The sequence below is a fragment of the Hippopotamus amphibius genome, chromosome 2 (assembly GCF_030028045.1).
Source record: "Hippopotamus amphibius kiboko isolate mHipAmp2 chromosome 2, mHipAmp2.hap2, whole genome shotgun sequence".
In the NCBI taxonomy this organism is placed as follows: Eukaryota; Metazoa; Chordata; class Mammalia; order Artiodactyla; family Hippopotamidae; genus Hippopotamus; species Hippopotamus amphibius.
The window spans coordinates 150670475-150957454 of NC_080187.1; the positions used below are offsets into that span (position 1 = coordinate 150670475).

A 286980-nucleotide genomic window follows, 5' to 3' on the forward strand; every position below is an offset into this window, starting at 1 on the left:
TTGCCAACCTATTGTAGAATGATCAATAAAGAAACCTAGAGAGCTCAATTTTGAGATATAAGAATCCTTTGACCCACTTAGGTGACCCGGGATGGGTAGAAGGAAGAGGGAAAGATAAACGCTCTGGCTAAAGGCAAGATAGATGGTGGGAAGACCCTTACGTTCTGGACATAACAAGAACCCAGCACCATTCTGGACCTGAGTGCTAGGGATCCATAAAGCTTGGAAGAAAGTGTTGGTCCCTAGACCACTCTGGACCACTAGATGAGCAAGCAACAAATATCTACTGTGTTTGAGCCAAAATCTTTTGGTTTCACTTGTTACAGAGTTCAGTCTATACCAACCTGGGCTTTGAAGCTGACCTGGGGATTCACTTTCAGTGCCTCTGGACCAGGGGTAAAGTCTCCTCTGATACTGCCCAGGGTTCTTGGCCTCCTTAATCAATAGAAATTGGCTAGAGGGGACTTCCCTGGTGGCACAGTGGTTAAGAATCCACCTGCCAATGCAGGGGACATGGGTTCGAGCCCTGGTCTGGGAAAATCCCACATGCCTCACAGCAAACAAGCCCATGTGCCACAACTACTAAGCCTAAGTGCCACAACTACTCAAGTCTGAGTGTGCCTAGAACCTGTGCTCCGCAACAAGAGAAACCACGGAGCTGAGAAGACCGCACACCACAACGAAGAGTAGCCCCCACTCTCCGCAACGAAGACCTAACACAGCCAATGAAAATTAATTAATTAATTGTTTTTAAAAAGAAAGAAATTGACTAGAGATCAGACAGGAAATTCAGGCAAGGTTTTATTGGGGCCCCTGCTGCAGCAGGGGGAGAGTGAACAAAAAATAGGTTCCCTTGCCTGCTCGCTCCTCAAGCAGAGTCAGGAGGCAAGCCTGCTTCTTATATGGGGTGAGGGTAGGGGTGTGTCCAGAGGTCTGGCCAGAGGGGTGGCTTAGGTATTTTGCCCACCCCTTAGGTGATACTGTGTGCAGGGGGCATGTGCAGGACCCTGCTTTGGCATTAGCCTCTTCAAAAGTAGCAGTTGGGTTTTTTTGATTTCTTTGTATCTTTTGAGTCCAGAATTTGCCCCAGCTGCCCAGTATGCATGTAGTTATTTTTAGTCCCATATAGGTTCTTTGTATTTTGTCGCTCTTGGAGATGTTTGTCCAGATGCATCTCTGCAGCACCACAGTAAAGGGTCCCACATCCCAGCCTGTCTCACCTCCTCCTTCCCCATGTGCTCCATGAATTGTACAAAGTGTAAGATTCAGGAGGGTGGGGATATCCTGAAAAGTTATCAAATGATTATCCAATTTGGCCACCTCAATTATAACAAGAAATTCCCTTCTTGGTTTTTCTTTCTTTACTTAAAATAGTGAAAAGAGCCTAACGATACTAGATTGATTTTTAAATCCCTCTGAATTCCATTTCTTAAAATCCTCTATTTCAGACTCTGCACAAAGCTACCCTAAAGAATCAATATGGAATCTTGGAACAACAATTTCTCACCTAATAATTCAGTGAAATCTCTCCTCCAGAACATGCTAGAACACTCTAGAACTATACCACATGAATAGATAAACTCTAAATAGCAGAAGATTCGTCTACTCTTTCAAGCACCAGAAGTTTTTGACCGAAGGCATTTCTCAAAACTTTTTGCATGTCCCTGTTTTATTTTTTTACTATAGTAACTTTTTTATTACAAAAAATAGAAAATTCAGATTAAAAAAAAGAATATTGAAAGAAAATTGAATCAAAATGAGAACAAAGCACATATGCCTCCTCCCCCCCCGCTCCCCTAAAATGATTCAAAAGATTAGATTAGCTGGGCCTGATTCCGATGCAGGGAGTGGTAAATCTTTGACTTATTGTTTATATTCCTCAGTGGTTATAAGTCAATCCTAGCCCTTTCTTTGGATCACAAAATTTGATCCAAAGAAAGAATACTAGAGAGGTAAGAATGGCAAACTAAGATCCCAGAGCCCTTGGATTCTGGTTCTAGCCAGCAATGGACTTTCTGTGTGACCTTCAGCATGTCATTCTCCAAATCGAAAGATGAGCAGGTTGTACTGAATTATTCTTAGGTTTCCTATCAGCCCAGAGTCAGTGAGGGTCCAGCAGGAAACAGACAGAACATTCAACATAGATAATTTGAGAGAGGAGTGTGATAAAGAGACTATTTCCAAAGATTTGGGCTGGGAGGAGGAAAACCAGAGAGAACACTCCATCCTGGAGTAAGTACCACCCCAGGTCCTGAGGAGCAAGGGGAGGGAGCAGTCACTGGAACTCAGAGGCAGGGCTGTGTGGAGAGCACCGCTGACAGCAGGGATGCTACACCAACCTCACTCTCTCCCTCCAAGAAAACCTTTCTCTTGAGCCAAACCCAACCAGAATCCCTTGATGGGCTCGAGACCAGAGACTGATGCCAGCCTCCAGGGCACAGAGCAGGCCGGAGAAAAGGGGAGAGCAGGTGTGAAGCGGCAAATGGGAGATGCCTGGCACGAGCTCCTTACACCAGTGGTCAGACTGTTGCACTGTACTCTGCTCTGTGCTCGTGGAGGACTGAGATCTGCTTTACTTAATGATGGGCAACCATATGCTCAGCTCACACATCTGCCAATTTTTTGCTCCTGATTCTTGATGGGCTAAGAAGCCTTAGAGCCAAGTTCACCAGAAGGCAGAATACAGTGTGTAGGCAGAGGTGATGGATGAGGGCCCGGGGGCCTTGACTCTGGTTAAATCAAAGCCTTGGAGCTGTGGTTTTCCCTTTGGCTACTCAGAGGCCCTTTATGTTTGCTTCCTGGTCTGCTGCTACTGAGCTCTGGATGTTAGCACGTCCCTGAGCCAGGGGGACACTGGACTGTGTTAGAAGGAATGTTGGCTTTTTCAGCCCTGATACGCACAACCACACAAACATCTGCAGCTTCTGTCCACAGCTGCCCTGAACAGAGATTAGAATTAGAGACTTGTCCTGAAAAGTATACTTTATGAAATTAAGCTGCTAGATATTTGTCAAACTTCAGACCCTGTGAACAAGAGTATGTATCTTCTTTCCCAGAGGCCATAGAACAATCACTAAATTGACCATATACAAGGGCACAAAAAAAACAGTGAGAAACTTCAAAATGTAGAAATAATACTGACCACGTTCTCCAAGCATGGTATAATAGAACCAGAAATAAGTCAAAGCAAGCAAAAAAATCTACATGGAAATATTCAGAGAGTATTCACTTAAACTTTGATAACTATCTGCCTAAAAAATAAATTAACTTCAGTATATTTTAGTAGAGTAATAATCAGAAATTTACATAGAATCTTAGTGGATCCAGAAAAAAAGTCTTCAAAGGCGTAGTCATAAATACCTACTAAGCAAGAAATAATAAAAATAAATAAATTAAGCACTCGAGAAGTTAGGGGAAAACAATAAAACAAATGTAAAGAAAGTGGGAGAAGAAATTTAATAAAGATATAGGTGTATATTAATGGGGTAGAGAAAGAGTAGAATTAACAAACAGATTTAAAGTCAATAATAATATAGTTAAAACCCTTGCAAGAAAAAACAGATAATATAAAAACACAAAATCAGCACCTAAAATGGAGAAGTAACACAGATGGAGAAAAATAGAAAAGTTGTAAGAAAATGTTTGGTTCAGACCTATGTAATAAATTGGAAAATGTAAATAAATCGTCTTGGAAGCTTAAATTACCAAGATTAACTCAGGAGAGATAAACAAGCTAAATAAACCAGTGATAATTTAAAAAATCCACCAAGGCCAAGTGGAGTTTATCTAAGAAATATAAGAATGCCTAAATATTGGGAAATCTATTCCAATTGTCTGGTTGGCAAACCCAAAGAGATAAATGAAATCTTTAAAAACAAGAAGAATTCAGAATAGTAGCAGCCTACAAAATAAATATATAAATAGCAATAGCTTTCTTATACTCCAACTATGTCTTTTTTTAAAAATAGGAAAAAAGATATTTTCATTAGCAACCAAAAAACACAAAATACCCACAAATAAATTAAACAAGAAATGTGCAAGATATATACATAACAAAGAAACACATAAAATTCTATCAGAAGATTTTGAAGGACAAAGAATTGGAGTGGTGCACTTTTTTCCTTGAATAAGAAGACAAAACGTTGTAAAAGTATTTATTCTTCCTAAGTGAATAGATATTTTCAATGTCATTCCAGTCAAAATCTCAAAAAGACTTTTCTGGAACTTAACAAAATGAGTAGTAAGTTAATCTTGAAGAATAAATACAAAAGAATATTTAGGAACCCTGCAAAAAAAGAAAAATGATGAGGGTGCTTCTCTATAGCCAGATTTCAAAATGGTTGGTAAAACAGTAAGAAACAAAAATCACTGGTATAAGAACAGACAGAACAATGGGACAAAAAGCAACATCTTGAAATAATCCCAAGTAGTGACAAGAATTTGGTATATGATAAAGATGCTACTTCCTATCTGTGGTAGAGTTTAGATTATTCAATCAAGGGTATTGGGACAACTTGCCAGCCATTTGGGAAAAATTAATCATAAGCCAGATCCCAACCTCACTCTTAAACACCAAATGAATTAAATGTATAAATGGAAAAAGTAAAATTATAAAAATGAAGAAGAAAATACGGGCAAATATGTTTCAATCTTGAAGGAACTGGCACAAGAGGGCAGGGGATCTAAAATTAGAAACCATAAAGAAAAAGATATATTTGTCTACACCCAAATTTTAAAATTTCTTACAATCCATATAAAGATATATACAACATATAGATATAGATACATAACACTAAGGACAAGAAACAAAGTGTGAAAATTATTTGTAACATGTACAATAACTAATGGTTAATATCCCTCATACATAAAGCACTGTGATAAATGTACATGAAAAATATAAACACAACTGAAAAATATATATATTAACAAGAAATTCACACAAGGAATGTAAATATTTATAAACATTAAAAAAGTCTGGAGGGCAGAGTCAAGATGGCGGCATGGGAAGACACGGAGATCACGTCTCCCCACAAACAGAGCAGTTGTCAGAGGCCGGCGGGGGACCTGAGGCCCAAGCAGACCACAGGAACCCCGGAGCAACCGGGCAGGACCTGGGAGAAGTCAGGGGGGCGGGGAAGGGGAAGCTGGATGGGACTGGCACCCCTGGGGAGTGGATGGGTGAGGGGGGAGGTTCCCGCATGGAGGGACTGTTTGGGGCTGGGGAGATCGGGGAAACTGCAACTGGGGTTCTCTGGCCCAGGAGGCCAGAAGGCCTGCTGAGCTCCTTGGCTTGGGGGCCTGCCTGCTGGGCTCCCCAGCGGGGCCCTCCACCCTCCAGGGCCCCCTCCGGGCTTCCTGGGTCCTGGGGGTGTGGGATGGAGGCAGGAGGGGCAAGGAGATGGAGAGGCAGACAGGAGGGCATGGGGGCTTTGAGATCGGGGGACAGGGAGGTGAGAGGGCATTTCGCCCTCTTGGACAGGGAGGCTGACTGGGCTCCCGGGCCTGGTCCTTCACTCTCCGGGACCCCTTCAGCACAAGGGTCTTGGGGCCATGGGGGGCAGGGGGGGTGAGGGAGAGAGGCAGACAGTGTGGGTGGGAAGGGATCTCTCCAGGTCAGAAGAATAGGGGAGGTGCCACCGGGTATTTCTTCTGGGCAGGTCCTCCACCTTCCAAGGCCCCTCTGGGCTGCTGGTCCTAGAAGCACAGGAGGGAAGCAGTGGGGGGAAAAGAAGAGAAGCGGAAGTGGGGAGGGACCCCCTGGGATCAGAGGATGGGGGAGGAGCGGAAGGCATTTCCGCTGCCCACTGCCCCAGGAAACCTTCTGGGCTGCCAGGCCTGGTCTCCAACTTTCCAGGGTCCCCTCCCAGATGTGTTGGTCCCGGGGACATTGGAGCATGGCAGGGGAAGCGGAAAAGAGGCAGACGGGTGGTGGGACGTTCCAGGAGCAGAGGACCAGGGGAGGTGCAGAGGACCTTTCCCCTGCCCACTTGGGCCTGGTGGGCCTGCTGGACTCCCGAGTCTGGTCCCTCGGTCTCTCCAGCTGAGTGGGTCATACAGGTGTGGGAGGGAGGGAGGAGAGAAGGGGAAGAGAGGCAGACAGCGGTGGGGGGGGGGGGGGCTTGCAGGACTGGAGGATCAGGAGGGATGCTGCGGGAAATCTCCCTACCCACCTGGCACCGCGAGGCCTGTTGCGCCCCCAGGCCTGGTCTTCGGTCCTCCAGGGGCCCCTCTAGGTCTCACTGATCCTGGGGGTGTAGAAGGAAAGCAGGAGAGAAGAGGAGAGGCAGGCAGGGGAGGGGACCTTCTGGGATTGGAGGATCAAGGGAGGTGGAGAAGGTATTTCCCCTGCCCACTAGCTTTGGGAAGCCTGCTAGGCTCATGGACCTGGTCTTTCACACTCCAGGGCCCCCTCCAGCTGCTTGGGACCTAGGAGAGTGGGGGCCCAGGGAGAAGAAAAGAAAGGCAGACAGGGACCCTATGAGACTGGGAGATCTGGGGAAGTGCCGTAGGCGTTACCCTAGCCCAGCTGGCCCTGGGAAGCCTGTTGGTTGTCAGAGTCTGGTCTCCTGCCTTCCAGTGCCCCCTGCAGCTGTGAGGGTCCTAGGGGAATAGGAGGGAGGGGGTGAGGAAGAAGAGAAACCAAGGGGGAGCGACCCTCCAAGATTGGAGGACTAGGGGAGGTGCCTCGCATTTCTCCCACCAACTCAGGCCCAGGGAGCCTGCTGGGTACCTCAACCTGGTCCTTTGCCCCCAGGACCAGAGGCATTCCTGGGCCCCTCTGCCCCATTGGCCCATAAGCCCCATTCCCCACCACCCCCAGGGCCTTTTCTAAGCATAGGCTCTGCCCATTGCCTAACCTCCCTCCCCCAACCCCCCCACCCCGCCCTTGTCTAAGCCCTGCCCCCAGAGCCAAGGCCTTTTCTGACTTTTTTTTTCTTTTTCTTTTTCTTTTTTTTTCTTCCCATCTCCTCACTTAGGCTATTGCAGTTGTTTTACCTTCCAGTTGTTGTTCCATTTTTTTAAGAATGTTTTCTAACACATCTATTAGTTTCCTATTATCGCATTTTTTATCTTGCTATTGTTCTGCTCTTCTCCTATTTTTTTAAGTTTTTTCATTTTCCTGCTCCACACAGCTTGTGGGATCCTGATTCACAAGCCCAGCGTCAGGCCTGAGCTCCTGAGGTGGACTAACATTGGACTAACAGGGAAACCCAGTTCCCAGGGAATATTCATCAGAGTGAGGTCTCCCAGAGGTTCTCACCTCAACACAAAGACCCAGCTATACTCAACAGCCTACAAACTCCAGTGCTTGAAATCTCAGGCCAAACACCCAGTGGGACAGGAACACAATCCCGCCCATTCAAAGTCGGGGGCAAATGAGATGACAAAAAAATATGTCACAGATGAAGGAACAAGGTAAAAATACACAAGACCAAATAAATGAAGAGGAAATAGGGAAACTGCCTGAAAAAAAATTCAGAGTAATGATAGTAAAGATGATCCAAAATCTTGATAACAAAATACAGAAGATACAAGAAACAGTTAACAAGGACTCAGAAGAACTAAAGAGCAAACAAACAGTAATAGATAACAAAATAACCAAAATTAAAAATACTCTAGATACTATAAACAGCAGAATAACTGAGGCAGAAGAACGAATAAGTGAGTTGGAAGATAGAATGGTGGAAATAACTGTCACAGAGCAGGAAAAAGAACAAAAAGAATGGAAGACAGTCTCAGAGACTTTGGTGAAAACATTAAGGGCACCAACATTCGAATCACAGGCATCCCAGAAGAAGAAGAAAAAAAGAAAGGGTCTGAGAAAATATTTGAAGAGGTTATAGTGGAAAACTTCCCCAACATAGAAAAGGAAATAATCAAGTCTAAGAAGCACAGAGAGTCCCATACAGAATAAACCCAAGGAGAAATACACCGAGGCACATATTAATCAAACTAACGACAATTAAACACAAAGAAAAAATATTAAAAGCAGCAAGAGAAAAGCAACAAATAACATATAAGGGAAAATCCATCAGGATAACAGCTGACCTTTCTGCAGAAGCTCTGCAGGCCAGAAGGGAATGGCAGGATATACTGAAAGTCCTGAGAGAGAAAAACCTACGGCCAAGAATACTCTACCCAGCAAGAATCTCATTCAAATTCGACGGAGAAATAAAAAGCTTTACAGACAAGCAAAAGTTAAGAGAATTCAGCACCACCAAACCAGCCTTACAACAATTGCTAAAGGAACTTTTCTAAGTAGGAAACACAAGGGAAGGAAAAGACCTACAAAAACAAACCCAAAACAATTAAGAAAATGGTAATTGGAACACACATGTCAATAATCACCTTAAGTGTAAATGGATTAAATGCTCCAACCAAAAGACACAGACTGGTTGAATGGATACAAAAACAAGACCCTTACATATACTGTCTATAAGAAACCCACTTCAGATCAAGGGAAACATATAGACTGAAAGTAAGGGGATGGAAAAAGATATTTCATGCAAATGGAAGTCAAAAGAAAGCTGGAGTAGCAATACTCACATCAGACAAATTAGACTTTAAAGTAAAGACCATTACAAGAGACAAGGAAGGACACTACATAATGATCAAGGGATCAATCCAAGAACAAGACATAACAATTGTAAATATCTATGCACCCAACATAGGAGCACCTCAATACATAAGGCAAATGCTAACAGCCATAAAAGGGGACATTGACAGTAACACAATAATAGTAGGAGACTTTAACACCCCACTTACATCAATGGACAGATCATCCAAACAGAAAATAAATAAGGACACACAAGCACATTAGACCATCTCGACGTAATTGATATTTATAGGACATTCCATCCAAAAACAACAGAATACACTTTCTTCTCAAGTGCACATGGAACATTCTCCAGGATAGATCACATCTTGGGTCACAAATCAAACCTCAGTAAATTCAAAAAAATTGAAACTGTATCAAGCATATTCTCTGACCACAATGCCATGAGACTAGATATCAGTTACAGGAAAAACTGTAAAAAATACAACCACATGGAGACTAAATAATATGCTATTAAACAACCAAGAAATCACTACAGAAATCAAAGAGGAAATAAAAAAAAAAACTAGAAACAAATGACAATGAAAACATAACAACCCAAAACCTATGGGACGCAGCAAAAGCAGTTCTAAGAGGGAAGTTTATAGCAATACAGTCCTACCTCAAGAAACAAGAAAAATATCGAATAAACAACCTAAGCTTACACCTAAAACAATTAGAGAAAGAAGAACAAAGAAACCCCAAAGTGAGCAGAAGGAAAGAAATCATAAAGATCAGATCAGAAATAAAAGAAAAAGAAATGAAGGAAACAATAGCAAAGATCAATAAAACTAAAAGCTGGTTCTTTGAGAAGGAATATCATTTTTGTTCTTTCAAAACAGGCAAATATTTGAGATGAATAATATCAATATCCAGGATTGAGAAATAGATGGAGAAATGTACAGTCTCATTCCTATGGACAACCATGTAAAGAATAAAAGTTCTCTTTGGAAATCTATTAATAGGTACTAACGTTTCAAACGTATTTTCTTTTAACCTAGAATTTCCACTTTCAGGAATTTAGCCTAAGGGAGGAAAATGTATATACAAAGATATTAATTGCAGCATTATTCCAAAAAATGTGACTTGAAAACAACCTAAATACTCAATCAAGAATCCACTGATTAAAATTTGTAATAATATGAAAAGATGTCCTCACATACTGTTAAGTAAAGAGAGAGTAAGAGAGAGATTGACATAAAATAGCATGTGTTACAAAGTGAAGTAAGCCAGAAAGAGAAAAACAAATACTGTATGCTAACTCATATATATGGAATCCAAAAAAAAATGGTACTGATGAACCCAGTGACAGGGCAAGAATAAGGATGCAGATGCAGAGAATGGACTGGAGGACATGGGGTTGGGGGGGTGGGGAGCGAAGGGGAAGCTGGGACGAAGTGAGAGAGTAGCATAGACATATATACACAACCAACTGTAAAATAGATAGCTAGTGGGAAGTTGCTGTATAACAAAGGAGATCAACTCAATGATGGGTGATGCCTTAGAGGGCCAGGACAGGGAGGGTAGAAGGGAGTCGTGGGAGGGAGGGGATATGGGGATATATGTATAAATACAGCTGATTCACTTTGGTGTACCTCAAAAGCTGGTACAAGAGTGTAAAGTAATTATATTCCAATAAAGAGCTTAAAAAAAAAGTGTGTGTTATAGAAGCCCATTTTGGTAAATATATCAGCAAAGAGAAAAGTCAAGGACATTAAACAGCAAAAAAAAAAAAAAAAAAAAAAAAAATTAATGGAGGAGTTATCTCTTTATTTTTTATATTGCTTTAATACTTTACAAAAAGCCTGCTTTACACCCAGATGCACTTCTGAGGCTCCTATGGAACTCTTCTCCACCTTTGGGAAGAGTTGGTCTCTGGCCTGGTAGAAAACATGCACAATAGCTAGATGTGCCCACCTCTGCCCACTATGGCGAGACATGCCCACCTGCTCCCTGGCACCCCCACCCAAATCCAAGCTGGAGCCAGCCTGGTAGATGATGGCTCCTTAACCAACTCCCCTGAGTGCCTTCCAAGGGCCCTGCACTCTGGCTGGAGACCAGGGGGATGACCAGAGGGCCCATTCACAGGCTCGGTGCAGGTTTCTGCCAACAGAGATTGGAGAGAAAGCAATATGTATGCAGCTCAGATGAACATAATCAAAGTGCCAGGGCTGCTGTCACCTCCTCTCTCTGACATGGATACTTTGAGCCAAGTCCAACTACCCACTGTGGCCTGACCCACCATTAATTCCTGGAGTTCCCACCAGGTACTCCAAAATCAGCAAGAGGGGGCCATTCAGCCTCCCCAGTGCCAGCCGTGGAGAGGGAGGAGGTTGAGAGGGGATTTTCTTTGTGCAAGCTTCAGATCAGTGGTTCTCAGCCTTGGCTGTGCATTTGAATCACCCAGGGAGCTTTCAAAGTACTGATGCCCATGTCCTACCATAAGAGGTTCTGATTTAACCAGCCTAGGGTGCAGCCTGAGCACAGAGATTTAAAAAATCTTTCCAGGGGCTCTAAGTGCGCCAGGGTTGAGGCCCACGGAAGTGGATTCAGTCCTTTTCCTGATATACACCTCTTCCCCAGATCCAAGGGAAAATGGTTTTCTTCCTGCCACACTAAGGGCCCCTATAGATAAGGAACTCTTGGGCTGGTCCAAGCTCCAGGAAGGAGGGACTGTGTTTTGTTTATCACTATGACCCCAGTGGTCTAGCCTAAGCCCTGGCACAGACTAGGGGCTCAGTGAACACTGGTGGGATGAGGAGTACGTGATTGAATGAGTGAACTAATGAAAGAATCCCATCCCTTCCCACCTCCTGAGTGCCCTACATCCTCCAAAGTGTGGTCTGCAGAGCAGCAGTCTCACATCATCTGGGAGCTTGTTAAAAATGCAGATTCTCAGTCCTAGACCCAGCCCCAAAATGAGTATCTGCATTTGAGCCTGATCCCAAGTGATTTGTGGGCAATGACCGACTCACTGGTTCTGCCTAGATTAGTGGTTCTCCAACTTTGCTGCATGTTAAAATCACCCATGAAATTTTATAATCTGTCTGTGGCCTTTTGGGTCTCCAGGTTGTTAACTGTCCCCAAGTGATTCCAACGTGCAGTCCAAGTTCAGAACTCTGTGTACCATAGGTCTGTCACAGCAGCCCCAATCTTGGCTCTAGCCCACATGAGAGATCACGCCCCCTTTTAGGACAAAGGCCAACCCCTTCTGCAACACGGGGACCAACCACTCAACTCTACATAGCCAGTAAGGACAGACTACCAAGTTCAAATCCCTCCTCTGCCACTTTCCAGCCAAGTGACTCTGAACAAGTCACTCAACCCCTCCATGCCTCAGTTCCCCTTTCTATGCAATGGAGCTGATGGGGGTTGGGGAGGGGTGGACACTTCTCTATAGAGTTGTGTGAAGATTAAATAACTTCGTTGATCTGAAGCACTTAGAACAGTGCCCCTTCCGGGAGGTTTCCTTGGCCTCTGTATCAGACTTTCTAACAGAAGAGTTTAGACGAAGAGAGCCTGGATTAAGAAGCTCAATTCTGGAAACTCTGCTTCCATAAAGGGGACAAAAGAGAAATAAAGGTAGTCACAGTGTACGGACCCTCTTGGGAAAATCGAGACTAAATGAAGAGCCTTAGCCATCTCCCTTCTTTGCTTTCGTTATTCGTGAAGAAAAATCAGCCTCTCTGCGTCCTTAGAGAGTTCCCAAGCCCGGAGCGTGGGAACTCAGAGGGAAAAGTAAGGTTAAGACGCGCAGTCCCTCCCGGGGAAGGGTCCCCACCTAAAAAAGGCAGGCTTGCGCCACTGTGCCCAGGACCCGGGCAGGTCCAATTCAGCCACAGCCCGGTGTCTCTCCGTGGATTTCCCTGGGCCTTCCCAGGCCCTTCCCTCGCTCCAGACCAGGGTGTGTGTGTGTTGCGCGGCAGGATGGGGGTGGGGGTGCCCGCAGGTTCTGTGCTGAGAAATGGTGTCCTTCCTTCCTTCCTCTCGAGGGCTGCGCGGCCGCCTTTCCCCGCTGAGAAGAGGCCAGATCGGGCTGGGCGCCGCTCCCGGCCCGAGCGAGGCCGCTGCCCTCTGCGGCAGACGGCGGTGCGCGCTCCCCGCTCCAGCGCCCGGGCTGCCTGGCTGCCCGGCGGCCCGCGCGCCCTCCCGGTGCAGCAGGCGGGCGCTGTGACGTTCTCGGATAAATGCCGTGTAACTGTGTAGGCGAATGGGAGCTAAAAATAAGAACGGAAAATCTATCATTAAGGTATCATTGCGCCAGCGCAGCTATTTGAAGGCTCCCATGGTCCCCGGCGCCTGCGTTTGAAGCCCGCCTTCAGGCTTTGGGGGGTATTTGCAGAAAACTCCCAGCAGCGGCTCGCCAGCCAGACCTCCGGGTGCAGGGGGTGGCGCCCGTAATTATGGCAACACTCAAAATAAAATAAAATAAACGCTCACCTCCCCCTCCACATCTCCGCCTGTGTTATCCTCAGGTCGCTGGGGAAGCCACCAGAAGTGGGGCTGGAAGCTTAAATGAATGTGACCCGGCCGACTACGCAAATATTAGGACTGTAAGCTCTTTCAGATCTATCTCGCCATCCACCTTCCTGCATCCACCTCGGATTAGAAAAAAAAAAAAAGTACCAGGAGGAAGCCTTTGGAGGAGGAAATGACAAACGGGACTTAACCCCAGGTCTACAGTGCGCCGCAGCGGGGCGCAAAGAGGCAAACTCCGGAGATGGCGAGCCTCCGGTGTTTCACTGGGTTAGACGAAAATTGATCTGATTTGCTTTTTAATACCCGAAGGGGAGTAGAGGAGATCAGGGGAGGGAGGACAGGATTTGTGTTTGCGCGTGTGCGTGTCTGTGTGTCGGGGGAGGGGGAGGAGGCGCCAAGGTGCAGCCTGCGCGCGGCTCTGCGCCTCGGCGGGCTGCGTGCGTGTGTCCCTGTCCGCGCTGCTGAAACGGGCTCTTCGAGGGATCGGCGTCACATGACTCCGCCTGTCCCTCGCCAGCGCGCAGGTCGCCAGTCCCTCAGTTTGCCCCACTCCGGGGGAGGGTCGGGAGGCATCTCCAGAACCCGGGGGCTCTGCGGAACGGAGGAGAGGCTCTGGAGAGGAATGGTACATCTGGATTCCAGCAGCCGCGGCTAGGCGCCAGATCCCAGACTATAGAGAGTTGGGGGGAGGGGAGAGCGAGAAGGAGCCAGCGAGCGCCAGAGAGAGGCAGCGCGCAGCGCGCACGGACCGGGGCTGCCTGGTGCCGCGCGGAGAAAATGTAAGCGCGTGGAGTCTAGCTGGCTTCCAAGCACCATGCAGAAGGGGATCCGGCTGAACGATGGCCACGTCGCGTCCCTGGGACTGCTGGCGCGCAAGGACGGCACGCGCAAAGGCTACCTGAGCAAGCGGAGTTCGGACAACACAAAATGGCAAACCAAGTGGTTCGCGCTGCTGCAGAACCTGCTCTTCTACTTCGAGAGCGACTCGAGCTCGCGGCCTTCGGGGCTCTACCTGCTGGAGGGCTGCGTCTGCGACCGCGCGCCCTCCCCCAAGCCTACGCTCTCGGCCAAGGAGCCGCTGGAGAAACAGGTGAGGCCAGCGCCGCGTCTGACCTCCCAGCCCCTGGGCCGCGGCCCTCGGGGCTCCGGGCCTTCCTCCAACCGAAGGCGCCCGAACTTTAGTCCCTCTACTCTCGGCGCCCTCGTCGAGAAGGGAGGATTGGCCTAAGCTGGTGGTGACCCCGCGGTGGCCAGCGTGGGCAGGGGCTGCGGGCAGGGAGCGGGTGTGGGTTGCGACTGCCCTTCACCCGGCGAGCTCGGTGGGAAGCGGGCGCAGAGCGGGCGAGACGCGGAGACGAGGAGGGAGATGAGGTGCGGGGAGAGATAGGGTCCCGCGGACCAGACAGAAACAATGAATGTAGACCCACATCCAGCCAAAAATGGTGCTCCCACCTCCACTCCCACCCGGAGCGGTGAGGTGTGATTCCCCGCGCTTAGGCACGGAAAAGGAGAGACGGAGGCGTCCGAGCGCCGCGGCCCCTACCTCACCGCGGCTGGGTGCCAAGAGGAACCTGCGCTCGCTCTGCCAAGTTGGGGGGCTTCGGGGCCGCAGGGGTCGGTTCGGTGCCATCGACCGGTGGTGAACTCCCAGCCGGCCCCAGACCCAAGCAACAAACCGAAGGGTTCCCGGGACTCTTCTGATGCGCCGGGGCTAGGGCCAGGGCCGCTGCGGAGGCCGCGGGACAAGTGGGCGCATCTCTCCTCCCCCGCCCCCTGCGCCTCCGCCACCGCCGCAGTCGCGGCTCTAGCGCTGCCCTAGCGTTTCCGGAGTTGGGAGGCTAAAAGGCCAGGCCTGGATCTGCCGGGGGCCTGGGCGGGGTAGGGGTGCGCCTTTGGTGTGGAGGGATGGAGTAGCACCCGCGGGCGCCGAGTGAGAGCGCCAGACAGCGGGAGAGCAATTTTTAAGCTTGATGCGCTCTCCAAAGGCATCTAGTCCGTCCCCCTGCCTCTGGGAAGGTAAAGTCAAAGATAGTGGATGCTAAAATGTCACCGCTGGGAGGGACCTGCGATCCATGGGGACCCAACAACCTGGTTATTGCCTAGATGAGAACACTGAGGCCAAAAGAGAGAAATTTACTTGCCCAGTGTCATGCCAGGAGTTGAGGCCACCTTCAGGTCCTGAGAAGATAACTAAGGTCTCAAAAGCCATTATTGCAGGCAGACTGGTGGTGATTGAATTGGCTGAAATAAAAGCATCCTTGAAGTCGTCCTCCTAATGGTCAAGACAGAGCTCCGAGCTCAATCCCTGCAGCACATCTTTTCCTTCCCTGCCCTCAGCCCAGAGGTACTGGGAGACGATTTCGGAGTCTAAGAAAGGTGGACGGGAATATTTGAGGGTGGGTCTCTGGGGCTGAAAGTCCATATGGCAGGTAGGGGCTCCCAGGTGGCAAAGCAAAGAGCAGGCAGCTCCTTAAGCTAAAGGCACAAATGGGGCCTGGAAGACTCACCTGGGAGGCCAGACCCAGGCTGGGCGAGAGATGCTTTCTCATCCCTTGATAACCTACCCTTCACCAACCTTCCAAAATCTTATCAGCACTTGCTGGCCAAAGTCCACCTGTACTGCCAGTGGCCTACAGCCTCAATTGGTACCCATCCTCCGCCCCTTACACCAGAGCACAGAGCTGAGCTCCTGGGCAGGTGGGGAGAGAGGGCTGGAGAAAGCTGAGTTGCTGTTGGGCTCACAGTGTCTGCTCTCAGCCCTTTGGACACGAAGCCAGAAACAGGCCTGAGACCGAAACAGCTCACAACTTCCTCTCTGTGTGACCTCAGTTAACATACTAAACTTCTCTGAGCCTGTTTTGTAATCTACAAAATGGAGATAATAATACCTATTTTTCCGGGGTTTTGAGAACACAAATAACACGTATGGAAGTATGCTCACGATCCATTTTAGTTTGATACGAGAAATCTTAACTAAATCTGAATTATACTCACCTGGATAGGGAAAAGAGGCCTCCCGTAAAATGCTGAAGCTGAAAGGAACCTCAGAGAGATTGTACAGCTCACCCCTCCCATTTTACAGACAGGGAAACTGAAGAGCAGATTGGGAACAGGATTACCTACCTGCTTCTGATTCAGTGGCAGAATCAGACCTAGAATTCACCCAGTGTCTCAGAATTCCTGAAAATGAGATCTCACGTTGATTCCAGATCACTCACCTCTTGGCTCAAGTGTTGAATGGTGCTGCAGTGGATTATGGGAGGGACAGCAGGGCAAACCCAAGGGGCGCTGTGCACACGCGGTCAGAGCCATTTCCCCAGAACACCAACAGTCAGAGATCCTCAAATGTGATCACAAGAGCAGCCCTTCTGGCACAAGAGAACAGAAGAGGGTTGAGAACAGTCGGAGATGGTCTGGTGCTGCCCAACTCAGGTGCAGATTTCTGTTAAAGACGTGCTTTGTCTCGTACGCTTATATAGGTGTTCCGTTCAACTCCAGACAGGGCTGCATGTGTCTATAAAAACATATAGCTTTTTCGTGTCTAAACCTTGGAGTAAAATTGATGGCCCGTGCAGCTGCTCCATGTTTCTGCTTGAGGGAGAGCTCCCATGGCACCCACAGAGCACCCACATGAGAGGCCCAGCTCCCAGCCATCCTATGACTGGGTTTGCCTTTTAAACCGCAGGAAACCTTGATTCTAAATGTGTTGGGCATGTGGCAGAGAACCCATGTTAGGAGGCCTCAAGGAGGCTCTCAGTTTGATTGGACTGGCCAGTATCTAGTGAAGACTTGGTTTTAGCAGGGTATCATTTTTATCCAGGTCTAAGCAGGCAGCTTCCACCTGGAAGGGCCAGGGATGGTTTCTCAAGAAACAGAAACCATGTCTTGGCTGGGAACTACCCCAGTGACAGGGAAGCACATAGTAGGTGCTCAGGAGATACTTATCGAGCTGAACTTACTGGTGTATCCTTGTTGGTTCCACATTTCACGTCCTGTGGACTGACTGTACACCAGTCCAGGCCCTGTGCTGTGTCATAGGCCCAGGAAGCTGGATGTCACAGGCCTCAGGGAAGATTGACACAGATAAAGATGGTGCCTCATGCTGTGAAGATGCTCTAATAGGATATGCAGGGTGTTCTTGGAACCCAGGCCCATCCTAACATGATGTGCTGTCCTCTGGCTGCTTCTGCATTGGTCTGACTGCATCTGGTGCAGCCCTGGCCTGGAGTCTCGAGGCCTCGTGAAGTCAGAGGGCATAGCCATGCTCCCGTGCCAACTGGCAGTTGCAAGCACCCCCCTCACCTCTGACCCTGCAGCCCACACACTGAAGGCCCAGAGGCCCTGGACTTAGAATTGGGGTTCAGAGATCGACCCTTGGTGTTCTTGCCCTGCTTTGGCAGGGAGTCACCCCACACTGGCTTTTTCCCACCCTCACTCCTCGCCCCCTGAAACAGAGCTTCCAGCCCAGCTTCTCCGTGGTGCACTTGACCAAACCAACTCCAGCACTCCCCGCCCAGCCAGGAGGGGTCAACATGTAGACCCCAGGCTCTTCTTCCTGATTCCTGTAGAACAGAAGGGACACAGACAGATCCCTTCAGCCAGAACCTCAGCACTGATGAGGGCAGAGGCTCCAAACACTGGGAGTTCACATAGTACCTGTTGTCCACCCAGTGGGTTCCTTTCCCTAGAGGCAAGCTGAAGTCCCTCTCCTGGTCCTCATTCACAGGGCACATTTCTGGTTGGCCTGGTGGATACATGTTAACAACAGCCCGAAGGCCCAGAGTGTGCCCGGTTTACAGATGCGGAAAAAATCTCACCAGCACCACCCAGCAAGGCAGCAGCTGAAATGCTTCCTGGCTTTCCCAGACAGCTGCGCAGTCTTCAGCACAGAGCCTGCCCTCCGATTGCTGTAGCACATTTAGCCTCTGGGCCAATCAGAAAAACACAAACCTGAATGTAGGAATATAAGCTTACTCTAAAAGCAATACCCCCCAGACACAGGGACACAGGGATGTCATCCGCACACACATGGTACCAGCGACTCAGCCTGCCCATCCTTGCACCTATGGAAGGGCCAGCAAGGCTGCCTCACGGTTCCAGACCAGGCCCAGCCCGGCAGGGGTGGGGCGCCAGGGTTAACTGTGTGAGGTGCCCATCTCTCCACCCCAGCCCCCAAATATTCCTAGCACTGCAATGAGGTTGAAGAGGCTCAGTAATGACCCCTTAATTGGGACAAAGAAGTATTAGTTCACTTGGTGACTATGGGGTGAAGGTCAAAAGCAGACTGTATGTACACAAGCCTACACTGACATCTCAGTGCCATTTGTGCGTGCCGTAAACATTATGGCTCTCGGTGTCAGGCCTGTGCTGAGTCCTGTGGATACACAGAAAAATCCTGGTCTTCAAAGGGCTCACAGTGGAGTCAGGCGCTTTCCCTTAGACTCACTCCTACAGTGAACACCAAGTGCCAGGAATTCCCTGTCCTAAGGAGTCCAGACTCTCTCCTTGCCCCTGCCTTGGTCCGGGAGCTCACAATGTCAGGCTTGATGTGTTGGACTTGCTCACATGGTCCTCCCTCGCCCCGTGCCCGTCCCCTGCCACACAGCAAGCCTCTAGAATGAGCTTCTAAAGGGCAAACTTGACCATGTACGGAGCCACTGAAAGTGTCACTGGCTTCCATTGCCTTTAGGGAAAAATGCATTCTCTAGCGTGGCCTGGAGGACTCAAGGGGCTCCGGCCTCTGCCTGCCCTGCCAACCCTGCTCCACCCTCCCATCCCCCTCTTCCTCCCCTACACCCGCCTCCTCTTTCCCACCTCAAGTCCTCTGCAGCAGCTGCTCCTTGTGCCCGGAATGATCCCCCCACTCCTCCCAGCCTTTAGTGACCAACTTCTCCTCCAAAGGCCCCCTTTTAGGTCTTAGCCTAAAAGTCACTTCCTGAAGGCCCTCCCACCTCACTACAGGAGCTAGGGGAGCCCCAGGTTTCCCATCACAGGCAGGGACAACCCTCTCTCCTTCATCCACATCACCTATCAGGCTGGAATTACTTGATGTATTTGGCTGGTGGCTTGTGAAGGGTCTTCCTTCCCCTTTGCATGTAAGGGCCAGAGAGCATGTTTCACACACATTACCTCCCTTCATCATCCCAACAGCCCTGTGAGGTTATTAAAAAATGTGTATTTACTTATTTGGCTGTGCTGAGTCTCTTAATTGCTGCATGCGGGATCTTTAGTTTTGGCATGTGGGATCTTTTGGTTGTGGCATGTGAACTCTTAGTTGCGGTGTGTGAATTCTTAGTTGTGGCATGTGGAATCAAGTTCCCTGACCAGGGATTGAACTCGGGCCCCCTGCATTGGCAGCGTGGAGTCTTAGCCACTGGACCACCAGGGAAGTCCCCTGGTAACCCATTTTTGAGATGACAAGACTGAGGCTCAGAGATGGTAAGTAACTTGCTCAAGGTTACAGAGAGCATACGTGGCAAAGCTGTCATGAGTCTACCTGACTCTAAAACCTGAACTCTCCAAGCACAAGCACAGCATAGACACCTGGGCTGTGGGACTGTGTGAGTTTACCATCCTCTGCCAAGATAAATGAAAAATGAGAGCGAGACAGAGAGAGGGAATTAACAGCAAGCAAAATGATGCCACTGCCTCTCTGGTGACATCTGTGAAGCAGCTTTTGTTTCTGCTTGGGTGGGAAACTTGCACCTCGAATCCCAGGAGTCAAGGATAAATTCCCCAAGGCAGGCATGTACACCCTGCAGTCCGGTTTCCCTGGAATCCGTGGGAGCCTGGAGCCGGCGCCCGTGTGCACAGTGCCAAGAACAGGACTCAGCCCCCTGATGTTTATGCAGGAGCCTTAGTGACGCGTGCACTTGAGGGGGGCCCAGAACACTGCCAACGCCCAAATGCCTCCGTGAAGGCGACTGTCGTGCAGATAGCAGCTGGGAGCCTCAGACACCCCCACTGCCCGTCCCTGCTCGGAGAGGAGGGCGCAGCCCCCACACACGCAGCCTGGGCGCTCAGCTCATTCACTCACAGGCGGCTCCGCCTCCGGCAGTGATGCAGCCTAGGTAAAAGCCGTAGGTTTCGAGCCACATAGCCTGGCTTTGGATACTGGTTCCGCCACCTCCCAGCTTGGGAAGGTCTTTGAGCTCTCTGAACCTCAGTTTTCCCATCTGTGAGATGGAGACCGTAACACAGCCCACCCAGCAGCCCTGTTCCAAGTGTTACCTGTTCTGCGTGCTGTTTGTAAAGCTCTAACATAGCCCTAGCTGTTGTGGCTTCAGCTTTCACCTTTAGGACAAGGCTCTTCCTCCATGAAGCAATGACCCAGGTCACCTGGGTCTCTGGCAGGCTTGAAGCGAGTCAACATGAAGCCCTGTCCCCAGATATAAAGATGGGATGGTAAATCTTAACTCAAAGAACCTATGGGTTTCTGATAATGTCTGAGCGAGCATGCCCCTGAAAGAGGAAAGATGGTGCAGGAGCTTTCTGCATCCCGGGAGGCCATGCCATCACCCAGCCCTGTCGATTTCACCTCCTAAATCTCTCTCAGACCATCCATTCTTGTCCCTCTCTTCCTCCAAGTCTCTAGTTCAGGCTGCCGTCATCTCTCATCTGGTCTTAGGTGGGGGCCTCCTAACGGGTATACTGGTCAGCATGGGTGGTGTCATGCTGCAGTAACAACCAAGTCCCAATCTACATAAACACAACAGAGGTTTATTTCCTGCTTGTGCTTTAGGTCCCATGCAGATGGCAGGAGGGCACTGCTCCTTGTGATCACTCAGGGACCCAGCCTGATGGAGATTCGTCCTGACACCCACCTCTACGGTCACCTCAGCTGAGGGCAGGGAATGTGGCAGGTCTCTCCCTGGCTCTTAAAGCCCCCCCCCCACCAAGAAGTGACCCACACTGGCCACAGTTCACTGTGACAAGGCAGGTCACGTGGCTTCAGTTCAGAGGTGGTGGGGATGTGCAGACCCACCGTGTGCCTGAAAGCTGGGTTCTAGAAATGCTGGGAGAACCATCTCCCTACATTCTCTGCATCCCGCCATCCATGTGCCCTCTCTGCAGCCAGACCACTTTTCAGAATGCAGATCTGATCACCACACACACACACACACACACACACACACACACACACACATCTGAGTAGCTGAGGAGAAAGGCAAAGGCACCATCATAATGGGTTTAACAAGAGGAAGCAGAGCGCTATAAGCTCACACTTACAGGGGCTTCTCCTCCCAGCCTGGGGGCATCAGGGAAGCTCCACCAAGAAAGGGACAAGTAGGACAGGAAATGTAGGTTGCAGGGGAGGCAGAGCTGGCCCCTAAAGCCTGTGTGCAGGCTACCCAGCACCGCGGGGAGCCGGCCCAGGGCTCTCCACTAGAGACAACTGCTGTGATCTCTGTACTGGAGAGATCACGGCAGGGTGCGAAGAGACAGGAGGAAGACCCATCTGGCGGCAGGAGGTCAGGTCAGAGGAGGCTGTAGAACTGAGCAGTAGCAAAGGGCCGAATGTGGGGAGTGCCGAGAGCACTGCAGGTCCCCGCTCCACTCCCATCCCAGCCGTGTTACTGCATCACCGTGTCACTGAAGCCTGTGCTTTTGCTGTGCCACAAAAACCATCCCTGGCTCCTGCACCCCACAGCCTCTGGGGCTTCCCACCTCCCGGGCTTGGTGGGCAACGGCAGAGAGTGTCAAGTTCTCATCCTGTGAAATCTCCAGGTGCTATCCTACCATACCTTCTCCTCCAGCCACCACTCAGAGAGAGCACCTTTGCAGCTTACAGATGACAAAGTCCTTTTCAGGCTTAGCGTTTCATGTGACCACCAAAGTGACACTGCTGTTACTGCAGTTCTACATAGGGGAGAGAGAATTCTCGTTTGGTAGATAAAGCTCAGATAGATTTATCTCATCTCTTAACAAATACCTGAGTGTCTGTTATGTGCCAGACCCCAAGCTCTCACTGCTAATAAATGTCAGGCCTCCTAGTTCTAGATTGTTCAGGTCAGTGGACATCTAGGCTAGTTGTTAAATTCAGCCATTTATACTTAAAGGCCAGATCTTACTAATCCAGCAAGGCTAACGCAAGTTCTTTCCCCTGAAAAAAGAGAATTATTTTCAAGAAGATACTTCCTAGTTGAAGTTTGATTTTTTTTTTAAATTGGAACATCTGTCAGACCTTAACATAAACTTAACTTTAGAAGTGTGAATGAATGAATTTTTAGCAGCCATAGCCAGTGTTCCAGAAACCCATCTAGAAATTCAGACAAGCTTGATCTAGATTGACTTTTACTCTGTCAGACTATGCAAGTAAATATAACCAACTTTGTTTAAATGCCTCTTAGACACTTAGCCAAACTCAAGAAATGAGTGAAATAGTTTGGAAGCACCTCGTCAGTTGTGCAGCATTCTCTATATGCCCACTCACCTTGCTCGAGCTTGCTGCTGCCCTTCTACCCTCTTCCTCCTGCAGTGGGCCTTCCCTGTCCTCCAGCCACACTGATGGTCACCTGGGTTCCCCTCACCTCTAGTCAGATCCACAGGCTTTTGGGAACTGGGGGAAGGGCTGGTGGTGCGGAAGGAGAGCCCATACAGTGTGGGCACAGGTGAGGAGAGGCAGGCAGGTAATTACATCTAAGAGCTTCCTGGTGGCCTGAACAAAAAGGGAAACAAGCTAGTTATGGGATACCCATTGCCTCCTGGAAAGACACGGTGCAGTTCGTCAAGTAAGAGCACTTGTATACCCAGGGGCTTGCATAAGGGAGACCAGTGGGGAAATGATGACCACCTCAAGGGCAGAATTACTGCAAAAACAGGGGCCCACCCCATCAGTGGCTCCCATGGGCTCTCAGACCAGGCTAAGCAGCTTGGTCGAGATCACTCTCCAGGAGGCTGCAATGCTGGGGTCCAAAAGAGGAGTGTCCATGGGACTTCTCCTGGTGGTCCAGTGGTTAAGACTCCGTGCTCCCAATGCAGTGGGCGTGGGTTCAGTCCCTGGTCAGGGAACTAAGATCCCTCATGCTGCACAGCGTGGCCAAACAAACAAACAAAAAAAGAAAACAAAAGAGGAGTGTCCCAGTGATCAGACACTGCAGGGTGCAGCTTGGAGAACCTAGGGAGTGGATGGTCAGTTGGTCACTCTCAAACCGCCACTGCCTTTTATTTTAAAATTTTAGAATAGGGACTTCCCTGGAGGTCGAGCGGTTAAAACTCCACTCTCTCAGTGCCAGGGGCACAGGTTTGATCCCTGGTCAGGGAACTAAGTTCCCCTCATGCTGCACGGCATGGCCATAGATACATACATACATACATAAAATTTTAGAATTTGTAATATATTCCCATTGTTCAACATTCAGAAGTTACAAAGAAGTATACGGTGACAATGCTTCTTCCTGCTGCTGACCCCAGCAATCCCGTTCTCCTCCCCATAGGATCTATTTTATTTTTTTAAGTTAATTAATTTATTTATTGGCTGCATTGGGTCTTCATTGCTGTGCACAGGCTTGCTCTAGTTGAGGCGAGCGGGGGCTACTCTTGGTTGCGGTGCACAGGCTTCTCATTGCAGTGGCTTCTCTTGTTGTGGAGCACGGGCTCTAGGCACGCGAGCTTCAGTTGTTGCAGCAGGCGGGATCAGGAGTTGTGGCTGGCTGGCTCTAGAGCAAAGGCTCAGTAGTTGTGGCGCACGGGCTTAGTTGCTCCACAGCATGTGGGATCTTCCTGGACCGGGAGTTGAACCCGTGTCCCCTGCATTGGCAGGCGGATTCTTAACCACTGCACTACCAGGGAAGTCACCCATAGGATTTATTTGTTTGTTTGTTTAAATTTATTTATTTATTGGCTGCATTGGGTCTTAGTTGCTGTGCATGGGCTTTCTCTAGTTGCGGCGAGCAGGGCTACTCTTCGTTGTGGTGCACGGGCTTCTTATTGCGGTGGCCTCTCTTATTGTGAAGCATGGGCTCTGGGTGCGTGGGCTTCAGTAGTTGTGGCATGTAGGCTCAGTAGCTGTGGCCCACAGGCTTAGTTGCTCCATGGCATGTGAGATCTTTCCAGACCAGGGCTCGAACCCAAGTCCCCTGCATTGGCAGATGGATTCTTAACCACTGCACCACCAGGATTTAGATGTTACCAGTTGCTTATGCATCCTTCCAGAGAGATTACATATGCAAATATATGCAAAGAAATATAGATCTGTGGCCGTATATATGCATGTCTATATAATTTTACAAATGGTAACTTACTACAAACTCTACTCTACACCTGTTTTTCTCACTATATTGTGGAAACAGTTCTCTATAAGTATATTGATTGTCCTCAGGCTTTTTTACAGCCGCGTAGTACTCCGCTGTGCAGATGTGCTGTAGTCTATGTAGCTACTCTCCTCTTGAGGGACATCTGGGTAATTTATGGTTTTTTTGTTTGTTTGTTTCAAACAGAGCTGCAATAATAAACACCTCTGTGCATAGGTCATTTCTAACTGGGTTTTTGACAGAAGATGAAAGGCAGACATGTCCAGACTGGATTTCATTCCTTCTTTCATCAAGCGTCTAGAGAGGCTGTTGGTGGGAGGGGGAAGGGCAGGCTTGCTGAGTTGTGATGACAGAATTGAAAGAGGTTCATGTGGGCCAGCCAGGTGTGACATGTGTGGCCGTGGCTTATGGGGTCTGGAGTCACATGAAACACACACCATTCAGCAACAGAAGCTTGGAGGGCTTCACTGACACAGGCCCCCAGGCTGCAGTTAAGCACTGCCTAGTTCAAGACTGACTCTGAAAGTGAGGGCCTTTCACTGAGCTCTTCAGCTCTGACATTCCCATCTCTCCTCCCACCTCCATGCCCGTCCCCAGGGGGATGGCAGGGAGTAGAAGCAAGCAAGTGGTAAGGTGTCCAGCAGGTCCATCCCTGGCAACGGCTCTCAGCCCTTGGACTCTTAGGAACCCATAGGAGACCGGGGTCTTAGACAGGCACTCATTCCTGGATTAGAGCAGAGGTCACGGTGCAGTAACCAGACCCTGGAAAGACCGAGAATTGAGAACTCAGAGGCAAAGGTTGGTGAAATGAGGCCACTCCGAGCAGCGGGGAAGGTCATGAAATGGGGTGTCCAGACCCCGTGTGGAGTACACCAGGTGAGGTGGAGGGTATGAATAGGGCAGGGTAGGCAGGTCCTTTCTGGATTGGTGTGGGAGCACTGGTGGGACTGGTCAAGGCCAATACTTCGGTTGAGCAGGGCCATTTGGAACGTACTGTACCCAGTGAAGCCCCTCTGTGTGGTGGGCACAAGGCTGATGCAGCCAGGGCGGGAGGGGGCGGCACTGAGGAGCAGGCATGGTGCTGAGACACAGTGAGAGAGGGCGGAACACGCTCTCGGGTGGCCTGGCCTGGGTCAGGGCGGGACCTCTCCTGTGACAGCCAGAGAGCAGGCAGGCTTCCCCTGGGATCTCAGCTGTGAAAGGTGGACAGGGACCTCGGGTGATGGGGAGCCTGGATGGATGGCCCCTTATCGAGGGAGAGATGGACTCCAGCCAGAGCATCTACACACACACACACACACACACACACACACACACACACACCACTGAGGCCCCTTCAGGGTCCCTCTGGCACAGCGCCCTCTGCACTGGGACCTCGGCAGCATCGAGCAGAGAGGACTGACAGGCACAGGGCCAGGTGGGACCATGGTCCCAAAGATAGACCAGGAGGGAGGAGCCAGGACCCAGTGGGGGAGAAGCTGACCCTGCCTGACCAGGCCAGCAGAGGGGGTCTACTGAGTGGAAGGGGTGGGGCTGACCAAGAGTGGTGGCTTCCATCCTGCATCTGACCCCAGCCCACCTCCCTCTGGGAGGAGGCAGCGAGCAGAGGCCCAGACAGCACAGTGGGTCTGGATTCCGGTCAAGCAGGATGAATCAGAGGGGGCAAGACCAGGAGCAGGGAAACCAGAGGGGGCAGTTTAATGGCCTGGGTGGGAGATAGGGAAGCCTGGAAGCAGGCAGGGCAGTGAGGATGGGAGAGGCACAGGTGCAGAGGTATCCAGAGCAGAGAACTTGGTGACCAGTTGAACACCGGAAATGAGAAAGAAATAGGAGCTGAAGGTGATGGAAAGAATGCCCCAAATTGCTGGTTCATAATAATCCTTTGATCTCAGCACAGCTATGGCTCTTCAGTATCTAATCCTCTCCTGTGCCTCCTGTGTGTGTACATGTGCATGTGGGTTGTGTGTTTTTTTTTTTTTTTTTGAGGGGAGTTAGTTTAAAACAACAGAAATTTATTCTCTCACAGCTCCAGAGGCTAGAAGTCTGAAACCAAGATGCCACGGTCCCTCTGAAGTCTTGAGGGAAGACACGTTCCTTGCCCCTCTAGCTCCTGATGACTTCGGCAATCCTTGGTGTTCCTTGACTTGTAGATGCATCTCTCCAATCTCTGCCTCCCTCTTCACGTGGCTTTCTCCCCTGTGTCCATATTGCCCTCTTTTTTTATATTAAGGCCTCTTTTTATTAATCTGGTATGATTTCATCTTACCTTTTTTTATTTTAATTTACTTATTTATTTGGCTGCGTTAGGTCTTCGTTGCTGCACGTGGGCTTTCTCTAGTTGCAGCGAGCATGGGCTACTCTTCCTTGCCGTGCGTGGGCTTCTCAGTGCGGTGGCTTCTCTTGTTGTGGAGCACAGGCTTTAGGTGCGTGGACTTCAGTAGCTGTGGCACACGGGCTCAGTAGTTGTGATGCACGGGCTTAGCTGCTCCTCGGCATGTGGAATCTTCCTGGACCAGGGGTCGAAGCTGTGTCCCCTGCATTGGCAGGCAGATTTATAACCACTGCACCACCAGGGAAGTCCCAGGACCCTATTTTCAAAGAAGGTCTTTTTAAAAATTTTTAGTGGAGTATAGTTGATTTACAATGTTGTGTTAGTTTCAGGTATACAGCAAAGTGAATCAGTTATACATATACATATATCAATTCTTTTTAAGAGTCTTTTCCCAAATAGGTCATTACAGAGGATTGAGTAGAGTTCCCTGTGCTATACAGCAGGTCCTTATTAGTTACCTATTTTATATACAGTAGTATGTATACGTCAATCCCAATCTCCCAATTTATCCCTCCCCCCACCTTTCTCCCCTGGTAACCATGAGTTTGTTTTCTACATCTGTGACTCTTTCTGTTTTGTAAATAGGTTCATTTGTACCAATCTTTTTATATTCCACATATTTTCAAATAAGGTCTTGTTCACAGATTCTGATGGACATGAATGTTAGGGGGACACTATTTGTACACACGTGTGTGAATTTTCTAGCATTTGTGTGTGTGGTTTTCCTAGTAATTGGCCACTGATAGATTGATTAGACCATCATTTGGACCATGCACATGATTCAATTGGTTTAAAACCATTAGTGAGCCCTTTTATGAACCAGGAGCTTTCATAACATTATCTGTTTTACACAACACTCTGAGATGGGTAACAGCCTCCCCTTTCTATAAAAGAGAAAACAGGTCCACAGAAGTGAAGAGACACGCTGAAGACACCAAAGCTAAATAATAAAAAATAAATGTAAACCCAGGTGACTCCAAAGCCTGGCATGTGCCGCAACTCCAGGGTCCCAAAGTCCCCAGAATACTGGTTTTATTGAATGTTGATAGATCTTCCCCAAAATCAAAACAAAAGTGCTCCATGGTGGGATAAGTTCTGGAAGAAGTTCCTTCATTGCAGGACTTCTCAGTGCCTTTATGAGGTGGGTGGGGCTCCCCTCCCTGAAGAGACATAAGCCTCATTCATAAAAAGCCAGTGCCCACACCCTTCCAGCCAGCTCACCCACCCATGCCTGAGAAGTAGATTTCATGCCACCTGCTTTGTGGCGTTTGCTATTCACCAACTAATCACTAAGCCAGGCTCCCGTGCCACAGTGACAAATGCATTCAGTCACCCATTCAGCAAATGAAGGCTCTTCTGTGCCCAGGCTGAGGCACATTGCCAGGCTCTGGGGATATTCTTGGTCAGGAATCATTTATTTGAAAGGAATAGGAGCCCCTTCAAAGCAGCTTAAGCAAAAAGGAGAACTCTTGGAATAGTTACAGTGGTACTTAATGGAACCCAAGGAAGAAACATGTGTCCGGGTCTCCAAAGCCTAGACCAGGAACCATCTCTCTCTGTCCCACCTTCCACCACCCCCACTGTAGTTACCTAGTCTCCCATCTCCACTTCTTTCTGAGACACTTCTGCTTCCTTCTTTGTCATTTGTACTTAGAGTTCCACACACACAGCTCAGTCATTGCGCCTCTCCGTGTCACTGTACCAAATAACTGGGGACGCCTGGATGGGTGGCACGCATCTATGGCTGCTCCGGGCAGCGGCTCCGGGATCGTGAGTCTCTAGGAGAACGTGGAGGGATGGGCAGGGAGAGATGCTTCTACTGCATACCTTGCTCCCTCTTACGGGTTCCCAGCACTGGGGGAACATTGGAACCAACTGGGGGGCTTTGAAAAATACCAGTCCTTTCCCTGTTCCCCTGCTCCCACGTTCTGCTTTCATGCATCTAAGAAGGGGGCTCAAGCATCCATGTTTTCTTAGGTTCCCAGGTATCTCTAACGTGCAGCCCAGATTGAGACTCTCTGCTGTAGTAGGAAAGATAGTAAAAAAGTCATTACAGGACTTCCCTGGTGGTGTAGTGGTTAAGACTCCACACGTCCACTGCAGGGGCCATGGGTTCGGTCCCTGGTCGGGGAACAGAGATCCCACATGCCGCAGGGTGAGGCCCAGAAAAGGGAAAAAAAAAAGGCCGTACAAGTTAATAATGGCTTTGATGGGGAAGGATAGGGGGCGGCACGTCTGACAGTGTAGAAAAGCAGGAGGAAGATACACAAAGACCTGAGGGTGAGGAGTGCCCATACCTTGCAGAAAGCTCGCAGCATCGTGGAATTTCGTGTGGTCATGAATTACCATGAGGTGGACAGGGTCTGGGTTATAGTGGGGACTGAAAAATGTGGGTTGAACTCATGAATGAGACGTCCTTCGGGTAGAGAGTTAAAGGTGGAGAGAACTTGATTTTTCGTGATTGAGACCACATGTGTGTGACTGACCAAGGCACGTGTTAGTGCTCATTGGCCAGGGGAGAGGCAGAGCCTGCCCAGAGTCCCTGGCTCTGAGCATCACAGCCAGACCCAGACCCAGCCATTGGAACTTCCTCTTGCTCCACCTTTTGTAGGGTGACCGACCATCCCGGTTCGCTCGGGACTGTCTTGGTCTTAGTGCTGAGAGTCCTGTGCCCGAGGAAATGCCTCAGTCCCGGGCAAATTGGGATAGTTGGTCACCGTACCTGTCAGTGGTGTCCAAATGTTCTGTGTCCTGTGGAGATGCCGCAGCCCTGCCAGCCGGTTGGAACAGGCAGCAAGCAAAGGGAAGGCTAAGCAGACAGGGTCCCAAGCCCACCTCCCCGACTCCCAGAGGCTCAGGTCTTCTTTAGCTGTCCTGATAGTAGAATTTTGTTATGATACAGGCGCTGGGGATTTTGGAAACAAAGGCTCATCCCGAGACAGGAGGGGACATAGACCCAGCCCCAGACAGGCATGGGGCAGGAGGAGTTAGTTAGTGGTCAGGTCATACGAGAGGGAGAGAGGACGTCTTGGGGACCAGGCATGAGCTGGAGCCCAGGATCTCAGCCTGGTGAAGCCCCAGCTCTAAATAGTACCTCCAGCCCAGGTGAGGCTACAGGTGTGCTTCTAGAACATTTCCTCCAGCCAAGGTAAGGACCCAAATGTGACTCTGGTCTCGGCACAACCCCAGGTGTGATTTCTGACTCCCTTCCTAGGAGTTGGGTAGTCACGGGTATTGTTTCTGGATGAATCCCTCTCAACCTGCTGAGGCCCCAGGTGAAGGTCTAGACCAGCAAGTGGTCCTCCACCTTGACCGCACATTACGATCACCAAGGGATGCACAGGCCACACCCAGACTAGTGATACCAGAGCCCAATAAACAGCCAGGGTTGAGACCCACTGGTGGAGATACTCAGCAGCCCAGGTGAAGCCCCGGGCTCTGCCCTGAACCTGGTAAGGCCCCTGGAGTCGTCTGGGATCATGACAGGAGTCTGACTTTGATACTCAGAGTATTTCTGGATCCATCTTGGAACTCCTGGCGGAGCCTCAAGTCAAGGTATCCATCGCTTACTTCAGGTCTAGGAAAGCTCTATGGAGGCCCTCGGTGGAGTTCTGGGCCCATCCCTGCAGCCCTGGTGAGACTCCAGGAGTAATTCACCAAGTCTTGCTTCTCCAATCAAGTCAGATATGGTCCATTGGTGGCTTCTATTGCATTTTCGAATATGTTCCAGCAACTCTAGCTGGACCTGCCAGGATTCCACATTGAAATGCAGATCCTGGGGGAGGCCCCTGGGTTTGTTTCTGAATTTATCTCACATCCTTGATCATATATAGTGTGTGAGTCCTGATCCCATCAGTATTTCAGGGAGGCCTCAGATGTGGCTCTGTCTTGATTGGATAGTTCTAGAGGGTCCCCAGGGCTGATTCCAGAACAATGCATCTGTTCTGCAGGGGGGTCCAGCCAGAATCCACGCGAACCCCCGTGGCCACATTGTTGTGGCACATGCGGCTCAGGTCCTGTCCCAGGGTCATGCTGAGGCCCGTGGGTTGTTCTTGGTGAGTCCTCCAGACTCTGAGAAGCTTTGAAGTAGCTCTGGTTGGGCAGAGTGCCCCAGGTGCAGTCCTGGTCTCATCACAGTGGCTCTAGTGGCCCCAGTTTGAGCCCGGTGTCCACTCTGCCACTGTGCAGGGGCCCACCTCTGGTCTCTGCACATCCTTGTAACTCTGGGCAAGCCCAGGGCTGGTTCACCTTTCAAGAGTGACCTGAGGTCTGTCGGAGCTCTGATCTAACGCCAGCTGAGGTTATGGGGCTGTCTCAAGAGCTCTGGTGGTACCCAGGGTCACTGTTCCTCCCTAGGAAAGACGGATATTGATAGCATTTACCCAGAACCCCCAGAAAAACACCCCATCCACCTTCTAGACCACCAGCCTCTTGAGATCCTCAGGTGGTTGCTGGCAGTGGAGCTCTCTCTGGTTCTCTGTGGCAGTCACGGACCTCCAGTGAGCGGGGATGGCCCCACCAAGGCCTTGGAACCCAGGACCTGGAACCAAAGGAGGCCAGTGGCCCTTCCTTCCTGCCTAAGCCCATGCCCTAGTCGCAGATCATTCTTCTCCAGCATCAAGAAAGACTGTCCCCAAACACACCCAAACCAGCCAAAAAGGCACTTAGGGAGGGGAGAGAGTGTGTTGGGGCCAAAGGACGTGTGTCCAGGCTGCTGGGGCAGGGGGAGAGGGAAAGGGGAGCCCCTGACCCTGGGTGCAGCCAGTCACCAGCCTGAGCAAAGGGACTTAACCAAGAAAGGGGAAAGCCAGGGGTCCTATATGTGGGGCTGTTTCTGCCGCTGGTGAGGCAGCCCTGGCCAGTTGACCTCCCCTGCCGTGTGGAAGGAACCTGGGAGAAGGGAGGGGAGGGACCTGGAGTGATAGAGAGGAGAGAGACAGGAACAGAGACACAGGGAGAAAAGGACAGAGAGGTGCAGAGATCCAAAAGGAACCAGAGACAGAGAGCGACGAAAAGAACAAGATCGGAGAAGTAGAGAGAAGGGGAGACAGTATCTTTCCTGCTCCAAGAACCAAGGGGTGGGCTCCTCCTAGAGCATCCAAGCCAGAGGCAGCCCTGCTCCCCATTGAGGGTGCAGCGATGGGCAACAGCCTTGCCCTGGGTCCTGAGGGCCCTTATTGAGGCAGAGCTTCAGTCTCAGGCATCTCCAGGCCAACAGCCCTCTGCCTGGCATCTTTTCTCCTTGCGCACACAGGGTACACATGGACAGCCCAACCTGAGAGTTGGCATCCAGGGATGGGGGTATGGTGGGGAGGGGGCACCCAGCAGAGAATGGGAGGAGAGTCCTGAGCATCCTTTGGGGAGGGACCGCCATGTTCCTTGATGCACAATTGTGCAGCTACCCACGAGGTATGCAATTGTTCCTTCGATGTTGCCTTGAGCCTCTGAAATGGGTCAGGGCCTGGACAATAATCACATTTTTATGCCAAGCCCACAGCAGCGCATAAAAGCCAAGAAGTCACCTGTTTGGGTTTCTTTTTTTTAATTTTTATTTATTTATTTCATTTTATTTTTTGCCTGCATTGGGTCTTCATTGCTGCATGAGAGCTTTCTCTAGTTGTGGGGGCTGATCTTTGTTGCTGTGTGTGGGCTTCTCATTGTGGTGGCTTCTCTTGTTGCTGAGCAGGGGCTCTAGGCACACGAGCTTCAGTAGTTGTGGCTCATGGGCTTCAGTAGTTGTGGTGCATGGGCTTAGTTGTTGTGGTGCACGGGCTTAGTTGCTCCATGGCATGTGGGATCTTCCTGGACCAGGACTTGAACCCGTGTCCCCTGCATTGGCGGGCGGATTCTTAACCACTGCACCACCAGGGAAGTCCCAAGTCACCTGCTTTAAATTAGGTTCAGCTATACCATCCAACCAAGCTCACCAAGGGAAATGATGTTATAAAGATATTAATAAAATAAAAAATATAGCAAGCATGTGTTGGATACCTGCTTGCTGTCGGGCAGTGTTATCTCATTTGATCCTCACGACAATCATGAAAGGAAGGGACTCGTGCGCATTTCGTAGATGGAGAAACTGAAGCTAGAGCAGTCAAACAACTTGCCCAAGGTTACCCAGCTAGCAAGGAGTACTAACAAGAGCTATCCCCAGATAACACAGTACCACCTACACCTTTCATTTATTGTCATCTAAAACATGTAGGAATATGAACTACTGTCCTGTTCCTTCCCTACCCAATTATTAAGGCCATTTCTTAATATCAAAAGGAAATAAAATTCCTCCAAATGGATTCTCTCCTTTTTTTTTTTAACCCACACAGAAATCCAGGCTAAACTAAAGCACCTAAAACTTCTTTCTTTCTCAGCATCTTCCTGGAGCCTGGAGCTCACCATTTCTCTCTGTGTGGGGGGGCTTTGTTCTTTCCCAGGGGACTGTACTTCCTCTCTCCATCTCTGTATCTCTGTGTGCTTTTCCTTCTGTCTCTGTGTCTCTCCCTCCAGCTCTCCCATCTCCTCTGTCTCTCTATCTCTCTTTGTCTCTGTCTGCATCCCCCCTTCTCTCATCTCCCGATTCCCATGTAAAGCAAAGTCTCATTCATCCGGCTGCCCGACGTCGGGATGTGTGAAGACTCAGAATTGCTGGGTGGAAGTTTACTTTCCCTTAGTGAACACTTTCTACTAGTCAGTCGGGCAATGTGGTTGTATAAACCAGCTGGCAGGGGAAAGGTTTACAAGCACAAAGGGAGCACCCTGCTCTCAAGCCATTTGAGGCACTTATATTCCAACCTGGGCCGTCTGGGGCAGCAGAAGCACCCTTGGGCCAGGAGCAGCCCCAGGTCCTGGCTCAGCTGTGCCGTTTCCTGGCTGGTGACCTTGAGCAGACCACGGTGCTCACCTCTGCTTCTGCAGTTAAACGGCAGTAATCCATTTCACTCCTGGGGCGGTTGTGTTTCCAGTGAGGTGATCGTGTGTGCTGAGAATGCAGCCTGATGCCTGGGGCCTCCAGCTTCTCCTTCATCTATAGCCGTGGCTCCCCCAGCTGCCAGCACTGCAGGCCCTTTGGCTTCTGCCCTGAAGGTTCCCTGCACGTTCCCCAGAGCTCACCCTGGCTTCCAGAGCCTGCTGCTTATGCCATGCAGTGGATCTTCCGTGTCGTGCCTGCTGCTGTGGCCCTATGCCCATCCCCCCAGCCAGTGGGCCACTTCCCCTGAACCTCCAGCCTGTCGGTGATTCAGGGTCTAGGTGCTGTCTCCAAGGACAAAAGATGCAGGATGAGAGCACTGGATTTGGATTCAGAAGGCCAGGCATGTATGCTCTGTGTATCTAAAAAGAGAGAGAGAGAGAAAGATGCAGGATGCTTGTAGGAGGTTCTGGTAAGAGCCCGGGAGAAAGGTCACAGGACCTGAACCAGAACAGTGGCAGTGGGGACAGAGGCCAGGCCACACAGCAGTGGAATGGATAGGTGGGTGGAGTGGCCACTCGTGGTGGAGGGAATGGGAGAGGGTGGGGAAGGGGGCTCTGGCAGCCCTGTCTGCAGTCTGAGGGGGAGAGCTGAGCCTCAGCACCTGTCAAAAGCCAGAGGTCTCTGAAGGCCAGGTTCAGGCTGGAGCTGGGGAGGGGAAGGGGGAGGGGGCCGCCCTTCCTCTTAGTTAGCTTTCCAGCTGGGGTGAGGTTGCGGGGAGATTACAGGACACAAGGTTGGCAAGTCATTAGCTTATCCGTGAAGCAGGACTCTTTGGGGAGAAGCTTCTGATGGGAGTGAGGGGCCTCAGCCAAGCCCATCGCCCCCTGCAGCTCTGAGGAGCCAGACTCAGGGGGCCTCCTCCAACCCCGGCTCCTCTCCAGGGTGAGCAGCTCGGCCTGGTGGGGAAGGAAACCACTCCTGCCCTGGGAACTTGGCCTGGTGCCACCGATGAGGCCAGTCCACACTGAGACATCCCCCCTTGGGGACTCTCAGGGGACCTGGCCACCCCGCTGGGCCTGTGTGCAGCTAAGAGCGCCTTGTTTCTGAGTCAGAACCCCGAGTCTCACCTGACCAAAGGCTCCTTCAGGTAGGGACCTTGTCTTTTCCGTCGTTCCATCCCGGTGCCAAGCCCAAGATCTGAGTGTGTGGTAGGTGCCCAGGGAAGGTACGTTATTCTGGCTCCTCTGCTTTCTGGCTGTGCGGCCTCAGGCAAGTGGCTTGACTATTCTGCACCTCAGGTTCCTCTGCGGTGAACAGATAATAATACCTGCTCCACTTAGTGAATATGGGAGTAAATGAGATCACGGGAAACAAGCATCTGCATGCTCACAGAGATGGGGAAGGTGCTAGGTGGCCACCCGCAGCTCTGTTTCCCACCTGCTCCCTTCTCCAGGGGGGAGGAATGCCCACCAGAGCCTTCCCAATTCTGTTATTTGAAGCTGCAGTTGACATTTCATTCTACAGCCAGTTATCTGTTTCCTAGGAAACAAGTGAGAGACATTGACTCTGCAACACACACACACACACACACACACAAACCCCTGGCTGCCACCAAGAACGACAATTAACAGAAAGACAGCCATGTCAGTGGAAGCTAAAAATACGTTTACGCGCCTAGTGCTGCTGTTCCTTGCTGCCTGGGCCCCGAAGGACGGAGGGACCAGGGACAGCGCCCTCTGACCCAGGGCCACACTGGGGCCTGCGGTGCATCTTCTGAATGGGCAGACTTCAGGGCCCTCTCTGCATCTCACTGCCTGCCTCTCTTCCTAGTTTCACCAGGACCAGACCCAGGAGGCCTCTGCAGGTGGGGCCCCCAGCACTTTGCCTGTGCGTCCTCTCTCTGGCTAAGTCCACTCCCAGCTTCCCTCTCCTCCCCGAAGCTGCCACCCCGACCCATGTCTGCAGCCCAGAGAGACATGGCCTATAGGCACACAGGATCTGCATGTCCACCCTCATCCCTGACACCTGCCCTTTATCCTGCGCACGCCTCCCCCTATCTGTGGCATCCCCACCCACCTAGTTGCTCAAGCCAGAAACCTGGGCACTGTCCTTCCCGCTGTCCTCCACCGCATCCCTCCACCTAGCTCTACAACCCAGGCCACGCCCCCTGCCCGGCCTCGGCTCTGGCATCCCCATTTCCCCCACTGCACGTCCCCGCCCACCCCCTGAGCACGCCCTGCGCTCTAGATGTTCATGCTGCCTGCACGTTCTTCCATCAACTGAAATAAAAGCTGGACCAACCAACGTCTCATCCTCTGGGAAGGCCTCCTGCTTTCCCTGGGCTGAATCAGTGGGTGGCTTTTCCTGGGTCCCTTTTTCTTACCTCTATGACAGTAGTGATCATTGCACTGCATTAATTATAGCAAACACACATGCTTACTATATTTTGGGCATTATTCTAAGAGCTTTACCTGTATTAATTCGTAGAATGATGTTACAGATGTGTGTCTATCGATGGCTCCTTTGCTCCCCTGGGAGCTCGGGGAGCAGGCCTCACGTTTGATCCAGCTGTAAGTCGGTCACCTGCACCCAATACAGAGCTGGCTTCCGCTGGGCTCTGCTAGGGTCTATCTGTTCACTGCTCTAATGCGAGGACCTAGAAGAGTGTGTCGAATGTTTTTGTGGAGTGAATTAAATGCACGCTGTACTGAATTGGTACCCAGTCCCCAAAGGGGTTGTTCTCTTGGTGTGTTTTCTCTGCCTTTCTCCCAGCATACCTGATGGTTGAAAACTGCCTTTTTGGCAGTTTGTTGGCAAATAGCGCCTTGTGGGTTTTGCTTCCTTCTCACAATAGCCTAAGCACAGGTTCTGTTACATGGTACAAAGCCCGCCTTAATCAAGAGCTGGAAACCACTAAATAGAAAGGCATTTTCATGATCACAAATAATGAATCCACGCCTAGTAGATGTGGCAACAAGCCCTTTGCAAAAACAGCCAGATTGATAACAGGAGACGCTGCCGGTTCTGTGCCGATCGCCCTGGTAATGGGAGCTGTCTTCTTCTTGGTGCAGCATTATTTCACGGTTAACTTCAGCCACGAGAACCAGAAAGCCTTGGAGCTGAGGACAGAGGACGCCAGGGATTGCGACGAGTGGGTGGCAGCCATCGCTCACGCCAGGTACGTCTCGCCCACCCAAGGGCCCCATCCTGAGCAAACGCGAGCCCCAGGAGGGGAAGGAACGGAGAAGGAGGAGATGGGGGGACGTGGAAGCTGTAAGAAGGGCGTCTTGACAGGTCTGCCCTCAGATCCCCAGGGCTCCAGGGCGTGCCTCCCCCAGGGACACAGGGAACGAAGCACCCCAAGGAGCAGCGCTGCAACCTCCTGCCCTCTTCAACCAGATGAGCTCCTTTTTTCATAGTAGGAGAATCACGTCCAATTTGGTTGGATTGCAGGGTTTTATGGCCACCAAAGGCTAAGATCACCAGGGTTCTAATCGGATGCTGCAGGAATGAACTAGTTCTGCCTTTTCTCTGGGCCTTGGTTTTCTCACCAGTAGACCGAAATTCTCTAAACCGCTCTGAGCTTGGACATGCAGGGATTCTAAACCTGCTCTTCCCCTTGTTCCCAACAATGCGTGCCCTTCTCTGGAGGGACTCGCTGGGCCAGGCGGGGAGAAAAGCCTAAGGAGAGTGTGTGCTGCAGAGGAAATGGGGGCCTCAAGCCGGACTGAGCCTTTCTGGGTCTTGAGGAAATAATGAGCTTGTGGGCTGGGGTGTGGCCCTGAGCTAAGAGTCCTCTGGTAGAGCTGAGTACCGTCAGCGGGGATGGCCACCCAGACTCACCCCTTTGAGCAGCAGATCTTTCTGGCTGAGTGGCTCATGGTGTGTTTCTGTGTCTACCTTTCTATAACGTGTAAGCTCCTGGGGGCAGGGACTAAGTACTATTCTTTGCATCCCCAGGGCCTTATAGAGGTATAGACAAGTGCTCAGCAAGTGAGGAGGGGAAGCTCCAGGAGAGTAACATGACCAGAGCAAGGATGAATGAATGAATAGAGGTTGGATGTTGAGTTTATGTGTGGGAGGTGAATGATGGATGAATGGAGGGTGAGTGAATGATGAATGGATGAGTGTTGAAAGTATATGTGGAGGATGAATGGCTGGCTGGCTGGCTGGATGGATGGATAGTAAATGAACGATGAGTGGTGATGGGTAAATGATAGATCCATCATGGTGATGATGGACAGATGGATGGATACCAGAGCCCTTCCTTGAACCTTGAATCAAGCCAGCTGACCAGAAACTCGTTATTATGGCTATCACACTGACCTTGACCCTGTGGTCAAGCCATCTCCGTCCCTATCCGCAAGGAGTGTCCAGTCTAGCTGTGGAGACCAGATTCTCATGTATGAATCAATAGAGTCAGGCTCTGAGTGTGGTACTGGGCAGACAGGGATGGATGCAACACAGGTATTCCCCCAGGGCTACCCCAGCCTAGTCAGGAAGACACTCGACAGGTGTTCAAATAGCTCTGGTGCATGAAGGTTGTGTTCAGTACAAGGCACCGTAGGAGAGAGACATACTTCCATCTACAGGGAAATGGGGGAACCTGGGGGATCTGGAAATAGGGTGACATTTGACTTGAAAAGGGAGATTGGGGGCTTGTAGCGAACAAGTTTACATATGAGCACTTCAGCCCCTCCTCCAGCCCCCCAAAAGCCTTAAATAAAGGCAGTGAATCAGGAAAGAGAATTCCAAGACAAATGAAGAGACACAGTTTGGATGTCAGAAGGTAAATGAGGTTGGACATTGGACTGGAACTAGATCAGAACAATCTCGAATACCCAGCTGAGATGTTCGACCTTTCCTCTGTGAGTAGTGGGGAGCCATGGAAGGCTTTACCCCAGGAGAGTAACATGACCAGAGCTATGATTTGGGGTGGAAATTGCTGGCATTGTGGAGAATGGACTCAAGCAGGGAGAACCCAGATTCAGGGAGAGCAGTTGGACCTCATGCTCCCAGCACTAAACTAGAGCCAATAGCACGGTTGTTTTGAGAACCAAATGAAATTATTTATGTGACTGGGCTTTGAAAGTGTTGAAGCATTACAGAATTCTAATTTGTTACACATTCTTGATAACCAGGACTACATTGACTTTGAAAATCAATCCATACCCAGATTTTCTAAAGACAGCGAGATGCCACTACCTGTAGCATCTAGAAGGGCTGAATTGAAAAAGACTGACAGTAGCAAAATATGTAACCATAAATCCCTTAATGCTGGTAGAAGCATAAAGTGGTTCAACCACTTTGCAAAGTTGTTCGGCATTTCCTTTAAAAGTGAAACATACACCTACTCTGTGACCCAGCAGTTCCACATCTTTGTATTTATCTAAGAGAAATGAAAAACACCCACAAAAAGTCTTGTATGCAGATGTCCTTAGCAGCCTTATTTACAATCGTCCAAAAACTAGAAATAGCCAAGGTGTCTATCAACAGGCAGATGTAGAAAGGAACCTTGATACATCCATGCGAAGGAATACCGCTCAGCAATAAAAAGGAACCCACTACAAATATGTGTAACAAAACAGATGAATTTCAGAGTCGATAGGCTGAGTTAAAAGAGCCAGACACAAAATAGCACATGCTGTGATTCCTGTTACATGAAATTCTGAAACAGGCAGAACTCAACTGTGGTGATAGAAATCCAAACAGTAGTTGCTTCTGGAGTGGGGACTGAGAGGGAAGGGGCACAAGGAAACCCCCTGAGTTGGTGGGAATTTTCTTTCTCTCGATTAGGGTGCATGCGTTTATCTACCCTGTACTGTACGTTTAACGTCTGTGCTTTCCATTATATGGGCATTAAACCTCAAATTTTTAAAATAAATTCTATCTATTAGAGTGTTTTAGTTCTCTACTGCTGCAGAACAAATGATCACAAACTTAGCAGTTTAAGGGACTTCCCTGGCGGCCCAGTGGTTAAGACTCCCAGCTTCCACTGCAGGGGGTGCAGGTGTGATCCCTGGTTGGGGAACTAGATCCCACATGCCACGTGTGTGGCCCAAAAGAAAAAGAAACAAGAAAAAAGAACATCGCAGCTTAAAACCATACCCATCGTTATTTCTCAGTTTTGTAGGTCAGAAATCTGGGCTCGGCTGCGGTCTCTGCACAGGGGCCCACGGGCTAAAATCAAGGAGTCAGTCAAGCTGGGCTCTTACCTGGAGGTTCTAGAGAAGTCTCTGCTTCCAAGCTCACTTCTATTGTTGGCAAGAGTCAGTTCCTTGTAGGACTGGCATCCCTGTGTCCCTGCTGGCTGTCAGCCAGGATGGCTCTCAGCTCCACGAGGTTCTGCATTCCTTGCCCTGTGGTCCCCTCCATCCTCAAGCCAACAACGGCTCACCAAACCCTTCTCCAGCTCCAAATCTCTGACCTCCCCTTCTGTGACCAGCCAGAGAAAACTCTCCATTTTCAAAGGCTCATGTGATTTGGTCTGGCCCACCTAGAGAATCTCCCTGTCTTAAGGTCAGCTAATGCCATTTAGTATAGGCTAAAGGAGTAAAACCCATCATATTTATCGTCCCAGAGGTTATGCAGGGCTTCCAAATCAGGGCAGAAAGTCTTGCGAGTATCTTAGAATTCTGTCTGCCACAGAGAGAGGAGAATAATTCTTTTTTTTTTCATTCTTAGAAATAAATGCATAAAACCATCATTTATCAGAGCAATAGAATGGACAAAGAAGATGTGGCACATGTATACAATGGAATATTACTCAGCCATAAATAGGAACGAAATTGAAATATTTGTAGTGAGGTAGATGGACCTAGAGTCTGTCATACAGAGTGAATGAAGTAAGTCAGAAAGAGAAAAAAAAATACTGTATGCTAACTCATATATATGGAATCTAGAAAAATGGTACTGATGAACCTAGCGGCAGGGCAGGAATAGAAATGCAGACATAGAGAAGGACTTGAGGACACGAGGTGGGGGGATGGGAAGCTGGGACAGAGTGAGAGACTAGCATAGACATATATACGCTACCAAATATAAAATAGATAGCTAGTGGGAAGCTGCTGCAGAGCACAGGGAGATCAGCTTGATGCTTTGTGATGACCTAGGGGGTGGGATAGGGATGGTGGGAGGGAGGCTCAAGAGGGAGGGCATATATGTGTACATATAGCTGATTCACTTTGTTGTACAGCAGAAACTAACAAACACAACATTGTAAAGCAATTATACTCCAATAAAGATGGGGGAAAAAAAGATACATACTATACCCAAAATGGAGAGAGAGATGAAAAGAGAGGACAATAATTCTTTAAGCAACTCACTCAATTGGAGATTGGTTCCAAGTAGCCAATAAAATCCTAATAATCTGGTTGACATAAGTGTTGCGGAGCCTGCCTGACAGCGAATGTTCATGTCTGAGGGTACCGCTGTCCACTGCACAATGAGTCCTCTGGAGTCTGCGAGGCTCTTCCACACAGTGTATTTGCTCCTAATAACAACCCGGTGAGTGGATCCCTTCAGCCCCTCTTGACAGTTGTAGCCAGCGAGACCCAGTGGCACACAGTGTGGTAGGCTCCTGAGTGGAAGTTGGAGTGTCCCAGGTCCTGGTTCCCAGTCTAGGGCTCTATGACTCCCACGTAAGGTGGATGCAACTCAAACCAAAATCCTGCTCTTCACCAAAAGAGGAACCATTGGGCGAAGCAACACCACCTACCTTTGAACAAAAACCTCTCGGTACTCACCGTCCTTTAGGAAGCCAGGGGGGCGTGCTAATTGGACGTGGCTTGTCTTCCCTGGTCAAGCCCAGGGGTCTGAGTCAACCCACTGACCTCAGAGGAATGTCCTCCTTTGGGCCTAGGGCTGGGGTGGGGTTCACAGTGACGGTCACTGACAAGGGGAACAGAGTCCCCGTCCCTGGAATAGTTGTCAGCAGCCAGTCTGGCTTAGGTTGGGCTTGACAGGCAGCTTCTGGGCCAACAGGAGCCACGGCTCTTCCCCAGGCAGCTGGCATGGTGACCAAAGGTCGTACGACAGGCTCTGAGCATTATTTAACCTGAGATCGTGTACATCCTGAGAGTGTGTGCATGTGTGTGTCAAGGGAGAGACCGGCTCTCTTCCACAGCAGTACTGAGTAGTAGGTATTTTTGCATGTACCGAATTTAGTTTTTATTTATATATACACAGTAGATACATTGTATATACAAAAATAAGCACCATAGTGTATGAATACATATAGGGACCCAATGTACTCTCCCACTGTGTGCATGATAGGCTAGTATTCTGGGATGCCTCTGCGGCATGTATGTACAGCAATGTATAAAATGTAACACTGAGTGTAGCTTATGGTCTGCATCTCAGTGAGAACTAGATGTGAACTAGACAGCCATGTGGGAGAGCACAGACCTGCCTCTTCAGGGGCTGGAGCCTGATTCCAGCTCCAGCTTTGAGGCTCCTTGACTGTTATTTGGGGGCAAGTCACTTCCCGTCTCTGGGCCTCCGTTTCTTTACTTATAAAATGAGACCGTTGGCCTTTTGTAACTCCTGAGTTTCCTTCTAGCTCTGAAAATCTGTGATTCTAGAAAGACAGTGCTGCACAGAGACATGGATGGACCTAGAGACTGTCATACATAAGTCAGAAAGAGAAAAACAAATACTGTATAATATCGCTTATATGTGGAATCTAGAAAAATAGTACAGATGAACTTATTTGCAAAGCAGAAATAGAGACACAGATGTAGGGACAAAGTTATGGTTACCAAGAGGGGAAGGCGGGGGAGATAAATGGGAAGATTGGGGTTGACATATGTACACTACTATGTGTAAAATAATATAACTAATGAGAATCTACTGTATAGCACAGGGATCTGTGTGACCTGAATGGGAAGGAAACCTAAAAAAAGAGTGGATATATGTATACGTATAGTGATTCATTTTGCTGTACAGCAGAAACTGACACAACATTGTAAAGCAACCATACTCCAATAAAAATTTAAAAAAAAAAGACAGTGCTGCTTGAAGAGGTGCTCAATAAATCTGTATTGATGAGAGGGGGGAGGGGAAGGAGAAGAAGGGAGAACAGGGAGCGGGCAGGAGGAGGAAGAGAGGGAGGCAGGCAGAGAGGGCGGGTGAAGGGAAGAAAAGGAGGCACAAACAGACCAAATTGTTCTGCAGATAAAACTCTGGCTTCCCTGTTTTGAAGCACTAGGGCGAGTGCCATCACTAAGAACAAACTAATGAAGGCTCTGAATTTTCACACCGTGGAGCAAAGAGAGATGAGGTGGTGTGAAAACGGATTCCTTCGCGCTCTCAGCTGAATTTCCTTTGCAAGTAAAGACAACTAAGCCTCTTGGGAAGTTGGGAAAACATTAAAACCTGATATTCTAGTTTAAATTCATTATAATAAGAGATGCACAAAACCCTCATTTTAACCAAGTAGTATTGCAAACCAAAGAATTTTCTCTTATTGCTTGTTGTTTATCTTTAGAAGCGGGTCGGGGGAGCAAGCTTTGGTTTTCGGATCAGGTTTTTTCTCCAGGCACGTGCTTCAGGTCCCCTGCCCGCCCTTTTCTCCTGCCATCCCCCTGCTGGGCTGCCACCAGCTCTGCTTCGCGCCCTCGCACCTTCAGGGCACGGCTGGGTTGAGCCTCCTTCTGTGACACCATCAGGGGACCGGCCTCTCTCCAGTCTCCACTGCCCGCCGCCTTGCTGCACAGCCCCTTCTATAGAGCAAAGCTGTGTCCCACCCTCGGCCTCCTGGCATCCTCACCTCAAACCTGGGGGTTTGTAAGGAAGCTGTTATTGTCCCATCTTGCCATGAGAGTCACAGGGACTTAGAGAACTTGTGTAACACGGCTTCTGAGTCTGTGACAAAAGCCAGCGTCCCTAACCTGGCACCCCACTGACTAGCCACATCCAGGGTACCTGGAAGGTCTTGTCAGTCGATTCCAGACTAAAAAGTGTCCCCTTAACTTAAGTGGGAGATAGTTGGTGACCCCAGAGAGGGACCTGGTTCCTGTGGGTGCCGGGGCCCAATGCCAGCCTGCTGAGGGCTGAGGGGTGAAGGGGAAGAGGGACCAGAGGGAGGATGAGCGTGGCCACTCTGCCAAACCCCGCTTTGAAGGTGGAAAAGAGGGGCGGGCGTTCAGGGGAGGGGGAGGGCCCGTCCTAAGTGGGGAGCGACTTGCGGTGTCGCACATGCTGAGGAGAAAGAGCCTGCAGAGCCCGTCCAGAGAGACAGGCAGAATCTGACGCTCGGAAATCCTGGGGAGAGGTCAGGGGCTGGGTGAGGGGGAAGAGAGACGGTGGTCACTACAGCACTGGCACACGGCACCAAGCTTCACGTGTGTCCACAGATTTCATCCTCACGGCAACCCTGCAGGGTGTGTGCGGACGTCATCCCCACGGTGCAGATGAGCAGACCGAGGCAGGGAGAGGCCGAGTGACCTCTCCAGGGTCCCTCAGCCAGCAGGTGTGGGAGCCGGGGCTGAGCCAGGCAGATCGGGTCCGAGCAGGGACGCTGCACGTGAGGCGGGAGGAGGGTGGGCGTGCCGTGGGGCCGGCGGGAAGTGACGGAAGAGCACCGCCCAGCGTGCAGGCTGTGATGTCGGAGCAGGGCCGGACACCAGCAGTGGACAGAGACAGGGTGGTGAGGAAGGAGGTCAGAGGGGGGTGCGAAGCTCTGGGATGGGCAGGGAGATGGCAGGGACACAGGAAATGTTTCAAGGCCCCGCTGAGGTTGCAGAGTGGGAAATGGGGGGCCGTCCGCTGCTGAGAGGGGAACACAGGAAGGAAGACAAGGGTGAGGGTGGGGAGGAGCCAAGGATATGGGCCAAGAAAGCGTGGAGGGGACTTTTATGAGGTCCTGTGAGGTGGTCCTGGGCTTAGGAGGTGGTCCTGGGCTGAAGCAAAGAGGGAGAGGAAAGATGGGGGCCAGGGAGACGGAGGACTGGAGACCTCGGCCACCAAACCTCGTTGCAGACACTCCCAGAGACGGATAAAGCTTCCCTCTGAATCTGTGCCTTTCAAGTCTCCCACCCCTGGCCCCGCCCAGGTGCACACCCCTCCCTGAAATGTTGCGGTTCCCTTTCAGAGCCTCTCTGCCCTCTGAGACTGGAACCCCCTTTATAGAATTGGGTTTCTCTCCAGCTCTGACACCTTCAAATACTGGTGCTGTGGGCGTCAGGGAGAAGCCAGGCCTGTGACCTTGGGCACCCCCCTGGCCCAGCTCATCTTCCAAGTCCCATCTTCCCGCCCTCCCCCTCGTGATGTTCTGAAAATCTGAGACATGTTCCTTTACACAAAGGCTGGGGCCACTTCTTCTACCCTCTGATCCTTTGGGGTACTCTCTGATCTGGCCCCACCTGACCATCCAGCCCCATTGCCAACTACTCCCAACACAGGCCTTCCACCCAAGGCTGCCCTTAGATGGGCATGTGCCCAGAGCACTGGGTTTGGAGTCCGAAGGCCTGGGTTCCAATTCTGGTGGGAGAGTGGGCTCCTCCTACAGGAAGTCTTCCCTGATTACAGGTCCTTGTTGCTGGCCCCTCTTCTGATTCCTACAGCACTAACAGCCTCTGCTGCATGAGTTGGCACCCAAGTATACTGTGCAGGTTCTTCAGATGTCTCCCAGCTGGTGAAATGTATGTGCCTGACTCTCCTCTGTGTGTCGTCCATTCACTCAGTTGCATCCATGCAACAAATGTTCGCTGGGCTAGGCCCTGGGGAGACAGGAGCAAGCAGCACAGGCATAGAAGACAGGGTCTCCTGGGGAAACAGAAGTAACCGGACATCCCCAATCAGTCCGGCCAGCGCTATGGTAACAGCAGCAGGGAGTACTACAGGAACACCCTGCACAGTCTGGGAGGAGGGGGTCGGAAAGTCTTCGTGCAAATAAGCTTTCAACTGGGACCCGCTCTGGGAAAGAGGGTGAAGCTAGCCCAGGGAGAGAAGGAGAGAGGAAGCATGTCTCAGACAGAAGATCTATCTGCACAAAGGCTCAGAAGGTGAGGGGGGTTGGACAAGGTGAGAGCAAGACCAGGTGGAGGAACCAGATGTCAGAGTGTGAGCCAAGAGTTGGGGACGGGGCAGAGCAATCAGTAGCAGCACAGCAGCCCGGTTAAGGCCTCGGCCGCTGTGTCTGGGAGTCAGGACCTTCTCCTAAGTGCAGTCAGTGGGGGAGCCTCACTTCTGGTTGGATCTCCAGAGGACCAGGAGGCAGTATTTTACCTGCCGTGTCCATCTGTCCACAGCTACCGGACCCTGGCCACGGAGCACGAGGCATTGATGCAGAAGTACCTGCACCTGCTACAGATCGTGGAGACCGAGAAGACGGTGGCCAAGCAGCTACGGCAGCAGATTGAGGATGGAGAGATCGAGATTGAGCGGCTGAAGGCAGAGGTGACCGCCCACCTGGGGAGCAGAGGCGGCTGGCCAGGGATCAGGGCCAAACTGCAACCTGGGCTCCCGCAGCATCAGGGAGGCACATGATGGGCAAGAGGGACCCGCTTCCGGCCACAGCTGTGCCAGCCTCCAAATGTAAAATCAGTGATGCTGGCAGAGTGGGAAGGTCCTGGGGCCAGATCTGGGTTCAAAGCCCACCTCTGCCACTTAGCAGCTACAACCAGCCTCTCTGCACCTCCATCTGTAAAACAGGCTTTTTCTCCCTAGCTGACAAGGTTGTGAGGATCAAATGAGATTATTTATGAGCAAGTTCCTGGTTACTAGGCTGACAACCACATGGACGAAGGAGGTGGGGCCAGGGCCAGAGGGTGGCTGGTAGGTCCTTAGAGTGTGGGCTCAGGCTCAGCTCCAAGGCAGTCCCTTCCCTCTGCCTGTCATGGCCATCTGGAGGCTGAGCTATTGCTAGGTTAAGCCTTCTAGAACTTCACCACTCCAAGTGTGGTCCATGAAAGAGCAGCCCATTAGAAATACAGCACCTAGGGCCCCACCCATATCTCCCGAATCAGAATCTGCACTTTAACAACATCCCAGGCGATTCTCATTTATGGGTTGGCCAAAGGGTTCGTTTGGGGTTTTCCATAAGATGTTACAGAAAAACCAGAATGAGCTGTTTTGCCAATCCAATACATTAAAGCTTGGGAAGCGCTGGCCCTCAGCCCTTAGACACCCCTCACCAGCTGTCCATGTCACCACACAGTGATCTTATTGCCTCTCACCCCCTCACTGCACCAGCGTGCTCAGAACCATCTGGCCGCATCACACAAGGCCCATGGCTCTGAGCTGGGGAGGAGAATATGCGAACACAGATCCCTGCAGTCAGAGTCAGCTACATAATCTGCAAGGCCTGATGCAAGGTGAAAATGCAAGGCCCCGGTCAGGGTGGGACAAGTCCGTCTCCCCTTCCCACCCCCTATGGCCCCCACCCATAGTGGACATGCCATCCCCAACCTCAACCTCCAACTCCCCTAACCTCTGCGCCACGATGCACTCAGGACCCAGATTCAAGTGAGCAAGGGACCTTTGCTGAGTCAACCACCTAACGCACCAGGCGCTGCCAGCCCTGGCAGGACAGTTGTCTCCTTTCCCTTCCCTGGGATACCATGGGTATGAACAAGACCCACCCCCTCTGTACCTACACCAGCCCCTGCAGAGGGCGGAGGCAGACAGTGAGATGTGAGTCTGCCAGGCTGACTTGACCCCTTGCCACCCAGACCAAGGGTTGCAGAGGCCTGGGTCCCAGGGTGCCGGGGTATAAGGAATGAGCAGGGAGACAGGAACACACGTGACCCGAGGCTCCAAGTCCCTGGGGTGTACCTCATGGTCCCATCAGACATCACTTACAAAACACAAATTCAAAGAGAATCTTCTTAAGAATTTTAAGACAGCAACTGCTGAGCTTGAAGCCCCAAGCACCTGGCCTTCTGAACATAGGACACCCCCCCACCCCCAACCCTGTCTCACACCCATGAAGCCAGTTCTGCCTCAGATGCTCAAGTCACCAGTTCCACCTTGTCACGCAGCTGTGAAGCTCTGAACTAAGAGTAGTGTTGACTTGGAACTTCAGATTCAACAAAAACTTCAGATTCAGTGCAATTCCCCCAGCCCCACCCTGAGCACCTTCAGACGTGCTTCCTTAGTCCCCACAACCACGCTGATAGGATCAAATGAGGGACCGGGCTCAGAGAGCTCAAGTCACCTGCCCAAGCTCACTCACCTGGGAGGTGTGAGAGCCGAGACTGGAACCCAGGTCTGCCTGAATGCCTGCCAGTCTCCCCACTCTACTCATAGCCTCTTCCCACATGGCTCCCAGGATGCGGGCTTTCCCCATCTCTAAACCACCTGGTTCATTCTGGAATCTATCCCAGCCCAACACACATCCCTGAATCCAAGCTGAGCCCCTGTCAGGGACCAGGGAAGAGGTCTGACCTCAGGACCAGGTTATTAGCTTTGTGATCAAAGGTGTCCAGGGGTCGTTCATTCATTCACTCACTCACGCACTAAATGCCCTAATCACCTGACCACTGCCTTGCCCTCTTCCCCAGGCTCCTCCCCTCCGATCACTCTGGGCTCTGGCTCCTGCTCCACAGCAGTGAGCTGTGCACCCCTTGGCCTTTGCACGTGCTGGCTCCTGTTTTGAATGCTCTCGTCACCCCCACACTTCCCTGCCTGGTGAGATTCTCCCAAGCTCAAATGCCTTCTCCTGGGGACTCCTGGTCTAGCCAGGAGTGTGCTCCCTGTCCCCTGCCCCCACCGTTTGCTCACACTCCACGTGGAGCAGCAGAGCCAGTGCCACACGTGTCTGTCCCCCACTGGGCTGGCGGGAGCTCCCTAAGGACAGGGTGAGCCCTTGCACCCCCTTTGCCTGGCACATAGTAGGTACTCAATTAGGGCTTGATGAATAAATGGACACTGGCTCTGTGGTGAGACTAGAGATACGGAAGCTTTTACCCTTACAGTCTGATTGTGGTAGAGTGTAGTCGGTGCTATAATAGTGCTTGCAGTATGAACCCAAGCAGGAAGTAAGTCATTTTACAGCCACAGGTGTGGGTTCATGTTGCATATGACCTACAACTCTTTCAGGGGTTTGTAGGCCAGAGAAGGAGTGGGTTCAAAGGGCAGAAACCCCCTTTGGAGCTGGGGAGCAGAAAGCAGGTCAGTTGTGAGTGATTACACATGTGTATATGTGTGTGTGTCCGAGTGGCAGCAGAGGCCCATTTGGTGGGAATTTGGAGCAATGCTGCCAATTCAGTCCATTACCTTCCAGGGCAAAAGATTTTTTTAAAAGACTTTGAAAGAAGAGCCAGCTTGGTGAAGCTTTCTGTGGCTGTACCTCGCCCCCCCCCCCCCCACACACACACACACACATCCTGCAGGGTAGAGGGCACCTGTTTGCTCTGGGTGGGCTCCAGGATGGTGGAAACAGAGCCCATTTCCCAGGAAGTAGGCCCTCAGGCAGGCAGGAGAAGCCAAGTTAGTGATGAGTCACCACAGTGACAAAGACAGAAGGTCTTAGAATGTCTGAGCTGGGGGTGGGGGTGGGGCGGGATCTGAAGACACTGAGGTCCATAGAAGAAGAAGGGACTTATCCAAGGTCACTGCAGGGTCACCTCCAGCACTGGAGTCCAGGCTTCAGATCCTTGGCCTGTGCTACCCCACAACTTACTCCTTCCCTGCTGAGGAGTTGGGCCTTATAAAGGGTGAATGTTAGGGAGTGACTGTCACCTGGATGGCCCCAGGTTCTCAAGGTCCACCTTCCCTCTGATAGCCAAATAAAATCCTCAAGCCCCCATCCCACTTATTCCTGAGGGTTCCCAGGGACCTTACCTTTTCCTGGCCACCTCTTGCTTTCAAATTCTGTTTTCCTGATGTGTCACCTCTCTTCCTATAGCAGCTATTATTATCCAGTATTGACTGCTCTTTGTTCCTTGGATGGTTGCTACATGTATCTGTCAGGATGAGTTAGGTGATGCTGCAGTAACAAATAGCCCCAAAGTCTTAGTGGCTGGAAACAACAAAGGTTGCCTTCTCACTCACACTGTGTGTCCTGCCACACAACATTCTCACTCCAAGTCAGGGACATAGTCTGACGGGGCTCCCACCATCAGAAAATTCAGAAGTCACATGGCAGAGGAAAGGAACCAAGCAAATAATGTGACACCTCTGCTCATATTTCATTGGGCAGAACAAGTCACATGAGCATGCCCACTTGAGGGGACTGGGAGATACCATCCTGCTGTGTCCAAGGAAGAGAAGCAGCGTATCCACGAAAGCCCTCGTGGCTACCCACCTGTGGCTCCTCCTCCAGTTCCCAAATCCCTTGACGTAGGCTGTTGTGTGTAACAGATTTTCCAAAAGGTTTAGATATAATGGAGAGGGGGTTACCTTACTGAAACAGAAAACAGCTTAAAAATGAATAGAAGCCACCCCTGCCCTCATGTCGCTCAGCCTCTTCCTGCTACAAGGTTTCCCACTGACCTCTCCTCACACTCCCAGTTGCCATTTCATTGCTGGTGGTATCATTCATAATCTCTTTATCTTCCAAGATCCTCACCTTGCATCCAGTGATGTGTGGAGCAGGCTCATATATCCTTTGCAAGAGCCAAATGTTAAGTTTGCAAGAGTTTGCAAACTAGTTCTTCAACCTTTGGAAGCTTCAAATGGGCTGAGGTAGCAATGTCCACACCATGGAAATTGGCAAGTGCCACCAGTCAGAGGTTTTCTTTCAGAGAGCTGGTCATTAAGCATTTACCAATATACCATCTGCATATTTTTTCATAATTTGCAGGGCACGGTGCAAAATGAAAATGCAGGGCCCTTAAGAATCTCAAATCAGCAACAGCAGAGCCTTAAAGCAAGTGTCTGTCCCTTCTAAGCCTGGGGCTCTGCACAGGTCACACATCCAGGAATCCAGCCCGGTGTCTACTCCCAACCCTGTAGCCCCACCCCTAGCCCTGGAGGTAACAGGAGATCACACCCAAATAAAAGTCTACAGAAAGCTTTACCGGGTATAACTCTCTACCTCTGTCTTATTCTCTTCTCTCCCATCTAAACAGCCCAATTAGGCTTCATTTTTCATAACCCAAAGGCCCTAAGGACCATCTAATACAAAGGGAATGTCTACCTCTGAGAAGAATTCCACCCCCCACCTCTAGAATGCTCAGATTGGACCATTTCATTGTTTTGTTTTGTTTTGCTTTGTTTGCCTTCATCGTGGCTTGCGGGATCTTAGTTCCCCAACCAGGGATCAAACCCATGTCCCCTGCAGTGGAAGCGTCGAGTCCTAACCACTGGACCGCCAGGGAAGTCCCCATTTCATTGTTTTAATAGTGATTTTTTTCCCGTTTAGGATTGGAAGTAAATTTGGAGAGTGAAGACAGGCCCTAAAGGGCAAGATAGAAGTTTAGAGGTAGTCGTAATATTTTATTGGCTTGGAAGCACTCTGGATCCTGGGAGGCTGACTCTGGAAGAAACAGAAAAGATCTTTAGTTCAGGGTTTAAAATAAAAATTTAGCCATGGGATAGGTTTTGCAAACAAACTTCAACACGGTACCCTATTTTATAAACTAGGTCAATGAGGGGACTGCTCTGGGAGAAGTAAGAAAGGGTAGCTGTGACCCCTCCCCACACAGCCCCTTCCCATCCCCCTCCCCAGGGAGCACCCCCCATGCCTTGAGTCCCCTTCCTATTTGCCTTCCTGCCATCCTCACCCCTGTGACTCTGGCACACAACAACCTGTCACACCTGTGCCTTTGTTGACACCCCCCTCTCTACTCAAATTCCCTCCATCCCATAGCCCACCTGTTGGGCTCCTATTTGTCCTTCAGAACCCCTTCTGGGCAGCCCTTGCCGCTTTCAGGGTGTGACCTTCCCATGGCAGTAGGTGCATACCTTGCTTCTGGCCTCGCCTTGTCCGATTATAAGTTGCCTCTTTGGGGGTCTGAACCCCTTCTTCAGCTGGAAGCTCCTCCCGGGAAGGGATCTGACTTCCCCACCTTACCCACTGGTCAGCTGTGTCTCACCACTGCCCAACAGAAAGACCCCCTCAGGACCCGCTGGTGGTGTTGGCATAAAGGGAGACAGAGATGGGCACCCGTGGGGCTTGGAAGAGGCCAGAAAAAAATCAAGAAGGAAGGAGAAAGAACTCAGCTGTGTGGCAGCTATTTGAAAAGCAAGAATGAGAAATTTTTAGTAAAGCCTTAGAGGCTAACAAAAAGGGGAAAACCTGAATTAATTCCACTGTCAGTGACGGCACTGGCTAAGTGCATTCTGGATGAAAGACACTGTCTCCAGAGAGGGGAGTAGGGCGGGGCAGAAGCCGACGCACCGTGTCTCAAAGCAGGCTTTTCCTCTGGTGGGTCAAGGGGGCCAGACCATGGGTGGGCAGGGGCAGGGCCCAGCAGAGATGCCTGGCTTTGAGCCAGCTTGGGCAGCTGGAGCTGGACTCTAGCCCAGTGAGTTGGGTATGAGCCAAAGTCCCCACCGTGCATGACCTTCACTGACAAGGGTCACCTGAGCTGACCCTGGACGTCCAGCAAGCAAACCAGGGTCAAAAGCAAATCCATCTCCGAAAGAGACCTGCGAGGGTAAGAGAAAGGCTGCCTCCATGAGCGCACCTGACACTGGCTCCTGGCAGGGATGGGCCGCAGCCCAAGACTTCTGCGGGGGTCCCCAGGCTCACGACTCTCCAGAACTTTGCCCACTGGGCCTGATCCTTAAACAAAGACTCTAAGGCTGCCGGCGCTGCCTGTGCATGTAGCATAGCGCCTGACCTAATTGCATCTATTTTTTGCCCTGGTCCCTGCTGAGTAGATGTCCTGGAATGCCTTGCTCTGAGACAAGTGCCAGTTTTAAATACAGACCACACACACACACACACACACACACACACACACCGTCCTAAAGAAAAAGAGGGTTCTGTGTGCAAATCTCAAAACTGGCAAGAGAAAGCAGACTGGCAAGGAGGTGATAATATCAGGCCAAAGGTGGGCGTTGACTGGGCATCCCTGCATCTCTGAGCTCTCCAGGAGCCTGCCTGCCTCTGTGTGTGTGTGTGTGTGTGTGTGTGTGTGTGTGTGTGTGTGCGCGCGCGCGCGCCTTAGCCCTTTAGAATACAGATCAAAGAATCAGCCTTTATTTCAATGTGCAGATGTTCCCAGAGAATCAAAAGAAAAGATGGGGGGGGCGGGGGGAGAAAAAAGAAAAACCCGTGTCGGTGCTGAATATTTCTCAGTTAGATATTTTCAGCCGCTCTTCAAGCGCAGGCCGGGGTAATTTTAGCAACCCACAAGTGGAGAGCGGGTAACTGTTCCATTTTGCTTTCAAAGTGCTCAATTCGCTCAATTGTGAGAGCCCATTCATTTTGTGGTTCAGCAAGTGGCCTTGAGGGGACAAAGCCACGTGCTCTGAAGAGGAGCAGCGCCGGCTTTGTGGCAGTGTTTGTGGATTCCCCTGAGCTGCTATCTTTAGACGTGTGGCGCTGGTGACTGCAGTGTTTTCCTGTGGGTGAGGTTTTTGTTGCTGCTGTTGCTCTGATCGTTTTACAAATTTTTTTTAATGAAACCTCTTTTATTTTATTATTTTTTATTTATTTATTTTTGCCAAGCTGTGCGGCATGTGGGATCTTAGTTCCCAGACCAAGGATAGGACTCATGCCGCCTGCAGTAGAAGCATGGAATCCTAACCACTGGACCACCAGGGAAGTCCCTGCTCTGATCTTTTTTAAATTTACTTATTTATGTAGCCAACAAATATATGTTGAGTGCCAGCCCCATTCTAAGCACCAGGAGTGCAGGAATGAATGAAACGGGTGGTCCACAATGGAATAAATAAGCGTTGCCTGTATTTTCACGGGAAAGTCCACAGGCTGTGGGAGCCCTGGTGGAGGACCCGCAGCAGCAGACTCAAGGATGGTGGGAAGGAACCCCACCTAGGGGCTGCACCACTGGCCCGTTCACCTGAGCAGTGCCAGAGGTCCCCGGCCACAGTGCAGCTTCAGGCACCCCTTCTCCTGGGCACCCCCCCGCTGGTTTTGTTCTTGCAGCTGGGCCAACCTCTCTGATCCCCAAATCTGGCAGATGAAGATTCTTAGGTCATCTCAAACGTTCATCTCAAGGGCTATTCCATTCTCCTAGGCCAGCAGTTTCCAGGTTGTGCTCCAAAGAGGCCTCCAAGTCAGAGAAGTGCTTCAGGGCTGTCCCAGGAGGGGACAGCTAAGCCAGCTGTGCTTTCATCTGAAGTCCTGCTGGGGTTCCAGGACGGTTCTGTTCGAAAAGTTAAAGGGACTACCAAAGTGTCCATCGACGGGTGGATGGATCGCAAAATAGGGTCTGCACATACAGTGGATACTAGCCTTAAAAAGGAGGGAACGTCTGACAAGTGCTATGACATGGGTGAACCTTGAGGACATTATATTGATGAAATAAGCCAGCCACAGAAAGACAAATACTATCTGATTTCACTTAGGCGAGGTCCCTACAGGAGTCAGAGTCATAGAGACGGAAAGCAGAAGGTTGGGTGCCAGGGGCTGGGGGAGGGGAGAATGAGGAGTTAGTGTTTTTTGTTTCGTTCTGTTTGGGGTTTTTCTTGGCTGCGCCTTGCAGCATGCAGGATCTTCGTTTCCCGACCAGGGATCGAACTCACGCCCCCTGCAGTGGAAACGTGGAGCCTTAACCACTGGACCGCCAGGGAAGTCCCTGGAGTTATTGTTTAATGGGTACAGAGTTGGGGAAGATGAAAAAGTTCTGGAGACGGATGGTGGTGATAGTTGCACAACAATGTGAATCTACTTGATGCTACTGTACTGTACACTTAAAACTGATTAAGATGGTAAATTTTATGTTATGTATATTTTACCACAATAAAAATTCAAAAATAAAGGGACTGATGGTTTAGGGAGTAAGGAAGAGAATCACAGACTTGGACCAACGCTCCCAGATCACAAATGGGTTGCCTGCAGCCCAGAGAGTGCCTCCCCCAGGGTCACTCGGAGTCAGAGCCCCGCTGCCCTGGACCCGGGTGGACAGGCTCCCGGTCCAGTGCTCACTCGCAGACACCTGGCTCGCAGCCTCACACAAAGCAAAGGACAGAGCTGCAGTACCGCTGGCCCTGGGGGAGCATGTGGCAGGTGCTCGCTCACCACGCCGCGCCTGGCTTTGGCCGGAGGGGTGGGGCTTCCGGCAGCCAGAGCCCCGCCCCCCCCTCCCCCCGGCAGCTGACCTGTGTTTCCGTTGCAGATTGCATCCCTGCTCAAGGACAATGAGCGCATCCAGTCCACCCAGACCGTCACCCCCAACGACGAGGACAGTGACATCAAGAAAATCAAGAAGGTCTGTACCACTCCTCGGGGCTCGCACACCTGCCCCGGTCCTCTTTAGAGAGCCCCGCGGCATAGCCCGGGGTCTGCAGTGTCCACATACCGCCCCACTGCTCCCGGGCGTGCCACCCCCACCTCCGCTCCAAAGGTACAACCAACACCCTCTCACCCCTGACCGGCACCTTGTCAAGCCATTTCTTCTGGTTGTCTCTGTGAGGTAGGGTGGTTCCACCCATTTGATAGATAAGAAAACTGAGGCTCTAAGAGATGAAAGAGTGGATAGAGCCAGAGCAGGAACCCCGGCTGTGAGACTCACAGCTGAGAGCTTTCCTCACAACCCTGGGCAGCCTCAGTGAGACCTCCGGCCGCTTGTCCGCTGTCACAACCTCGCATGTCCGCCCTCCACCCAGCCACTGTCCTGCAGACACTTCTCCCTTTTAGTCCCCAGCAGATGTCAGCATGGGAACCGGCCTCTGTGACGCCCCATAGATGGCCCCACTGGGTTTACTCTGTGAGAGTCCAGGAGGGACATCTCAGAAAGCTGCCTGGTGGCAGGGATACTGACCAGCACCGTGGGCCACCCCATGGAGGGGGTGTGGAGGGGAAGAGCATGCTCTGTGTTTGCAGCTTGCTAGACTTGAAGCAGGGGAGCCTGACTCACCCTAAGAAAAACAAGCAAAACCAGAAAACCCTACTTGTTGAGAGTGTAAAAGGACCCCAGCGCCATCCAGACCAGAAACTGCAAACTGGCATCCCACAGGCCAAGTTCAGCCTACCAGCATGTTTGGGGTTTTTAGCCCACATGGTGTTTTTTTTTTTTTCCCTTTTTAATTTGTTGCCAGTGCTTTAAAAGCTAAACATTTCACATAAAAATCTGTATTTCTGGTTTCTCAAAAATAGAAAGAGCTAACATTCATTACGCACTTTCTATGTGCCAGACACTATTCCAGGAGATGTATGCAGATTAATCTGTTCCTAACTGCAAGCCCTCTGAGGTTTTATTATTATCTGCATTTCACATATGGGATTGCTGAGGCACAGAAAGGCAAAGTGACTTGCCTAGGTCACACAGCGAAGTATTTGCTGAGTGACACTTAAACCCTGGCCACCAAGCTTCAGAGCCAGCATCTCGGTCACTGGGACACACCATCTCTTGGAAAAGCAGAAGGTCTTGCAGCCCCGGGCCCACCTCCTGCACACGGTGACTGCTGGCCCCAGGCCAGGGGCTGTCGCATTATTGCCCACCTAGCCGGCTTCAGGATCTGTAGGACCCACCAGGCTCCCATGGACATTGGGATTTGCCACCAGTGCCACTCAGGGTCTGAACCGAGCCCCGCCCAGGCAGGGATGCCCCGGCCTTCCTTCTCTGCTATGGCCCCACAGGGCTTCCTGGCCCATTTTGAAAAGCCGCTCTGGTTGGAACATGTTGTGAAGTACCCGCTGAAATCCACCTCCCTCCTTTTATTTTCACCCTTCTGGGCCTCAGAGCAAGCCCCTCCTTTATCCAGAAAGGCTTCCTGTCTTCAAAGAGAGCTGCCACGCTGAGGCCAGGCCTCTCCTCCCCGGGGCAGACGTCCCTGGCCTCGGGTCTGCACTCAGACAGCGGCACCTGCTGTGCGTGGCCCGTGCCCTTTGCAGCTGATGACATCTTGATGAACGCCTCGGATCCCCAGGCCCCCCACCCCAGCACCACCCGGCACCCCTGCTCCTGGGGCCCTGGGGCCCTCCCTGTGCAGCCCCTGAGCTTGCACGCAGCTCAGCAGCAGGAACAGCGAGGAGCTAGGCGGTGCCTTGGTTGGAAGCGTGCATATCTTAAAACAGTTCTCTGTGTCTGTGAACCGAGGCCCTTCCCAGGTTCCAGCCAGAACGAGGCCAGCCAAGCAGCCCGACTCCAAGTCAGACGAGTCAAGTGTCCATGTTCGTTTCCTCACGGAGGCAGAGGAGAGTCTGATGAGACCCAAGCATGAGATTAACTAATTTGCCGCGTTCTGTTCAATCTGATAATCGCCCTCTACCCAGACGAGCTTTAATGGAAATTTAAGGGCTTTCAGGCCAGTCATATGACAAGAAGAGGTGTGAGCCGTGCCCAGCACAGCCTGGCAACCCTCTCTTCTCAATCCCCCTCCCGTGATGGGGACTTTGTGCCACACGTTTTCTCCTTCAGAGGATGCTGCCAAAGCAACCCCCTGGTGATCTGGTTTAAATGCAGAGGTCTGGGGCGGGGCCAGGGGATTTGCCTTTCTATCAAGTTCCCGGGAGATGCTGATGCTGCGGGTCCAGACTTTGAGTCCAGATATCATCTCATTAGCCCCATGGCACAGGTGGAAAATGGGCTTAGAGGGACCAAAGGACTTGCCCAGCACCGTGCAGGCAGCAGCACCAGGCCTGATCTTTGTCTAAGCTCTTTTCCCTACGTGCCCAGCGTGGGGGACGACAGAGCCTTGATCCCTGCCCTGGGGCACTCACAGCCTGGAAGGACAAGAGCAGGTGAGAGTAACAGGAGGCTCTCCCGTTGGTCTCGGCACCCAGGTGCAGAGCTTCCTGCGGGGCTGGCTGTGCCGGCGCAAGTGGAAGACCATCATCCAGGACTACATCCGGTCACCGCACGCCGACAGCATGCGGAAGAGGAACCAGGTGGTGTTCAGCATGCTGGAGGCTGAGGCCGAGTACGTGCAGCAGCTGCACATCCTGGTCAACAACTTCCTGCGCCCGCTGCGGATGGCCGCCAGCTCCAAGAAGCCTCCCATCACCCACGACGATGTCAGCAGCATCTTCCTGAACAGGTGAGCACCCGGAAGGTCGGCCTCCCCTCAGAGCACGTGGCCAAGGCGGGACGAGGGAGCCTAGCCGGCACTGAACTTGGACATGAGCCCTCGTCTGGTTCCTGCCAAGTGCAGAGGGGGATACTTGAGGCCCAGAGAGGAAGGACATGTCCCGAGGTCCTGTGGTGAGAAGCCAGTGCCCTGACCGTTACAGGCAGGAGTACAAATGGAGGTCCACATAGAATGTGTCTAAACTAGCGGTTCAACTGGGGCAATGCTGGGAGACATTCTTGATTGTCAACACTTGGTGGGGCCGGTGGGGAGGGTTTGCGACTGGCACCTAGCAAATAGAGGTCAGGAATGCTGCTAAACATCCTATAGCATCTCCCCATGGCAAAGAATTATTCCACCAAAAATAGTCGTGCCAAGGTGGAGAAATCCTGGCTTAAATGTTTACAAGTTATAAATGAAGCTACAAAAAACCAAATGGGTTCCATTCTTCTACTTTAATGTCATTGTCATAATGATCTAGAAGCCAGGTCTAAATTTTTAGAATTCTTAAGCTCCTTAGAGTTCGGCTCTGTACCACAGTACCCATGTACCTTATGAAAGCAGTTACTTTTTCCAGATGGTGACTCTGGGCATTTGTATGGGGTTTGCGGTACCTCAGAAGGCTGAGCTGATGGCTGTCCCTCTGTTGTCAACCTCTTTTTAAAAGGATAGTCTTAGGAAATGATTTAAATGAGCTTTGGGGAAGGCAATAAACTTGGATAAACTAGGTGAAAGCAACAAACATGGAAACATATCAACAGAGTGTTATTTACAAATTATTCTCATCCAGGAATTAAAGTAAATTACTTTGTGCTCCAGGGTGTTCATTCAATGGCATTTCTTTTAAAATATCCATCATTCCGTCATTTCACTCATTGCAACTGGCCCTCATCCAGGCCCTCTGCAGAGGTGTTTGGGACCCAGGGTCACCTTCCCTGTGCCCTGCTCTTTCCCTTTACCTGCCAGTGTGCTGTGATGAGTTTAGGGGCCTGTGGGACACCTGAAAGGTGATGGGAGAGGCAGCAGACTTGGGTCTGATTCTGAGAGATTGGGCTGGAGGTGCTGAAAGTCACTGGGAGAAGGACAAGGACATTGGGATGCTGACACCATGGATGTGGCTGAGGCGTCAGAGTACAGGGACATGGTGGGGTGGGGTGGGGGGCAGGAGGAGCGGAATAGCTTTTAGCCTCATAAGACCTTCTAGAAACTGAATCACTGGGCCTTACAAGGTTGCTTTTTAATACACATGTTGCACACAATTTTCAAACAATAAATAAATGCTTTTATTTCTTTATGAAAACAAACAAAACAGGCATTATTGTTTTGTGAAATCAGACAAGATTTACTCCAGAAACTACAGTTGGGTCTTTCAAACTCATTGAGCTGGAATTTGGCTGAAAAGTGTGAAGAACTTATTTCTTCCTGAATAAACTCTGGACAGCTCAGCTGGAGTCACAGCTTCTCAAACATGAGGGCTGGACCCCACCCCGAGTTTCTCAATCTGTAGGTCTGGAGTAGAGCACAGGGATTGCATTTCCAACAAGTCTGCAGGTGCAGCTGCTGCTGCAGGTCCTGGAGAACACGGAAGTGAGAAGCTTGAGATAACCACAGGGGACTGCCTGTGGTTATTGGAGGCTTGGCCATAGCCCTACTTGAGAAATACTTCAGGAAGCATTGTTATAGTCCTATATTGTTTGTGCTTTCCTTGCATTTTAGGCTACAGTTGCAAACTTTTGGTGACCATTTATCATAACCACTAAGAGATAAAGGTGTGCTTTTGTATATATTTGATCTCTGCATAATTTTGTTATACCACATTCAATGCAATTCTTTTCGTCTGGAATCTTTGGTTAAGAGTATTCACACCAACTCATAGAATGTGTTCAAAAGTTGTTTGAAGAAACTCACAACATGATTTTATATTTTTATCTGTTAACCCCTGCATAGATCAGATCAGATACCTTTAACTGAGAATAAGTAGGAGGGAAGAAAGGCCCCTCTTTTACTGGTATCCTTCCAGGCTCCTGCAAGGCCTGTTTCTCCTTTTCTGTGCTGGGCCCAAGGTTGACTGCTGCCCATCTTAGCAGTCTCACTGATCCTGGTCAAAACAGCCCCAGCCTGATCAATCCTTAAGGCCTCCACAACATGGGCTCTAGTGCTCATTGGAAACACTGACCAGAGAATGGGACCTGCCTCTTATAGGTGTTGGAGGATCGAATGAGAGCTTATGTAAAGCATCTAGAGCCCAGCCTAGCCCAGGTGCTCATAAGAGCTAGACATTATCACAACAAGGAAGCTTCACTATTATGCATCCTGTGAGAAACTGAGTTCATATCTAGTGTGGAGGGAACGCTTCCCAATGCCTTCTATGAGACTAGCATTGCTCTCATACCAGAACCAGAAAAAGATATTATGAGGAAAGAACACAACAGACCCATACCGCTCATGATCACAGATGCAAAATGTTATCAAATTGAATCCAGAAATATATCAAAAGGTTAATACATCATGACCATGTGGAATTTATCCTAGGAATGCAAGGTTGGTTCAACATTGAAAATTAACCAAATATGTTTTACTGTATTTTCTTATGATATTAAGTAAGAAGAACCAATGATCCTATCAGTGCATGCAAAGCTGATGTGACTGGCTTCTCTCCACCCCCCGGCCCCTGTTCTCATTTGGGAGCAGGCCAGATTTCTTTCCTTCCCCCGGGGGCCCAGGGTGGGGTAGGAAGAGCTAGAAAATGACTGCCTTCTAATCATTCATCTCTCACTATATGAACCACGGATACATGAGACGGTATAAGCTTCACCGTCGTAAGCTCTGTGCTTTTTGTGAGCACAAATTGCAGCTGAAATGATATTTTCATTAACCTTATAGCAGCCCTGCACGGCGCGTTGTGTGATTGAATGTTCTGGACTGCACTCAGCATGTTAAGATAGTGCTTTGTGGGGCCTACATGGTACCAGGCTCTCTGTAAGCTCTTGGCCCATGTGATTTCCCCATGAGGCTGGCACCAGAGCTCAGAGAGGTGACGAGATGTGCTCAGGGTTCAGGTGGGTGGGCTGTGATTTTAACCCAGGTCTGTTTTCTGCTGAGGCCTGCGCTCCCCCTTGCGGTCCTGTTAAGTTACGGGCTGTAATCTTCACTGACCGCCATCCCCTGGCCCCTCTGCCTGCTCGTCACGGTCCAGGCCTCGGCATGCACTCCTGCCCACTACTGCACCGTTCACAGCTTTCCACTGTATGTGAGCCCAGCCTTCCCTCTTACTGTGTGAGTGCTGTGGAGGTGGGATCCGGGACGCGAACCCCCCGGGTCTCCCTGCCTTGGACCACTGCACAGAGGTCTGTATGTATCACAAGTCACGGGTAGAGGCTGCCAGCCCACTCACTAGAAGGCATTTCCCCACGTAGCTTTCCCCTGGATTCGCGTTTAGGCTGAAATGTACAGCCGCATTAGAAACCCATGCTAATTTGGTGACTTGATTTGCTGGAGCCCATTAAAAGAAGTCGTTGAGGAGAGAGAGACCTCTCTCCAGGTTGGCAGATTCATGAAGATGCTGCAGAGCTGGGAAGGGGAGTGTTTGTGTGCTTCTCGAATGGTGGTGGGGGGAGAAATCTTTGAACTAAACGTCTGCAGCAGGTTTTGTTTACCCAAGACAGTGAGTGTATAGACTTGGACTATTTCCCTTTAATAAAAACCATGCCCAGCAACATGTGCTGGGAACCACAGGCATTGCCCGTGATGAGAGGCATCCCGCCGGGGGGACAGATGGTTTCTATCTTGATGCGCACTCTGATTGATTGGCAGTGGCTGCCTGGAGTCCCGGATCGAAAAGGATGATGAGGCTCAGTGGGGGAGTGTGCTGCCATCAATTTGTCATGTCTGCACGGGCTGGGGAGTGAGGAGGGACAGGCAGAGGGTGAGGTGGGAGTGACAGCCTGGTTCTGCCCTCCACCAGCCAAGCCCTGTGTACCTAGGATTGGCTTTGGGCAAATCACACTCCTTTCTGGGCTCAAGAAGGGAACCAGGCAAAATGTGAGCACTTCTCAAGCAAAGTCACTTCCTCCCCCTGAATTTTTCCCACCCACCTGTCCTTCCTATTTTCCTTATGACAGCTGTCTCCTCCCCTTTCTTCAGGTCTTTCCTTGGGTGTCCCTGACCACCCCCATGCCCCTTGTCACCATTGGCTTATGTACCCTGGTTGTGTGCTTCCAGTGCCCCCGTGCCGCTCCTTTTGTAGCATTCATCGCACTTGAATAATGATTTCTTTTGTGTATAGATTCCCTGCTGGACTATAAGTGTTCAGTGCCATAGAATACAGTTGCCCCAGCTGTGCACTGCACAATTCAGGAACAACATTCACACAGACTAGGGATCAGCAAACTTCTTCTGTGAAGGGCCAGATAATAAATATTTTAGACTTTGTGGGCCAGAGGGTCTCTATCAAAACTAGGTGGTCTTGGGGCTTCCTAGGTGGCGCAGTGGTTAAGAATCCGCCTGCCAATGCAGGGGACACAGGTTCGATCCCTGCTCCAGGAAGATCCCACATGCCTCGGAGCAACTAAGCCCGTGTGCCAAACAAAACAAAAACAAAAAAAAAAAAAAAAAAAAAAAAAACTAGGTGGTCTTAGGCAATCTGTAAACGAATGGGTGTGGCTGTGTTCCAATAAACCTTTACTTATGGACACTAAAATGTAAATTTCATACAATTTTTGCTTATCATAAAATATTCTTTTGATTTTTTTTTCAACCATTTAAAATGATAAAAGTCCTTCTAAGCTTGCAGGCTGTACAAAAAGAGAAAGTGGGCCAGCATTCTGGATGGCAAGATTCCATGTCATAAAGATGTCATTTTACCCAAAACATGCTATAAACTTAATATAATTCCAACTGAAGTGCAGCCTAACAGAGTGATTTTAAAGCTCAACTGAAGGAGTAAATACATGTAAATAGGTATTAGTGTTCTGAAAAAAGAAGAATGAAAGAAACATTTTCTACATTAATTAAAATGTATTATAGGCTTCTAAATAGATTAAAAGTAATGAAAACAGCCTGAGACTATTGCCAGGATAGGCCAATAGACCATCAAAATAAAATAGAAAGTCCAGAAACAGACTTAGGCGTGTATGAGAATTTAGTAACAAAAAAGGCAAAGCAGTGAAAACAGCTGGAGTATTTGATAAATAAAATGGGGCAATTGGCTAGCCAAACTGAGAGAAAACTTGCATGTGTATCCTTTACTTACATCCTACACCAAAGTAAACTCTAGTTAAGTATTTGTATGTAAAAACGAAATAGTAAAATAAAATATAGATGTATGTGTATGCAGCCTAGAAGTGGGAAAAGACTGATGCCTGAGGCAAAAAACAGAAAGAAAATGGTGCACCTCACAGGGCAAAATAGAAAAATTTCAAAAAACACCAAACACAAAATCAGTGGGCAAATAGTTGAGGAAAAAAATGTCTGCAGTGGGGACTTCCTAGGTGGTACAATGGTTAAGAATCTGCCTGACAATGCAGGGGACACAGGTTCAGTCCCTGCTCCAGGAAGATCCCACATGCCGCGGAGCAACTAAACCACAACTACTGAGTCTGTGCTCTAGAGCCCATGAGCCACAACTATTGAGCCTGTGTACTGCAACTACTGAAGCCCATCCGCCTAGAGCCCATGCTCCACAACAAGAGAAGCCACTGCAGTGAGGAACCCATGCACCACAATGAAGAGTAGCCCCCGCTCGCCAAAACTAGAGAAAGCCCATGTGCAGCAAAAAAGACCCAACGCAGTCAATAAATAAATTAATTAATTAATTTAAAAAGATGTCTGCAATGGATATGTTAGATTATATGCTTAATATGGAGAGCTATTTTACATTAATAAAAGTGAAAATAGTAAACTGACATGCTTGGCAGTTCCCATAAGAAGAAATTCAAATGGCCAATACAAAGGGAAAATGTTCAACCAACCAATTATAATGATTTTGTAAAGCAAATAGAATCAAAATGAGATCACTTTTTTCTTATCAAATAGGTAACAATGGTAGTTTCTGAGTAGTAGGATGACAAGTGAAATCCTCACAGTTTATCGTATTGTACTTTAAAAATGGAGGCTTTCTCCACTATATTTTTATAGTCCCAGCTTATGCTGTTCCTAATGTGCTACTCTACAGGTCTGTGCCTTGCATCCTGCACAGTGCATCCTGCAGTCGTCTGCGGGAGCTGCCTGAGAATGGGGCCCTGAGTCTTGCTGTGGTGGTACTCGGGGTTATCCAGAGCCTCCCAGCCCCCCAGGATCTCCTGAAAGTCCTCCTGCTTCCACCCTCCCCCACCCCAGGGCCCACGTTCTCCCCTCTGTGTGCCTTCACACACCCCTGGGCCAGTCTCTTTTGAATTTTTTGACGGGTCTTCCCGTGTGGACGCCTAAAGTTCTTCAGATTGGTACAGTACATGCTTATCTCTTCAATCACTAGCTCAGGGGCCACAGACAGGAAGAAACCAGCCCTATCAAGGGTGAATCTGTCCCAGACTTGCTGCCTGAACACGGAAAGAGACTTCAGTCGTCAGGTGGGGCCCCTAGTCTAGAAACCACTGTGTCACCACACCTGGGGGGGCCTGTTCTCTTGGGACTTTGGGGAGATGACAGTTAATTCACAGTAATGAGAGGACCCACACTCAGGGATGAGAACTCAGAACGTTTCCGCAGCTTAGATACCTGTTAAAGGCCCCGCTGCTTCCAGCCCTTCTGCACATCCTGCGGGAGTGATGGAGTCACAGGCCCTGCTCTTCAGCGGCAGGTGCTGTGTTCTGTTTGCTCTCCCCTCTCCCCAGCTCTCACCTCCCTCACCCCTTTCTCTCTCACAGCCTTTCCTTCTTTTCTTTTTCACGCCCTCTTTCTCCCCACCCAGCCTTTTTTCTCTGCAGAGTAGGGGTGCTCAGGGCATGTCACATCCCTCTGGGGTCTCGAAGCCCTGTGCCTCTTGGGCCCACGATGCACATGCGGTCCCTGCAGTGCCCCCCACTGGCCTCCTGTGCCTCTCAGCTCAGGGGCGTCTCTGTGCCCACCCAGTGCCTTCCGCCCCTTCCTCTTGTCCCGAGAGAGTGAGGCCCCGGGCTGGGGGTTTGCCTTCAGGACACAAGCTGCTGGGACAGGGGACAGCACCCAATGACAGTGCCCCAAGGTGGGAAACATCAGGGCCTCACCAGCTACCCAGAGCTCTGGGGGAGCACAGAGGGAGGGCGGGAGCAGAGACGGTACCCAGGGAGGGGCTGTGATGTTGCAGAGAAAAACAGAGACTATTCCAGGGGGCGGGGAAGACAGGGCCCGGAGCCCCAACTCCTGGGGGGCTCAGCCTTCCTCCCTGGGGGGCCTCCGTTTTCCTTTCTGTCAGTGGAGGGCACGTTTTGGCATAGTCGGTTCTTTTGGCTTCCCCGGTGGTTCAAGGCAAGCCCACACACGCTGAGGAGACCCCTAGGTCCCCAGGGAGAGGGGCAGGAGCAGGGGAGGGACAGCAGGGGGTGGGGGGCCTGCAGGGAGGAGCGGAAGTTGGCCTCTCTGGGGTTCTCTCTGTTCTCACCGCCTGGCTGCGCTCTGGACCAGCTGCGCAGGGAGCGGTGGGCAGGGAAGCGGGTGCAGGGAGGGGAGCCCAGGCAGGCGTGGCTGCCGGGCGGAGAGCGCAGAGGCTCGTGCTAATGAGCATGTGTGTTCCCAGCGCACTTTAGGTGGTGACAAAGCAGGCACCCTGGAGACTCTGGGTTCCTTCCTCCCTTCCTTCCTCTCTCCCTCTCTCCCTCCCTTCCTTCATTCTTTTTTTTTTTTTTTGGCTTTTCTAACGTTTCCCCAAAAAAAGGACGGTGGAGCGCTAGCATTTGCTGAGCACCTACTCTGCACCAGTAGATGCATGATACGTTCATTTCACTCATTTCACCTCCATGTTTTACGAGGAAGGATCTGCGGTTCAGAGACATCAGGCATCTTGCTCAAGGTCACACAGCCTGGAAGGCGCGAGGCAGATCTGAGCCCCATCTGTGCGAGTATAGCTCTTCTCACGTCATCAGCAGCTTCTCCTCTGTGTTTTTCAGAGCCCTGGCTTCCTCCAGGACCCATGGGGGCACCCTGGCCAGCGGGAACTTGAGGGGCCAGGGAAGCCGGCAGCCGGAGCGCTGGGCTCCTCTGCCGGCGTCATGGGCATTTGAGAGCGTGCTTAGAAGAGCCGTGCTTGATTGACGTCTCTGCTAGCACCACTCTGAAATTCTTCATCATTTGTTAACAAGGGGCCCGCACTGTTTTGCATTAGGCCCTGAAAATTATATGGTCCATCCCACTGACGGGGTTTCTTGTAAGGTCTCATCTGAGAAGGTTTGCTGCTGTGGTCCCACAAGCGGTGACAGCCCCTGCCCTCTCCCCTGGGGCCCCTCAGCTCTACTGAACCTGGGGGGAGGGGACACCTGGAGGGGCAGGAACTCCTGGCTGGAGCTTACCCTGTGCTTTCTCTTCCAGCGAGACCATCATGTTTTTGCACCAGATCTTTTACCAAGGCCTGAAGGCCCGCATCTCCAGCTGGCCCACTCTGGTCCTGGGTGAGTAGCAGCTCTGGCAGAAGCCCCCTGCCCCTCCACCCCCAGCCCCACCTGAGAAGTCCCCCTGCAGGGTCCACCTCTCCCAGCTGGTGGCACTTTTGTCCTTCCAGAGTGTAACAGAGTGGCCCCTGAAAAACTCACAGAATCCCTCAGGGGGAGCAGAAGAGGAAAGACAAGTTGGCAAATGCTACATTGTTAAGAGGAAATGATATATTTTTAGTTCTTTATCTGCTTTTTCCCTTTTAAAAATAATATATAGGTACCCATTTGAGAAAATCTGAGAATCCAGAAAAGTAGGAAACGTTTAAAAATATCAACCACAGTTCTGCTTCCCAAACATAACTACTGTAAACACTTGGGGGTGTTTCCTTCCAATTTTTTTTCTATGCATAGATCTTGGGTTTTTTTTTTTTTTCCCATTTTACATAATTGCAAACATACTGAATATAGAATTTGAATCTTGCTGTGGGTATTTTTTTTTTTTTTACTTAACATTATTGCGTAAGTGTCTTCTCAAGCTGGAAGCATGCTTTTTGACGGCCTTGTAACGCTCCAGTGCCCCGTGAATCTGCCACCATCTATGTGGCCATTCCCTCCGTTGGCTCGTAAAGTTGTTCCACCTTTTTGCTACTAGAAACAATCATCTCGGGGACTTCCCCGGCGGTCCAGTGGTTAGGACTTTGCCTTTCAATGCGGGGGGTGCAGGTTCCTCCCTGGTCGGGGAGCTAAGATCCCACATGCCTCGTAGCCAAAAAATCAAAACGTAAAACAGAAGCAATATTGTTACAAATTCAAAGAAGACTTTCGAAATGGCCCACAAAAAAAAAAAGAAAAGAAAAAAGAAATAATCATCTCTGCATATGAAGTTGTCTCCATATTAGAAGAAGTAGAATTACTGAAGCAATGGGAATGGAAGCCCTGCTCTGTGCACATTGTCACAGGGCTCTCCAAGCCCTTACTCCTGTGAGTGACGTACAGGACTGCTTCCTGCATCTCACCTCTCCCACACGGTTACCACCTTCCTTTCACTTAATTCAATAGGGAAAGGTGAGTGTTGGTGTCCCTTCCACTGTGGAGTCAAGGGAACAGGCTCAGGGAGGTGGAGGGAGAGCTGAGACTGGAGAGCCTCCCCTGCCCACGGGCCAGGAAACTTACAGGGAGAGTGGGCACTACTTTTGTTTTTCTCAGGTCAAAGCCCCCCTTTTCTCCAAGGTCAAAATAAGCAGCCCTAGAAAGATAAGGGCTGCACTTTGTGCAGTCATGTGGTTGAAGAGTCTGTCCACTGGGTAGTTGGATTCCCTACATAAGAGCTCCCACTTAGTGTTTGTTACAAGGAAAGCTTGTCTTTCTCTTCTTTTCTTTTTTTATTGAAGTATGGTTGATTTACAATGTTGTTTTAATTTCTGCTGTATAGCAAAGTGATTCAGTTATACGTATATATATATTCTTTTTTTTTTTTTTTTAATTATTTTATTTTATTTTTTTTGGGGGTAAACCAGGTTCAATCAACTGTTTTTATACACATATCCCCATATTCCCTCCCTTCCTTGACGCCCTTCTTTTTTTAATATTCTTTTCCATTACGGTTTATCACAGGATACTGAATATAGTCCCTGTGCTATACAGTAGGACCTTATTGTTTATCCATTCTATATATAAAAGCTTACATCTGCTAACCCCAATCTCTCACTCCATCCCTCCCTCAACCCCCTCCCCCTTGGCAACCACCAGTCTGTTCTCTGTGTCCGTGAATCTGTTTCAATTTCATAAAGTTCATTTGTGTCATATTTTAGATTCCACACATAACTTGATATCATATGGTATTTACCTACTCTTTCTGACTTACTTCACCTAGTATGATCATCTCTAGTTGCATAAACAGAGGTTCATAAACAGAAGCGTTAGAGGGTCCATCCCATCCCACCAAGTGCTGAGGGGCAGGTGTGGGCTTTCGGGAGGTGGAAGGACAGGGTGTTAGATACCCAGGAGGTCGAGATGGACAGACCAGCAGGATGTCCACCTCACTGAGCCTGGGGCTGCAGAGCTGGGGAGGTCTGGAAGGACAGGGACAGAGGGACAAAGGGACCAACAGGTGAAGGGACAGAGACTCAGGAGGGCATATCGTGGGGTGGAAAGCCCTGGAATGGGGGAGTCGGGAAACCAAGCCAGCTACTGGCTCACCTTGTGACCTCTGATGGGTCCCAGTCACGGGTGGGACACTCTGGGAGGGAGGCCCCCTGGGGGCCTCTGCTGGGGACTGGGGGGAGTGGCCTGCGATGCTGTTACAACAGAGGCCTCAGCCAAACCCATGGAAGCTCGGAAACTGAGGTGGCCTTTCAAGGACATCCTCCATGGAGCCAGGGGCCAGCCTTCACCCTCCCACCTGGACCTGTCACTGGGCCCAGCTTGTACAAGGCGGCTTCTTCCTTCAGCTAAGAGCAGTCCGCACAGGGGAGGGCCCGCGAGGGCCTCCAGCACGGGTGGCAGCTGGGGACTGAGTGCCTGGGTCCTGAAGGGGGTCCGGGGGACACACGACAGTACCCTCTACACCCCCTTTCTCCAGCCCTCCGATACACAGGTATCAGACTAGACAGGGCTCCATCCCAAAACCTGTGTTTCTGCTGTGGTCCCAATGCCTGGGGCCACCCTGTCCGGCCTAGGAGGGGGCAGTGGTGCCAGAGCCGTCTCCGAAGGCAGGGGTCTCTTCGGGACGGGGCTCTGCCGGGTGGGGCGGCGGGGGGGGGGCCGAGGGCGCCCCCACGGCCCGCTGAGCGCCGCCTCCTTCCAGCCGACCTGTTCGACATCCTGCTGCCCATGCTCAACATCTACCAGGAGTTCGTCCGCAACCACCAGTACAGCCTGCAGATCCTGGCCCACTGCAAGCAGAACCGCGACTTCGACAAGCTGCTGAAGCACTACGAGGCCAAGCCTGACTGCGAGGAGAGGACGCTGGAGACCTTCCTCACCTACCCCATGTTCCAGGTGCGCCTGCCGCGTCTGCTGGGGCGCGTGCGCCGGGAGTGGGTGCCGGGTGGGGAGGGCCGCGACGGGCGGGGGGAGGGGGGGTGTCGCAATGCCGAGGGCCCCGGCCCTGCGGGCCCCTGGCTGCTTGGAGCACGGGGCTGGGGCCAGCCCCTCGGCCCTGGCTGGTGGAGGCCATGCAAGAAGGAGAGGGGCAGCTCCTGGTCCTGAGTCCACCCCCACATCCTGCCTCCTGCAGGGCAGAACCTCAAGCTCTGGGCTCTTGTCCCAGACAAGACCCTGGAAGAGCCTCCAAGTTAGTCTGGGGTCCGAAGTGCAGTGGGTGTCCTTCCTCAGCCCCGCTCCTTGGGGTCCTCAGAGCTGAAAGCCCCGTTCTCTGTCCCCATCCCCCCCGCCCCCGTCGGTCTACCCTGCTCTGTCTCTGTGCCTCTCGCTGGCTTCATCACTGGCTCTCCCCCTGCCTCTGTCTCTCTGTCCCTCTGGCCTTCCCCGCCCTGCCTCTGTCCCTGACCCCGCCTCTCCCCACCGCAGATCCCCAGGTACATCCTGACGCTGCACGAGCTCCTGGCCCACACCCCTCACGAGCACGTGGAGCGCAACAGTCTGGACTACGCCAAGTCCAAACTGGAGGAGCTGTCCAGGTGAGCCCGGAGCCCGGGGTCCCCACAGCAGGGGCAGGCCCAGGCTGAGGGCCCCCCACCCGGGGTTAGCTGAGCCCCAGGTGCTAAAAGAACTCTTGTTCAGGTCAGGATTCCAAGGGGCGGGGACACACAGCTTGTCCCACCTGGAAGCAGGGTCCCCAGGAGCAGTCTGAGGGGTTTACGGCTCCAGCCCAGATGGGCAGCCGCGAGATGGGACGGGAGGTGTGCTGTCCCTGGCACAGATGCGGCCCGAGGGAGGGCCCTGGGCACTCAGTAGGCCCACCTCCCGAGTCAGGGATCCGCCTGGAACGTGCGGACACTCTCTGCCCACTTCCTCGGTTCTCCAGTGTCGATGTGTGGAAAGCCTGTGGCTTTAGGAGCCCCGGGGTGTCCTGGGTGTCAGGCCTCGCTGTGCCCCAGGCTCCGTTCCGCATCAGGCAGTGTCCGTGGGTGGACAGGCCATGGCTGGGCCGCAGCCCCCTAGTCGAGGCCCTCCCCTGCCCTCCCTCAGTCCCTGAAGCCCAGGGAACTTCCTTTCTGCACAGGCAGGAGCAGAGGGACCAAGGCGGAGGCACTGCCGCACCCCAGGCAGCAGGGGACGTGGCCACACCGGGGGGTGGCCGTGGAGGGGAGGAGGTTCAGACTCTGGAGCTCTGTGAAGATGAAACCTACAAGAGCTTCTGACAGATGAGGTGTGAGGGCAGAGAGAAAAAAATGGGAGTCAACTCCCAAAAAATGGGAGTTACGGAAGATGAAGAAGCCACTGGAGGGGCAGGTGTGGAGGGGGAGTCTTCCTCGCTTCATCAGAGCTTTACTGGGGGCGTGTTGGACCTGAGATGGACCACGGCGGTGGAGATGACAAGAAGGGAGTTGGTGTTTGGGTCTGTGGAGTTTAGGGGAGGCGACCGATGCAGATCGTCTGCTCAGAGATGGTATTTAAAGTCCTAAGACTGGTGAGATCACCAAGGGAGTGAGTTCAGGCGGGAGTGAGGTGTGAACCAAGGGCTGACCCCGGGGCTTCCCCCGGCGCGGAGGTGAGGAGGGGCCTTGGGGTCAGAGATGGGCTGCCAGGAGTTGCAGGGGAGGACGGGTCTGCAGGGTGTGGGGTTCAGCCCCCAGCCCTGCCCGGGGCCCTGCCAACCACTCAGAGCCCTAAACGGCTTCCCAAGTCCAGTGAGTGGCCGCCGGTGAGGCCACGGCTCGCAGCTGGGCAGAGGGCTGGACTCGGGCAGGGCACAGGCCCCAGAGCGGAGGATTAGGGGGAAGATGTCATCAGGGCGTGATCGCAGACGCACAGACCCACTGCGGGGTGTGGACCCCAGTTCTCTCGTGCCCCAGATGCTGCATACTCTTCCCCAAGCAGGACACTTGGGACTCCCTTGAGGCTGTGAGCTCCTCAGTGCTACAGGATGCCCTGTCCCCATGCAGGCAGGCGTGCAGGCGGCACCCCAGTCCCCTTTCCCCCCAGGTCCTGGGTGTGCAGCCTGCTCTTTCTTTGTCCCACCTGATCGCCTGCACCTGGCCCTGAACCCAGCCCAAGCAGCACCGAAGAGGGCTTCCCCATCACGTGACAACAGCCCTTTCTTCCTCCTCACGCCCCCGCCCCAGGGCCTGAGGACAGCTCCAGCCCTGACAGGAAGCCAGCAGATACAGAACGCTGCGCCCCTCGCCCCTCGGGCCGGCTGTCTCCTACCTCTGGCCTTTGTCCTACTTTGTCTCCTGAACCCCTGACTCCTGGGCTCACCAATAACCCAGGTCCTCACTTCTGGTTCCCACAGGAACCTCAGGCCCTGGAAACCCCAGCTGCCTTCCCAGACCCACCCGCCAACACCCCCAGCAGCACGTGCAGTGTCAGCCGCTCCAGCACAAACCCCAGTTTGGGGCCACCATCTACCCTGAGCAGCTGCAGTTTATACGCATCCAGCAGCAAAACTAGTTTTGCTACCTTGGAATCGGCCCCTTATTTTTTCGCATTTCTAGACTCTCCAGCAAAGTCCCCACCCTCCACCAAAAGAGAGGGTTCTGATTGCCTTGGGCTGCTTCCAAAAAATGAATCCGTATCCATGGAACTACAGGTGCCCTGAAAGGTGCCTCTCTGTCCTATGTCTTTTCCAGAAGAAGGCTTAGGCCTGGGCTTCTGAGAAGAGCATTGCTGGGGTGTTGGGGGCATGGGGCTGGGGGTGGGGAGAGAACTGAGGCTCCTAAGGCAGAGACCCCACCTCGCTGGCCCAGTCTGATACCCAGGAGAAATAACGAGTTACAGTGTACCACCTTTTTTTTTTTTCAGTATCTTTTTTGCAGCCCTGATAATGGCAATGATCGCCACCCTTTATTCCAGCACCTGTCACGTGCCAGGCATGAGGTCAGCCCATGAAGTCCATTATTTCCCATCCTCACCCCAACAGTCTACAGATGGAGAAACTAAGGATTAGAGGGGTTAATTTGTTCAACCTCGTGCTGATTCCACTACCCACAGCTCCAGCTCCACCAGTGTCATCTCTCGTTGTGGGGTTTACATTGGATAATGTCTATGAGAGAATTGTGTAAGCCACACACGTTAATCAGCTCTCTCAGTGGTCTTAATTATGGAACTTCAGGCATCAGCAAACACAAAGGAGGCTTTGTGCTTTCCTTAGAGTAGGTGAGGTACTTTTTCCAGATCCCCTCCAAAAAAAAATTATTCTCTACTTTCCCAAGATTCCTAGAAACCCTTTGAGGGTCTTAGCAAAGTTGGCAACTCACACCTATCTTTTCCCACCAACGCTATTTAAAAGAAAAAAAAACAGTTAAATAGTGCCACCTCCTGGAGATGAGGGGTGTTGCAGCAGTCAGACCAAGGACAAAAACTTTTTTTTTTTCAGAGGAGGGCCAGGCTGTGTCCCACTTCCCTCCCAGTCATGCCAGAGCCTATAGAAGTAAACTGAAGTCAGTCTCCCCCTAAGCCAGCTGGATGGCCAGGTGCTCTAAAAATAAGCCATTTCAGAACCCAAACATTAAGGAAACAACCCAAAAAGAGTGTGCAAGGGGAAGAAACAGCAAGTACAAATTGCCCTGAGGCAGGAATGAGCTTGGTTTGTTCTCTGGATGGAAATAAGGCCAGTAGTGGAGGAGGGGCAGTTTAATGAACAGAGGATGTCTCCTCTGCTCCCGTCTTCCTCCCAGGTCTGCTGTCTCTCATCCACATGGTTCAGACTCTTTTTTCTTATTTCAGCTTCGCAATCATTCTTCGTGATCACGTGCCAAATTTTTCTGAAGTTCTTATTTTATGTATTTATTTATTTATTTTGGTTGTGCTGGGTCTTAGTTGCAGCAGGCGGGCTCTTTAGTTGTGGCAGGCGAACTCTTAGTTGCGGCATGCATGTGGGATCTAGTTCACTGACCAGAGATCAAACCCGGGCCCCCTGCATTGGGAGCACAGAATCTTCGCCACGGAGCCACCAGGGAAGTCCCCGGTTCAGACTTATAAATCAGACAGACCTGCTTCCCAGCCTCCTTGGACTGTGGGAGGATAAAACGAGATCACACCTGTAAAGTGCACACACACACAGCGGACACTTAGGAGATGCGGGCTCTCTCCCCTGTCATGACCACAGGTTCCACCGGAGAACCCAGGCTTTCCTCCAAGGTCTAGCCAGAGACCCAGCATTCCCTACCCCGCCCCGCCCCCCGCCCCAGGGAGGTGGGGGCAGCCTGTCTCTGACTGTCACTTCCTGTCCCCGCAGGATAATGCACGACGAAGTAAGTGAAACAGAGAACATCCGGAAAAACCTGGCCATTGAACGCATGATCATCGAGGGCTGTGAGATCCTCCTGGACACCAGCCAGACCTTTGTGAGACAAGGTGTGGCCTCCGCACCCTGCCTCCCCCACCCCACCCCCGCCCCACCCCCAGGTGGGCCCCAGCAGCGGAAGGCAGGCGACAGTCACAGTCGGGAACACCACCAGCTGGTTAGGCTGCCACGTGGCAACACCTGCCAGCGTGATCGCAGAGTGTTCCGGGGCTGCCCGGGGAATATGACAGCTATATGTAGGTGTCGGTGTCTATACATATAGATGCTGATATTATTGGTTTTCACAGTTTCCTTCTCTCCAGATGTAAACCTAATTCTTCCCAGGTGGCCTTGGTTTGTCTATTGTATGTCATAGTAAACACTGACATGTCCTTTTGGGGAGCACGTAGGGGGCGGAGGCTGAGGACAGATTCCGATTGGCCCCGCGAATCGCAAGCATTTTCAGTGTCTGAGACGGAGCTGGCGTGGGTCCGTCCCTCTGTCCTTTGCTCAGCATCCTTGGCCCCTTAGGGGAGGCCATGATCACCGTGGTTCTGGGTAGGGTTCCCTCACCCTTGGGCCTCAGCTGACCTTGGGGACAGTGTTGAGGCACAGCCCTATTGAGAGGAGCGGGTGAGGCTCTCTGTGGCCCAGGGGACTGACTTCCAATACGGGGATGTTAGAGCTGTGATGCCTTTAAGGCCACCTCGTTCAAATTCCGCATCTTGTGGGAAACTTAGCCTGCGCCCACGTGTCCCAGAGGTGAGTCCACCTCAGGATGGGACCTCGGTCTTCCTTGCATCTAGTCCTGGGGTTCTCTGACTCGATGAAAAGCCTGCCAGCCCCTCCCGCTGGCCTGTGCAGCTGTCTCTGACCCCTGCTGCCCTCGGCCTGAGTATCCTTAACTCGGAGTTTGTTCTGAGCCCCCGTGTGTGGCCCCTGTGCCCTTCCCCCACCCTGTGTGCCACCCCACCCCCACCCTGGAACCTGCTGAGCCCAGAGCCAGCCTAACCTGTCTCCTGGCTCCTCTTGAGCTGTGCTGTGCCTGAGCTGGAGGTGGGACGTCCCCAAGGATGACCTGTCTTGGGATCGGCTGTGTCCCCAAAGGCCAGGAATCTGCTCCATCACCCTGAGCAGACAGGGGAACCCAGCAAGCCCTTCCTCTTTTATTTAGTGGTCATGTTGCCACCACCACGGATGCCTGCCCCATTCATGCCAGACCAACTCAGGTCTCCAGGGACACCCAGAGGATAGACCCTGCCCCGCCCTCCAGAGCTGACTGTGCAGGGGAGAGGGAGTCGGGATACAGGAGAGGGTTCCCCGCCGGGATAAACGTAGGCAGGAAGCAGAGTGGTGGCCCAGGGCGGGACTGGGGACAGTCAGGGAGGGCTTCCCCAAGAGGCGGCACTGGGCCCTGCAGCAGGGCGTGCTGTGGTCGGTTGGTCGTGTCTGCGGTGGCTGCAGGTGCCCAGTGGCTCCAGTTAATCCCTCTGGGCCAGAGCCAGCTCCCCACTTGTTCAACCTCCTGCCACCCCTAGACCCCAGCGCAGCCCCGTGTTCTCACCATAGGGGCTGTGTCCTTTAGGGTTCCTTTGCTGTCCAAGGCGCTGGCCCTGGCTGGGAGATCAAAGGTCCTGCAGGGAGCTTCTCTCATCATCCCCCCCACCCTGAACCCCACCGTCTGGCCCTGAGGAGAGGCTGGAGGGAGTGTCCAAGGTGCACATTTGCTTCTGAGAAGTAGAATCGCCTTGTCCCACCGTCCCAGCCGCTGACATCACAACCCCACCTGCAACTGCAAAGCCTGGTCAGAGGTGGAGGGTCGTTCCGGGAGGTGGACTCAGGGTCTCTCTCCTCCATCCGCAGGGTCCCTCATCCAGGTGCCCATGTCCGAAAAGGGCAAGATCACCAGGGGGCGCCTGGGGTCCCTGTCCCTAAAGAAAGAGGGTGAGCGGCAGTGCTTCCTATTTTCTAAACACCTGATCATCTGTACCAGAGGCTCTGGAGGGAAGCTTCACCTGACCAAGGTAAGGATGGCAGGAGCGAAGCTGCTGGGGCTGGAGGTCAGACACTGCCCTGACCCTAGGGGTTGTCACTGACCCTGACCGAGGGTCCAGGGTGGGCAAGGGTGTCAGACACGGGAGTGTGCACACACGTGCCCCGGTCTGACTGACGGCGTGGAATGAGGCCATGAGAGCTTTTCTACCGGAGAAATGGGAAATGAGTACGAAGACCCCTAAAGGTGCCCCCACAGCTTGGGGCTAGGGCGGAGGAGCCGGGGGGTCCAGACAAGCCCTTAAAAGGCTCGAGTACGTGTATGTGAGGGGCCGGTGGAGGGTGGTCACACCTGGTTGAGGGCAGAACTGCACCCAGAGCCTTTTTCTCAATTCCAACCAAAAAGAGCTCAGACAGCGCCCCCTCTTGACACCTTCGGGCACTCACTCTGCCAGCACGCGAGCCTGCATCACCATCCCCCGCCCTCCCCCCCGCCCCCCCACCCCTGGCAGCATCTCCTGCTCCCCTACACCTGGCTTATCCCGCGGCTCTGAGCGCGGGATCTGGTCCCACCTCTGTCTCTTACGTTTGTGTGACCCTGGAAACGTCCCGTGCCGGTCCATACCTCACTTCCTCATCCGCAAAATAGGACCCTTCCTCAGCAGGGGTGTGCACAGATGCAGGCAGGTGCCCGTAAATCTGCTCTGGGAAGTTTGAAGCCCTTGCCGCTATAAGCGACAGTCTCCCCAGCACTGTGACCATCCCCATGGAAACTCGCTTTGGGAGATTTCAAATCTAAACGCGCTGTGGCCTGGAAAGGGCCAGCATGTGCCCTTAATTAAGCCAGAGCATCGGGGAAGCCGTTCTTCCAGACCCTGGATGCCTGCTCCGTAACCTCCTGCAGAGCTCATAGATCAAGCAATGGCTTCAGGGAGTATACTGCTTATGTTAACATGTTGACAAATTAGTTGGTTAGCTTCACAAGGGGAAATTAATTTACAAACACTGAAGACTCCAGTTTCAACCAAATTATGTATCAAGGAAAGCCTTCATTATTTATTAGCTCTGCAGTTTCTACTGGGACGATCTCTATCCAGACTGGGGGGACGGTTCCTCCAGCAGGTGGGGGTCGGTAGGGGCAGGCTGAACTGGAGACTTTAAGGCAGCTTTTTAGTCTGAAAGCATGTGCTTTTATGTTTGTTAGTTTTTTATTATTTTGGTTTGGGGGGTTCTTGATTTATTTGAGTTTTTTTGTTTTGTTTTGTTTTGATTTGTTTGAGTTTTAAAAGTCTCCTAGCATACTGGTAAAGAACACAGAATCCAAGTGCTACTCACATTCTAGCCCTGCCTCTTACCAGTGGGTGACCTCACCAAGCCTCAGTTTACTTATCTGCAAAATGGGAGTGAAAATAGCTACTTCATGGGAGTGCTATGAGGATTCAGTGAGGAAGTGGATGCAAAACACATGGCCCCATGACTGGTACATAGTAAGTGCTCAATAGGTGACAGTCATTGTCACTCTTAATGATGTAGTGGGAACGTGTAATAATAATAACAATAGGAAGCCCTTTGCATGATGATTGCTATGGGCCCGGCACTAGCCCAGATATGTCATGTATATGTAATTCCTAGAACAACCCACTGAGGCAGATACTGTTACTTTCCTCATTGTATAGATAAGGGGACGGATCAAGTGGCAGAGCAGGGATTTGAGCCCAGGCATTCTGGCTCCAGAGTCTGTGTTCCAAAACCAAAGCTAAAATTCAAACCACTTCTCGTGAAATACTGCCGTTGGAAATCGAATGCCTTCAGTCCTCCTAAAAGGGGCGTGCTACAACTCCACAAACGACCGTGAGAACTTTGCGGACTTAAAGTAGAGGAGGTTAGAGCTAGGTGGAACTTTGAAGATTATCCAGCCCAGTGACATCAGTGATCAGGTTAAGGCCCAACGAGACCTGGAGGGCTCCGCCAGGACCACCAAAGAGCCAAACAAGAAGCAGGAGGCAGGATTCGGGGGCCACTCTGATGCTTTCTCCAGGTCCCCCTCTGCCTCTCAGGTGGCAGCCTGCCCTGCAGACATTTTCACGTATAGATTAGCCACCTGGCCAGGTCTCTGTTATCGTCAGTTATATTATTTATCGGTTGCTGTGTAACAAACTACCCCCAAATGGAGTGGCTTTTTTTTTTCTTTTTGTCTGTACCGCACAGCATGAGGAATCTTAGTTCCCCGACCAGAGGTCAAACCCACACCCCCTGCGTTGGAAGCTCGGATATTTGACCCCTGGGCCACCAGGGAAGTCCCCTAGAGTGGCTTAGAACAAACATGTATTGTCTCAAATAGTTTCTGCAGGTCAGGAAGCCAGGACAACTTGGCTGGGTGGACGTGCGTGGCTCAGGGTCTCTTACGAGGTTGCAGTCAAGGTGGCAGCTGGAGCTGCAGTCGTCTGGAGGCTCAGCTGGGGCCGGGATCCTTTTCCTCACGTGGCTGTTGGCTGGAGGCCTCGGTCCCTCACCTCTAGCCCTCTCCTCAGGACACGGCAGCTGGCTTCCCTCAGCACAAGTGGTCCAAGAAACAGTAATAAGGAGGCTGCAGACCGCAAGCTGCACACTCTCCCTTCTGCTTTATCCTCTTAATGAGAAGCAAGTCATTAAGTCCAGCCCACACTCAAGAGGATGGGAAGTAGCCTTCACCCTCTGAAGTTCGGGATATCGAAGAATTTGTGGATGTGCTTTACAACCAGCGCAGTGGTGGTTACTTTTATTTCTCACTACGGGATCCAAGGATGTCACACCCAAAAGATGCTCACACAGTCAAGGACAGGAGGCGTTTTTCCAGATATTCCTAATAATTAAAAGCCAGCCACTGACCTTGAGCTGGGATTGGGCCCATGAGGCTCTCTCCAGACTCTGCCACTTACCTGCCAGGTGACCTTGGGCAAGACGCTTAACTCCCTGATTTCATTTCTTCATCTGTAAAATCAGAATAACGATCCCTGAGACAGGTCTGTAAGATGGGCTTGTTTCCCTATTGGTAACTTGCAGGGTCTGGCCTAGAATGAGGGAGTTCAAACTTCTGCAGACTTAAGGCTGCAAGGTGATGCCTCAGAGCTGCTGTAGGGCAAGAAAAGGCCACACACGCCTGGGTCTGGCCCCTCCGCCCCCAGCCCGACCTTGACCGTCCTTCAGGAAGGTGTCTCTGAGCCAATCCCATTTGAGCCTCTTTGTTGGGCTTCTTTTCTTTTTTTTAAACGTTTATTTATTTTATTTTTTGGCTGCATCAAGTCTTAGTTGCGGCACATGGGATCTTTCCTTGTGGCGCACGGGCTTCTCTCTAGTTGTGGCACATGGGCTCCAGAGCACATGGGCTCTGTAGTTGCAGCACTCGGGCTCTCTAGTTGTAGTGCATGGGCTTAGTTGCCCCACAGCATATGGAATCTTAGCTCCCTGACCAGGGATTGAACCCACGTCCCCTGCATTGCAGGGCGGATTCTTAACCACTGGACCACCAGGGAAGTCCCTCGTTGGGCTTCTTAAATGAAGATAAAGTTCTTCAACTTGAAAAACTATTTGGCATGTAAAGTACACACTTTACATGATGTAAAGTACACACACATATGTGCGTGTATGTGGGTACTCACTCTTAGGGTCCCTCCTCACCCTGATATTCTGGAACTCTGAAACTAGCACGTCCCCCCCTTGATTCAAGGTGGCCCCTGCTCTTTTTCAGAACGGAGTCATATCCCTCATTGACTGCACCTTATTGGAGGAGCCAGAAAGCACAGAGGAAGAAGGTAAGTGTGACAGTGCCGTGCAAGCCTGTGTTTGCTCACACAGATACACACACACTCACCCCGGAAGGTTGGGCCCGGGCCTTGGTTTTTACCTTGGGAGGAAGGGAGGATGCTGGACCCGGAGAGGCTGGGCCTGGGTCTTTAGGGAAGGAGCTCCCTGGCCCTGCGGGTGACAGCCTCCACCCTCTTCCTGGTTCCTTCCAAGCTCCTTGGGTCCCTGGACTCAGTGCCACTGGGTTTGGGGGGGTCACGCATCTCAGTGAACACCCCTCATTCACACATCCGTGTGCTACCTCCTCCGTAGCTCACTGGGCCACGAAGAGGCCAGGGAGGTGTTGGGCCCATCTCTGTCCTCCAGTGGAAGTGGGTGGGGTGTGCAAGGACCCACGTGCCACTACCAGAGGGAGTGCGGGGGATGGTCCCTGCAGTGGGGTTGGAGTGGCAGGACTTGGGGGGAAGGGAGCATGTGAGCAGGGCCCCAACAGGCCAGGGGGGGCTGGGGGGGAGGTGGGGGAGGGCAGTGCCCAGGTGCTTGGAAAGCCTCAGTGTGGGGTGTCCATGGGATTTCTCTCCCCGGGGAATCAGAATTGGGTGATGGGCTCATTACTTTAGGTTAAGGGGTGGGGTCACTACTGTCTCTTGGTTGGACCAAAGTTGGTCCTCGTCGTCCTCCTTCACCGGCCCCTCAGCAAGGCTCTGGAGGCCCTCCCCTGAGGGTGCACCAGCTGGACTCTCCATCATTGGCCTTCCCCAGATTGGGGCTCCTCGGGGCAGGGCTGGGTCTGAAGGACCTCAGATCCCAGTCCCGGCATGGCTCAGGCTCGGGCTCAGTTTGCTGGTGCTGAGGGCCTAATCCCCCCGACCACACACACACACACACATGCACACACGCATGCACTCACGCACGCACACGTGTACCCTGGTCAGCCCCAGCAGGAGCTGGGCTCTGCACCCTTCACGACCCTCCATCCAGGGCAGAGCCAAGCGGCCCCCCAAGGCAAAAATTAATGTGCAGCACTTTACCCGGAGCTCTTACCAGCATGTTCGTCTTCAGTCTTGGCCACAGCTGGTCCAGACTCAAGTGGAATTTTCAGTCCCCAAAGCTCTTTTCCCTCCAGGGCCAGCAAAGGTAGAGGCATGGCCCCACGCATCCCCCATTCAACACACAGACACTCCACTTCTGAGAAGCCAGCACCATCCCATCCCCAAGTCACCACACAGAGCGGGCCCTCCCGTGCCCAGCCAGGAACCCTCAAATTCTCTAGCACGTCAGCCCTGGAAGGGTCAGGGACTTCAGAGCCATCACCTTCCACTCTGCGTGTATAGGAGGACGTCTGAAGCCCAGATTGGGAGGGTACCACCCAAAGGTCACACAGCCAGCAGACAACGATCAGAGCTGCAGCAGACCTTCCACAATATTCCACCCACTCAGTGCACCCGCAATAATGCAGCTGCGTTGAAAGGAACCCCTGAACTGTGATCTCAGTCTCTCCCAACAAGCAGAGTTCAGAGAACCCTTTGTGTTAAGAACAGCAATAAAAATACCTCGAATTCACTTTGGCTTTGGGGAGCTCTCCACTGAGCTACATGTCCAGCCCAGTCCATAAATGCGGAAGACCTAAAGTGCTCCTCCTGGCCCCTGTGTCGCCTTGGCATAGCAGGAGGGCCCGGCTATGAGGCCAGTTCTAGAGCTTGCTTAGCCCCTGCCTGGCTGGGGGTCTTGGGAAAGTCCTCCCTGGGGACCTCAGCTCCCCATTGGCGTAGCAAGGGCAGAGCCGATAGGTAATCCCTAAAGGCTTTTCCGACTCGAAATCAGAGCTGTCCCTGTGTGGTTGTAAACGACTCTGCCCTCTAGGTCTTAGTTTTTCCATCTTTGAAGTGGGCATTCCTCACCTTAAAAAAAAATTCTGAAACTGTAATAGCAAGTGACCTGGTGCCCTACTGGTGCCATGCCTTCACTAGTGGGTGAGGCCGGTATCGTGCAATTGTTTTCCAACTCAGTAAAGGCCCACACTCATTCTGCTAACTCCGTGTTTTGCAACTGGAAGCCAAAGGATCCGGCCAAGACATAGACCACTTGGATTTTAAGATCGGGGTGGAGCCAAAGGATTCCCCACCCTTCACAGTCATCCTCGTGGCCTCGTCCAGACAGGAGAAGGCGGCATGGACCAGTGACATCAGCCAGGTGAGCAGCGTCATTTGTCCCTGAAAGCAGGTGGTCCCTTCATGCCTAAGCTGGTGGGGGGCAGGGGGCAGCTGCAGGGTTCTGATGGAAAAGACACAGGTATCTCCAGGTGCAGCCCCAACCAAGGCTGAGCCCAGCTGGCTGTCCAGTTCGCAGAGTCCACTGAGCCACCCGTTTGTGGTCTGGGAACCCCTTGCATCCGGATCATCCCTAGGGTAATTTTTAAAACTCCAGATTCCTTGGCTCCCCGCTGGTCCCTGGCAGATTCACTAGATCCAAGCCTCTGGCATGAAACCTGGGAACCTACATTTTAGCACACTCCCCAGGTCATTGGTACCACAGAAAGGTCTGAGCACTGTGACCCAAGGATGTTGGATGTGGCAGGGCCTGGAGAGAGAGCAAAGGGCCCGCAAAGCCCGGAGTCCGCTATGCAGGAGGGAAGGTTTAGCCTCCTCTGCCTGAACCATCATCAGAGTTGTCACCCCTTTGGAAGAGTCACAGGAAGCACAGACTTCCCAGGGCCTAGAGAGCAGACCCGAGGGCTGTGGGCACTTGCAGGACCAGGGCAGGGATCTGAGTCTGGAAGGAGGCTGGTGGCAGCGCCGAGCTGCTGGCCTAGGACAGGCCTCTCCCTGGGCCCAGCAACAGCCTGCCATGGGTCAGCACAGCCCCACCCCAGCAGCACAGGAATCTCCCCAGGCCATCTGCTCTCTGTGGAGCGGAGGAGAGTATTAGGAGAGCAGCTGACGGTGGGAGGAAGGGGAGAGCGAGGCTGGAGATGTCCCCCTTTCAGGGTAGGGGGCCTGGGGAGCTGTGTTTATGGAGAACTGGGGGACAGAGTCTTTCCTTAGGGGAACTGCCCCCACTCACTCCCTGCCCCTCGTTGTCATACCTCACACCTGGGCCGCCCCGCCTGCCATCTCACAGTCCCTGCAGAAGGTGGCAGGGTGAGGATGACTTGTAGCAGGCATCTGCTCTTTCTCAGTCTTGCCTCCATGTCTTCAAACAACCAGCGTGCCCCAGAGAAAACCGGAAAACTGGAAACCCCGATCACGGCCCTTTCTGGTCCTTGGGGAGCCATCAAAGGCTCAGGGCCGCTCCCCTGGAGAGTACCCCGTGGCGGCGCCCTCTTGAGGGCTGCATTGCTGATGCCACCGGGCGTCAGGGCCCCCCAGCCTCTCCCCAGGCCCTCTGATGCCTCCAGGCAGGTCTGATCCACGGCTAGACGCCCTGCATTTCAGGGGTGCCCATAGAACTAGAGCTGAAGAGAGTCTCAGAGTGCGGAGCTGGAGAAGATGGGCTTGGAAGCCTTCTTCTGGGGCCCGAGAAAAACTCAGGGTCTTGGCCTTGACCCGCTGCGCCTGCCTCTCTGCTCTCACGTTCCAGTGACTGTGACCCCTCCCCCCACGTACACATCCTTAAAACCGGAAGATACTGTGAGGTGACCCCACCGAGTCCCCCACCCCAGTGCCAAGGAGAGACCCTCTGAGGAAGGACAAAGAGATGTATCTTTGTATCTTTTCTTTTTGTTTGGGTGTGGACTGTTTATTCAAAGAAAAATTTGGATTTTGAATTTTTTTCAGAGGCTGAGTAAAATGGACAATCGATCTGTTCCCCTAGTGCCAGAAGCCTTGCCTCCCCAGGCAGGATTTCTGCTACGGAAACCATCTGTGGCTTGAGGGTGTTGGCACTGCAGTGGGCAGAGGACAGAGGGGGCACGGAGGCCCTGCTGAGCTGGCCTTCCAGGACAGAGGCCCCAGATCACTGTGGATCTGCTCTCGTCCTTGGCACTGGACCTCAGAGGCCAGCCACAGAGTGGCCCGGGTCGGACCCTTTCATTTTTGCAAACAACCCGGGGAGGATAGGAACCGTTATCCTCATTTTGTAGGTAGGGAAACTAAGGCCCGGGGAATTCAAGTAAAGCCCCCAAAGGTCACCAAGCTGGGGACCTGACGTCCCACCAGAGTCCAAGGGATGCTCTGTGTGGATCCTGCCCTTGCCTGGACGGTGCCAGGTGGGGGCTCTCAAACCCTCACTCGGCAGAGCCCTTCCTGGGCCTGGCTCTCAGAACGGAGACGGAGGCTCTGACCCGAGGGCCCTCTCTCTGATTTCAGTGTGTGGATAACATCCGGTGCAACGGGCTCATGATGAACGCCTTTGAGGAAAATTCCAAGGTCACGGTGCCGCAGATGATCAAGTAAGTGCCCCGAGCCCCCGCTGGTCCAGGCCGAGCTCCAGGGACCGAGGGCCACACGGTGACTGCAGGGGGCTCAGGCGAAGCTGGGTCTCATCTTTGGGGTGTTTTAGGTGTTTGTTGTGAGTTAACGTCTATTGGGTTGATGGCTTTGGCTTAGTTTTTGTAGTTGTTGGTCTTGAAAAATGTGGATTTTTGTATTAGGCTGTTTAAAATAGAACATCAGGGATGACATTTTATGCACTCTACTTTTTTAATAACTATTTTTGTTTTGTTTGGGCCAACCCGGGGAGGAGGGGTGAGGGCCCCCTTCCGAACTCAGCTCTCTGAGCCCCGCTGGGCACTGCAGCCTCCTGGCCTGCACCAGGCCCGCTTCTCCTCCAGCATCTGCGCGCCTGACCCCCTCATGGGACCCCCTGGGTGGCCTGCTGGCTCCTCAGCCTCCATCTGTTGAACCTCTGACCTCCCAGCCTGCTCGGCCCACCTGGCATATGCCAGGACCCAGCTAACCCACCCATGTTGTCCTGTGCAAAGCAAACATCGGGGACCCACTGCCTCTTTGCCACTTGAAGTGCACACTCGGGAGCTGCAGGCCGTTACGTAGCGAGGGTGTGAAAGGTCCCACCCTTCCCGTTCCAACGGTGGGCCTGACGAAGCGAGCACGCACGCCAGCAGCTGGGAGCTGGCTCAGGCAGTGTCGTGTACGCTGGGGCTTTTAAGCATCGAATGAGCTTATGAGGAGTTATATCCACCCCATCCCATGGCTACATTGTTTAACAGCCAAAGGTGCTGGAGCCCAGAAGGAAAGTCTGGACTTGGAGGCACAAGCCCTACGCCCAGCTCCTGCTCTGTGTATGACTATGGAAAAGTCACTTAACATTTCTGAGCTTGGGTTTCTCACCTGTTAGTGGGAGATGGTAATACCTACCTACCTACCTCCTGGATTTGTTTCAACAATCAATAAAGAGATCACACGTAGAATGATGGTTAAATGTATAGTGGGTACCTACTCATTTTCTGCAAAGAGTGCCTATGGAGGCAGTAAAAGGGAGCAGATGAAACCAAAATAAACTCACCCGTGAAAGAAAAAATAACATTTTAAACTATGATGGTGATAAAGGGAATGGAATATCCGGATCAAAGTGACAAGTCCAAGGACCCGTCGGCCCCCCGACTAAGCCTGGCCTCCTTGGCAGCAGTAGCCCACGGGCAACGTCCCCCTGTGAGGGTACCGGGAGCAGAGATGAGCAGACGTGGCCTCCGTCCTCAAGGAGTTCACCACTTAGTGAGAGAAAGAGACACATAGAAAAAACTCATAAAACACTAGTGGGTGCTGCAAAACAGAATTTGTGTGATGCGATGAGGGTTCAGAGAATGGGTGACTAGTTCACCTGGGAGAGCTGAGGGAGACTTTCCCAAGAAGGGACATCAGAACTGACCTCAAAGGATAAGTTAGAGTTTGCTAAACGATGGAGGGAGAAGGGCATCCAGGGAAGAGGGAAGAGCACGAGGGAAGGTGCAGAGGCAGGGAACCGCATGGTGTGTTGGGGGAATGACAAAACGTTCCATGGGGCTGCAGGTTTGGGAGAGTGGTGTGTCCTGTGGGAAATAACCTTGATGCAATTGTGGCCTCCAAGTTCACTACCAGACAAACTATCCCAAAGGTCTTGGTACAGAAAGCCTCACAGACCCAGTGAAGATGCTTAACCACACAGTCTAGTGAATGAATTTTAAACACTTAGTGATTAGCCAGGGGAAAGAGCTGGAATAGTAGATCCGTGCACGTTACATGCAGTTGCACAAGCTAGTTACACAGAGTTCATTGTCTGGCCTCTCTCCCTTGCTGATGGAGCCGCTACACGGACCAGAGTTGAAGCCTGATCAGTGCATCCAAGGGCACACACTTGCTGTGTCTGAGATGTCGGGGCAAGTGTGCCTGGCCACAGCAGCAGCTCACCCATTAGACTGAAGAAGAGCTACAGGTTTATCCGTGTTTCTGGGATAGAGGGTAGAGGGTCAGAATGGATGTTGCCAGTGGGTGACTGCTTTAAGACATGAATATTGAGGGTCCCCTGTGCCTCATGAATATTTAGTGCACACTTGGTCCTGCCACTCCTCCTAGATACATTCAGCACTTGCATACTTTACTTAGTGTATGTATGCCTGCCATGGCTCACAAGCTGTTTGCACCTTCGTCTATCCTCCTTTTTTGTTTCTCTTATTTTTTTTATAGCACAGTTGTATTTTCTCAAACAATACAGTGGGCTGGAGAGGTGGGCAGGAGTCAGAAAACAGTAGCGTGACAGGCAAGGAACTGGGTTTTCTTCTTTAGGTGTTAGGCTTGCACCCAAGGGGTACGGGCGCCCCCTGGTGGCCAGGGCTAGAGTGGCAACAGAGACCCCTGCTGGAAAAAGGCATCAGTGCTATATAGCTGGAGGGTCCGTGGCCAGGGGGACATTCCCTAGGTACGTTCCCCGTAAGCCTCTGAGTTTCTGGCACAGTTCCCATTTCAGATACCCCCACCCTGCTGTCAGACTGAATTAAATGCATCCTGATTTTCGGTTTGCAATGCAAAGAAGTGTTTAGTCCTGTGCACCCTGAGTGTTCCTGATATCCTCCCAACTCGCTACATCTGAGCCCTCTGGTGGGTGGATGCTGGTGACAGGGTTTGAGAGGAAGGCCCCAGAGAATGAAGAGTCGTCAACCACCAGCAGCCCAATGATCTGAGAAGTCTCATTCCATCTGCCCCGGGTGCGGAGGCTCTGTCCCAACATGTGGTCTCAAGGACAGGCAGATGCAAGGTGAGGCACTTCCCCTGGGTAAGGAGGAAAAGGGAAGCCTTTTCCCTTCAAGCCCGGGCCTCTCAATGCCTGGGAGACAGGAATGCTACTTGGAGATTCGTCAAGAAATATTGGAGGACCTCCCTGGCGGTCCAGTGGTTAAGACTTTGCCTTCCAGTGCAGAGGGTCCGACCAGGGTTCGATCCCTGGTCAGGGAGCTAAGATCCCACATGCCTCGTGGCCAAAACACCGAAACGTAAAACAGAAACAATAACAGTAACAAATTCAGTAAAGCCTTTAAAAATGGTCCCCATCAAAAAAAAAAGAAGAAGAAGTATTGGGCGAGCAAAGCAAGAGGCAGGGCTGAATTTACAGTCAAAAGATGCTCGTATTGTAAGGGACTGAAAACACCATCTAGCAGGGCTGGCAAATATCTAGCACGTGAGCCAGCCATTTGGATTGGAATCCAGAACCCGTGGCAGACATGGCTAATGGATCAGGGCACTCTTTGAAGCTGAGCCTGGAACAGTCGACACAGCCCCGGGCAGCTACCCCAGTCTGGCAGAACTGGGATCCAGAATGAAACCTGTTTTTATCCCTGCTGTAGTGTACCCTCCCATTTTACAGATAGGGAAACTAAGGTCCAGAATAGGTTTACAAAACATTGGAGTTGCCAGAGGCACCGTCACCAACAATGATTATGCGGTTTGCAACAGAGAAGAAGGAGGCAGGGACATCGATAGAAAAGGGAGGGCATGGGACTTCCCTGGCGGTCCAGTGGTTAAGACCCCCTGCTCCCAATGCAGGGGTTGCGGATTCAATCCTTGGTCAGGGAACTAAGATCCTACATGCCGGGTGGTGTGGCCACATAAATAAATAAACAAATAATTTTTTTAAATCCATTAACCCTTAAGAAAAGAGAGAGAGAGAAGAGAGAGAAAGAAAAGGGAGGGCTTTTCTCACCTTCTCTAACCCCTCTAGTGGCAGAAGGAGCCCAAAGAGAAGGTGCTAGAAGCACACCCTTGCCAGAGGGATCCAGTAATCCCCATTTAGGATGCTGGGCTGGGTGCTTCAGGATCCATGGTGTGTGAGGAGTTGCACTGTCCTTCTAGAAGGTGCGGCCCCTGGTGGGGATCTGGCTCGAGTTAACGGAGTCCTTTCACCCAAGGGCCGAGGGCAGTGCTCCAAGGATGGTGCCCCCGAGTCCTCCTCACCTGCACACACTTTCTCCTGCCCGTTGTCTTTCAGTTTTGCTTCTCTGCAGCTTTTCTTCTTCCTTTAAAGACTTGTAGTCACCTGGCCGGATCCCCTCTCCGTCTATTCTATGCTGCTTACGTTTTCTCTCCTAACTTTAACCTCTCCACCTTCTCTGCGTTCTGGGGGAATTTCTCAAGTTCATTTACTGTGTCACTCATTTGATTTTCTGAGTGTCTGATCTGCTATCGCCTGCATTCATTTTGTCTGATTCAACACTTTTGTCTTTCATTTCCAGGAAATCTTTCTGATCTCAGATGATTTCCTCTTCCTGGTCGCTTCTCGTGGTTCTGTTGATGCAATCTATATCCTCCTGAATCTTGGTGAAAAAACAAACCAGGTGTTTTCTAAAATGGTCTGTGTCTTGGCAGCAAAGCTACCTTAGAAGAAGTCATTTCCTCTGTATCTTCAGGATGGTCTCTTTCCCAAATGCAATGTCTTTATAGACTCTGTGCTTTTTCTAAATTTTCTTCATCCTAAAAAGAAATCCCCACTGCCTTGTTCATTGGAGGCCCTTGATGAAGCTTGTTTATCCATTAATATTGCAAACCCCAGGGACATTTCCAAAGAAAGTCCTTTAAGAACAGTGTGAAAGAGAGGATCTATCCAGTCCATTCACTTCCTCTGAGCTCTGTCTGCACTCCTAGGTGGGAGACACCCTCTAAAGAACCAGTGACTTCAGACTCTGCATTTATTTACTGCCTACTGAATGCTAAGCAATATTCTATGTCTTTAGGTCATTTATTCTATTAAAAGCCTTTTGAGGTAAGTGTTGTGGTCCAAGTGTGGGTTGGAAAAGAATTTCCAGACACAAGGCAGAATGCAAGGAAGATAGAGTTTATTAGAGAGCAGGGTGGCCGCAAGAACAGCGGGCCGACTTCCTAGTAGCCAGGGAAAGCCAACCCTGAGCGTGGGTTGCTTGCCTGTTTTTATAGCCAGGGAACCTGCGGTTATCTGCTGACTAGGCACAGTATGTATACTTTTAGTGTGCTGAGCGGGAGAAAAATGGGGCAAATATCTTTCCTTATATGGGATGGGCAAGGGACATGGTATGCTTCTTGGGAATGCTTTGGGACATTGCAATTGTTGCATTGTACAGAGTGATAGGAGTCCTGTAACTCTTTGTTCTGGCAATATTGGTCCTTTGAGTCTATCTTGTTCTTTGTCCTTAGAGCACACCACAGTAAGTCTTGTTGTTTCTGTTTTACAGATGAGGAAACTGAGTCCTAGAAAATAAGTACCTTGTCTAAGGACACACAAGACACAAGGGTCACAGGTGTCATTTGAACCCATATATTCCGATTCCAAGACTTGTGTTCTTCAAACTACACCACAGATGCTAAATCTCTTCTTGCCATGACAAGCATTATGGGCTGAATTCATATTTATTTAGATTTGTTTTCCTGTAAACTCATGACGATAAGACTCCCAAGCATGTCCTTTCAGTAATATCATGTATTTATTTGTTCATGCATATCTCCTTCTAATCATATCCCACCAGAACACAAAAAAAGTTTTAAGGCTGACTACCAAATACATGTAAAAACAACTAGAGAAAACGATCATCAGTGTGTAAAGAATAAGGGCAAACAAAAAATAAGGAAGGAAAAATAAAATGAGACCCAAATGAGGTTAACTGCACTTGCTGTGCACTGGCTATAAGTGTGCATAGACTTGACTCCAAGGCTCTCAGCAGTCAAAACAAAAAGGGAAACTCGATGACAACAATTCTCAGTGTTCAGAAAGTGAAAACCGCAGGTGCTTAAGGGAATCAGGATAGAATCCCCCTGTGAGACAATGAAACAAGCTGAGGGCCCTGTGTGGTTGCAACAACCTTCAGGATAGCAGGTTCCCATCACACCCAGGCGAGGCCATGTATGGAGGTCAAGCTCACACGTAGCTGAAAGAAAATGGACCTGCGGACGTTTAGACCCAGCTCAGACCTCAGGTCCTCAGCCCACTATGGTCTGCTTGACCACCAGACGCCTGTGCTCACGTGTTGGCAGCCTGAGAGGAATGGGACTTGTTGCCACCATATCCAATAAGGACGGTCCCAGGAAAGGACTTGGACTGCTCTGGCTAGGATCAGATTCCCACCCTATGCAAAAATCACTTTGGCCATCGGTGAAGGACTTTGATAGCTCTAATCCAGGATGCCTGCCCTGCCCTCGGGGTTTCACTTTCAGTCCAGCTGATGTACCGCAGGCTACATTAATTGACCCTAATGCTTTATGAAGCAGCTGAGGTGAGCTCGCGGAGGAGGTGACCTTCCCCTACAAAGACTAAGATGATTGAATAAACTACTAAGAAGTCTGCCCCACCTTGGCACAGGGGCCGGAGGTTCATAATGAATGACCATCGCAATGCCATCCTTTGTAGCTCGTCATAGCTAAGGGAGGAGGGATGTCAGCAGATAGCTGGCAGCAGGAGCAGCTAGTAACAAAAATACCTGGGACTTTTAGACTTAGGAAAAGAATTAGACCCTCGGCGATTGAATTAAGCTATTTGTCGTATCCACTGACACTTGCTCATGTACTTGTGTTTTTTGTTTATTTGTTTCTTGACTGCATTGGGTCTCTGTTGCTGCATGTGTGCTTTCTCTCATTGCAGCAAGCAGGGGCTACTCTTCATTGAAGTGTGCAGGCTTCTCATTGCAGTGGCTTCTCTTGTTGCAGAGCACGGGCTCTAGGCACACAGGCTTCAGTAGTTGCAGCACATGGGCTCAGTAGTTGTGGTTCGTGGGCTTAGTTGCTCCACAGCATGTGGGGTCTTCCCGGACCAGGAATCTAACCCAAGTCCCCTGCATTTGCAGGCAGAATTCTTAACCACTGCGCCACCAGGGAAGTCCCTCATGTAGTTTTTAATTTTGGATTGTGAGCTCATTTTCAATGGGGGGTTTATCTGTGAATGTCTTATAGAGCCTGGTTGACAGATGCCATTCCAGAAAAGTCTTGCATTTGTTTCCACCAGTTGCCCCAGGAGCATTACATTCTGTGATCACACTTATACTCTTCGGGCTTCCCAAACCACAAAGGTAGTACGTATTTGTCTTCCAAAACCACTGGGAGGGCAAATAATACATTCTCAAAGATGCTTGGTACTCCCCTCTACGCTGCCCCCACAGCCTGTGCTAAAACAGAATACTTGCAATCTCCCTTTCCTGGTGGGTAGATTCTTCTCGGCCACCTTCCACTGAGCCTATAACCCTTCATGGGTCCCAGGTTTATGTGGGGTCTCACTCCAACTCCCTCCACCCGCAGGCCCAGGCCTGGTCTCCTGCTCTTGGTTTTCCAAGAGCAGCAGATGCCCTGAAGGTAGCTGAAGTGTCAGCTGGTTTCCACATTTTTCTTCATTTTTGGCCCCTGGAAATTTCCCTGATATCTTTTTCCCCCAGTTGTTGTTTTTTTTATTGAGATATAATTCATGTAACGTAAAACTCACCATTTGAAAGTGTACAATTCAGTGGATTTTAGTGTATTCACTGTGCTGTGCAACCATCACCACTGCCTAATTCCAGAATATTTCCATCACCCCAGAAAGAAACCCCATGCATGTTAGCAGTTACTTCCCATTCCCCCGTATTTCTGCCCCCTGATAACCACCAGTTGACTCTCTGTGTCTATAGATTTGGCTACTCTGGACATTTCATAAAAATGAAATCCTACCATGTGTGGACTTTGATGACTGGGTTCTTTCACTTAGCATGTTTTCAAGAGTCATTCATGTTGTAGCATATACCCACGTTTCATTCCTGTTTATGGCTGAATAGTATTTCATTGTAAGGACAGATCACATTCTCATCAGTCAATCGACATTTGGGTTGTTTCCACATTTTGGCAATTATGAATAATGCTGCTCTGAATATTTGTGTCCATGTTTTAGTGTGAATAGATTTTCTTCATAGCTTGTGAACTCGGCAGCATGTTATTTTTAAGTTTGTTATATTTCATCCAGTATTTCTAGGAGTTTTATAATGTCAGGTCTTCGGGGATTATTGGGAAAAAGAAGTTGCAGGCCATTTTTCCCCAACATCAGTCTTCCAAAGCTTCCCTTGTTCCTATCCTAAGCCACCCCATCCTTCATCAGCCCCTGCATCCTTGGCTGTTGGACCGTTGGGGAGACAGTGATGGGTGGGCCGTGGTCCAGCCCTCAGGAAGCTCGCAGGCTGATCGAGGAGAAAGCCATGCACTCAGACACCTTCAGACCCAAGTCCCTTCTCTGTCCTTCCTCCCTCCTCAGGTCCGACGCCTCCTTATATTGTGATGACGTGGACATTCGCTTCAGCAAAACCATGAACTCCTGCAAAGTGCTGCAGATCCGGTACGCCAGCGTGAAGCGGCTGCTGGAGAGGCTGACGGACCTGCGCTTCCTCAGCATCGACTTCCTCAACACCTTCCTGCACTCCTACCGTGTCTTCACCACCGCCGTCGTGGTCCTGGACAAGCTCATCACCATCTACAGGAAGCCCATCAGTGCCATCCCTGCCAGGTGGGCACGTCTCCTCCTCCTCCCGGGCCGGCCCACAGACCTCCCAGGACCGGGAGGGAAACCGAGCTCAGCAGCAGGCTGGAACCTGAGCTGGGGGGGATGTGGGGCACCTCCGCCCCGGGAACCAAGCCCGCCCTCTGCGAAGAGGTGGGGGAGGGCTGGCCTCCCTGATGCTCCTGCTCACACCTAGCTTTCTCCACCTCCCCCCGGGCTCCTGGGGTGTGGTAGAATTTGAGGGGGGGGTCACCTCCTTGAAGCATAGGGCCTGCCGCCTCCACAGGACAGTGTTTCCCCACCTTCCCCATTTAAGAAAGGAAAAAAAAAGAGGAAGGGCAGAGTTACAGGATGAAGTGGGGAAGGGTGGAAGGAAAGAGACAGAGACAGAATCTTATCCCTCTTCTGCTTAGACCACATCCTGCGCTGAAGAAAAGAGGGAGCCCCTTTCTGCACACTTGGGGTGGTTCTACCTGTGGAGGCCCAGCCACCTTAGCCTTGGCTTCAAGGCCATCTTTTCCATCCGCGTCATCACAGCTCAGCCCTGTAGGGGGTCAGCTGGGACCCAGAAAGGTCAAGAGACTTGCCCTGGGGCTCCTGGAAGTCTGTAGCAAAGTGGGGTCTTGAACTCAGGGCCCTGGTCTCACTGAGCCCACGCGGCCACCCCTGTCTGAGTCTGGGTGACAGGCAGGGTGGAAGCGGCCCCTACATTCCTTTCCTACCTGTCCACCTCACGTCCCTGCTTTAACAGGCCTTCAGCTGCCTACCCCCAGTCCGGCCAAGCTTTGAGGGGCCTGGGCGGGGGGAGGGTGGTTTCACTGTGAACCCGGGGTCCCTGCCTGGTTAGAAGTCTAAGGGCAGGCACATCTCCCATGACAGCTGAGGCCCAAGCCCAGCCCAGTGCGCCAGCCTCAGAACTTCAACATTTACCAGTCCAGCTGCTGGGGGCCCAGAAGCTTAGTGAACAAAGACCTGTACCCCCATCTCACCAAACGGTTACCCAGCCGAGGGTGGCACCAACGCGGCACCAGGAGAGCAGGTCAAACCCAGCAAGGCCCTGCCCACAGCCCAGCATGAGATGCGTGAGGAAGGTAGTTTCAGTCTTCACCCAGCAGAGGGGAAAGTGAGGCACAGAGGGATGAAGGACCTGCCTGAGGCTACCCAGCAGTAGGTCAAGTTCAGGGATGCTGATGGACCTTACTGCTCCAGGAAGGACCTGCCGGGAAATGGGGGGGGGCGGGGCAACAGGTGCTTTCCTTTTCTACCTGGACCTCTGCCATGGACTCTGCACTGAGCCTCAGAGCCCCCACTGAGTCCTCCCCCAACCCCCAGCTGAGACTGGGGCCCGGGCCTCGGCTCTAGGGCTGCCTGGAGCAGAGCTTCTGAGTCACAGCAACTCCCAGGGCTGCCAGGAGGCCGGGCTGCTCCCAAATGGGAGCCCAGGATACAAGGGGGGGTGGGGTCAGGGAGGCCTGGAGACTCTAGCCTTCCCCCCATCCAATCCCCATCTCTGCTGCCAGAGCAGGCCAGCTGTCCAGAGTACACCCCAACCCTCTCCCAGCTCCATCCTGTCCCCCTCCCTGCCAGCACTCCCAGTTCACCTGCTGAACCACAACAGGCAGCTTCCCAGGGCTCTAAGAGAGCAGGAGAAACTGCCCCATCCAGGATGGAGTCACAACGTAAAACCAATCAAGAGCATTCTTGAGGGGTTGCCCCCCAGCCCCTGGGAACCCCCTGGGATTCCACCCAGCAGGCAGAGCCTGTAGTGGAGAGAGGCGGGTTCAGATCTCAGCTCCCAGCCCTACCACCTTGGCCAAATCCCTTCACCTCTGAGCCTCAGCTTCCTGTCTGTGAAATGGGAATAAGAACATCTTCATTCTGGGGCAGCGGTGAAGACTGAGATATGAGGGCTGTCCCGGGCCGAACACATTCCATGCACGCGAGCTGCTTTTTGTGTTATCGTGTACGTATCACCCGTTCCCGACCTGGCCCTGAGCTGTGGGCTCTGCCTGCAGACGGTAGGAGCGTGGCCAGGGCTGCTGGGAGACCCCGCTGTCAGCCTCCCGCCCCCACGTTTACACCTGAGCCCAATCAAGTGCCCGGGTGGGATGGAAAGAGCACTGGGCGTAGAGTCAGGAGGCATCAAACGAGCCCGTTCCCGTCTCTGAGCCCCAGGTCCCTCCTCCATAAACTCTCTGGACGTGGGTGAAGATGAGGTCCACGTGTAGGAGACGCCGGGCCCACGCGGGGGATGGAGAGAGGCTTCTCAGAAGCCTGCAGGGCGGGAGGACCCACCGCATCACGGGTCAGCTGCCACTGCTGACCAGAGGGAGGCGAGGAGGGAGCCTCAGGCAGACCCACGGCGCCACCAAAGCCCCCGTCCCCTCCCAAAGCAGGACACTTGGGCCTATAGACAGCTGGCCACAGGCCATTTAACCACACAGCCCCTTTGGCGTGGCCTTCTCTCAAACCTGCCCACGCAGAGGACCAGCCGGGGGTCGTGGAGCAGGAGGATGAGGGAGCCGTTGCTGCCCCGCGGAGTGTCCCCCCGAGACCGGGGACCCCCAGGCCTGGGCCGGCAGTCAGGCCTACACCGACTGTTTTCATCCCCTCCCCGGCCCTCCCCGCAGGTCACTGGAGCTCTTGTTCGCCAGCGGCCAGAACAACAAGCTCCTGTACGGCGACCCCCCCAAGTCCCCACGCGCCACCCGCAAGTTCTCCTCGCCGCCACCCCTGTCCATCACCAAGACGTCGTCCCCGAGCCGCCGGCGGAAGCTCTCCCTAAACATCCCCATCATCACGGGTGGCAAGGCCCTGGACCTGGCCGCCCTGAGCTGCAACTCCAACGGCTACACCAGCATGTACTCGGCCATGTCGCCCTTCAGCAAGGCCACGCTGGACACCAGCAAGCTCTACGTGTCCAGCAGCTTCGCCAACAAGATTCCAGATGAGGGCGATGCAAGCACTGAGAAGGCTGAAGAACCCTCAGCTCTCAGCAAGCAGAGTGAGTGGGTGCCAGGGTGGAGCTGCCCCCTTGGCTCACAGGTCCACTGAGGCTCCCACCGGGCAGGGGTGGGGGTGGCTGGGGGGGTCTCAGCCAGGTGACAGTGGCCGCGCACAGCCCAGGCGGGGGAGAGGCAGGCAGAGATGCTCAGGAAGTCGGATGAATGTCGCTCCCGCTGCCCTGAGAACAGCTTCCTCCTGTGTCCGTCTCTGCAGTGGACATATCCTGGGCCAGGCCCCGGTCAGGGCCTGGGAGAGAAGAGGGCATCAGACGGGGCTCCTGCCCCCCAGGATTCACAGTGTGGCTGAGGAGCAGGACCAGACACGGAGACATGGGCGCCTGATGCATGTGTGTTAGAGGGATGCTCGAGGGGCACCGAGGATGGCATAGGGACGCCGTCAGGAGAGTCCACGAAGGCTTCCTGGAGGACCCATCAGATCTAGATTTGTCACCAGGAGGAAGGGAGAACATTCTAGATAAAGGACATGGAGTGGGCCAGACTGAGGAGCAAGGAAAAGCATTGTGTGTTCAGGGAACAGGGTGAGCTCAGCACACCTGGAATGCTGGGTGTGGGGCAGTGGCTGGAGGAGACACCGGGCAGGCGGGGCCCTCCCTGCTCTCAGAATTCCCATCTTTTGAGAGCGGCGTCTGTTTGGAGGGTTGTCTGGCTCTGTCTTAGGTTAGGTCAGCCGTGGGTGACACCAGCCTTGGCTTGGTTAGCGCACATGTGCATGGACACACACACACGTGCACGCACACGTGCACACACGTACACGCATGCGCACACGCATACCCACGTGCGCGCACGCACGCACACACACGCACGCACACACACACGCACACACTACCCTGGGCTGGACGGAAGCCCCAGGCTTCGAGGAGGACGCCTTTGAAAACAATTTTAAGGTGGTTGGAATTTCTCCCTCTGAAATGAGAAGAGGGAAGTCGGAGGGACCGCCAGCAGAGGGCACAGCCAGGGAAGGGTAAAGCCCCCAGGAGCCTCAAGTACCAAATGACATTTACTGTGCTGCGTACAGTAAACAGGGGACATGCACAGCTGAAAGTCAGTAGCCAAGGCAGCAGCTGACCACAGAGCCCCAGATGCCGTCCTGCAGCAGCAAAGGACGGAATTCCTGGCAGGGCAGCAGTGAGGGGCACAGAATTCCATCTGCCGTAACCTGCAGTGAGTCCAGGCCTGGAGTGTGATAAAATGTGATGCAAGACAGTCCTGAGAAGCCGTCTCATGCTGGGCTTCTTGACCGGGGGGCCCTGAACCTGTCTAATTGTGCACCAGCTTGTGTGTGTGTGTGTGTGTGTGTGTGTGTGTGTGTGTGTGCACACGCGCGCGCGTGCACCTGCGCACATATGGACATTCTTTTCTAAAGAAAAGATCTATAGCTTTCTTTGCATTCTCACAAAAGTCAGGTGTAACTCCACTTACTTTGTAGTTGGGGAAACCGAGGACAAAGAGGTGAAGAGTTTTTGACCAAGATCTCACCATGCCAGAGCTGGACTTTCCCCAAAGTGTGTAAACCATGAGTCTCCCAAGATTTAGGGGGACTGCCCAAACCAGGACACTTTGGATAGTGACCAGGGGCATGGGACGACAGGTATAAAACAGGACATTCCTGGGCGAACTGGGGCAGACGGTTACCCTAAGATGCTTCACACACACACCAAAAAAGCGGGGGTGGGGTGGTACCTTGCTATTCAAAGTGTGGTCCGCGGACCAGCCTCTCCTGGGCATCACCTGGGAGCTTGTTAGAAATACAGACTCTCGGGCCCCACCCAGACCTCTGAACCAGAATCTGCATTCTAACAAGATTCCCAGGTGTGCCCGCTAAGCTTTGAGGAGCTCTGGCAGAGCAAAAACCACCTTGGAGATTGACAAGGCCCATCTGCGAGTAAAAGATCTCATGGGGCCCGTGGCAAAGAAAGCTGTTAGACTTTCTCCAACATCCAATAGGTATATCCCAAACTTACTCCATTTTGCTTCGTTAAATTCTAGACCTGAGTTTAAAAATCAGTGACTAGGGACTTCCCTGGCACTCCAGTGGTTAAGACTCCACACTTTCAGTGCAGGGGATGCAGGTTCGATTCCTGGTTGGGGACCTAGAATCCCTCATGCTGTGTGGCGCGGCCAAAAATTGAAATTTTTTTTTTAAAAATCAACGACTATTTGAGAAACGTCAAATTGTTTCCTTCTTTTCTCCCAGGCTCGGAAGTCTCCATGAGGGAAGAATCAGACAACGATCAAAACCAGAGTGACGACGGTGAGACTGAGACATCGCCCACCAAGTCTCCAACAACACCCAAATCAGTCAAGAGCAAAAATTCCTCAGGTACACAAGGCACCGACCCGAAACTACAAATCGATTCCAGAGGATGTGTGGAATCCAGGCAGGGAGAGGGCGGCAGGTCAGCCTGGGGAAAGGCCGGTGGGGGTCATGCCTTCCGTTGTACGAGTGACTCCTAAGTGCAGGAACTCAACTGCACTTCACAGCCTCAGGGGCGACGGCGGGGCTGCAACACTGGCTGGGAAATCCTGCTCTTCAGCTCAGCAGAATCACTCCCCTGACCTCAGACAGGACCGTGTGCCTAACCCACCCAATGCAGGAGGGCAGGAAGACCCAGCATCTGGCTTCATTTGTGCAAGATCCAGGTTCTGAAGGTGTTTGCTGAGCTGCTGCTACATGTCCAGCTCTTTAATCATCTGACACCTTGCGGCAGGGCCAGGTCACGCCTGTTTTCCATCTAAGGGAAAAGTCTCCGAGAGGTTGTGGCGATGCCCACCTAAGTCTCAGACTCATGACCCTGGAGGGTTCTCGAGGAGTAGCCTGGGTCTCTGGTTCCCATACAGCACCTTCCCACACACGGGGTCCCTGAGGTACCCAGAGGTGAGGCACAAGCTCATGGGAGCCCCTGTTCCCACATACAAAGGCGCAGCTTGAACCCCGAGCTCCCCAGGCCCTCCGAGGAGACCCAGTAAGTCACAGGGTCACCCACCTGCACAGGGAAGCTGCCCAGACATGCTGCAGGCCTGCCACAGCCTCTCAGATACACGGAAGCAGATCTCACAGATGGCCAAATTGCAGAAATCAGCTTTGAGTTTTAAGATCAATCATTTGCTCCTCCCTGCATAGGTGCTGTTGCTTTATCCTAAGAGTGGATCACTCTCCAGAGATTTCCAAGACGAAGCTAAAGGTTTCTGGAGTGAGATTCTACTACCATTACTGCTAAAAAATGATTATTATTAATTGCATTGATATTCTGTGGCATATATAGTGAGTTGGCCAAAAAGTTCGTCTGGGTTTTTCCGATACAGCTTTTCACACAATATCTAAGTACGTTCATCTGTGTTAACTCCTTTCATCTTTGCACCCACCTTTTGAAGCAGGTATTAATATCCGTATTATCCGGAGATTACCTAGACTCAGAGAGGTTAGGTAATTTACCCCAGGCCACACACCTAGTGGGGGCAGGAGGACTCTGAGTGCAGGGCTCTTTCCACCCTACCATGCCAGAGAGTCTGTCAGTATGAGTTACCCACGTCAGACATTGGACAGGTTGTGTTCATTCCAAATAGACTGAAAGGGTGAGAAAACTCATGATGCTGGCCTCAAGCAGGCCTGTGCCCCGTTGGGCCTGAGAGGTAAAGGGTTTGGACTGCAGAGAGATGAAAGGGGCGGAGGGTTGGTGGGACCTTCTCATGTCAGCAGGAGAAGCAGAGAGGGGCAGGGGCTTTCCCTACCCCGAGGCAGCCCTGGGGTGACATGGCACGGCATGGGTATGTCCCTTCCCAGGGACCACAGCAGGGCAACAGACCCCATCGCCACCGCCTGACAAGCCCTGGGTGCAGGGTGCCCAGCCTGCCTGTCTCAGGATGCCTGGTTTCCTGAGCCGAGGGCTGGACCAGGAAAGGCTGAGGAGGGGTTCCTTGCTCTCCACAGAGTTCCCGCTCTTCTCCTACAATAATGGAGTTGTGATGACCTCCTGTCGCGAGCTGGACAGCAACCGCAGCGCCCTATCGGCAGCCTCTGCCTTTGCCATAGCAACCGCGGGCGCCAATGAGGGCACCCCAAACAAGGAGAAGTACCGCAGGATGTCCTTGGCCAGCGCAGGTATGGGGGATTGCTCAGGCCGGTGATGACAGCTATGGCCCCAGGGGCTCGTCCTCCTCCAGAGGTGGAGTGCCTGCCGCCCCAGGCCTGGGCCCGTGCTCGGCCTCCTGCCTGGAGGCCCCTTCCTCCCTAGCCACCCCCTGTGCTACTTGGCAAACCTGTGCTTGGAGTCAAGCCCACTGCCCACAGGAAGCTCGGTTACCCCCACCGCCTCCCACTTCCACGGCGTTGATCCTGCGGAGAAGGGGCCCCGGAGAGCTCTAACCTCGTGTGGCCCTGTCTGGAGGGCTGCCAGACTCCTCCAGCAGCCCCTGAAAGATGCTGAGGTCCGGGAGAGGTGGGTGTGTATGGACTGTGTCCACAAAGAAGTCATGACATCCCCTCTCGCTGGTCAGAACCCGGGCTGGTTGTCAGATATTTTCTCATTCCCTGCCCGCAGCCCACCCGCCAGCAGCCAGGCAGGGCAGCCCAGCTTCCCCAGATCTTGGGTCTGAAGCCAGACTAGAGCCCAGCGCTGTTTCTTATCCTCACATCCCCTGTCTCCCCTCTGCCACGTGTGCCACCAGGCTTTCCCCCCGACCAGAGGAACGGAGACAAGGAGTTTGTGATCCGCAGAGCGGCCACCAATCGTGTTCTAAACGTGCTCCGCCACTGGGTCTCCAAGCACTCGCAGGTAGGTGGGACCCCCACCCCGGACGGGCAGCTGCGGACCCGAGGCCACTGACCCCAGAAACCCGCCGCCCTGATGTTGGTAGGAGGGTCTGCTCAGATCCCCTCCAAGGGGACCTAGGACATTCCAGGGGACAAGGGGCCTCTGCTCTCCACCTCTGTCTACAGCAGGGGTACCTCCTAGGGCCTGGCCTCAGGGTGTAGTGCTCAAGGGATGGTCCTTGATCTTGCCCAGTGCTTCTTGCCTCCGGGTCTGGAGCCTCCACGGGCGCTCAGCCAGGCAGCCAGGGAAAGAGGGGGATGAGGCGGGCAGCCTGCCACGGGCAGGCGTCGAACCTGCAGCCTCCTCCTCTGGCTGGGCCGGGACCACCGCCGGGCAGCTGGAATAGGAGCCAGAGCCTCGCTCCCATCTTCCCCGCAGGACTTTGAGACCAACGACGAGCTCAAATGCAAGGTCATCAGCTTCCTGGAGGAGGTCATGCACGACCCGGAGCTTCTGACGCAGGAGCGGAAGGCTGCGGCCAACATCATCAGGTAAGGGCTGAGGACGGCCTGCTGGACAGGGGCCCTGCCCTCCGCCTCTGGGCAGCTGCCCAGCAGCAGGGAGGTGAGGGGGGCCCATCCCAGGCTGCGGGACCGCCTCAGGCAGGTGTGCTGGGAGGGTCTCGGGGCAGCCAGGCTCTGGAGTGGGCTGTCCCTGTGTCTTCTCCCCACTGCTGCCCCCGTCGGAGCGCGAGACCCTTGAGACAGGAAGGGTGCCTGCGTCTGCATCCACACCCACTGCTAACACCTGTCTGGGCCACGCCGTCCTGTGTGGTAGCTGCTAGCGACATGTGGATGTTAAATCTTAATTAATTAAAATTAAATAAAATTAAAAATTCAGTTCCAGGATTTCCCTGGTTGTCCAGTGTTAGGGCTTCCCGCTTCCACTTCAGGGGGTGCGGGTTCCATCCCTGGTCAGGGAAGATCCCACATGCCGCCCTGCCAAAAAATATATATATATATCATTATAAAAAATAAATAAATAAAATTCAGTTCCTCAGTCACACGGGCCACAGGTGGCTGGCGCCCCTACACTGGGCAGCATAGAGAACATGCCCGACGCTTTGGAGGGTCCTGTTGAACAGCACTGGCGAGCCCCTGTTCCTAGGTGCTCAAGGAATGACTGTTGAATTGAGTTAAACTGTCCCCAAACCTGTCCTTTTTCCTCCTGTGGCCCGTGTGACTGCCTCCCCTCGTGGAGATCAGAGCTCAGGCGACCCCACGTCCAAGCCCTGCTGACCCAGACAGTGACTGGCTGTGTGACCTTGGGCAAGCCCCTTCTCTGAACCTCATTTTTCTCCTCTGTAAAATGGGTGAACAACACCCACTTCCAGGGCTGCAGTGAGGCTGCAGTGAGATCACGCCGGCGCCTCTGCAGGTCTCTCGAGGGTGTTGGGTGCAGGCCCTGGTCCACCCACTGCTCCCATCCTACTGACTCAGGCTGCCCTCCGGCCCTGCCCAGGTGCACGGGCTCGGGGTCAGGCCTCACCTCCTCACTTCTTGCCCAGCTCCAGCTGCCCCTCCCCAGCCCGCGGTCATGGCCTCTGACCCAGACTCGCAGCCACTTTCCTGCTGCCAATCCAGTCTCCAGTCTCCAGTCTTCCTCCAGCCGGACCATCCACTTTGCCTTCCTGAGCCCCATGCTGCAGACCCATCGTCCCCGCAGGCTCAGTGTCCCAGAATCTCTTCCAGACGTCCCTGCCTTTGGTACCCGCCCCCTGAACACACACATACACACAAGCGCACACACACACACAGAGTCAGCCACCAGGTCCCCCAGGCCCCTCCTCCTGGTCCCCGGGAGGCCTGCAGGGCTGTGCTGGGACCCTGAGCCTATTGGCCAAAGTCATCCTCTGTCAGGGAGCTTGTTCTGGCTGCTGCCGGGGTGCAGGGAACGAGCCAGCTGTGCAGTTAGGCAGCCCTGGTGTGGACTGTGAGTCTGCAGAGGAGATTCCTCTGAGCCACTGCTTCCTTGGAGGGAGAGCCCCAGTGGCTTGACCAGGGCCTGTGGCCCCCTGACCGCTCCCCCTGCCCTGGCTCAGCTCTCAGGTCCATCCCCGGGATTCACGATCGCTGTCGGAGCAAGGGTGCAGCACTTTGGCCTGACTCCGAGGGTCCACCCTCATTCCCCACCACTGCTCGGGACCCACTCCATTCTACTCAGCCGCCTGTCAACCGTGTCCCACCCCTGGACCTTTGGCCCCAGCCCTGCTGCCTCCCACCATCCTCTGACCCTCCTGTTTGGAAAGCTTCCCAGCCCTTCCTGGCCTCTCTGATCCTCCAGGCCTGAAGCTCCTTCCTCTCCTTCACCCCATCATCCCACAGGCCTGCAGGAGCACTGGCCACGTGCCCAGCCCTGTGCTGGGTACCGGAACCTCAGGGACAAATCGGACATTACCGTGCCCTCAGGGGCTCCTGGCAGGTCTAGCAGGGGGGAGATGGGCACACCCACAGCCATTCCAACATGGGGAGACTGGGGCTGAGACCACAGGAGGCTCAGGGGCTGAGGGAGCCCCAGGAGGGGAGCTCACCCAGCCCGGAGGGTCAGGGAGCTGAATCCTGAGGACGGCCCATCAAGATAGACCTAGAGATTGTCATACTGAGTGAAGTAAGTCATACAGAGAAAGAGAAATATCATATGATATCCCTTTATGCAGAATCTAAAAAGAAAAGATACAAATGAACTTGTTTACAAAACAGAAACAAACTCACAGACTTAGAGAACAAACTAAGTTACTGTGGGGTTATGGCTAGGGCGGGGGGGGGGGTGGGTGGGCGGGGGGGACCGGGGGGAGGGGGAGAGGAGAGATAGTTAGGGAGTTTGGGATTGACATGTACACACTACTATATATAACATGGATAACCAACAAGGACCTACTGTGCAGCACAGGGAACTCTGCTCAATGTTCTGTGGCAGCCTGGATGGGAGGGGAGTCTGGGGGAGAATGTATGGCTGAGTTGCTTTGCTGTGTACCTGAAACTAGCACAACATTGTTGATCGGCTATACTCCAATATAAAATTAAAGTTTAGAAAAAAAAGTCAGTGACAAGAAAGGGGAAAGGGGGTTCCCGGCACAGGAAATGGCAGAGCACAGACAGAGAGGCGGAGGGTGTCAGGAGCGTGGGCGCCTGCACGTGGGGGCGGGGAGAGGGCTGCCCCAGAGGCGAGGTGGAGGGACCCACTGTACAGGGCTCTTCGTGCTTTCTTGTCCCCTAGGACTCTGACCCAGGACGACCCGGGTGACAACCAGATCACGCTGGAGGAGGTCACGCAGATGGTGAGCCGGGTCTGCCCTCTCGCTTGCTGGCCGAGTCTGTCCTTCCCTGGCCTCGGCTCCCAGGATCCCCAACCCCATGACCCCCTGATGGAGCTCAGGCACCCTCTGCATTCGTTTCCTAGAGCTGCCCTAACAAAGTACCCCAGACCAGATGCCTTAAAACAACAGAATTTTATTCCCTCATAGTTCTGGAGGCCAGAAGTCTGAAATTAGGGTGTTGCCAGGGCCATTTCCATCCGTATGTCCTAGGGGAGGAAACTTCTGGGCCTCTTCCGGTGTCCAGCAGCCCTGGGCCTTCCTCGGCTTGTGGCGGTGAATCTCCAGTCTCTGCCTCCATCATCACATGGCCGTCTTCTCCCTGGGTGTCCCTGCATCCTCTTCCCTCTATGTATCTGTCCCCATGTCCAAACTTCCCCATCTTCTAGATACCAGTCATATTGCATGAAGCGCCCTCTAATGCCCTCATCTTACCTGAGTACATCTGTAAAGACCTTATTTCCAAATAAGTTCCCAGGTACCAGGGTTTAGGACTTCAGCATATCTTTTGAGGTGGGGGGTGGGATTCAACCCATAGCACCACCACCTCCATTTCCTTCATCCTCTGTCTCCCATCCCTCCCCTGACCCTTCCGTTCTCTCTGCTCACACTGTCCCTGGAGGGAAGAGGGTGAGAGGTCAGGCCCACAGTGGATGGGCTGCCCCTGTGCACTGGCACTGTGCTAGCAGCTTAAAGACTCTCATCAGCGGTGCTGCAAGTTTATATCCGTATCCCCATCTTCCAGAGGAGGCAGCTGAGGCGGGGGGAGGGGGAGCGACCCACCCCAGAGCCCCGGGCCCCTGCCATCCATCCCTGCAGCCGAGGAAGCTCCAGGCCAGCTGCGACCTCCCCGGAGGTGGAGATGGCGCCGGCCCCTCAGCCCCCTGCCGTCTCACTTCTCAAACTGGCCGAGTGACGTCCAGTCTGTTCCACGTCACCAGTGGGAGGCCTTGGGCGTCTGGGTTCTGAGCCCACTGCTCCCCTCCCATCTCCCCTGCTGGCTCCTGGAGCTGGTCCTCCCGGCCCGGGAGCTGGGCGAGGCCATCCGTGCAGCCGCTGACACCTGCCTGCCCCGCAGCCCCCGAGAGCAGCCCTGCTGGGCGGACGCCCCGGGAACCCACACGTGCCCCCCGGCAGGGAAGCTCAGGGCAGCAGCCGCACCCAGCTCTTGTTTCCCAACAGGGGCCCGACCGGCGTGTTTACCCCTCGAGAGCCGAGGGCTCCTTGTTCCTTCGTGAAGAGCTGAGGCTCTTCCAGAACAAAGCACTGCCCGCCAAGCTGCCCCTGGCCCTGACTGGTTCCCAGGCCCAGAGGGCCTGCAAGGGGCACATCCTGTGTGGTGGAGGCCCCCGGGCCTCACCAGAGAGCAGAGGGCTTCTTGCTGTGATGGCTTTCGCAAGCCTCTTCTGCCAGGCTCAGCCCCTCTCGGGGGCCACGCCAGGAGGGAGCAGGGGGAGCCACCCCTCCTCCTTGCCCAGCACTCGCCCTTCCAGGCCTCTCAGCCGCTCGATGCCCCGGGCCACGGGGCCATCTGCCACCCTGGCTTGCAAGCTGCTCTCCAGCAGGCCAGGGCCCTTGGTCCTGACAGGAGTGGCCTGAGGTGCCCGCCTGCCGCCCCTGCTTTAGAGGCTGGGGGCTCCTCCCCACGAGGGTCCTGACCCTGCAACACAGCGTCCCAGGTGGCACCTGCTGCTCTCGTCCCCACGTCCCCAGTGCCTTCCTGAGGACTTGTCACCTCCTGATGGCATCATGCCCCCCACACCCAGGCTCCTGCATCTGGGCTTCTGCACAGCCCAGTCCTGGCCCCGGGCAGCTCTGTCAGGGGGAAGTGCGTGGACGCCCCACCCACACACACCCCCCACACACGCACATACCACATACACACACCACGTGGAGTCTTTCCCGCACTCTGTCCCTGCTCTGGTCCTGTGGCTGGAACTCCTGAAGCCAAGGACTGCGTTTTCTGGTCTTTCTCTCTCCAGTGTCTCACAGGGACCTGGCAGGGCAGCCCTAGATGCCTGTCTGCTGAGAAGTGGGGAAGAGAGATGCCATCCAGGAGGGGTGGCTTGTTCCCTTGATTCGGGGTTGCCCCCACTTTCCCTGTGATCCGTGCAGCTTCCAGGGGCTGGCTGGGCCCTCTGGGCAGGGTAGCTGGCCCCTCTCCTCCCACGCAGCCCAGTGGGCCCCAAGGTGGGGAGCAGGGGCATCCTTGTTCCCGACTCTGCTCCCAAGACTCTCCTCCCAGCTGTCCCCTCCCCCTATTTTCTCCAGGTCCCTCCAGCCCCTCCTGGATCCAGCAGACTTTCCAGAGGCCTTTGTGCCCTGGGCCTCCTTTCGTCTCCTCCCTGCCGTGGGGACATTGGTCCCCAAGCCAGTGCCTCCTGAGGATTTCCCCTGGTCAGGGAGCTCAGGTAGTGGTCACCTTTAAAGGTGGTGTCCATGGTGGCCCTGAGGGCAGGGACATGGTACCCAGGACTAAGGCAGACAGAGGTCTTCAGGGCACAGGACAGGGGCACTGTCCCAGGAGGTCATCACACCTGTGAGTCCTTCTCTGCTAATGAAGTTTCAAAGGAAATTTTAGGGGGAGTTCCCTGGACTACACACTTTCACTGCCAAGGGCCCAGGTTCAGTCCCTAGTCGGGGAACTACGATCCCACCAGCCGCACACTGCACGGCAAGACCAGAAAACTGGGAAATTTTATGGGGTCAGTTGTGGACCCAGACAGGACCCGAAGGGAGAGACAGATCACAGATGGCCTGGGCTCCCGTCCCAGCCGGCCTGTTTCTGGTTGAGTGCCTTGGGCTGCTCATTAACCTCTCGATGCCTTTGTTGTCTCATCCATGCCCTGGGAGCAAGCAGTTACCAGACGAGCAGCACTGAAGCACAGCACAGCCCCTACCCCCCCCCCCCATGCATACAGGGCACAACAGACAGTGGCTCCCAACTCCCTCCTTCCCCTGCCCTCATCTCCCCTCCGCCAGTCTGCCAGGATGGCCTCCCCAGTCATACCCCACCCACCCACTCACCAGAATCGAGGTGGAGATTCCCTCCAAGAAGGGGCCAAAAAGCCAGAAGGTGTCCCTCGTGGGCCTAACTGGGACCTTGCTCCTCTCAGGCTGAAGGCGTGAAGGCCGAGCCCTTTGAAAACCACTCAGCCCTGGAGATCGCGGAGCAGCTGACCCTGCTGGACCACCTTGTCTTCAAGAAGATCCCTTATGAGTGAGTGGGTGTGGGTGCCAGAGCCCCCTCCTTCCTCCTCAGGCACCATCTTTGGCTGCATCCCCATCCCTGAAGCATGCGCAGTGGCTCTCCAGAGCTGCATGGATCGATTCTCCACCGCTTGAAACAAAAATGCATGTTCCAGCAGGGGTGAGGGGAGATCCCTGTCCCCTTTCCCGTCCCCACGTTCCCTCCTTACCTACCAACCACATGCCCGTGCACACACATGCTTTTCCAGAAGCATCTCTAACTCGGCGCTCCTTTCCCGGAGGTCTAGAAAAGGAGTGCGTTCACATATGTGCACATGCGTACATGTGAGCAGATGGGCACACACGCATGGGTGTGTGTGTGTATGCATGTGCAGGAGTGGCCTCTGGGGACAGCTCTGGACTTTAGAGAAGCCCCAAGGTTACCTGCTGTGGCCTGTAGTCAGTCACCCCCAGGTGTTCATCGTAACTGTACCACCTACATAATTTTGTACCACCCTGTCTTCCCTAACGATACACCAAAATGGTATCTGAAAACACCATTTCTAATAAGTGCACAGTATTCCCCGGCAGTGCATTAAGCCATGGGCTTGTTTCCAGTTTTCACTCTTATATTTAAAGCCTGGGTAAACCTCCTTGTAACTAAATATGTCTCTGAATTTCTGACGATTGTGCTAGAATAGTTTCCTGAGATTGGAATCACCGGTTCTGAGGTTATGACTCGTTGGAGGACTTTTGATCTCTGCTTTCCAGAAAGGTAGCCCCCCCACCTGGCACATGCAAAGGCCCCCACCGACTGGGATGCTGCCCCACCTAGACAGAGAGTGTCGGCACTTCTAGAAACCTGACACATCTTCTGGGTGTAGAGACAGTAGTTGTTCTTTTTGGTTTTTTTGGCTGTGCTGCGCGGCCTGCGGAACTTCCCCAACCAGGGATCGAACCCGCGCCCCCTGGAGTGGAAGCTCCGCGTCTTAACCACTGGACCGCCGGGGACGTCCTGACAGTAGTTATTCTTCACAGAAGTTGTTGCTCCCTCCTGCCGTGGAACTCTGTCCGGGTCACTCTCACAGTCACTGTCAAATAAGGAGCTTCTCCTGGAGGGCTGGATGGTCTGTGGTCCCACGAGCTCACCATTTCCAGAACACTCTTGGCTTGGCTTTCATACCCCTTTATCGTTCCATCTGGCCTTTTTTTCGTGGCCTTCTGTCCTCCCTGTTCTACAGACCAGCTTCTGCAAGGTGGCTTTAAAATGGGAGTTCTCCCTGTCAGAAATAAGACCAAAACAAGACCTGACGTGCCTACTGCATCGTATCTCATTTCAGCCTCACGATAACTCTGTAAGAAAAGCATTGTCATCATTCTCATTTCACAGATGAGGAAACTGAGGACCCAAGATATCCAGGGTTTACCCAAAGCCACACAGCTGGTACGAGGCAGAGCTAGACCTGACCCCAGGGTCCCTTCCTCTCTAGGACTCTGCAGAAAGTTACTCCCCAGAAATGACAACTTCAAAAAGCAGAGAACTCAAAGCAAAGAAATCAGCAAGGCAAACCTAACCACACCCACCCTGGGTTTCTCCCTTACTTCCTACAGAGAATTCTTTGGACAAGGATGGATGAAACTGGAAAAGAATGAAAGGACCCCTTATATCATGAAAACCACTAAGCATTTCAATGATGTGAGTATGGGGGTGGGGGACGGGGGAGGTGACTTTCTCTGCAGATTTCTCTTTGGTGGGACCCTCAGAACAGGCAGAACACCTGGCTAGAATCAGATCACCTGTGTCCTCTCCAGCCCTGAGATTCATATGCATGGTAATTTCATTTAAAGCTCACACCCATCCTAAAAGATGGGAGCTGTTAACACACTTTAGATATAAAGAAGCTGAGACTCTGAAGGGCAGATGCCCGAGGTCTCCTGACCAGTGTCTGGTAGCTTGTGGCCTTCCTCTGTTGCACAGCCTAAGTCAGGAGGAAAAAAGTCTCTCCTGGCAACTTCCCCACATTTGCCCACGCTCCAACCCCTGCAACACAGGGCCCCATCCACTCCCAGCCTTGTGACAGCCTTGAGGGCATTTGCAATCAGCATCTTCATTCCTTTGAGTTTAATCATCAACATAAGAGCTTTTGATGGCTGAAAGTGGGAGCACATGATTCCACTTGTCCTGACTGCCTGGTCAAGGTCACATCATGTCAACCACAGCCAGGGGCGGACCCTTATCCTGGGAGGGTCCTCGGCAGCCTGGAGGAAACAAGGAAGACCCAGGTATTACAGCTCAGGGGAGGAGCCCTGTAGTGAACACGGCCACAGCATGGAGACTGGCACGTGTAGCAGGAGAGAGGAAGTGATGGAGTGGGCAAGGCTGCAGGAAACACACACAAGGCCTGAGTCTGAGCACACCTGACCCACAACACCAACCACAGCACCAGGCAGCAAAAAAAGTCCCTCTCCAGGGACTTCCCTGATAGTTCAGTGGTTAAAACTTCATGCTTCCAATGTAGGGGGCATGGGTTCAATCCCTGGTCAGGGAACTAAGATCCCACATGCTGCACGGCACGGCTAAAACATTAAAAAAAAAAGTCTTTCTCCCTACTCCCACCACCTCCCCCAATGTGTGCCCAAGACTCACATAAGTAAAAAGTGAAAATATGAAGTGAGCATTTATTGAATGTTGACCATGTGCCAGGCACTGTGTTAAGGGTTTCATATGCATCATCTCATTTAATCCTGTTATTCTCATTTTTATTTTATTCTCTATCACGGGTGAAGAGACTGAGGCTCAAGGAGGTTAAATTTCATCCCCAGTCATCAGCAGGAGAGCCTGCTTTGAACCCACACAGTCTACCTCCGAAGGGCCGCCCTTATCACTACCTGGACGACCTGGCATTTGGTCATCTCTGTTAAAATCCACATTTTTTTTTTTCAGGTACACAGAATGTGTGCCTCTTTGATGGTGATAATCATGGCCTGAAACTCTGTTTCTTCATGTCTCCCTGACACAGGGTTTGGTTTGGTTTTGTCTTTGCTGTTTCCCAGTCCTGTTGTCTTATTGATTGGTACTGGCTAGGATCTCCAGTATCAGAGCTAGAACTAGGGTGAGTTGAGCGAGGTGCTCAGGGGGCAAAATTTAAGGAACTATTCATAGCCCTCAGGTGCATGCACTTGCATCCTGGGTACCCCTAGACCTGGCGCTCTATGACAGTGTTCAACAGAAATGGTGAAAGTGAATCTTGTTCCTGGTTTTACAGCGAATGCTTCTCATATTTCCCCATTTAGAATAATGTTTGTTTCTTTATCAAGTTAAAGAAATTCTTTTTCTTATTTCTTGTTTGCTAACAATGGTTTTTACCGTAAATGAATACTGCATTTTATCACTTTTTTTCTGCATCTATTGAGATGGTCATATGGTTTTTCTCCTTTAAATCTGTTGATGTGATGAATGACAGTTATGGATTTTTCTCTAATAGTCAACCATCCTTGCATTCCACAGACAAACCTAAAATATTCATGTTATATTAAACAAATGGATGTGTAATTTTTCCTTCCCATATTTTCTGTATATGATTTTGTTATCAAGATTATACTGGCTTCATAGAATAAATGGGCAGGTATTCCTTTTTTCTCTCTTCTCTGGAAGATTTGACTACTCTGTTCCTTTAAAAAAAGTTATATAGCACATATAAACAGTTTTGAATTCAATGTTTTCTTTATCGAAAAAATACTACTTCAAGACATAATATGTGTGCTATTTTTTACTGTCATTCCTTCCTGATTCTCTTCAGTAGTTTTCCATTCTTAAATAGTTTTATAATTCATTCTTCTTTATGTACATCATTTAAAAGTTTTTCTAAAGAAGAATATTTATGGGTGGTAAAGCCGTGCAATTTATATTCATCTATAAGAGTCCTTTTATCACCTTTATTTTTTAAATAACAAGTCGTGGTTTTTTTTGTTTTAATTATTTTTTTGTTTAATTTATATTTGGCTGCATTGGGTCTTCGTTGCTGCACACAAGCTTTCTCTAGTCGTGGCGAGCAGGGGCTACTCTTCATTGCAGTGCTCGGGTTTCTCATTGCGGTGGCTTCTCTTGTTGTGGAGCATGGGCTCTAGGTGCGCAGGCTTCAGTAATTGCAGCATGTGGGCTCAGTAGTTGTGGGACATGGGCTTAGTTACTCTGCAGCATGTGGGATCTTCCTGGCCCAGGGATCTAACCCATGTCCCCCTGCATTGACAGGCAGATTCTTAACCACTGCACCACCAGGGAAGCCCAACAAGCCGTGTTTTTTATACTTTTTATTTTGAAATAATTACAGATTCACAGGAAATTGCAAAGAAATGTACAGGGAGGTCCAGGATTTCCTGCTGCCCCAGTTCCTTGCAGTTCTAATTCCTTGATGCTTTGGCCTCAGCTTCTCACCCTTTTGCTGCTGCAGGTCCAGTCCACATTTAGTTTGTTTATGTGTATGTGATTGCTGTGGAGGCAGGGGTAGAGGAGTCTTTGGATTTGTGAGACCAGGGATGCCCCAAAATGTGTGTCCTATCCAAGCTTTTCTACGGTGGGAGATTCCCTCAGAGCTTGGCTCTTCTTGACTCTCTGTTCTTCCAAATCACCTTGTGAGGTTTTCTAGATAACTGCCATTGCATGTTTTATAGGATTGCATTAAACTTGTTTATTAGTTTTGAAAAAAGATGTATTTACATTCCTATTTTGGAATCAAATCTTTTTCTTCATTAATCAATCCTTTTATTACCTTGATAACTTTATTTTTCATGTAGCATCCTAGATAGTTCTCATTAAAGTTCTCAGGTAATTTACAGATTCTCACTGATATTTTGCGGATAATGTCTTTTTCATTGTATTTTCTAATTGGTATTGCTAATATATAAAAATTTTATTTTTGCATATTGAGTCTTTAACCAGGTACCCTAATGAGCTCTGTTGGTTGTTCTATCAGTTTTCCAATTCATTCTTCTAGGAATTTTCAAACATACAATCATTTCATCTGCAAATAATAATTTATCATCTTTACAATACTTATTCCTTTTACTTTTTTCTTGTCTTATTGCATGGGCTTAAAGATCAGTAACTTGATTGCTTCAGAAATCATCCGCAATGAGGACATCAACGCAAGGGTGAGCGCCATTGAGAAGTGGGTGGCTGTGGCTGACATATGCCGATGCTTACACAACTACAATGCTGTTCTGGAGATCACCTCATCCATGAACCGGAGCGCAATCTTCCGGCTGAAAAAGACATGGCTCAAAGTCTCTAAACAGGTGCGGGCAGGAAGCTGGCACCATTGCCTGACAGGCTGGGCTGGGGCTGGGGCTGGGGCTGGGACTGGGGCAGGGAGACCATAGGTGGATGAAGGACAGGGTGAGGGCCAGCACTCCCAGGTAAAACAGAGAATCTCTTCTCCTATTTCACCTGGGACCAGGTATGAGGCCCACAGATGTGGCACTAGGACCTGTGGGACTTTAATTCCCACGTGAATTATCAATACCCCAAAGTGAGATATAGGACAGTGATTATTGGTCCTAACACTCTTCTCCTTGAGTTGAGACAAAACAGTGGTGACTTCTTGGGGATCTCAGTCCATATCTGCAGGTTACTGAGATGGTGGTCAAATGATCCTGCAAGTCCTTTCTTCGGATTTTTATTTCACCAGCCCTTCTGGCCCCCAGAGAGTTAACTTGTCCCTGTTACCCATTAGATGGTTGGCGATCTTAAATATGGGCTTGATCTTTATTCATTCAGAACCTGATTCTGAAAAACCATAAGGTGGACTCTTCCTCAGGGGTAAAGCTCCTTGCCCTTGGGTCATGAGGGGGCAGCTCTCCTGAAAGGAGGGCACAATGGGACACGTGGGCCACCTCCCTCCTGGGTGCATTGGATGTCCCAGCCCCAGCCTGCGTGTGTGCAATAAGCTGGACAGGGACCACCAAGGGACAGGGTAAGCTTCCAAAGGCACGAATAACTTGGTTATAGAGTCTCTGGTCCTACAGCCGGCTTGGCTGTGTGGAGCCCAGGGTCTCCAAAGGACCTGTCTCATCTGGACCATTCTGGGTTTGCATACTGGGTCCTCCTCATAGTTCTGTTTCTCACCTGCTCCTCACTACTTTCCTCATGCCAATGGCAGGTCATGAATCTACTCCCCCAGTAGGCAGCAGGTCCGTAAATCCCTCCTACTTAGATAAGCAGCCAAACTCAGGACAGCCCTGGGACATCTCTACTGCCCTTCCACTGCCAGCCAGTCACTCCAGCTCCAGATTAGAGCAGGACTACAAAGTACCCCTTCCGTCTAATGAGGCTGGGAGATCACACAGAGATGCCAGGGTAAGCACAAAACCAGAAGATGCCTCTCTTGTGAGTGGGCCCTTAGAAAGAATGGAGGCTGGAAGTGCAGGAGCTCAGGGCAGCAGGCACATCTGGCCACACGTGGCACATGGTGTCGTGAACTCCTGAAGTTGGGTTGAACAAGGCCTGTCGAGGTTCAGACATGGCTATGGGCAGAGTCTGAGGGACCCATTTCAGCTCAACATCTTTCTTTTGCTGCCCTATTCGATCAGAATGATGTCATCTTTTCTAGAAGCCCTCAGACCAGGCTCCATTTTCCCACCCCATTTCTGGGGGTTTGGGAATTTCTTGGCTTCATTCTCCAGCATCATGCTTGTCGTAGAGTTGGGAGGGAACTGCCTTGACCATCCTGAAGTCTTCCATTCTCTTAGGAGAGTGCAAATGGAGGAGAGTTAGAGGTCAGGGTGTGTAACCTGGCCTGCCTTCCAGAATGTCATTCAAGGCCTAGGGCCAGCCAGCCTGGTACAAAAATCAGAGATGCCTCTGAAAACACATCTAGGCCTGCACCCTCTATGGCAGACTGGACCTGCTGGCTTCTCCCAGCCCTTCAGTTTATGCTGTAGTTGTCCGTCTGCATAGCACCTGGCTCCAAGAGTTTCTGGGTGGCCATGGCCACGGCCTGGTCAACACCAGCCAGGGATAGTTCACTGTCTCTCTTCAGGAATCCCATGGGCCAAAATAGCCACATTTCTTAGACCACCTGAAATGTAGCCTCAGCAGGTAGGTTTTTAATCATTCCCTTAAATGTGCTGGCCCAAAGCGGAAAAGCCTATGTCCAAATCCAGTCTAGCCTTGGCAAGGGTCAAGGAGTCAGTCTCTCCCTTTATTCTTCCAACCTCTCTTCCCATCTTCTTTGAAAATAAAACTTTCCCTCAGGAAAGGATCAGATGATATACTCTTCCATAGGAGGACACAGATGACTAATGTCGTTATAAGTTTCCTCTCCCTGGAATGGTTGGATTTCAGTAGAGACGTGAGCCACTCTTTGACTAACAATACTTTTTGGCCTCTTTGGAGGGAACAGCCTCGGCCATCCAGAAGTCTTGTTTGATGAACAGGAAGGGATGGTATTTAAGAGGCCATATATAATCATCTCTCTTCCTGACACTATTTCCAAGGCAGGCTCCTTGCTTGGTCTCTGGTTTCAGACACATATTTCAAGTGTCCCCATACGTCTGCCCACTGGTGTCCATACTCCAGCAGAGATGCCCAAGACCCCAGGTGACCTGCTATCCCAGTAAGCCTCAAAGGGTGGAAGCTCCTGGCATGGCCAGAAGATGCTTGAGCTGCTTCAAGTCAGAACACACTTTCTAAGCAGCAGCTGGGAAAATCCAGTGGCCTCCCAGGGTATAAAGCTGCTTCCTGGACAGAGCAACAACCCAAAGAGGAGCAGGCACACAACTCAAGTAGGCACACGGGTGTGGAAGAAATGGAAGTGTGCCCAGCTCAGAGCCACAAATTGGCCCCAAGTGTGTGCAAACACCCCACCCATCAGAATATCCTCTGTACATTTCCATGGCCTCTAAGCGTGGTGATGCTGCACCTGGAGCTATGTGGTGGTGCAGCGTCTATGTCACCCACAGTTCTGGGCTGTCTGAACGAGCATGGCCCTTAAGGAACACCTGGACCTACCCGCCCGTTTTCCAGATATGAAAGCCGAGGCCTGGCAAAATGCGTGGAGTGACAACTTGCCCACGGGCATGCTGAGTGAGGGTGGGCGGCAGAGCCCACTGAGGGCTCTGAACACTCAGCCCCCACATCTCGCCCCAAGCTGCAGCATCTCATTTCTCTGCAGGTGGAGAGGAAAGAAGAGAGAGCAAGGGCATCGCTCTGGAAAGAGATCACGTGCAGGAGGGCCACTGAGAGCCTGGGGTGGAGGGTGGCCTGGGCATATGAGAAGGGTCATCTCAGGTGAAAGCAGAATCACTGCCCTTGGCTTGGTGGGGCTTGTTGCATCCTGGCTTATGTCTCTTTCACCAGATCCAGAACACATTTTTGCTTTGAGCAGGGTCAGTCCAAACCAAGCCACAAGACTTCTGATGGATAGGGAGGGACAAATGGAATGGAACGCTCTACCGTGCTTTCTCCTTGAAGAGCACACACGAATCTCTTCTTCCATCAGAAGGAAGGCTTAGCTTATCGTTTTCTGTGGGCAGGTTTCTCGGATAAAACTCAGACCCAAAGATCAGGGGTGTGCTTGGTTTCTATGGCCAGTATCCCCTCCAGGCTGACTAGCCCCTCTGGTCATACGGTGCACGGCTGGTCTCTGGCCCAGTTTCTCAACCACACTCTCAATTTCGAGGATTAGAGCTGGAATGGAGGTCCCTAGTCATCTCACCATTTTATAGATGAGGGTGCTGAGGCCCTCAGAGGTGAAGGGGTTTCCCCGGGTCATGCAGGGGAAGAAGCACAAAGCCGGGCTCAACCCAGGACGCGCTCCGTGGTGCACACACTCCGTGGCACACACCTGGTCCCTTAAGACTAACTCCAGCCACCCAAGTTGCTCCGGCCCGCTATGTGGGCAGGGCCTGGCCTGATCATCAGGCAGATGAGACCCTTTGCTGCAGGGCTTCCTCTTCTCCATCAAGAGAAGACCCTTTGCTGCAGGGCTTCCTCTTCTCCATCAAGGTCTTTTCTCCTTTGATGATCAGTTCATTTGCTATCTTTTTTTCTTGATTCTTAAATGTGGGTGGTGCTCCTGTTATATCAAAGTGAAGGGATGAGAAGGTGGTCACATCCTCTGGGTACAGTCCTGAGAAAGATTGTGATGATGAACAGCCACGCCCTGTTCCGGCTCCGGCTCCTTGGAGTTACCCGCCAGCCAAGTCCTTCCAACCACCCAGGTCTCAGGACCCTGATGCTTGAACCCTCCTGGCCCCACTCCCATGTTTCTGAAAGATGTATGAACCTGGGCCAGCAAAACAAAGATCCATGCCTGCCTCCTCAGCAGTTCAGGGTCAAGTCCCCAGACCCAGCAAGTCCCCAAATCCACCTGCCCCATCTTGAGGCAAAGTGAAGCCCTGGAGTGTGGGCCAGAGCCATGGGCCTTGGCATGTGCTGTGTGCTAGTAAAATGCTTCTAATTCCTTCTAGACAAAAGCTTTGATTGATAAGCTCCAAAAGCTTGTGTCGTCAGAGGGCAGATTTAAGAATCTGAGAGAAGCTCTGAAAAAGTAAGTGCATGTCGTTTTGTCACCATTATTTTTTAGATTGTAGAACCGCATTGCCACCCCTGGCTGGAGCAGGAGGTCTGTCTGTCTGTCTGTCCATCTGTCTACCCGCAAGACCGACCCCTACACATCCCAGACCCCCAGGGTGGGTCAGCATTGTCCTCCATCATCTACCAGGGAAATTCCAGGATGCCGGGGCAGTTCCTGGGAGAGGCCAGGAATGGTCTTGAGATGTGTAGTAGCTGTGATGATGATACTAGTGGTGCCAGATTCCTTGATTCTAAATGCACATTTTATTTTACACTTTAACATTTTGGACATCAGGCTGTGTCTCCAAGTCAGTGTATTTATGTCCATATGATTGTGTTTCTTTTTCGTACTGGATAATTAGTCATCAAAATGAGTGCATTTTATAAACCATGGCATCTTGGAATCAAAGAAATACGGTTTTGCCAATACTTTACATCTTACAGTTTGCAAAGTTTGTGGCTTGCCTGACCACGGTGTGTGCAGTCGTGTTAACACTGCCCATGAGGTGGGCCCTCTCAACCTTGGCCCTCTTGTCCTTTAGACTACGATTTTTCTTTTTTTTTTTTGGCCGCAACACACGGCATGTGGGATCTTAGTTCCCAAACCAGGGATCAAACCCGTCGTCCCTGCAGTGGAAAGAGTCTTAATCAGTGGACCTCCAGGGAAGTCCGTAGACCAGGATAATTTTTGTGACGGGGGCTGTCCCGTGCATGGAAGGATGTTTCGCAGCATCCCTGGCGTCTACCCACGAGATGCCAGTATCCACCCCCCGCCAAGTTATGACAACCACGGTCTCCAGACGTGGCCAGATATCCTCAGGGAGGCAAAATCGCCCCCATTGAGAACACCATTGTGAGACAGATTCTCCCGTGATGTTTCTGCAGACACTGAGGAGCTAGTGGCTGGCCCAAGGATTTGGGGCTGTGGTGACACAGCCGGGTCTCAGCCCACACCGACCTCCCAGGCCAAGTGCTCTGTGGTTTCCCCCAGGTTGCCTCCCATGAGGGTCCAGGCCAGCTCTCCCAAGGCAGCAGGGACTCAGCGCATTGGTACATGCTGTTTGCACACGCTTATGTGAGATTTGTTCTCACTCTGGTTAGACGCGCACTTTTGGGGTTTCTCCACTAGTCTTTGCCACTGTGTTCCCCTCGGGCACTTGAACACATGCTCCACTGGGCTGGCCCTCACCCATTCTCTCCCTGCCTGGCTGGCTACTTGCTGGACCTTGGAGAGACCCGGGGAGACCCCTAGGGTCCCGGCTCCTTATAGAGCCCAGGAATGCTTTTCTTCCCTTCTGCGAGAGAGTGTGTGATCACTGCCAGTTCAAGGCCCACTGAAGGCCACAACCCCCCAGCACCTCCAACCTCGCAGGTGGCTCTGACACACCACACCCCCGCCCTGCCAGCCTCGTCCGCCTTTCTCGTATTCTTCCTGCCGTACCTGGTCTGTCCTTTGTGCCGGCTCCGTGTGTCATCGCCTTGACCATCTCCACTTTATTTGTGTCCTCAGACAGATGTCCTACCCATCTGTGCTGTCCGGCCGTCTCTCCTCCGCCTGGGCTCCGCGGAGCCCCCGTGGACTGTGCTTGTGGGGAGCTGCCCCACCGTGCATTCACCAACCTGTCCGTCCGCCCCCAGGGCGCCGCTCCATCAGCCTCCTTCACATGGCTTCCTCGCCCACCACCGCCGCCGCCTCCACTGCGTCCGTGGTCCCCCATTCTGTCCGAGTCCCCATCCTGACTGTCTTCCCTCTTTCAGGTTACCCGTGGGCCTATGTAAGTGCCTCTCCCAGACACCTCTGCTCCGTGCCACATGGGGCGGAGGTGGCCTTCGGGCATCTGGGCGCTAAGACCTTTATGCAAACCAGGTTCCTGCCTTGTGGAGATGTAGGCCAGGCCAGGCAGGGGAAGGACAGATTGGGGCAGGTGCTTCTGCACCCTTCCTTTGAAAACACCAAGGTTTATACATAGAGCAGTGTTGTGTAAGGCTTGGGGGTCATCTCAGCAGGCAGGGGACAGGGGCCAGAGGGAGTGAGGAGGTGGGCACAGCTGGTGACCCGCCCAGACAAGGAGCCCATGATGGGCCTCACCACGTAGGTCCTCAGACCCGTTCTGATGTCCTAGGCATCCTTTTTTTCACCTGTCATGATAATATCAGCCTTGTGCCAGCACCCAGACTGGCACGTGGCCTTTTCCCTTTACCAGCCAAGACGGTCCCCCGCCACTCTCTTAAGTATCCCCTGGCCTGCAATGCTTGCTGTGTGCACCCCTTCAGTCCCCTGTGCAGGTGTCCCCAGGTGGACATTATCTCCCCTTCTCATTCCCCAAACTATACCCTGGTGAAACCCACGAGACTGTCCCCTCCTCTCAGCTGCCCAGGGACCAGAACCTTCCCAAAGCCCCACCCAACGACATTTGGCTGAGGACCATGTTGGGAGTAAAATTTGGTCACCAGCTCTTTGGGGGCCAGTTCCAGTTTTGCCCGCCAGTCTAATCTGAATCCAGCACCTGCTTGCTCATCTGCACCTCTGTCTTTAGCTTGAATAGGATGCCTGCGGAAGGAACGCAGGGGCTGGGCTCTCACTGTTGCTGCTACCATGAAAGCCCTTCCCCTCTGTTCCCGTAAGTGGGGGATGGGGACAGCTCTGGAGGGGCGAGCCTGCCAGCTGACCAGCAGGCCACCCCCCATACAGCCTCCAAATGGGGTGGACATCCATCTATGTGGATGTGATGGAGCCAGAGTCCTGGAGTTTTAGAGTTTTAGGGGCCCCGACAAGACCAAATACCTGTTTCCATCTTTATTTTTTGCCTGTGGCCACAGAGCAAAGCCCAGTCTCTTGCTAATGGGACAACAGAGCAGGGAGTATCCAGGTGGGAAAAAGCAAGATTGGACTCTGAGCCCCACCTCACTTCCAACCCATTGCAAAAAAAAAAAAAAAAAATTCCCCAAAATATAAGTACCTGATTTCCCTGCACCACATGCCAGAACTGTGGATCCTGACCCCAGAGGTTCCAGCCCACACAGCCCAACCCCAAGTGGTCCTCACACCCTCCCTGAGAAGGAGAGATCCCGGAGCAGACCCAGCAGAGACCTGTGAGAGAGAGCAGCCCATCCCATGGGCTGGGCAGGCAGAGAAGAGGGCTGACCCCTGCTGTCACCACCCGTTTCCTGGGGGTTGGTGGACAGCCTATCAGGCAGCTGCATCTCACTTTCAGCCGCTGGTACCATTTCCTCCTTGACATCATCAGGAATTTCTTGGTAGAAACATCAAGTTTGGGGCCCCAGACAACCACAGACAAGATCCAGATGCAGGGTGTCACCAGGCATTGGCATGCCACGCCTAGGCACTGCCCAGAAAACCAGAAGCAACGTCTACGGTGGGGGATGCAGCGCGTTTCTCTCTGCTCCCGGAAACGTCAGGCGCAAGCGTGTGAGGAATCTGCCAAAAGAGGAAGCCCCCCGAGCCCCTAGATCAGCCTTGTTGGCCCCGCCCTGATTCAGGGCAAGGCTGGATCCCACCTGCCAGGGGCCAGATGTGCACATGGAGGGTGCAGAGCTAGCCACACATTGGGTGTTTTGCCTACACGAAGCCCCCACCGTGCTTACCTGCCCACTCAGAAGCGTAGCGTGGTGTGTCTCCACGCATGGTGCCCGCGGAGGGGTCCTCCGCCAGCCCTCTGTACCCCACACCTGCCCCCACCACCCCCTACACTGGCCACTCCAACCCCATATATGTACCTATGTGGCTCTGGATTTGGTTGGTTGGGGGTGTGTGTGTGTGTATGACTGACTGAAGTGTGCTGTCCGCTGCACCCCTCACTGTGAAGGTAGTGAACAGGAGCAGAGCTGGCTGCTGCTACCCGCGGTGCCACTTGCAAGTGACGGAATTGCCCCTCCATCACCTTTCCACCACTGGATCATAAGCCCCAATTAAAACCTCAGGGAGATCCACCTCAGTGACCAGAGGACCCCGGGTGTTTTTCACGGGTCTGGGTGGTCAGAGACCCTGCAGGGCATCCGGAAACAGCCTGCATCCTTCAGCCATTCACAGTCAGCGAGCAGTCACTCGGCCTCCCCTTCTGCCTCTATTCGAGACAAGAGGGCCTTCGAGCTCTGGTTCCTATCAAGGGCGGGGGAGTGGGGCACCCCAAGAACCTGGTGGCCGGCACCCTGCCTCAGCCCTCCAGCTCCAGAGCAGCTTCTCAGACCTTTGAACTCTTTCTCCATCAGATCCACCAGCCTGTGCTCCAGACTTGACGTTTGACTGAAAGGAAATGAAAAGCCAGGCATGTAGCAATCATGGACTATAATGGCAGGGAGGACCCAGAGAGGTCTGCCAGGGACCAGAATGATTCTTGCTTTTATTCCTTTTTCACGACTCACAGTAAAAAAAAATAAAAAATAAAAAAATAAATTACAGTGGACAGTATGACCCTGTATACAAAGGCATATGTGCATAAAAGGAACAAAATTTCACAACGCAATTCTAGTCCATGCAGTGAACCCAGATAGTCTCTATTCTCTCTCTTTTTTCTAATTTTTAAAAAAATCTGGTCAACACCCACCAAATGGATTTTAACAGCCGTGAAAGGGTCAAGACTGACAGTTCAAAAAACATTTCTCCGGTCCACTGTTTCCCAAACTTCAAATATCCACCTCCTTCAAGGCTTTGCCACATCCACGTGTCAGCTGTGTTTGCATTTACTGAATAGTCTCCTTTAGATTAATTCAGTATTTCCCAGAAATAAATTTAAATAAGAAGGAAAATGCTATATGATGACAGCAAATAGGAAACCAGTGTATTTGCCATAAGTACACAAGGTTACCATAAAAAAAATAAATACAGTGAAAACAAAACAATGTTATTAAATTCTGGCTGGATCCTGATGTTTGCCAACGCCCTGATCCTGAGTGGAACCTGTTACTATTTTTTCAAAAAGAAAAAAGAGTTCGGAAAATGGCAAGTGTTAGAAAGTGCCAAAGCCATGCTGTCACCAAATGAGCTCTCTCCTTGAGCACCGGGGGGGAGTGAAAAACTAATGTTTCTTATGTGAATCAATCTATTTAAACCGTGTCTGAGCATCACCTAAAATCAATACTCAAATCACCTAAAATTGTCTTAGCTAACATCAGTTCTGTGGTATGAGGGGAAGCTGAGGACCAGAGAGGGAAAGAACTGACCCAAGGTCACACAGCAAGCAGTCAAGGGGCAGGGGCCAGCTTTCTGTTCTTGCTGTACCATCGTCCCTGCCTAACCTTCCTCTGGAGTGGCAGAATTGCCACAAGGAGACAAAGGTGAAGAGAAAGGAGGGTCTCTGCACCTGCGTGCTGAGCTGAAAGGAGGCTGCAGAGCACTGTGTGAGGAGTCCCCTGGGGGAGCTAAATGAAGCCCTGCCAGAGCAGAGCGGCCACTGGACCCATCACAGAATCACCCCCTGACTTAGCACCCCACCCGGAGGCACCAGACCAAGTCGCGAAGGAACAGGAACAGGAGCCCCTGCTTCAGAGCCACAGATCAGAGAGGTCTGGCCCATCACCCCGAGTGCCATCCCCACAAAGACCATCCCCCAAGAGTCCCTGATCGTGGGAGCCATCGCCCAACCCCCTGCCCAGAAGGCACATCCAGGACGGTGATCTCAGAAGACAAGGGTTTCCCGCGCTGGCATCCCGGTGCTTGGGTGGGCAGAGATTCCACTGGGGAAGAAGTAAAGGCAGAGAAGTCTGGGGGAGAGAAAGAGACAAGGGGCTGGGTGGGGTGGCTGGTGGATACTGGCAGGAATGGGCGTGGCGCCGCAAAGCCCCCCAGGACGTGCTTCTAGGGTGGGGTTGGGCTGGAGAGTTTCAGTGGAGACACAGAAAGGAAAGGGGAGCTGGGAGGGGCTGGCGGCCGAGCCCCAGGACTGCATCTGGGAGGGAGAGCAGAGAGGTAGAGGAGGGCCTTCTGGCTTGGGCGGGGAGGGGGGACGGACTGAGACACCCCAGGCCCCAGCTGGCACCATGTCACCCCCATCATCCCAGAGGACCCACCCTCACACCCAGCTGGCAACCCGAGGCCCAAGAACTACTATTATTCTTGGCGCATAGAAACCCCTTTCCCTCCGGCAAAGCGAGAGATGCATGGGGGGTGTTTCTGTTCTTGGTAGAGGCTCGAGTTTTTAAGTGAAAAACTTCTGTTAATGCCGTTCGCTTCAAAGCTGTGACCCACCCTGTGTCCCTTACCTGGGGATGTACCTCACCGACCTGGCCTTCATCGAAGAGGGAACGCCCAACTACACGGAGGACGGCCTGGTCAACTTCTCCAAGATGAGAATGGTATGTTCCCCACAGCAGAGGGTGAGGGATGCGGGTGGGGGGGCATCAAAACCCAGACCCAAGCCCTGGGCCCACCCAAGCTCTGCCTGCCAGACCTGGCTGACTGGCCACAGCACACGCACCAGGGGGCCTGAACCTGGCTTCTCCAATACGGACAGTCACTCCCTTGAACGAGCAGTTAGCATCTGGCAGCCCTGAGCCAGCTTTACGTGCATCTCCTCCTTTAACGCCCACAGTCTGAGAGGTGGGTGCTCTTATTCTCCACCTTACAGGTGGGCAGGCTGAGGCTTGGAGTAATCAATGAGCCGCCCAAGGTCACCCCTAAGTAAAGAGGAGAGCTGGGTCTGGGGTCCACATCTGTCTGACTCAAAAGCCTGCACCTTTTTTCGCACTCCACCCATTATTGCTTAGATAAGAACTGCTTCTTGCGCCGCAGCAAAATCATTTCTGCAGTACCTCCTAAGCAAGTAGGTTTCCAACTTCCCCAGAGAAATCTAGGACCCGGGAGGGGAGATGAGGACCCTTCCAGCAGGGAGCCTGGTTCCTAGCCAACCTTCTCCCCTCTCACTCCAACCAGAGAGCCCCTATTTGTATCGGTTCTGTGTCATGGGCTTGCTCCTGAGGTTTTGTTTTAATAGGTAAGATTTCTTTGTCAAAGGCAAGTTGGCAGCACTGTCCTGGGGACAGGATGGGGGAGCCCCTTTGTGTGGTCTTGCACATGGTGGGCCCATACAAAGTGGCAGAGGCCTCTAGCTATTGCTGGGGTTGAGGGGGGCTGTTTTAGGATGCTGGATAGGCCAGCACCCCTGATGAAATGATATGTTTTTCTCTCAATCACGTAGTGTAATTAATGTACAGGTTCTTAATTTTTTTTTAAGCAACAAAATCACTCATTTATTTTCATTACTCAGAGAAAATGATTGGTCATGTTCTTTCACTGTATTATCTCTGAGTCTTTAAAACAATTCTTTCTTCGTCTATCATGTGATCCTACTGAATGTACATTTTACATTTCAGAATATGCATCTTTTTTTGAAGTATAGTTGCTTTGCAATATTGTGATAGTTTCAGGTATACGACATAGTGATTCAGTATTTTTATAGATTGTGTGAGTGGATAGAGGCGATGTGGTGTACCCACACATACACACACACACACTGGCATGTTATTCAGCCATAAAAAAAGAATGAAATTCTAAGCAGTACAAACTATTATGTACAAAATAAGCTGCAAAGATATATTGTACAACATGGGGTATATAGTCAGTATTCTATAATGGCTATAAATGGAGTATAACCTTTAAAAATTGTGAATCAGTATATGGTGCACCTGTAACTTATATAACATTGTACCTCAAATACGCTTCAATAAATAAATAAATTGAATGAAATGCTGCCATTTGCAACAGTGTGATGGACCTAGGGGGTATTATGCTTCGTGAAATAAGTCAGAGAAGGACAAATACTCTATATTACCACTTATAACCTATAGATGCATAGATTCTTACCAAGTGTCAGCCTTTGAGACAGGTTGCTGGTTTAAAGAAACTCATGCTGCCACAGTGGGATCTCCCAGGAGATGAATTAAGAGACCGACTGCAGACATGCCTGTTGATGCCCTTTCTGTTCTGCAGGAGTGGGGGAGCGGAGGAGTGCTAAGAGCAAACCATCTTCTAAACCTCTCCTCCTTTCCCGCAGATATCCCATATCATCCGAGAGATTCGCCAGTTTCAACAAACTGCCTACAAAATAGAGCACCAAGCAAAGGTAAGCTGGCAGCATTTTCAGTCACTTCCGCTTTTTCACAAGTGCTCTGGCTGCACCACCTTCCTTCCTGCCTTTTCCCCTCCACACACCCAAGCACTTTCTGCCCCTGAATTCCCTGGGCCCTGCTCTTTCAGGAAGCCCTCCCTGTCCCCTGTCTCCTGACCCGCCCTGAGGTCCCCCTCCTTCAGACTGGGCTTGTGCTAATCTTGCAGCTCCCGTCTGATTTTTACCTGCTATGGGATGGTGTGTAATCCTGTCTGATCTCCCCTGAGGCAAGGGAGGCAGTGTTTATCACATCTTTTTGATTTCACCAGTTTCAAAATTCACACCTGGGAAGGGCACACAGCAAAAAGTCCCCCAGCCTCCAAGTTCCCCTCCCGAAGCCAACCGTATCACTCATTTTGTGTGTGTGTATGCTCACACAACCCAACTTTTTTTCCCTATAATGTAGCACACTATACATTGCTCAGCATCGTTCTTTTTTCCTTTAATAACATATCTCGGAGATCATTTCCTTTTGAGGCAGAGGCATTCTCCTTCTTCCTACGGCTGCAGAGAAATTCATGTATTTATTCATTTCTCTATATGGATGGACATTTAGGTTGTTTCAGTCTTTTGCTGCTACAGGGAAGGCGGGGAAAAAAAACAAACACCTTGTACATCTGGGAATCAGAGTGCTGTGAGAGTGTGAATCCAGGGGGCTGTGTTTGTTGGGGCCTGGAGAAGCATGCAGGGGCCAAAGACCCTGCAGGAGTGGTGCTGATTGGGGTTGAGGGGACCGGCTTTTGTGAGGTGAGAGGGCCCATCTGACAAGTGCAATGAGTAGCATCACACAGGCCTGAACCAGATGGGACTGTGGGCTTCTAGAAGGATCTGGAACCTTGTCCTGAGGACAGTGGGAAGCCCTGAAAGGAGCTTACAGAACTGGATTAATATGCATTTTTAAAAGATGATGAGGCTGCGGACTTCCCTGGTGGCCCAGTGGGTAAGACTTCGCACTCCCAGTGCAGGGGGCCCAGGTTCAAACCCTGGTCGGGGAACTAGATTCCACATGCATGCTGCAGCTAAGAGGTCTGCATGCTACAACTGAGGAGTCCACATGCCACAACTAAGACCTAGTACAACCAAAATAAATAAATAAATAAATATTAAAATTAAAAAAAAAAGTTGGTGGGGCTGTATGAAGAGTGGTTGGCATGTTAGTCTCATTTCACTACTCAAGCCCTGTGCCATTAGACCCAATTTACAGTTAAAATAGCTGGAATCTGCTAATCCAGATGCTGGCTCCGAATCCTATGACTTTTTTTCTCTGCCCAGAGATGTGTTTTCTTTCCATCCAGCTTCTTAACCTTCTAGTTTGTAGTTCACAAAAATACCCAGCTGCAGACACACTCCCAAGCGTACCAGAAAATCAAGCTTTTATTGTTTTTCCCTTCTACTTTCCTTTGTGGTAGACTTGCCCTGTTTCCTGCCATATTCTGTGAACTCACTACCTATCTTATAGCTGATCACCGCATAGAGAAGAACAATCAGTGGGTTAACCCATTGTGTCACTTTTTCTTTGTTGTTCATTCATTCTTTCAAGTATTTATTGAGCACATATTGTGCGCCAGCCACTGTATTAGGCCTTGGCCCCCTTCTTAAACTTGCCCTTGAACTCCGACGTGCAATACAAATAAATGTTACTGCCCTTCAGAGTCTTTTCCTTAACAGCTTTGCAGCGGTGGTATTTGCTGCTGGTCTCCCATTAAAGCAAAACATTTTAGGGAAACAAATGCTCATGATAGCAGAAACTAACTAACCAGTCTGCTGATTCCCAGACTGGAAGGATCGAGATTTTGTGCTCTAGAAAGGACTGTTCACAGGAAGCTACTAGCTAGATATAGAAGCCTGGTCTATTTCACCTGGCTGTAAAATCACCATGTCCTTATCAGTGGATATCAGTTCATCTAGACTGTGATATCTGAGGTCGTCTTCCTAGAGGCGCTGAGCGAGCCGTTACTCAGGCACAGTGATCCTTTCATCTGTGACTGATGACCAGCAGCTAGGCAGCCGGTTCTGTTCCTCGCAGCAGTAGAGGGTCCATTAGCACAGATGCTCGCAAAAAGGACTTGATTTTTCTCAGGCATCAATCAGAAGATTCCCAGTTACATGCTAAGAAATATATATTTTTTTCTTCCTTCTGCTCTGAGTTTCTTTGGAGAAACATGAACCTTTGGCTCCAAACAACTGACAAGTCAATGAGCCTCGGAAAGATTCTTTTTGAAGGGCGGGGAGGGGGTCTGCCTGTGAGATTTGGGCTCTGATCTCTCATTGCACATTTAACGCGCAGGAATCCAGCAAAACACTTGGGAGAAGGAAGAATAACTCAGTCCACATGGTGACTCTTCCTGATTTTCTACTCTGAGATTTTTGCCCTGGAGTGAGCCTCGTGAGGTGAAAAACAGGGAGGCTTGTTCCTTACACGGCCTCAGTTTCCACTGACTTCTCTTGGGTGAAACTCTCTCTGTGCTATCATAATCATGATGTTTAAGTACATTTTCCCAACATACAGATACATCCAAACAATTGTGAACACCCATACACCCACCGCCTAGAAGTGACAATTGACATTTTAGATATAGAGATAGAGATGATTTTTTAAATATGAGCCCCAAATATTTCATCTAACATTCAACCAAAGAAATGGTGGTCAAGAGTACTTTTGACCATATGTGATTTTATATTACGTTGAGGACAAAAATTAAGACAATACTGAGAAAAATCATATTAAGACACACCACTGTTTAATGCATCTTTGCCTCGTGTGCAAGCCTGACGCCCCTCCCCCACCACACGGATGCCTGATTCCTGGGAGACACCCGACATCCACGTAGTATTATGGAGGTCCCGTCCCCCTGCCATTCTTTTTTCTCTTTTCCTTTTCTCAGGTAACCCAGTATTTACTGGACCAATCTTTTGTAATGGATGAAGAAAGTCTCTACGAGTCTTCTCTCCGAATAGAACCAAAACTTCCCACCTGAAGCTGTACCCAGCCCAGACCCAGCCCGCCCCCATGGACACATGCTATACGATATTGTACATAGTCGTTTGGTTTCTCTGGATTTTCTTCTTTAGTATGTGCTTCTCCAAGAATACAAATCCATTCTTGTTCTTAGATTCCTGTAGAACCAGAATATGAATTTCTGCACCGGTTAAGACGTGGTCCACCCACCCCCACCCCTCGTTTCCCGCAGTGCCTGTTTCTTTGAAACAACTGTACTCTTAGTCTGTCCTCTCCAGACCCTCACTCTTCCCCAAAGGGAAAACAGAACCCGTGCATACACGAATCTTAGGCACCAGTCCTGCTTCTGTCCATCCCCAGCCCAGGCCCCTGGGCCGAGTTGACCACCCAGCATCCTCTGGCATGTTCCATGTAGTTGTTATAACTGGGTGGGGGGTGGGGGGGAGGCGGGAGGGGGGACCATACCCTGAAGTCCAGTCATCGACAAATCTTCCCGCTGATGGTGATGCCAATTTCCAAAGCAGCTTTTCCAGCCAAAATCGCAGGTCTCAAAACTCCGTGTCTCCCAGTGACCTGGAGGGAAGGGAGTCCTGTCTGCTGAGAACCATGCCCCGTGACACCGAGGCCACCACCTCGTTCAGGCACCATGTCACTCCTGGCTCTGGGAATAACACCAGGTAGCATGACTAGCGGTCTCAATAACCCTGGACAAGGCCCTGGAACTTCCCGAGGAAAACAGAATCACAACACAAAGTCGTGTCGACTTCTGCCAACAGCTGCCCAGCACTCACTGGAAGTCGGGAACACACAAAAATGTCACTTTTCCTCTTTGAGCCGCCTAATGGTCACTACAAGCTTATGTTGAGATGCTCCAAGTCTGTATGCCTTGTGAAAAATAGTACCACACTGTAGAATTAGGAAATCAATAACCAAGTGTTTTTATTGCATATACTGTAGTCCTGTCTAAATGCCTTCTAGCAGGAATATAGTACTGTAGTGCTTATTCTGTGAATACTACCATCTATTTTTTACATTGTACAGTATAGAAAACACAGGTTAACTCTGAAGTGGCAGGCATGCTCCACTCCAACAAACAGACAACTTTTGCTGTAAGCAATACCTAGTGGTATGAGAATTCTATTTCAAGTCCTACAATATTTCAACTTACAGCTTGTTTGGAAAAAAAAAAAAGAAATTTCCATTTTTTGTAAAAATATATGTTTCCTGATTACCTCTTGCTAATAAATCTATTCTATCTCAGGGTGAACGGTGGAATTTTGATGAGTTTCATTTATTCACACAAGGGATGTTTGAGGAACACTTGGTCATTCTCAGGCCCTGGGCTCAGACCAGAGATCTGGAGTGATAAGGGCAGAATCCCATCTTTGGGGGGAAGCTCATAATCTGCTGAGGGAAACTGTTGCAGTTTCAGACACAAATAGCTCCAAAACTTAATGGCTCAAAACAACCTTTCACAATTCTGTGGGTTGACGGGTCCAAGCGGTGGTTCTTTTATTTTTAAGACTTTATTCATTTTATTAATAACATGCTTCAAAATCTTTGTTTAATGAGAAGTTAATAAGTATTCCAATATAATATATATCCATGGTCAGATGATTTTAGGATCTAAAGCTGATTATATAGATATTAGGATAATTGAATCCTTAGATGTCCAATATTTTATTGGAGTATGGTTGCTTTACAGTGTTGTGTTAGTTTCTGCTGTACAGCAAAGTAAATCAGCTATCAGTCAGATGGTGGTTCTTGCTTGGGGTCCCTTGTGAGGTGACAGTCACAGAGCAGCTGAGGCTGGAGTCATCTGAAGGCTCGACTGGACTGGGTGTCTAAGATGGCCCTCTCCCATGGCTGCGCTGGGGCTGTCAACCAGATCATCCACACATGGTCTCTCCACGTGGCTGGGGCTTCTCACAGTATGGCAGCTGGGCCCAAAGAGCAGCTTGCCAAGAGCTCCCAGGCTCCTTCTGACCTAGCCTTAGAATTCCCAGAACATCACACCCACAGAATTCTATCGGTCAAGCATGTCACCGAGGCCAGCCTGGTCTCAAGGAGGAGAGAATCAAGCTTCTCCTCTCAATGGGAAAAGGAACAAAGAATGTGCAGTCATCTTCAAGCTGCCAGAGGGACAGACCATTTGAGCCACACTGTCACAGGATGGTGCAGGAAGTGCCTTGGGGACACCAAGAAGGAAAGGACAGGGTGGAGGGGGAGATTGGAAAACGCTCCACAGAGATGTGAGGAGGTTGTGGGATAGGTAGGGATGATTTGCCAGAAGAAAAGCAGGGGGGAGGGCACGCCAGGTGGGGGGACCAGCAAAAGCCCCGAAACGTGAGAGAGTACACTTGTTCGGGGAAGAGCTAGTATGGACGTGCAAGTCACTGGCCAAAGAGATAGAGGTAGGATGGAGAAAATCAAGACAAAGGAAGCCTGTGGACTTCCACGGCGGTCCAGTGGCTAAGACTCTGTGCTTTCACTGCGGGGGTGTGGGTTTGATCCCCGGTTGGGGACCTAAGATCCCACATGCGGCATGGCACAGCCAGGAAAAAAAGACCTAGGAAGCCTGGAGAAAAGGATTCCCAAGGAGGAGGGCAGCACCAGGTATTACTGAAATTCAGCCTCTGTACACCAGCGCCGGATTAAATCTTGTAGACAGAGTTTTGGGTGAAATAGAAAGAATTAACTTCATTGCTTTGCGAGGCAAAGAGGGCCATGCCCTCAAGACTGTGTGTCCCCTCCTGGAGGGGGTCGTGAGGAGCCTTATAGTGTTCAAGGAACAGGGCGTGGTCAGCTCATGGACACTCTTCTGATTGGTTGGTGGTGAGGTAATGGGGAGTCAGCATCACCCACCTTATGGTTCCAACTGGTCTGGCGTCTACGTGCTTGTGGGCAGCACACAGTTAACTTCTTCCACCTGGTAGGAGTTTCAGTATCTGCCAAACAGCTCGAAGGACATGTGTCAGAATATTATCTATCATCCTTGAGGAAGAGCTGAAGGTCCTTGACTTCGTTTAATGGTTAAAGTATTATTTTGTCTTGCTCGACTGTTTTCCTTTCTTTCTGCCTTTTCTCACTTCTCGGATTAATTTTATTCTTTTTTTTAGTGATCATAAATCATGAGTGTATTTAGCCACTGAGTAGTTGAGACATTCAGATATACTGAAAGCCTACCTTGAAAAATGCATCTAGCTACAATAAATATTTTAGAGGGTGACATATTTACGGCTCATCTGTTAAAAGTATACGTTGGAATAATCTTCCTTGTAAGAAAAGTACAACTAAGATGCACTGATCCTGGAATAATGTCAAAGCAATCCAAAACAATGAGGGAAGGGACTTCCCTGGTGGTCCAGTGGGTAAGACTCCACGCTCCCAGTGCAGGGGGCCTGGGTTTGATCCCTGGTTGGGAAACTAGATCCCACATGCACGCTGCAGCTCAGACCCAGTGCAGCCTAAGTAAATAAATAAATACTAAAAAAAAAAAAATGCAATGAGAAAAAAGTCACAGTCTTATGTATGCTTCCAATGCAAACTAATTACATGCTTACCAGAATTAACAGTAACCTAAGTTTACTCTGATTAAAGTTTTCCTGCAGACAAAAGGCAGGCAGAGGACATGGGTGGAGGTCTGTTCTGGGAAGGCCTCGTAGGGTCCTGCTTGGTGACACAGGGCCAGAGCCAGGCAAGGCCAAGGACGTGCGGTGAGACTACAGACGTGGCCACCACCCCAAGCCTCTGGGGAGGACAGAGAAGATGAACAGAAATGCCCTGAGGAGGGAGAGTCTGAACACTGCCCCCAGAGAAGGCACCCGGGGTCACCCCAGACCCCGCCTCATCATCACACATGAAGGGTGGGCCCAGAACACGACCCTCAGTCACAGGCATGAGGCCCGTTGGGAGGCGAGACCCATTTCCCTGGGACCTGCAGCCAGCAGGCTCCATGACTGCTTTTTTCCTTCAGACACAGGAAAGCAGTTAAGGTTGCTGGGAGGATTCAATGCACAGTTACAGGCTACTACCCCTGCGGTGATGAGCGTGGGGCAAGCATTTGATAACCATAAACTAGCTATAGAGCCCTGAGTTTGTTTCAGGTCATCTCAGGCACTGCAGACTTAGTCATGAACAACGCAGTCAAAGGTCCCTGCCCTGGAACTTCCTGGTGGTCCAGCGGTTAAGATTCTGTTCTCCCAATGCAGGGAGCCCGGGTTCAATGCCTGGTCAGGGAACTAGATCCCCCATGCATGCCACAACTAAGAGTCTGCATGCCACAAATAAAGATCCAGCACAGCCAAATAAATAAAAAAATAAAAAAGCGAAGACGTGGCGGTCGGGGGGGGGGGGGGGGGGAGAGGAGGCCACCACCACCAAAAAAAAGTTCCCTGCCCTCACAAAGCTTACATTCTGGTAGGTGGTAGGCAATGGACAATTTTTTAAAATACCCAGGGAAAACTTCTCTGGTGGTCCAGTGGTTAAGACTCCATGCTCCCGATGCAAGGGGTCTGGTTTCGGTCCCGGGTCGGGGAACTGGATCCCGCGTACATGCTGGAATGAAGATCCCACGTCCTGCAACTAAGACCCAGGGCAGCCAGAATAAGTAAATAGATTAAAAATACGCAGGGCAGGCTGATAAGTACCACAAGCACAGTCCAGCAGGGCAGTGTTGAGGCTGCCTGAGGCTGGGACAACTGACCTGAAGTCTGGATTACGCAGAAGCACAATGCCATCGTTAAAGAGGCCGTGAGGTGGGCACGCACCTGAGTGCAGAGGCTCGTGTTCTGGGTTGGTGTGAGGCGCTGGGCAATTCTTTGAGGCTTTTTCAAGGCCACAATTAGGGTGAGAAAAGAGAAATGCCCCCCTCGGTTGTGAAATAAAAGGGGCTGCTAAAAAAACATACTCATAAGGGTAACAGTCTAATGCAATATTTTTTTAAAGCTCTTTATTGGAATATAGTTGCTTTACACTCTTATACCAGCTTTTGAGGTACACCAAAGTGAATCAGCTGTATTTATACATATTTCCCCATATCCCCTCCCTCCCGCGACTCCCTCCCACCCTCCCTGTCCTGGCCCTCTAAGGCATCACCCATCATCGAGTTGATCTCCCTTTGCTACACAGCAACTTCCCACTAGCTATCTATTTTACATTTGGTAGTGTATATATGTCTATGCTACTCTCTCACTTCATCCCAGCTTCCCCTTCACCCCCCACCCTAGCCCTGTGTCCTCCTGTGCATTCTCTGCATCTGCATCCTTATTCTTGCCCTGTCACTGGGTTCATCAGTACCATTTTTTTAGATTCCCTATATATGAGTTGGCATACAGTATTTGTTTTTCCCTTTCTGGCTTATTTCACTCTGTATGACAGACTCTAGGTCTATCCACCTCATTACATATAGCTCCATTTCATTCCTTTCTATGGCTGAGTAATATTCCATTGTGTATATGTACCACATCTTCTTTATCCATTCACCTGTTAATGGGCACTAAGGTTGCTTCCATGTCCTGGCTACTGTAAATAGTGCTGCAATGAACATTGTGGTACATGTTTCTTTTTGGATTATGATTTTCTCTGGATATGTGCCCAGGAGTGGGATTAGTGGATCTTATGGTAGTTCTATTTTTAGTTTTTTAAGGAACTTCCAAACTGTTTTCCATAGTGGCTGTACCAACTTACATTCCCACCAACAGTTCAGGAGAGTTCCCTTTTCTCCACACCCTCTCCAACATTTATTGTTTCTAGATTTTTTGATGATGGCCGTTCTGACTGGTGTGAGGTGATACCTCTTTGTGGCTTTGACTTGCATTTCTCTAATGATTAGTGATGTTGAGCATCTTTTCATGCGTTTGTTGGCCATCTGTATGTCTTCTTTGGAGAAATGTCTATGTAGGTCTTCCACCCATTTGTGGATTGGGTTATTTGCTTTTTTGGTATTAAGCTGCATGAGCTGCTTGTATATTTTGGAAATTAATCCTTTGTCCGTTGCTTCGTTGGCAAGCATTTTCTCCCATTCTGAGGGTTGTCTTCTTGTCTTGCTTATGGTTTCTTTTGCTGTTAATGCAATATTTTTTTAAAAGTCAAAATCAGGGCTTCCCTGGAGGTCCAGTGGTTAAGACTTCACCTTCCAATGTAGGGGGTGCAGGTTCGATCCCTGGTCAGGGAGCTAAGATCCCACATGCCTCACGGCCAAAAAACAAAACATAAAACAGAAGCAATATTGTAACAAATTCAATAAAGACTTTAAAAATGGTCTGCATCGAAAAAATCTTTTAAAAAAAAAAGTCAAAATTAATGTAAAAAAATCCATGAAGAACAAAGTATCAAATTTTTTCATAAAGACAGGACGGGTATTACTGATTTTTCCTCTCGCCTCAGGCTCCATCCAATGCAGCTTGACAAGGTTACCTGCCCCTTTTACAAGTGTAGGGTGGCTCTAGTTTCAGAAAGGAAATAGCATTGGTCCAGGCTGTAAGCTCATTCTTGGGGAAGGGTGGCGAGCTTATTTACCGTCCCTGCTTTTTTGTGTTCCCACGGTTGGCTTTGGAGGATGTCTCTTGGTTCAACTACATGAAGCAGCTTTTGAAAGGTCAGTACGCAAGAGAGAGATTGCACCTGGTATTGAAAAAAATGTTAAATAACAATCACAAACCTATTATGTCTTGGCATAAATAACCTATTTGGAATGAAAACTTACTGAATTTTCAAAAACAAAAATAATTTAATGAGAGAAACGGCATCATTCTATGTTTTTACAAATCTCTTTAATGTCTGGCATAATAGAAGTTGGATCCCCATATCACGTACACTTCATATAGCCTCTGAAAAACTCTACTGCACACTCATGAAAGGGTAAGAGTGAAAAAGGCAAATGCTGTCTTAGTATTATTATGAAAGTAGTTTCAACCTTACAAACCCCTTTTGAAAACCACTTTAGACCAAACCACCAGCGTGTCTTGGCTGGCCTTGAGTCATCTTGGCATTCAATCACCTAGACTTCCTTTTGGACATTTATCCTTCCTCTAGTTCATTTTCCAACTATGGCCAAAGTAAGCTTTTCAAATAGAGATCTGATCATATCACTCTTCTCCTCACAATTCCCTAAGGGCATCCATAGCTCTCAGGATAAAGTTCAGAGTCTTCAATGTGACCTCCAAAGCCCCACACCATCTCTCCCCAACTACCTCCTGTCCCCCTCGGTTCCTGGGCTCCAACCACACTGTTTCCAGCCAAGTTTCCTCCCATCTCAGGACCTTTGCACAGGCTGTTTCCTCTTTTCCTCTGAAGTCACACGTACCCATCTTTCAGACCTCAATTCAGACACTACCTCCCCAGGAAGTATTTGAAGACAACATCCCTGTCATACATTCTCATGTCTTTCATTTCTTTTCATTGCGAAATTTGTTACTTAATTCCTGTCCTCCCCCCACTAAAGCGTAAACTGCACAAGGGCAAAAACACAGCTCATTCATTCATCGCTGCCTAGCACGAAGCATGGCATGTGGTGACATTCTACAGTGAATGTCTGTGGAGTGAATGAACCACATTTTTGCTATGTAAATTGTGAACCCTATACTAGCAAACTGGCATTGTCTGGGAATATGTTAGAAATGCGGAATATCAGGTCCCACCTCAACTTCCTGAACAAGAACCCAAACAACATCCTCAAGTGATTTGTGAGCACATGACCATTTTAGAAGCACTGGGTTTTTTTTGAATTTTGATTGGAGTATAGTTGATTTACAATGTTGTGTTAGTTTTAGGTGTATGGCAAAATAATTCAGTTATATATATACATCTATTCACTTTTTATATATATATAGATAGACTATTTTCCCATATAGGCCATTACAGAGTATTGAGTAGAGTCCCCTGTGCTATTAGTTATCTATTTTATACATAGTGTATGTATACGTCTATCCCAACCTCCCAATTTATCTCTTCCTCCACCCTTATGCCCTGGTAACCATAAGTTTGTTTTCTACATCTGTAGAAGCACTGGATTTGACCAAGCAAAGGTCATTCCAGCCCCTGGATATGTCCATATCCTACCTCTCCAACTTCACCCCTCTCTATGCCAGTTAGATCACAGTATTGGCTGGTCTCATTATCAATTTTTTATTTTTAATCAATATTTTTTTTCCAGTCAACACCACCCTTCCTCAAATGTCCTTCTCTCCAGAAGCCTTTATTGATTTTCCCCAATCAAGGGCTTCATCTGTATCCAACTCAGGTCAGTCTCTGCCTCATGTCAAAGACCTGTGTTGATTCCCTCCAGTGAGACTCCACGTGGGCTGGGGTGGTCTGACTTGGCTGGTGTCTCCTGCGGCTCCCAGCAGCACACCTGGCCTATGAGAGATGTCCTTGTCGGGTCTGATTCAGAATGGGGCTGCCAGAAAAGAGCAGTGAAAGGAAAAGAAAGGTAGACCTCATCAAAATTAAAAACTTTGGTGCATCAAAGAACATTCTCAAGAAAGTTAAAAGACCACCTACACAATGGAAGAGAATCATTCTGCAAATCATATATCTGATAAAAGTTTACTATATATAATATATAAAGAAATCTTACAACTCAACAGCAAAAAGACAAATCAGTTTAAAAATGGGCAAAGAACTTGAATAGACATTTCTCCAGAGAAGACATTCAAATGGCCAATAAGCACACGAAAAGATATTAAACAACATTGGTCACTAAGGAAATGCAAGTCAAAACCACAGTGAGACACTAGTTCACACCCACTAAAATGGTGATGATTGAAAAGCAAAACAAAAACAGAACGGAAAATAACAAGTCACTGCAAGAGAAATAGGAATCTTCGTACATTGCTGGTAGGATTGTAAAATGGTGTAGCCACTGTAGAGAACAGTCTGGCAGCTCCTCGAAAAGTTAAACATAGAATTACCATATAATCCATTAATTCCACTCCTAGTATACACCCAAGAGAAATAACAACAAGTTTCTGTGTACATGAATGTTTACAGCAGCATTATTCAAAATAGCCAGAAGGTGAAAACAACCCAAATATCTATCAACAGATAAACGGATAACCAAAATGTGGTATATATACAATGGAATATTATTCAGCTTTAAAAAGGAGCAAAATATTGATATGTGCTACAAGTTGGATGAATCTTGAAAACATCATGCTATGTGAAGGAAGCCAGACACAAAAGGTCACAGAGTGTATGATTCTTTTTATGTAAAGTGTTCAGAATAGGCAAATTCATAGCGACAGAAAGCAGGTTAATGGTTGCCAGGGGACTGGGAATGCAGGGAATGAGGAGTGGTTACTTAATGGACGTGGGCTGTTTTTTGGCAGATGATTAAAAAAAAGATTTTGAAACTAGTTGTACAATGTTTTGAAGGCACTAAATGTCGCTGAATTCTATACTTTAAAATGGTTAATTCACAGGACTTCCCTGGTGACCCAGTGGTTAGGACTTTGAGCTTCCACTGCAGGGGACACGGATTCAATCCCTGGTGAGGGAACTAAGATCCTGCATTCCATGCAGCAAGGCCAAAAATTTAAAAGTAAAAATAAGATAAACAAATAAAATGGTTAATTCATGTTATGTGAATTTCAACTAAAAAAAAAAAAACTGAATGTAACTGTCTGCTCATGAAAAAGTACTCCAGATGTGATCACAAATTATATCAGTTAATGGGATAACTCTGAATTGTATGCTTTAAAATGGTTAGTTGTATATTATATCAATTTCACTTCATTCGGGAAAAGAAAAAAGAAAAAAAAAAAACAGTAAAAAAAGAAAGGGAGCCAGGGGGCTGGTCAGAGAGAGCTTCTCAGAGGCAACATCCCAAACCGGACCCCTAGGGACTAGAAAGCCAAGGTTTCCGGCTGAGAGAAGGGTAGAGGGGGGCCTGGGTGTCTCAGATGAGAGACAGTCTCAGTGATGGTTAAGCAGGTCTGGTGAGGCGTCCAGGGAGAGAGGGGACCAGGAGGGTGGCAGGTGGGAAGGGCCTGCCCGGCTTCCTGAATGGGTGGCCGGGGAGTCATCCAGAGGTACCACAACAGGGCTTGATGGTAAAATCCTGCAGACTCTCTTCTGGCCCAACCTGATTCTATTTTCATTCAGTCAGCTCCTCATCAGCACTTATCCCAGCATGCACCACAATATGGTTATTGTGCAATCATTACCCACATTCAGATCAAGTGACTCATGGCCCAGAAACAGTCAAGGCCCATTTCTCATTGCCGGGAAGGGAAGTCAGGAATGTGCCGCTCACACAGGATGGCGTCCAGGCAAACCGGCTGCTCCTCTTCCAGATCTGGAGCCTCCCTGTGATCCCCAGCTGCTGTGCTCTCACCTTTCCTTCCCGCCAAGCCTGTGACAGCACCTCCAAACCTCTCTCAGCCAGGACCCAAAGCCCCTCAGATATCACATTTAATGCCACCAGTGTTTATCATCTGACGTGGAATAAATAATGACGGCTACTGCTACCGTTTCTGCCCAGCTTGCAGCGTGCCAGGCTGTGTATAACTCCATTTCACAGAGGAGCACAAGATACAGGAAGCCCAATTTTCAAAATATTTAACTACCAGTATGGCATGAGTACTGACCACTCAGGCTAACGGCCAAAAGGGTGCAAACTGGCTGAAAATCAACCAGCTCTGCAGGACACTCTCCAAAATAGCAGAGGATAAAGCATAACGGTGTGTGATATAGATGATTAATTCAGGAGTTCAGGAAGAGGAAGCTTCTGTGGAGGTGAGAACACAAGGCAGGAGGAAGGGGATGGAGGTGGGGCTGTGCCCAGGACAGGGAGCTCACCTGTGGACTGGTGAGGAGTGCAGTGGCAGTGGACACTGCAAGCAGAATAGGGATTTATCATAAAAGGTCTTAAGTGAAAACAAAGGAGTGTAGACAGTGAGAATGTGTGAACAACAAGTGATTGAAGGATGCACTTGACACAGACACACTCTGGTCTCCAGCCCTGAGCTCCTGCCTCCCCCAGATGCAAGAGTGAAGCCAACTGAGCAGGGATAAGTTTCCACTGCATAGGAGCACAGAGGCATACAGAAAAGTCCAGAAACTGGTGCTCCGTCATAGGGCCAGGATAAAAAAAGTGAGACATACCCCTCAGGTGCAACATTTAAGGGAATGCCAAAACACTCAGTAATCAAGATACATAATATTTTAAGGCAATATTTTAAAATAAAAGTAACACAAAAATGAATGCAAAAATCTATGATGAACAGAATATCACATGTGAACAAACAAAACTATAACAGGATCAAACCCTATACTTGCTCAACATAAACTTATTGCATTCACCCCAATCCTGGCCATAATGAAGCACAGCTTCTGGACTTCTCTGCAAGCCTTCATACTTTCTTGGATATGAATGCAGCATCTTCAGGGCTTAAAACCAAACCAGTGGTGGTTCCCATGTTCCCTGACTTCTTAGGGGACAAACAGTGCCTTCTCATGCCGTTGGAGGATGTTTTCAGGCCAACTTCTCTAACTCAGGGCAAGGGAAATAACCAATATGGCTAAAGAGGATGTCTCCCTGTCAACAATGGAACTAGCAAGAGGTCCAAGTTCACATTACAATCTAACTGAAGTTGCTCTTTGATGCAGAATTATACACTCCTTCATTCATTACCTTTCCCACTCGACAAACTCTCTGGTCACTCATCTCTATATCCATCAATCCATCCTTCCACCCATCCGTCTACCCATCCATCCCTTCATCCATCCGTCCGCCCACCCATCCATCTATCCACCCAGCCACCCTTCCATCCATCCATCCATCCATCCTTCCACCCACCCGTCTACCCATCCATCCATCCACCCATCATCCATTCATCCACCTATCCATCCATGCATCCATCCATCCATCCATCCATCTGTCCATCCAACCATCTATCCATCCATTCATCCTTCCTTCTTTCCAACCAAGCATCCATTTAGTCATTCAACCATAAAGCTATTTTCCCATATATCCATCCATCCCTACTTCTATCCATTCATCCATCTATGTATCGCTACAGACCGTCATCCACCCAAATCACTTAACCAATCCTCTGCTTACCTACTATGTAAAATCAGCAAGTGGGTGTGAAAAGAGCTCCATCACTTACCAGCAGACCTACTTAACTTCTCCAAATCTAATTTCTTCATCTAGAAAGTGGCTGTGTGTATTCTCAAAGAACCTTCACAGGGCTATTATGAGCATTAAAGAACAAAATTCATGTAAATGGTAGTTATTACACATATTACATTATTGTGGCAATTATTATTATTACGAGATACTAGAGGTAGAGGACAGAAATAAATCTAATGAGGGGCCCAGTTTTCCTGCCAGAATGTTGACTCTCACAAGTGATCTGGGAAACCAGTTAAATCCATAGGTAACAGCAGGGGAGGGGATAAAGTTCTGAGGAGAAGAGAGGGATGACCAGCAGATTTGGCCTAAAGAAAAAGAATAAATGGGCAATAATTCCTAGAGCAGTAAGCAGGAGGCATCCTGCATCCAGGCACTGACTGCAGAGTCCAGGAGCTGTGGTTGGTTGGATGCCTGACCTCTGCTGATGCCTCAGGGACTTCTTGGCCGGGACAGTCAGAAAGGCAGGCAGGCCCCCAGGCTCACTTTCATTCACCTGCTCCCATGGAGCAGGTGCCCACTCTTGTGGAGAGCTCTGCACTCAGTTGGCCAGGGGTTCAAACCCCAGGTCTCTTACTTATTAGCTGTGGGGCCACAGACAAGTTACTTAAGAGCCTCCATCACCTCATCTATATCACGGGGGAATAACAGAGAGAATTAAGAATGTTTATACATGTAAAGCACTTGGCACTGAGTCTAACACATCCCTGGAGGAGGTAATGACTCCTGGGTATGGAGGATAAGACCTGCTCTCCCCTCTTGGCCTCCCCAGACTCCAGAATTGCAAAAACTGGGCACAGGAGCCTGAGACCACGCCCAGCCCTCTGTCACCAGAGGCACCAGTCAGCCTGGGCACGTCACCTCATATACTGATTTCCTATTGCTGTGGACCAGATTACTGCAAATTTAGAGGCTTAAAACAACACCAATTTATTATCTCACAGGTAGAGAGGTCAGAAGTCCACATGGAGGGACCTCCCTGGTGGTCTAGTGGTTAAGACTCCATGCTTCCACTACAGGGGGTGCATATTTTATCCCTGGTCAGGGAACTAAGGTCCTGTATACCACGTGGTGTGGCCAAAAAAAAACAGTCTGTGTGGATTTGGCTGGCTCCTCTGCTCTGGGTCTCACACAGCCGGAAGCAAGAGGTCAGCGAGGCTGCAGCAAGACATCAGCAAGGCTGCCTTCCTTTCCAGCGGATGCTCTGGTTTATTTATTATTAAATCTTCCAAGTTTATTCAGGTCATTGGCAGAATTCAGCGCCACGTGGTTGTGGTGCTGAGGTCTCCGCTTCCTCACTGGCTGTGGACTGGGGTCATTCTCAGCTTCTAGAGGCCACTCACAGTCCTTGGCTCAGGGCCCCTGTCAAAGCCAGCCATGGTGGGGAGATCATTCTCATGGTTCAAAGTTCTCTGACATCCTCTGCTCTCTGACCCTTCTGGTTCCTCTTCTGCTTTGAAGGGCCCCTCAGCTAATCCAGGATAATCCCCCAAAGGCAGCTGATTCGAAGCCTTAATTCCACCTGCAAAGTCCCTGCCCAGCAGTCTGTAGACAGTGTTTGATCAAATAACCAAGCAATTGGAACTAGAATTCTGCTCACCACCCCTGGCTCACACTCTGCCACCAGCACCAGTCCTCAGCCTCCCCTCTTTGGGAACACAGAGGACCAGGACTACAGAGAAACCCTCACAGAGGTGATGCCCAACTGAAGCCAGAGGAGCAGACGAACTCACCTTGAAAGTAGGTGCAGGTAGCAAAAGACAGAGAGAGAGACCCCAAGGCTAAGCCTGTATCTGGGTGAGTCACTATTATGATGCCATGCTTGGGACCAGTGTCTTACCTATAACTAAACTGTACAACTATATTTAACCACTCTGGAAGGCAGGGCACCTACTCCCATTTTACAGATGAGGAAACTGAGGGGGCGAATCACTGGCTTAGGTCACACAGTGAATCTGTGGTAGGACTAGAACCAAATATTAGTCCCAAACTGACCAGCCCAGTGCCTTTCACATCTCAGGCCTTCTGGAATGATCCACAAAGGAGGGTCACTGGGGACCTAGCACAGGGAACAAGTCTGGGGTCTGACGTCTAATACTAGGACCTTCGGTCTTGCCACTCTCCAGGTGGCTCAGATGGGCAGAAAGTGAGATGGTTCCTGCACACATGAAGGACAGGACATCACAGAGGCTGGACACTTTTATCCCAGAGCCGGGGGCTTAATTTTCCAAATAGCAACTATGCAGGGTCTCTTCTCAGACATTTGCCTAAAAGCATACCCAAGGGGCAACCAGACAAGGGCTGATTTATATACTGACAAAGACCTGCTTTATCCTAAAAGACAGTGTCCGCTGGCACTGCTAATCTTCATGCAGATTCAGTGTTCACCCTGCAGCACGGAGCAGTCACCCGGAGGCCCTGAAGTGCAGATTCCAGAGCCATACCCAGACGGCTAGTCAAATCCCAGGACAGAACTCCAGGAATCTGCTCCTCCAGGGGCCACACAGGCAGAGTCTGGCTGAGAACTAGGTTTCCTCCTGTCTGAGGAAGAAAGATGTGAGAGAGCTCAGACCTGGCAGTCCAGCCCCAACAGGCTCTGACCACACCAAAATGCCTAAGGCTGCAAAAGAGCAGAGTGAGCAACTGCAGTAGGCCAAACCTGGGTTCAGACTCCCTCTGCACACTTACTGGGAACGTTACCATCAACACTTGGAGCCTCAGTTTCCCCATCTGTAAAACGGGAGGTCAACAACCTGCCACTTGGCAGGTGAAGAACTTGGCCCCATTGGGTGTTTGACAGGTTGTTGCAGGCAGGTCTAGTCGCCCTCGCCTCTCTCTTGAAGCAATCCCTGTGCGTGTTTCCTTAGTTGGAGATGTTCATTGTTTTATTTATCTCACAAACAGACTCTTATAAATCATATTCCTCCTTTTTCAGATTTGCAAAATAGAGAAAATGGCCCCACAGATGGTAATATGGCTTTCTCAGCAGAAAGACTTTAGACTTTCTGAGGGAAGGTGGGAGGGCAGGGGTGAAACAAACTCATAAGAGCAGCTATCTACTTCCTCTAGTTTGAGGTCATTCCAAGGCTCAAGGGACAACAAGGGGAATGTGATTAATGAGGGTGGGAGATGGGGGCTCTGGGGGTGGGGACCGGACCCAGACAAACGGAGGGGTCCAACCCTTCCTTGCTGAGAAGTAGAAAGTGGAGTACTGTGGCCAGGACCAGAGGTGGACGGTGAGAAGGAGGCGAGGAAGCGGGTGAGGCGATCGACATCGAGGAGGATCTAAGGCGCCCCACCTCCCACGAGTCGGGTGCCGCGGGCGGTCCTGCAGGCCCCCCCCACGACCCCGCAGCCTCCCGCCTCCTCCGCGCCCCCTCCCCCCGCCCCGCCTCCGCCCGGCGCCTGGCTCCGCCCCTCCCGCCCCTCCCGCCCTCCGCGGCCGCTTTTGGCCGCCAGCCCCACGGCCTCCGGAACCACCGCGCCGGCCGGGCCGCCGCCGCCGCCACCGCCGCCGCCACAATGTGGGCCGCCCTGCCGCTGCTCTGCGCCGGAGCCTGGCTCCTGGGGCCCCCCGCCTGCGGCGCCGCCGAGCTGGCCGTGAGCTCCTTAGGTACTGGGACGGGCGCCCCCGGAAAGGGACCCAGCTGGTCGGAGACTCGGGGGGCCTTGGGCGGGTGGGGACTCCGGGCTCGGGAGCAGCCGGGCAGCGCCTTTCCCAGGCCCGAGGTTCAGGGGCTCTGGGGGTCGGGACTCGGGATCGGGCAGGGTGACCTGTGTGACGAGGGATGGGGCGGGTGGAGGGGGAGTTTGGTGGGGCGGCGTCTCGTGCGACCGGTGGAGCGGGTGGCTTGGTGCCCAGGGTCCCCCTCGCTCGGTGCGCTGCAGAGCCTAGAACCCCACAGCAGCCTGGGGCCCCTTCTGCCCTCCACCCCGCACCTGGAGATTTAGAGGACGTCTGTCTGCCCCCGCCCGAGGCAAGCAGGGACTTTGCAGCCTTTTCTAGCAGCTTCCGGGACTTGGCACCTAGGGGGTCCCCAGAGGTGCCTTGAGAGTCTGTCTGTAGAACGGGCTGGACGGGCTGTTTGAAGGAGTGACTCTGCACTTAGAGCGATAGCAGTTTTAGCCCCTGAAGACTGAGAGTGTTTGTTCCAAGGGCCCAAGGTGTAAGGTCAAGCCCCAGGCCTCCCCTTTATGACCAGGTGGGCTGTGAGTGGTCCAGCTTCATGCTGCTCTTACACCCTTTCTGTTGCTGGGGGTCCAGCCACCTCCCCAGGCTGAAGGCTCGCCCCTGCAGCCTCCCTCCTGCCCTGCCACTGGCCACCCTCAGCCTCTGCCCCTTGCCCTCAAACTCTGACCTCACCAGACCACCAGCCACCATTACCCTGAGGACAAAGAATTGTAGCCACAGAGCGGCCTGGGATGGGACAGAGATTACGGAGGCTGAATCTTTTCAACCAGAATCTTTTTTATTCCTCCCAACCCATTTGTACAAAAAAGCCCCCCCCCTCCCCCAAGTCTTGCAGGCCTGGGAGGACGCCCAGCTCCAGCTCAATCCCAACCTAAGGAAAACCCAGCAGCCCCCAGGCCAGGGCTTTGCTTTACCCTGGTTGTGTGGCCTGCATGGAGGAGGAGGGCTGGTGCTGGAAGCTGTCTTAACTCCAGAGCAGGGCTTGGCAAACTTTTCCTGTAAAGGGCCAGGTAGTAAGTGTTTTAGGCTTTGTGGACCACATGGTCTCTGTAGCAACTACTTAACTCTGTTGAAAGCAGCCATAGGCTGTACTTAAACGAGTGGGTGGGTTGCATTCCCGGAAACTTTTACTTATAGAACTGAAATTTGAATTCAAGTGATTTTAAGTTGCTACAAAATATCATTTTTAAAAAACCGCTTAAAAGTGTGAACATTCTTAGCTCGTGGGCCATACAAAAACAGCCAGCAGGTCAGAGCTTGCTAACCCCTGGTCTGGTTACTCCCATGTGGTCCCCGAGACAGGGTGGTCCATAAAGATGTGTGCTTTCTTCTGAAAGTCACAGTGGATTGAAATGGGTCTATCTGAGATTGGGATGAAGGTCACCAGAGACCTTTCTGGCTCAAGATCATCTCTGGCTTTTTCTTCCGCTGACCTCCAGCATGTGAGAAGTAATCCTGGGTTTTCACACCTGCTTGTTGCTTTTGAAACCTCTGGAGGCAAACACTGGTCAGTTGTCCTAAGCTCCATCTGCCTCAGACCCTGGTCCTAAATTGAGATCTGTCTTCCTCTGAAGCCGTCAGCTTTAGCAGGGACTTAACCAAGATTTGCAATCCTCTGAAACCCCACACAGGGCATATATTGGGGAAACGTGCGTTTCTTTCCCAGGGAAAATGGCTATCACTTGGTTTCTGAAACAAATCTGTGGCCCACAGGGGGAGATCTAAATTCCATACAACAGTGATGTTCAAACTGCAGGGCATGGATCGGTGGGGGAACCCCAAAACGTTTCAAGTGATACCAGCACAGACAAGGAATCCATTTCCAAACCCTTTACTTCCAAGAGGAGAGAAGACTTCACTGAAGTATTAGCTGTTAGGGTCCTAGAAATGATGTTGAGTCATAGAGCACCGTGTGATTTGGGGCGTAGGAAGGAGTGCAAGGAATTGAGTGACATCACTCTAAAAACTGCCTTCTGTTCCCAGAAGCAATAAGCAGTGAGCAATCCTGCCTATTTGAGCAGAATTTCTCAGCCCTTTGAAAGGCCTGAGACAAAGACCAGAAATAATGCTAACCCATTCAGAAAAATAGGTGATATTCACCCATGAGTATATAAATCCATGGGGAGGGGGTTGTTAGTAAAGTTTAATTTACCTCATTAAGAGATGCTTTGCCAGGGACTTCCCTGGGGGTCCAGTGGCTAAGACTGCACTTCCAGCGCAGGGGGTGCGGGCTCGATCCCTGGTCAGGGAACTCAGATCCCACATGCTGTGCAGCCAAAAATAAATAAATAAATAAATAAAAATAACAAATAATAGAAAAGGAGATGCCTTTCCGATATGTTTACTTTTTAAGTTTAACAGTTACTTTTCATAAGGTGTCGTATATTTAACATGTTTTAATCAGTTGGAGTGTTAATAATGGTGATGATGACTTAATCCAGAATGAATTTTTATAATATTCAGAGGTTTATGGGTCACAGGGATTAAAGTAATTTAAATTTATACTTCCTATTCTTGTTGCATAAAAAGATGCTAGAGCGACCAAGTCTAAACAGATGCTCCCTTAGGATAAAATTCTGTAAGATGTGGATGGAGATGGGGGTTCAAGGAGAAAAAGAAACTGTATAAAATATCCAGCTCTTACAGAAGGGCTTGTTCATGATATTGATAGTGAATATCAAGTCATGATGGTATATGAATTCCTTTGGCTAGCTTTAAAAGAGTGATGTAACAGTCTTATTTTTATATGTCATTCTTTACAATAAGCTGGAATAGATCCTTGATAGCTATTTAAATTTGAAATGCAATTTTTAGATAATTTAAAAATGTACAAGAGTGGATATAGCAGGGGTCTACAAATGACTGGGCAGCCTGTTTTTTGTAAATAAAGTTTTATTGAAACAGTCACACACCTTCATTTTCACACACATGGGCAGAGCTGAGTAGCTGTAACAGACTGTAGAGACAGCAAAGCCTAAGATATTTACCACGTCTCTTTAAAAAAAATTGCCAACACTTAGGGTATATAGGTTTGTAAATTAACTTCTTGAAACATAACACAGAAAAGTGCAGAAATCATTAAATATGCATTTCAGTGAATTTTCATAAGCTAAAACATACTCGTGAGACAGACACCCAGATGAAGACACAGAACATCACCAGCACCTCAGAAGTCCCCTCTGTGCCCCTACTAAGGATCACCACTCTCCTGACTTTTAATACCATAGGTTAATGGCGTGTAGTTTTTCAAAATTAATTTGGAGTACAAAAGCAGAAGAGTTTGAATTCCTTTTCACCGTTCAGCATTATATAACACAATTTTTGGTGTTCTGAATTTAGCCCAGTTTCCTAAAATGCAGATCAGTTCCGATGTGCCCTACTTGGCTATAGACGTTACCACAAGGTACCCAGACCTAATTTTTTTTTTCTTTTTGCAGAGAAGTTTCACTTTAAGTCATGGATGGTGCAGGTCAGTGTCCAACTTCTTCTTTCTGAAGTTTTTCATTTCACTAAGTTTCTTGTTATCAAACCAGACTCTGCTAGATTTGAGATAGTGAAGAGGGATTTTCCAACCCCATTCTTCTGGGTCTTTCCCAGCTGGGAATTGAGCAAGCACTGGGAAAGATTCAGCTAAGTGAATTCCTTCCAAACAGCAGTCTCCAGTGATGAAGTTGGCTAACAGCCTTTCAAGCCTTGAGATTCATTTCCGTATTTTGTATTCAAACCACATGTGTGCTGGCTACAAAATCAGTCGGAAAACACTGGTGTGGTGTTTTTGCAAAATGGTGATTTCTGCCTTTAACGTAACCTAGTACCAGTTGTGGCGTCCAGGGGTGACCTGCACTTGGCAGGTCCCTCACCAGGGCCTCTTGGTCTCTTGGCCGACCCTCCAGCAGCTGCATGGGCTTCATTCTGGCCACAGGTCCCCAGAAGCAGAGGGATTGCTTTGTAACTTCCTGACCTACCCCACAGAGACCTAGGGCAGTGTCCCACCTATAATACAGATTTGGCCTGAGAATCGTGGCAGAAAGACAACCTCCAGTCCTCCTCTTAGAAAACAAAATTGTCTCCTTCTGGTGAGCTGCATCCTGTTTCCGTGACATTTTGCTGATGTGTTTTATTTTAGCACCAAAAGAAATACAGCTCGGAAGAGTACCACCACAGGCTACAGGCGTTTGTCAGCAACTGGAGGAAGATCAGTGCCCACAATGCCGGGAACCACACATTTAAAAGTACCGTGGGGACACCGTTCCTCCAGGCTTCTCGCCCATGGCACGAGGGAGCATCTCAGATCTGGAAGGAAATCAATGAGCGGGGTCCACTGATTAAAGGGCCGCTAGGGGCTTGGAGTGGATGGAGCAGCCACCCAGGCGCTGAAGCTGGGCTTGGCTGAGCTCAGATTCTGGCTTGGTTATTATTCTCTGAGCTTCAAGGGGTTGTAGCTTTAGGATGCTGCTGCTACCTCCCTGGACGGTTGTGAAGTTTATGGGAGGTGTGTAGAAGCCCTGCCCTGTTCCTGCATCTGCGGGTCCAGCCCAGATGCTGAGCCCCTGGATTGCCGTGGCGGGCAGTGTCACTTCAGAGATGTACTCTGGACTCATGGGCAGCCTCTTAGGACATCTGCCTTCACTCTGGGTTAGTTTCACTAGGCGCTCACACACTGCGTACATACCGAGGGCTCAGAAATGATGGCAGTGTCAGCCGAGTTGGTAATGTGGGCAAAAAGCATGAGGCGGAAGGAAGCCTGAGTTTGAATCTCACTTCTGTCCAGTATTGGCTGTGTGACCCTAGGGGGGAGTAGACATCTCTGAAGTTTTACTTGACTGTAAAGTGCAGAGGATAATGCTCCCCTCTCTGGGTTCTGAAGACTGAAGGAGGTGGCAGATGGGCAGGCATTTGGCGCAGGTGTGGTGGTTTTGTACCTGGACGTCCACCACACTCACTAACAGGATATCTAAAAAAGTGGGTGCCCAGGCCCCACCCCAGACCCACTACATCTGCATCTCTGGGGTGCAACCCAGACATTTGTACTGTTGAAAAGCTCCCCAAGGAATTCTGAAGCACAGTGAGGTTGACCTTGGTGTATTGGATTGCAGTTGACCTTTGAACAATGTGAGGTTGAAGATGCCAGCACCGCACAGCTGAGAATCTGAGTATAACTGATAACCTGCCCTCCACATATCTGGGTTCTCCGTATACACATTTCCTCTGTATCCATGGTTCTGCATCCAAGGATCCAACCAACCAGGATCATGTGGCGCTATTGTATTGACTATCGAAAAAAATCTGTGTGTAAGTGGCTCTGCCCAGTTCAAACCATGTGGTTCAAGGGTCAACCGTAAAAGCAACTGTACTTCAATAAAAAATAAATTTAAAAAATTTTAAAAAGGGTCAATTGTACATGACATTTAAAAATTTAAAGGAGCCTAGTTGCAGGGGTTGTAAATCAGACACAAGTGAACGTGGGGTTTCGTTATTTTTTCTGTTTCTTTATTAGTGACTTACCGAGCTCTACTTTTTTGTTGGTTTTTGTTTGTTTGTTTGTTTATTGTTTTTCCTTCTGTCTTTCAGTGGGACTGAACCAGTTTTCAGACATGAGCTTTGCTGAAATAAAACACAAGTATCTTTGGTCAGAGCCTCAGGTGGGTGTTATTCATTGTGACCAGATCTGAGTCTTTTCATTCAAAGCTTTGGAATAAGCTTGTAGCCTGCTCTGCTTCAAACCAGATTCAGCCCCACCTTGCTGCAGCTGGGAGGCCCCCAGGTACTTGGGGATTCAGAGAGGTCAGCTCACAGCAGTTCCTCAGTCCATACTCATGGCCTCATGCAGACCCCGAACTTAAGAGTTGCCAGAGAAAATACAGATGCCCCTTAAAGCCGAATTTCAGATAAACAACAAATAATATTTTAGTATAAGTATATCCTAAATATTGCACGGGACATACACTATAAATTTATTCATCGTGTATCTGAAATTCAGATTTAACTGGGTGAACTATATTTTTATTTGCTAAATCTGCCTACCCTGTCCTAACTACCCCCAACCTGGGCTCCCCAAAGGACCTGTCATTTAGCATTTGGAACCGGTAGGTGGGGATAGGATGGTTCTGACAGCTATAGTCTCTCTCATTCTCTCTTGGTGATTCCACTTTAATTACCATCAAAGACCATCAAAAAGGTGTTTTTTTTCCCCTGAAAAAAATTGTAATTTGTTGTTTCAGAATTGTTCAGCCACCAAAAGTAACTACCTTCGGGGTCCTGGACCTTATCCACCCTCCGTGGACTGGCGGAAAAAAGGAAATTTTGTCTCACCAGTGAAAAATCAGGTATGCATGACAGCTCCCACCTTTTTCCCCTCCAAATAGCCACATTCTCAGACAGTATGCCAGGGAGAAAAAAAAATCAGAAGAATCCCAAGACACAGAGAGTATGTCCCCCAACTCTCTATTTTGTTTCTTGTCCTCTCTCTAGCTGCCTTCCTTTGAAAGGCTGGGACGTCATTATTTTTATGGATGGCTCTGGTGGATAAAAAAGTATTGGCTTTCTACTGAAACTCTCCTCCAGAAACATGATCTCCTTTCCCCAGATCCTCCCAGGTTCATTGGGTTCCCAGAGCCTGCCTAGTGGTCTAGACGTTTAAACCAGCACCCAGAAGCCAAAATGAGTCTCCTCTCCCAGCAGTTGGAGGGATAGAATGAAGTCAGCCCTCTCCCCCAACCCCCAAAGGCAGCTTTCAGACCATTTGAGAATCCCGTGACAGTTCAAAGCAATAAGTGTTAAAGGGGGAAGCCTGAACCTGCTCACCCTTTGGGCAGGTGAGAAAGGGAGGTCAGCCAAGAACGTTCTGGGGACTTCCCTGGTGGCACAGTGGTTGAGAATCCACCTGCCAATGTAGAGGACATGGGTTCGATTCCTGGTCCGGGAAGGTCCCACGTGCCACAGAGCAACTTAGCCCATGCGCCACAACTACTGAAGCCCATGCACCCAGAGCCCATGCTCCACAACAAGAGAAGCCACCACAGTGAGAAGCCCGCTCACCGCAGCGAAGAGTAGCCCATGCTGGCTGCCAGTGGGGAAAGCCAGCTCACAGCAACGAAGACCCAACGGCCAAAAAAAAAAAAAAAAGAAAGAACTGTGTTAACGGCTTTGTGTTAACTGGCCGTCAGGCAGGACAGAGCCCCCTGAGTGGAGGGGCCAGAATAAGGCAGTTAACCCCATGGGTGTGTGTGGTCTCTCCCTGTAGCCACCGTGCAGTTACAGATACAGCAACAGGATCTGACTTCAGCTCAGCAGCCTTGAGGGTTTCTCACTTTCTCACGGTGCAAGGCAAGCAGGTGACAGGGGGCCCTTCCAACCAGGTCTCTCTGCTCAAGGTCAGTGCTGGCCCCCCGGCCCTGTTCTGCCACCTGCAGCGGTGGTGGAGCCCACCTCCTTGACCAGCCAGACTCTCTGAGCAGCCGCCTCCCTCCTTGCCAAGGGAAGGCTTTGAGAGGAAGAGACTGGGGTGGGAGTAGGGTGAAGGTTCTTCCCAGGGAGACGAGTGGTGAGGACGCGAGGACAGTGAGGAAGGGAGTCTCAGGAGACGTTTCAGAAGTAGAATATGGAAGATTGAACCAGAGACAGAGACGCAGCTGAGGGAAAAGCACCGGCAGCAGCTGATATCACCGAGCCCGTGGGGTAACTGCATGACAGGCAGGGTCTTATCTACCCGTCTAACAGCCCTGTGGGGCAAGCATGGCTGTTCCTGTTTTACAGATGATGAAACCGAGGGGTAGAGGGGGCACCACTTGCCCGGGTGGCACTGGGGGTAGGGGGCAGAGCTATGATTTGAACCAGGCAGGCAGGCTCAGCGCCTGACTCCGAGCCCTCGAGAGGCGCCGGGAATGAGGAGGCCGGGCAGCGGTGATGACGGTGGCAGAGGACGGGGAGATGGACGGATGGGGCAGGACACGCAGTCTAAGGTGTCTGGGGCGTGTACAGGTGGGATCATCCTGGAGCCAGGGTGTCTGGGTCTGGGTGGAGGTCAGACACAGATAACCTGGGAGTTGTTATTTTAACAGTTAAAACTGTGGGTGAGCTTGGAGGTGGAAAGGTAAGAGAGAAGGTTCTAGAAACAGGAGTTTGGTGAGTCCTGTTGGGAGACAGTGGGAAAAGGGGAGCCAGCATAAGATTCAGAAGTACAGGGAATTCCCTGGCAGGCCAGTGGCTGAGATTGCACATGTCCACTGCAGGGGGCATGGGTTCTGTCCCTGGTCAGGGAACTAAGATCCATGTGCCGCGTGGTGCGGCCAAAAAAAAAAAAACCAGAGATTCCAAAGTAAAAGGAGAGCCAGAAGGGCACAGAATGGGGGCAGGAGGGCCTGCGGCCATGCAGGATGGCGGGGATTGGTCCGCAGGAGGCCAGGATGCAGAGTGCACGGGCACTTGCCAGTGGCTGCTGCTGCTGCTTCTCCTTTGCCAGCCTGCGTCTGCTCGTCTGCAGCGTGGGGAGAAGGATGGCAGCCCTGCAGGGCTTGTGAGGGTCAGAGTGGACACGGTGGTTCAGGGCTTTGTCAGCTGAAGTTACCAGGAGCCCGCGGGGTCCCGGTCCCTGACTTCCCTCCCCTGGCTCTTGGCCTCCAGGGCAGCTGCGGCAGTTGCTGGACCTTCTCCACCACCGGGGCGCTGGAGTCCGCTGTTGCCATTGCAACTGGGAAGCTGCCCTCTTTGGTGAGCAGTCAACCATGGTGTGGGGGGAGGGCTGCAGGGGAGGGGTCACCTCCTGCAGAGGTCACAGCTTTGCCTGCTTTGAAGGGCCAGGCCTCGGACTTCAGGCTGCTTTATGGCTCTAGCTGACAGTGCCATTTCAGATGGACTTGAGGTGTCCCAGCCTCGAGGACATGTAGCATGCAAACCTCAACTGATACTTTGGAAGGAATGAGGCTTATTGAGGAAATGGCCCAAGGGCTCATTCCCGGCTGGATCTGGGTATCCCTTGGTTTGGAAACCTGGGGCCTTCAGAGAGCACAGCCTGCCTGGGAGGCAGCCCTGTAGGAGCGGCGCCCCCTCCCTGGTCATCTTCAGACAGCGGAGAGTGGGGACCTGTGAGCCCCCAGAGTGAGGGGTGACTGCCCAGCCACTGCCTCCTGTGTGGGGAAGACAGAGGGAGAGGGCAAGGCTGGCGAGGGCCACCAGGGCCCGGGATGAGGGAAGGCCTGTCCCCTCGCCTCCCATATGCCACCACGGGACCCCGTGATCCACACCTCCAGGGCCCCCCACACCTTCTCCCTGCCTGCTTGGCTGCCAGGTTGTCGCTGAGCTTTTCCCCAACAGGTGCTGCCTGCTGGGCCGGCACCTCAGACACATAGAGACAGCCCTTGCCCTCGGGGAGCTTATAATCTGGTCTTTTTGACCCAGAGCTGACGGGGCCACAGGTGTGGGTCAGCTCGGGAGGCCCAAGGCTGGGAGGCTCTCAGCTAACTGGGCGTGCGTTCCTCCCTCCAGGCCGAGCAGCAGCTGGTGGACTGCGCCCAACATTTCAACAATCACGGCTGCCAAGGGTACGTCCCTGACCGGGAGGGACCCGAAGCCCCTTCTCATTTCCCAGGGGATCTAGTACAGGCCAGGTGGAGCCACAGACTCTGCACTTGGTGGGAGGAAAATCGGCCCCGCTTGTGGGGGGGGACGGTCACCTCACACCCAAGTTCACTCGGCCAGAAGGGGCAGAGCTGTTATCCAAGCCCAGGACTGTCTGGTTCCAGTTCCAAAATCTGTCCTCTTTCCCTGGTGTCACCGGGTTTCACCCCACAGCACATTTGGCCTCATCAGCCACCGAGGCCTCTGGACAAGTGGCTGAAAGAATGACTAGAGTGAGAAGCACGTCATCCTCCAGAACCAGAGTTCACGCACAGGGGTCTGGCTGGCCTTTCTGCAGGTTCCCTGAAGCTCTAGCCGCCCCAGCTCAGCAGGCTTTTCTGTAGATGCACTTCAGTGTTCAGGCTAAAGGCTGTCTCTCTGCGGGGCCTCCTTTCCTGGCCCATTCTTTTTTTTTTTTTTTTTAACTTTTTTTATTTTTGGCCACACCACATGGCTTGTGGGATCTTAGTTCTTCAACCAGGGATCAAACTGGGGTCCGTGGCAGTGAAAGCACCGAGTCTTAACCACTGGACCACGAAGGAACTCCTCTGGCCCATTCTTAAAGCAGGTTGTTAGGGATTGACCTGTGTTTCTTCCTGTCTCCAGCTCTCATCTCCTTCTCCTCACATGCTCTGAGACCTTTCCTCAGGATGAGTGGCTTTCCCAGTACACACGCGTGTAAAGCCAGGCCCCTCGGGCTCCCCCAGAGCACACTCCCAGCCTCACCTCTCCTCGCCTGCCTGCGGCCCATCCCTCTCCCGGGCGAGTCCTGGGAAGGCCTTGTGCTCCACCTGCTCTGGCAGCGGCCAAAACGAGGGCCTCCTTCAGAGAGCCACGCTTGGGCTGCATCTGGGAGTCGGGGGTAAAGTCGCAGCCTAGCTGATGACCCACAATCATATCATGTTCAGCCTCACGGCTCTTTGATCTCTTTCCTCTCTGCAACTTATAAGAGTGTGAAAGCGTGTCCTGGGACCCCACCGTTTTTCCAAGGGGTCTGTTTGCTTTGGTTTTCTTCATTTGTTCATTCATTCAACAAATACGACGGTATCTGCCCTGTATCCAGGCACAGAGGGATACAGCAGCTGACGTTCTAGCTGTGCCACAGGCAGGCTGGTGACAGATGTTGTGGACAAAAAACAGAAGGGACAGGAGATTGATGGGATAACTGTTGAGTTTTGTCTACTCTGGCAGACCACACGATGTAGAAAATGATCCCTCTTTGGAACCAGACCCTGGCTGTAGCTGTGTGGCCCCGGGCAAGTTGTTGAGCCTTTCTGAGCTTCAAGAAATAATAGCAGCTACCTCCTGGGCTTCTGAGGGGTCCGTCGTGTTTGCAGAGAGCCTGCCTGGGCGGGGCTCCATGGGCACGGTGTCTGTCAGCTGTCCCATTCCTGACAGAGTGAGGGGCCTGGCTCTGCGAGTTCTCTGTCCCATAGAAGCACGTGTGGCTGGACCTTGGACCCTCTTTGACAGCCTCTTCTGAGTCTGTTGAGCTGTATCCTGAGGCCAGGCAAGTGGGGTGGCATTGCTAGCCCCTCAGAGGCTTCTCTGCCGCTGGGACAGGCCCCAGCCGTGGCCTCCCAGCCCTGCCAGGGCAAACGTCTGGAGAGCTGCAGCCGCTGCAGGCCCCGCCTCCGTCGGGGCCAGTCCCAGGTGGGCACCGCTGTGTGTGCTTCTTGCAGGGGTCTCCCCAGCCAGGCCTTCGAGTACATCCGGTACAACAAGGGCATCATGGGTGAAGACACCTACCCCTACAAGGGCCAGGTAACTTTGGGCAGCCGGGGCTCCGTCTTCTTGGTCTGCAGTGTCCCCGCTTCTTGTCCCAGCCTCAGAACACACCCCTTCCCCCACACCCCACTGAGGACTCCCCGCTCCACGTGGATTCTCAGAATCGTCTCTTCCAGCTCACTCCATCACTTCGTCTGCTTGCCTGAGCCCCAGCTCTCAGCCATCCAGGGGCCTCTCATGCCCTGCGTGTGGCCGCACCGTCAGGCTGCCCCGCTCTTGCCGTGCGTGCACCGGGGCGCCGTCTGTTGGCTTCTTTCCTCCCTGTTCGTGAGGACAGCACTCCTGGGCCCAAACCCACTTTGCCCGGGGCCTCCCCTGCCAGCACCCCAACCCCGCCTGTGCAGACCTGAGCACCTCGACTGTCCCCCAAACCCAGGACTCCTCCTGTATCTCCCCTCTCAGCAGTGGGAGGACCACCCTTCCCTAAAACGTCTTGACGGCCAGTGGCCCGTTCTTGGGGCAGCCCCCCCACCCCAGACCCTCACTGCAGTCAGCCTTCTGACCATCCTAGTCTTTCTCGCATCTGCTCCTTTGGTCCATCCTGTGTCCCTGCCGCCACTCAGACCTTGGCTTCCCTTCACCCTACATGACTGAGGGTGGCCTCTCCTCAGGCCCCCTCCACCTAGAGCTGCCAGAGTGGCCTCTCAGACTCAGCTCTGACCGCACTCTGCCTTGTTCAGAACTCTTCAAAGACTCCTCAGGGCCTGCAAGGCAAACTCCAGACTCTTTGGCCAGCCTTTCGAGTCCTGCCCTCCCCACCCCCACACCCAGATCTGTCTTCCCCATCTTGTCTTTTTACTTCACTCTTCTCTTCGTAAACCTTCTGCTTCCACCCAACCTCTTGCTGGTTCCTGAACGTCAGGTCCTGCCTCTCTTGTCATCCTGACCATCTCTCCCATCTCAGAAGGGCTTGCTCTTCCCTCCGTGTGTCCTACCTCTGCGCCTGCCTCTTGTGGGTAAAGTTCCTTTGGGCTGAGACTGGCCCGCCCTTCCCCTGCCATGCAGGCTCTTACTCGATTCTCGGCAGTCTTCCTTGGACTGGGTCAGGCCCCTTCCTCATGCTCCCACCAGGTGCCCTGCGAGCCCACCTCTGCCAAAGCCAGCACAGGATCATCTCTGCCCACTAGACTGTGAGGTCCTTGAGGACACAGATGCCTCTAATTCTCTCATAAATGACCCCATCACCCAGGCCCTGGAACCTGTAGCTTTTGCTTTGTAAATGTTGTCAGATTGTATAGCAGAGGCCTGAAGTCTCAGCCCGGGACTGAGCATCCCTAACCTATATTCCATGACCTTTGCCACCCTGAACAGGAGGGTGACTGCAAGTTCCAGCCCAGTAAGGCCATTGCTTTTGTCAAGGATGTAGCCAACATCACAATGGTGAGTACCAATCCTTCTCTCAGGGAATGTGTTCTGATCAGGAGGCCAGTCTCCGCTGCTGTCAGATGGCCAGTGGGCACGGCAGGGCAGTCGTTCCGGGCAGCACATCACTTTGATTCAAAAGTTTTGATTATCTAGAATCTCGATCACCGTGACAGTGGCAGGGTGGAAGACGGAAGGGAAAGGGTGCTCTGGTTCTAGCCTGGGTCTGCACAAGTGTTCATTCTTGTGTTTCAGTTTTCTTAGCTGTAAAATGCAAGCAGTAACCCCCATCCTGCCAAAGAGGGTGTGAGGATGTGTGTGACATTTGGTATGTGTGTGAGAGATGTATGTATGTGAATGCACTGAGTAAAAGTGTGCGTCAGTCAGGATAAAACAGGTTATGCTGCAGTAACAAACAACTCCAAAATCAGATTTTGTGTCTCACTCATGTGACATGTCCCTTGGCTTACGCAGGGTGGTTCACTGTGTCATTGACTTCATTCCAGGACCCAGGCAGAGGGAAAGAAAGTGGTAAATTATGCACTGGCTCTTAAAGCCAGAACAAGTTACACAGCCACGCCTAACCTCAAGTGGATGGGGAAGTACAGTCATACTCTGTCTGAGAGGGAGCTGGAATAAGTACGAACAGCCCTTGTGACTCCACTGTTTGCATGTTTGCAAGTGTGGGCGAACATATGTAAAGAGTGAAAAAATATCTCCCCGGATGTGTGTAGGTGTGGTGTGTGCTGATGAGAGCATGAGGCTGAGGGGTGTGTTCCCATAAATGTACGCGTAAATCACAGACGTGATGTCTGTGTAATGACAGTAGCTACCATTTAATTAAAGCGTGTGCCATGCGCTCAGCAATAGCAGCAACAGTTGAAGTTTATGGGGTGCTGACATGTGCTATACCAACCACTTAACATGTGTTATCTCCTTTAGACTCAAGACAAGCCTAGGAGATAAGTGTCATTATCACCTTCATTTTATAGATGAAGATGGTTAAGTAACGTGCCCAAGGCCACAGAGCTAGAAGTGGAAGCTGGATTTGAACAGAGATCATATCATTCCAGAACCTACACCCTGTAATTGGGATGTTTCTGACTATGATAGATTTATCTTCAGAAAATAGCCAGTTTCTCTTAGACACGCTCACCAAGGGCTGACCTCCTGTGGCCCATTTGTATCCCGTTAAGAGGTGAATTGGGGACTCAAAGGTATCCCCTTCGCCTGGTGCCCAGGAGAGTCCTGTCCACAGCACCTCCAGGGTGCTAAGAGCAGACCAGCACTGGCCCTCATTGGCAGGGCCGAGAGAGGGCCATAGGAATGGCTGGCCCCACGACACGCTGCCCCTATTGGTAGGCAGGCCTCCGTGCCTTCCTGGTCTCATCGGCCCTGACCTGTCTGCACTCACAAGGCCCTGTCTGAGCACAGGGAAGGAAGCAGCTTGCTTACCAGGCAGCTGTTTGCTCTTTGCAGCCAGGTCTCTGCCCACCCCTCCAGGGAAGTAGGACCGAGGAAGGGCTGGTGCCTCGACCCATCCAGCCTGCCCCTCCCTCAGCAGAGCCCTGGCCTCAGCTCACCCTCATTTCAACTCCCTAAGGTCTCTAGCCAGGGGAATGGCCTCCTTAACTCATGCTAACCCAGTGGTTCCCAACAGGGATGCTTTAAGAAATTCTGCTGCCTGGGACCCACCCCCGGAGATGCTGATGTAATTGCCTGGGGTACAGCCTGGGCTTCATGATTCCCGGGTGCTTGCAACTGCTGTTCCCGCCTGGTGTCTGCAGCTTCGTTCCAAAGCTGCAGCCTCCAGGAAGCCTCTGACTTCGCCTGCCTTCCCCAGCTGATGGGCTGCGTCCTCCTCCAGCGCACAGTCCTCTGCTAGGTCTTCTTGTTTCTACCACTGTCTGGGCCTTTTCTGCTCACGGACTTCTAACCCCTGTCTTCTACCAAAAGAAGCTCCTTAGACTGGCTTTGTGGGTGGAGGGCCTCCTGAGGGTGGGAGTGGGGGAGTCACGCCCATCTCTGCAGCCCCTGGAGCCCCTGGTCCATGGGAGGGCCTTGGCATGTGGTCGTGAGTGAGCATAGGAACGCGTCCATGCTGCACCCTGGGCTCGTCCCCAAAGGGTGCAGGATTCCCTCAGAGCGGAGCAGGGAGGAGGAGAGGCACACGCAAACAGTCCTGCCCAACAAAGCCAGGGGAGGTCACGGGGGAGCCAGGGTTTGGGAGGAGGGGCCCGTAAACCAAATAAAAATCCCCAAGGATGCTGGCCGTTCAGGCACAAGAGGGCAGGGGCCACCACCCAGCCCCCAATACCCAGGGCCTGGCTCTGCTGTAAGGAAGAACAGCTTCCCCCTGGTGGTAGCTTTTTGGTCTGAAACGGCCTTCTCTTCCCTCGATGTCACCGTGCGCCTTTGTCCCCTACTTTGGGGCAAAGGGCCATATTTGGCAAGTGGGGTGGGGAGGTGGTCGAGGCCACGTGTGTCCACCTGTCGGCTCCTCTGTCCGCAGAACGACGAGAAGGGGATGGTGGAGGCGGTGGCCCTGTACAACCCCGTGAGCTTTGCCTTCGAGGTGACTAATGACTTTATGATGTACAGAAAGGGCATCTACTCCAGGTGAGCCGGGGCCCCAGCAGCCTCCCAGTGGGGGAGGGCCCGGGTGGGCATGTCGCTCCTCCGCCCAGAGCATCATCCTGCGGCCCTGAGGGGCAGGATCCAGTCCCCGAGTGGAGGAGAGGAGAGGCGGTCCTGTGGCTGCTCAGGGCTGGGGTCCCCAGCCCCAACTTGAGCTCAGAGCTCAGCCTTCCTCAGCAGGAGAGCTGCCTCTCCTGAGGGAAACCCGTGCTCAAAAGTTTGAAGATGTGAAATAGGGAAGGGAAAGTAGCTGCCCTCAGACACTAGAATCCTGTGCTGAAAGCCCCCACCACAGGGTTTTTTAGGAAACCCAAGTTCTCTGAGTTCATCTCACCCAGGCCTCGTGCCTATTTTGCAATGTGAGTTCAGCCCCTTCCGGTAGCTGCCCGGCGTCTCCTTCATGGCCTCCTTTTCGTCTGGCCGTTCCTAAGTGCAGGTGTTCTCCAGGGCTTTCTCCTCAGCCCTCTGCCCTCTTCTCATGCGCTCCTTGAGTTCATGGCCAGCTGTTTGCCGAGACTTGTTTCCAAGTCTCCATCCGTCAGCCTGGTCTCTGCCGGTCATTAGACCCACAGATGCAAGGGCCTCCCCACCGCATCGAGCTGGATGGCCCATGGAAACCTCAGATCCTGCGTGTTTCTTCCCCCTTGCCAGCACGCCCCAAACGTGTTCTCCGCTCCCTCCCCGTTGCCTCCTTACTGCTCTGTCCTTGTGCCCCCACCACTGGTCCATCCTCTGCTCCGAGCCAGAGTCAGCCTTCTGGAACACCCTTCTTGCCACACCAACTTCTATATCCTCCAGCATCTCCCCCACTGTCCCGTGTCTTAGCCTGGCTGGGGGGGACCCTCGTGATCTGGTCCTTCTTTCTCCAAGTTCACCTCCCATAAAACCCCCAGCATCCTCCCTGTTCCACCCTGTGCCCCTGCCCCAGCCCCACTGAAGAGCTCGTAGTTTTATGCGAGTCCCCTGCCTCTGCAGGGAAGCCTTCCTTGCCCCCACCCCACCCGGTACCCACCTGGCTGGATCCCCACCCAGCTGGATCCCCACCCTCAGGCTCTTGTTAGCCTCCCAGCTGTCACAGCCCTCAGTCCACTGTGTGTAAGTAGCCTCTCTGCCAGCCTGCTCCTGCCAGGCGGCATCCTAAACCCAGGGGCAGAGTTCTGCACGCTCCTGGTGTCCTGCACATTGTCCCCGGCCTGGCACATACCAGCAACTCAGCTGCATGTCGGCCGAATCATCACACGACTGCAGTTTGTCCTCTTAAAACTCAGAATTTCCTCAGAAGTAGTTCACTATCTTAAATGAGAAACCTGTATAATTGTCCTAAATACTGGGTAATCTTAAAATTATACAGTGGCAACAAAACAATACCATGTGAAACTCCAGTCAGACACTATCACCCTCAGAAAGTGCAGCAGGAGGGCTGCTCTCTCCTTGTTATGAAAGAGGCATTGGGAAGCGTCAGGTGTCAGAGCTGGGCCAGCACCATGCTAAGTCTCGCTCCTGTGGGTGAGCGGAACCCAAGGGGCTGAAGAGACTATGTCCCTTGTCCTGTGACTAAACGAGTTAATTCACCACCTTAAAATAAACACCTCCATACATATATATATATATATTTGGCCACACCGTGGCATGTGGGATCTTTAGTTCCCCAACCAGGGATGGAACTCTCATCCCCTGCAAAGTCCTAACCACTGGCCACCAGGGAAGTCTCACCCTATCCATATTTTCAAGCTTTTTTTATTTTCATTTTCCAGTACTTCCTGTCATAAAACTCCAGATAAAGTCAACCATGCAGTCCTGGCTGTTGGGTACGGAGAAGAAAATGGTATACCCTATTGGATCGTGAAGAACTCTTGGGGTCCCCAGTGGGGAATGAAAGGGTAAGTAGCTTCTAGGTCCTGTATGCTGGGAGGGGATGTGATTGCTCAGGTCTGGGGGCCTTGGGAGCGGGGAGTCTTCTCTACCACAAATGTGGCTTCCAAGAAGGGGCTGCTCGACGGAGCCTTACCCCAGGCCAGGAAGAGGGGAGCGTGAGGATGTAGCCCTCTAGCAGCCCCTCTCCCATCCTGGACCCCAGATTTTGATGACTCTGTGTATGGAACAGGGGTCCATTTGGCTCAGAAGGTTCTATGACCACCACCAGGGAACCGTGCCCTGCTGGAACCAAGCCAGCATCTGGGAGGGCCCGTGGGGGAGAGATGGCTGACAGCCCCTCCTTCTAGAAGGGGGCTGGAATCAGGTGGCCTGGCTACAAACCTTGATATGACTTCATCCATGTCTCTCCAAGCCTGACGCCGGGTCCTCATCTGAAAAGGGGGTTTTATCTGTTACCCGAGGAGTCCTGGTGATGACTAAATAACTATGTGAGGGCCTAAGGCAGGGCTGAGAAGGGGGCCCTCAGGAAATTGTGGGGACAAGTGAGCTATGGACAGAATAAGGAAGAGAGCTCATGTGGCGGCCAAGTCCAGGGAAGGAGAAGTTATTCACAGGGTCAGGTCAGAGATTTCCTGGTGATCAGATAAACCCAGGGCTGCTCTTCTGTGAGTAAATTCAGGGGGCCTAATCCTTGGAGCCAGATCTTGAATCCAGAAAGGCCTGTGGCAAGGAAGCCCCTTCCTCTGTGCAGGTACTTCTACATCGAGCGTGGGAAGAACATGTGTGGCCTGGCGGCCTGCGCCTCCTACCCCATTCCCCTGGTGTGAGCCTGGGCAGCGGCAGCGACTGGTTGGCAGAGGATGGGAGGACCAGGCAGCCGGGGCTCCAAAACCCTGCCCTGGAGGAAGTAAGTGGTGGGAGACCACCTCCTCCGCCCCCACCGGGGCCCCTCACTTTGCACCCTCACCCGTGCCGAACCTGAAACCTAAAGAAAATGAAGAATTCCACAGAGCAACAAGCCCGCCCACGTCTTCTGATGCAGAGGTCACCACCGGCCTTGTGCCTTAGGCTTGTTTTTTAACTGACTCAGCCTTATGTTGACCAAGAGTATTCTTTCTTCCAAGAAGGGCTGCTTTTCCTGTTTGGAGGAAGCTCCACTGATGGTCTTTTCTGTGGTCTTCATTCAATAAACCTTCAGTGCGCACCTCCCTGAGTCAGGTCTGTGCTGTGTGCTAGGGCCTGGGTGTGCCTCTGGCCCTGGCCTCCTAAGAGGGAAGCACTAAGGGGTGGCTGGCTCTCTGGCTGGGAGGACGGTGTGGGTGCTGGTGCCACTGGCTCCCGGATGGGGGACCTGGAAGGAAGAACGGGTTTCATGCAAGATCTTGACCATTCGTCCCCACATGGGGAGGGAGGAGGAAGTGTGCCAGGCCTGGTAGAGCCAGGATTCAGACCCACAACACTGGGCCAGAAGCCTGCACTTCTCCACGGGGCCTCCCCAGTCTCAGCCTCCTGCTCCTACTCCTCTGCCCCTCCGCCCGGGGTTGCCCCCCATTGCTTCCTCACCGGCCCCTCCCCTGATGCTCCTGCCACCTCCACCATCCCTTCTGAGAAAATGGGGTCTCCATCCAGAGGGTGGCCGTGGAGGCTGCTCCTTCCCGATGCCTCTGGGCTCTGGGGAGCAGGGCCTGTGGCACAGTTTGGTGCCATTTGCCCTGCAGTGCACAGAGGTACCCAGTAAGAAAAGCTTTCGTGTCATTTGGGCCACCTGGAAAGCTAATGGCTTGAGACTATTTGAAAACGTGTTATTTTCATGACAAGCCCTATTTAGAGATTGCAAGTGTAGTCTAATCTGTTAGAAAATTCTAGTAATAAGACACCACAACAGTAAGTCAAGACAAAAAACAATCATCTTAATAGACAACAGTAATTGGATTAAATCTATTTTATTCTAGTCAATCTGCTCTAGATTTTTAAAAAACACTAACATGAAATGAAAGCATAATTCCTTAATACAGTAAAGATCCCCAAACCCAGGGTCAGAGGTATGAAAGGAGTTCCATTAAAAGCAGACATGGAAAAAAACAGGCCCGAGGTGAGTACTGTTGCTTAACATTAGTCTGGAAGGTCTGGCTGCTGTGATACAGAATAAACCACATTAATATGTGCAGACAGTATGATAATGTGGCTAAAAACATTCAAGAAGATCTCAGAAAAACTCAGAACTAATAAAGAGTTCAGAGAGTGGCTGCTTACAGATACGAGAAAAAAAAAAATCCTTCAACAAAACTCAGAAGAAAAATATTTTACCCTGTAGCAAGAAAACTAGTAATCAGGAATAACCACCAGCACCACACACACACGTGCTATATGGTGAAAATGATTAAATTACTAAAAACTGGAAAGGAAGACGAATACACTGAGAAACATACCATATTCCTGAATTGAAATATTTAACATAAGTAAGTCGATTCTTGCCCAAAATAAAAATACAGGTTTGGTACATTACCATCTAAAATCCCAATACAATTTTTTGATACTTTCTATTTGCCTGGGGGAAAAGAAGGCCAAGATGGGTAAGATTTTATAATGGAGTAATGGAAGTGGATTTTTTGACATATCAAAATGTATAAAATGTCAACACTTAAAAGAGTGTATCAGTTAAGAATAGACTAATCACCCAGATTATGAGACTATGAGAATTCTATACAGAAGTAGCAGACAGACAAATCAATTTTTACTATTCAATAAAAGGTGCTAGGAAATTGGATAGCTATTTGGAAAAACAGCTTAACCTAAATCTTCACCCAGTACTATATTCTTTATTTTTCAAGTAAATGTTTAAAATTTTATAACAGCTTTAGATTTACAGAATTATTGTGAAGATAATACAGAGAGCTTCCATATATCCCACACCCAGTTTTCTCTATTATTACTATCTTGCAGTGGTATGTAATATTTGTTGAAATTAATGAACCAATATAACCAATGTGTTATTAATAATCATATTTTTATTGTCATTCATTTTAGAGAAAGATTCTGGATGAGGGTTCAGAGAAATTCAAATTACCACAGAAAAGCAAATAACCATTTTCAAAATTGACCTCATCTAGGGGATTTCCTAGCTCATTACAGATTACGGGTCTGGGCTTGGATGCAGGCTTTCTCTGCACAAGCTCCCAGGATGTCTGCAGCCCTCAAACCCACAAGGTGATCATGGATCTGCTATAAAGGGGGCTGCACAGGCCAATTCCCACCCTCTCCTTCAGTCACCAAACAACTACCGAGTGTCAGCTCCCCTCCTGCAGGCTCCTGGGAGAATACAAAGACGCTCCTGGCATCCCAGTGGGCCTGACTGATGTGAAACAGGAAAAAATGGCCCACGCCTTAGTGCTGTTTGGATTTAGAGAGAGCAGCAGGCAAGGTTCTATCTAACTGGGGTGAAAACATTCCAAATGCACCTGAACTCCAAGGATCTAGATAGAAGACAGTCTGGTACAGGGCAGAAGCCACCTCATTTGTCTCAGTCACCATCTTCTGACACCTCGTACAGGCCCTGTACTGATGTCTAGGGATCTGAGGTTTATGGGACACATCTTTGACCCCAAGGAGCTCCCACACTGGGGGGAAAGGCAACAAAGTAAAAAATAAAACAACAAAAAGTTGAGGTCCGAAGATCAAAAATAAATACATCACAGGAAAACTACAGACCAACATTCCTTAGCAATATAGATGCAAAAATCCTTAATAAAATACTGCATGCAAACCAAATCCAGCAACACAGAAAAGGATTACACAGCATGGGTTTATCCCAAGAATAAAAGTTTGGTACAATATAAGAAAATCAATGCAACATATGATATTAATAGAATATGGTATATTTATATATAAAGGACAAAACCTGAAAAATCATCTCAATAGACACAGAAAAAGCATTTGCAGACAAACAAAAACACCCCTTCATGATAAAAGTCAACAAACTAGGAACAGAAGGGAACTTCTTCAACCTGATAAAGGACAGCTATGAAAAACCCACAGTTGACATCATACTTAATGAAAGACTGAAATCTTTCCCCCGAAGTCAGGAATAAGACAAGGCTATCAGCTGTCATCACTTCTATTCAACACTGTACTGAAAGTCCTACCCAGGGCATTCAGGCAAAAAAAGAAATCAAAGCATCCAGAATGGAAAAGAAGAAGTAAAGAAGAAGCTCCATCTCTATTTGGAGCTCCCCAGTGGAGCTCCAGACTGCACGCTTCTGCTCCTGATTCACATCTGTGCTGTTCCGTCTCCCTGAGGAACAACAACGTAGCTAAGGCTTTTAAAGATACCAGATAGACACCCACAGAACCAGAGGTGGCAATGTGCCAAATTAGAATTACCCTAACCAGCTGCAGTGTAAAATCTTTGGAGATCTTTTGTATTTTCCATTCAAATCGTAAAATTTTTTGTTCTATTTTTGTGAAAAATGCCATTAGTAATTTGATACATATTGCACTGAACCTGCAGATTGCCTTGGGTAGTAATAACCTGCTGTATAGCACAGGAACTCTATTCAATACTCTGCAATGGCCTACATAGGAAAACCCTAAAAAAAAAAAAAGTGGATATATGTATATGCATAACTGATTCACTTAGCTGTACACCTGAAACACAATACTGTAAATCAACTATACTCCAATTAAAAAAAAAATTTTTGGAGAAGGCGTGTGCTATCTTGATCAGTGGTAAAGGAAAAGAATTTCAAAGTGAAAGGACCAGATGCCTAACAAGACTCTGAGAATCACTACAAGAAAAACTCCTTGTGGTGACATTTCTAAGATATGGGATAGTTTTCAGATCCCACAAGGAACTCACTGACTTGCACAGTCCTTCTGAGATGTTAAGCTGACTACGTTCACCAATATTGAGCCAGCAGTCAAGGTTGAAGTCACCATTGCAGATGTTTCAATCAATTATTTTAATAAATTATCAGTTGTTAAGAAAAAAAAAAAGGAAAAAATCCTAAGGAATTCACACATACATCACACAAAAACTACAAAAGTTAATAAGCAACTTCAGCAATGTTGCAGTACACAAGATGAATATACAAAAAAACCCCTGCATTTCTATACACTAGCAATGAACAATCCAATTTTCAATAGAATCAACAAGAATAAAAAACTTAGGAAAGAATTTAACAAAAGATGTGTAAGACTTGTATTATACAATGAAAACTATAAAACATTGAAAGAAATTAAAGCTACGATCTAAATAAATTGAAAAACATCCCATATTCATGGACTGAAAGACAAAACAGTTTAGATGGCAATATTCCCAAAACTGATCTACAGATTCAACACAATCCCTATTAAAATCCCACCTAGCTTCTTTGCAGAAATTGACAAGCTAAAATTCATACGGAAATGTTAGAGACCCAGAATAGCCAAAACAATCTTGAAAAGAGAGTTGGAGGTCTCACATATCCCAATTTCAAAACTTACCACAAAGCTACAATAATAAAGACATTGTCTTATTGACATAAGGAAAGACATAGATAGATCAATGGGACAGAATTGAGAGTCCAGAAAGAAATCTGTACTTTTGTGGTTAATTTTCAACAAGGGTGCCAAGACAATTCAATGGAAAAAGAATACTCTTTTTAACAAATGGTGCTGGGACAACTGGATATCCTGATGCAGAAGAATGAAGTTGGACCCTTACCTAATACCACCTATAAAAATGAACTGAAAATGGATCACAGACCTAAATGTAGGAGCTAAACTATAAAACTCTTAGAAGGTGCAAATCTTCATGATCTTGGATTTGGCAGTGGCTTCTAAAAGCACGGACAACAAAAGGAAAAACAGATAAACTGGACTTTACTAAAAACGGTTGTGCTTCAAAGGACAAGAAGAAATTGAAAAGACGACCCACAGAATAGGAGAAAATATTTGCAAATCAAGTATCTGATAGGGATTGAGTATTAAGACTAAAGAACTACATCTCAACAATAAAAACACAACCCATTTTTAAAATGAGCAAAAGATCTGAATAGACATTTCCCCAAAGTAGATGCACACATGCCCAATAAGTACACAAAAAGATGTTCAACATCAGGGACTTCCCTGGTGGTCCAGTGGTTAAGACTTAGCTTTCCAGTGCAGGGGGTTACAGGTTTGATCCCTGGTCGGGGACCTAAGATCCCACATGCCTTGCGGCCAAAAAACCAAAACATAAAACAGAAGCAATATTGTAACAAATCCAATAGACTTCAGGAAATAAAAAAAAAAATGTTCAACATCATTAGTCATTAGAAATGCATTTGCATTTGAAATGCAAATCAAAACCACAGATACCACTTCACAGCCACTAGGATGGCTATAATCAAAAAGATTAAGTGTTGGTGAGGATATGGAGAAATACACTACTGATGAGAATGTAAAATGTTGCAGTCACTTTGGAAAATGGTTTGGCGATTCCTCAAAAGTTAAAAATAGAATTACCATATGTTCCAGCAATTCCACTAAGAGAATTGAAAAATATATGTCCACAGAGAAACGTGTACATGAATGTTTATAGCATTATTCATAATTACAAAATTGTGGAAATAACCACGTGTTCATCATCTGACAAAAAGATGAAGAAAATGTGGTACATTCATACACTGGAATATTGTTCAGACATAAAAAGGAACGAGGTTCTGATACATGCTACCACATGGATAAACTTCAGAAACGTAACACTGCATAAGTGAAAGAAGTCAGATGTGAAAGACCACTTATTGTGTAATTCCACCTACATAAAATGTTCAAAACAGGTAAATCCATAGAAACAGCAAGATTGGTGACTGCCAGTGACTGGGGAAGAGGAGGATGGAGAGTGACTGCTTATGAGTCTGGGCTTTTTTGGGGGTCTTGAAAATGTTCTGGAATTAGACTGTGGTGATGTTTGCACAACCTGGTGAATATACTAAAATTTATTGAGTTGTATACTTTTAAAGGGTAAGTTTTATGGTATGTGAATAAATTATATCTTTTAAAAAAAAGCCTAGGAGTTTGTGTTTGTGAGGGACTTATATGGGATGCTACCCATATAATTAGGCACTGGCTCTGCCCCCAAGAAACCAGGGGCTTCACAGATGAGACTTTTGAACTGAGTTTTGCAGGATAAATGGGCTTAATGAGGAACAATGAAGGCATTTCACGTAAAGGGCAAAAGCATGTTCAACAAACAACCCAATCAAAAAATGGGCAGAAGACCTAAATAGGCATTTCTCCAAAGACATACGGATGGCCAAGAGGCACATGAAAAGCTGCTCAATGTCACTAATTATTAGAGAAATGCAAATCAAAACTACAATGAGGTATCACCTCACCCCAGTCAGAATGGGCATCATCAGAAACTCTACAAACAGTAAAAGCTGGAGAGGGTGTGGAGAAAAGGGAACCCTCTTGCACTGTTGGTGGGAATGTAAATTGATACAGCCACTATGGAAAACAGTTTGGAGGTTCCTTGAAAAGTTAAAAATAGAGTTACCATATGACCCAGCAATCCCACTACTGGCCATACACCCAGAGAACACTGCAGCACTATTTACAATAGCCAGGACATGGAAGCAACCTAAATGTCCATCAACAGAGGAATGGATAAAGATGTGGTACATATATACAACAGAATATTACTCAGCTGTAAAAAGCAATGAAACTGGGACATTTCTAGAGATATGGATGGACCTAGAGACTGTCAGAGTGAAGTGAGTCAGAAAGAGAAAAACAAATATTTATTGTATATTAACATATATGCAGAACATAGAAAAATGTTACAAATCAACTGGTTTGCAGGGCAGAAATAGAGACACAGATCTAGAGAACATACATATGGACACCCAGTGGGGAAAGCGGGGAGGTTTTGGGGGGAATGAATTGGGAGATTGGGATTGCCATATATACATTACTACTAAGAAAAAAAACACCAAATTGTACACTCTAAATACATGCAGTTTATTGTATGTTAACTGTATCTCAATAGACATTCTTAAAAAAGAAAAAGAAAAAAAAAAGCATGTTCAAAAGCTCAGGAGTGGCAAAGAGGACTATGGGACAGCTCTGTATAGGGGCCTCTATGTAACTGGGAGTTAGGGCTGGGAGGTAAAAGGAGGCAAATGCCACACCACTGAATCTGGGAACCCCAGAGAATGACAGGCTCCTGTAAGTTTTGCTTAAATCAAACAGAAACATTTGTAGAAATGCCAAAGAGAAAATTTCAGTTTAATAAGCTCTCTTTAACTCTCCATCATCTGTTTCCTCTTATTTGGGTAATAGCATTGGATTTTTCTTTGGGAAGTCATGCCTCACCCCTTAGTTCCTAACGCTTTACTAGAGGGGCTCTACCCTCAACCCTGCCCGCCCCCCCAGGACCTCATGACCTAGGCCTGTCAATGAGCCTACCTCATCCTCCCAGCTGCAGTGACTGATCCAGGGAATAGCACATGGCTCAAGATGGGCCAGGCCGTTCAGAGGCAATGAACATGGAATTTTGTGGGAAGCATCTTCTGGTGATCATTTTGTAATGTATAGAGAAAACAAACCAATACATTGTATACCTGAAACTAACATGGTGTTAGTATAACACAGGTCAATTATACTTCAATTAAAAAAAAATGGTATGGAAGCAGATCCTCCCCAGAGCCTCCAGAATGAATATAGCCTGCTGACAAATGATTTTATAAATAGTTTCAGTAAGAGTGACTTCTGATCTCCAAAACTGTCAATAATAAATGTGTAGTGCTTTAAGCTTTAAAAAAAAAAAGGACTCTCCTTCTCTGGGTGGCTAAGTTAGTAAGGCATAACCAACAGCATCCTGTTTGGCCCATTGTGCTAAAATGTAAAAATGCCAAAAATGAAAATGATGCCAAACAAAGGAAAGCAGAGAACACTGTGTAAGCATCCAAATTAATGCTTGAAGCTTTGAAGCACCAAAAAATACCTTCAAGCCTGAAACTTTTCCAGTTTTCAGTTACATAAGCCAATGAATTCCCTCTTCAATTTGAGCCAGTTCGAACTGCAACTATCATTTACAACTAAAACAGTCCTGATGAATGCAGTAGGCTGTGTTTAGACAAAAGAAGTCTATGTACCCAAGACCTAAAAATGTCCACATAAACTGTGGAAGATCAGGTCCATCCTTGCCATCATCAGTATTACTGTAAGTGAACTAGGCATCTCCTCCCAAAAACATGTCTGTTCGTGACAGTGAGATAACTTACATGGCATTTGTATGAGCCAGTGCCACATGTGGCCCTTACAAAGTGCTAAGAAAAAGAGGGTTACCTTCCACTCATTTGTCCAAGAACAAATTAAGCCCCCAACATGTGCCCAGCCCTGCCCTAGGAGGTAGGGAAGGCAGGTGGCAGGGCCAAGTCAGGTCTAGGAGCTGCACTCATAAACTCACAGGCTTCCAACCAAGTCTTCTTTCCACCTTGAAGACAGCCAAGAGCCACCCTGCCAGGTCTTTACTGTTGTAAAGGTCCCACCTGTGCAGATCAGTAGCAGCTCGTATTTATTAAGGACTTACTATACGCCAGGCTCTGTGCTGGTACTTCAGTCACATGACTCCATTCAGTCCTTCCCTAAGCTTCTATGACGCAAGGTGAGCCTGTTTATAGAGGAGGAAGCTGATGACATGGCAGCCCATGGTTACAAGTTCTGGTCCTGGGAGAGGAAGCCGGATCCAAGTCCCAGGCGGCACCCACTCCACCCTGCCAGGTACCTATGAGAAGGCCTGGATTTATCAATACAGGTTAGTACTACTGTTCATGGCCTACAAAAGTGATCTGCGGGTGTGTGTAAGGATAGCCACTCCTACAGAGCCAGATGGGAGGTGATCCTCCCGCCTCTGAATCCAGCCACCTCTGGAAGGCAGCATCCTACTGGGGGCAAGGCTCGAAGACTTCAGCAATCCTAAGACATGAAAAGATTAACCCTTTCCCTCTACTCACATATGTGTATGTGAATAAGATTTAGAATAGATTCATTTTTTTGACGTGTCACAAATGTAACACGCATGCAAAATTTTAAAATAGCTCCCTTCTGGGTTGTCAAATTCTAGCTAAGGTGACTGAAGGAGAATTTAGGCTAGGGTAGCCTTGTTCTGAGTGCAGGGTAACCCATCAACCATCCCAGTGTGCCTGGCACCGAGGGTATTCCCTGGGATGTGGAACATTCCGTGCTGAAGTTGGGAGAGTCCCAGAAAAATGAGCTTCCCGGGCACATGGGAGGGCAATCACAAAGGGCCCCAGGCTCAGGGTTTAATGTTCCGTAGTCATCATCTTAACATTCTTAATCACGTTCTCTTCAAATCTGCATTTTTTTGATGGGAAAAGGGGCTCTTTTACAAGGGCACTAATCCCATACGCAAGGGCTCCATCCTCATGACCTAATTACCTCCTAAAGTCCCTACATCCTAATACTTGCACATTAGGGATTAGGTTTCAACTCAATATGAATTCTGGGGAGTCACAAACATTCAAACCATAGCACACACAGACCACTGTGTTTCCAACTGTAGAGTGACATTAGGATAAAAACTTAGCCCACAAGCACTGTGATAGCAAATCAGAAAGAACCTAACCTCCACAGTAAACTGTTCAATCACATTTAGTTAATTCCACAAGAAAACCAAGAGGCCAAATTAATCATTGTTTTATCAAATGCTTTTTACTCTACAAATGATAAGTTAATGTGTATAAGCACACTGACTCTCATGAGTATATAACTACCTCTTCATTACAGAAATTCACTAAATGAATGAATCAAAGAAGCCAGCTTACTCGTAACTTCTCATCACAACAAAAGCCCCTGAGGTTTTTCTCCTAACATCAAGAAGTGTCAAGTTGCACTATTTACAATAGCCAGCAACCTAAGTGTCCATCAACAGAGGAATGGATAAAGATGTGCTACATATATACAATGGAATATTACTCAGCCATAAAAAAGAATGAAATCATGCCATTTGCAGCAACATGGATGAACCCAGAAACTATCATACTAAGTGGAGTCAGACAAAGACAAATATTACATTATCATTTATATGTGGAAATCTAAAAAACAGTACAAATGAACTTATTTACAAAACAAACTCACAGACATAGAAAGCAAACTTATGGTTATCAAAGGGGAAAGAGGGAAGGGATAAATTGAGAGTATGGGATTAACAGATGCACACTACTGGGACTTCCCTGGCGGAAGACTCCACATGGGTTCTATCCCTGGTCAGGAAACTAAGATCCCGCATGCTGCACAATGCAAGCAAACCCCCCCCCCCCCCCCCAAAAAAACTAAAAAACAGATGCACACCACATATAAAATAAACAAGGACTTACTGTATAGCACAGGGAACTATGTTCAATATCTTGTAAAAAAATTATAAAGAAATGGAAAAAAAACCACATGTATATATATGCATAACCGAACCACTCTGCTGTACACCTGAAACTAACAATACTGTAAATCAACTATACTTCAATAAAAGAAAAACATCTAAAAAATTAAAAAAAGAGAAATGCCAAGCTGGTGTTAAAAATTAAACAGAATGGAAGCTTTACCTGATTCCCATCAGCACTTAATTCAGTGAAGTTTTTTGATCCAGAATGAACTTTAAACTTCTAATAATTGTTTTTAGCATTCAAACAGCATTCAGAAAGGCAAGTGAACTGGCAACAGAGTTTAGGTAAACACGTGAGTTTAGCTGGAGGCTGTATGTGCAGGGACTAACTAGGAAACAGCCACCCTGGGGGACAGAGAGGGAGGGATTCTGCTGGCTGGTTACCAATGAGTCAGGGCTGCAGGCAAGTCCCCTAAGGGGATGTCCAGCAAAGGCACCCTGGCCTGCCAAGTCCAAGGCACCTGCGCCTGGCACCAAGGGGGCAGAGGTGGTAAGACAAGGAATTCTTTCCCTACAGCCCTGCAGGGCTTTGAGAGTCCAAGCACAATGCTGGTCTGCTGCTTGTAACAAAGGGCAAGGCAAAGGCCAACCCTCCTTGGGAGTCAGGTTACATCAACTTGCATAGACAATGACATTTTCTTGTTGGTTTTCAGACACTTTCTATTTGCCAGGCAATGTACCTGGTCATGTACAGCACTCACTCCTCACAGCACCCCTACGAGGTAGATGCTATCATGACCCCCACTTGCAGGTGAGGACACTGAGGCACAGTTTGGTTAAGCAATGTGCCCCAAATCACAAAATCAATAAGTAGCAGAGTCAGGATTCTCATGCACCCGTCTGTTGTCTCAACCCCTCCACTCTGCTGCCTCTTCAAAGAGGATTTAGAATCCTTAGAATTCTTAAAACCTTTCAAAGTAATGCCAGTATGCTCTTAGGAGACCTTGCCTTGCCCCTCCAGGCCCATGGGTGGTATCTGGGCACCTATCCATGCCTGGGGTTTTCCTCCTCCTTGGAAGACAAGCCCTTTCTTCTTTCTTAAACTCTCCTCAAACTACCCCATTGAGGTGCCCTTTCTCTTGCACCTTGGCTGATACAAGGGGGTATCTGAAGGGTAATATTATCTACTTTCTTTTTATGGTTCTTGGTATATGTACTTTTTAACATTTTCAAGTAAGAATTCTAACACGGAGTGATAGAGAGTTTGAGTCTAAGCTAGAGACAGAGAACGGATGTTCATTATTATGGGAAAAATCCTTTGGCTAGGCTCCTGTGGTTACTGGAATATAAGAGCAGCAAGTTGTTCTGGGGAAAGGAGATAAACGAGCCCCCTGGTTTGCTGTGTGTGGTTCAGCAAGATTGTCTCTCCCTGGATCCCAGGGCGTAGAGTGACCAGTTTGCACATGAACCCAGAGGATGAGGTTGGGGACAGCCATCAGGGTAGTTTGGGGTGGCCCTGAAGCAGGCTCATTGCAGCAAAGGCCCTTAAGGGGACTCCCCCTGGAGAAGGGCAGAAATCCTGGAGGCTGACCCAAATTCAGAATCAAAGGTTCATGGAACAGCTGAGGGAAGCCCCTGAGTCGTCAGGGGCCCTAGCAGATGTCCTGCTCTGAAAAAGGCAAGCTGAACACGTGACAGCCAAAAGAAGTAGTTCTAAGGCACCAGAATGGGCTGCCACAACCCTGTGCATGTGTCCCCAGAAAATGGGCAGGCCCATGGACTGTGGGGAGACCTTCACTTACATCAGCAACACCTGTGGTTACCACAGTTGATCAGTGTGCACGTCTAATTTTCTGGTATTCTAGTCCAGCTTGAGGAGGACTGACCCCTGGAATTCTTTGATATCCAGGGGAAGGGTGATCAAGAGTGAGGTACAAGACTCCTTTGTTTATGGACATAAAGGCTTGAACATCACCTGGAAAAGTAAAAGTGAAAGAGCATGTCCCAAGTTGGTGACAGGTTATACCAGGAACCTCTGAGGTCCCAGACCAACCCACCCACAGGGGCATCCTTCTGTCTCCAGCTCTGGGACTTAGAAAAGTAGGATGATCTATTCCCCGAATAAAAGCACAGAGCTGTCACCTATGCCGTGAGCATGGGAGAAAGTACACTGCCTTTCCTGTGCATGCTCACCAAGGCGGGTGAGGGTGGCCGTCAATGCCGGTACAACTGCTAGACTCACAGGATAAGCTCACATCAGAGCTACATCTCTACCCATGGCTAACTTCATGCCAGAGAACAGATAAAGGACACAGCAAACCCATACAGGTCTGTCTAATCTCCATCACTCCCAGACGCAACACCCTTGAGTCCTGCCCCCAAGCCCCTCCCAAGGGCAGGAGACATCCTCCCAGACTCAGCTGCCCTCCAATCTCTCCCAAGGTTGTATCACAAAACACAACCATCTGTTCTTCTGAAACCATCCACTTTATCGCTCACTTCTTCTTCCTCATTTTTAATTCCTATTTTTCTAATTATTCTCAGTATCTAAATGTCACAATATAAATAAGCAATACTTATAATAAAGACTATTTTACTTTGGTTTCCTTTTTGCAGCTTTCCCCAACCAGATTCTCCCCAAAGTGTGCTGGGACCAGCCCAGCCTGGCAACCCCACTGCATGGCATTGTGACAACTGGCTTACCAAGACAGCAGGACAGTTGAAGGTGCTATCCTCCTTCCTCTGGGCCCCCAAGGGGCTGAGTTTCTGTCCTCTGCCTTGGCCCCAGTGAAACTTAAACGTGCCTGTCTGTCCACAGGGAAAGGTGTGGAAGGACCTACACCACAAGGCTAACATTTATCTTGGAATGGGTGTGAAGAAGAATCAATTGACTTCTGGGTTATCTGACTTTCTTTCAACAAAACACATACATCTTTTGTAACTAGAGTTTTCAGGCTGTCAATCGCATCTCTCTCTTCTTAAGTGTTGAGCTTAAAAATAAGCTGCCCCCCGCACCCCTAGCCTGGATATTCCAGCCTGCACTACAAATGCAGAGGAGCAAGGGTTAGAGGCAGAGATCACTGTGAACTTCAGACCTACCCAAGCTTGAAAGCTGGGTTTGAGAGAGGGCCAAAGCCAGCTAGAATAATTACCTTGCCATTTTAGACAAATCAAGACAAATCTGAAAGAAGCTACCTTGTGTCATGTGGAAGTGAGTGAGGGTGAGGGAGGCAAAACCTTCCTTCCTAAAACTGTCCAAGAGGGTCAACCAGTTAGCAACACCTATTACTATTCCACGGATAAAGACAGCGGCCTGGAGAAAGCACCTTCTCCTTAAAGTCATATTTAAGGAATTTTTTTTTAAAACTCTGTTTAAGAAGTCTACATAATTATCCGCATATACATCTGTCCCCCTACTGTGAGCTCCTTGAAGCTGTTTCTGTCCCCTCTCACTTATTCTTAGGGTTTGCCACAGAGAACAAAGGAGGAAGAGAAGCTCTCAATACTCTTAACTGCACACAGGCCATTCAAAACGCTTTCCTGAGTTCAACCACTTAGCTTAATATTTGGCTCCTAGGGCAGTTTGAGCCTGGCCTGGCTTAACTTCCTCAAAGGCGACAATGCCCCAATTTCCAGACAGAAAATAGTTAACCCCTCTCCATCTCTTCACCGCCCGCCCCCCGCCCCACCCAGGAAATTACTACACAGTGAAATCTCTAGTCCAGTTTCTCTCAAACAGGATCTTGCACTAAGACTGTTAAAAATGTAATTACACTCTTTCTTTCAAATGATTCAGAGAAATAAAAGTGCTTGTGTGTAGAGACAGCACGTGTGCACACAAATGTGTCAATATCAACAAGAGGTAAATCTTACAGGTGAAACGTATACAACTAAGTATTCATCTTACTATTCTTGCAATTCTTCTGTGGGACTGAATTTGAAATGAGAAGCTGAGAAAATTTTAAAACAAATACAACAGGCAGTTTTGTGAACCCCATGGTGAGCCTGCTGACACAGAGTCTCTGGGGGAAGGGCGAAGAAATCCCACCATTGCCCTGGACAATGAAGTCTTAAATGGTTAAAAGAAAATGTGAGGCTACAGTGCAAACAACAGTTAGAAAGCTCACATCATGCAGAGGGGTCCTGGACTCCCAACACACATCACTAATTTACTGGGGTTACTGGGAGAAAACCTAGAACTAGCACAGGCACCAACCCTCTAAGCTCTCCTGACCCACCAGGAGGGGTGCGAAGGTGGCCACGGCGGGGCCAGACACAGCACCTGCCCCCACAACACTCTATGTATTTTGGGTGGAGGTGGGAACCTCAAGGTTCTGTGTGACAGCAGTGCTTCCAGGTCAACAACGTGCCACTGTTAGCAAGTGGGGAAACCTGGATTTCAGCCTCTCTCAGCCTGTTCTTCCTTTGAGCGAAGTCACACCTGCTGAGCCAGCTTCCTGACAAACCACAAAGGGGAGAGAAGATTCCAGAGCTGAGTGTAAACGGAGAGCTATTCTATTTGATCACAGTGACAACTCATCTGTCAACAGCACATAACAATTGTCAGATATGCTGTGTCAACCTCTCAACCTTCATCTCTCAGATGAAGAAACTGAGGCTCAGACAGGGAAGTGACAGTCACACAGCCAGGGAAGAAGAGAGCTAGATCTGAGGCCAGCTTTTGGCCAATAGATTTCGTGGTCTATAACCATTCCCAAGAATATCTGGGCATTTCACTACTGCGGCAGTATGGATTGTACAGGGGAACAAAAAGGAAATCACAAGGGGTACTCCTAAGAAGCAGAGATGAGATTCCTTTTAACTACAAGAACTTCCAGGGAACAAAGGTGAGGGAGGTCAGGGAGGGTAACACATGTCAAACCCTCTCAAGGAGGACTATATTTACACTGGGTGAAGGAGCTCCAATTTTAGGCATGGTGCATAATGTTGGTGAACACCTCAAAACAAACAATTAGCAGAAAGCTCCCTGTCACAGGAAAAAATTCCCTCAATGCTCGAAATTAATAACAACAGTCTATGAAAAGTAGAGAAATAATCATGTGAACCTCTAACTTTTTAGCCAGAACTCAAGAGAGCAAACCACAAAACCTGCTGTGGGTTAAAGGTAGACAATGAAGCCAAGCTTCTCATTCCACAATGGCCAAACAAGAAAATCACTCACCTGAAAAATCAGTCTAAATACAAGAAGGAATACACAATATACAAAGGTTTTGTAATGCATCCACACAAGCACACTGCTCCTTGAAATTTAAAGAAAAAATTTATTGAAGATCTGAAAAACAATTTCTAAAAGATTGACTTTTCCAGAAAACTGTAGCTACACAATGCATTGCGTCTATCATGTTAAAACGTGCATTAGACACAAATACAAAAACCATGAAACAAGCCACCATTCTTTGACAATCTGAGCAAAGATAAAATGCCTAAGGAACAACATGGATGACTTGCAAAGGATGGGCTCTTTACTGTAAGCACCATAAAAAATGGGGGGGAGCACAAATGGATGAGTGTGTTCAGTTATATACACTGAATTGAACCTTTGGCACTAGGAATCAGAGCATTCTGTCATATAGCATTAACACATATTATAAAAGTGCGTAGTGTCAAAGGAATAGAACCACCAGCATTCAAAAGCAGCTTTGTCAACTAAGCAATAAAACACTCTACAGTATGTCTCTCTGTTGTCCATCATTGAATACACTGGTAGCAACTTTGAAATGAAAAACAAAAAGGAAAAGAAAAAAGGAGCTGTAACCCCTTTTATTTTCTCTGTTTAAAATCAAACAGAAAACAAACATCAATTCTGTTATACACTAACATTTCCAAAGTACATCATTTGTACAAGAGAAGGACTAAGAAACAAAAATGTGTTTACAGAGATCCAAACATAGTGAGTAGAAGCGCCTCACACAGCCTTCCGATGGTACTCTGGAGGAGCCACTTCATAATCGCTGGCACTAAACAAAGTTGCAGAATTCTTTGCCAGGTATCTAAAAATGAAATATTCATTACAAGTATGAAAAAGAATATTTTGATCCTAATCTCTTCTCAATTACATACAGAAGCCACAGAAAACACTTTAAAATATACTAATCACAACCTCACAGTAAAACCATGTAATTGTAACTCAGAGTTATACACCAGATAAAAACACATAAAAGGATGAAGTTCAGATTACTCCCCTTATTTCAAATAAGCAAAGAAGAGGAGTCACCAGAATACCAACCTGAGCACTTGCACTACCTTTAAGAAACAGGTGTTATTATCCTAAAAGAGTAACATCTAGGTGTTTTCTTTGCTCTTTGAAATCCACCATATTAAATATAGATTCAGAAACTGACCAGTAAATCTCAAATTTAAACTTGAAATTAACACCATAAAAACCAAACGGACCTGAAATGTCAAGCATTTTCATAAAGAAATTGGGGTAGAGAGAGGACGTTTATTCATCATTGGTATAGCAAAGACTATAAAGCTGTTTAATTCCCAGGTTCACGCTGGTTTTAAAATTATTATAAAATACGTGGTGCCTTTTTAAGAAAATTCAAACACAGAACTACATCAAGTAGAAACGGAAAACTCCTCTCTCAACATTATACCCAAGAAATAAGTCACTGTTAAGTATGACCCATGTTTTCCCAAATCTATTCCAAAGATTGAAAGTGCTTCTCTATAAACTAGAGGAATCATACCATACTCTACTGCAATTTAATTTTTTTTAAATTGACACAACATGGACATCTTTCTTGATCAGTGTATTTAGACCTACCTCACCTATTAATAGCGGTTTAAAATTCTTCACCATTATTTCTTTTAATGCAGTAAGCATGCTTGGAAATCTTTGTGTGTTTTTATTTCTACAGGATAAATTCCCAGAAGCATAACTGTCTGGTCAAAAGGTAAAAGCACATTTAAAACTTTTATATACACTGCCAAAATGTCCTCCAAAAAGCTGCAGAAACCAGGACAGCCCTTTCCTTCATTTCTCCAAAAATATAAGCCAATCTGACAAGATGTATTTTTACTTACATTTATGTGAATTCCCAATGTCCTACTTTTCACTGATATGTTCATCTTTTTCTTACTAATAACTCTTCTTTGTGTTAAAGATACCAGCCCTTCAACATATATTCCCTTCACCTTTAAGAGCTTACATTTACACTTACATTATTTCATTAACAATGTACTACTCCTGTACCAATACCACACATTGTTCTGTTTAGTTTTACTATAATATCTACAGTGTCAATCACAGAGTAATTTTCAGTACACTAAACTAATTCATGTTTTTAATTTCAAGCATTAATTTTTAGACTTACTTTAGGAAATCATGAAGATAATTCAGTAATAAAGCAAGGCTCTTCTCATCCAGAGGTGTATAGGCCAACATTGCTCCAATTCGTACTATTTAAACAAAAGAATTTAGTCAAAGTTACATCCAAGGTAGCACTATATGCATATATTTTAATTATGTGAGCAAATGCAATGATCACTGATTCCTTTAAGTACATGATTTTAGAAAATGACTTTAGATTTTAATATATTAAAGTTCAAATTGGAATTAAATCATATCTTAGAATGTTATTTTGTTACCCCTTGATATAAATTAGGAAAGGCAAAAATATTAAAGGCTCAAAAGGAAAAAAAAGTAAAACTGTTTTCTAAATGGCATTATTACCAAATAATCTCAGTAGATGTGGCGCTCCATACACCTGGGACATGGGTGCATCAGGGTGATCTGCGAGGATTTCAGCATACTGTGGTCTCTCAAATTTGTAGAGCAGCTGAGTGCCCAACATGACATTGAAGTATTCCTTTATCCCTGCCACAACTTCATTAACAGCATACTCCCTGATAAATGAACAAAAATATTTTACCTTCAAAGCAGGTCATCAAAAGGAATTGAGACATGAAGATTAAAGAAACCAACATGAGGGTATGGTATTAAAGGTTAAACTAATCACAATGAGCCTCTACTGAACAGATTTTTTTAAAAGAGGTTTATGAGGCAGACAAGAAATCAATTCCAAAAATAAACCAGTGGTGAGCAAACTATAGCCCTCAGGCTAGGGATGGTTTGTACATCTTCAAACAGTTGTATTTTAAATGGTTAGAGATGTACTTAACACACAGCTTCAATTTTACCTGGAACATTTACTTATCTGACCCTTTAAAGAAAATGTTTGCCAGCCAAACCCCCTGTGTATCAAAGCAGTTTCTGATGGTATTATTTTAAAGTACGTTTGAGATAATTTATTCAGAAATGATGTTTGAAATGTCTTTGGGTATACTTCAAAGATATGTATATTCTTACTTATTATCTGTGTTTCCTCGAGATTTCTTGTAATTTGCATAATCCTCTAGAATGGAATCCACATTCTTCTTGGCAGGAAGATAAAAGAGCTATGAAAACAAAGATAAACTTGAATACTAATATTCTCTTTTTCAAAGAAAAAGTATACTGGAAAAGCTTTATGCAATAAAAGATGACCTAATAGTATTACAAAATAGAAAGAGGCACTGTTCGGCACTTAAAACATGGTTACTGTGGCTGAGGACCTAAAAATTTAGTTTTATTTCAAGAGCCAAATGTGGCTACTGGCTGCCATATTGGACAGCACAGCTCTGAAGACTCGTAATCTGCTGGACATACTATACTATCACTATATATATGGAATACACCTGCACATAAATTTACTTCTGTGATATTATCAAGTCATCATGTATCAAGTCATCATGTATTATATTGTATTATGTGCCAGACCCTGTCTGAAGCACTTATCTGAATACTCTCTTCATCCTCACATCAATACTATGTTAGGACCCATTATTGCACTAAATGTAAACACTAAACAAAAAAAGGCCAAGTAACTTGCCCAAACTCAGTAAGTGGTAGAACCCAGCTAAATCTAGCAGTTTTAGCTCCAGAGCCAAATCAAGAATCAAACACACTGTACAGTATGACTGCTGTCTATGAAGTTTCATAATCCTCACACAGTCCCTACTTCTCCCCCACCCCTGCTTGTGCTATTTAAGAAATTGGTTCTTTTGTCCTGTAGAGGGCCTCATTCTGGACTTTGATGACTACCCTTGTGATGTTATATACATACCTAATAATGTCCCTATTTCCTATACACAAGTAATTAGACCTAGGAGAGCTTGATCAGATTCAGGTTCTTTTGGAAATCACAAACACTTTGAAGGCAGTATTGTGTGCTTCCTATTATATTCCATTAGCAGCAACATATGAGATGATGTCCCACTTTCAGTGACAGTAAGACAGAAATACATGCTTCTTTATTTTTATTGATTTTCCTGCCCTAGCAACAGCCAACGAGTTATCTTGACCTTTAAAAAAAAATTATTATAAACTCATAGACTTTTATATATGTACTCTGTTTTATTCCTAAGTCCTTTCTGATCATCAAATTATTCAGTCCCTGAATTAAAATACTCATCAGGCATACTTTCAATATTCAAATCTACAACTTTTTCCTTTAAAAAAAATTTTTTTTTACACTAGCAAGAACATATCATATAGAGTACAATCTATGTAGCTTTCAAGTACCTGTTTTTGCCGGGTAATTAAGTCCCAGTCATCAACAAGCCATGGTTTTAGCTCTTCAGGAATCTTTACTTTAACTTCAACTCTGTTCATGAATGTCTCCTCCTAAATAGAAAAAAGGTAGAGTTTAAACATCTGTCCCTTCTTGCTGAATAACAGCTCTGAAAGAATTTTCTAAAGGCTTTTCTGGATGTTTAGAGACACTGGGTATCAATTATTTACTCAAATGGACTGCCAGAATTGTCACTTCAAAACTGGTAATGGAGATCATATCACTAACTCCTGGGAGAAAAGAACCTTATATCCTGATAGTCTATTCAATGCCTTTTCATGTGAAAGCAAATATTCTTTAGCAAATTTCCTTTTCTTTTATAAATGACCACTCCAACTTGATACATTTTAACTTAGAATTTTCAAATTTATTGATTTTGAATAGTCATATCTCCAACGACTAGCCCAAACATGACTATCTTAAAGTTACACCTTTAATACAGAAAATTAAATGTACTGTCTTCAAATTTTCTTCAATAACTGCCTAAAAACGCCTAATTCTCAGAACATACCACTGTTTTAACCTCAGCTTCAGAAATGTAAACTACGTCAGTTAAAATTTTGAAACTCCTATCTTCAAATTCATAACTTTGGAAATTATAAATATAATAAATTAGAAATAAAATATTTTATTCACTTATGTAAGAATCCTGTATCGTACACACGCACATACATGTAGAACTGATAGGCTCTCCTGGCATTTTCTGTTGGTTTATTAAATCATCTTGGGACACATTAAACCATTTAACATGACCCAGTTAAGCCTACTGAGTCTCATACTAAAGAAATATTTAGTCTTGTACATGAACACAGAGCTTTACAATGAACATCTGATGATGAGCTGGGGGTAAAATCTAGCAGGAATATATTTAGTGCTACGAGTGAAATGAAGATGTATATAAATATACCCTTTATCCGAAAAAGGGGAATATTTTCACTTCAGTAGTTAACCATGTTAGCAATGCTTTTAAGAGACTCAAAGTTCTATGACTATTTTATTGTGTTGTAATGACAGACTAAAAATTCTAACATGATACATGTTCATGAACTTAAAGAAAAACTCACATTCTCAACAGTAGGATCTACTCGGGCCCTTTTCTTGCGAGGAGGCTGAGGTGTCTCACTGGTACTACCACCATCTCCATTTCCAGGTGCTGTAAATATTTAGGGGTAAGGAAGGGAGATTTTTAGCTTAATAAATGAGAAACTTTCTTAAGGAAACTAGTTTCATGCGATACCCTCTTTTGACTTTTCCACTGCATAAATTTTACTTAAATCTACATTAAAGAATCATATTCCTACCAAAAATGTAACTTTTGAACAGCTCTATCAAACATCTACAAAACAACATTTAATAATAAAATTACCATCTTACATTTGTTTTAAAATGTTACTGTCTCAGGGTCAGGCACTGAGGAACATGAAAATAATGAATGCTTACAGGCTTCTCCATGTTAGAAAGAATGTCAGTCCTCTACTACTATGTACCTAACTCTGTAACACTGCTGTGACTGTATTTGAGACCATCAACATAAGCTTACTCTAAATCTTTGTAACTTTTAAAACTGAATAGTAAATTCAAAATGCAAATGTTATAAAGGCAAAATAATTTAAACAAAGTTAACATTCTTACTTTTCTGTTTGTTCTTTTTTGTTTTCCTGAAAGGAGGGAAGAAAAAAGATAAATAATTATTGCTAGTAAAATTACCTCTGTTTAAATTCCTTTTTACTGGTTAAGTTCATAGAGAAATATTGCCTTGCTTGATAAAATCAGGCAGTAATCCTATTTCCTGCGTATTCTTATTCACTACTCAGACACAAGGACTTTTACTGATGGTTGGCTAAATCCACATCTCCCTCCACATACTAGAAAAATAAACCAAATCCACATCAGGAGACTTCCTTCCAGGGTTACATTATTCATTCGTAAGTTTACAGCATGTTAAGTAATAAAAATACACTTCCTAAGAGTATTATTAGTTCCACAAACACAAAAAAAGCTCCAAAAGTTAAAATATTTTTTCCCAATTACTTTAGTACCAGCATAATTTGATTTTAGATTTCTCTGTTTCAGACCAATCCATTACTCCACTCCGAATTCTGTTTCACTTCATTTCTTCTCTAAATATATCCCCTCCACTACAACAACACACAGTTCTCCCATTCCTAGAACAAAGCTAATGTCTTGGTTATCATCTCTAATAGTAACTTACTAATGTCTATTTATATACACACTAACAAACAGTAAATTACTGATTTTGATTTTATACCTAATTATTTCCAGAATAAAAGGGAAACAATTTGCAAAACCCATGATTATAGATTATGCCTGGAGGGACTATAACAGAACATCTTAATATTTTTACTTTTCTACAGTTTTAATACTTAGAAATGTTAATTACCTGTATTTCATTTAGAGCTTGGGGTTCATTTGATAATTCAATTTACGTTGGTTATAAATACAAAAATCTAGCCATCTAAAATTACAGGTTTTTCCCTCCTCTTCTGACATTAACTTCTTTTTTTTTTTTTTTTAAGTTGTGGCACACAGGCTTAGTTGCTCCGCAGCATGTGGGATCCTCCTGGAGCAGGGATCGAACCTGTGTCCCCTGCGCCGGCAGGCAGATTCTCAACCACTGTGCCACCTAGGAAGCCCCATCTAACATTAACTTCTGTAACACAAATATTTGTTGGACAATATTTCTGGGTCAGATTAAGCCATGAAGTTTTACATGTCAAGAACATATGGGAACCAAGAGTAGCCAAGAGCCTTTACACTCCTTTCTTACCCACTCAGTCTATACCAGAATTAAAGAAAAAATACTGAAGACTGGTCTCAACTCTAAAGTAAAAAATCTATAAATTATATACTTCAGCGAATACCAGTGGTAAAGACTCTTGCTTCAACCTTCTTGTTTGTATTAATTAAACATGCAAGCTAGTTTCTCAAAGTACGCAACAGATTTCATAAAATAAACTGCTGGTATTGTCTGTCTTCCTATTTCTAAGTCTCAGGACTAAATGTTATAATCAAAATATAAGCTGTTAGATTCAATTTATTTGATTTGAAAGAATAACTGAAGCTCAGTCATTCTTGAAAAAAGTCATTCCACGAAGTAATGAACAACCAAAGTATGCTTTTGAAGCCAAAGTGTTATTAATAAAATTCACATATATTCACTATTAGTTTATGAAGAATAAGCATCCAACCTTAAGGACCTAGATATCAACAAAGTAAAGGTAAATCTGGTTCTCATAATATTTTCCAACCAGATGCATACATATTTATGTATATTCAGGGAAAGCTACAGAACAATTACCAAACACTAAAGATGGTGTAAGGTATAAAACTAAACATTAAATGTTAAAAATTATACCAAAACCTCAAATCAAAATGAATTAAAAAAATATTTCCAGGTTTAATTAGTATTTTTATTTTAAAATGGATCTCCTATTCTACCAGGGCAAAGCAGTACTTAAAATTACATGATGCTTTCCTAAGTACTCAGATTACAATCTTACCAAAATGCCATTTTCCCATTAAAAGGAAGACTCCTTGAGAAATACTAAGTCCTATGTCTCAGGGCAGAAAATGTACAAGGTGATCCTGGAACATTTTGTCCTACCTATTGAGACAGTGGAGACCCAAGACTCACAAGCCAAATAATTTGAAAAGACCCTGTTGTCCAAGGATTGGAAATCTGAGTTTTAAAGCTTTATCTCATATACTTACTTAGCCACTATTTTTGTAGTCAAAACTGTGCAACACTACAAATTCAGGTATGTTTTTGTATTCAAATAATGTTTAGGCCTACTACTTCTTAGATTAGATTTCTACACCAACTTTTAGCACAATCATAAAGAATTAGCAATAAACCAAAACATTACTTATTGATAAAAATCTATTTTTTCCCCATATAATGAGAAAATTCACTTGCTTTTAAGACTCAATTGCTATTAAATCCTAACAAATTCTACTACATCAGTTTTCCAAAGAACCAGATCATGGAAATATGTTACTACTTATTAAGAAAAGAAATGAGCCAACCTCAATTAGCAATCCTTGCCAAATCAATTATCTTGCCAAATCCTTGCCAAATCTATTAATCCTTGCCTAATCAATTATCTTCTCTCCCACAAAGGTAAAACTCCAAACATTTCAAAATGCATAGTTACTTCATTACTATCACCTAATTTTTAGGTAGTAAACTCAGATCAGTTAGGTCTAAAAGCAATAGAATGCAATCTCAAGGAAAAACATACCTCTCTTAAATCATATTTTAGAGCAAAGTTCTAAAAATATTCAAGTGGCAAGAAAAAGTGATCTTTTAATAAATATTATAATTCTTTATGTTCTTTTATTAAGTTACCATACCCACACTGGCCTTCAGAGGTCCATAAACTTATTACACCAATGTATGTATGCCTATGATGTGCACACACAGGCTTATTACCAAGATGTTCTAAATCTTAAGAGTTAACAAGGAATGGTTTTTTCTTGTGATTGCGGGGGTGGGGTGGGGTGGGGGGGTGTGATTTGAAAACTTAACATCTCACATATCCTTACCATGGTTTCGAAAGAATTAAAACTAATATATATACTTAGCACTACTGAAAAAGCAAGTCTACCCCTCAAATCTCAAAATTTATGTCCTGATAATTCAATACTATGCTTGTAAAAGAAAACACACTACATGCATATATATTTACTGTAACTTAAAAGAAAGGTTGTGAGGGACCTCCCTGGTGGTCCAGCTGTTAAGACTTCTCATTTCCACTGCAGGGGGTGCAGGTTACATCCCTGGTCAGGGAACTAAGATCCCACATGCCACCCAGTGCAGCAAATAAATTAATATTTTTTTTTTTAAGAAGAGGAATGGTGGGCTTCCTAGGTGGCGCAGTGGTTAAGAATCCGCCTGCCAATGCAGGGGACATGGGTTCAATCCCTGCTCTAGGAAGATCTCACATGCCGCAGAGCAACTAACTCCGTGTGCCAAAAAAGTGAAAAAAAAAAAAGAAAAAAAGAAAAAAAAACAAAGAAGAGGAATGGTTATGAATGTACTTAATGCCACCCAATGAACACTTAAGTGGTAAATTTCATGTTATGTTTATTTTACTACAATAAAGGAAAGGGGTGGGGGAGAAAAACTGCTAAGGACAATTAAGCAGTATGTATTAATATGTATTTTCAACAACCCAACACCAACAGGGTTCTCATTGGCATTTTTCAAATCACAACATTCCAGTCTTCATTTTCAATAAATCCTAATAGAAGATACTGTGTATTAAGTTTGAATTTGACAAAACAGTATATAAAATGAAAACAAAGATAAAGCTTCTTACACTTCAACATTTTTCTGCTGCAGACCAGAAGTCTTCTTTCCAGGGGCAGCCCCTCTCATCTTCCCTTCTGCATACTGCTCCCTTCAAAAATAATTTCAAGAAAATCATCATCAAATGACAATTTATGTGGAAAAATAAATTGATCACTTGATTTCATTCTGAAATTTGTATTAAAATTGACCAGAGCCTATACATATTCTCGTACAAAGTTTTTAACAAGTTGGACAAAGAGATAATGTATTTACAAAAATCAATTTAAGAAAAGAAGAGTGAAATGGCCTAAGATTTGGCTCTTCTATACCTGCAAAAATTAAAATAAATGTAGTAAAAAGTGACTATAATGGATTCTCATATAACTGAAAATTCCATTTGTTTTGAAATTCACCAATCCCAATGTTTTATTTGATCCCATTTTATCATTTCCATTTTCTTAATATTCATTTTTTTGAAACTAAAAATAAAACAATTACCCTATAGATCTCATAGTCTTTCAGGGTTCCTTTTCTCAATATGCTTTCAGAGGTGAGTAACAATGGGGGACATCCCCCCCACCCCGCCCCCTTCCTTTTTTATTCCTCCCCTACCAAGTGTACCTCCCAAAATGCCCAGGAGATAAGAGGATAACAATGAGCTTGCAACTTCAGAAATTTCCAAGAACATCCTGCTCTGTTTTCTACCTACCTGGAACGACAGATTCAAGAAATGACAGGTATGCTATTTCCTTTCCCCAGGAAAGGCTTCTCTGATCACTTGAAAGCAAAATCATAACACAGCAGCTAACAGGTTCCAAGGATCATTTTAAAAGCAGGCAGCCAATATGACTTCCATTGTGGATTCCACTTTCAAAAATTAATTTACAGGCATTTCTCCTCATATTCATGTTGCAAAACTTACTGATTCGCTTTTTGAAGTTCTCTTTGTTTCTGCAAATTGGTATCCACGTATTTGAGCACTCTGCTTTCTGGAACCCATTCATCCCAACTGAAAAAGAGAAAAGTTAAAATATCATTCAAAAATATTTCATTACTACTCAGACCCTGTCCTCCAATTATTTTCTTTAGAAATCTAAGCGGCAAGACTTTGGACTTCTCTGAACTAATTTGATGAACTGGCATTACAAGTTCATTCTTAACCTAAGTGAAAATCTAGTGAAAATCTGTTCTATAAAAAGGCAATAAACATATTCTCAGAAGCAACACTCCAAATCTAAACTGCCAGAGTCCAAAAACAAATAACTCAAGTTGTTTCTTAAAATGACATAAAAGCACAGCATTTAACGTAAGAGGCCCTAAGCAATTATCCTTACAGGATAAAGGTACCTAAAAGAATTTTTTTTTTCTTTTTTTGGGGGGGGGGGGTACGCCAGGTTCAATCATCTGTTTTTATATACATATCCCCGTATTCCCTACCTAAAAGAATTTTAATTTCAAAAAAAAAAAAAAAAAAGTAATTGGCTGGTTACCTGTGATACAAAATTACAGAACTCTGTGCCTTAGTTTCACCTGTAAAATTCTCATTGTTATGAGAATAATACATATAAAACACTTGAGAGTTTGACACAAGCACTCAAGGTCTGTCAGAAATATATTAGAAGGTCTACAATACAGAATACCATCCCACCTAGATCAGCTCAGCTAAGGTTGTAAATTAAAGTGTTACAATGGTTGTCACTCACTCACAAATGAATACACCAACTTTCAAGGCAAAACCATTCTTGGCATTCTAAACTTCAAAAGGTAGAACCAACCACTCTCAAAACATTTAGCTGCTAAATCTGGCACTTAGAAAAGCTCCTGGTGTTAATTTCTACTGTAGAGCAAAGTGATTCAGTAATATACATATTTACATTCCTTTCAAATTCTTTTCCATTATGGTTTATCATAGGATATTGAATATAGTTCCCCATGCTACAGCAGGACCTTGTTCAAAACAAGATTTCTGATGTGGCTTTTTCTCCAAAGGGGAAAACAAAAATAAGGTATTTCTTAGGGAATGCTGAACTTTTTGTACAAAGTGATTTTTTTCCTCCTGCTGATGGAGCTCCTTTAGTGACACAAATAGATGTATCTTCAAAGTCTTTTATTTAATAATTTCCCACCATTGACCTCTTATGTAAGACAGCCAAAAGAAGAATTAAAAAAAAAAAAAAAGCAATCCTCAACATGATTTCCTAGAGAAAACTTTAAAACATGCATTTACCTAGAGGTCAGGAGGGGGTGGTGTACTGAGGGAGCTCCTTCAGGAACAGGAAAAAGGGCTACAATATCCTCACGTGTCTTCAAAGTTTTTTCAGAGCGCCTGGGCCTCACAGCACTTCTGATACAGACAGCATAGTACAAAGTAATCTCAGTAACTAGGTGTAGAATTTAGCTTAAGCTTTATTTACAAATGGAATATTTAAATGTCTGTGTCAACAAATTCCAATATTGTTTTTGAAAATTTAGATATATCAATTTTTGCTTTTGAAAAAGTATACATTTACTGAAGTTTAAGAAAATTCCAGTTTGGAGATTGGGGTTTTGTTGTATGATTTTCTGAAAGTACAGTATCCTATAAACCATATTCAAACTGAGGATCTTATTCTTATATCTATATCTTTCCAAATCTCTCTAAATCAAAGGGAGCTAGCAAATGTTCATTTACCACAAATTTCCATTTCAGAACCTTGCAAATTCCTCCCCCCGATATAAAATGTATCTAAATAAGGACCTTGATCTAAAAACCAATTCTAGAGCCTCCTTCACATGTCAGGAGCTGAAAACCCTTACTGAACCACAGGAAAATGAAATGACAACATCTTTTGCTCTGAGGAACATCACTATTAGGTTAGTAACTGGAGGCCAAACATCTAGAAATTTTTACATATAGCTGAAGCACAAAAGAATTTCAGAATTTTCTAAAGATAGCTTGTCATTAATTCCCAAAGTCATAATGATCCATGGAATTACTTACACAGCACTAAATAAAATCCTAACACACTTGCTGGGTCTTTGAATAACTCCTCCCCCTTACTGTATGGATTTAAAGGCTTCTCTACTTATTAAAGATCAAAAATTTCAAAATTTCATATGTTTATCTATACACCAAGAAAGAACTACAAAAACCACACCCCTGTTAATATCTCCTAATACGTCTACAAAGATTTAAAGATCGTCAACATTTAGTACTATTTTTCCTTAATTCTTTTTTCCAAGCAGTAATACATAAAATGAGCCAAAAACAACCCCCAAAAACTATGCAGCCTATCATGTGTTACTAGATAATATAACAAAGGAAAAAAAGTTTATTTTCAAGCAGTACTATCAGAAAACAGAAGCATTTTATATAAGTACTTCCACAACTTACAAGCTGCAAATGTCACTTAAAACCCAGTCTTTACACTGTATACATGTAATTTCTACATGTAATTTCTCAGAAAATATACATTAAAGAGCTAAGCACAAAACCTGTCTTCACAGCTATTAAGATGAAATCCTAAAACAGTCCTTTTAAAGTGTACATGGGGATGTGGTCAGACCTATTACATGAATTTGCTATTTGCTTTTCTTTAATTTCCTGGGTAGACTTTAACTTTCCCATACGTGATATGCATAAATATATTTCCTACAGCGAACTGAGATTCTCATTATATCTTAATAACTCTCAACTTTACCTGACAGTAATAGAATACTGATAAATAAAATATTAAGTCTAGTGAAAGACTGAAATACAATGTTAACATTTCATTTTTTTAATAGAGAAGAAAAAAGCTATAAAGTACACTGGGATCCAGAAGATAAACTTTCCTGGATATGAGAATCAATTTAGCATTAATCCTAAAATCCCATTTAAAATCACAGACAAGTTTACTTCTATAAGACCAAAAGATTAAAAACCCACAGGGTCACTTGAGTTACTGTTATTACCAACATATCATTATTAGAAATATTTTAATTATCATTAACTGGAAAAAAATAAGCTGCTGAATGTGCTTTGACACATTTTATATCTCCACCTTTCTACAATTATACTAATGGAAGAAAAGATAAGGGTCTGGTATTTCTTCTTAGCTAAAACCATTTTGTGAAAAAATTTTCTAACTAGTAAAACTAACTGGGTTGGTCACCTGGCTAAGGGACTGTATGAAAGAAGATCAAAGTCACAGGATAAGTAATTATCAAGGAGAAAACCTCCTTTCAAAGCAAGAGTATTCATCAAAACAGATGGCATTGCTCACATGGAGAGCCAGCTACCAGAGCATGGCTAAAGTGACACAAAGCTTTAAAATCTGCTAGAAAACTCCTCCTCAAGAACTTTGCTTTCTAGCAGTGCTATCTTTTAAGAACAAAAGACCACTAGTAAAAAATTAAAAACCTCTCAAGGTAAAAATTACAGGCTATTCAATTACAGGCACAAAAAATGAGTTAAATTATCAAACACGGTATTTGTGCGCTCCAAGAAGAAAGACCCATCACTGATAAACAGCTCCACGGGCTGAATGTTTTAGAATGTGTTCACTCTATAACCACTTTCCACTCCCAGCAGCATCAATATCACTGCTTAATTTAAAAAAAAAAAAAAAATTTTTTTTTAATTAACTCTTTGGAGTGGAAAATTAGGTTCTACAATTAAATTTCTATACCTCTGTTAAACCATATGCTAAAAAGTGAACCACATGAATTCACTCTGTTAGCATTTAACTATGCTTCCAAAGTTCAAAACATGAGTTGGTCAATACCCCCAAATCAGGCAATCTTTTATCTTTTTCCCTTTTCTAGGTAGAAAAACCCAACTAGCTTTGCTTATACCTGCTTGAAATACCATATGTAGTCACTAAGTTTATGTTAAGGCAAAAAACTCAAGCTGCCCTAAAATGTACCAAAACCAGAAAATAGTTGGGTCGATTAATTATTAGACATTACACCTGAACACAAGAAATACTCCAAAGAATGTAAAATAAAATGTCTGTAGAGGACCTTCCCTGGCGGTGCAGTGGTTAAAACTCCGAGCTTCCAAAGTAGGTGGCATGGGTTTGATCCCTCGGCGGGGACCTGAGATAAGATCCCACATGCCGCACAAGGCTGTATACCCTATCTTCTACTTTCATCAAACTATAAACGGTTCACCTTTGCCTTCATTATGTATCTACATTAAAACCATACAAGCACACAAAGAAGCATATGCTTGTATCACTCTATGACACAGAGCTACCTTGTTATAATAATTATAAAAAAAACATTGCTTTTAAAGATCTAATACTCACTTTTTATTCCAACCACTGTAATGTATAAAGTATTTCACTTGTTTATCCTTTATGGCAACCTTTACACACTGAAATAAAAAAGAAAACATTCACTTAGAACACTGAAGAAGAACAAAAAAAAGACTATCTGGATAATTTTGAAGGATCCAATCTTTCGAAGACAAGCTCTATACTTAAACTCTCTGGTGGCCAAAATGAACATAGTTAGATGCTTCTTTAAAAAAAAAAAAAATTACTTACGCCTTTAGACTACTTAAATATTCAGATATAATACTGAACAGTCTTAAAATTTGCTGGAGTCAGTCCAAAAAATCTGAAGAACCATCAGCATAAAGTGTCACCCTAAACCTTAAATCAGTGGGCTAGATAAGCCATCCAGCTAATGAAAGCTGTATTCATGCCTTCTCAAAGCCCAACTAGCCAAAAGCTACATTTAGTTCAAAAACAAATTCAACTGAAGAAAAATACTTATACCACATTATTAAAAAATTTCATCAGTTTACACAAGGCAATAGCTGTTCTGCTGCACATTACCAGCAACTAGCAAAGTGACAGATTAAAAACATCTTGGATTCTTAAAAGCAGCCAAATTAGATTGAATTATTAGGGAAGTCATTAACTATGAAAAAGTGATGACTATCTGGCTTTGGATTTACAAGTTCTTATCAGAGGCAAAATGAGAACCACAATAGTTTAAGCTATTCCAATCGCCATTTAAAACTGTTCACCAGAGTGTTTCTGCTGCTAGAGCAGAAAAATCTGCCAGTCCAATAGAATTTGCCAGAAGCTGATATAACAAAAAAAAAACATTCAAGGATACAAATGATCAATAGGACTTAAAATGTACTTATAAGCTGTACTGGTGTTATACCATTAAGATATATGTACACACACATAAAGTTCTTGACCATCTCCATGAATCCAGTTTCAGCCATTTTAGAACTTAAAAACATATCTACTATGTATTCAAAACAAGTAAAAAGTAGTGAAAACAGTTAGTCACACTGACACTTCACAATAGTTAAGACTATGTCCACAAACTATTCACCAAGAACATACGTAGAAACTGCCTTTAACTAATTATAATGTAGAAACTGCCTTTAACTAAATATTATACTGTTTAGCATAGTGTTCATTTTTTTTTTAAAACTACCGCTGTTAAAAAAAAAAGTCGACGTCTTAACTATTTGTGCTAAAAAAGTTCTCAGAAACAGAATACTGAAAATGTTTTTGACTTCGTACTGCATCATCCCATTTATCTTTGGCTAAACGTAAAATCAGCTTTTATTACGCAAGCACAACACTGATAAAGAAAAGGGAAAGGGAAATGCCCCTCCCCAGGATTCAAACGTTGCCAGACAACCCAACAAATAAAAGTTAAATGTACTCATTTTAAATGTTAGTTTTTACCTTTAACGTAACTACTCAGTGCTTACTCAGCATATTATATTCGCAAATAATGTTGACTTTGGTAGTAGTTTCTCACAAGTCACTAACTACAAAATGCTACTTTGCTCCCATAGTCTATCTTCTATCTTTCCCCACAAATGCTCTTTCCAACTACTGGAACTTCAGCAGATCAGTACGATGAATGGCAAGGTAGCAATGCCTTATGTGCAAGCACTCAGACACCCATAAAAATAAAATGAACTATGAATCTATGAAAATCTATGAAAAAGGTAGCTCTCACTAAAGCTACCAATCACTGAAATCTGGTATTATTGAACCAGTACTTTCAGCTAACTTCTCAAAAGAAAATGGGTTTTTATACCTTTGCTTCATAAAGAAGAGGTCCATGGAAGCACAGCACTCTCTCACCTGTAAAAGAAAAAAAAAGTACTGGGTTAGCTGTGACTTCTCTTCATATTAAGAATATTCACATACGTGTGTGATGGAGAACCATCACACTTGTACTACGGTATTCCTCAAAAAATTAGGCAAGTGGTAAGGCTATGTATCTATCAACACTTCATATCAAACTTCAATACAACAAAATCACCTTAGCATCTGATGTAAACAATGAAAAACAATTAGAATATCATTCTATTTAAAACATCAAAATCATCTATCACCTGCTAAACAAACAAAATCTACTGTAGCTATCTACTGGCAGAGCTGGTTCATTTTTCAATGTACTTCCAGGATCTAAAGAACTTTTAAGTATAGGACCTTATATGCTACCTATTCTTTCTCTGCTTCCAACCCCTTCAACTGATTAAACTAAGAAAAACATTCTATACATAAAAATTTCAATGTGCATCAAATACAGCTGGCTTTTTTCTTGTAAGAGGTCCCACTGTATTCATGCTTTTAGTGTGTTCAATGATGTTCTGGGTGTTGGGCTGCTTCAATGAACAAAAAACAAACCCAGACAATTCTAACCTTTGGAACTTACACTCTATAATGAACCACCTACCATTAAGACTTGCAAGACCAAATAAAATGTTAGGGGCTGGAATAAAATCTGGAAGACATCCCTGCTCATCAGACAAATCAGGCAGGCAATTTCTGGCAACCCCTCAAAATAACATTTGATTGTAGAAGAAATAGATTTCTCACATTATTTTCAGTTCACTTTGTTTCAACAGGCCCAGAGGTAACAAAGTGCCAACACAGTCAACAATTTTTGTTTTAAAATTAAATTTAAATAGCCTACTAGCTCAATTCTGAAGAGACTATAGAGCAGTATGGGTGACACTGATATATAACCAAATAGTTTTGCACAATTTACTGGATTTCCTATTTTAACTACCTTCATAAACAATAAGAGTGACTGATGAGCTACTTGGGAAGCTCACAAAGAAGGGCCCAAGCTGAGGAAAACAGCCGGTACAAAAGCAAAGAAACATGATACAAATTCTTGTGCAGTGGTCCACTGCGGAACCACTCACTGCCTGTGACTACTAGGCCTTAGGCCTATGCAGAACTTAAAAGTGGAGACTAGAAAACAGGGAGACCAAAGACTTCTCCCAACAGTCAGGGGTAGGAAAAGAAACAGGTATGAGTCAAAAGCAGTTGAGGACAGCTAAGCCAAAGTAGAAACACTTTAAACTGACTTCCAGCATGGTGGGAGCAATAATCAGAAAAGCAAAAATGGAGGGGTTTCAGATCAATTTTAGAGTAAGTTACAGTGGCTACAGCACATCCAAACTGGAGCCATCTAGTAAGCGTTGAGTATACATGTTGGAGCAAGAGAAAGCTAGGCTGGAGCCACTGCTGAATACTGTGAACAAGAATGAGACCACGGGGATATACATAAGGTATAGGGCCTAAACAACAGCACCAAAGATCAGACCTGTGTGCCTAATCTAACCCTCCAGGTATTCTTTAAAGGCACTGTGAAAATGACCTTACCCTCCTCTCCCTCCTTTTGGCTGCTGCCTCCACTGAGGCTAAGGCCTTCCGACCACCATTCTAACTACCTGGCTCTAACATCCTGTTGAAAAAATAAACAGTAAGTTGAGGAGCATGACCCAGGATAACAAATGCCTATTTTTTCATGGAAGTGGAAATGGAAAGACTATTAATTGGGGAAAGAGCAAACCTCTGTCTTGGGTATTTTTTAAACCTTTCTCCACTCTTAATCCTTTCTAGTACCAAACTATAAAGGCAAATTTGCCCAATGCTCTCAAATGCAAGGGTGATGAGATTCCAATTCCCCATCCTCCCACTGGTTTGCTTACTGGGAACATTACTCAAAGCCCAGCATCACCAGTCTCCTGACAAGCCAAAAGTGTCTTTCCCCTGACAATGGGCTACATGCCCAATAGTTCTTTACCTTATGCTTTAACATTTCAAGTGGAAGACCAATTTCCAGTGCAAAACAGTCACTGTGCTTAAAAACTGCTTATAACATATGTTGTACCATTATTAAATAAGAAAGACTTTCAAGTTTAAAAGACTCATGAAAGAAAAAAAACTTTCTGATCATTCATATTTCTACCATTACAGAAGTTCAATTCTTCTGCAGTGTTTTTTTTTTGAAAATATATTATTAGTTATCTATTTTATACACATTAGTGTATATATGGCAACCCCAATCTCCCAATTCACCCCCCTCTTCTCTTCTGCAGTGTTTTAATATAATTCTGTTAGTTTCAACAGAAAATTCCTTTTTCCTTACAAAATAGTCCCCAAAAATGTCTTATAAACAACTAGTTATAATTTCTTAAAAATGGTTATACAACTCAACTTTGGCACAAGAGTAGAAAACATGCCTGGAAAGTGATGGTAAGTGCAGAGACTCTAGGGTATCTTTCAAAACCTTACAGATTCATTGATTCCTACTCTTCTCTAATTCACCATCATAGCAGCACATGGATTCTCCTTCACCGTGATCTCCTCTCACTCTACCATCCCTCTAGTTTAGAACTAAAAGCACTTCCCTCCAGAAAGCCATCTTTAACTGTTCCAAACCTGAGTGATTCTCCTTTGATAATTCTACAGTGGAGATTAATTTTTTGTGCCAGGGACTCCACACAGTCTGGTTAAGCATTTGGGCCTTTCCCGAGAATTTTTCTACAAACACGTGAAACAGTATTACAAAGGAAGCCAACTGTATTAAAAGTTACCAAATTTTTAAAATATCATGTTCGGTGGTATTATATGAGCTCCTTAACTGATGTAAACATTTAGCTGCTGATCCAAAAACTACCACAATCTGAAATAATGAAAAGCATACCTTACGTCTGAATGTATCTCCCCACAACTGTAATGCTGGGATGTGAAAACATACTGTTAATACTACTGTGGGGTTTTTTTGTTTTGTTTTGCTTTTTTTGTGTGTGGGGGAGGGGGTCTACATTCATAATTGAAATACTAAGCTGTAGTTAGAAAATAGAAAAAAACCTTCTCCCCGTCCAAGTTCACGAATCTTCTGAATTATAAACACTGACCTTAGATTAAGAATCCCGGCTCTAAAATACCTCGTTTTAAAAAAAAGGCAATCCATAGAAGGTAGTCACATACCTTCTCACGGTAAGAGAAAGCAGGTATTATGAGTTATACAGATGAATGGATAAAGAAGATGTGGCACATATATACAATGGAATATTACTCAGCCATAAACAGGAATGAAATGGAGCTATATGTTATGAGATGGATAGACCTAGAGTCTGTCATATAGAGTGAAGTAAGCCAGAAACAGAAAAAACAAACACTGTATGCTAACTCATATACACGGAATCTAAAAAAAAAAAAAAAAAAAAAAAAGTTACTGATGAACCCAGTGACAGGGTTAGAATAAGGATGCAGAAAATGGACTGAAGGACACGGGGCTGGTGGGGGGGGGGGAGGGGGCCCGAAGGGGAAGCTGGGATTGAAGTGAGAGAGTAGCATAGACATAGATACACTACCAACTGTAAAACAGATAGCTAGTGGGAAGCTGCTGTAAAACAAAGGGAGATCAACTCGATGATGGGTGATGCCTTAGCGGGCCAGGACAGGGAGGGTGGGAGGGAGTCACGGGAGGGAGGGGATATGGGGATATGTGTATAAATACAGCTGATTCCCTTTGGTGTACCTCAAAAGCTGGTACAAGAGTATAAAGCAATCATATTCCAATAAAGAGCTTAAAATCAGTTATAGCAGAAACACCCCTTAGGTTTTGTGTATATAACTCAAAAATAACCTAACGCACACTTAACAATTTTTTGCAGCCGTCTCGAAACCTACGGTAACTAACACACCTGCATAACAGTGAAAAGGAATTCTAAAGTGTTCTTGCTTCCCTTACAAAATTTTACTTCGTTTTAGTTTACTGTTAGGCCTCCACTTCAGCGTAAATTTATAGCTGCGTTAATTGTGAAAATTAAAAGAGCTGTCTTCCACTAGAAATCAGGTTGTACCGTCAGCCAAGACATGTCGATCAAACACAACAAAAACCCAACTTTCAAATCACTGTTAATCAAATATTGCAATTAGCCACACAACTGTACTTACAACAGGACAGCAAGGCACTGGTACTTACAAACGAAAACATAATATCGCGGTTAGGTAGCTTTTCTTTACCGTTTTACAAGCAACCACACAGCAAAAACGCACTCACTTTCGCATAGGATCTCGGCACTTGGCTTTTTGGAAAGCAAAGGGATGCCTTCAGGCAACACAAAGCCGACCCACACGCTCGCGCTTTTTCCTCTCCTGTCCCCACCCACCTCTGGGGTAAGGGCCGGGGAACCTGTTCCCGCACGGCGGCGGGGGAAGAAAAGGGCGCTGCACCTGCCCTAAAGCGGCGTCTGCGGCCGGGAGCCGGGGACCCAGGCGCCGGCGGCCATGATGGGGCGGCCATCTTGCAGCGGCCATTTTACAACGCAGTTCTCCCGCCCGGAGGCGCGAAGCCCCCCTCCCCCCGCTGCAGCCGGGCGGCTCCAACGAGCGCGACCACCTCGGGGCTCAAGGCGGCCCCCGAGCGCCAGCCGCTGGCCGCCCAAGCGGCCGGGGGCCCCGGGGCCAGAAACCGCCGCCGCTTTCTCCCCTCCCCCACGCCACATCACTTCCCCTAACGGCCGCCATGGCGCGCCCGTCGCCTGCCTACAATAGGCTACTTTCTCCGCGCCCTCTACCTCAACACAATAAACACTGTACCAAGATTTTGCCACGCGGCAACGGCTCCCTCTCCTACTCCAACGCCTGCGTAAGGCTTTCGCTTCGCAAGCTATTCTCATGACGCACCGAAATAACCCGCCGCAATGCGCTTTCCCCGCACAAAGCCCTGCCCGCCACCTCCTCGGGGCGCAGCCCTTGCCACCCCCGGCCCCCAAACCTCAACCACCCCGAGCCCGCCTCCCTCTCCTGCGCCGTTAGATGCCTTTTCCCCAGGGGCTCAGACTCACCCTCCTGGAATTTAGGCTTCGGGTCCTGCTTCGGCGCCATTTATAAGTGATTCGCCGCCGCCTCCTCCTTCTCCCACCACCCCCGACTACCGCCCCCTACTCTCTACCCCACCCAACTCAGCGTCAGACGCGCCGTCAGGCACCGCCAGCTCTACATCCTGGGCCCGATTTGCCAGCGCCCGCAGACCTCACAGCATCGCGACCCGCGCAGCCGCCGCTCCAGCCAACGGCTGCCCGCCGCGCACGCGCCTCTGCGCCCGCGCCGCCCCGGGGCACGCCGGGATTGGTAGTTCCAGGGCGCTTGAGGAGCGGCGGGGTGGGGGAGGGGGAGGGGGAGGGGCGGCAGCCCCTTCCCCTCCCCCACCCTATAATGCTCTGCCCCCCACCCGCCCCACCCCCGGAAGGCCTGGGGTTTTTAAAGCCTAGACTTGATTTTGCGTGTTGTTGGGCCAAGGGGAAGGGAGATGGTGCTTCACCCGGAATAAAAGAATGCGAAAGGCCCAGTTGCGGAGGCCCACGGGCAATACAAGGCCACAGGGATGTGGGCTTTGAAATAGCCTGAGGGAAAAGGCCGCCTCTGAAGCCCGCTTTATGAGCATCTCTAGTAGCTCCCGCATAGGAAAGCTTCAGGGCCAGCAATCTGACCAGAAGAGGGTACGCAATGGAGTTTCGTTGTTTAGCAAGCTCACTGCCAGTTTATTTGGTGGGACTCACGGCGATCTGTCGGGTCCTGCTCTCCCCACCCCCCTTCTCCAGGCCGGGTCCTGCGGAAATGAGGGCGAAGAGGTAGACATTATGCAGGCTGGGGGGCGAGTTCTGCCTTTTTGGGATAATGGAGTCTGCCCGCCGCCCACAGAAGCTGCGGTGAGTCATACCACGTAATACCGACGTCGAGATTCTGCATCTGCCCTACTTGGGCAATTTTTGGTCACCTAACTTCTTTGAGCGGTTATTGAGTATACACGCGATTCAGACGAATTTCCTCGTGTCGTTCCCCTGTTCAAAAAGTCCGCAGTTTGCTCAGCTGCAAAATGGGGAGAATAATACCACCTTTCCATCAGTTTACTGTGAGAATCGCGTGGAAAGGCTTAGTGCGGCGCCAAACGATGAATTGGTTCTCAGCAAACGTTAAGGAGGATCAGTCCCAGAGTCCTTAAGCTTGGCGTTTCACATCCTTCCACACACAGTCCCCAACTGTCCTCCAGGGTTTACACTCGGCTCCACGCTTTTTCTAAACCCTCCCCTGAACGTGCGATGCACCCCGTGAGTTCCAGACCCTTCTCCATTTACCTGACTCCAACTTCTCCTTCACGCTTCCCTTAGCACAACCCCTCCTTTGACCGCAGACAACCACAAAGAACCCTCCGTCCATTTGTCTGTACGGCACCTGGTCTGTCTTACTCCTTAGAATATCAAAGAAAGGGGCAAGGGCCTCTTTGTGACTCCACCACCACACCAAAACTCAAGCACACTTCTTTTTTATAACGTTTTGAAAACAAAATATTTTAAAATAATTCAAACTTCAATAATTCCAAAGCGTTTTAATATAAAAATGAATATAGTGGGACTTCCCTGGCAGTCCAGTGGTTAAGACTCCAGGTTTCCGCTGCAGGGGGCACAGGTTCCATCCCTGGTCCGGGCAGCTAAGATCCTGCATGCTGCCAGGTGCGGCCCAAACAAACAAACATTGACTGGCTCATCTCTCGATGCTCTTTCCTTATCTGCAAAATGTACTTCACTGGCTTTTTCTGAGGATAAGAATCAGATAGTGAAAAGTCCCTTTCCCACCTCAGTCCCTCTTCTGCACCTTCCTCAACAAAGATACTACTATTATAAGTTGTTTGAGTATCCTTGCAGTTTCTTTATCCAAGCGCCCTCATTGTGTTCTTTCTCCATTTATATTAAAGTTAATTTTTTTGCCTGTATGTTTTAATTATGTAAATAATATTTGAATAGTTGAGTTGTAGATGACGCAACAAATTCAGAAGTAGAAAATACATGGCAAAACTTGAGGAATCCTTTTATTTTCCCTCATTTACCTCCCCATCATTTTGCATGGACATTTTTCTATGCTTCATAATTGTTTTTTCTTTTACCATAAATGGTCTGTATGTATTGTTCTGTCTTTTTTTTAACTTCATGATATGGCTGAGAGGTCACTCCATTTACTTATTTGTCCATCTCACATGTTTAATTGTTCATGACATACTGTAGTATAAATAGACCATATTTATCTTGGTTCTGTTGCTGGACATATCAGTTATCCATACTGTTAGAAACGTATGTCTTTCAACCTAAACCGTTGTGCCTATTGTTTTTATATTTTTAGGACCCTAGATGTAGAATTACAGAGCCAAAGACTGTAGGCATTTTAAACTTATGAAAGGCTTTATTTCAGCCAACAATTTAAGAGAGGGCCTGTTTTCCCACATCCTTGCCAAACATGGTATTATCAGTCTCTAAAAACTTTTTTTTTTAAACTTGTTTTAATATAATAGGAAGTTATGTTGTGCAAAGGAAGCCAGACACCAAAGGCAATACACTTTAACGATGGTGTTAGAAGTCAAGATAGAGACTTCCCTGGTGGTGCAGTGGTTAAGAATCAGCCTGCCACAGCAGGGGACATGGGTGCCATCCCTGGTCCTGGAAGAACCCACATGCCACAGAGCAACTAAGCCTGAAAGCCACAACTACTGAACCCATGTGCTGCAACTACTGAAGCCCACTCACCTAGAGCCTGTGCACCACAAAGAAGAATAGCCCCCACTCTCCACCACTAGAGAAAGCCTACACACAGCAACCAAGAACCATTGCAGCCAAAAATACATAAATAAAATAGTTTTTTAAAAAATGAAGCATGTACATTACCATAGTATATTTTAAGATATTTTGATAACTGTATTTCGATATAATTGTTTCCTTCATAATTCTATTTTTTTTATTTTATTTTATACTGGAAAAACAGCTCATTGGTTTCTCTGGACTGCCACAGGGGTAGGAGGGGGAGCCCTTGGCACAAAGCAGTCCACCCACACACGTATACTTTATTATTAGTGTTGTTAGTATTGGTTCATAACATTTACCTTTTTCTTTTTTTAAGAACTTTTATTGAGATACAGTTAACAGACAATAAACAGCATATATTTAGAGTGTACAATTTGGTATCCCAATCTCCCAATTCATTCCCCCCCAACCCTCCCCGCTTTCCCCATTTGGTGTCCATATGTTTGTTCTCTACAACTGTGTCTGTATTTTTGCCTTGCAAACCAGGTGATTTGTACCATTTTTCTATATTCCGCATATGTGTGTTAATATATGATATTTATTTTTCTCTTTCTGACTCCACTCTGTATGACAGTCTCTAGGTCGATCCATGTCTCTACAAATGTCCCAGTTTCATTGCTTTTTACAGCTAAGTAATATTCCATTGTGTATATGTACCACATCTTCTTTATCCATTCATCTGTTGATGGACATTTAGGTTGCTTCCACATGACATTTGCCCTTTGAAGAACCTGTTTCTTTTGAATATCTGACATTCTGCATTTGTCTGATTGTTTACTTGTAGTGTTACTTAACTCATTTCCCTTTCCCTGTATTTCCTATAAGCGTAAGTTCTGTCTAAAGACTTGATTAGGTCTAAGTTGAGTGTTTTTGACAAGAATATTTTATAGGTGATGCTCTGCATTTCTCATTGCATCACATCAGGAGGCACATGATGTCGGGTTGTCTCATTTGTGAGGCTAAATTTGATCACTGGGCTAAGGAGGTTAATAAGATACTTAGCGGTTTTGCATAATCAAACAGTATTTAAATTTATGGAAATTTAAAACTATATACAAAAGCAAAGTGAATTGTACAATGAATCATGGTTTGTACTCATCACTCAGCCTCCCTAGTTATTAACATATGGCAAATCTTGTGTCGTTGGTATCCAATTATTCCTCCCCCACCAAAATACATACACACAAATTCCAAATATGTCTATTTCATTTCTAAACAAGTGAGTACATATCTCTAAAAGAGAAGAGCTTTCTAAAAACACAATACCATTACTACATTTAAAAATAAATAATTCCTTGGGACATCCCTGGTGGCGCAGTGGTTAAGAATCCGCCTGCCAATGCAGGGGACACAGGTTCCACACCTGGTCCAGGAAGATCCCACATGCCTCAGAGCAACTAAGCCCGTGCGCCACAACTACTGAGCCCTCTTGTGCTCTGCAATAAGAGAAGCCTCAGCAATGAGAAGCCTGCATACCACAACAAAGACCCAACGCAGCCAAAAATAGATAAATAAATTAATTATAAAAAAATAAATAGATAAATAATGCCTTAATATCTTCAAGTATTGAGTTAGTGTTCAGATTCCTGGGATTGTCTCATACAATCTCATGATTGTATTGTGTATGTCACAGTATAATCTTTTTTTTTTTTTTCACAGTATAATCTTATAATTAGTTGGTTCAAATCAGGATCCAAACACAGTCCATGCATTTCATTTGGTTATATTCAATCTGTCTCTTTTTATTGCCATTTACTTGTTGAAGAAACTGGACCACTGAGAATTAGCACCCTTTCTTAAAATGATTTATTTATAGAATAGTTGAACATAAAGTCTCCAAATGTGAGTTCCATGGGAGAATAAAATATGTTTAACTTAGTATATCTTTGAATATATTCATTTAGTACAAATAGTAATAAATCATTAGCCAACATAATGAATCACTAGCCAACAACAAGAAGAAAATATAGTTCAAGATTGCGCTAATTTCTAAATGCTACTTCTGAAGGAGCTGTGATCATAATGTCCTCACTTGAGCTGAATTTAGGTCCACATCGAAGCAAACCATTGCTTTTCCTACAGCTGGAAAGGAAAGGAAAGGAGAGGAGAGGGGAGGGGAGGGGAGGAAGATAACTACTGGATAAAAGGTATACTAAAACAAATTTAAAATCAAAATGACCTCTCAATAGAACACGGACTGCATTAGTTTCCTTGGGCTACCGTAACAAAATACCACAAACTGGTTGGCTTAAACAAGAAATGCAAAAAAAAAAAAAAAAAAGAAAGAAAGAAATGTAGGGACTTCTCTGGTGGCACAGTGGTTAAGAATCCGCTTGCCTGCCAATGGAGGGGACGGGGGTTCGATCCCTGGTCTGGGAAGATCCCACATGCTGCAGTGCAACTAAGCCCGTGCACCACAACTACTGAGCCTGCTGCAACTACTGAAGCCCACTTGCCTAAAGTCTGTGCTCTGCAACAAGAGAAGCTACTGCAATAAGTCATCGCACCACAATGAAGGGTAGCCCCCGCTCACCACAACTAGAGAAAGCCTGCGTGCAGCAACAAAGACCCAACACAGTCAAAAACAAAAGTAGATAAATAAATAAATCTTAAAAAAAATGTATTCACAGTTCTGGAGGCTGGAAGGTCAAGGATAGGAGGGGCTGCTTCTGCTGGCTCAGGAGACTCAGGGCCCCCGTATTCATGACAACCCCCTTAAATGTTCTCAAGTCAAAGCCCTCCTTCCTGCTCACCATGCTACCCCTTTAATGGGAAACCTGGCAAGGCTTTGAATTAAGCTTGCACAACTCAGTAATTTGCAGCATCTAAAAGATCTGGATTTGGAATCAACAACATAGCTATATGAGCTCAGAGGTTCCTGAAGGGAGGTTGTGGGGGCTTTGACTCCACAGCCATGCCTGGAGCTGAGCACCCTGAGCCTTTTTGTCCAGTGTGCTGCCCGGTGCAGCAGGAAGGGGAGCCCACCACAGTCCTATTGGTTCTCCCACGGCGGCAGAGAAACAGTCTCATCTCTGTGCTTCTGTTTTCCTGGCACTGTGTTCATCATTCTGCATGTATCAGCATTGGGTGAGGAAGTATTCGCAGGAGGGATAGGAGCTAGAGATTTAGGAAGCCTCAGAAATGCGAGCTGTGCTCAGGACGTGGCAGGGGTTGGGGTGGTAGGGGGATAGAGGGGGGGGCGCGTGTCACCAGCGCTCACTGGGGGTCCTTGCAATTTCAGGAGTCCCAGGCACCTCCACTGCCATCCACCCAGGGGCTGGATCACCAAAGCAGGCACTTCTCAGGGGGTTGCCCCAAACCTCCAGCAAGCTTCACGCCTATTCTCTGCCCAGGCATCTGCTCACAACCCTTCATAGAAAACTGACTTGAGCTGCTCCTCCATGTCTCACATGAGCACCTCTCACTGGAGGCCGTCCCCAGAACTCTGACCGGAAGGTGATTCCAGGAGCAGCCCAGTGGGCTCAGTCATCTCCTGCATTGCAGGCAGGATGTGCAAAGACAGCAGGGGTACAAAGGCATGTGGACGCTAGGCGTGGACCAGCAGGGTTGTGTCGCCAAAGGTGATGGTACTGAACACACCTTTCATCGTAGTGCTTTTCTCAGTCAACAATCCTTCACTGAAATCCCTTCACATCAATTGTATGTGTACATCCATCCTCTAGAGGCTGAGTCATCTTCAGACGTAGATTATGGTAATTCAGCCAGCCATTTGACCAGTCAGCTTGGTCCTGGACGCCTCCCTTCCCCCACCATCTCCGAGGGTCAGACACTGGGAGATTCTCCTCCCCCATCCTCACTGTCACTGGGGGGGCGGCATCTCATCTCTCATCTGTATTGCTATAGTCACCCCTTAATTAACTTTCCTTCTGCCTCCAGCTTGGCCCAGTTCTAATGCAGTCTCCACTATTTCACCAGAGTAATTGTTCATAAATTGCAAATACTTAATTTTTCTACAATAAAAATTTGAGCCAGCCCCACTCCAATATTGAAAGTGCTTCAGTGACTAGTCTTTGCACCTGGCATAAAGTCCAGACCTCATGGCACATTTCACAAGACCTTTCAAGGGATGCTGTCTCCTGACATCTCTGTCTTCCTTCATCCTTCTTATGTCTGAGTATAATAGCCTGGCCCCTCGCCACAGTGCAGACACCTCACTTTCACGCTCCCTGCCAATTCAGCCGAGTCCCTATTGTACCCTCATGGTGGGTCAGCTGCTGCTCCCAGGAACAGACCCGCCTCAGAGATGACCCTTGTATGTGATAGGAGTTGCAAACATTTTCCCAGATTGACATTTGCCTTTGACATTCTGTATGTATTTAAGTCTCTCCAGGACTTCTTGTTACGTTCCATGGTTTTGTCTGATCGTTCATGTACCCATTATTCAGGCAGTGGAGTGGGTTTGGTGCCTGCAAGTGCCCCTCCTCCACACTGTTCTTATGTTTCAGAGCCTCCCTGGCTATTCTTGCTTAGTTTTCCAAATGAACGTTAAACTCAGCTTGTCTGATTCCAAGAAGAAAAGCAACAACAACAAAAACAACCAAAAAACAAAAACAGCCTCCCCCCCCAAAAAAAAGTGCTTCTGTGTTTCTATGGGATCATATTAAATTTACAAATTAGTTTAGGAAGAAATGACGATAATTGAGTTTTGCAAAGTAAGAACATAGTGGGTGCAGTTCTACTTTTGTGCCTTTCAGGGATGATACAATTTTTCCACATATGTGTTTTACACATCTCTTTCAAGTTTGTTTTTCTGCATTTTTGTCTTTTAGTTGCCATTATAAATGGAATATTCTGTTCCATTATGTCTTCTAACTTATTTTAGTATATGCGTGAAGGCTGTTTTTCATGTATGTTAATCTTGCATTCTTTGTGTTAATGCTGTTCACAGACTACGTCCAGCTCTCTGTCTCCCCCTAGTGGGGACCTGGGGGCATTGCCAGTCCTGGCCCTTGTGGGTGGACGGGCCCCTTGTAAACACAAATGAGGTGTCACTTCTGAGTCAGAGTGTTTAATTGTTTTTTAAACTAATTAAATTAATTAATTAATTATTTCTGGCTGCGTTGGGTCTTTGTTGCTGCTTAAGGGCTTTCTCTAGTTGTGGTGAGCGCAGGCTACTCTGTTCCAGTGTACAGGCTTCTCAGTGTGGTGGCTTTTGTTGTGGAGCACAGGCTCTAGAGCGCAGGCTCAGTAGTTGTGGTGCTCAGGCTTCATTGCTCTGCAGCATGTGGGATCTTTCTGGACCAGGACATGAACCTGTGTCCCCTGGATTCTTAACCACTACGCCACCAGAGAAGTCCCAGAGTGTTTGGTTGTTAGTGGGAGATGCTCCAGGCCTTTCTGTCCCTCTGCCATGTTGATGGACAGTTTTTAGGAGCAGCTGCTCTGTCAGCCTGATCCTGACGTGCTAAGGTGTGACACGAGCTCTGCCAACCCACAGAAAACTCATGGGTCCAGCAAAAAGCAAACCTATGTTGTGGTGGCCTCCAGGGTTTGGAGGCTGTTGCCATAAATAGCAGGCATTCCTCTGTGAATGTCCGTGTCAGTGTGTTTATCTTAGCATCTCATGGTAATTTCTACTTTATAAAGTTTCTACTTTCTATTCACTATGCATATGTTCACATTTCTTATGTCTTGTTTTAATATGTACCTGGAATTTGTTTCAACCAGGTCTGGTAAGACACACAGAAATGACTGTTGTAAAGCCAAGAAAGTTTTACCCCCAGTTCCCTAGAGGCAGGAGACATGGCACACAGGGCCCCCCAGAGAAGTGCCAGGGTTGGAAGGCAGAGGGGGTGAGGGGAACACGTGGGCACAGGGTTTACTGTGGTTTCTGCAAGAAGAAACGGGCAAGGCGGGGTAGGCGGGGTAGGGCCGGCTGCTGTGAGTCACTGCATCAGGCTCCAGCTTGGAGGGGCTGCCTAGCTGTCTCTAGCCCTGGGTGATTGGCCCAGAGGGAGAGGGCCTGACAGAGGAAGGGGCTGGGGGTGTGGGCTCTGCATTGGCTTGTTTTTCCTATGAAAGGGATGCTTGCGGGGGAGTCGTGTGCCATCACTAGGAATTAGAGAGCTCTGAGAAGGGTGAGCTCTCCCAGGTCAGCAAGACCTCAAAAATATAGAAAAGAAGAAGCATGAGTAATCCATCTCCACGCTGAACTGAACCCTTCAGTGTTATAAAGGGGCCTTCCTCAGCTTACTTAATGCTTTTTGGCCTAAATTCTGCTTTGTCAGATATCAGATCATGACCCTTGTATTGCCTGTTGTTGCTGTTATTGTTTTATCTTTGCCTGATCAACCTTGTTCCCCTGCTTTAGCTGTAACCTTTGTGAATCACTTTGCTCTACATATATTTCCCATATACAGCACAAGTTGGCCTTTGCTTTTTTTAATTAATTAATTTATTTGTTTTATTGGCTGTGTTGGGTCTTTTTTGCTGTGCCCAGGCTTTCTTTAGTTGCGGTGAGTGGGGGCTGCTCTTCGTTTTGGTGCACGGGCTCCTCATTGCCGTGGCTTCTCTTGTTGTGGAGCACGGGCCCTAGGCACATGGGCTTCAATAGTTGTGGCACTTGGGCTCAATAGTTGTGGCTCACGGGCTCTAGAGCACAGGCTCAATAGTTGTGGTACACGGGCTTAGTTGCTCCATGGCATGTGGAATCTTCCCAGAGCAGGGCTTGAACCCGTGTCCCCTGCATTGGCAGGCAGATTCTTAACCACTGCACCACCTAGGAAGCCTGGCCTTTGCTTTTTGAGGTGATGTGAACGTGCTTTTTTTTTAAACAGCTGCATTTAGCCTGTTTAAATTTGTTGCTATGACAGATATGGTTGGTCTTAGTTCTGCCATGTTATATTTTCTATTTATATATAACATTTAAATGACTTTCACTATATTTTATTAGCTTTTTATTTTTATTGAAGTATAGCTAATTTACAATGCTGTATTAGTTTCAAGTGTACAGGAAAGCAATTCATTTATATTTATATATAAATATATAAAACTATATATTTATATTTATATTTATATATAAAATATTTTTTCAGATTCTTTTCCATTATAGGTTATTACAAGATATTGAGTAGAATGCCCTGTGTTATACAGTAGGTCCTTGTTTTTTATCTATTTCATATATAGTAGTGTGTATATGTTGACTCGAAACTCCTAATTTATCCCTCCCCTCCATCTTTCCCCTTTGGTGACCATAAGTTTGTTTTCTGTATCTGTGAGTCTATTTCAGTTTTGTAGATAAGTTCATATGTGTCATATTTTAGATTGCACATATAAGCGATATCATATTTGTCTTTCTCTGTCTGACTTACTTTGCTGCAAATGGCATTATTTCATCCTTTTCTATGGCTGAGTATTATTCCGTTCTGTATATATACCACACCTTTATCCATTCATCTGTCAATGGACACTTAGGTTGCATCCACGTCTTGGCTATTGTAAATAGTGCTGCTATGAACATTGTTTCCCTTTTTCTTAGAGTTGGTCCAGATGATCTGCCTCAATAAAACTAGTTTATATCATTCCTCCTCCCTTTCTCTCTTCTGCCATCCAATTTAGTTAGTCGTTTATGGTTCATACGTTTTTAGCATCTTCCTTTGTACTGTTATACGTGTTCACGTATTTATATTTGATCTGCCAACTTTAAATATTATTTTGGACTCCCATGTAGTACAGCCAAAGCATCTGTAAGTGGATTCTACTTTCTACGTTCTGCCATTTTTGTTTATTGAACCATTATTTTTTCAGCAGAATATTGACATTCTTCTCTGTCATTTGTATCTATACCTTTGCTTTTACTTAGCTGTACAGTTAAATACGTTTACTGCTGCCTTAATTTCCCTTTGCCAAGCCTCCATGCATTCTTTTTTTTAAAATTAATTAATTTATTTATTGGCTCCATTGGGCCTTTGTTGCTGCACACAGGCTTTTTCTAGTTGTGGCAAGTGGGGGCTACTCTTCATTGTGGTGCACTGGCTCCTCATTGTGGTGGCTTCTCTTGTTGCAGAGCATGGGCTCTAGGCGTGCAGGCTTCAGTAGTTGTGGCACACAGCCTCAGTAGTTGTGGCTCACGGGATCTAGAGCACAGGCTCAATAGTTGTGACAGACGGGCTTAGTTGCTCCATGGCATGTAGGGTCCTCCTGGGACAGGGATCGAACCCATGTCCCCCGCATTGGCAGGCTGATTCTTAACCACTATGCCACCTAGGAAGTCCCTCCATGCATTCTTGATTGGCTGGAACTCATCTTCTAGTAGTTTTCTCAAGAAGGATCTATTTGACTGACATTTCCTGAACTCATAGATGTTTTAAATGGTTTGTCTATAGCCTTTTTCCATGAAGGAATATCCTAGATAGGTATAAATATTTCTTAGCTCACACTTCTTTATTTCTTTCAGTATCCTGCAGATGTGACCCCATTATCTTCAGGCAGTGAATTTGGCTGCCAAGAAGTATGTTACCAGCCTGGGATTGTTTTTCCTTCTTGCTGAAATATTCAAATAATTCTCTTTATCTTTAAAACATAATAATGTTATAAGGCTATAGCGTGGTATTGATTATACTAGGATAGTTACCTTATATACAATGTGTCCTTTCAATGTGTAGGATCAAGTATTCATGTCAGAAGTTCTCTCTTTCCGAAGGTTGAATCTATGATTGCTGGTCTTAGATTTCTCTCCCGAAACTGCCGTCCCCTCTGCTCCTGATTTTCCTGCACTTTTCCCTGATTGGATACCCAGGATCACCCTGTGACGGCTATCCACTTTTGTTTCTTCTTAATTAATGAAAGGCTATTGAGGAGATTGTATGGCTTTAATTGTTTTAGTATTTCCATTTGTGTGCACATAATTTTTTTCTGAAATGATGAGATAAAGCAGCATATATGTGCATGGTACGATGTATTTTTTTTTCCAACTAGTTCTCAACTCCAGTGGGAAAGAGAAATGTTAATTATTTGGTCTTTCCTATTTTTAATTAATTAATTTTTATTTAGTTGTGCCATGTCTTAATTGCGGCATGAGGGCTCCTTAGTTGTGGCATGCAAACTCTTAGTTGCAGCATGCATGTGGGATCTATTTCCCTAACCAGGGATCAAACCTGGGCCCCCTGCATTGGGAGAGTGGAGTCTTAACCACTGTGCCACCAGGGAAGTCTCGGTACTATGTATTTTTTTAATTTCTTTTTTTGAGAATCAGCAGAAGAGGGAATCACAAGCCCTCGGAATGTGAACCACAGTACCTGTCCACCGTGACGTGACTTGACGTGACAAATGCTTTTCCTTGTCTTAAAATTTCATGAAATTTTATTACCAAGGCATTTCACAAATTTAATTAGCATATCATTTTGTTGAGCTTGCCTGATTATAAGGAAATAATAAGATACCTCCGTATTAAAAAAAAAAGTTTTCTCTTTTGATCACAGTTTCAATTTTTTTTTCCATTATTTTCAATTTCTTATTTTGGGCTCCATGGCATTTCCTTCACCTGTAGCCTCTATCTACCATTTCCCTGTAGCCCTTTGTTTCTTTATTTCTGTTTCATTTTGTTCACTTTACTAATTTTCATTTTTATGGTCCTTACATGTTATCTGTACCTGTTTTCTCTCTGCTCCCTTATAACTGAACTTCATCTCTGAAATTATTTTAACTTCTAAAAAAAAATAAATTTATTTATTGGCTGTGTTGGGTCTGTTGCTGCGTGCAGGCCTTCTCTAGTTGTGGAGAGTGGGGGCTACTGTTCATTGTGGTGAGTGGGTTTCTCATTGCAGTGGCTTCTCTTGTTTTTTTTTTTGCCATGCGCGGGCTTTCTTTAGTTGCGGTGAGCGGGGGCTACTCTTCGTTGTGGTGTGCAGGCTCCTCATTGCCATGGCTTCTCTTGTTGTGGAGCACAGGCTCTAGGCATGTGGGCTTCAGTAGTTGCAGCACATGGGCTCAGTAGTTGTGGCTCACGGCTCTAAAGCACAAGCTCAATAGTTGTGGCACACAGACTTAGTTGCTCTGTGGCATGTGGGATCTTCCTGGAGCAGGGATAGAACCCGTGTGCCCTGCATTGGCAGGCAGATTCTTAACCACTGCACCACCTAGGAAGCCCAGTGGCTTCTCTTGTTGAGGACCATGGGCTCTAGGCACGCAGGCTTCAGTAGTTGCAGCATGTGGTCTCAATAGTTGTGGCTCGTGGGCTCTAGAGCACAGGCTCAGTAGTTGTGGCACACAGGCTTACTTCCTCTGTGGCATGTGGGGTCCTCCCACACCAGGGATCGAATCTGTGTCCCCTGCATTAGCAGGCAGATTCTTAATCACTGCGCCACCAGGGAAGTCCCTATTTTAACTCTTTTTTCTTCTTTTTCCCCCTGAGTTTAGTCAGCTCCCCTTTCACATCTCTGCTTCATCATTTTCCTTCATGGATGTGATGCTTTAGTGCTAAACTAAAGCACCATATACCCCTTTGAGAGACAGAATAAAATACACCGTTTAACTTGAGATCGAACCCCACTTGATGCTCCTCTTAAGACAATAAAAACCAAAATGAATTAGAACTTTAAAGCACAAGCACGTCACCAGTAAGCAGTGCTAGAGGGTGAAACCTGTACCTGCTGGTACCCCAGTCCCCTACTGTGTATGACAATCACAAACTGAGACAGCGCCCAGAAGGAAACATTTATCAGGCAGCTGCCTCCATCTCTCAAAGCTCTGGGTTGAGGTCTTCCAAACAGTGATACTGTCCTACCAGAAATACTGCTGGAACATCACTGAAAACCCTCGGGTCGGCTGCAGGAGAAAAGTGAATATTTCTAGCTGTGCAAACTGCTTTTGCACATCAGTCAAGAGTCTGTGCAAACAGAATCAGAGGGGAATAGAAATCGGATAGTCGGCTAGCGTCTCCCACTGTTGAACATTTAGCCTTGAAGCTCAGGATACAAACTATTTAGATCTATGATTATTCCCATAGAGATGGACTTAATCTTCAAAAGAGGTTATAAATTAAGAGAAGAAAAGAAGAATCCGTGTGTTTTAAGGGCAGGGAAAGGTGGAGGAGACAGAAAAGGGGACATGGAGTGTTCAGAGTCATAGGGCAAGGGGACTGTTACGATGTCGTGTTGGAGTCAGGCCTTGTGGTGACCTCCCCGTGGCCTGGTGGCCTGCCAGTGTTTAGGAGATGGCATGAGTGACACCTGAACGAGAAGCGCATGTAGTACAGGTGAGTCTGTGGGGAATAGAGTAAGGACCCAGCAGGTGAAAACACCTAAGATGGGGTTGGAGGGATCGGGAGGTTGGCCAAGTCCTGAGGCATGATGGGCGGGCACGGGAGAGGGAGGTCTCAAGGCTGTTCAGCAGCCCGGAGCCGTGATGCGCAAACAAGGTCAGGTTCAAGGGAACTGTGGCTCCAGAAGCTTAGGTTCTGATCAAGACAGACCTGGCCTTGAATCTCAGTCCTGTCACGTACCAGCTGGATTTCAACCACACGTGATAGAAGTTATGCATAAGCCTTATTGTGCCACTTATCCTGGATGGTCCTAACACTAAGAGCTTTCCGTGTGCTATGAACTTTACGAACATAGTCTCCTCGCCTCACTTACCCTGCCTAGGAATTTTCATCAGGTGGGTTTTATTATCCCAATTGCATAGAAACGCAGCTTGAGGTTTCGCGTGGTGGTAAGCTGTGTTCACTGTCACAGAAGTGGCCGGAGGTGGGGCCAGGCCCAAAGCCTGGGCTCTTGACTATTCTGCTGGACCCATCCCACCCTCTGATGAGTGTGCTGGGTTCAGGGCTCACAGCCTGTGGCCACCCCCTGTGACCCAGCTGCGGACTCTGTGTGGCCTCAGCCTGCTCCATCACTGTGATGCTGTCACCACAGTGGGTGCCCTTCCACCTCATCCTCCCTTTGTGTGACATCTGGGGGGACTCTTGAGACTTACAGTGAAGAAGATGAAAGGGGATCTGGAAATGTATGCTCTCTGAGCACCAAATCCTGCTCCCAGGCCACCAGGGCCCTCCTCCCGTCCCTCTCCTCTAGATTTCCTGTTTTTATTTATTTATTTTGTTTATTTTTTAAGGACTTTTATTGAGATATAATTGACATACAATAAACTGCATATATTTGAAGTGTACAATTTGATATTATTTTTCTTATTAACGATGTAAATATGGCAATCCCAATCTCCCAATTCATCCCACCCCAACCGCGTCCCCCCTTTGGTATCTATATGTTTGTTCTCCCAATTCATCTGCCTTCCCCCCGCCCCCTTCTCCTCTTGGTGTCCATATATTTGTTCTCTACATCTGTGTCTCTATTTCTGCCTTGCAAACCAGTTGATCTGTACCATTTTTCTAGATTCCACATATATGCATTAATATATGATATTTGTTTTTCTCTTTCTGACTTATTTCACTCTGTATAACAGCCTCTAGGTCCATCCATGTCTCTACAAATGTCCCAGTTTTGTTCCTTTTTACAGCTGAGTAATATTCTATTGTATATACGTACCACATCTTCTTTATCCATTCATCTGTTGATGGACATTTAGGTTGTTTCCATGACCCTGGCTATTGTAAATAATGCTGCAATGAATATTGGGGTGCACATATCTTTTTTTTTAAAGAACTTTTTTGAGATACAGTTAGCAGACAATAAACTGCATATATTTAGAGTGTACAATGTGGTATCCCAATCTCCCAATTCATTCCCCCCCAACCCTCCCTGCTTTCCCCACTTGGTGTCCATATGTTTGTTCTCTACATCTGGGTCTCTATTTCTGCCTTGCAAACCGGTTGATTTGTACCATTTTTCTATAGTACGCATATATGTGTTAATATACGATATTTGTTTTTCTCTTTCTGACTCACTTCACTCTGTATGACAGTCTCTAGGTCCATCCATGTCTCTACAAACGTCCCAGTTTCATTGCTTTTTACAGCTGAGTAATATTGCATTGCATATATGTACCACATCTTTATCCATTCATCTGTTGATGGACATTTAGGTTGCTTCTATGACCCTGGCTATTGTAAATAGTGCTGCAGTGAATATTGGGGTGCATGTGTCTTTTCGAATTGTGATTTTCTCTGGTAGATTTCTTGTTTTTAGATGCAACCTGTACAACCTACAAGTGTCAAGCTCATCCCTGGGGCATCCTCTCTTCATGTGTCTGTAAGTCACCACTGGTATTCCAGGTTGTCCTGAGCTGCTGTCTTTGGAATTGTGCAGAGTGGGAAGCACATCTCGAGGGGCTGTGACCCCCTAAGTGTCTGATGAGTGTGTCTGTCTTCCATCCATCTTACTTTCTTCCCTCTCAATGGCCTCTTGGACCCTTTCCACGTGCCCAGACCCTAGCATCCTGGATCCCTGAGGAGTTCTTCAAAATCTTATAAGCGAGCATTTGGGGAGCATGTGGGAGCTGGGCTTTGTGGACAGTGCTGCCCCCCACCCCCCATCTTCGCTCTCTCCTAACACCTACTGGATCCCCGTTTGCTAAGAGGTGCAGCCCAGGTAAGAACCAGGATGCTCGTTGGTTAAGGATATGGGCAGATGTGTAGCAAAGTGAACAGGAGCCCAGGGCAGTGATGGAGAAGAAAAAGGAGGCCTGAGCAAGTGGGAAAAAACAGCAAGCGAGCCGTCCGTGGGTGGGAGAGCAGAGTGGACCAGCCTTTGCTGATGGTTGGACACATGCTTCCCAGCATCACTCTGGCTGATCCTCTAAACAGCGGCACGCAGAGAGAACAACCCCCCCTACCCAGAGCTCTCGTCTACAGAGGTCACGCATGATCACTGTGGTCCTGATGGCCTGTTATGGGGATGTGGATGGGGGGCCCTGGAAGGGTCTCCTTTGGGAATGGGCAGAAACAGCGGGACAGGCTCTTTCCATGGGTGGGAGAAGCACGGTGGGCTGGCTCCTGGGAGCAGGAGCTGGGGGGCTACAGCTCTGCCAGGACCACGTCTTGTGCCCAGGGCAGCCCTGCAGGGGTGATGCAGTTTGGTGGAAAGATCCAGATTGGAGGGTTCACATGCAAACACCATGGTGTAGCAACCTTCTAAGCATCAGTTTCTGCTTGTAAGGAGCCAGGACAGGGCCTGCTCTCCGTGGGGCTGGGGGACGATGACACCTCTGGCTACACCCAGGTGCTTGGCGCGGGCTGTTTCCCTTCCTGGGCAGGATTTGTGTGGCTGGTGTCATTGCTAATACGCACTCCCATATTAACATGTTTGAATTTCGTGATAGGATCGCGGTCCGGCTGCCTCTCCTCCACCTCCCCTCTCCTGATCTTCCTCCCAGACACAGGTTTGGGCCTCCCTGGGGCACCTGCCACCCTTGGCCCTGCTTTAGAGCAATGTGCCCACCTGCTAAAGAATAACGTCGCTAAAGGCAGGGCCTTATCTTGCCCTTTTGGACTACACCCTGGAACGCGGATGCCATTTGATAGACACCAGCACTTCGGCAGTGTATGTTCACTGTGAGTGTTAGTCACGTGTCAACTGGTTCCCCTGAACCGACTCTGTGATCGCCACCACCCTGCACGACACAACTACTAGCAGTAACAAGGCTGCATTCCACCCATGTCCCCTCCTGTCATCACTTACGAAAATGCCACCAGCCCCTGCTGGGGTATTGTTGAATAACCTGGATGGTTTCGTTTGTTTTTCTTCCCCACTTAAATGGGCAAAGATGCTTCTCTTGTGTCTTTGTTAGCTGACAGTGAAGGGAAAAAAATATGATTAAATTCTAAATGACTGTGTGATAGAATTTAAATGTTCTGATTGATAACATCAAGTCTGCAGCAGAAAAAAGTTGAAAGACCAGAGGAAGATGCTCAGATATTATTTTAGACATTTGAAGACTCATTCTATTGTCTATACCACATAATTCAGCATATCATTAGTCAATATAGTGAATACCTGCAATTTGAAGTTAATCAGGAGAGGGTAAGATTGTATCTTTTTAAAATTAAAGCTAAGCTTTTAATTCTTTGCCTTTAAAAGGCACATGGTTGCCTAATGGAATCAGATGTGATGTGCACTGCCTTCTTCCTTCTGTCAGAAGTCCGCCAAGTCTGAGTCCAGCCACCTAGCAGCTCCCCCTCGTGCCATGAAAGCCCAGCACACCTCCCTGCCAAGTGCTGCCCTGGGGTGGGCACACCTGTCCTACCTGGGGTCTCACCCAGTCCGGCACCTGAGCTCTGAGGTCGCCTCCCGCACAGCGAGCCCCACCAGAGCCTCTGCCCTCCCCAAACTAAGCTTCAAGGAAAAGGTGAAATACTGAGTGAAAGCCCAAAGAAAACATGGAAATTCTTTTTGTTAATTTTTTTTACTCCATTTAAAAAAAATTTATTTATTTATTTACTGGCTGTGTTGGGTCTTCATTGCTGCGCATAGGCTTTCTCTAGTTGTGGTGAACTACTCTTTGTTGCGGTGCTGGGCCTTCTCATTGTGGTGGCTTTTTTGATGCAGAGCATGGGCTCTAGGCGCATGGGCTTCAGTAGTTATGGCACGCAGACTCAGTAGTTGTGGCTTGTGGGCTCTAGAGTGCAGGCTCAGTAGTTGTGGCGCACAGGCTTAGTTGGCTCTGCAGCATGTGAGATCTTCCGGACCAGAGCTTGAACCCACGTCCCCTGCATTGGCAGGCAGATTCTTAACCACTGCGCCACCAGGGAAGTCCCTTACTCTATATTTTGCTCTCCTTGGAGAGTAAGCTGTATGACTTGGTTTTCAGAGGCATGGAAGGTTCTGCAGGCTGTGCAAATCTAAGGCCAGGACAGTAGGTACGTCACCTATTTCAGAGGAAACATCAGATGTGGGTGTGAAATTCTACTCTTAGAGAGTACATATCAGGCCATTTTACCCCTCTGAAAAATGAAAACTAAAACTACAAGGGCCTACTATATAGCATAGGGAACTGTGTTCAACATCTTGTAATAACCAGTAATGCAAAAGCATCTGAAAAAGAAGAGATCTATGTATGCATACGTATGACTGAATCTCTTTGCTGTACACCTGAAACATTATAAGTCAACTCTACTTCAATTTTTTAAAAAAATTTCTTTTCAGGGTAATGAAAATGTTCTGGGATTGTATAGTGTTGATGGTTGCACAGCTTTGTGAGTATACTAAAAACTATTGAGTGAAAAACCAAAAAAAAGAGGGAATTCCCTGGCGGTCCAGTGGTTATAACTCGGTGCTTTCACTGCTGGGGCCCAGGTTCGATCCTTGGTTGGGGAACTAAGATCCTGCAAGTCGTGCAGCGTGGCCAAAAAGAAAAACAAGAACCACTGGCGGGGAGATCGTGAGTGAACAGGTGCTAACAGAGACCCTTCTTTGCATGGTTCTTTCCTAGGATGTGACCATTATTCACACATCAATATTGTAATCTCATGTCATTTCTCGTCTCCAGGCAAAATCTGGGAACTGTGGCTGCTCTGAGTGACTGTGAGCAGCTCCAACAGGTGCACACAGCCAGTGTTTCAATCAGGGTGATTTCTATTGAGCTGTCTTACTGTTCACAGATTCATTCCTCAGTGTGTAAAGCCTACTGATCAGCCCCTCAAAGTCATTCTTTATCTCTAATATTGTGTTTTTTTATTTCTAGCATTTAGACTTGACTCTTTGTTATAGTTTTTTTTCCTCTCTGCTGAAATTAGCCATCAAATGCTGTATAGTATCTACCTTTTCTATTACAGTCTTCAACTTATTAATCAGTTATTTAAAATCAGGTTTGATAGTTTTGACACCTGTGTCATATCTGTCTTGTTCTGTCATCTGTCTTTTCTCTTGCCAATGTACTAGTTTTCTTCTGTCTTTTTTTTTTTTTTTGGCACATGGGCTTAGTTGCTCCGTGGCATGTGGGATCTTCCTGGAGCAGGGATCGAACCTGTGTCCCCTGCATTGGCAGGCGGATTCTTAACCACTGTGCCACCTAGGAAGCCCTCTTCTGTCTTTTCTTATGCCAAAAATGTTTTGTTGAAAGCCAGCCATCTTGAGTAGGACAATAAAGACTAAGGTATATCGGGGATTTTTTTCCTTCAGATCTTTATTGGAATAGAATTGCTTTGCAATGTTGTGCCAGTTTTTGCTGTACAACAAAGTGAATCAGCTGTATTTATACATATATCCCCATATCACCTCCTTCTTTTTTGTTGTTGTTATTGTTTTATTTATTATTTATTGGCTGCGTTGGGTCTTCGTTGCTGCACACGGGCTTTGTCTAGTTGCTGCGAGCAGGGGCTACTCTTCATTGTGGTGTGCAGGCTCCTCATTGTAGTGGCTTCTCTTGTTGTGGAGCACAGGCCCTAGGCACATGGGCTTCAATAGTTGTGGCACTTGGGCTCAATAGTTGTGGCTCACGGGCTCTAGAGCACAGGCTCAATAGTTGTGGTACACGGGCTTAGTTGCTCCATGGCATGTGGAATCTTCCCAGAGCAGGGCTTGAACCCGTGTCCCCTGCATTGGCAGGCAGATTCTTAACCACTGCACCACCTAGGAAGTCCCTCCCCTCCCTCTTGAGCTGCCCTCCCATCCTCCCCATCTCACCCTTCTAGGTCATCACCTATCATCGAGTTGATCTCCCAGTACTATGCAGCAGCTTCCCATTAGCCAACCATTTTACATTTGGTAGTGTGTATAAGTCAATGCTACTCTCTCACTTCATCACAGCTTCCCCTCCCACCACCCTTGTCCTCAAGCCCATACTCTATGTCTGTGTCTTTATTCTTGCCCTGCCATTGGGTTCATCAGTACCATTTTTTTTAGATTCCATATATATGAGTTAGCATACAATATTTGTTTTTCTCTTTCTGACTTACTTCACTCTGTATGACAGACTCTAGGTCCATCCACCTCACTACAAATAACTCAATTGTGTTCCTTCTTATGGCTGAGTAATATTCCACTGTAAACATGTGCCACATCTTCTTTTTTTTTTTTAAGAATGCTCTTTTATTTTATTTTTATTTATTTTTTAAAATTTATTGGCTGCATTGTGTCTTCATTGCTGTGCGCAGACTTGCCGTAAGCGGGGGCTACTCTTCATTGTGGTGCCTGGGCTTCTTATTGCTGTAGCTTCTCTTGTTTCGGAGCACAGGCTCTAGGCTCATGGGCTTCAGTAGTTGTGGCATGTGGGCTCAGTAGTTATGGCTCACAGGCTCTAGAGCATAGGCTCAGTAGTTGTGGCGCACGGGCTTAGTTGCTCCGAGGCATGTGGCATCTTCCCGGACCAAGGCTTGAACCTGTGTCCCCTGCATTGGCAGGCGGATTCTTAACCACTGTGCCACCAGGGAAGCCCCCACATCTTCTTTATATGACTAAGGTATATCATTTTGATTCCTTTCCTTTTGTTGCATGGGGTTTGGATCAGTCTAGTCTGAATCTGATGCTACTTTGGTTACCCAACCTTCAAAGTCCTCTAGTTATATCTTGTGTTTACAGTGGGGCTGTATTTCTCACTGTCTGCTGCACCCTTTGTGCTGAGCCTCACCTCGGCGAGGGTCTCTCTCCATATTCTTGCCCCTTTTCTAGCATTAGATTGCTATTACTTGCAGCTTATTAGCCTGAGTGCGGGAGGGGGAACCAGGAAGGATAATATTTCTATTATTCTGATTAAACCTCTATCTTAGGCAGGTGCTGTGTCCCTGGATCTAGGGGGAGGGAGTGACCTCCTCCAGCTGAAGTTCTGGGCTCAGTACATATTCCTGCCCCTTCCCCAGGGAAAAAGAGGTTTATTCCCTATTTCCTGCCCCCACGCCCAGCTTTACTGGGGAAAGGCCCGGTGCCCTAAGACCAATGGTGTGCGTTGCCCTAGCCTCTGCAGTCTCTTCCTTAGTACAGGTGGGAAAGGTCCATGAAGGACAGTTTCTCAGAATTCTGGCCAGTCTTTTTGTGAGCACAGGTCAGGTGCCAAGGAGAGGGGTCTGTAAGTGCTTGTGAATTTCCCTGTGTCTGTGGCCCCCAGGTTTCTGTATTCTTTCACTAGGCTACACACTTCCTTTACCAACTTAACAATTTTAGCTGAATTCTTCTTGTGTGTGTGTGTGTGGGGCGGGGGGTGGGGGGGCAGTGAGTCTGCCCCTGTTAAGCTCCTGTCCATCCCTCCTCAAAAGCACTAATTTTTCCTTCGATTTGGGGCTAGCCAGTTGCCTGTGACTTCAGATTTGAGACGGCTTAAAGGAAAGTTGTAAATCTGCAGTTTGTCTAGCTTATTGTTATACTGGTGGGACATTGCTCCTTCAGCTTTTTATATCCCAGACAGAAACCAGTGGTCTCCATTCTTTTTCGGAAAATAAGTACTGAAAATTGGTTGCTGCTTACCTTTGGTCCAGGCTAGATTGAGATGATGCTGTATCTTCTCAGGTTAAAAGATAGGAGAGAGTTTTTTCTAAGGGGGAAAAAATGCAGACTTATTTTGAAAAGCACTTGCTGTTCCTGACATCTGCCACCAGAGGGCAAGTCGCCGCATCACCCCCCTCCTCACCGGGTGAGGCCAGGTTTCCAGCAGGGAAAAGTAAGCGCGTAAAGTGAGAGGCAGAGGCATCTGAAGTACCTGCGGCTCACGGAGGGCCTCTCAAGGCCTCCCGAGGCCTTACAGCCCTCTGCACAGAAGATGCCTTCTGACATCCAGGCTGAGAGGCTGCCAGGACCCTGCTGGGTGGTCAGGCTCTAGCACCTTCAGGTGATTCCAACCTTCTGCTTTGTGTGTTGGGGTGGGGTCAGGGTGGGGAGCCCAGAAAGTCTGTTCCAGCCCAGCTACGGAGTGTAGGAATTCCCAGCAGCCCTTTGGTAGGGAGGCTGAGCAGGCTGTACAGCTGTACTACTTTAGCTGGTTTACCTGAAACAAATAAGCCAAAATTACAGTGGCTTCATGCGGTAGAAGTTTGGTTTTGCTACAAACAAAGTCTAAGACAGGTGTCCCTGGTAGGCAGGCAGGTCCCCTCCAAGTGGGGAGTCAAGCCCGCTGCTGGTGCCTTGCAGGGCCGCCATCGTCAGAAGGCGCCGTGGTGGGAGAGGTGCGGGGAGAAGGCCCACCCGCCCCTAGCCGCACGGCCCAGGGCTGCTGGCAGCATGTCTGCTCACGCCCACAGGTGCCAGTCAGCACGTGTTCTCTCCTAATGCTAGGGTGGGGGCTGGGAAATGTAGCCAGGCCTGGGCAGGTGCCCCCAAGGCACAACCTGGGAAGGTGGACAGCCAGACCCCAAGTCACCCACACTACACCCACAGAAACTGCTCCTAACGGATTATTATTCTAGAACGTTTCCCAGATTTGCTGGATTTTAAGACCCACAGAGGATGCTTATTTAAAATAGAGTCCTTGTGTCCCTTTCCTGGACACTCTGGTTTGTCCGTCTCCAGGGGGGCCTGGCGTGGGCACCTTTACCAAGCCTTCCAGGGAGCCATGCTGCCCTGTCTACAGAGGGAGCCTCTACCCCCTGCCCCCATCCATGGGTGGGAAGCCAGGTCTGTTGTCGTGGTGACTCTTGGAACTATGGGACTAGCTCCTGGGTATGGCCCAAAGGAGACTGGTCCTGAGCCTGACTACCCTGCAGCTCAGCCCTGGGAGGGGTGGCCTGTGTGTCACCGTCACATCAAGGCGGGACAGAGCAGTCTGTGGCCAAGGCAGACCAAGCCACCCCTGACCTCCCAAACCAGGGCCCAGTGACGCCCAGCCCCAACCGGATCAAAATGAAAATTCAGAGCAAAGCTGTGTTTCCCTTGTGTGGCAAGTTGTGGGGGTGGGGTGGAGGAAGAGGATTATTTGTGTCTCTTCAGCAACACTGGAGGGCAGCACTGAGTCAGTGTTTCTGATTTCTTACTAGAAAATCAACTATTAACGGTATTTGATCTTAGATTTGTATGAATTTATTATGTATTTCTATCTTAGATTATGTATTTATTATTTATTGATTTGCCTTTCTGTTTTTGCCACGGCACCCTTGCCATCAGTCATGGGGAAATGACACCAGATTCATGCCAGCACCTGGGGGTGGGGGGAGGAGTAAGGAGGAGGAGGTCAGGTAAAACCTGGGCAGGAGCAAGGCCCTCTGCATCCTGGAGTGGTGCCTGGGGGCTCACGGTCCCCAATGATGGGGCTCTTGGTGCCAAAGGAAAGCAGCGTGTGGGAGGCCCCATGTGCTCAATCAGGACAGGAGAGAGGCGCTCCAGGGGCAAGGATAAGCCTGAAACAGGGCCGCCCCCGCCCACGATTTGTCAGCTCCTAGCCCAATTCCCCATCTAGAAGGTGGCCCGGCCACACCTGCCTCCTGAGCTGGTTGGACAGCAGAAGTGAGAGCCCCTGGTGGAGGCCCCAGCAGGGTCTGAGTGAAGGTGCACCAGGTCCTGCACCCACGTGTACCATCCCCAGCAGCACTTATGGAAACACCCAATTCTCCCTCCAGCAGCCACTGGCACAGATCCCAGCAGCCTGGCTCCAGTAAACAAGCTGCTGGCCTGGCCGAGCCCCAGGCTGTGCTGCTCTGCTGGGGCCTGATGCTCAGATGGGGCCTGCAGGGGAGCTTCGTGCAGCCCCTACACAAGGCTGATGTTCAGAGGGCAGAAATAGGGGGTGGCCGTCTCTCTATTCTCTCTGCCTCTGACAACAAGAGTCAGCACGTCACCGGGGAGTTGATCCCACCAGCCCCAGAAGCTCCAAGCTCCCAGCAGATCCCAGACAAACCTGTAAACACCTGCCTCCACCCCAGCCTTGCTGAGGTGGGCCCAGGTTCCCTGGGGCGGGTGTGTGTTTTGATGAATCAATCCCTTGGTGCAGTGAGGGTCCCATCTCTCATCACTGCCTTCTCCACCTACACGTTCCCTCCTTGGAAGGCTCACTGGTCCACCCTAGAAAGATTTGCCAAAGCTCCTGCTGTTCATCATTAGGGCGCTATCACCACCTGACAGCATGAGCTGTATATCACCTGTTTATCCTGTCCCTGGTACAGGATGTGAGCTCCCTGTGGCAAGGGCCGCCGGGTCCGTGGGTCCCACACCAACACAGACTTGTTGAATGAACTCTGAAAGCGCAGATGGGCGGGCAGCCCTCACTCCCCTTCTCTGGAAGGAGATGGGTGGGGCTGGCCCCAAGCCCTCTCCCAGGTGACCTTGCTGGGTGCACTGTCTGGCCTGAGTCCTTCCTCAGAAATGGCAGAAGCAGTAATAGCTTTTTTTTATTGTCTACTGCCCACGGAGGGCACCTGCGTTTTGACCCATGTCAAGGCCAGATCATGTCTCCAACTGCTCTTCAGCGTCCACAATAAAGAGGAGTTTGTTTATACTATGAGTGGTGGTTTTGAAACCTCCTGGACTTAACACTCCTGCTGGCACGGAGGTCCTGTGTACACTCCTGTTCGGTTTCCCTAATCACGGAGACACCTGGTCTCGATGGCCCCTTCCTGTCCTCCCTGGGGGTTCTAGCCTCCCATCCCGCCCTGGGCCAACTGGCATGGCTCTCTCTCTTTTGCATTCCAGCCGAGAGCCCCCTGACGGATTCGCAGCACAAGCTGCTGCCTCTGCACTTCGCGGTGGACCCCGGGAAGGACAGGGAGGGGGGAAAAGACGCCAACGATAACGCCCCGGCTGGCCCAGTAAAACCCTACGCTGTACCCCCTCCCCCAGCGCCTACGGGGCGGCGGGCTGTCGCCGGGCTTTCCGGGGGAGGGGCTGGGCGCGGCGCCCCTGCTCCTCGAGGATGGCTGGCGAGCCTGCCTGCGGGTGGGGTGCGCGCAGGCGAGCTGGGGCGCGTCTCACTCAGTGTTCCCGTCTCGCTAGCCTGATCTTGCCGCTAGAAGCCAAGCTAAACCTTCTGCACAGCTACATGAATGTGACGGGGATCTGGATCCCCCTCGAGACCCGGCTGAGCCTGACGCGCGCCAGGAGGGACCGGCAGGCGCGCTCGGCTCGGAGAGGGCAGGCGTGGTGGGTCCTCCCCCAGGCGGGGCCGCCCCGCGCCGCGTTCCAGCCCTGCCCGCGGTCCCCGCCGCCCCGGATCCCGGGCTGGAACACGTGCCTGTGTGCGCGTGTGCCGGCGAGTCTAGACGTAGGCGCGCGCTCCAGCTAGGGGAGTTTTTGTCCCCTTATTTTCTCCAGAAGGAGAGGAATAAACACGCCCACTCAGAAAACAAACCGTAGGCAAGTCACAACACAAAACTCTCTGCCGAGATCGGAACACGATGTGCTGCCACGGAGCGGAATTAATTATAAAACTTTGTGTGGGTCCTTGGAAAAGGCAGGGAACCGATGGAGTAATTCCTCGGCACCCCCTTCCTCTCTTCTCTTCCCTCCTTCTCTCGCCTCCGGGAAGGGAAGGCAGTGAGATAGGGGTTTGGTGCCCACTTGGCCCCCTCCTCCAGGGAGGACCCACGCTGGTCCTTCCTCCAGATGCTAAGAGGTATTTGCTCTAAGTATCTGGCTGATTATTATTATTATTATTATTATTAATCTCAGTGGTAAACTCCCAGGAAAGGGGATTTTTTTTTTTTTAAAAGGCTTACAAATAATTGGTCCTCCCCAGACATCAGTTTATTTAACCATAAAGTGGGGCCCCTAAGGAGTTTTTTTTTGTCTCACAGGCTCAGTAGTTGTGCCTTGCAGGCTCAGTAGTTGTGGCTCATGGGCCCAGTTGCTCCGCAGCATGTGGGATCCTCCCGGACCAGGGATCGAACCCGTGTCCCCCGCATTGGCGGGCAGATTCCCAACCACTGCACCACCAGGGAGGCCCCTAACGAATATTTTTAAGTGACATGAGGGCAGCAAGGAGAGCAGTGCCCGGCACAGAGTCAGTACCCAGAACAAGCTGGCTTTGCCCGGGGGTGCTTTCGTATTTCAGCCTTTACGGGTATCTAATCTTCACAGGGCTCCCTGAGGCAGGTCCCGATACCCCATGTTACTGATAGCACAAGTGACAGCCGGTGGCAGTCTGGCTCCAGAGTCTAGCTGCCTGGAGTATGTCATGACGTGGCTCTGGGTGTTCTTTTTTAGCCCCCGTGAGGGGTGTGAAGGCAGCAGCTCTAGATCGAGACCAAGAGACTCTCGGGCTGAGACACAGCTCTGGTTGGGGACAGTGAGGCCGGAGGCAACACCTCGGGGGCGGGGCCTGCCTCCATCAGCCGCGTGGGGACAGCTGGTCTCTAACCTCCTCCCTTCCCTGCCCTCCGTCTCCCCCGCAGGCCCCTCTGGCACAGCCGGAGTCCCCGACGGTCTCGGCGAGGGAGGAAGTGCATTCCCTGGCCGACTCGCTGGACTGGGACGTGCAGCAACTCCAACAGCAAGATCGGCAAGGTCAAGGGCAAGACCCGCGCGGACTCCGTGGCCAGCAAGCTGGGCAGCTTCAGCAAGACGCTGGACATCAAGCTGAAGAACATGGGCGGCCCGGTACACGGCCACGTGAGCCGCGCCAACCCCGCCAACAGCAAGCACTGATACAGCGCCCCAGCGCGGCAAGAAGGCCAAGGTGCGCAAGGGCAGCAAGCAGGAGTCGGGCGCCCCGGCCAGCACTTCGCCCTCGGAGAAGACCACGCCGTCGCCCACGGACAAGGCGGCAGGCGCGTCGCCGGTCGACAAGGATGGCGGGCCGCGCGGCGACGCCTGGAAGTGCAGCACGGACATGAAGCTGAGCCTCAACATCCTGCGCGCCGCCATGCAGGGCGAGCGCAAGCTCATTTTCGCCGGCCTGCTGCTCACCAGCCACCGGCACCAGTTCCACGAGGAGATTATCGGCTACTAGCTGACCAGCGCGCAGCAGCGCTTCAGCTCGGGGCAGGAGCAGCCGCGCCGCGCCGCCCCCGCCGCCGTCTCCACGGCCAAGCGGCCGCCGCGCAGGCCGGAGGCCGAGGGCACGCGAGGCCCCGAGCGCGCCTCGCCGGCTCCGCTGGCCGAGCCGCCCACGCAGCTGGTGCTCAAGCTCAAGGAGCGCCCGATCCCCGGGCCGGCGGAGGGGGTGCGGGCGGCGACGCGCGGCGCGGCCTCCGGGTCCCAGCGGCGGCGGGGGCAGCGGCGCGGGGACGCCAGCGGACCGGCCCCCGGGCGTAGCCGCCCCCGGCGCCGGGGTGCCAGGGCGTCATCCACGTGGAGGCGGCGGGCGCGCGGGATGAGGCGTGCGCCCCAGCCGTGGGCGCGCTGCGGCCGTGCGCCACGTACCCGCAAGCAGAACCGCTCGTTTTCTTTGCAGAGCCACAGCCCAGCGCGCGCCGCCGCCTTGCGCACGATCCACACGGTCGAGTCCGTGGCGCGCGCCTCCCGGGAGCCTTGCGAAGCGCGGCAGGGGCCCCGGGCGCGGCCGAACCCAAATCGCAAATCTACACCAACGGCTTCGGCGCGGTGCGCCACGGCCGCGCGCTCAAATGGTGAAGGCGGCGGGGAAGGCCCGGGCGCGGGGGCGGCGCAACGGCACTGCCAGCGCGGGAACTGCGCGTTCTACGGGGCGCACCGCGGCCGAGCACTACCACTGTGCCGCTACCGTGGGGTGCGCGCGGCCCGGCCCTGAGCGCGCGCCGCGGCCCTGCCTGCCCGGCTGTCCTCTCCGCACTGTCGGTGTGTCCTCCGCGCCCTGGTCCACCGGGAGGCCGGCCATCCTCTGTCCGTGCTGGGTGCGTGTTTGGCCACACGCTGCTAATGGTGCCTGAACCTACACTGACACTGATGCCACTCAGGTAGTAGACGGATAGGAAACAGTCATACTGTTGAAAGGGGGTGTGCTAGCTAGCATCTGCGTCGTACCTGTGGAAACTCAACAGCCGTTGCCAAGAGTATTTTTGTTCTTCGATAAGAGCAATGAAGAAATTTGCAGCCCTTTGTTTTTATTTTTTAATTAATTAACTAATTATTTTGGCTTCCCCCCGCCCCGAGCCGGCAACTGACCTCTTCCATGTAGCGGTCATCTGCGTGCGGTCAGTGCCACCCAGGGTTTTGAAGCAAGAGCGCGGCCCCAGGACCAAGGTGGCGGCTCTGCCTCGGGCTCCCACTTGTGCCCCTCCCGGGCCCCTGGAGGACAGGGCGCTTGGCTGCTCGCTGGTGCCCTAGTGGTCCGTGGTGGCCCTTTAGGAATACGCTGCTCCATCTCATAAGCAAAACCTCCTCGAGTGCCATTCACACTGCCATCAAAGCCGCCAGTGTCCATAGGATGGGCACCGGATAGCCTACCTACCTCACAGGGCGCAGTGAGGTGTAGCAGTCACTCCGGGTGCTGGGCAGCTCGGGTGACTGGAGCTTTCAAAAGACACGTTGGGGCGCAAAGGCAAGGTTCAGGACTGAGTATTTGGAGTTGCCGATATGTAAGCAAAGATGACAGCCTACTCACATTTCCCCTCAGAAGACACCTCCACTGTGAACTGCCTCCAGAGGGCCCCTAGGAAGCCATCATCCCAGCCCCAGGAGACAGGAGGGTACTTGACCCTGCCATCACCGTGTAGGCCCCACTAGGCCGCCCTGAAACCCGGCCTGTGCCTCTTTCCAGAGGGAAGGGGCTGCGGGGCCTTGTGGACGGAAGCCCACCCTCACCTCCACCTGCACCCACATCTGTCTGAGATCAGCCAGGTTGGAGGGGTGCCACTTCCACTCGGGTCCCCACCACAGGGTGGGGGTAACCCTTACTGTGGCTCCAGAACGCATTAGGGGCAGCCCCGTCCCTGAGCAGTCCCTATTTTGCTCCCTCCTTACATTTCATGAGGAAAAAAAAAAATGTGTCTTTAGCTACCCTGTTCTGAGTGGCAACATGCAGTGTCGTCCCTCCAGGATTACTTCCGGAGAACACCCTTCTTGGCCAAGGACACTGAGACACTAAACCTGCCTCACTAAGGAAAGATCTTGTTTCCAAGAAATATACAGTGGGTAAAATCCTCGCTAGCAAAAGAATCCTTTAAAACCTGTGAGAGCCTTTAAATAGCCTCTCATAATCTGAAGAAAGAGAGGAGAAAGCGCCCAGCTTCACTGGAGGTGTATTTTCAGAAAATACAGGCGGTAGATCATTTCTTCATTGGAGCCAGCTTCTCCAGAAAGGATGCTTTCCCCCTGACATAAAGAGCAAAAACCCAAACCACAGCCAAAACAAACAAAAACAAGCAACAACAAAAAAGCCAAAAATCGGGGGGGGGGGGAGGGGGGGCTGTTCACTTGTGTGAAGAATTAAACTAATTTGAGTATCTCCTGTGATGAATTCCTTTTTGTTCTTAATTATCTGCAGCACGTGGAGTTTTCAGTCATTTACTCAAGTTTTGCATAAGTGGTTCCTTAAAATTATTTATTAAATAGGATCTTAAAGAAGTTTTTTGAAAATTTTCCTTTTTGTGCTAAATGTTACTTACAATGTGTGGTAATTACTGACATTCACGTCCTTCATGTTACTGGGGTTTCTTTTGGTTAAAAAAAGTAGTTTTTAAAAACTTCTCATCAAGAGGGTTTGTGGCAGCTTTTCAGACTGATTCTTCACACCATGCTGACCAACAGCTTTGCCATCCAAAGCTGTGAGGTCATAGAAAATTCTGCTGCACATGTAGATGCCAGCTCTTGCCCTGCACCTTATAGAAGGTGGAACGGCCAGCCTGGAAAATGCTTCCCTGTGCGTTCAGAACCCAAACACATGTGCACAAGACCTCAGGGAGGCAGAAAGTAATCTCGTGTTTGTTTTTTAAATTTTTTAACATGAAAACAGCCAACCAGAAATTTCCAAAAACTGACTATGCAAATATTTTTTCTCATGCTCTCTGCCAGGGAAAGAAAGAGAGAAAGAGAGGAAGGGAGGGAGGGAAGAAGGAAGGAAGGAAGGAAAGAAAGAAAGAAAGGCAAACTGAGACTAAAAACGGCCTATTTGTAGTACCAGAGAAAAAAGGAAAACCTTCAAAACCAGGCAGTATAATTCTGAGATACTATCAAAAAACAGTGACCAGTTCTAGCTCCTTGAATTTCCGAGTCACCTCTGCCCCACCCCTGTCTGACTTAAGTGCCATAAATAAGAGCCTGAGATCCAGGCCCTATTCCCAGCAGGCTGCTCTCCTGGCCACCTGAAAGGCCCCTAGTTTCTCCACTGGGTCACTGGCTGCTCCACATGCCCAGTGCCTGTGGGTGTCGCTCCCATCAGACACAATGTCCTCAGTTTACAAATGACCATTTCCCTTTGTGAGAGATCTGGATCCATCCTTCCTCGAAACAGTGTTAAAAACGGAGAGAGCTCACTGTTCTGTTAAATGTGCTGGTCCAGCCTCCCCCTGTATGCACAAGAGGTCTTTAGCCCTGGTCCCTGCCAGACATCTCAGACCAAATGAGTTCATCAGGCTGCATGGGAACTATGTGTTTTTCACGTGTGGGTCAAGAGATTCCCTAATGTCCTTCTATGACTTGGGGGCCCTTTGTGGAGTGGGGAGAAGGAAGTGAATTGGGGGTGCTGGAGAAAAGGAAGATGGCCAGTCCCCATTCTAGAAAGGCTGGTCCCACCCGGAGGTGGACGGTCCTGGACGTGGGCTGCGTGGCTGCCCCGCCTGTGAGTGGCCTTCCCATCTGATCTGGTCTGGCCAAACTTCGCTTTCTGGGAAAGTTGGATGTCTCTAAGTGACAGCAAGTTTCCAGAAGGATCCCAGATACTTCTAAACTCCAGTGGAGGTTATTTCAGTCGTTGACTTCACACGTCCTGCATCTGCGTTACCTGGGTATATAATTTTTTTTAAATAATATATTATGATAGGACAGCGTTTTTCAATTTTTATTTATTTTGTTGTTGTTGTTGCGCTGGGTCTTCATCGTGGAGGGCTTAGTTGCCCCTCGGCATGTGGGATCTTAGTTCCCCGACCAGGGGTTGAACCTGTTTCCCCTGTATTAGAAGGCAGATGGTTAACCACTGGTTAACCAGGGAAGTCCCAAGGACAGTGTTTTTAAGTGTATTCTGCTTGTAGATTTTACGCTATGTTATGTTGATATTTTACAAGCCAATATTAAACTATACTATAGAAATTATTTTTATATTTTTTTCAGAATATGCCACAGAGCAATATTTTGCACCCTTATATTGTCATGGGGTTGTCCCCTTGGAAGGCTAAAGGTTGTCCCCTTAGGTGGGGTGGGGCTCTACTGGCCCATGGGGGTGAAACGCTTTCTGCTGTTTGTTCAAATTCCCTCTGAAAGTAGAACTGTGTAAATGTCTCTTCTTTTTCTATGGAAAGCCCTATTTGTTTTCTTCTCTTGGATTATGGTATTGCATCTTTCCTCTTAAATGAATACTTTCTATTCACTAAGTTACTGTGGACTTTTTCTTCCCTATCACCTCCCAGTGGCTCCAGTGGCATTCTGAAAAGTTGGGATCTATTACTCTAGAAACTTCATGTTTTCCAAAGCAATTTGATTTATTAATCCTGGTAGCTTCCCATCAGGAATTTAGTGACTCAGGATAGCAGGGGGCACACCTCCGGGTGTGAAATCATCCGGGTGGCACCCACCATCTCTGGGGCAGGGCGGTGGCTACATGGCTGTCACCCCCTCCCTTAGCGACCACAAGCTTATTTTGCAAACTACTCTACTTTGCAGAAATAAACTTAACCGATCAAAATATATGTCACATTAGTTAAGAAAAAAGGGCTGTGCCCGTCAGTGGTGGGAAACTTGTGCGAGGGGAAAAAAAAGCCTTTGCCAAACCCATGTGTTGCATTCTCTGTCTTTCCTGTTTCCTAAGAGACGTGGAGCAATGCGTGTTTGGGAGGGTTTCTCTCTTTAGGACACGATTCAGTTTTCCTCATTGTGGTATGGACTTCACAAATTAAGTTCTTTGAGTGCTTTTTTCTTTTTCTTTCTTCCGATGCTTCTAATAAATAAAGAAACCTGTATCGTGGCTGAGCAGGCCCTGCCTTGTCAGACCTCGGCCACTGGGACATTGCCTCTGTCCAGAGTCTGGTTCTGCTGTCACCTGAGCTCAGGCACATCCGGGAAAGGGCCCCGTGGTGGCTGGCACCCCTGGCACCAGGGAGCAGGTATCCCCTTCCAAAAAGCCTTAAAGCGGTGGCTATCTGGAGACCTCTTGGTCCCACCTTGCCCTTCAGTCCTAACTATAACCTCTCTTTGCTGCTGGAACTGGGCCGCTTTGGTTTGGGGCTGCAGGGCGGTGAGGGGCGTCCAGCTTCGTTCTTGCTTCGGTCACATTTCCCCAGCCCCCAGTCCACCCTGCAGCACGGGTCCTGATGGCCCAGAGCACGATTCTGACAGGGGGTCTGCTGACACGGGGGTCCAGGGTGCTTCATCCCAGGGAGACCCACAGGGCACCCATGACGACAAGGGGACCCCACACTCCCCCCAGGAGGCCTGGAGGCTGCGGGGAACACTCCCAGGCACTCTGCTTGAGAAGAGTTTCATGATTGCTCTGAGCAGTGTACGAAATGGTGTGTTCGCAGTGATGCAAGTAGCTTTGTCTCTCCACACGCCACTCCCAGCAGAGAAGAGAGAGGGGGCTGCCCTGCACGGACCCCCTGGGGATAAGTGCACATGTAGTCTGTGCAGCGTCAACATGCCCTGCTCCCCCTGCCCCCCACCCCTGGGCTGATTTAACATACACATCAGCACAGGGACTGCCCAGAAACCAGAATCTCCAAACAAGGTGAGCAGTATTACTATTTCCACTTGTTTTGCAGAATAGTTTGCTGAAATTTTCATTTTTGCTGTGGGATGCTTGCAAAAAAAAAAGGAGTCCCACAAATCCTAACTATGTATACACAAAATGATGTCCATTGCTGATCCTGTCTTATTCCTCCAAGAGAGCATCTCAAGAATACACACACACACACACACACACACACACACACACTTTTTAAAGTAAGATGAGGAGCACCACTGGCTTTTTAAATATAGGCTGAATATGCTCAAGACCATTATTTTAAAGAGGATAAATTAGTGGAGCCAGCTCCTTGGGAATATCTGTGATAGCACAGACACTGAAGGATGAATTTAATTGAAGAAACAGCCAGGTCCTTACAAAGATCACTCTCACCCTGGTACTTCTCCAACTTTTGCCCCAGCTGCACAAGCCTGCCTCAGGGCCTTTGCACACGCCTTTCTGCCTGGAATGTCCTCCCCTGATGCTACCCTCAGCCACATGGTTCACCTTTCACTACCTGCTAGTCTTTGCTCCATTGTCACCTTTCAAGGATGCCTTCCCTGACTTCTTTATTTAATAAGCCAACACATCCCATCCTCCCCACCATCTTCCCGTGCATCCTCCTCGTGTGTATCTCTCACCATCTGAGGGCTGCATGTGAGTTATTCATTCATGCATTCATTGTATGCCTCCCCCCAGCCCCCACAGAATGCAAGCTCCATGCGGGCAGGCCTTTTTGTATGTTTTGCTCACTGCTGTACTCCTGGTACCTGCAATAACGCCTGACACATATTAGGTGCTGGATAAATACTTGTTGAAAAAAGAGAATGAAATCAATAATTTGATCACTGTTAAGAAACCTAAAAGTATCAATTTCAGCCTTCATCAAATTGAGATTCTACTCTTGCTCCTAAATAGGGAGAATTTTAGCTGATACAGCAGCTTGGCTGCTTCTCCAGCCTGTAATTCACGACAGCCAGATGTGGCCGTGAGCACCACACCTGATGGTGGTGGGTCTCCTCTGTAAATGCCTGCCCTGGGAACCTCTCCCATAGAGAAGGGACTCTGCTGTTTATAGAGGGCCCTCTGGGACAGCCTGAGGTGGGGACAATTTCCTTTAGGGCAGCTCTTGTGATCACACCTGCTCCAGGAGGTAGTCATGGGCCTAGACCATTCTGGAGAGTCCCTTTAATGGATTCTTAGGACTCTATGCCTTTGTAGTGTCTCCAGGGAGACAGGCCTTCCTTCCTAGAGCAAACTTGGGCGTCCGCAGATGATCCTGCCCAGGAATGGGCGTTACCGCTAGCAGGACCTGTTTTTGTGTCACCAAAAGCAGGCCTGCGGGGAAGAGGAGCTGGTCACACAGACGAACAGGGACAGGTGCAGGAGACTATGTTGACAAGGTTGGAGGCCCTGGTCGCTCCCTCGGTCACTGGTGTGTGTGTGTGTTGCAGTGGCAGAGCCCGGACATTGCAGCGCCAAGTAACACAGCCTCCCTGGCCCCAGCTCCCTGGTGACCCCCTAGCCCACCAGCCAGGGAGGGATGCTTCCCCCTCTGAACTTCCTCCCCCTGCGGGATGATCTTTCCAACTGCCTGACCTTGCTGTTTACATCTAGGTCCTTTGGCCAAATGTGTTTTCCTCTAAGAGTTGTTGGCAAAATACTGTTTTAGGACCCTTGTCCTACGGTGGCCTGGTTAATAGCCTTTGTCCTTCTCTTCTTCCCCTTCCGTGTTTTTGATGCCATTTCTCTGGGTGCCATATTGTAGGGTCCCCCATTTGGGGGGTGGGTAAGAGCTGACTCGCAGCACTCCCTCAGCAGCTGTCCAGCAGACAGTGGGTGGGCCCACACATGTGTGTCCCTTTGCTTGACTTGCCAGGTAAACATGGTCCCTTTCATTGCTTTGCTGACAGATGGTGGGGGAGGGGGGCCACGCTCCTGCCAGTCCTCAGTGAGGGTGAGATTTCCAGGGCTGCCTCCTCAGCCCTCGCAAAACTTTCTCCAGGCAGAAGCCCTGAAGTTTCTCTAGTGCTTCCTGCTTGCCTGGAATGGAATCCAAACACCTGCCTTGGAGTGGTGATTTGGCAGCTGGGAGCAGGGCAGTTTATTTCCACTAACACTTATCACCGAAACTAGTAAAGCCACCCTGAGCATGGTTGGAGCTGGGCCACAGCCTGGAGCCCCATAAGCAAGCAAACGCCACCTCCCAGAGCCAGTCACCAATCAACACCCAGAGGAAACCCCAGGCCTTCCACCACCCACCTTAGAGCTGCGGGGGGCTCCCCTGAGCCTGTGTTCAGAGGCTGAACCCCATTCACCCTCAGCTTTCACCAGTGGATCTTGTTTTAATGGATGGTTGTTGATGTGTATTTGCATCCAATGTGCATTGGCAAGTGAATGTAGCTCCTCTGTTTCTCTCCCTTTGTTTTTTCTTTTACTGGTTTAGCTGACTAATTTGGGGATGAGATACATTACTTTGTTTCCCCAGTTTTCTTGTTACCAAGGACAAAGGAAAACATTAAGGAAGGGAAATCCCTGTTACTCTAACTAAGGAGGTAAAAGACCTGTACTCAGAAAACTATAAAATACTAATGAAAGGAATCAAAGATGACACAAACAGATGGAGAGATATACCATGTTCTTGGATTGGAAGAATCAACATTGTGAAAATGACTATACTACCAAAGCAATCTACAGAGTCAATGCAATCCCTATCAAATTACCAATAGCATTTTTTACAGAACTAGAACAAAAAATCCTAAAATTTGTATGGAGACACAAAAGACCCAAAATAGCCAAAGCAATCTTGAGGGGAGAAAAAGGAGCTGGAGGAGTCAGACTCCCTGACTTCAGACTATACTACAAAGCTACAGTAATCAAGACAATATGATACTGGCACAAAAACAGAAATATAGACCAATGGAACAGGATAGAAAACCCAGAGACTTTGGTTAACTAATCTATGACAAAGGAGGCAAGGATATACAATGGAGAAAAGACAGCCTCTTCAATAAGTGGTGCTGGGAAAACTGGACAGCTACATGTAAAAGAATGAAATTAGAACGCTCCTAACACCATACACCAAAATAAACTCAAAATGGATTAAAGACCTAAATGTAAGGCCAGATACTATAAAACTCTTAGAGGAAAACATAGGAAGAACACTCTTTGACATAAATCACAGCAAGATCTTTTTTGACCCACCTCCTAGAATAATGGGAATAAAAGCAAAAATAAATAAGTGGGACCCACGAGCCTCCTAGATAGCTTCCTCCACAAGAGGGCAGACAGCAGTATCAAGCAGCATCAGCAGTATTTCATCTTGTGGAACTGAAAACCACAGCCACAGGAAGATAGAGAAAATGAAAAAGCAGAGGACTTTGTACCAGATGAAGAGACAGGATAAAACCCCAGAAAAACAACTAAATGAAGAGGAGATAGGCACCCTTACAGAAAAAGAATTCAGAATAATGATGGTGAAAATGATCCAGGACTTTGAAAAAAGACTGGATGCAAAGATCGAAAAGTTTACCAAAGACCTAGAAGAATTAAAGAGCAAACAAACAGAGATATGCAACACAATAACTGAATTGAAAAATACACTAGAAGGAATCAATAGCAGATTCACTGAGGCAGAAGGGCGAATAAGAGAGCTGGAAGACAGAGTGGTGATAATCACTGATGCAGAAAAGAATAAAGAAAAAAGAATGAAAAGAACTGAAGACAGCCTAAGAGACCTCTGGGACAATGTTAAATGCACCAACATTCGCATTATAGGGGTCCCAAAAGGAGACGAGAGAGAGAAAGGACCTGAGAAAATATTGGAAGAGATTATAGTTGAAAACTTCCCTAACATGGGAAAGGAAATAGCCACCCAAGTCCAGGAAGCACAGCGAGTCCCAGGCAGGGTAAACCCAAGGAGAAACACGCCAAGACATATAGTAGTCAACTGACCAAAATTAAAGGCAGAGAAAAGTTATTAAAAGCAACAAGGGAAAAATGACAAATAGCATAGAAGGGAATCCCCATCAGGTTAACAGCTGATTTCTCAGCAGAAGCTCTGCAAGCCAGAAGGGAGTGGCAGGATATATTTCAAGTGATGAAAGGGAAGAACCTCCAACCAAGAATACTCTACCCAGCAAGGATCTCATTCAGATTCGACAGAGAAATCAAAAGCTTTACAGACAAGCAACAGCTAAGAGAATTCAGCACCACCAAACCAGCCCTACAACAAATGCTAAAGGAACTTCTCTAAGTGGGAAACGTAAGAGAAGAGAAGGACCTACAAAAACAAAAACAAAACAATTAAGAAAATGGCAAAAGGAACATACATATTGATAATTACCTTGAATGTAAATGGACTAAATGGCCCAACCAGAAGACACAGACTGGCTGAATGGATACAAAAACAAGACCCATATATATGCTGTCTACAGGAGACCCACTTCAGACCTAGGGACACATACAGACAGAAAGTGAGGGGATGGAAAAAGATATTCTATGCAAATGGAAATCAAAAGAAAGCTGGAGTAGCAATAGTCATATCAGATAAAATAGACTTTAAAATAAAAAATGTTACAAGAGACAAGAAAGGACATTACGTAAAGATCAAGGGATCCATCCAAGAAGAGGAGATAACAATTATAAATATATATGCACTCAGTATAGGAGTACCTCAATACATAAGGAAAATACTAACAACTATGAAAGAGGAAATGCAAGGCAGAAATAGAGACACAGGTGTAGAGAACAAACATATGGACACCAAGTGGGGAAAGTGGGGAGAGTTGGGGGGGAATGAACCTGGAGATTGGGATACCAAATTGTACACTCTTAATATATTCTGTTTATTGTTTGCTAACTGTATCTCAATAAAAGTTATAAAAAAAAAAGTGAGACCTAATGAAACTTAAAAGCTTTTGCACAGCAAAGAAAACTATAAGCAAGATGAAAAGACAACCCTCAGAATGGGAGAAAATATTTGCAAACGAATCAACAGACAAAGAATTAATCTCCAAAATATATAAACAGTTCATGCAGCTCAATATCAAAGAAACAAACAACCCAGTCAAAAAATGGGCAGATGACCTAAATAGGCATTTCTCCAAAGAAGACATGCGGATGGCCAAGAGGCACATGAAAAGCTGCTCAACATCACTAATTATTAGAGAAATGCAAATCAAAACGACAAAGTGTCACCTCACACTGATGAGAATGGGCATCATCAAAAAATTTATAAACAGTAAATGCTGGAGAGGGTGTGGAGGAAGGGGAACACTCTTGCACTGCTGGTGGGAGTGTAAGTTGATACAGCCACTGTGGGGAACAGTATGGAGGTTCCTTGAAAAACTAAAAATAGTTACCATATGACCCAGCAATCCCACTACTAGGCATATACTGAGAGAAAACCATAATTCAAAAAGACACATGCACACCAATGTTCATTGCAGCACTATTTACAATAGCCAGGACATGGAAGCAACCTAAATGTCCATGAACAGATGAATGGATAAAGAAGATGTGATACATATATACAATGGAATATTACTCAGCTATAACAAGGAACACAATTGGGACATTTGTAGAGACATGGTTGGACCAGAGACTGTCATACAGAGTGAAGTGAGTCAGAAAGAGAAAACCAAATATCGTATATTAACTCATATAAGCGGAATATAGAAAAATGGTACAAATCAACTGGTTTGCAAGGCAGAAATAGAGACCCAGATGTAGAGAACAAACATATGGACACCAAGTGGGGAAAGCTAGGTGGGGGGGATGAATTGGGGGATTCGGATTGCCATATATACATTACTAATAAGAAAAAAGTACCAAATTTTACACTTTGAATATGTGCAGTTTATTGTATGTCAATTATATCTCAGTAAAAATTCTTAAAAAAAAAAAAAGAAATCCCTGTTACTTTGACCAAGTTGTCCAGAGCCCTTTTCTACCTGCAAGTGTTCGTTCTGATTCAATTCAAATATTCTTTACCATGTGGTCCATCCTTGGAGAAGGAACCCATCCTAAGAGCTTGTCTTTGGTGGTTGGGTTGTTGCTTTGTGAAGTATTAAAGCACTAAACCAACCTTTGCAATATGTAGTAAATCTTGCTTTCATTTTGGAAAACTTCCAGTAATGACTACTAGCGCACTTTTTATAGAAGAAGGTTCTTTTATAATTATTCCAAGTAACAATAGCTCTGTAATCCATGTGATACGGCCTGTTACTTGACATGCAGAGAAGCTTTGATACCTTCTCAATAAAATTAACATGTTTCTAAAACATTGCCTGGTTCAATTATTTACCCATTCCCATGTCCCTGATAAAACACCATCTAAGAAAAGTTTTATGGTTCAGAAGAAGAGGATTCTAACAGGCGTCCAGCCTCACCCATTTTTAAGTGTTCTTGCAATCAGATGAGATGTAAACCCAAGTATCGCAGTTTTATTATCAGAGACAAAGGGTTTCTGTCCTTTTAAAATGGTCAGGATACTTTTTGTCAGAATGAAAACAAAAGGACTTCCCTTAAGGTGTATTCGCCAGAGGTCAGCCACGGGGCAGCTGCGGGGGGGGCACAGAGAATGAGAGGACTTTACTGTGGGTTTTTATCTGTTCATGTTTTCTGTGCAGGAGAGGCACGTGTCTGCACAAGAAAGTAAATGGGCTTCCCAGAGGGCTTGATTGGGGTTCCGGGCTGCAAGCCTCCCCAGGAGCTGGGGTGGATGCAGTGGTGGCCGCCACCAGATGCTGGGCACGTCCTAGGTATCGTGGGACTCGATCCAGGCACCAAACCTGGGAGTTAGATGGCAAAATCCCTGTTGTGTAGATAAGAAGTGAGGTTTAGTGAGGTAAGTGGTGAAACCAAGATTCCAGCTCTAATTTGCCTGATGGAAGAACCTGTGCTCCTAGTTGCAGGGCCACCCAGGAGCATCTTCCAGCCTATCCAGTGGGCGGACTTGACACACAAGTCTTCTTGCTTGTGGGGGGTGGGGGTAGCACGGTTGGGGAAGGAGAGAAAAGATGTTCGGTCGGTCCCTGGGGGCAGCATCCGGCCAGGGCTCCACCTTCCATTTCTGGCTCAGACGTTCTTCTCTGCTAGAAAATAGGAGACTGCACTTTGTTCTTGCAGGACAGGCAGAGAATCCCACAGGAAACACACACTCCTCCACCAGCACCTTTGAGAGGTGCTTAAAAGGCTGTGCAGGATAGTAGTGGGAGCCCTGCATGGGGAGAAAGAAAGTCTGGCCCCTGAGTTACAGTGACCTTGAGAAAGGCATCTTACCTCTCCAGACCCCAGTTTTTACAAGCTATGCACGTGAGAGGTGGGGGAGGGGGGCACCACCCAGGGCTGGACGCAGGCCTCTGAGGAGGGGGAGCTGATGTCTCTGAGGGGGACATGATTCTGCAGGACCTTCCATGTGGGGAAAAACATAATCAGAGCAAACTGCAGCTGGCAAGTGGTGAACTGTTGCCAGGATAATGCTGAGAGATCCTGGAAGGAAAAGGAAAGAGCAAGTCCTGTGTGTGTGCACGTGTGTGTGTGTACACATGTGTGTATGTGTGTGTACACATGTGTATGTGTGTACACGTGTATGTGTGTGCATGTGTGTACGTACACAGTACATGTATTGTCTGTATACACACATGCACACCAAGCAGGGAGGAAAACGATAAGAGACCCTTCTGCCAAGCCGTATATCCGTCACTGGGCAGAGACCAAGGTTGGCATTTCTGACTTCCTCTTTCCAGAAGCAGTCCAGTTTCCTTTGCCCTCTGCCACAACCTCAGCTTGTTGGAGCTCATTCATTTCTGATGAAATAACCCAAACTTTCATTCCCAAAAGGTCTGAATCATCACAAGCCCCCTATTGGATGCTGTAGTTGACCATTAACTTTTATTGGGGGGCATGGATAGTTTTAAAGGCACCCCAAGAGTCCCCTGAATGTCACAGATCAACCCCTCCATGTAACAGCAGCTCCATTTTTCCTTGATAATTAGGATTTGTCACCAGGAAAACAGTAGCTCCCTTCTCTGCATTGACACAGTGGCCTGAGAAGCCACCATGGCCGGGTCTCAGTCTCTGGTCCAGTGATACCACTGCATGGCCTCCCTCTTACAAACCTTAGGGCTCAGGGTGGGGGGCAGGGAAGCACAGGGTCTTGGTTACTAGGCAAAATGGTGACAAGAGCTACTCCCACTTCCAGACCATGTGTTCTGGCCATGGGACAGACCCCACCATATGGCCATGGCTGATTCAAATCATCAGGTCCACCTGTAAGACTGAGCGTCTGCCTTTCCTGGAGCTGCCTCCCTTCTGGCACCATTGCTCTGTCTCCAGTGGGCCATTCCCGGCTCCATCATGGCCAGCAAGGCATCCTTTGAACCCGTGAATGGTAGTTTTTGGCAGAAGTATTGTAGGCTTATCTGAACCAGAACACACCTGTTTTAATGAGGGAGATGGCCTTCCCTCCATCGTGGAAAGAGTCCAGCGTGATCAGCCAGCCACGTCTGATTGGCTGCCCCTGGGAGGGAGCCATGCGGAGGCTCCACACTGGTCCCTGCTGTCGGGGGTCACTCGAGCTCAGCAGGGGTGACCTTCCCGCCTCACAGAGGGGAAATCATGTAGTTTCACTCACGCCCAGCCTCTATGCCTGCAATCAGGTCCCTCTGTACAGGGACCCAGTGAACAAACATCAGGATGGCTGGAGAAGGGGTGGCTGGCATCACCGGACCTGCTGTCTCATCCACCTGCTTCCTAAGAGCCTCCTCTGCCTGGGGTACTTTTCTTCTTTTTTTTAAAGAAATGTATTTGTTTATTTTAAATTTTTGGCTGCGTTGAGTCTTCATTGCTGCACACGGGCTTTCTCTAGTTGCCACGAGTGGGGGCTACTCTTTGTTGCGGTGCGCGGGCTTCTCATTGCGGTGGCTTCTCTTATTGTGGAGCATGGGCTTTAAGTAGTTGCAGCATGTGGGCTTAGTAGTTGTGGTGTGTGGGCTTAGTTGCTCCACGGCATGTGGGATCTTTCTGGACCAGGGATTGAACCCTTGTCCCCTGCATTGGCAGGCAGATTCTTAACCACTGCACCACCAATGTGGTCCCTGCATGGTGTACTTTTTAATGAACATAAACAGGGGACATGATATCTCCATGCTCTGAGAGAGCCGTCAGCAGACATCTTCCTTTGTCATCACACCTCCCCATCACTGATCTTTGAATCCTGTTCCTTCCCAGTTCCTGACCATCCAGTCAACTATTTGCCGCTGCCCATAAATCAGTGTGGATCAGGATTGCTTGACGCTAATGACACTGGGGACAAATCCTTCTTTTTTGTAGGGGACAGTCTTGTGTGTGTTGTAAGATGCGCAGCAACATCCCTGGCTGACCTCTACCCACTAGATGACAGTAGCTTTCTCCACATAGATGTGACAATCAAAAACATCTCCAGACATCACTGAATATCCCCAAGGTGGTGGGGGGAGGGGAAGAGTCACTGGTGTAGGTGAATTCTTCCAGCTGTCTTTCAGTCCAGAAAAGTGATAACCATTTGTTCTGCTCAAGCTCCGTCCACTGGGATGATTTTCCTTCCGCCATCTTCCAGAGATGCTTGACATTGGGGCTGTAATGCCCTTATAGCCATCTCCCAGATGGAGCCAGCAGGTCACAGGGAACCATCTGAAAGCACACCTCATCAGCCATCTGGTCACTGGGAACTTCCCAGAAGGTGTCCATTGAGGGAGAGGTGGCCACAAGCAAGAGGACATGTCACAGGGTCTGAACCACCTGTTCACCCAACTGACGTGTGCCTTCTGGGTTGTCTCAGGCTCTCACGCACCACCTCCACAAGATGACAGATTGTAGCCAAGTAGACCTGACTTCATGGGAGGCTGGGGCAGATCACACCCGGTCCATGACGCACTGAGCTCCGGACTGCAGTCCCCTGATGTCCCTGTCAGCTGTTCAATCCCCATCGAGACCCAGTAGTCGCCAGGAGCTGTTTCTTGGAGAGGAGAATAGTCACATGCAGAGGAGGGCTTGGCTTTGTCCAGAACCCTGGCGCTCGGCTTGGTGGTCTGCCCCCGGGCTCTCTGCAGCATGGCTGTTGGCCACGAAAACTGAGTGCCACTGGGTCTGTTAGGAGATGAGATTGCAGGCTACCACTCACACCTGGCGGCCTTACAGCTTCCTTGGTAAAGGCTTTAGGAGGGCACAGCCAAACGGCTGACAGGTTGCCTTCGAAATCCAAAAACTTTTCTGCAAACATCACGCTTCCTTTTTTAGGTGTAGTGACATCTCTTTCACTTTGTTGGGCTGTCCGGAGGTGCCCCATGGTCTCCCCGCAGCTTTGCCAAGGTGACGGGGGCCCAAATATTTGTTGGGGGGTTTCTCCCTCTTTTGTGTCTCAGGGAGGCAGGTGTGATCTGCACAAGGATGTCAATGGTGGGGTCCAGCGTGGTGTTCTGCAGGGCCTCTGCCAGCTGTGCTGTGGCAGAAGACAGGAGGAGCCCCAGGCAGGAGGGGAGACATGCCATTGGCAACCCTGGGCACAAGCAAACTGTTTCTGGTGGTCCTTGCCGATGGACAGGGAGAACCAACGCCACCCATCAGTACCCACGCTGTGGAATGATGAGGGGATGCCTTAGGAAGACGCTCAAGGCACTGATAGCCCCACGAATCTCTGCGATTCCCCCAGGATGTAAATTAGGCACCTTTGATTTATTCTCCTGGTAGGGAGGGGAAATGCCAGGATTTTCACTTTTGTCCCATTTCTACCAAAGTAGCATCCACTCCAAGGCTGGAGAACTGACATGGGGGCTCAGCCAGCCCCCTAGTGTAACCCCTCCAACCGCACGTTGGAAACTGGGGAAATGACCACAGACCAGCGCCAGGGACTTCCACACCTGCGACAGAACCTGGGGAGATGACCACAGACCAGCACCAGGGACGTCCACACCTGGGACAGAGACTGGGGAGATGACCACAGACCAGCGCCAGGGACGTCCCCACCGGGGACAGAACCTGGGGAGATGACCACAGACCAGCGCCAGGGACGTCCACACCTGGGACAGAGACTGGGGAGATGACCACAGACCAGCGCCAGGGACGTCCACACCTGGGACAGAGACTGGGGAGATGACCACAGACCAGCGCCAGGGACGTCCACACCTGGGACAGAGACTGGGGAGATGACCACAGACCAGCGCCAGGGACGTCCACACCTGGGACAGAGACTGGGGAGATGACCACAGACCAGCGCCAGGGACGTCCCCACCGGGGACAGAACCTGGGGAGATGACCACAGACCAGCTCCAGGGATGTCCACACCTGGGACAGAGACTGGGGAGATGACCACAGACCAGCGCCAAGGACGTCCACACCGGGGACAGAACCCTTTCTGGCCTGACCTCCACAGGCTCCTGCTTTGATAGTGGGGCCACGGTGGTATTTTTAAGTCACCAGAAATGTGACATTAAGTCCTCAGAAATTAGTACTTAGAGCCAGTGCTGAGCACCCTTAATTGTCACAGCATCCCCATCCCCCCACAGTTACAGGGGAAGAGTCATGTGTCAGAACACGTCTGTCTGTCACAGGCCGTAATCGCCCCCGGGGAAGGTCTCAGGCCCCTGGGAGGAGGTCTGCAGGTGATGTGCCGTGTCAGTAGGGTGATACAGCGGGGCTTTCTCGGGGGAGCCAAAGGGCTCCAGACCTGTGACGTGGCTCAGACCTGCCAAGTCCATCAGCAGCTGCGACTCCACAGTGCGGCTACTTAAGGAATTTTGCTTTCAACCGGAAGTGATTTTTAATAACATGAATTTTATTGAGGCATATTTCACGTACAACCAAATGCACGATATCAAAAGTACCGTAGGCTGTGTTTTGACAAATGTTTACACCCTGGGCACCACCCTGCCACCTCCACCCCCAGCAGGACTTTTGGCTTTGTCCTTAGTTAGGCTGTGCGAGGCTGCACTTAAGTTGTAAACAGAGACACATATGATGATAAGAAAATGTGGAGAGTTTTTTTTTTCATTCGATTCAGTCTTGGAGGGCTTTTAACTGCTTTTTTTTTTTCTGTAGATAGATTTGAAGCCAGTAAAGGAAGAAGGCTAAAGGTCCTGGGAAATGTAAATTACACTGACCCAAACAGTGGGCTAACATGTCCTTTGGATCTGACTGATTCTAAATCTGTTCAATGACCATTTTAAATTTTTACAGTAGTAAACATATTAATCCTTCCCTTCATATGTAACCCAGCTGCAGACTACATGTGATTTTTGTGTTTGCTTCTGGGGCAGAGGGAAGGTAACTGGCCTGCATCTCCGGGGACAGACCAGTCTCCTGGGGTGTGTTGGAGCCACAATCAGCCCAGCGCTGCCCCCTGGTGGCCGGGGCCACCACACGGAGCCTGCAGCTCCTGGGAGGCTGTGAAGGCTACGTCCCCAGGCAGAATCCACTCCCCTGAGATGTCAGGAGCTCCAGGAGATCCACAACAGGGTTTTCATCCTGTTGTTCCCTTTACACAGGGGTGGGGGGTGGAGGCCACAAAATACTCCTCAAATTGTTTTTAACAACCAACCAATTATGTCTTTCAAATCTAATGTCTTGACTGGTTGATTCCGTAGGTCTACATTTTAACTACAGTTTGTGATCCGTGATCTGAAATATGTAACCAACTGTGGTGTACCCAACAGTAACTAAATCAGAAGTTTGGACTCAACACAACATTTTGCTTAGGATAAAATAAAGCCCAGTCTCTTTGCCATTGGTTTGGGGAAACGCCTAATCCATTCATTTCCCTGCTGAGAAACAGAAATGAATAACGATGCCAAACACATCTGCTTCAAAAACACCTTTTTATTTAAAAATAATAAGCTTCATCAGTTAGATTTTTTTGACACCATGTGTTTAGAAAAATCCTTTTCTGGGTGCCTCAAAGAGAGATGCAATAGATATACTCACAGAACACTGCCTCCAGAGGAAAAATGCGTTAAAAGTAGCTTTAATGGTCTCAGGGTTAGGACCTTTCTGAACATGTTTTGAAGGTACCTCTCCATCACCAATGAGACCCCGAAAAAGCTAGGGCCCTTTTCCACTTGGTTAACGCTTGTGATTACTTCCTGCTGCAGGTACTGTGACTCTGGTCGCCCTATGGCGGGTGCTTTGTGACCATGAATGAAACCCACCGGGCACCCACTCCTGCGGGTGTGCTGAACCCCCTGAAGGCCGGGGGGTGGACAGTGAGAACAGTGTGTCAGGAGAGGGCAGAGGGCCCCAGGCAGAACCTGGCTCTGAAGAACGCTTGGTGGTGATCCAGTCCCCCAAAAGCGGTGGGGTAATATTTGCAAGGCTCCTTTGTCTTTGCTTTCTATTACAGACAGAATGTTCGTGTCCCCATCAAAATTCATATGTTGTGATTCTGTACCCCAATATGGTGGTGTTTGGAGGTGACCCCTTTGGGGGGTGATTAGGTCATGAGGGGGGAGGCTTGTGATGGGATTAGTGTCCTTATAAGGAGAGGCCAGAGAGCTGCTTCTCTGCACCCCCTCCCCCCACCATGTGAGGGCACAGCAAGGAGACGGCCGTCTGCAAACCTGGAGGTGGGCCCTCGGCAGGAACCAGAGCTACTGGCAGCTCACCACCAAGGGCAGAGCGGTGGAGACTACCCGGTGCCCAGCCTCGGCCTTGGCCCTCGGGTTTCTGAGGGCAGGGTCCTGTGGTCCTGCGCCTCACACCTCCCCTCCCCACCCCGGCTTGACCTGGAGCTGAGAAAGTGCTTGGTGAACCTCTGCTGGGTGAGAAACACAGAGAGGGTGAAGGAGCCAGAGGCCCAGCCAGGGGTAGATGGTGCACCTGGGGGGGGCTCCTTTCAGGACACTGGAGCCAAGGCCCAGGAGGCCCATGGTGGGAGGGGGGGAGGCCAAGCTGGGCAGGATGAAGACCAGTAGCGCTGGGAGGACTGATGCTAGGAGCGGAGCCACCAGGAGTCACACCCCTGCAGGAAGAGGCCCGCACAGCTCCCCGAGTCAGCTGCTTCGTGGAGGAAGAGTGAGCCCCAGACAGAAGGCTTTGGGTAGGGTGGCCAGCTTTAGAAAGAAAGAGTAAAATATAGGATGCCCAGTTAAATTTGAATTTCTGATAAACAATGAATACAAATTTTAGTACAAGTATGTCCCGTGCAATATTTGAGACACACTGACACTAAAAACAATTTTCCATCAATTTTCCATTCAAATGCAACTGGTATAGGAGTCCGTTCGGGCTACTAGAAGAGAACACCATAGTCTGGGCGGCTTATAAACAACAAACATTTACTTCTCACAGTTCTGCAGGCTGGGAAGTCCCATGAGCTGGGAAGTCCCACGATCAAGGTGCCGGCAGATTCGTGTGTGGTGAGAGACCACTTCCTGGTTCATAGACAGCCAAGTTCTCCCTGGGTCCTTACCTGGCAGAAGGGGCCACCTAGCTCTCTGGGGTCTCTTAAAAGGACACTAATCCCATTCACGAAGACTCCACCTTCATGACCTGATCACCTCCCAAAGGCCCCACTTCCTTCTACCATCACCTTGGAGATTAGGATTTAACATAAGAATTAGGGGGTGGGGGGTGGGTAGGGGATGCCACATAGACACTGAGTCCACAGAGCGTGGTGTGGGCATCTAGGATTTTCTCTGGCAACCCCAGCCTAGGGACCTGGGGGACTGGTGTCCCCTTCAACTATCTGGTCACAGAGGTGGGAGAAGGGCTCTCCCCACTTATGCTGACATTAAACCGTCATGAAAACTCCATCCCCAGAACTCATGACCTAGTGCCTGAGTCCCCTGAGTCGTGGGCCTTCTCTTGGGCAGGAGGCAAACCTGGGAGAAAGGAAAGGACAGCAGAGAACCCACCACCCTTGGTCACCCATCACCAGAGGGTTTGGCTGGCAACAGGCCTGCTGGTGGAGCAAGCTTGGTGGGGCTTGGGGCTCAGGGGGCCCTGGGGCCCAGGACACACCGACTGAGGGTCCCTGTGGCCCCTTGCTCGGAAGGACAACCTACTGCTCAGCTCTCCGGGGCCTCCACAGACCTGAAACACGGAGGGTACTCCCTCCTTACTATGGGAAGTCACTTACTCACGTCTGAGAAATGGACTGATGGGCAGAGCAGAGCAGCAGGGTCTGAGAAAGGGCTCCAACACCTCTGCAAGGAGAAGTGGAGCAGGTGGGGGAGGGGCCAACCCTCCCCCTGCCCCCAGCGTGGACGTGGGTGTGAGGCTGGCCCATGTGACAGCCGTGCCAGCCCCTGATGAAAAATGCTCCCGGTGTCGGGCCTGGCAGGGCGGCCGCAAGCCTGGCTCTGATGCAGCCTCCACAGAAGGAAGAGGAAATGAGTGCACAGGAGGCCTTGACTGAGCAGAGTGAGTGCCTCTGTGTGTGTGTGTGTGTGTGTGTGTGTGTGTGTATGTCCGTGCTTGGCAGTGTGTCTGCATCAGGGAGGTGTCTGTGGGTCTGTCTGTGGGTCTCCTGTGCACACACATTGTGCCCATTGGAGGGGCACATTTCTTCCTCCACAGCTGCCCCCCCAATTCTGCCCTAGGAGGCTAAGAGGGGGGAAACAGGCCTGCTTTGTTGAAGGCTGAGATCCTGGTGGTGCCCCTCTCTTGCTGGAAGGCATCCTGTGGGGTTTTCCCTCTGGTCCAGGGGTGCCCGGGGCCTCCATCTGCAGCAGCCTGTGGCCCACCGTGGGCAGGGGCCGCTGGGTGGGGAAGGTTTGAGGTGAGTCACTCTTAGCTCCAGCCCAGACGGCTCCTCAGGCCAAATCGGCCGCTGACCTTGTCGTGTGGGTCAGGAGTCCGGGTTTGTCTGGAAGCCCTGGTAAATAAACAGGAAATTCCCAAGAAGCTCATGAAAATGACTTTGCATCCCATGGGGTGAAGATGGAGAGTCTCTTGGAAAAACAGGACTCATCATTCACACTTTCTTCCCCGGCTCACTTTTTCCCAAGGAGATGTTTTGATAAAGTTGTGAATGGATTTTAAACATGCATGATAGAAGGACGTGGAGAGCACACTTAAAAGGGATGCAATCTGATTAAGGTAAAGAAAGCAGTGATGCAGTAGTTGGGGTCTGGACACCTCCACGCCGAGGCAGCAGCCGCCAGCCCACAGAGCACGTGTGTCGTTGGGTGTGCAGACCGCGTGAGCCTGGACGAGGATGCCCAGGCGAGAGTTTCCACCCCCATGGGAGCTGACCATGCACTTATCGAAGTCAACATCAAAAGCAGAATTCTACCTTCTGGAAGCAGACACGAGCCACTGTGTGAGTGGATGACCCTAGACTGAAATCATGCCATTTAGTGAGCGTTAGGTGTTGCTTTGGTCACAAGCTCACCTTTGTCACTTGTCTTCACTCAACTTTGAGTATCTTTGCAGAATAAAATCCTCGGGACAGAAGCACTGAGTCAGGTGTGCACAAACACACGTTGAAAGATGCTGCTGGTGCCACGGGGCCTGGAGACGGGCAGAGCCAAGAGTGGCACCAGCCACGTAGCCACCAACTTCAGCCGCACGTCCCAGCGGGGACCAGAGGAGCAGGGCCAGGGTGCCCGGAGAGGTGACAGTGCCACCTGCACCCGCACCATCCTGGGGGCAGGGGCGGGGGCTGAAGAGAGACTCAGCATCCGGATGAGATCATGTTGACGCCCTCTGTGCTCTCCTCACCCAGGACCAGGCTGAGAGAACCAGAAGGGGCACGGGTCCCCTCACCCTGTAGACCCGCTGGCCAGAGGGGCAGGACGCTGCTGGCCAGCCCCATCCCTAGAGACCTGCTGGCCAGAGCAAGCTGCTGCAGGTCTAGGGTGGGAAGAGCGGCATTTTCCTGCACTTTGAAGCCGAACAGAGTCAATGTGGGGCCCAGCTCAAGCCTGATTCCTCAGTTTCTGTCTTTATCCCCTAGAGCTCTGATTCATCCTTACCAAAGTTGACCCCATGACCGACCCTGTCTTCTGTGTCTCATGTTCCACACCCCTGCCAAGCCACCCTGGACGTGGGGAGGCTGGCCACGAGTGGGATTCTGAGACCATCAGGGTCTGAGACACATCTGCAGACCTAGAAGGTAGTGGAGGCCTCCAGCCAGGACCCAGAGTGCCTTCTGCTGCCTCGAGGCCTGTTGGTGGGCTCCTCCCAGTTGTTATCCACCAGGGTTCTTGGCCTCCTTGATCAATAGAAATTGATCAGAGACCAGACAAGAAATTCAGGCCAGGCTTTATTGGGGCCCCTGCTGCAGCAGAGGGAACGAGAACAAACAACAGGTGTCCTTGCTCACTGGGTAGAGGGGCAAGCTGATTCCTTACATGGGGTGAGGGGCAGGTCCAGGGGTCTAGCCAGAGAGGTGGCTTAGGTAGTCTGCCCACCCCTTAGGTGGTGTGTGCAGGGGGCATGTGCAGGACCCTGCTTTTGCTCCCAAAACCCTGCTTTTGCTCCCGGATCTTCAGAAGTGGCAGTTGGGTTTGTTGGTGTTTGTATCTTGTCCATAATTTGCCCCAACTGTGCACGCACCCGGTTATTTTTAGTCCCTTATAGTTTCTTTGTATTTTGCTGCTCGAGGAGCCGTTTGTCTAGGTGCAAGCACTGCAGCAAGGGTTCCCAGGTCCTAGGTCTCAGGTCCTGCCCTCCCAATGACTCAGGCCGAGCTCCCTCCACTCCTGAATTGACTGCTGCGTGTGGGCTGGTGCTGCAGACCTAGCCCAAGTCTGACACACTGTGTGGTACATCAGCCCTGTTCTGATACTGGTAGGTTCAGGCCGCACGTAGTTAATCAGACCCTTCACCTGGGCCCCCATCATCCAGGGTTCTGTCTTCACCTGGCACCATCTGGAGGCCGCTTAGAGAGGACACGATGACAGCTCTTAGACCTCATGGAGACGATGCTGCTTCCCACCGTGTGGACCTGAAACCCCCTCCTTCAGGAGTCTCTGGTCACATTGGAAGAGCCAGGGGTTAGGCAGACAAACAATTTTCTCTTTTAAAACTTGCAGACAGTTGTACAGAGGATGTCCTCTGACCAAGATGGAATCAGACTAGACCTCCATGCTGAAAACACAACAGGAAAATCTATAAACACTGAAGATTACACAACACACTTCTAAATAATTCATGCATCAAAGAGGAAGTATCACATGAAAAGTTAAAATACACAGAAATGAATGAAAACTGCGATGGTTAATTTTATGCGTCACCTTGACTGGGCCACAGGATGCTCCTATCTCTGGCCAAATGTTACTTCTGAGTGTATCTGCGAGGGTGTTTTTGGAAGAGATCATTAGCATTTGAATTGGGAGACTGAGCAAAGCAGATGGTCCTCCCCAATTTGGGTGGGCATCATCCAGTCTGGTGAGGATCTGATAGAACCAAGAGGCAGAGGAACGTTGGATGGGCTCTCTGCCTGACTGCATGAGCTGGGGTGTTGATCTTTCCCTGCCGTCAGTGCTGCTGGTCCCCAGGCCTTCAGCCTTGGACTAGAGCTCTCAGCTCTTGGGCTTTTAAACTACATCACCAACTTTCCTGGGTCTCTAGCTTGTAGACAGGAGATCATGGAACTTGGTCTCAGTATTTGCATGAGTCAATACTTCACTACAAATCTCTCTCTCTATCTCTGTATATATATGTGTGTGTGTGTGTGTGTGCATGTGTGTGTTATATGTATATGTGTGTGAATATACTTTTTAGATGTGATTAATATTTAAATGAGTAGACTTTGAGTAAAGCAGATTACCCTCCACAATATGAGTGGGCCTCATCCAATCAGTTGAAGGCCTTTTTGTTGAGATGTCACACCATATACAAAAATTAACTCAAAATGAATCATAGAGCTAAATGAAACACCTAAGACTATAACACCTAACACTTAGAAGAAGATAGAAATAAACATTTGGGTCAGGCTAGATATGACACCAAAAGCAAAGGCAATGAAAGAAAAAATAGATAAATTGGACTTTATCAAAATTAAATAATTTTGTGCTTCAAAGGATACAAAAAAGTAAGAAGACAACCCACAGAATGGGAGGGAAAAATTGCAAATCACATATCTGATAAGGACTTGCATTTAGAATACATAAAGAACTACGACATCTCAACAGTGAAAACTCAAATAACCCAATTAAATATGGGCAAAGGATCTGAATAGATATTTCAACAAAGAAGGCATAAAAATATGCTCAATGTCATTAACCATCAGGGAAATACAAATCAAATCCACAATTAGATATCACTTCACACTTACCAGAGTAGATCTGACTAGAATGAAAGTCAGATCACAGCTAGTGCTGGTGAAGATGTGGAGAAATCAGAATCCTCATACACTGCTAGCATACATGAGAAATGATGTCAGCACTCTGTAAAATAGTCTGGCAGTTTTTTAAATGGTTAAAGATTTTTTTAAAAGATTTTATTGAGATATAATTGGCATACAATAAACTGCATATATTTAAAGTGTACAATTTGATTTTTTTTTCTTATTAGTAATGTTTATATGGCAATCCCTATCTCCCAATTCATTCCCCCCCAACCCCCTTTCCCCCTTTGGTGTCCATATGTTTGTCTCTACACCTGTGTTGATTAAGGATATTTTTAAAAGGCCCAACAGTTCCACTCCTAGGTCTATCCCCAAGAAAAATGAAAGCATATGCCAACACAAGTACTTATACACTGATGTTCACAACAGCCTTATTCATACATTAGGCAAACAAACTAAATGTCCACCAATTGAAGAATGGCTAAAGAAAATCTGGTATATCCACACAATAGAATATTATTTGGCAATAAAAATAAAGTACTGATACAGTCTGCAAAATCAGCAGCAGTGATCCTGAATCAACCCCCACTTCTCCTTACGGCACCATAAAGCTTTGTTCAGAAATATCCATTGTCATGTGAATGTTTCTCTTTTTTTAATGGAGAAGTTTATCTGGGGACCAGGAACCTTTTTGGGGAATGGTGAGTGGATGGAGTAGATGGGATGCTGGGGCAGATGCCCCTTCCTGGGTGCCCTGGACTGGGTTTGAGTGCTTAGTGTTGAGAGTGAGGGCAGGAGCTGAAGAATAGAAGTTTCTGGAGCAATCTAGAAAATGTCTGAGCCATGGGGTTATGGACAGAGATCACCTAACTTTTGAGAACAAAGTCTTGGAGGTCAGAGTGGGGCCAAGGGGAGTTCTGCTTGGTCCAGGTGACAACGTGTGGCTTAGAACTGATGGACCCCATCAGTCTTTCCACTGCTATGGGAAGACAGGTCATTTTCTGTGGAGCTCTGTGTCCTTGGTAATGGGATGGGGTAGGGGTGGAGTGCACCATGTCTTCATAATTTGGGTATAATTTAGGCATAAGAAGGACTTGCCTATTATTTTGTGGTCATAGGCTGGTGACCTGTGAGCCATACCTACATCAAATTTTTTTTATTTATTTATCTATCTATCTATCCATCTATCTTTTGTTTGTTTGCTTGTTTGTTTGTTTTTTGGCCATACTGCATAGCATGCAGGATCTTAGTTCCCCAACCAGGGATGGAACCTGTGCCCCCTGCAGTGGAAGTGCAGAGTCTTAACCACTGGACCAACAGGGAAGCCCCTCAAATTTTATTTTATTTTATTTATTTTAAAAATGTTTATTTAGTTTGTTGCACTGGGTCTTAGTTGCAGCAAGCAGCTTGCCGGCCCCTTGGTTGTGGCACGTGGGCTCCTTAGTTATGGCACGGGGGGCTCCTTAGTTGTGGCATGTGAACTCTTAGTTGCGGCATGCATGTGGAATCTAGTTCTCTGACCAGGGATCGAACCCGGGCCCCTTGCATTGGGAGCATGGAGTCTTATCCACCACGTCACCAGGGAAGTCCCTCGAATCCTATTTTTAAAAAGACCACTTTCCTTCCCAGCATTCAAGAAATATTTATAAAAAATGATTACATACTGAGCCATAGAGAAAACCTCAATAAATACCAAAAGGCAGAGAGTGTAGGGAAGTCCTAAAACCTCAGTGCAATAAAATGTTCAAATTAATAACTACAGTTTAATTTTTTAAATGCACTGTGTGCAAATCATACCTCGACCTTAAAAATCTACCCACTTGAAACTGAAAATGAAAATACTCTCCTAAATAAATGTTGGGTCACAGAAGAAATGGAAACTGCAATTCACATAGACGGCAATGATGAGAACACTGCCCAGCCAAACTCCCAGGATGTGGCCACTGCTTGCTCTCATCACGAAGCAAGAAGAAATGAATAGAAATGAGAGGCCTTCAACAAGAGAAGTTAGAAAAGAGAAATACGATGTAAGGACTGTATTTTTAAAGGCATGCACAAGGATAAAAACCAAAATAAATGAGTTAAAAGAGAAAAAAAAAATGGGTCTTGATAAAGAAAATGAAGGCCTATTCTAGGAAGAGACATCCTGCAGACCAGGGGTCAGGGACTGGCATCCTTCTCCCAGCTGTGGGCCTTCAGCTGGGCCTCTCAGAGCCCCATCCCTTCCTGCCTCTGCCCCAGGGTCAGCTGGGGTCCTTTGAGGTTGAGTGTAAATCTGAATGCCCTGGACTGGGCCCCGTGGGACGGATGCCAAGGTCACTGGAGATGCAAGATCTGGCTGTGAGCCACGTTGTGAAGAAGTCTTGGGTACCAGTCTGTCCCCCGTTCTAAGTCAGCCTAATTAATTAAATTCGTCCTAATTTAACTGCCTAGTAACTCTGGATAACCAGACTGGGTCATTTGTTCTTTGTAGATCTCACCTTCTAATCCATTCTCTTCAGTGTAAGGGCAGAATGAGGGAACAGAGCGGCTCCACAGGTCTTGGCAGCCCATGAGACCCCCTCCTCCATCCCCCACCGTCCCCCCTGCCCACCCCCAGCCAAGCCTAGGTGGCTTTGGCCAAAGGAGGGTTTCTGTCCTGGCAGAACGCCTTAGGGAGTGGGGGTGAGGGGTGGGGGGGGGGGGGGAGGAGGTCATCAAAACACCGCCCCCTGCTGAGCCCCAGGGGAATTTATTTCGCAGATTCTTGAGCAAACTAAATGTCATCGTTAAGCCACTAAGTTAGGGGGTGGTTTACCACACAACCGTAGAGACTGGGAAAGTGCACTGATGTCGAAATCGAAGATGAGTAAGTCTGAATCTCCTTCTGTGCACAGATGTAAGTGCCTTGGACTGACGTATGTATGCTTCAATAAAAAAAGTTGTTGTTGGGGTAACAGTTTATACCCCCGAGACGATGTAGGTAAAGTGGTTGGGGAAGCGCCTGGCACACAGTAGGTGCTCAAGCAGCAAACAGGAGCGGCCATCACCACCGCCACCCGCGCCTCTCCCAGGGCAGGTAAATATTCAGCAACTGGGATTATGTGGGAATGAGTTGCCCCATCGCTGGAGCCACAGAGAAGACATCAAGGGCTTTCTGTGGCCACTGACTGGTCCCCACACGAGCGTCCCTTGTTTTTTCTTTCATTCATGCTCCTCTTTCTATTAAAGGTTTGTCTTTGCAAACTGGTCTTCAGCCAGCTTCCACGTTTAAAAACAGGTTCTGGGCGAAGCTGAGGCCGCATGCGCAGGGGGGCGGGGTCGGAGGGGTGGGGGGGCTGGGGGAGCAGCGCTGTGGGGCTGTGGCCGCGGGAGGTCGCGGGCGGGGCGCGGGGAGCTGAGAGAGGGGACACGGGGGAGGGGCAGCGTGGGGCTCAGCGGGGTGGCGGGGGCGGCAGAGGGCCGGCGGGCGCGGGGGGTGCTGCCGGGGGCACGGGCGTCTCCCCGTCGGCCCGCAGGCGCCGCCTCCCTGGCAGGTCACCGTGACCTCGGCGCCACGCGCGCTCTGACTCGCGCTTTCCGCTCGCTCCGCGGGACGTTTCCCAGGACCCGAGAGGCCGGCAGGGTCAGCACAGCGCGGGCCACCCGCTGCCTCTGCCTGCGGGCGACCGCATGTGGCACAGAAGAGGTCACTGAGCGAGCGGCAGGGTTCAGGGTGTCCGCAGGCGTTCTGCACCCTCCGCCCCTCCCCACGAAGCCGGGAGTGGGGCGGGAGGACGTGTCTGAGTGGCCTTGACTCGCCCAGTGGCATAAAGCATCGACAGTTCTGCCCAAATGGGGTCGATGCGCAGATGAAAGCCCCTGGACGCCGGGGGCCAGGCTGGACCCCGCCTGCCCTCCAGGAGCCCCAGTCTGTCCAGAGGCGGACGAGCCCAGACGTGGCTCTGAAATGAAGCTACTACAAGCACAGTCTGCCAGAGAGTCCAGGCTGGGGTCAGGAGGCTGGGAAAGGTCGTCCAGGAGCCGCATTCTGAGCTGGTGTGAAGGGATCGGTATGACCACATCATCCAAGCCGGCAGTGAGGCCCCACGGCAGGAACAGGACAGGAAGGCCGGGGACAGCAAAGATCCAAGGGAGAGGACTCCGCAGGATGCTCAGTTTGATTAGAGTTTAAGGGTGTGAGAATATTGGGTGGGCAAGATTAACCCGCATTGGCCTTTCAGACCTTAGCTCATATTAGCACCCCATCAGCCAGCCAGGAATATTTGGCAGAGAAGAAGGAAGGCAGGGGTGCAGATCCCAAGAGACTGAAAGGATGAGCAGACTGGGGCCATCTCAGAGCAAAGTGCATTCTCACATTGGCCAAGACACTGTGAAGGTGTATTTGTCAGGAGAGGTTACCCTATGCTGCAACAACAAACAGCCCCAGATCTTAGACTCTGAGCACAGCAAAGGTTTATTTCTCACACACAGTACACTTCAGATCTGGGCAACTCTCAGGGACGCGATTAACCCAGTAGCAGGTGGCCCTCCAAGCTGCACCCATACTGTGGCTCTGTCTCCCCTTGAGACCTCCTATCTGGTCATCATGAACAGAAAAGGGAGAGGGGCTGGAGAATTGTGCCTCCCCCTAGATGTCACAGATGGCATTCCACTCACAGTGCACAACTACAAACCAGTCTTGTGACCCCTGCGTGTGAGGGACTTAGCCGTGTCACCCCCAAGGAACTGGAAGCAGAGGGGAACCAGTTGGGTTCAGGACCTGAAGTCTCCATCCAAAGGGCCTGAGCCCCAAACACCACCTCTACCTATACTCTGCCTTGGCAGGAGGCTGGCTCACTCCCCAGGCCCTGCCCGAGTCATCTGACTGCTGTTAGAAATCACGTTAACAAAGTTTTGTGTAAAGTGCCTAGGATTAGCTGAATCCACTCTCAAACAGACTGTCCCTCTCCTCTCCGGGTGAGGTCCCTGCTGGAAAGTGCTAGGACAATGAGCAGAGAATTTAGCAGAGGTTCATGGCTGTCTGCCCAACTTCCTGTTACCTCCTGACCTCACAGGAGTGGGCACGTGGCCCTGGACTGGCCAAGCTCTGCCTCCCTAGCACAGGGGGCCATCTGGGCTGGGCATACAACCGGGGGGCCAATCAGAGTGACCTCAAGGACTTGAGTTCTCTGCTATGAGGCTCTAGCTTGTCTAGATGGAGCTAACTCTGACCATCTCAGGGAGCTTGTCCCAGGGAGAAGCCAAAAGTTGGGGGGGGCGGGGGGTTTCAGAATAGAATTACAGACACAGAGAGAGAGAGAGAGAGGTTGATATATTGACTGTGGACGTAATGTGAGCTCCTGGATCCAACTATGCCTGAAGCTAGTAATCCAGTTACACAGCCAATTAATTTCTTCTTTCTGTTTATGCTAGTTTGAACTGTATCTTTAAGCAATTACAAATGAAAAAGAAAAGAAGAAAAGAAAAGGAAAGAAAAGAAATCCTGAGTAATACAGTTACTCAATGGCCTGTGGTCCCAAACCCTAACACAGAATTCTTCTTAGCTGGGCTGTACTACTAGGAACCCTCCTTCTACTGAAGCTAGTGTTCTAGGGCCCTCCCTTTCCTTAAGGCCAAGCTGTTAGTGAAAAAAGCAAGTTACCTGGCCTGGGTGTGGGAACAGCAAAGATCCAGGCCTTCCTACTGGGGCTGTGTTTATCTCTGGGACATCCCTCTCATGCCCAGTCTTCCTCTATCTCTTCAGTCTCATGCTCTGTGGTTGCAGGGGTCAGGACCTGATGGAAGTGGGGTGTCCCCGGGACTGCTAGAGAGCCTCAGCTCCTCTGATACAGGGGGCACAAGCTGAGCGAGCCTCCTCTGTCCCCTCAGGGGAAGCGCCCGGGGACCAGACCCCCCGCAAGGTCAGGGGCTGGTGAGGGACGGATTTGGGGAACAGAGACCCTTTCCAGTGAGCTTGGGTGGAGGGAGTGTCCTAGAAGGTCGCGGGAGATCACACCCACCCACGTGAGGGCTCCCAGGCTCGGAGAGCACACACCTTCTGGCTCTCAGGCTCCACTCAGGGCCTGCAGGATCCTGCTTCTCTGACCCCTTCTTTCCACATCTGCCCTTCGCACAAGGGCTCTGCTGTCTGGTGGCCTGTCCTGGCTGCCTCAGGCCTGCAGCCTCAGCCCCCAGCCCCTGCAGACCCCAGGTTCCAAGGCCCAACCATGGAGCACAAGGTCTAGGAGGCAGAGTGGCTGGATACAGGACACCGATGCAACATTGGGGCCGTGCTGATACTACAACACTTACGACATACTAAAAATGTATTTGTTGTTTATTTGAAATTCAAATATAACTGGATGGCCTGTATTTTTATGTGCTAAGGGTACCACCGTAGTGGGAGGAAGCCCCGGCAGGGAGCGGGGCTGAGGTGAAAAAGGATCCCAGGCTTGCCTCCTGCCAGCTCCGTTTCCTGGGTTGCACCCCTGCCTGCCCCCACCCCACAGATACTCGGGCTTTGAAGCAGCCCTTAGGCCAGCAGCACCCCACCTTCCACGAGGAGCTGGAGATGGCTGCAGGGGCATCCAGAGCAAACCCCGGCATGAAGGAAGACAGCTGCCCCACCCACATTCCCTACCCTGCTCACCTGCCAAGCCCCTCCGACCAGCAGATCCTCTTCCAGGAAGGTGACCCCCCCGGGCAATGACTGTGTGAAACCTCACAGCAGCCCTGGGGGTATTAAACGGCTGCGTGTATCTCTAACCTGGCCCAGTGACTGTCTTTCCATGGAAAGATAACAAACATTCACCCCACCCCCCTCGCCCTCGCCCACACTCCATGTCAGGACCCAGGGGAAAACCAATACACCACGGGATGTCTGGGAACCACGGCTGGTGACCACACACGTCTGGCTGAGCTGGGCGGGGCAGCCTGAACCCTGTGGCCCCCACACCATCCCTCTTCATGATTGGTTAAGCCACCGGGAGGCCGGCCTGCAGCAGGCTTGAGTCTGCGGTCCCTGCAGAATGAAGGGACCTGAGCTCCGGGAGGGTCATGACTGGATATCTGGTTCCATCACTGCCCGCAGAGCCCTGCAGGAAAGTGCCCATCAGAAAGTGCTCTCTGGGCACTTTCCCAGAGGGGCATCTTGCACCTGGAATAAAAAGGGCCCCACAGCCAGGTGGAGGGCTCAACAACCCTAGGCCACGCCTCTCACAACCAGCCCCTCGGGTTCCCCCTGCCACACACACACACACACACACACACACACACAGACACACACACATAGACACACGCGTGCGCTTGGGTGAACTGACACCTTGCCTACTTTGGTGGGCGGGGCCCCGGGGTCTCTCATCCGCAGGTGAATTCGCCTGACTTAGCAAGAAGCACCTCCGGCCTGAGCGCGTCCTGCCACAGGAGGTGTGATAGACACCCTCCTCCGCGCTGCGAACGGAGCTGGCTGTGCTTTGATCAGTAACACCATCACCTACATTTAGAGGAAACGGGGCTCGCTCAGAGGGGCCGCGAGAGCCGTATGTTGCCACGTGGACACATGTCTTTGGAGACAGGGCCTCGAGTTCCTCCTACCTGGACACCCTCCCCCCCCCCCAAACACTTGGCCCCCTAGGAAACCCTGAGCACGGAGTAGCGCTCCCAGGCCTGCCCCGTGGGCAGGGGCAAAGCTTCCTGCCCTCAGGTCCAAAGCGCATGCGCCTGTGTGGTGCGCAGGTGCCCGGGGACTGGGTGCGGGACGACAAGCCCCCACAAACACAACTCTTCTCCTTTCAGTGTTTGCCAAGCATCGATTGTGACCCACGAATGTGTGGACCTAGCTCAGTGAGAGGCGGCCAGCCGAAAGTGGAGCGGATCACACATCAAGTAGGTCACACTTAGGGCAAGTTGATGTTGTTTCCTAAAATTTGGGTGAGTTACAGATTCAGGTATTATGTTTGTGGGCATCCACCTGTACAGAAAATGTGTGCATCACAGGTCGGGTGAACATGGGGCGCAGATGGTGAGTGTGTTTTATGAAAATTGTCTCCAGTGTAGACAAATGTTTGTATTTTGTACACACACGTGCACACATTATACACACATGCATATATACATGTGTACACTCGTGTGTGTGTGGGGTCGCCATGTGGATTGTATCACCTCCTGTGAGTCACAGCCAAGGAAGTTGGAGAAACTCTCTTGTATTCTGTTTACCTAAAGAGAAAGAAAAACAAGTCAAAGGTCCCGGGAGTTCTCAGGAAACAGGCAGCAGACGCTTTGAGTGCAGGCTCTGAAGGTTAAGGGGGGGAGACTGTGTCCCCCGCCGCCACAGGCACTGGAGGGCGTGTTGGCATTGGCTGTGGATGTCCAGGAAAGCACTTGGACTTAGAAGGCAGGAAACCTTGGCTCCAGGACCGCGGCCAATACCCCAGCTTCCCAGATCCTCCACGTGCCTTACCTGCCTTACCTGCGTCTTGAGGCCTATTTGAGACTAAGCATGATGTCACATGTGAAGGTGCTTACCTGTAGCCCTAAGGAGACCCTCCTTCCTTCTCATTCTCACAAGCAGAGGTTTTTAACTTGCTGAGAAAACCCAAGTCATCCCCGACATCTGTTACAGTGACAAAGGCCTCTTAGAACCAACCCCACCCCCCTCGTGTGCAACTCACAAAGAAACAAGATGTAGACAAAAACTTAAAACAAGCAACAACACCGCACAGTGAACCCGCCCTGTCCCTCAGCCAGTGAGCATAAGATACACACAGGAAGGAAGTGGCCGGGTGATTCAAAGAGGCCGAGCTGCGATGTCTCAGGAAAGGAATATTTTTCCGACCAGCCCGCCCCGTCTGTGGTTGGGAACATGGTTTCAGACGTAGCCTTGGCCAGTGCCCCCTCCCCGATCCCCCACGGGCACTCTAGACACAACAGTGAGGCCGGATCCACGCAGGAAGGCACCTAGTGGGCCCAGCAAACCTGCTCCCACTGGTCCTCGGGCCGGCACTCTGGTCCAGGGCCTGTGGGCAGGCGTGGCGGCTGCCCCGTCTGCAGGGCTGAGGGAAGACCTCCAGGAAGCCTGTTTCTGCGCCTGCTCCCAGCCACTGACTCACCCACAAATCTGTTTTTGATTTCTCATCATGACCAGCTTCAGGCCCCAGCAGGTCCAGCCCTATGGAGGCTGTCACTCCCTAGTAGCAGAATCCCTTCCACACCCCTGCGACCCGGGAGGGCGCCCCTGCAGGAGCCAGCTCTGTGCCCCTCCTGCCCCTGCCATTCCTCCACCAGGTCCAGGCTCAGTGGGTCGCCAGCACCCTGATTTTTCTGTGCTGTTTGTTCTCTGCCCTTCGTCTCTGTCTTCTGTCTGAGAGCCCATGCCCATCCCCAGAGCTTAGCTCAAGGCCACCTCCTCTGTGCACCCTCCCTGCCTGTCCCTTGCTGGGACTGATCTGGCATTTTACCATATCGGCAGCTGCGTGTCCAGCTGAGTGAGCCTGAGCAAGTTGATGAACTCTCTGAGCCTCCTTCCCCATCTGTAGGATGGGGCTAATCAAGTTGCCAGCTGGGGCGAGATCATGGCTGCAAGGTGCTGAGCCTGCACGTGGTACCCCAGGCTCCATCAGTGTCAGTACCAGCGTTCGTGAGGATAACTGGCCTTCCATCCTCCGACAGGCATAATCTCTCTGCAGTAGGACTCATTGATCCTCGCTCCATCTTCCCTTAGTGCCTATAGAATCTTTCCTGCTGTCTGGGTCTTGGAGACTCTGTGCAATGGAGGGCAGCTAGGAGCACCCCCTCCAGGAGGGGCAGGATTAGCTGGGGTGGGCATGCCTTGGCTGCTGGGGACTGGCCCGGGGCAACATCTACTGTCCGTTAGCCAGCGTTGGCCCTTCTCCAAGCCAGCAGGGGCCAGGCTGCGTCCAGACCAAGGGCTCGGGAGAACTCACAGGCCGAATACTCATTGTGGGTGTGTCTTTGGGTTAACATTCCCTGGGGCCCTCAAGCCTTTAGCGTCCAAGCCCCCCGGCTGGATGAGCATTCCCACCCCCGACCTTCAGCAGGAAGAAACCAAGCACACTCTGCTACAGAGGCCAGAGCTGACCAGGGGCCTGCAGGGTGGCCGACAGTGGGCAGAGGGGGCTGGCTGCTCCCCCTCCTCCGCCCGGGGCCCGCGCAGGAAGGCGTATGAAAGGCCGGCGTTCCGGGACCCTGCAGTGTGCACAGGCAGAGGGAGATGCTGTCGAGGGCACAGTTGCTGAGGTCACTTAGATTTTCCAGGCGGAGACTGATGTTCCTCAAGTTAAAACAAACACTTGGTTCTTGAGAATTTCAGGACAGAGACTTGTTGAGGGTTTCTGACTTTTCCCAAACAAATGGGCTGTTCTCAGGCCTGTGAAATAGAGAGGCCCACAGGACCAAGACCAAGAGGGTGCCAGGCCCTGAGCAGGCCGGCAAGGCTGGCCTCGGATGGATTGGGAAGAGGGCTGTCTTTGAAAGAAGGGTTATGGAGGGGAATCTCAGTAGGGTGGACCCGGGGGATCATGTTTCCCTGGCAATGAAAAGCGAGGACCTGGTCACCCCACCCAGGATGAGCCGCAGTCGGGGGCCTGAAACCTAGAGCCAGAGCTGTGCTGGGGCTCACCTGGCCCTCCTGTCGAGTGGCTTCTCGGCCTCCGTGCTGCCAGACGTCACACAAGGTCTCCTGATCCACTAGCTCTCCTCTCTCCCCTGCAATCTCCTCTCTCCCCCTGCCTCCTTCCTCCCTGGCTCCTCCCTGAGAAAAAAGGCAGCAGAGAGAAATTCTGAGACCTCTGCCTGCCCGCCCTGTGCTCAGAAACTTCTCTCCTGTCCCACCTAGGGTACAGCCCACCCTCCATGGGCACACCCAGGATGCAGTCGAAGATTTACCACATGTACCCTCCCTCCCAGAACTACCAACACAACCAGACAAACTCAGTGAACAACAGGATATCAGCCGAGGAAGGACAGTGGCCCCTGGGAGATGGGAAACGGATGGGTGAGCCCTTGGGCTGGCCTGCTCCCTGCCTGAGAGATTTACGGGCGGCAGAGCAGATGATGGGGGTGGGGGGTGCAGTTTCTGGATGAATAGAGAGGGCTCCCCAAGTTCAGGAGATGGAGCTGGACATCCAGGGAGGTAAAGGCAGCTAAGGTTTTTAGGACAGAGGACCCCAAATAGGACCCCTCCCAGGAGAGATCCCTGGCGATCTGCAGAGGGTGTCCTGGGACACTCACACGAGACTGTGAAGAGCACCATAAGTGGGAAGAGACCCGTGTCCAGTGCCCACATGGGGCTCCATCACCCAGATCAGAACCTCAGATTCACTGGGTAATAGGGAGCGTTCTCAGGGCTTAACCCAAACTCTTCAGCCTGGACCAAGCACAGCTCCAAACTCACCCAACAAATCACAAACAGAAGACCAGAAACAATCAAACAACTTTTAAGTAACTTACTTGCATCTCAGAAAAAAGCTCAAGAATATTTCTCAGAGTACAAAAATATCGAGCCTCTAACCTGGTAAAATCTACAATACCTGGCATCTAATGAAAATGGGCTTGCCAAAAAACAATTAAAAATTAAAAAAATAAATAAATAAACCAAGGGAAAACATTTAAAAACAAACAAACAAAAATAGAATGAGCTTGCCTACGAAGAAGCAGAAAAACATGTCCCTAAGGAGGAGAGCTGGGCCTGGTCAGCTGGCCAGCACAGAGTGTCTAGTGTGGGTCAGAGGCCATGTCTGCTTGGGTGACAGCTGTGATGGGGCAGCGGCCAGGTGGGTCCCCTCTCCTAGCACAGGAGCGCCTCTAAATGCTGGAGGACAATGAGGGGACAGGGTGGGGAAGAACTCATCAAATACACAAAATAACCAGGAAAAAAGTCTCAACTCTGCATCCTCCTCCAATAATACAACATGAAGGGATTTTCATACTAGCTCTAATTTCTCTCCTTCTTACTATTTTTTCTCTTTATTGTGAATATAATATATATCCAGAAAAATGTTTAAAATACATGTTCAACTTAGCAATTTTTTTTTTTGTCGGCACCGCACAGCATGTGGGATCCTAACGTGTAGTTTCCTGACCAGGGATCAAACCCGTGTGCCCCGCAGTGGAAGCATGGAGTCTTAACCCCTGGACAGCCAGGGAAGTTCCTCAACTTAGCAAATTATTGTCAAGCAAACTCCAATCAGATGCATCCCAACGGTACCTCCTCCTCCCTGCTCCCTGCCTGGATTTCTGCCCCCTGGCATTCCCAGGAAGCCCTTCCTGAAATGGTTTTATACTTGACCAGGCATCCTTGTGTCCAAGGATGATGGTGAGAGCTGCGTGTCTATGTAACGTCTATCAGTAGAATCAAGCCATGTATGCACAGCTTTAGATCTACCTCCCTTCTCTCAATATTATGTGCTTTTAAGATTTAACCCTGTTGCTGGATGTATCTGCAGTTCATCCTATTCCTGCTGTATAGAATTCACTGTATGAATGTGCTTTTTTTTTTTTTTTTTAGCTCATTACAGTATGGATGGACATTTCCATTGTTTCCATTTGGGGACTGTCTTTTTTTAATATAAATTTATTTATTTATTGGCTGTGTTGGGTCTTCGTTGCTGCACACAGGCTTTCCCTAGTTGCGGCGAGCAGGGGCTACTCTTCATTGCAGTGCACCAGCATCTCAGTGCGGTGGCTCCTCTTGTTGTGGAGCACGGGCTCTAGGCATGCCAGCCTCAGGAATTGCAGCACGTGGGCTCTAGAGTGCAGGCTTAGTCGTTGTGGCACATGGGCTTCGTGGTTCCACGGCATGTGGGATCTTCCAGGACCAGGACTGGAACCCGTGTCCCCTGCATTGGCAGGCAGATTCTTAACCATTGTGCCACCAGGGAAGTCCCTGGGAATTGTCTTAGTTCAGGCTGCTGTAACAAAAATACCATAGACTGGGTAGCTAAAACAACATACATTTATTTTGCACAGTTCTAGAGGGTGACCACAGGGTCAGGGGTCAGATTCTGGTGAAAGCCAAGTTCTGGACATCTTCCTGATTTATAAATGGCTGTCTTCTGCTGTGTCCTCACATGGCAGACAGAGAGACAGAGAGAGAAACTCTCTCGTGTCTCTTGTGTATGGTCACTAATCGCACACGAGGGCCCCACCCTCATGACCTAATGACCTCCCAAAGGCCCCACTTCCAAATACTATCACACTGGGGATTGAGTTTCAATGTATGGATTTAGGGGACAAATCCATTCAGTCCACGGCAGAGGCTATGATCAAGAACATACTTGCATATGTATTTGGCTGCAACACACACACACATACACACACACACATGCTAGTAGGTAAGTAGCTCCAGAGGAATTGCAGGCTTGTGGGTTTGCAAATCTTCAGCTTAAAGACACTGCCACACCATACTCCAAAGTGATGGTAGCACCAGCAGTGTTAAGAGTTCCTGGTAAGTTCACACACTTACCACCCGCTGGCGTTGCCAGTCTTCTTCTGCAGAGCTAGTGCATTGTGATTTTAATTTGCATGGTTAAAGCACATGCATATGTTGATTGTCCATTTGGCTCTCCTCTCTTTGGAAATATCTGTTCAAACATTTTGCCCTTTTTTCCATTTTATTCGCCATGCTATATTTTTCTTACTGATTTTACATGCACTTTATATATACTGGATATAAGCCCCTTGCCAGTTTAATGTATTGCAAATATCTTCTTCCACACTGTGACTTAATGTTTAAGTCTTAAATGGTATCGTTGATAAAGAAAAGTTTCTTAATTTAAACGAAGCAAAGCAATCATTTTCTTTATCATTAGTGCTTCTTGAATGTTTCTTAAAAGACCTTTCTCTAGGCCAAGATCATGAAGTTATCCTTCTCTACATTCTTGTACAGCTGTGTAGAAGAGTGCAAAGCTATGCTGTTTGCTTATCATCTTTCTTTTTCATTGTTAAAATATAGATAACATAGTATTTACCATATTCATCGTTTTAAGCATACATTTCAGTGGCATTAAGTTCATTCCTGTTATTCTGCAACCATCAGCACTATTCATTTCCAGAATTTTTCATATTCCCACACTGCAACTTTGTACCCATAAAATAATAATCCCCCATCCCCTCCCTTCTCCCAGCCCCTGGTGGAAGCCACTTTCCTTTCCATCTCTATGAATCTGACAACTCTAAGTACCTCATGTAAGTGAAATCCTACTGTATTTGTCCTTTTGGGTCTGGCTTATTTCACATAGCATCACATCCTCAAGGTTCATCCATGTTATAGAATGTGTTAGAATTTCCTTCCTTGAAAAAATCTTTTGAAGTCTATGCTTTTTTGTTTCCCCCCAAGTCTGTACTTTTTTGCACTTGGAGTTTTCTCTCTCAGCATACACTGAAAAGACTGTCCTTTCCCCACTGTTCCTGCACGGTCGCCTTTTGTCATAAGTCAAATGAGCTTATGTGCCTGGGTCTGTTTCTGGGCGATTTTGAGCCATTGGTTTATTTTACATTTTTGAGCCAATAATCAGGCTACATTCATGGGCTTGCCACCAATGCAGCTGCTCAGGGCCGCATACTCAGATGAGCCCTGTACTTGATTTAATATTCTCTTACTGCTGTCTTGGAATTCTTGAAAAGGCTCACATTTTCCTTTTGCACCAGGTCCTGCAAATTTTGTAGCCAGTCTTGTCAGTAACACACTGTCAGTATTATTTTAGTTTTATAGTAAATTTGGAAACTTCCCACTTTCCTCCACTACTTCTTCAAGACCATCTTGGCTATTTTTAGTCCTTGCCATTTCCATATAAAATTTAGAATCGGTTTCTCAAGTTGCACCAAACAAAAAACAAGAACTGCTGCTAGTTTGATTAAGGTTACATTAAATCTATAGATCGGCTTATGGAGAATTGGTCAAGTCTCAAAATACTGAGACTTCCAATCCAAAAACATGGTTAATTCCTCCAAATACTTAGATCTTTTAACATCTAAAAAAGATTTTTACATTTTCATCCCTACACATGTTGTACAAATACCCAAGGAAGTTGACTTTCTTAAATTGTGATAACAACACACAACATAAAACTCACGTAACCATTTTTAAGCATGCAGTATAGTATTGTTAATTCTGCCCACATAATTGTACAAGGATCTCTAGGACTTTTTCATCTTGCAATTCTGTACAGCTCCTCACTTCTCCCTCCCAATTAAGCCCTGGAAATCAGCTTTCTACATTCTGCTTCTAAGAGTTTGACTATTTTAGATCCCTTATATAAGTGGACTGATGCAATATTTGTCTTCCTGTGGCTGGCTTATTTTACTTAGCATAATGTCTTCAAGGCTCATCCATGTTGCAGCAGGTGTCAGAATTTCCTTCCTTTTCAAGGCTGAATAATATTCTATTATATGTATAGACCACGTTTTCTTTATCCATTTATCTGTTGATGGACTTTTCTGTTGCTTATAACCCTTGGATATTGTGAATAGTATTGCAATGAATATAGATGCACAAATATCTCTTTGAGATTCTGTTTTCAGTTCTTTTGGATGTATAGCCAGAAGTGAGATTGTTGGATTATGTGGTAATTCTGCCTTTAATTTTTTGAGGAACTGCTGTACTGTTTTCCATAGGGGCTGCACCAACTTACATTCCCATCAACAGTGCACAGGGTACCAATTTCTCCACATCCTCACCAAACACTTGCTATTTTCTGTTTTGTTTTGTTTGATAGTGGCCATCCTAACAGGTGTGAGGTGATATTTCATTATGGTTTTGATTTGTATTTCCCTAATGATTAGTGATGTTGAACATCTTTTCATATGCTTATTGGCCATGTCTATATCTCTTTGGAGAATTTTGCTCATTTTTAATCAGGTTATTCATTTTTCTGTTGTTGAGTTGTAGGAGTTATTTATATATTCTGGATATTACCCACCTACCCCCACCCCTATTAGATATATGGTTTGCAAATATTTTCTCCTGTGATGTAGGTTGCCTTTTCACTCTGTTGACTGTTTCTGTGCTCTCTATTCTATCCCATTGTTCTATATGTCTGTCTTTATGTCAGTATCATGATGTGTTGATTATTGTGACTTTGTAATATGTTTTGAAACCAGGAAGTGTGAGGTCTCCAGCTTTGTTTTTCTTTCTCAATAGTGTTTTAGCTATTCGGGGCGCTTAGAGATTCCAAAGGAGTCTTAGTATGTTTTTTGCCTATTTTTGAAAAAAATGCTATTAACATTTTGATAGTTAGTTCATTGCATCTGTAGATTGTTTTGGGTAATATGGACAGTTTAGCAATATTAAGCCTTCTAATTCATGAACACAGGGTAACTGTCTATTTATTTATGTCTAATTTCTTTCAGCAGTGTTTTGTAGTTTTCAGAGTACAAGTCTTTCATCTTCTTGGTTAAGTTTATTCCTAAGTATTTCATCATTTTTGATGTTATTGTAGATGGTAGTGTTTTCTTGATTTCCTTTGAAGATTGCTCAATGTTAGTGCATAGAAATGCAACTAATCTATGTGTGTTAGTTTTGTATTCTGTCACTTTGCTGAATTCATTTATTGTATTAGTTCGAACAGAGTTGGGGTTTTGGGTGTGTGTGTAGTATCTTGAGGGTTTTCTACATATAAGAGCATGTCATCTGCAAACAGAGATAATTTTACTTCCTCTTTTCCAATTTGGATACCTTTTGTTTCTTTCTCTTGCCTAGTTTCCTTAGCTAGAACCTCCAGTACAAGGTTGAATAAATGTGGCAAAAGTAGTCTTGTTCCTGATCTGAGGGGAAAGCATCCAGTCTTTCACTAAGTATGATGCTAGCTGTGGGTGTTTCATAGACGCCTTTATTGGGTGGAGGAAGTTCCCTTCTGTTCTTATTTTGTAAGTATTTTTATCATAAAGGGGTGCTGGATTCTGGCAAATGATTTTTGAGACGTTCATGTGATTTTCATTTCTTGTCCAACTGACCTGTTGTATTAGATTAATTTTCAGGTGTTAAATCAAACTTGCCTCTTTGGATAATCTCTTGGTCATGATATATAATTCTTTTTATTTGTGGCTGGATTTGGTTTGCTCTTATTTTCTTGAGGATTTTTGCATCCATATTCATAAAAGATATTAGTGTATCATTTTCTTTTCTTGTGATGTCCTGTCTGGTTTTGGTACAAGGATAATACTGAACTCATAATAAATTGGAAAGTGTTCCCTCCTCTTCTATTTTTTAAAATGTGTGAAGAATTGGTATTAATTCTTTAAATGTTTGGAAGGTGCTAGGGTCTGAATATTTGTGCCCTCCCCCCCCCCCCCCCGCCCCAGTTCACATGCTGGAATCCTTACTCCCAACATAATGAGTTTAGAAGGTGGGGACTTTGGGGGTGTGCGTACGTCATGAGGGTGGGGCCCTCACCAGTGGGAAACCTTCTACAAGAGGCCCCACAGAGTATCCTCTCCTCTTCCACCATGTGAAGATACTTTGAGAAGTCCGCAGCCTGGAAGAGAGACCTCACCCAACCATTCTGGCACCCCAATCTCAGACTTCCAGCCTTGAACTATGATAAATAAATCCCTTCTGTGTATAAGCCACTCAGTCTGTGGTATTTTCTTATGGAGGCTGAATAGTCGAGGACAGTAGAATTCAGCACAGAAGCAATCTGGGCCTGGGATTTCCTTCATGGGTAGTTTATAGTATTATTATTAATTTAATCTCTTTGCTTGTTATAGGTATATTCAGATGATCTATTTCTTCTTGAGTCAGTTTTGGTAATGGGTGTTTTTTTAGGAATTTGTCAATGTCCTCTAAGCTATCTAATTTGTATTCCTTTATAATCCTTTTTATTTCTGTAAAGTCCGTAGTAATGTTCCCTCTTTCATTTCTGATTCTAGTAATTTGAGTCTTCTCTTCTTTCTTTTCTCAGTCAGTCTAGCTAAGGTTTGTCAATTCTCTTGATCTTTTCAAAGAACCAACTTTTGGTTTCCCTGAGTTTCTCTACTGTTTTTATATTTTCGATATCACTAATTTCTGTTCTGGTCTTTATTATTTTCTTCCTTCTTCCTGCTTTAGAATTATTTCACTCTTCTTTTTTCAGTGTTTTTAGGTGGAAGGTTAGAATATTGATTTGGAGGTCTTTTCTCTTTCTTAATATAGGCATTTAAAGCTATTAATTTTCCTCTAAGTGCTGCTTAAGCTGAATCCTACCATCGGTAGTTTCTGAACTCCTATTAGACACAGTTTGGACACCCTGGATGATGCCACACTACTCTTAGCTTTCTCTCATGTTTTTCATCTTTTTGTCTTCTTGCCCTAGTCTGGGAAGTGTCTTTGTCTCTATTTTCCAGCCCTTTTCCTGATTTTTTGTTTTGTTTTGACAATCATATTTTTAATCTCTCTGACCTCTTTCTTGTTCCCTGATTTTTCCTTTCTCTAGCTTCCTGTTCTTGTTTTGTGAATGCTATACCTCCTCAAATATCTCTGAGATGTTCGTTATGATTTTTAAGTTCTGCTCATTGCCTTTAGTATCTCTATCTTCCCAGGACAGCTGTTACTTGGTTCATCTGGGTCCTTCTCTCGTGGTGGCTGTTTCCTTGGTTGCGAGTTTGCATGTACAGAGGAGGCAGACTGAGCATGTGGACAGCTGGCAAGGCTCCCCTCTGCGGTCTGGGGCTGTTTCCTCAGCTGGCCTCACCCCTTCCCGGGAAGGCTGGCTCCAGTTCTGTCCACAGAATGACTCATCATAACCAACAGCCTTCAGTGGAGAGTGCTGGACCTCCTCGCCCCACAGAGACCTGAGGGTGGTACTAAGCCTCCTCCCAAGGTCACTTTGAAGTGCAAACCCAGCACTGTCAACCTCATAGTGGAGCCTGGGTTCAAGGCAAGCAGAGCGTTTACCCTGCTGTTCTGTGGACAGTTCCTCCACCAACGCTCTCCTCTCTGCCAGCAAAGCTGCTGGACCACCCTGCTCACAAACTGCAGACTATGAGCTCACAGCCTCTCCAGATGTGGGGGGAGGCTAGCACCTCTACCAAAGTTGCCTCCTGCACACGTACTGAGCTGAAGTCTCCTCCACTTTGGTTTATAAATCAATATGATTACGTTTGGTTTTTTTTTTTTTTTTTTTTTACGTTTGTTTTTTATCTTCTGAAAGTACATCAGTCAGGAGTCCTTCTACCCTTTTCTCAGGTCTGCCTGTGATTGTGCTAAGTTGCCATTTCCAGGGAGGGTTGGAGAGGGAAGGGAAGTAAAAGTGTGCTCAGTCTGCCCCGGACACCTGAGCTGGCTCTGTTCTCTCATGTGTCTGTAAGTCTCAGACACATGCCGTTGTTACCACAGTTGTGGTAACAGGGCCATGTGTAGGAGGCCCCGTCCCTGAGAACACCAGGCTCATCTTACAATAAACCACCTGAGCTTAGCTATGGTGCTCCAGTGCAGTGAGATTACTTACAACCACTGGCTGACTTTTTGCTTGAGAAACACAATTGACTATAAATGCTCTGAGAGTGGTGTAGCGGTTAGGACTCTTTAGCTGTGGGTGAGAGATACCCTAAAACAACAGTGACTTAAACAAGACAGCAGTTACTCCATGTGGGAGGATAAAGGTCTGCTGGGGAGGCTGCAGTATGTTGAGGCTCAGGCTTCACCTCTCCCAAGCTTGGCTGTGTGTGGCTTCCATTTCCAAGACTACCTCATGGCCCAAGGTGAGTGCTGTGGCTCCAGCCATCATGTCAACATTCCAGCCAACAGAAGAAGAAAGAGGGAGGAAGGACTTGCCCACTCCTTTTTTTTCCCCAATATTTCCCATTTATTTTATTTTATTTTTTTAGGTATTAATTATTTATTTATTTATTATTTTTTGGGGGGGTACACCAAGTTCAATCATCTGTTTTTATACACATATCCCCATATTCCCTCCTTCCCTCAACTCCCCCCCCACCCTCCCTCGAGTCCCCCCCACCCTCCCCTTCCCAGTCCTCTAAGGCATCTTCCATCCTCGAGTTGGACTCCCTTTGTTATACAACAACTTCCCATTGGCTATCTATTTTACACTTGGTAGTATATATATGTCTGTGCTACTCTCTCGCTTCGTCTCAGCTTCCCCTTCCCCCCCCCCACCAAACCTCGAGTTCTTCAGTCCATTCTCTGCATCTGCGTCCTTGTTTTTGTCACTGAGTTCATCAGTACCATTTTTAGATTCCGTATATGTGAGTTAGCATACAATATTTGTCTTTCTCTTTCTGACTTCACTCTGTATGACAGACTCTAGGTCTATCCACCTCATGACATATAGCTCCATCTCATCCCTTTTTATAGCTGAATAATATTCCATTGTGTATATATGCCACATCTTCTTTATCCATTCATTTGTTGATGCGCATTTTGGTTGCTTCCATGTCCTGGCTATTGTAAATAGTGCTGCAATAAACATTATGGTACATGTTTCTTTTGGGATTATGGTTTTCTTTGGGTATATGCCCAGAAGTGTTGCCCACTCCTTTTAAAACTACTTCTTGGAAAACAGAAGAAACAGAAAAAGCAAAAAAAACCCTACCTCTTGGAAAATAAAATTAGATTAAAATTAGAAACAAACAAACAAAAAAAACTACTTTCTGAAATAGAAGTTACGCGTGGTGCCACCACTCACACCCCATTGGCCAGAATTGGTCCAGATAGCTGTGTGCCATGCTCAAAACCAAGGATTCCATTATTAAAGAGGAGCAGATGTGGTGGGACCCACTGAAGGAACCCCCCACCCTGAGTTTATTCTCTCCAGTGGCCTGCGTGTCCTGGGCACTCGGGAAAAGAGCCAGTCCGCTGTCCATGGCTCAGGTGGTCCGGTCACTCCTCACCTCCTTTGCTATGGTCTGAGCATTGTGTCCCCCCAAATGCACATGTTGGGATCTGTACACCCACTGCGATGGTGTGTTGGTAGGTGCTTGGGTCATGAAGGTGGAGCCTCCTTAGAGATTATTCATTTGAGATTATAAGAGACCCAGAGCTCCTTAGCCTCTCCCTCCACGTCCTGAGGACACAGTGAGAAGTCTGGGTGGCAAACTTCTCACTCAACCAGCCCTACAGGCACCCTGATCTCAGACTTCCAGCCTCCAGTCTGTGAGAAATACACTTCTGTTGTTCATACGCCATCCAGCCTGTGGTACGTTGCTACAGCAGCTGGGATGCACGATGACACCTTTTCTGGGCCTTCAAGGCCTGTGCAACAGTTTGTCTGCAGACAAGAATTCTGGGGCCAGAGTTAATGTTCCATTACTTGTTGGGCACCCAGTTTCACTGTAGCCTTGACTCTGAATGCATCACCCAGTGGTACCCAGCCCAGAGTGAAGGCTCTTCCCCAGGGTGGTTGCCGGCAGAAGAAGCACTAAAAGAATCAGGGACTTCTCTGTCCCCAGACAGCACGGGGGCCAAGGGAGGCCATCCTCTGGAGTCGGCAACAGCGCTGCGGAGAGAAAGTAAATGGAAAACAGCCTGCAGCCACCCTTCCTCCATCCCTGGAGCCTGTGCCCTGGACCTTGGTTCTTCTGGAAGCAGCTGGGCTTTCAGGGCCCCGAGAAAGAAGGGATAGTTCACAGGGATCCTGGCCTGACTCCCCCACAGTGCAAACATTTTCCAAAGTAGCTTCTTCACATTTCGCATCGTGTTTGGATGAGGCCCCAGACACTGGTGTGGGCTGGGCCACAGTGGCTTCCTCCTCCTGGGGGAGGCCTGTCCCATAGAGAATTCCAGATAACAAACTGTCTGGTGCCTGCCTCCCCAGCTCCACCTTGGGCTTCCTGCCGCGGAGGGGACAGCTCCCCATCCACGCTGGCAGTCGGGAACATGTGCTTACAGGCTGGGGGGAGGGGAACACTGGGTCCGGTCCCCGGGGAGTAGGGGTGGGGGTTTGGACTCAGCCCCGCTCCTTCTGCATTGAGCCTTCATGCCTTCCCTGACTGGAGCTGCCTATCCAGGGCCTTTGTGGTCCGGGGCCACCTGGGGGACCTGGGCCCAAAGTCTCCGCCCAGCATCTTCTCTGTGATGAGTGAGGTGTCCCAAGGCACTGGTTCCCCCCTTCGCCCCTTTTAAGCTCCGTATCTGTGGGGCAGGTCCCGCCTGGCTTCCCACCTCACCTCAGTCTCCTCCTATCAGAGGATGGCAGAGGCCTGCCTCCCTGCTCTGGTGGGAGGCCCAGGGTCCAGAGTTCGGGGAGTGGCAGAGCCGGGAGGGCAACCCACATCTTGGCCCTTCTCTCCCCTGCCTGCCGGCTTCAAGCAGGGTGGTCCTGAGGGCACCTCCAGGAAACTGCCGGCCGAGAGGGCTAGAGGTTTCGTCCTGGATGCACTGCATCCTCCCGGCTATAGCAGACACCAGTGCTGCTCTCCCGACTCCCACTCCTCCTCTGGGGCAAGTCTGATTTTCCAATCAGCAGATCTCCTACAGAGCAGGGTCTCCTTGCACCCAGCTGTGGCCCCCCTCCTGTGCAGGGGTGCGGCTGTGTTCCCTGCTCCTGATCTGGGCAGGGTGCCACCCCGGGGTAAGTGCAGCTAGGTCACAAAAGATGAGACTGTCTTTGCCTGGCTCTTTTGGGACCATCCCCTTTGCAAGGCAATGTCCCTGCTGTGAGGAAGCCAAAGCTGCACCGAGGCCACTTGGAGGCTCCTCAACACTTTTCCAGAGGCATGTTAGGTGGTGACCCTTCAGAGGACTCCAGCGCCAAGCCTGGGGTCCCCTTGCACCGAGGCCCCTGATGCTACTCTCCTTGCTGGGTTTGATGCCAAAACTCAGCTTCTGTGCACCGGTGCTGAATCAGATCTCGGAGACAGGGTTTTGTTGAAGTAGGAAAGAATAGCTTTGTTGCTTTGCCAGGCAAAGGGGGACACATCGGACCCATGCCCTTAAAGCTGGGTGTCCCAATCTGGGGAGATTTGGTGAAGAGTTTTGTAGCAATGATTCAGGGTGGGGTTTCAGATAAGGATCAGGGTGTGGTCAGGGCCTGCACTCCTTTAACCTGGCCTCAGGTGGTCTCCTGATGAGCTTCTGTGATTCTCCGAGGTTATCAAACTGTGACCGTCTCCCTGGAATGAAGAATGCTTCATCGGGTAGTTAGCATCTTCCATTTGTTGGGGGTTTTAGTTTTGCAGAAGAGCTCAAAGCTGTTGTTACAGGTATCCCTTGAGGGGGAACCAGGACCCTGCCCCGAGGCTGCACTGTTGTTTCTTGGCTGCTCCTTCTTTATCTCTGCTTCCCCTCCCTTCCCTGATTAGCATGTGTTTGAACCTGCCCGTTGGAAATCAGGGAAGGTCATGGAGGCTGGAGCCTATTCCCTGCAAACAAGAAATGGGGGACACAGAAAGGCTTCCGTGCCCTGGAACCCCACAGGCTCCTGCTTGTTTTCATGTTCTTTTCCAGATCATGACCTGTAATATCCAGGAGCACAATAAAACGATCTAAGCTTCTGTGTTTGGGGGTAGCTCGTCATCATCAGCAGTGGTAACAGAAATAGCATCTTTCTCTTACAGAAGCATCGAAACATCACCTTTCCTGCCCCTCTGGTTGCATCTTCCTGCCCCCTGTCCATGTGACTAGCTTTGGCCAATCAGCCTGAGTGGAAATGATGTGTGACCAGATTTAATTCCTGGCCTCAACTCTGTCCCCTCTACTGGAGGCACAAGTGGCAGTGCCATCTCTGTAGGTCACACTGGACATACAACAGGAGCAAAACACAAGCCTTTTATTTTCAACTGCTGAGATTTGGGGGTCTTTTGCTACTCTGCTGTGTCCTGACCGATACACACTCTGTGCCCAACACTGTGCCTGGCTCAGAGGAGCTCATTGCTTATGGACTGAACACCTGAGTGAGGACAGCAGTGTCCAGTGTCCTGTCTCCCGCCTGTCCTATCTCACGGCTTTCACATCAGACTCAGGGAAGCTGCTCTCAACTCAGAGTTTGCCCATTTCCACTTTTCCAGGAGCTCTTCGCCCACCGCTAGCAGAACATGCTGCTGACCAGAACCCAGGAAAGGCTGGACTCACCCCAGCTCCAGCCCTGACCCCGGAGGCAGAGCGCACAGGGCCCTCTGGGTTCAGGGAGCAGAGTCAGCTAAGCAACCAGAGGAAGGATGTGGACCTGAAGTCGGATGGCTGAGCTCAGGTCCCTGCAGTGCCCTCCAGTAGTGTGGCAGAGGGCAAGTCCTCCACCTCCAAGCCTCAGTTTCCTCATTCGTAAAATAGGCATGATAATGTCAGTGTGTCAATCTATAACAGAATACCCTGGTGTACACGGGTGTTATACAATATCATGTTATGCATAGGGTGACTTATAAATATTTATTACTCAGAGTTCTGGAGACTGGAAGTCCAAGATCAAGACCCTGGCAGATTCAGTGTGTGTTGAAAACCCTTTTTCTGGTTCACAGGCAGATGTCTTCACTGGTGGAAGGGGCAAGATCTCCACCCTCATGACCTCATCACTTCCCAGAGGCCCCACCTCCTCATACCTTCATACTGAGGGTTAGGATTTCACCATAGGAATTTAGGGAGGTTGCAAACATTCAGTCCAAAGCATATAGCCTATCCTTTGCAGGGTATTAGAAGGATCGAATTCCCTTGGGAAGGGCTTTGCCCAGGCTGGTGGCACCAGGTGGCACCCAGCCAACGCTGGTCCCCATTCCCAAGGGAGAGATGTCGGCCCCAGCCAGTCGCCCTCAGAGCAGGCAGCCCATCTATCCTTCACCTCCCTGGGTGCACGCCCTGCCTCACTCAGGCAGCCTGGATGGGCCACCTGGTGTGGGTGGGCCGAGCTCTCAAATAACTCATCTTCTCTTCAGTGATGGACAAGTCAGTAAGATGATGGCAGCTCCACACTGTCAGGTGCTCAGACAAGTCTCATCTTCCTTCTTTCCCTACAGGCCACGTCCACCAAACCCAGCCATTGGGGCCTTCACAGTATGGCCGGCATCTGACCACTATCACACACACACACACACACACACACACACACACACACACACATACACACACACCCCCACATACCCTGCACCCTGCTCCAGGACCCTCCTTCTGCACCTGCACACAGCAGAGTGAGCCAATCAAAATCCACGTTGAGGCTCCTGGTGTGTCTCCCAACACCAAGCAGTTCTCTGATTCTCAGCAGATGACTGGGTGTCCTGCAAATTTGTTATGGAACTGTTGACCGAAACCACCCGCCTTGGCCAGGCCCACTTGCCTGAGTTGTCTCACAACAGGAGGTCACGATAAGGAACACAGCGCTGCCACCGGGGAGAATTCCGGAGGGGCTGAAAGGAGGGAGGACACTCCAGCCCATAATATGTCCTGCTAACCTCCCAGAATCCTTCACGTTAGAATCCATCTTGGCTGAGAGATGCACGCGTCACCAGGAAGGATCCTGAGTCACCAAATATGGGCCAAGCAAGATGACTGGCCAGAGACAACCCGGAAACTAACCCCATCACCATAAACCCTGAGACTCCGAACCACATGGAGAGCAGTCCTCCTGGGCTCCCTTACCCTCCTGCTCTCTGCCTGGGCACCCCCTCCCAATAAAGTCTTTTGCTTTGTCAGTCTGTGTGTCTCCTGGGACAATTCATTTCCAAGTGTTAGACAAGAGCCCACTCTCAGGCCCTGGAAGGGGGGCCCCCTTCCTGCAACAATTTTACTTCCATTCTGACAGCATCTACCAGGAGAACGCACCAGATCCCACAGGTTAGGGGCTCAGTCCCACAAGACAGCCCCCACTGCAGATGCCAGTCGCAAGTCCAGACTGTCACCTGTGCTTCTGACCAACTGGCTATAAAGCGGAGGTTCCCAAGATCCGCTCTTCAGGTTCAATTAATTTGCTAAAGCAGCTCACAGAACGCAGAGGAACATTTACTTACAAGCACCAGTTTAATATAAATGGTGTATAAAGGATAAAGATGAAGCGGTACATCGAGCGAGGGTCTAAGTGCAGGAGCTTCTGTCTCCGTGGAGCTGGGGTGCGTCACACCCTGGTATGAGGACATACTCACCAACCCCAAAGCTCTTCCAATCTCCTCGTTCAAGAGTTTTCATGGAGCTTAATCTGCAGCCCCAACCCCCTTCCCAGGGGTCAGCGGGTGGCGCTGAAAGTTCCAACCTTCTAATCGCTTGGTCTTGCTGGTGACCAGCCCCGCCCTGAGGGGATCTAGGGCTCCATCCTAAGTCACCTCATTAACAAAAACTCAGCTGGGCTCAAGGGGGCTCCTTAGGAAGAACAGAAGACACTCTTATCACTGGGGAAATTCCAAGGGTTTAGGAGCTCTGCCCGAGGAATCAGGGACAAGACCAGATACATTACTTCTTATCCCACAGGGCCCGCGCGCCTCTGCCCTCCTCCCGCCAGCCTCCTCCACCTCCTGAGGTTGTTTTTGCCCTTCTCTGCCTAGAAACTCTTCACCAAGCTATCTGCCAGGCTCCTCAGCTCACTTTGTTCAGGTCCTTATTTAAACGTCCCCTGTTGAAGGAGGCCTTCCTGATCCGCCCCTTGACAGCTGCAGAGCACCCCTGCACGCGGGGTCCCCTTCCCTCTGTTATCGTTTCATGTTCCTGTGTGTCAGGTGGTGACTGCCCCTCCCCCAATTAAAATACAAGGTGTTTACTGCCGCTCCCCCAATTAAAATACAAGCATGAAAGTGAAGGCGGCCCTCACTCCAGTGATGTCTGGGAGAAAATGAATGTGAGGACACCCCTTTCCCATGGAGCCACGCCAGGTGGGTGGGGGATGGCCTGAGAGAGGAGGACCAGCCCTGACAGGCCACTGTGAACCACTCACTGCGGCCTCTGTGGGTCCAGGTCACACCGATGCAAGCTTGGGGGTCTGAGTCACCCTCCCCACGGGCAGCACAGTGGAACGAAAGGGATCACTAAAGCTGCAAAGGCCATCCAGGAAAGGGGCCTTGGAGAGGACGAGGCACTGAGATGTGGGACCCCAGAACCAGGCTCTCAGCGCCTCCTTGCCTGACAGGCTGGGCCCGACCAGGCCTGAGGCCGAAAGAGCTCCTGGGCCACAGGACCCTCCCTCACAGTGGCCGGTGCCCCTCAGCCCTGCAGCGAGCCCCCTCCAGCACACCCACTCAGGTGAGCCAGCCCTGACTCAGAGCGCACGCGCTGTCTGGCACCCAGCCCAGGCACAGCAGTTAGCGCAGTTTTCAGCACCTTGGGCCCGGTCTGGGAATAAAGGGAGCAGGTCTAGGCCTGGACCCAGAGCAATGGGTGTCCAGGACCCCCTGGGGCTAGCCCAGCACCTGCATGGGCCCAATTCTCTGGTGGTTTGGCACAGCGGACTCCAGAAAATGCAGGGATGCAGATACCCAGTCAGGTGAGTTCTCCTCCCCCACCCTGGCTCCTCAGGAGCTGCTGCGCTGAGGGGCCCCTTCAATTTGTTTCCAGAGGGAGCCCTGCCCCCTCCCCCTCGGAGGAGGATTCCACCTCCTCCAGGGCAGCCTGCCCCACCCTCTCCAGAAAGGCAGTGGAGGGGAGCAGGGACTGCCAGGGACACACAGGATGCTTGGGCCAGGGTGGGGCCGAGCCTCCCCCAGCACTGTCTCCGGGGAAACCTCCCTGAAGATGCAGCCCTGCCCAGTGGGGCAGATCAAAGAGCTGAGCAAGTGAGTTTTTTGTAGGCATCAGGGCTGGCCCTGTGCTTCCCAAGCCTGGCTGTGGGGCCCTTCCGCCCTTGGGTGCCTGTGGCTGCCCTGGGCAGGAGGGAAGAGGGACGCCGTGGCAAGGTCCCCTCCTCCTGCTTCGTGGCTTCTGAAGCCTTGGCTTCCCACCTGGTCTCTCCAGGGCCTGGGGGCCTCGGGCTACTGACCAGGCACTGTGGGGCCCCAGGGCAAAGGTGGCTCAGAGGGTGGCTGGGCCCTGCGGATGTGGGCAGCTCCCCTGGGTGGGGCCTTGGAGCAGGTATGACTTTGCTCTGGGGGCATTCCTGGCACTGGTGGGGAGGGGTAAGCAGCACCCTGCATGTCCCCAGAACAAGTGCTGCTTCGGAGCTGGGGTGTGGGCTGTCCGTCCCGCTGCCTGACCTGCACACACAAATGCCAGCAGCTGGCTTTGCATTGGGGGTTCCTCCCCCTCCCCTTGTCACACGTCCACACGGCCCGTGTTTGGTCTTTCTGGGCCCGTGCAGCCCTGTGCCCGGATGCTTGTTCCCCCGGGGAGACGGCCATGCCTCTAGGAATGGGCTCCCACACTCGTGGGGAAGGGAAGCATGGAAAACATCATTACCGCCCCGCCCGAGCACAGCGTGCTTCGTGGTGGGACCTGTCCAGGCAAAGGCCCTATTCGCAAGGTCTGGCAAATTACTGAGTAGCCATCGGAGTGGAGCCCAAGAGCAGACGTGTGTGTGGCAGGTTCCTTGTTAGGTTAATTACTGCTTGGCAGCCCCGATACCACATAAAACTAAGGTGATCTCCACCTTGGCCAAGACAGCAGATCCTAAGTGGTGTTTTCCTTGGGAGGAGTCTTTCCAATGGTCCTCCCGCTGAAGCAGGAGGGAGACAGACGGAAGAGGGGGTGGGGACCCCAGGAAGAGCCGAAGAATCTGCAGACCCCACACCTGCCCCTAAACTCTGCTCCTCCTTCCTCATCTGTAAAGTGCATCCTTCTACATGTCTGACGTGCCAGGAACTGCTGGCCACTGGGTTTGGTCCATAATAAACTTACTAATAAAATTGGCTTCGAGCTGTACATGAGATTAATGAGCTGTAATGAGATTAGCTCATTTAATCCTGGCAGCAAACCCATCCTATTTTCGCAGAGGGGGAAACTGAGGCCCGGGAATGTCAAGTGACTGCCTAGCTGTCAGAGCCGGGAGCCCAGAAGCAGACCCTACCCCAAAGGGGAACCAGGCCCAGGAACCTCCCAAAACAAACAAGTGTGTGGGATGTGGGCTGTGGCCCACGGGACAGCCCCAGTGCCCCTCCCTGGGGAGCCGGGTTCCCAGGCTCCTAGGAGGCTGGACCTCTCACCGGGCAGCCAAAGCGGCATCAGCAGGGGAGGGGAGGCACCACGCCCCAGGCCCCTGCTCATCAATCACAGCAGGCCAGTGGGAGCGGTTGGCGGCTCGCTTGGCTCCTGTCTGGTAATTACGCCGGGCGTGGCCTGGGCACAGTGCCAAGTGGCCTACCTGCCCGCCAAGTGCCCCTCTGTCCTACCTGACCTCGTGGCCCCGGCCTCCCTCAACACCCACCCCCATCCTGGGCAATTTGTCAATTTCAACCCCCCGTGGGAAATGACCCCACGCTGTCCCTGCGGCAGTATCAAAGGAAAAACATGGACTGGAGGGAGAGGGCCCAGTGGGCTCCCAGGGGTGGGGAGGAGGGCTGAGGATGACACTGGCCAAGTGAGCCCAGAAGCCTGTTTTCTCACCCATCAAGTGATGCTTCCAACATGTCCCTTACTCACATGGGCATTCAGTGAATATGTATTCCGCACTTACTCTTGAATTAGACACTGCCCCAGGCACCAAGGAGGCATCTCTGATGGAGGAGGCGAGAAAGAAGAGACAAGAAATGGCAGTGAGGAGAGAAGAAAAAGAGGATGCAGGGGGCTCCTGCAGACAGGGGGGCTCAGGGGCCTCTGTGGAGGAGAGGAAAGATGAGAAGCAGCTGATGGGCCCAAGGTGGGGGAGACGTCCAGCAGCACAGACTCCAGGCAGGAGCCCCTCCGTGACTCGAGGAACAGACCAGAGAGGCTGCATGGCCATGGGGGAGGGGAGGCAGGAACAGCAGACGGCCAGAGAGGGTGGCAGGGCCAGCATGCAGAGCTGGGGTTTATCCCGAGCGTGATGGAAAGGCATTGGTGAGAATAAGCAGGAGTGAAATTTTTGAATAGCCCCTCTGGCTGCTGTGGGGATAGGCTTGGGACAAAGCCACAGTGGACAGATGGTGATGGGGCAGCCCCAGTCAGCCTGGGAGTGATGCCGAAAACTCGGCCTCTGTGCACTGGTGCCGAATTGAATCTCGGAGACAGAGTTTGGGGTGAAGTAGAAGAGAATAGCTTTATTGCTTTGCCAAGCAAAGAGGGACCCAAAAGGCTCCCGCCCTCGAAAACTGTGTGGCCCCGCCCAGAGGGATTTGGTGAGGAGTTTTATAGGCTCAAGGGCAGGGTTGCTGACAAGGATCAGGGTGTGTGTAGGGCCTGCATTCCTTTCATCTGGCCTCAGGTGGTCTCCTCCTCTGTCTCTGCACCGCCTCCCTTCCCTGATTAGTAATTGTTTGAATCTGCCCTTTGGAACTTAGGGAAGGTCATGGAGGCTGCAATCTGTTCCCTGAAAACAAACAGGGAACACGGAAAGGTTCTGTGCCCAGGAACCCCACAGGGTCCTGCCCAGTTTTAGGACCCTCCTCAGCCCCCATGTGCCAGAGCAGTGTGCAGAATTCTCTCCACCGCACTTCAATTCTGTGGGAGATTTTTTTTTTTTAATCATAAAGGGTACCTGTTATAAACAAAATGGAGAGCTTACTTTATTTAAAAAGTTTTAAGTATTCAATTTAACAGAATCACAAATATAAAGGTCTAGTTCTTCCTTAAGCTTTTAAATTCAACTTATGTTCTCTTTTACCCATAGCCTGGCAAATTTGAACCATTACTTTGTGGGGGAGGGGCTTTGATTTGTGTTTGCCCATCCACATATTTTGTTAATTAAACCCCTTTAAACATATTACACTACTTTTGTACACTTAATTTTTAATTTGCTTCTTAAGTATTTCAACAGTCTCAATTAAAAAAACCCTCTCAAGTGGTCAAGTACTATTTTATAAACCTAATAATTTAGGTACGGTGACTCACATTTTCTGAGTGTTTCGATATTGTATAAGAACTTAGATTTCAAGCTAAAAATGTCATCTAAATTAATTACTCAATTATGTCCTTAAATTCTAATTCCAAGGCTGGCCAGACCAGATTATCTTAAATATGACAGATGTAAAAAGACCAAATGCATCTGCTTAACAATGTTAAAACTGGGTTTGCTTCTTGTAAACATTTGGATGGACAATTCTACAGTTTTGTCATCCAAAACAGCATCAGAGTTACCTTTCCAAGGAATGTAGGGTTGCATCCTTGGCTGCTAGAATGTTTAATGTCTGGAGACGCCTTGCCCAGTGCCCACCTGCCCAGCAAGCTGTGTCTGCTTCGAGGTTGCTCCGCCAATCCCTTCTCCCACCCCGGAGAGAGTGAGTATTCCCAGACAAGTCCCTAGACACCAGCGACCCATCACCTAATTCCTGTCTCTATTCACAGAAGTTTGCAGTCTCCAACTTTGTGGCTTCACACTTCACTGTATTTAACTGGGCCAGGTACCACTTTACTCAGTTCTGGATTTCTTTTCAGGTCTTCCTCTCTGTCAGCAGAGCCAGCAGTTGTTGAAAATACATTTGGCTAACTCTCCTCCCATCTCGTGACACAGGACTGTGGCTTCTTGGTCACATGGACCGCTGTGTCCTAGCCATCTCCCCCTAACTAGAGCGTATGGGCCTCAATCAGACTGTGCTGCCCAGTGGCCCCAGCCCACCCCAGCCAAATGTCCAGCAGCACTGACAGGACAGCAGGTGTGTCCCAGGACCCCCAGGTGTCCCAGCTACCCATCTGTATGTGAAGCAAGTCCCACCCACCGGCCACGGGCACCTTCCCAGAACCAGCCTCCTGGCAACAACCCCACCCACCCAGCTGGCCCAGTGCATTCAAAGACAAACAATAACAAGTGTTGGCAAGGATGTGGCATAACTGGAATTCTCATACACTGCTGGTGGGAATGGAAAATGGTGCAAATTGCAAGTCTGGCAGCTCCTCAAATGGCTAAACAGAGTTAGCTCTGACCCAGCGATTCCACTCCTAAGTGTAGTCCTCAAAGATACAGACATGTGTCCACACAAAAACTTGTACACAGATGTTCACAGAAGCATCATTCACAATAGCCCCAAAGCAGAAACAACCGAAATGTCTGTCAATTGATGAATGGGTTAAAAAAAAAAGTGGTATATCCATGCAATAATTATTATTCAGCCATAAAAAGGAACGAAGAACTGACACATGTTATAACATGGATGAACCTTGAATACATTTTGTTAAGTGAAAGAAGACAAACACAAAGGCCATGGATTGTAGGGTTCCATTTAGATGAAATATACAGAACAGGCAAATCTATAGAGACAGAAAATAGCTTAGTGGTTGCTTGGGGCTGGGGGGAGTGGGAGAACATCAGGGTGAGAGTTAAAGGGTATCTTTTTGAGGTGATAAAAATGTTCTAACCTTGTAGTGATGGTTGCACATGTCTGGGAATATACTAAAATCCAATGAATTGTGAATATCAGAGTGAATTGTACGATACATGGATTATATCTCAATAAAATTGTTATAGGAAAAAAAGTACACCCAGAGAAATCTTCCACTCCTGTCCCCTCTGCCCATATCCACAAGACTTCTTGTTGCAAAAATAATGAAGTGTATAATTTTTTCTTAAGATTTATTTTATTATTTATTTATTTACTTTTGCCTGTGTTGGGTCTCTGTTGCTGCATGCGGGCTTTCTCTAGTTGTGGCGAGCGGGGGCTACTCTTCATTGAGGTGTGCAGGCTTCTCATTGCAGTGGCTTCTCTTGTTGCAGAGGACAGTCTCTAAGTGTGTGGGCTTCAATAGTTGCGGCACATGAGCTCAGTAGTTGTGGCTCACAGGTTCTAGAGCACAGACTCAGTAGTTGTGGTGCACGGGCTTAGTTGCTCCGAGGCATGTGGGATCTTCCCGGCTCAGGGATTGAACCCATGTCCCCCGCATTGGCAGGTGGATTCTTAACCACTGCACCACCAGGGCAGTCCTATATAATTTTTTTAATGTCCTCTGCTTTCTCACACAAGTGGCAATGTTTTATATGTACTATTTGACACTTTACCTTGTTTTTTTAAACTCAGTGCCCCCTAACGCTGGCTGTACCCACCTGTGCCCTGCTTTTTGGTGGGTGTACAGTACCCCTGGTGCGGGGCGAACACCTGTGCTTTCCTGTTGCCTGATTCCCTGGGGGAGGTGCTGGGATCGGACAGCGCGTTCTCCCTGCCATGGCCGCCTCTCCCTCCAGTTGCACAGCTGGTGACTGACTGTCCACAGCTGCCTCCATTTTCTCATCTGTAAACCAGCTGTGGGAATCAAGCTCATTGGCACAGGTCAGGGATGTAGAACAGTGTCTGGGACAGAAGGAACATGATTTGAGTGGAAACGCTCATTAGCGTGACCCTCGCCTTCGAGGCCAAACCAACCAGCGAGGAGGCTCTGCCCACCGGCCAGGCACACCTTCTCTTTGCTCTTTGAGGGCAGAAGCAGCTGTGGCTTCACCCTTGAGCACAGTGGGGTGGAGCCCAGTAAAGGTGGGAGGCTGGTGAGGGCAGGGACAGGCGGGGCCCTTGGACTGAGGAACTGAGGGTGCTGGGAAGAGGGGCTGCCTCGACCGCCTAGGAGGTCCGTGCATCCTACGTCAGGGGGATGCAGGGAGAGGCTGAGAGTGATGGGGTGGGCACTCTTTTTAGTTGGGGTGCAGGGAAGGCCTGTCTCATGACCATTAGAGTGGAGGCTTGCACAGAGTGAGGTCAGAAAGCCTGAAGGCCCTGGGCAGGCCCACTTGCTGGGTTGCCAGAAGCTGTGGGGGCGGGGGGGACAGGTAGAGCTCTGGGACTGGGGCAGGTGCCAGGTCAGGTGGGGTCCAGTGCAGCCGTAAGTGGGAAGGGAGGCCATCTGCGGGTTCTCATCAGAAAAGGACTGTCTGCCTCTGGATTTGAGAGACTCCCCGGGTCTCTATGCAGCCTGTCAGTGATGGCTGCTGTCCTAGTCCAGGCAAGAGGGGATGGGGGCTGGACCCAGGGGAGCAGCCGTGGAGGGGCTGCAAAGCCTTCAGAGTTGGGCCTGCTTTGATGGTGGGACCAAAAAAACATATCTACCCATCTCTATGTGCAGCAGGGCCTAGCTGGGGCCTGGGTGTCCATCCAGAGAGGCTAGCAACAAGCCTACGTCGGCTGCAGAGACCTTCTGGAAGCTTCTAAGTTGTGTGGGGGTAAGAGGGGTAATCGAGGGTGTGGGTGTGGGCTCTTGGCCCAGGCCCCACCTGACCTATGTCTGGGGCCCATGTTGTTGAAACGACCAGGCTGTTCTATGGATTTCCAAATCATCACCTGCCCAAGCCACTCTGCTTTGCGGCCCCTGTATGGATCCTCCCCCAGATATCCCCAGGGGGCGTCTGGACACTGTGGCTCCCGGGTGCTCTAGAACCTGGAAGAAGGCGCCTCACAGAATGAAGCTGAGCAGCAGGGGACCCAAAGGACAGGCATGAGGGGGTGGAGGAGACAGTGCGTGTGGGACACCCTGCAGGCCTGGGCGGGAGCTGGGCACCACTTGAGCAGGTGGAGCACAAGGGAGGTGTGGTCACGGACCAGGGACGCCTGGGCGATTCTGGTGACAAAGAGTTGGTGGGGGCAGGAGAGCGGGCAAGGACCGCGGTCATGACGGATGGAGAGCCAGTCACGCGGCCGGCTGAGCCTCGGCACGCCCCCCCCCCCCCCCCATCCCTCTCTCGGGAATCTCCGTCAGCATTAGATGAACTCCTGTGAGTAAAAGCACCTAAAATTACGAAGTGCAAAGAACAATGCAAGTGAGGGTTACCTTCATTATTACGCAAGACTACGGCATCGTTTTTCTATCACATAATTAGAGTGTGTATGTGTCCCGGAGTGGACTCACATCCTCAGAGCCTGAGCGCTGAGAGACAACTTGGGGGTTAGAAATACAAGCTGCAACTGCAGCAGCAGCAGCAGCAGCGGGCAGGCCAGGGGTGGGGTGCGGCCCCCAGGTGAACTGAGCCGGGCCAAGGCCACCCGCCCAGTCCAGGAAGTGGGCGGAGGACTGCAGGCCGGGGGGGGGGGGGGGGGGGGCGGCGCTCCGGGAGTGGGCGGGGACACCAGGGGCGCCGGCCAGGATGAGGTGGGCGGTGGAGACAGAGCGCGGAGGGGTCTCCCGGTAGGAGTAGAGCCTCGGGCGGTTGGCGCAGAGACCGGCGGTCCGGCTTGCAGGGAGCGCTCTGCTGTCACTGGTGCTGAGCGCGCCACGCTCGCCCGCCCACGCGGGAATCCCCAGCCTTCTTGGTTTCTCCAGAAAACCCCTCTGGGAGCAGATCGTGAATTCCAGGAACATCCTGGAGACTTGGGAAGCGAGAGGGGGCCCCCCTCCGCTCCCTCCCATCCCTTCTCACACTCCGACCCAGCCTCTAGGAATCCCTGCAGGCCTGGACAGTGCAGTGTCCCACAGCCTCCCTCCCCATACCCCCCGCCATGGAGTTCCTCCACAAGCCCCCACAGCCCCTTCACAGCATCCCCACAGCCCCCAACCCCCTTCAGGGCCCCCCACAATACCCACAATGGCCACAGCCCCCTTCACAGCCTCTACAGCCTCCCCACAGCTCCCCACAATTCCCACGGCCCCTGCACAACCCCCACCAGGTAGAGAAGGCTCACAGTTCCTGTTTCAGGAGCCTGGTAAGGGTCAGGACAGATGCTTCTGGCTAAGGGGACCGTATGCACTGCCTGGGAAC

The 286980-nt window shown here is 49.1% G+C and overlaps 4 protein-coding genes across 5 annotated transcripts; 3 read left to right on the plus strand and 1 right to left on the minus strand.

Moving 5' to 3' along the window:
* The first annotated feature begins 13889 nt into the window (after positions 1-13889).
* RASGRF1 (Ras protein specific guanine nucleotide releasing factor 1) lies at positions 13890-127317 on the plus strand. The gene is made up of 27 exons (XM_057723121.1): positions 13890-14165; positions 36638-36744; positions 45818-45965; positions 54761-54853; positions 57370-57623; positions 66153-66232; positions 69021-69214; positions 69746-69855; positions 73578-73696; positions 75489-75649; positions 79345-79408; positions 81457-81593; positions 83708-83790; positions 92061-92309; positions 94934-95307; positions 97524-97649; positions 99258-99428; positions 99995-100101; positions 100519-100631; positions 103357-103417; positions 106570-106673; positions 108254-108338; positions 111740-111937; positions 116111-116190; positions 122411-122528; positions 124226-124294; positions 127225-127317. The coding sequence occupies exons 1-27, from the start codon at positions 13890-13892 to the stop codon at positions 127315-127317; spliced, it is 3774 nt and encodes a 1257-aa protein (XP_057579104.1).
* A 15542-nt stretch (positions 127318-142859) lies between these two features.
* On the plus strand, positions 142860-161606 carry CTSH (cathepsin H). Its single transcript, XM_057723699.1, has 12 exons — positions 142860-143047; positions 146563-146594; positions 147252-147357; positions 148697-148767; positions 149347-149451; positions 151748-151834; positions 152609-152664; positions 154423-154504; positions 155840-155908; positions 158403-158509; positions 160282-160407; positions 161154-161606. Exons 1-12 carry the CDS (start codon positions 142957-142959, stop codon positions 161227-161229), a joined length of 1008 nt encoding a protein of 335 aa, XP_057579682.1. The 5' UTR covers positions 142860-142956; the 3' UTR covers positions 161230-161606.
* A 15420-nt stretch (positions 161607-177026) lies between these two features.
* On the minus strand, positions 177027-199017 carry MORF4L1 (mortality factor 4 like 1). 2 transcript variants are annotated; one of them, XM_057720489.1, is made up of 13 exons: positions 198820-199017; positions 193758-193804; positions 191987-192054; positions 188944-189060; positions 187639-187725; positions 186745-186825; positions 183035-183060; positions 182467-182555; positions 181354-181455; positions 180100-180188; positions 179464-179636; positions 179105-179189; positions 177027-177775 (listed from the first exon to the last, which is right to left on the minus strand). In XM_057720489.1, exons 1-13 carry the CDS (start codon positions 198857-198859, stop codon positions 177691-177693), a joined length of 1089 nt encoding a protein of 362 aa, XP_057576472.1. In that variant the 5' UTR covers positions 198860-199017; the 3' UTR covers positions 177027-177690. The 2 variants fall into 2 exon arrangements, with proteins under 2 accessions (XP_057576472.1, XP_057576473.1); XM_057720490.1 differs by lacking the exon at positions 188944-189060 and having other exon boundaries at positions 198820-199013.
* A 23951-nt stretch (positions 199018-222968) lies between these two features.
* On the plus strand, positions 222969-227076 carry OTUD7A (OTU deubiquitinase 7A). The gene is given in 10 exon segments (XM_057720736.1): positions 222969-223317; positions 224064-224179; positions 224347-224447; positions 225760-225840; positions 225842-226010; positions 226012-226623; positions 226626-226736; positions 226738-226825; positions 226828-226921; positions 226923-227076. Coding segments are annotated over 10 exon segments (1875 nt in total).
* Positions 227077-286980: the final 59904 nt, after the last annotated feature.

What these genes read in the sequence shown, in the direction of transcription:
- MORF4L1 (XM_057720489.1), bottom strand. Translation starts at nt 198,859, where the DNA reads ATGGCGCCGAAGCAGGACCCGAAGCCTAAATTCCAGGAGG. An exon ending in TACAGTGGTTGGAATAAAAA is followed by an intron (nt 189,061 to 191,986) that starts GTGAGTATTAGA and finishes TGTCTGTATCAG; the next exon opens with AAGTGCTGTGAGGCCCAGGC. An exon ending in GAACTTCAAAAAGCGAATCA is followed by an intron (nt 186,826 to 187,638) that starts GTAAGTTTTGCA and finishes TTATTTTTGAAG; the next exon opens with GGAGCAGTATGCAGAAGGGA.
- RASGRF1 (XM_057723121.1), top strand. Translation starts at nt 13,890, where the DNA reads ATGCAGAAGGGGATCCGGCTGAACGATGGCCACGTCGCGTCCCTGGGA. An exon ending in GCAGCCATCGCTCACGCCAG is followed by an intron (nt 36,745 to 45,817) that starts GTACGTCTCGCC and finishes ATCTGTCCACAG; the next exon opens with CTACCGGACCCTGGCCACGG. An exon ending in ACTTCTCCAAGATGAGAATG is followed by an intron (nt 122,529 to 124,225) that starts GTATGTTCCCCA and finishes CCTTTCCCGCAG; the next exon opens with ATATCCCATATCATCCGAGA.
- CTSH (XM_057723699.1), top strand. Translation starts at nt 142,957, where the DNA reads ATGTGGGCCGCCCTGCCGCTGCTCTGCGCCGGAGCCTGGCTCCTGGGG. An exon ending in GCTGGCCGTGAGCTCCTTAG is followed by an intron (nt 143,048 to 146,562) that starts GTACTGGGACGG and finishes TTCTTTTTGCAG; the next exon opens with AGAAGTTTCACTTTAAGTCA. An exon ending in ATCTTTGGTCAGAGCCTCAG is followed by an intron (nt 148,768 to 149,346) that starts GTGGGTGTTATT and finishes TTGTTGTTTCAG; the next exon opens with AATTGTTCAGCCACCAAAAG.